General features: G+C 41.2%; 1 protein-coding gene and 1 non-coding gene across 20 annotated transcripts; one reads left to right on the plus strand and one right to left on the minus strand.

The window, feature by feature from the left end:
* The first annotated feature begins 1,959 nt into the window (after nt 1-1,959).
* DTNB (dystrobrevin beta) lies at nt 1,960-243,355 on the plus strand. Of its 19 annotated transcripts, none has more exons than XM_073791532.1 (20): nt 1,967-2,204; nt 24,678-24,745; nt 38,441-38,521; nt 42,361-42,574; nt 66,743-66,828; nt 77,653-77,807; nt 86,279-86,384; nt 89,388-89,554; nt 119,209-119,333; nt 167,534-167,611; nt 184,459-184,548; nt 188,588-188,675; nt 199,189-199,274; nt 200,147-200,260; nt 205,275-205,371; nt 210,254-210,274; nt 232,175-232,334; nt 233,121-233,210; nt 240,173-240,207; nt 242,556-243,355. In XM_073791532.1, exons 2-19 carry the CDS (start codon nt 24,679-24,681, stop codon nt 240,175-240,177), a joined length of 1,830 nt encoding a protein of 609 aa, XP_073647633.1. In that variant the 5' UTR covers nt 1,967-2,204; nt 24,678; the 3' UTR covers nt 240,178-240,207; nt 242,556-243,355. The 19 variants fall into 19 exon arrangements, 16 of the variants coding, with proteins under 16 accessions (XP_073647637.1, XP_033694812.1, XP_019798681.1 ...); XM_019943116.3 differs by lacking the exon at nt 242,556-243,355 and adding an exon at nt 242,021-242,161; XM_019943115.3 differs by lacking the exon at nt 242,556-243,355 and adding an exon at nt 241,953-242,093.
* Nucleotides 208,237-208,343, minus strand: LOC117307968 (U6 spliceosomal RNA). The gene has a single exon (XR_004521909.1). It is a non-coding gene; the product is annotated as a U6 spliceosomal RNA (small nuclear RNA).
* Nucleotides 243,356-260,930: the final 17,575 nt, after the last annotated feature.

Raw genomic sequence — 260,930 nt, forward strand, 5'->3', positions numbered from 1 at the left:
AGGGGTTAGGAGAGGAGTCCCGTTGTGAAGGCCAAGGGGGTGTCAAAAAGAGTAGAGAGCTCTGTGTCGTCAAATGCCACCAAGAGCTCTAGTAATAGAGGACTCAGAAACGGCCTGGGGCATTTAGGATGAAGCCAGCGCTTACTGACTGAGAGCAGTGCAGCGATGTGGGGGGACAGAAGCTACACAGCTATGGGTCGGGGAGTGAGAGGGGGCTGAGTTGGCAGAGATGAGTGTAAACTATTTTAAGACTTTTGTCTTAAAAGACAGGGAGGGAATAGTAACTGGAGCATGATCTAGAATGACAGAGGTTTCCTCCTTTTCCTTTAGGACAGGAAAAGCTTGAACATGAATAGATGGTGAAGGAAAAGGACAAGTAGGTAAAAGAAGTTGGTAACTTTGGGAGAGAGAGTGGTGACTGCAATATGTTTGAAAGAAGTTTTCTGAGGATGTGTGAGGTGATGAAAAACAGAACCGAGATGGAGAGATGCTAACATGAATATATTTAAAGTGGTTAATTCCCAGAATGGCTAGTCCACATATTGAAATTACTTTGGTTTCAGTCAGTAGAGCAAACAGAACGAACCATATTTACATATTGTTTTACATCATTTACACCTCTTTTCTCCAGAGGGCAGGATCAGTGTTTTACCCTTTCAATGCCTCCCACACAGTTGGTGCTCAATGAGTAGTAAGTGAATAAACAACGTGTCTTTTACGTGTGTTCTGAGTATCTTAACATATTCAAAACATAGTTAAGACCCTGCATACAAGTGAAAAAGTCTTCTAAGCATGCAAAATAGTCGCAAAATTCATAAGTGATAGGTGATGCCAGTGTTTTGGAGTAACCTGTTTACTCTCACTTAACAAAGTTGGTTACCAGCATTTCCTTCACCACAGGGGCTTAAAAATAGGAAGATAAGAGGAGGAGGAAGAGGATGTCCTAAAGACAGGCAGGCAGACAGACAGCAGCAGAAGGTGGTACGATCTGCCTTGCCATAAGGTGCCAAAAAGCAGTGAAAAACCAGACTCAAAGCACAGGGGCCTGGGCTCTCTTAGCTTAGAGATTTACATCCTTCACTAACGTATCAAAAGTCCTTAAAGGACACTGCTGTCGTGAGCCTTAAATAAAGTTGAGAAAATGATCCTTTGAGCCGTTAAAAAAAAGCTTTGCTGTTCCTCATTTGGCATCATCTCCTGTTTCACATAGTTTGGAAAGGATTCTAGCAAAACGGATATTAAAACAAACAAGCTGATGCTGAGATCGTAAACCTTGGTCACTCTCTGTTCCTTTGCCCAAGCTGTTTACCTAGCTTTTGATGCCCTCCCTTTTTTTCTCCTAGGATTTCTCTCTTTTTCTTCCTTGCAGGCTGAATACAAATGCCACCTCTTTTAGGAAGCCCTCTGCATTCTCCAAGCGGAAGTAATCTCTTCCTCCTCTGCCCTCCCACAGCATCTCACCGTGGCTTGGCTTTGCACGGATCACCAGACCTGCTTGTTTACACGGCCGCTTTTCCACTAAGCTACGCGCTCCTGGAGACCAGGGACCTTGACGGTGTACCCACACAGCACCTGGTACAGTGCTACAGCGCTAGGCACGGAGTCGGTGCTCAGTTAACGGTTGCTGAGCTGAATTAACACGGAAAGATCACTCAGGGCAGGGTCTCGCGCTCGAGGTGCGGATGAATGATTCATGGGGGTGGTTCTTTGCATTCTTTACCTTGTAGTCACGTCGGGCCGAGCATCCAGCCGGCGGGGCACATACCTGTGGAGTTGGAACGCAACTCCGCCGCCCACAGCTGGCTCACGGGAAAAGCCCGGAGGGGGCAAGTTTACTCCGCCCGCCCGGAACCCGGCCGCAGGGGGCGGGCCTCGAGGGGAACTCTGCCCGCTGGCCCGCCCCCTCCTCGGCGCGGCGGAAGCTCCGCCCCCAGCCGCGCGCTCGCGCAGGCGGCGCGTGCCCGGCCCCCGCCCTGCGCCCTCGCGCCCCCGCGCCCTCGCGCCCTCGCACCGGGGGCGGGCTCGCTGCGCGTGCCGGGCGGGGAAGCGGCGCGAGCCGGGTTCCTGAGAACGTTCGCCGCGGGGGCGGCTCCGGGGCCTGAGCGGGCGCCGCCACCGCCTCAGCCTCGGAGGCCGGGCCGGAGGAGGCGGAGGAGGCTGCGGCCGCCGGAGACCTTTTTGACGCCCCCAGCTCCGGCCGGGAAGTGAGTACTGCGGGGGTTTGTGGCGGCCGCCGCAGGCTGCGGGAGAGGAGCGCGGTGCCAGAGCCTCGCGCCCGCGAGAAGCGGGAAGGAGCCCGCGCAGCGCCCTTACCTCGGGAGCCTGCGGGGGTGCAGGGCCGGGAGCGGCGGAGACGGCGCGCGGGGAGCCGGGGCCGCTGCACAGCGCGCGCTGTGAGGGGAGACGGCGCCGCGCGCCCGGACCTGGAGGGGCGAGCGCGGGGGATGGAGCGGAGCTCCGGGCCGCCGCCGCCGGGCTCTGAGCCCCGGGCCGCGGAGGGGGCTCCGGGGTCCCGAGCGCGCTTTGGTCGTAGGGCGCCGAGCCGGGGTGCGGGCGTAGGGCTGATGCTGCCCGTGCCCGGCTCGCAGGGAGGAGGCTCTGCCTTAGGTGTTTAAGGGGACGAAGGAGGCAGGTCCTGGCAGAGGGCAGGTGAGGCAGGCAGGCCCTGGCAGAGGGAAAGGAATTTATTTCACATCACCTCAAAACACTATTTCCCGAGGCACCTATCAGTGAACCTGTGCACCGAGGTCACCCGTTAAAGGAAAGTGTCCTGAGAGGAGGAAGGATGCAGCTAACGAATGCTTGCTGTTAAATTCCTGTGCCAGGCCTTGGGATTAGGGAGACCTTCCAGCAGCCTCAGCAAACGTTTATTGGTTAGGTACCTTGGGGAGAGAGCCGTGGTCAGCACTGGGGCCACAAAATTGTGTAAAACACAACCATCATTTGCTCTTTAAGTGCTGGCAATTCGGTTGTAAAGGTTTGCGTATGAAGTACAAAGCAACATTGAATTTTGTCTCATCCACTTTAGGTCTCTTTTCCCCAGTATTGGGAAATTGGAGCCATAAAATTGCTTGCTTTGAAGATTAAAGCAGGAGGGTCAAAGAAGCTTGTGGGAGGTACTTGGGAGAGTTTTGAAGGAACTTCTGCGTAACATTTAAAGAGAGAGAAGGGAAACGGAAATTGGAAAGAGAAAAGAAGTTACCTTTCTTCCCGGGTAGAATGAAGCTCCATGACTATTAACTGCTAAATCCTCAGTGACAAGAACGGTGCCTGACCCACAGCAGGCACTAAATACCTACGTATTATTGCCTGAATGAATGAACCAAGCAAGGTTTTGCTCTATTTTACACAGAGCACTATTGATAAGTCTGGTGTTAGGGATGGCTGAATGGACTTCCCTTGTTCCTCCGGTTCTCTTTTTTTTTTTTTTTTTTTTGCCGTGTGAGGTAACCCAGGTTCTTAGGTCTGGGCATTTAAAGTGATGGCTAAGGTGATGGAGTTGTCATATCTTGTGGTCATGCTGCCACTTTCACATCTTTATTGCATGTTGGCTGCCAGGAGCTTACTCCTTGGGCCCTTGCTTCAAATCATCCCATTCTGGCCTGTTTCTATCACTTGAGGAAGGAGAGTGCTTTTGTCTAGAAAACACTTTTTCATTTTTATCTTGGTTCTTGGATCTTAGATCTGTCATAAGAGGATGTACCTCTGCTCTTCTGTAAGGGCTGGGATTCTGCCTTTTTTCTGCCTTGGTTGGATTTCTGGACTCTCGAGCTCCAGGCTGCTGTTTCAGTTGCCTGGGTTGCAGTGCCTGTTGGGTTACTTTGCCTGCCAAATTAAAACTTGACCTTTTATGAGTTCTGTGAGAATTTTTATCGTACATAAGTGGAATTACTTTTGAAGGGGATTGTGTAGTCAAGGTAGTGTTGGCAAGGCTTTTGAGTGTCCACTATGTGTGAGAGACAAAATTTCTACTTAGTTAGGAAATCAGATTTAAAACCAATAGAATGCCAAGTTACCACTTGTTTTATATCTTTAGTATAAATCTCTCAGGACCTAGGTTTCCTTATATAAAAATAAAATATTAATTCAAATTTGGCATTGTGTAGTAAGCCTTGAAGAACTAAGTTAATTTCTCTTTAGTTTTATGACTGTGTACTTAAGAGTGCAACCAGCAGGTGTCTACTAGTTCTTATTTTGGGATGCCTAGATCCTGTAATTTTGGATGCCTTGTTCTAGGTTTTCTCAGTGATACTGTATTTTATTTATTTATATATTTAATTTACATTTATTTTGAAATCAGCTTTACTGGTGTCTGCACAGATGTCCTGTGCAGAGCTGGTCTAGTGGAGTTTTGTCTGATAAACCCACTGTAAGTTGAAAGTATGGTAAGTTGAAAATGCATTTAATACACCCAATCTACCGAACATCATAGCTTAGGCTAGCCTACCTTAAACATGCTCAGAACACTTACATTAGCCTACAGTTGGGCAAAACCATCTAACACAATGCCTATTTCATAATAAACTGTTGAATGTCTCATGTAATTTATTGAATACCGTACTGAAAGTGAAAAACAGAATGGTTGTAAGTATCTGGGTTGTTTACTCTTGTGGCTGACCAGGAGCTGTGGCTCATTGCCGCTGCCCAGCATCACGGGAGAGTATCATACTGCATATTGCTAGCCAGGGAAAGGATCAAAATTCAGATTTGAAGTACAGTTTCTACTGAATGTGTATTGCTTTCGCACCATCTAAAGTCAAACCACTGTAAGTTGGGGACTGTCTATACTTTGTAACCACTATCTCAATCAAGATATAGAAATTTACATCACGGTAGAAACTCCCTTATGCTGGTTTGCAGTAAATACTCTCATCACCTCTCATTTTATTTATTTCTAGTTATACAAGTATCAGGGCTGTGGCATCTAGTGCAGGAAGTATACTGCCCAATTTTAGGGGATGCCATTCACATCGGAGTGCCTGTGAATGGCAGCTCCTGGAGTTGTATTGTGCAGTCTGGGGCTGTGTACTGCAGCTCTGCAAATGGCTCATGAATGCACACTGTCTTATTAAATGCTCAAACATTACAGACAGAATACAAGGCTCCTTGACCCACTCCCTTCTCCACCAAAACGGCAGTTATCAGTTTGTTGTGATCCTTCCAGACCTTTCTCTATGCATTTTCATCTATATATAGATAATACGGGAAGAAGTAGGGTTTCTTCCGATGCCCACATTAATGACATGATACTGTAGACATTGGTCTGCAACTTCTTCCTAACAGAATGTCTGAGATCTTTCCATGATGGAACATAAAGATCTACCTGGTTCTTCTTGACTACTACACAATACCATACATAGCATATATTGTACTGTAGTTTATTTAATCCTCTCCTCATTAATGGCCATTAAAGCTGTTTGCCATTTCACCATTGCTGCAGTGAATGCAAAGTAGAATTGCTGGGTCAAAGGGGTGCATGCTTTAAATTAATTGATGGAGGTTTAACCATGTTGCCACTTGTGGATCTGGTTCATTTATTTTTAAAAGCTGAGTAGTGTTCAGTTGTAGACTTAAATCACTGTTTATGTATCCTCCACTAACTGTGGGGCAGTTAGGTTACTTTGGATACTAATTCATTGCTGGATTTATGTGTTGCCAAAGCATCCTGCCAGTCTGAGGCTTGCCTTTTCCTTTTGTTAACAGTGTCTTTAGTTGTATACAAGTTTTACATTTTAATGTTATATTTATGGAAAATTTCACACTAAATTAACAAAATTTGTTTCTGTGTCTGGTTTAAGTAAATTTTCTCTACCCCAGGGTATGAATTCTATGTATCTGTATTTTCTTCTAAAATTAAAAAAGAAGTTTTGCTTTCTGTGTGGAATTTCTATATGGTGTAATGAAGTGATATATATTTTTTTCAATTTGGAAAACCAGTTTTTCAGCACTTTTCCTCATTTTTTTTTATTGTGGCAAAATATACACAACATAAAATTTACTATTTTAACCATTTTTAATTGTACAGTTCTGTGGCATTAAGTACATTTACATTGTTGTATAAACATCACTATCCATTTCCAGAACATTTTATCTTTCTCAACTGAAACTCTGTATCCATTAAACACTGATTCCGCATTCTTTTCTCCCTCCAGCCCCTGGCAACCACCATTCTGCTTTCTGTCTCTGTGAAGTTGACTACTCTCGGCACCTTCTATAAGTGGAATCATACAGTATTTGTCCTTTTGTGTCTGGCTTATTTCATTTAGCATAATGTCTTCAGAGTTCATCTATATTGTAACATGTGTCAGGATTTCCTTTTTTTTTTTTTTTTTGACCCCGCCTGGAGGCTTGTGGAATCTTAGTTCCCTGACTAGGGATTGAACCCAGGTGCTCGGCATTGAAAACGCCAAGTCCTCACCACTGGACCTCCAGGGAATTCCCAGGATTTCCTTATTTTTTAAGGCTGAATACTATTCTGTTGTATGCATACATTATGTTTGCTTATTCATTCATCCATCAATGGACACTTGGGTTGCTTCTGTCTTTTGGCTATTGTGAATAATGCCGCTATGAACATGGGTGTGCAAATATCTGTTCAAATCCCTGCTTTCAATTCTTTTGTGTATACACCCAGAAGTGGAACTGTCCATGATATTAAAAAAATTATGTACATAACTGAATATGACCAAAATGGGTGGATAGTACAGAGAGTTCCTATAAACCCCCTCTTCTTCAGGGGCACTTTCCCGTTACTAACATCTTGCATTAGTGTGGTACATTTGTTACAACTGATGAATAAATATTGATACATTATTATTAACTTAAGTTCATGGTTTATATTAGGCTTCTGCTCTTTGTGTTGTACAGTTCTATGGGTTTTGACAAATGCAAAATGTTATCACATGACATTTCATGTAATGTCATTGCAGTATCATGCAGAATAATTTCATTGCTCTAAAATCCCCTGTATTCCACCCATTCATTCCCCCCTCCCTCCTGCTGAGCTGATAACAACTGATCATTTTACTGTGTCTATAGTTTTTGGTTTTTTAAAATAAATTTATTTATTTTATTTTTGGCTGCATTGGGTCTTCGTTGCTGCGCACGGGCTTTTCTGTAGTTGCGGCAAGCGGGGGCTACACTTGGTTGTGGTGCGCGGGCTTCTCATTGCGGTGGCTTCTCTTGTTGCGGAGCATGGGCTCTAGGCGCGTGGACTTCAGTAGTTGTGGCACGTGGGCTCACTAGTTGTGGCTCGCGGGCTCTAGAGCGCTGGCTCAGTAGTTGTGGTGCATGGGCTTAGTTGCTCCGCGGCATGTGGGATCTTCCCGGACCAGGGCTCAAACCCGTGTCCCCTGCATTGGCAGGCGGGTTCTTAACCACTGTGCCACCAGGGAAGCCTTGTGTCTATAGTTTTGCCTTTTCCAGAGTGTCATATGGCTTGGATCATGTAGTATTCTAGGCTTTCAGACTGGTCTCTTTCACTTAGCATTATGCCTTTACATTTCCTCTGTCTTTTCTTGGCTTGATAGCTCATTTCTTTTTATTGCTGAATAATATTTCATCGTATGAAAGTACCACAGTTTGTTTATCCATTCATCTATTGAAGGACATCTTGGTTACTTCTAGTTTTTGGCAGTTATGAGTAAGCTTCTATAAATATGCATGTGCAGGTCTTTGTGTGGACGTAAGTTTTCAGCTTTCTTGGGTAAATACCTAGGAGCGTGATTGCTGGATCGTATGGTAAAGGTATCTTTAGCTTTGTAAGAAACTGCCTGTCCAATTTTGCATTCCCAATAATTTTAAAACTGTATATCCTAGCACCCTAAATGTACTTAAAAAAATCTTTGTCAGACTGTTCTGTAAAATTAAACCGCATCTGGTATGAATTTATATTCTAATTGTTGCTTTTGTTGGCTGTCTTTCTTAGCATTATACTTCTTTATATATTTTTTTTTTTTTTTTTTTTTTTTTTTTTTTTTTTTGCGGTACTCGGGCCTCTCACTGTTGTGGCCTCTCCCGTTGCGGAGCACAGGCTCCGGACGCACAGGCTCAGCGGCCATGGCTCACGGGCCTAGCCGCTCTGCGGCATGTGGGATCTTCCCAGACCGGGGCACGAACCCGTGACCCCTACATCGGCAGGCGGACTCTCAACCACTGCGCCACCAGGGAAGCCCTCTTTATATGTTTTGAAGTTTTGATTTACAGACTTATTTGAGGGTGAGTACTTTTGCTTTTGTTTCTCTTATTTCTGTGCTCACCCTTCTCTGTGTGGCGATATTTCAGGTGCTTCCACTGATTGGACTCTAGTCAAGAAATCAGATATGATAATGGTCAGGGTCCTGCTCTTTGAGGTAATTGGGGCTATTTTAGATCTGCTCACAGAGTGTGTGAATGTCTTGGTTCATTTCCTGGTCATGAGGCTGTGTTTTTATCTTCTCACTTTTCAGAGCACCACATAAACCATAGTTCTAGGCAGAGACTGACAGCAGTACTTTTTCACTTCCTTTCAGCTCTAGCCTCATCCTTGGCTTTAAGCAGTGAATCTGGCTCAGATGTCTCCTGTTTCTCCACCTCTTTCACTCTGTGTCACTGTTGCCCTGAAGGAAGTATACACCTGCTTCTAGACTCAGAGTCCAGCAAGCCTGTAGCTTCAGTCCTGCTCACAGTTTTGTGTATCTGTTCTGTTTCTGATCCACGTGGAGGGTTGTCTTGTTTTTGAGCCTTTTTAGTAACTTAAAAAATATATTTAAACATATCTATTACTGTGTATTTGGAGCAGAGGGGATGCATTGAAGTGTTTACTTACTGGGCTGCTTTGACTAGAAGACTTAATTTCTAAACTTGATACCACTTATCTTGTTTTCTGTGTTATTGCAATGCCTAGACCCTCCAGTGCAAAAGTTGAATAGCAGTGATGATAATGGGCATTTTAATCTTTTTCCTGAATGGGAATGCTTCCAGTGTTTCACTGTTAGATATGATACTTACTAAAGGTTTCTGGTAGGTGTCTTTTGTCAATTTAAGGAGGTTTCCTTCTATTCTTGGTTTATATTTTTACTGGGTGTTGAATTTTATTGCTTTTTGGCATTTGTTGAAATTATCATTGATTTCTCTTTAATATGTTAAGAGTAGGACAGACCTTTCTGAGTTGCAGATAACTGAGAGAAACAGATATATTGTATTTGATTTACTTGTTAATACATTTTTAACAACCAAAAAATGAACTTTTAAAGAAAACACATTTTGATCTTGAATTTTTGTATATTAACAATATTATGTATAAGCTATATATTATAATATTATATATATATGCTATACATTATGGCATTTCAGCAATAATTAGGTTTGGACCAAATATTCCTGTAACTAAGCCTCACTATAATCAAACAGTGTACAGTAAAAAAAAATTTTTTGGGGCGGGAGTAACTTTAGGGACTCTATAAGGACTTTTTCAGTCCCTAACCATTCAAGCTTCTTCCTGGCTTCTTTTTCTAGACTCTTTACTCTCTCCTTTTAATTTTTATCTCTGCTTGCTCTGTCTCCTCTTGCCAGAGAGAGACTTTCTTCTGCAAGTAATAACAACTGTTATTTAGTGTGAGGCTACTGTATTCAAGAGATTTTCATAGATAATGGCTACACTGTAATCTTTACCACTGTGGAAGCTAGGTATGGTATCTCCAGTGTTTGGGTGAGGAAATTGAGCTCAGAGAAGTTAAAACTTGTTTAGGGCCACACAGCTAATCAGTGACAGGAGTGATATTTGAACCAGGTCCAACTTCAAAGCCCATATTCTTTCTATATGCTCTCTCTAAACAAGACTTTTATGTACCAAGTTCAACAAGACTTTTATGTACCAAGTTCAACTTTTATGTACCAAGTTCAACCAAGTTCAACAAGGGTTTTGTTTTTTTGGCTTACCCACATGATTCCTGCGTGTGGTGATATGACCACTTTGTGTCTCCAATATGATTTGTGTGAAAATTTTCCTTTAGTCAGGTACTTCATTGCTTTTTACCGGTGTGACGTTTTACATGTCCTTGAGCAGTTTCTTAAAATGACTAAACCTTTTTTAACTGCACAAACAAAGAATAAATAGTGTCATGGTTAAGCATGTGGGCTCTGGAGTAAACTATGTTGCTTGGACCTTGAGTTTATTTTCCTTTAACTTTTAAAATATTGTGAAATATTGGCCCTCAAAAAGGTATAGAGAATAAGAATTGTGAATACCTGTGTACACACCACTTAACTTAAGACACTAGACTCCTTTTAAAGTTGAACCCCTACTGCTTCCCAGTTGTATTCTCCTCCCCTTCTGAGGGAACCACTATTCTGCATTTGATACTTTTCATTCTTGTACATATTTTCATACTGCTATTACATATGTAAGTAGCCCTAAAATGTATATTGTTTTGCATTAAAAAAACCCCTTTATATTAACAGTATTAATTATATCTTTTTATAACTTTATTTTTTTTTCTCTCAGTATTGTGAGACTTATCCATATGGATATATGTAGCTCTAGTGCATTTATTTTCTTCACTGAATAGGATTCTGTTATTGGGCTATATCACAGTTTTATGTTTTCCTGTGGATTGGCAATTAATGTGTTCTGATTTTATTTGTTACTACAAATAATGCTGCTATTCTTGTCACGTCTCTTTGTGTACACATGCATGTTTTTAGAGTGTGTACTAGGAGTAAACTACTGGTATGTGTGCCATGCACATCTTCAACTTCCGTGTGTATTGCTAAATTCCACTCTGAAGTAGTTTTCCAATTAACAGTCACACCAGCGATGTGTGGCTTCTGTTCCTTCCCTGCCTTGTCACCCGTTGGTGTTTTAGGCTTTATAATTTTTGCAAATCTGCTGGATGTACCATGCAATCTTATTATATTAATCTTACATGTTTTTCTGATTACTAATGAGTTTGAACATTGCTCCATGTTTTTATTGGCTCTTAAGTTTTCCTCTTCTGTGATTTGCTGGTTTTCATCATTTACCTGTTCTGTTGTGTTGTCTTTTTCAGATTGATTTATAATTTTAAAATACATTTTGGATGCTAATATTTCACATAGATGGCTTCAAAGTTCTTCTTCCAGTTTGTGGCTTCTCTTTTAAAACTTAAAAAAAAACATAGGATCTTTTGGTGCACTTAAGTTTTGGATTTGTGGTTTTAATTTATTGTTTATGAAATTTTACCTACAGACCACAGGCAGAAAAATTATCCTAGTGTCTTCACATATAGAAAGGTGGTATAATGGACCAGGGGTTAGGGGTTCTGGGTTTCTATTTCCATGCCTTTATTGTGAAGTACAACTATAGCCTGAGACTAGACATTTTATTTATTTGGATGTGCAAAATATGAGACCTGGGTATTTCTAAGCCCTTCCATTCTGATTCTCCATTGCTTTGCCTGTGGTTTTTGTAGCTCATAATTAATCATTACTACCAACATGTTAACTGAAATTAAAGATATGAGAACTCAGAAATGAAATTTTGTTAACATCCAGGATTTTGGTATGAAGGCTGCATGCTGCGTATGTGATCAAAAAGAAATACAAATAATTTGATTTAGGTTGGAATACATTTAATTGGTCTTATTTTTTTCACTAATTCCAAAGTCATTTGAAAAAGTAATTCTTATATATCTTTTTAAAACACCCTTTAGGGTTTTTTTTTTTTTTAACTATAACTATAGAAATAACTAACAAGGATACTTTTTTCCTGAAATATGACTATGAAAACTAAAGCTTTGTGTCATTTCAAGAATGTACTCTTTTCTTTATTGTTCATGTTTTTATAAATTTATTTATTTTACTTATTTATTATTTTTGGCTGCATTGGATCTTCATTGCTGTGCATGTGTGGGATTTCCCCAGTTGCGGCGAGCGGGGGCTACTCTTCGTTGCGGTGCGCGGGCTTCTCATTGCGGTGGCTTCTCTTGTTGCGGAGCATGGGCTCTAGGCAAGTGGGCTTCAGTAATTGTGACACATGGGTTCAGTAGTTATGGCTCATGGGCTCTAGAGCACAGGCTCAGTAATTGTGGCACATGGGCTTATTTGCTCTGCGGCATGTGGGATCTTCCTGGACCAGGGTTCGAACCCATGTCCCCTGCATTGGCAGGCAGATTCTTAACCACAGAGCCACCAGGGAAGCCCAGTTCATATGGTTTTAATATTTGCTTATTAGGTAAGTAGTTTAGTATCTTTGCTTAGAACTAAAATTTCGTCTTTATGAACTAAGCAGCCCATGGCAGGTTTTAGGAAAAACTATGAGGTTTGTCTTTAGCAGACTAGAGGTGTGTTTCTCCTTTTTGTGCCTTACTTTCCCCCAGTTTTCTTCCTTCCTTCCTTCCTTCCTTTTTTCTTTTGGCTGCGGCATGTGACTTGCAGGATCTCAGTTCCCTGATCAGCGATTGAACCTGGGCCATGGCAGTGAAAGTGCTGAGTCCTAACCAGTAGACCACCCGGGAACTCCCCTGCCCCAATTTTCTTATATTCTATTTTCTGATTCCTTGGGCACACGGCGTTTCTAGCTCTTTTACCGCCTTTCAATTTTGTTAAAACCCTTTCTCTATTCCAGACTTTTTTTTTTTTTTTTGGCTGCGTTGGGTCTTTGTTGCTGTGCACGGGCTTTCTCTAGTTGCGGCGAGTGGGGGCTACTCTTCGTTGCGGTGTGCGGGCTTCTCATTGCGGTGGCTTCTCGTTGCGGAGCACGGGCTCTAGGCGCATGGGCTTCAGTAGTTGTGGCACACGGTCTCAGTATTTGTGGCTCGTGGGCTCTAGAGCACAGGCTCAGCAGTTGTGGCGCATGGCCGTAGTTGCTCTGCGGCATGTGGGATCCTCCCGGACCAGGGCTCGAACCCGTGTCCCCTGCATTGGCAGGCAGATTCTTAACCACTGCACCACCAGGGAAGTCCCTCTATTCCAGATTTAAAATGTTGTAAATGATTGATAAAAAAGTATTTTCTCTTCTTCCAGCTCTATATTTTTATACTTTTAAATAAATCAGAAAAACTGTAAATTAAGGAAAAAGAGTCTTGCCAATAGAATTCTAGTCTAGGCATCATTCAAGAGGGTAGTTACATAATAATATCAATAATAATAATAATAGCAGCTAACATTTATTAGGCTCTTGTTTTGTGCCAGGCATTGTGCTAAATGCTTTACATAATTTATTTAACAGTTACCGCAGGGGATTCCTGGTTAGGACTATGCGCTTCCACTGCAGGGGGCCTGTGTTTGATCCCTGGTTGGGGAACTAAGATCCCGCAAGCTGCCAGTCAAAATCAAAAACACCAGTTACCACAGCCCTGGGAGGTTGTATTTGCTATTCAGAACTCTGTAGTAATGGAGTGCAGTCACTGAATATTTTTTATTGGAACGTAGAGAACTTTTTCAGATTTGTAAAATCAAACAAACAAACCAAAAAACCCAATCTCTAGGGCTTTACCAATGTTTACTTTCCCTGGCTTTTTTTTTTTTTTTTTTTTAATCTGAAAGAGAAGAGAAAAGAAAAGAAGTATTAGGGGAAGGATAGTTGAGAATTTTCCTGAAATAAGCAAGGAAGTTAGTTCTCTTATAGGGGAGTTTGATTAGTTCCAGTTAAGAACGTGTTAGTGACAAGCACAGTGATCTCTGACTTCTAAATTTAAGGAGCATCCGGAGAAAAACTGACAGGAGTTTTGCTGGCAGAAAATGAACTTACACAAGAAGTTTTGACACCTAGGTGCTTTGAAGTAACTGAGAGCTGGAAGTTAAGACATTAACAAAAAGATTCAGGGGAAGTGAGGGTTACTTAACACTTAGGTGTAGTATAGAGACTTTCTGGAAACATTTCTAGAGCCTGCTTTCTTTCCTTTAGTCTTTACTGTGGGATTTACTTAACTTCTGCCTGCAGACTTAGTCTAGCTCTGGAACACATTGCTTCCCTGACAGGGCTAATGAGGGTCCAGACGTTTTGCTGCACTAGCCTCCTGACCCTGTTTAACTGTGACCTAAGGTCTGCGCAGCACCAGGGCTTGGGGACCTGTATTCTTTCCTGAGTCCTGGAGTCGTCGTGTTTGCCCTGGAGGGGGTGATGTGGCACAGTGGAAAGAGAATAGGCTTTATGTCAGATTGGTTGCCTACTCCACGAATTACTAGCTTTGGAATGTTAGGCCAAGTTAACTAACCACTTAGGCTCTAAATTTCCTCATCTGATTCTGCCATTCACATTCCTTATTTGCTCCTCAAGCCTAGCACAGTCTCATCTTTTCATTCTAGTTTTTTTTAAGAGTAATGGTTTCCAAAGTGGGAGGCGTGCAAAATGATCTTCTAGGCAGGGTATAACAAGAAAAAAAATGGGCAATTAACTTTACTAATATTTAAATCATAGTTTGACACTTTACTCCGTCTGTATGTCTGATGATATACATCAGGTACGGAAAGTGAGGTAACCTGAAGGGAGGATCATGGGCACGCCACAACCTGGAGGGGCCGACAGTGTGAGCCACCTTATTTGTTTGCTTACATTCTATTTGGACATACTACAGTTAACCTCTACCTGGTCTAGGGATCTTTCGGATTATATTATCTGATTTGCATGAAATGAAGCTTGCTGAATGAATAGACAAAGGGCTTAAAAAGATTCCTGCAAAGAATCTGCGGATTGAAGTTTCAGATTCAACTGAAGACTGAAGTGCTAATGCAAGGACACATGAACAGCAGGAAACAAACGGAGCTGGTACTTCTATTTATATTAGGAGCTTGTTTTCAGTCACATGCAAAGTACAAAACAATAATGGTCTTAGCAGATTGAAAAGGAATCACTAAAAAAACCCCCCAAAAAACCCTTAACATTGTTAAAAATACTATTTGATGTATGGGTTTATATATACCATTGAGTATATTGTGCCTTAAGGTATTTGCTTAATGATATTATGAGGCTAATATGGTCAGTTGAGGTATTTTAAAATGAAGCATTCCGAATATGAAGACAAACTTACTGAGCTTTTTTCAGTGATGATTATAGTTGTGTGCTAATTACTATCTTTTATTTTTTTTGCCTGCATCAGGTCTTGGTTGCGGCATGCGGGCTCTTCGTTGTGGCGTGCGGATTTCTCTCTAGTTGTGGCTCAAGGGTTTCTCTCTAGTTGTGGCACGCGGGCTCCAGAGCATGTGGGCTCTGTAGTTTGAGGCACTTGGGCTCTAGGTGAGGCGCGCGGCTTAGTTTCCCCAAGGCATGTGGGATCTTAGTTCCCCGACCAGGGATCAAACCCATGCCCCCTGCATTGGAAGGCGGATTCTTTACCACTGGACTACCAGAGAGGTCCCTGATTAATGTCTTAAAATTTTATTAACTTAATGATATATTTTTGGAAATTTCTTTGGAGATTTCTTACTTCAGGAGTAAAAGACAAAAAGCCATAAACTTTTCTTCTTCCCGTTTTAGTAAAACTGGCTGAAATAATACATAGACAAAAATAACAATTTTAGTTTGGTGACAAACTAAAAATCCATCCTTTGTTAGCAATACTGTTGGGATACTCGTAGAAGACATTGCTGAGGTTTTGAAATAATAAATATTATACCAAGTTATGGAGTTTGTGAGCGTTTCTGTATATTTCGATAAAAGTTCAGAGGTTATGGTTTTTGGTGTAGTCCATTTTAATAACAAAAGGTATAGAGACCTGCCTCTTTAACCCTCCAGACCACTAAAGGAAAAGTTTACCAGAGAATATACTCTAATGACTTAAAATTTTATTATGAAATAGGGCATATAAAGCATAAAGAATAGTACAGTGTACCCACAGCCCTGCCTAATAAATAAATCATAGCTAATAGAGTTGGTATTCCTCTGCAGTCACATTATTCTACTTCCACCTCCAGAGGACTTTGCTTTTCTGAATTTGGTGATGCATGTTTTATGTGCACTTGTAAAGAATTTGTATTTTGTCATTATTGGGTGGGTTGTTCCACAAATGTCAATTAGATCTAGTTGGCTGATGGTGAAGTTGAGTCCTTCCATATTCATCTCGACTTTCTACGTGTATTGAGCATAGAAGAGTGTTGAAGTCTCCAAGTATAAGTGGATTTGTCTCTTTCTCCTTTCAGTTCTATCAATTTTTGCTTATTTTAAAGTACTGTGGTTAGGTACAGAGACATTTAAGATTATGTCTTATTAAATAATTCTGTATGTTAGAGGCCCAACAATACAATTTTATTGTTTTATCTATATTGTATTGTTTTATCTATATTGTATTAAAAAGCAATTGTTTTTTAAGTCAGTTAAGAGAATAAAGGAGAAGAAATATGTAATTGTACTGTCTTTAAAAAACTGAACTTTACTTTTTTAGAACAGTTTTAGATTTACTGAAAAATTGAACAATAATAGTTTCTGTATGTATCCTACACCCTGTTACCTCTGTTATTAGCATCTTACATTAGTATGGTTCATTTCTTGCAGTTAATGAACCAGTGATGATACATCATTATTAACTAAAATCCATACTTTCTTCAGATTTCCTTAGCGTTTACCTAATGGCCTTTTTCTGTTCCAGAATCCCATCTAGGATACCACATTACATTTAGTTGTCCTCTCCTTAGACTTCTCTTGGGTTTGTCGGTTTCTTGGCTTTTTCTGGTCAAGTTTTTGATGAAACTTGACACTTCTGAGGAGTATTGGTCAGGTATTTTGTAAATTCCCCTCAATTGAGATTTGCCTGATGTTTTCCTCATGATTAGACTGGGTTTATGGGTTTTGGAGGGGAAGACCACAGAGGTAAAATGCCATTTTCATCACATCGTGTCAAGGGTCCATACTGTCAGCATAATTTATCACTGTTGGTGTTGTACTTGATCACCTAGCTGAGGTAGTGTTTATCAGGTTTCTCCACTGTCAAGTTATTTCCCCCTCCCCCTTCACCTCTTTGGAAGGAAGTCACTGTGTGCAGCTCACACTTAAGGAGGGAGGAGTTATGTTCCACCTTCTTCAGGGCAGAGTCTCCATGTCAATTATTTGGAATTTTTCTGTACAGGATATTTGTCGATTCTTCATTCTCATGTATCAGTATCAACTTAAGGATATTTAATACTTTATTTTGTTGCTGAAATTTTTCCAACTTTGGCCATTGGGAGCTCTTTCAGTTAGCCTCTGTGTCCCTTTGATATACCCCTATCATATGGTTTTGTTCCTCCCAGGACTTTTTTACTTTCTATAGTACAAGATGCTCCAGGCTCATTGTGTATATTTCTTGCCTCAGGCATTTCTCGGAGGAGCCCTAGTTCCTTTTATTGAAGAATGGTGGTATAAACAAAAATTTGGCCACTAAATGTGCTGAGTGCTTTGGGATACTTTTGTTTCTAGGCCCTCTCAGTTGACAGAGCAAGGACATGTATATGTGTATACTAATGCATATACACATACCTACAAATGCTTTTATATGTAACTATCCATATATCTATATTGAGTAAACCATGAAGGTATACTGATGTCTCCAATTGTAATCCATTCCATTACCACCTGGATCATTATAGCTTCTCACCTTGCTTATCTGTAACCTCACACTTCACCATCTGCCATCTGTTTACTTAATTGTTCAGTTATGCATACATGCATAGCAGTATTAGAATTCTTAACCCATAGCCTGTGGGAAACCAGAGTACAGTACTTATATATATTTTATTTTGCCTTTAGTTTTAACAGACTCTGTTCACTTCTAGAGTTACTTAGGTTACTATACTTTCCCCCCACCGTTCAGTGAGGCTGTTTCATACATTTGTAATACAGTTAGATTGTTTTGTTATATTCTCCATTTCATTCTGGGGTTCTTTGACCCCCTAAAGGATTACTATGGTGTTTTGTTTTGTTTTTTTTTTTTTTTTTTGCAGTACGCGGGCCTCTCACTGTTGTGGCCTCTCCCGTTGCGGAGCAACAGGCTCCTGACGCGCAGGCTCAGCGGCCATGGCTCACGGGCCCAGCCGCTCCGCGGCATGTGGAATCTTCCCGGACCGGGGCACGAACCTGTGTCCCCTGCATCGGCAGGCGGACTCTCAACCACTGCGCCACCAGGGAAGCCCCCCCTAAAGGATTAAAAAAAATTTTTTTTACATACATTAAGGTTCACTCTGTGTTGTAATTTTCTTTGGTTTTCACAAATGTGTGGTGTCAGTGTCCACCATTACAGTATCACACGGAAGTTTTATCACCCTCGAACTTCCCCTGTGCTTCACCTATTCATTCCTCTTCCCTTCTTCCCAAATCTCTGGCAACCACTGATTATTTTACCATCTGTATTGCTTTGTTTTTTCTAGAAGGTCATAAAATTGGAATCATATAGTATGTAGCCTTTTCAGACTGGCTTTTTTCACTTAGCAATACGCATTTAAGCTTCAGGTTTTTTCATGGCTTGATAGCTTATTTATTACTGCTGAATAATATTCCATTTATGAAAGTAGTAGTTTCTTTATCTGTTCACCTATTGAAGGGCACCTTCGTTGCTTTCAGTATTTGGCAGTTGTGAATAAAGCTGGTATAAACATTTGGGTGCAAGTTTTGTGTGAATATACATTTTCCACTTAGTTGGTTAAATACCTAGTGCAATTACTGAATTGTATGGTAAGACTATGATTAGTTTTGTAAGAGACTGCAAAACCGTTTTCCAACCAGGCTGTCTGTGCATTCCCACTAGCAATGGATGAGAGTTCCTGTTGCTCTACATTCTTGTCATCATTTGCTATTGACAGTTTTTTGGATTTTAGCTGTTCTAATAGGTGTATAGTGGTATCTTGTTGTTTTACTTTGTAATTTCCTAATGACAAATGCAGTTGAACCTCTTTTCATATGCTTACCATCCGTATAATTTCTTTGGTAAGGTATCTGTTCAGATCTTTTGATCATTAAATTTATTTATTTATTTTTTGGCTGCGTTGGGTCTTCGTTGCTGCACACGGGCTTTCTCTAGTTGCGGCTAGCGGGGGCTGCTCTTCGTTGCGGTGCACGGGCTTCTCACTGTGGTGGCTTCTCTTGTAGCGGAGCACGGGCTCTAGGTGCGCGGGCTTCAGTAGTTGTGGCACTCGGGCTGAGTAGTTGTGGCTTGAGGGCTCTAGAGCACTGGCTTAGTTGCTCCGCGGCATGTGGGATCTTCCTGCACCAGGGCTCAAATCTGTGTCCCCTGCATTGGCAGGCGGATTCTTAACCACTGCACCACCAGGGAAGCCCTGATCATTTTAAAATTGGGCTGTTTTCTTATTGTTGAGTTTTAAGAGTTCTTTTCATAATTTGAATACAAGTTCTTCATCAGATATGTGTTTTGAAAATATTTCTTTCACTCTGGGGCTTGTCTTTTCATTCTGTTCATAGTATCTTTTGCAGAGCAGTTAATTTTGATAAGATGCAGCTTATCAATTTTTCCTTTCATGAATCGTGCATTTTTTCAGTTTGACCTTGGGCTTGGGTCATTAAATAATCTTTTCTAGGAACCTAACAGTTTCAGCTCCTTTCAGATGGAAGAAACTTTGCTTACATTCTCATAGCTAGGACTCTCGTCTTCTTTCATTTTGTAGACTAAAGCTGTACTCTGGTTCTTCTTCGTTTTTTTAATTTTACTTTAAAGATGTTAACTGTTGCATTGTTCGCAGAAGTAGATAGTTGGAAATAATTGTCAACAGTCAAGACTTGGATGAATGATCGTGATAAAATTCCATTCTGTCATTCAGAATTGTGGTTTTGAAAAGTATTCAGTGACATGGAAAGGTGTTCAAATATATTGTTAAAGTTTTCCCCCACCTTTTTTGAGCTATAATGACAAATAAAATTGTATATGTTTAAAGTGTACAACATAATTTGATAAATGTATACCTTGTGCAGTGATTACTGCAATTAAGTTAATTAGCTCATTCTTTTTTGTGTGTGGCGGTGGTGGTTTAAGATCTACTCTCTTAGCAAATTTCAGATATACAGTAGAGTATTATCAACTACAGTCACCATGCTGTGCATTTGATCCCCAGGATTTATTCATCTTGTAACTGAAAGTTTGTATGCTTTGTATTTCCCCATTTCTCCCACCCCCCAGCCCCTGGCAGCTACCAATCTACTCTGCTTCTGTGATGTTTGACTTTTTTTTTGGTATTATTAGATTCCACATATGAGTGAGATTACATAGTATTTGTCTTTTCTCTGTCTGGCTTATTTCACTTTGTGTTCTGATATTTTTAATTGGGTGGAATGAAGCCCCTAAGTAGGGTGATCAGGATCCTGTGAAGATCAAACATGTTTGAATAAATGTACCTAGTAGATTTCACAGGATGAACCACAGGAAGAAGGGGTTGCAGAGTCCTGAGATCAAGGCGTCAGAGAATTTTATTTGTACATTCATGTGGACAAAGATTTTTGGCAGTTGAAATGGGAAAAAAAGGTGGATGTGAGAGTGATTATGAGGAAGGAAATGGCAGTGTTTGAAATCAGAGTTAGTATGTGAAGTGAATGATAAGGAGGTGTTGGTTACTTCTAGATTATGAGGCTCAGAAAAGGCAAAGTGCCAGGAGTCCAAGTGGAAGGAAGAAGAGACATGTGTTTACATTCATGTAACTGTTGATCTTTAAAGTTGTATCAGGAAGACAAGGACGTAATCAGGTGTGGTAGTAGGGTCAGATCTTTGTTGAGTGTGGACTGTTAAAATCATAATTACAAAGATGGAGGTATGAGGATCCATGGAGCACTGAAATGGAGTCATGCTGAGGCCTGGGGAAATCATTTATAGTAATCTTAATTTATGTGTACCCCATACATTTGGATTTTATGAAATCTGAACTATAAGCTTGGTTGAAATGAAAAGACTTAATATTTTAGTTTGAGTTCTATCAGAAGCTGACTCTTAGACAAGGATTTGCGTGCAAGTATTTTGTTTTGGAGGTTACCTCTGCAAACATCAGCAGGGGACCGGGAGGTGAGATGGGGAAGGGAAGTTAGCAGATAAGGGTTTTGTTATCAAGCAAGTTACCACTGTGGGTGACAGCAGCTTATTCCCACTGGGGAACTCTAGGAGCCTGTGTAAAACATGTCCTCAGATTTATACCCTTTTAGGAGGCAAGGTAGGTAGAGTATATACCAACTAAGTCAGTCATTGGTTAAGACTGTTTCTAGGGAGTGGTAAATTTATAGCATTTCAGGCCTGACATGCAAGGAACAAAATGGACTTCAGAGGTCAGAGAAAGCCTCGTTTCTCTGTTTAAACAGACAAACAAACAAAATGCAGATGCTGTCAGTCAGTATAGAAGGATTCAGTAAAGGCCAGGAGATATGGGGAAGGAGAACACCCTATTAACTGTTTCCTTAATACTTGCTCTGCAGTTCCAGCATCTCCAGTTCATCTTCTCTAGGCCACCAAAACCCGCATGCCCAGCTTAAATGAGCCAGTCTAGTGGCATATTAGGACTGGCGCCAGGTGTCCTTTTCAGAATATTAAATCCTGGGTCATGGGTTGAGTACCGCCATGGCAACAAACTTTGTCTTACTTTACACTTGGCTCAAGTTCAGCACTCTCAAGGTCCATTCCCAGGTATGTTCTTCCAGTTCCTATTAGTGCATATCGTCAGGTCCAGCAGCTGTTTTGATGAATCAGCCCTTTTCCATCCAAAGCAGGGACAGTACCTTCCCTTTCTGATGATGTAAGACTTGACCCTAGTTATTAGCGTAGAAGCAGTGAGGGAGGTAGAAACAGATCCTGAGGAGGGTCAGCATCTTTCTAGGCATGCATCTCAGATGAGAACTTTGCATAGTCTTTAGGCAGAGGAGACTGCCCTTGTAGCAAGAGCAGAGAGCCACTTCTTCAGGCCTATAGGGTTCAGGGGAATCTTGGCTGGACTATGAATTCAGTCTTCTTTGTTAAGCTGCCTACTTTCATACACAGAATTTGAGCCTGATTTTTAGCACAATCTGCTCTCAAGTTGTGGGAGCTGAGGGTTCCTTAAAAAGTGCTGCCATGGAGGTCTCTGGCTCTCATAGCATGCTCTGAGTTGGTACTTGGCTGATTTAAGCCTTGACATTTTCTTTCTTCTGTGCATCCGTCCTACTTAACAAAAGCTCAACCATTTAATTGTCTTTAAAATTCCCGGTCCTCCTGTCTCTCTCAAATGCTAAAGCTATTGTATAAGCCAATTATCTTCTTCTACCTGTGTCCCGTACTAGCTCCACCACTTCATGAGTCTTAGTACTATCCATGCAGCAGCACACCAGGGGTTCTCACCAAGCTACTTACTACCAGCACTGGGATCCTTGTCATCTGTTGGCGAGTGATCCACTTACAGAATTCATCTTGAAGGACTGTTTTACAGGATCAAATCTGTCTTATTTTGGGTTACCCTAGAAGCAAATGCTCTATAAGGGCTCAAATGCAAATTAAAAAAAAATTTTTTTTTTTTTAAGATCCTAGGAAATACTGGTAGAAGAGTGGAGAAGTAAGACAGAGAAGAAAGTAGCTAATAAAGGATTTCTTATCAGGCACCATGGGAAAGCCAGACGTGTAGTAATGCAGTATTAATTACTATTGCTTTAGGTTGGGTTGGCATGCTTTTACTTAAAGGACCAGATGGTAATTATTTTAGACGTTGCATGCCAGATGCTCTCTGTTGAAAACACTCGACTCTGCCGTTGTAGCATGAGAGCATCCTTAGACAATACATAAATGAATAGGTTTGGCTGTGTTCCAGTAAAACTTCATTTGCAAAAACAGGTGGCAGGTCAGATCTGGTCCAGGTACTATAGTTTCTCTAGCGTGCTCTCTTGCTTCCAGTGCCACAGTAATCACACATGCAGATGTGGCCTCTGAAGTGGCATCGGCAGTACTTGTAGTTTCGTGGTCATCCAGATGATCTAAAATATGTTTATGTTAATTTTTTTGAAGATTAATCTGGAAATAAAGACAAAATTTAGAAAACTGTAATGAAAAACTTAGGGATCTCCAGGAATTCATAATTCTACTTTGAGAAAAAGTGATTTAAAGAAATAGCAAAAGTAGAAGTATATAATAAATGATATATATTATAAAGGACATTATGATTCTCTGTTTTAATCTGTGTTTAGCATTTAAAATTTGTATTACCCAGTGGGAGACCAAGTTTGGGGACAGGGAGGAGGCTTTTGAATATCTTCGTTTCATTATAATTATAGGCTCCTGGTACCAACTCTTGTTTTTTTCTCTAGGACCGACATTTCATTAGATGTTTGCTGTTTCTGGTTGCTTTTTCTTTGGCTTACTTTCTTTCCGTTTAAAACTGTTTTCTCTTGGGGGCAAATTGTTAGGTAACCATCATGTACATTGAAGCCTATTTGGTAACATTTCAGTGATCTAGGAAAGGGATAGTTTTTTTTGGCCGTACACGGGCCTCTCACTGTTGTGGCCTCTCCCGTTGCGGAGCACAGGCTCCGGACGCGCAGGCTCAGCGGCCATGGCTCACGGGCCCAGCCGCTACGCAGCATGTGGGAACTTCCCAGACCGGGGCACGAACCCATGTCCCCTGCATCGGCAGGTGGACTCTCAACCACTGCGCCACCAGGGAAGCCCGGAAAGGGATAGTTTTAATGATCAAAATATTAATTGCAGAATGGTAAGGAATATATTTACATTATAAATTTTCTTTAGGATATATTTATAACTAAACTTTCAGCAGGCACTTTGCTTTAATAGATATGTAATTTGTGTAGTCACCATTTAATTCGTGATTCTGACGTATTCGACAATGTTATATAAATCACTCCATGATTTACAGCAGTTTAATCTTCTTAGGGATATTTAGCTTATGCTATTTGTTTAGATATTTTTTTCTTCATAGAGTAAGGCGAAGTTTGGCTGAGATGTCACAGATTTTGCATCAGTAGGGTCCATGCAATGGGCTATTGTGTTCTAGCTTTTTAAGCATAAAGATTTGAAAATATGCATCTAGAGGCAAAAATTATGAAAGAAGTTTAATGAAAGGGTTGGGATTCTACTCTACCGCTTCTGAGTTGTGTGTCCTTGAGCAAGTTAGTGTTCTTTTCTAGGCATCTGTTTCCTAATCTGTAAAATGGGGATAATAATAATGCCAGCACCCAGACTTGTTGGGAGGATTAAATGAGATAATGCATGGAAAGAGTTTTTTCTTAAACAAAGTGACTGGCATAGCCAAAGTCATGTGATTAAAAACTTACATTTAGGAGTTCTTTGAGTTTGTGGATGAATACCTTTTTTGTTTAATACTTTTTAATATAAAAATAAAAGATTCTATTTATACTTTTTATGTATAAGCTAATTATCCTGATGTTCCTTATTATAGACTTTCATTATAATTATTACCTAAATCATCTTTAGTAACATGTTTATCTATGTAAAGCAGTAGGAATATGGGGAAGATGTCTCAACTAATCCAGGACTCTGCAGAGAAAACAAAGTTAGAAATAAGACGTGGCCCCATATTTTCAGCACAGGAAGCAAGTGTATGAGCTCATTTAAGTATTGACTTTATAATATTTTAGAAGCTATCAAATAAAGGGACAACAGTTTGTTTTTTTCTGTATCAGGCTTCTACTTTATTTTTACTGATATCCTTTTAATGTATGCATACACAGCTTGGTTTCTTGTACCTCTTCACAACAGACTGATAAGCACTTGGTGGAATTGTCAAATTACACATTGGTTTATTGTATCCTTCTTTGTCTCTAGGATGATTGAGGAAAGTGGGAACAAGCGGAAGACCATGGCAGAGAAGAGGCAGCTGTTCATAGAAATGCGTGAGTCCTGAGTGCTTCTGGAATCCTGTTTGTATGTGTGGGAATGTTTTTTTTTTTTCCCCGATCAAGTCATAGCATTAATCATAAGTTTTATGTTACAAGCTTTAGAAAGGGAAGAATGGGAGTTAAAGAATCGTGCAGTTGGAGGACACCAAGCCAGAGCATATATTTTAATTGAATTGACTTGAATTGCTTTCTTCAAGGTCATAAATAAAAAGGCAGAAATGTTACCTAAAATATCTGTGAGTTTAAGGCATGCCAGTCAATTTAGACTTCTTGCTGTAACTCCATTGTTACCATGAGATTGCAGGTGGTGATAGATAATTAATACATTATATTGTGTAAATTACCTTACACTAGATAAAGATTCTAAGGTAGCGAGGACTAAGTGTTAGGAAACACTTAGAACTGTAGGAAAAAGTAAAAGCAGGAATGTGTACTTTGGTATATTACTTTACTATATACCCTTTGAAATCTTCTGTTAAAAAATTCTTATATTGATGTATTCTTATTTATTCTCATATATTCCTATATTCTTGTATGTTTCTTATATGAAACTCAAAGAAAAAGATGGCCAGGAAGAGTAGGCAGTTCCCAGTATTTGAAGGATTGTTTTGTTTTGCGATTGCTTGTCTGTGTGACCTTGACCAGTGCGTTCACACTTGGTGGACCTCAAATTCCTTAGCCAGGAAATCAGGTTATTAGTTTGTACCAATGATTGTGAAACCTTTTAAAAGCACTGTGCTCCTTACAAGGACCTTCAACATGAGTGTCATAAAATTCGTTCTGCTTGGCTGAAGCCGGGGGGGGGGGGGGGGGGGGGGGGGGGGGGGGGGGGTGGGGGGGGTGGGGGGGGGGGAAGTAGGAGTCAGCTTGAGATGGCCCCTGAGGCAGTTGCAGAATTCTAGAATTCTACCTACCACAGAGTGAAAATCAGCAGATCAAGTCTCAGAAGACCCTTCCAACTATCAAGCTATTTTAAGTCTTTAGAGTCTTAGTAATGGGAGGCAGAGTTTGACTCAACTCAGACCTACGTTGTCCTGCCAGGCATAGCCTAGATAACTGTTCGTTAAAGGAGGAAAAGAAATTTTTGGCATTGGTTAGGCAGTCGGTCTGGGTGACCTTTAAGGACTTTTGTAGCTCTGAGTCGCTAACTGCTAGTCATCTAAGCCAGACAGCTTGGAGTCACTTCTCTCCACCTCACCTTTCACCTCCAAGGAAATGGCAAAGTGCAGCTGAGTGTTCCCTCAAAAGTGAGTCTTGAATCTGTCTGTTCCTCATACCATGATGGTGTTGAATCCAGGCTCTGCAGTCAGACTGCCTGGGTTTGGATCTAGGCTCCCTCACTTCCTGGCTGTATAACCTTGGGCAAGTTACTTTCTCTCTCTGTGCTACAGTTTCTTCATCCATAAAATGGGAATTGTACCTACTTCATAGAACTATCATGAAGATTAAATGAGATAGTGTGACTAAAGCACTTAGCACATTCCTTTCCCAGATAAGTAGTTATTTAATGTGGCTAGCTGTGTTTTTTTTTAATTCCTCTTTTTTTTAATTGTGGTAAAATATACATAAATCATATTTATTTTAACCATTTATAAATATGCAGTTCAGTGGCATTAAGCTGTGTTTATTATTAATATTTTTATCCTTGTTACTTTTCTAAACTAAAACAGTTGGTTTCTGATCCTTTCCTTCAGTCTTGGCACTCTCAAATCGGTGATCTCTGATGCTGCCAGATTGAACCCAGATTTATTCTAGGTTACTTCCTTCTTAAAACCCTTCAGGCTCGTCATCACGGTCCTGAGAAAGCCCAAGCTCCACAGTGTGCCAGATGAGGCCCTTCTGGACTCTTTTTCTTGGTTCCCAGTTTCCATCACATGCCTTGTGTGTCATTTCCCAGCAGTTCTGAACTGGCTTTCCCCAAGATAGATCGTGTTTTCCATATCCCTGTGCTGTTGCTAATGGGGTTGCCTTCACCTTCATCTGGCTTGTTGTTCCTGCCTACCCTTCCAGACTCAGCAAAAGGACCATCTTTTCATTTAATTTTTAACACATTTACTGAGAATCTGTTACATTCCGGGCACCATTCTAGGTGCTAGGATTATAGGGGAGAACAAAACACAGTCCCTGACTTCACTCATACCACTTACATTTTAAAAGGGAAACCGACAAATATGGAAACCAAATAAATAATAATTCCTCATACTAAGAATTACCTGGGGTGCACTCACATGGGCATGTGAGAGAGCATGACTGGGGTAGATATTTGAAGTAGAAATTGGGTATTCTGCAAAGAATTGGGTTTACTACTTAGTGAATGTTATCACTGACACAATAACTTCATATAAATTACCATTCTCTGTAGCAAACTCAAGGATATGAACAGTCTGGGAGATGTTTGGTGGGTATGGCTTCTTGAGCCTCCGCTATTTCTTCACAGGAGGTATTGCATTGGTGGCAATGGTATCTGCTGTGGGAAGCCCCACTCTCATTTCCAGCATCACCCCAAATCTGCGTTATAATTACTTTCTGAGGATGCAGAAATCACCATTTGCCAGCCTTATGACTTGGCCCTGTCATCTAGGTATTGGGTTGATTTTAGTATGTCAGTTTTGAATCCAATGATCTTTCTCCACTCTTTCATTAGTATTAATGGTTAGTTTAGACTTCTGCTTAGGTAGGTAACTACATGTACATCATTTTTTAAAAAGACTTTATTTGTTTAGAGCAGTTTTAGGTTCATAGCCAAATGAAAGAGGAAGGAACAGAGCTATCTCATATATACCCCCTGCCCTGGCACATGCATTGTCTCCCCCACTATTAGCACCCACACCAGAGTGGCACGTCCATTACAACTGATGGACCTACACTGACACATCATAATCACTCAAAGTCTATGGTTTACATTAGGGTTCATTCTTGGTGATGTACATTCTATGGAACTGCATTATTTTTAAAGAAAGGCCATTTTGACTCTTATTTTTGCAATCCTTATACCTCTTTTTCATGACCTACTGTACTGGTTAGGACCTCAGATATTGTATTTAAGAGTTGGGAAGATAGCAGGCATTCTTGTCTTGTTTTTGACTTGAATGGGAATGGATGTAATATTTCACTATTAAAATGATATTTGTTGTAGGTTTTGTACCCTTCACCAGGTGAAAGATCTACTTTTCTGTCCTAATTTACCAAGAGTTATTACTGTTATTTTCTTTAAATCACGAATGAGTATAGAATTTTATCAGTTGTTTTCTGCTTCTCTTGAGATGATACAGTGACATATAATATATTTCTCCTTAACATACATAGTTCTGGGGCCAGCAGTCTTTTTCTTAAAGAGCCAGAAAGTAAATATTTTAGGATTTGCAGGCCATATGATGAGTTCTCTGTCATAGCTACTCAACTCTGCTGTTGTAGCATGAAAGCGGTCATAGGAGTTTAATAGTTTAGATAGCTTGTGTTTTTTATCTTGTGTTACCTTTACTGTTGTGCCTTTCAGTAGTATTCTTAAGCCTTTCTATTTTTAGACAGTATCTTTTAATTTCCTATTTTGAACAGTGATGAAATCAGTTTGTTCTTTCTTTGCTTAATATTTTATCTTCTGGACTCTAAGCACCATGAAAGTAAGAATCACATGTATTTATCATGGTAGCCCCAGCAATTCAATAAGTATTTATTAAAGGAGGAGTAGACTAAATTACGTACAAATAATTTGATCGTTTACGATTTTTACATGATGTAACATTACTAAGAAAAAGGAAGGGTGATAATCTCTCGACTCTGGTGCCAAAGTAAAAACTTTCTAGATGAGTCTGCAAAATACTTGATGCCAGGCCTCCATGCTCAGCGATTCCAGAATTTTTCCTTTTCCAGAATTTTGTCACTTTTATTGGTCTTCTCAAGGAACTTTGGCTTTATTGGTCCTCTCTATGTATCTTTGTTTTCTGTGTCATTATATCATGCTATTACGTGGTTTATTATTTTCTTCTTTCTACTTTAGGCAGTTGTATTTTTCTTTTTCTAATGTAGGCCATTTATTTTCAGACTTTTTTCTTTCTTATGTAAGCACTGAAGAATATACTTTTCCGTGATTTTCTATTTTTGTATTACATGTGTTCTGATATATACTATTTTCATTATCAGATCTCTGTGTTTTCTAATTTCTGTTGTAGATTAATGAGAAGTATCCTTTTAAATTCGTAAATGAATGTCTGTTTTAATAATAAAGATATTTAGCTTAATGGGATTATGGGTCAGGGAGTGAGGGATTTTCTAGAATCTTTGTATTTGTTGATATTTGTATGTTTTTCTAAATATTCCATGAGTGCTTGAAAATCATGTGTATGATTTCTGTATTATCTAGATCAAGCTCATTATGTTTTACTAAAATCTTTTTGTCTTTTCTGATTTGACTGCTTGATCTTAATTACTGGAAGATGTTAAAAATCTCTGCTTTGATCATGGATTTAAAATTTCCCCCCTGTAGTTCGGTCAGTGTTTTGAAGCTTTTGTTCTTAGATGCATATATATTAAAATGTTCTGTCTACCTGGGAAATTGAATCTTTTATTATTATATAGGTACACTTTTTTTTTCTAGTCATGCTTTTTTGCTTCAAAGTTTGTTTTGTTGTATATTAATATATCTATACCAGCTTTTTTTTTTTTTTTTTTTGCAGTACGCGGGCCTCTCACTGTTGTGGCCTCTCCCGTTGCAGAGCACAGGCTCCGGACGCGCAGGCTCAGCGGCCATGGCTCACGGGCCCAGCCGCTCTGCGGCATGTGGGTACTTCCCAGACCAGGGCACGAACCCGTGTCCCCTGCATCGGCAGGCGGACTCTTAACCATTGCACCACCAGGGAAGCCCACCAGCTTTCTTTTGATTAGCATGCCTAGTACACTAAATATCTTTTTTATTTTTAATTTATTTTTTATTCTGTTAACATCTTTATTGGAGTATAATTGCTTTACAATGGTGTGTTAGTTTCTGCTGTATAACAAAGTGAATCACCTGTACGTGTACATATATCGCCATATCTCCTCCCTGTTGCATCTCCCTCCCACCCTGCCTATCCCACCCCTCTAGGTGGTCACAAAGCACTGAGCTGATCTCCCTGTGCTATGCGGCTGCTTCCCACTAGCTATCGAATTTACATTTGGTAGTATACATATGTCCATGCCACTCTCTCACTTCGTCCCAGCTTACCCTTCCCCCTACCCCTGTCCTCAAGTCCATTCTCTATGTCTGCATCTTTATCCCTGTACTGCCCCGAGGTTCTTCAGAACAATTTTTTTTTTTTTAGATTCCATATATATGTGTTAGCATACGGTATTTGTTTTTCTTTTTCTGACTTACTTCACTCTGTATGACAGACTCTAGGTCCATCCACCTCACTACAAATAACTCAATTTCGTTTCTTTTTATGGCTGAGTAATATTCCATTGTATATATGTGCCACATCTTCTTTATCCATTCATCTGTCGATGGACACTTAGGTTGCTTCCATGTCCTGGCTATTGTAAATAGAGCTGCAATGAACATTGTGGTACATGACTGTTTTTGAATTACGGTTTTCTCAGGTTATATGCCCAGTAGTGGGATTGCTGGGTTGTATGGTAGTTCTAGTTGTAGTTTTTTAAGGAACCTCCATACTGTTCTCCATAGTGGCTGTATCAATTTACATTCCCACCAACAGTGCAAGAGGGTTCCCTGTTCTCCACACCCTCTCTAGCATTTGTTGTTTGCAGATTTTTCAGTATATATCCATTTATTCTTTAATTTTTTTCCCTGTATCCTTATGTTATATATGTATCTCTTGTAAACAGCATAAGTTAGATTATTTTAAAAAATAACCAAAACGACCATTGTGACAATTTTGGCTTTTTCACTGAAGACTTTATTTTGTTTAACCTTTTTTTTTTTTTCGGTACGCGGGGTCTCACTGTTGTGGCCTCTCCCATTGCGGAGCACAGGCTCTTGGACACGCAGGCTCAGCGGCCATGGCTCACGGGCCCAGCCGCTCCACGGCATGTGGGATCTTCCTGGACCGGGGCACGAACCCGTGTCCCCTGCATCGGCAGGTGGACTCTCAACCACTGCGCCACCAGGGAAGCCCTGTTTAACCTTTTTTATGAATACTGATATGTTTCATTTTTCTTCCATTTTATTTTGTACTTCAGTTTTGTCCTTTCTCTGTTTTTTTTTCCCTCCTTTCTTGACTTCTATTAGATGAATTGAGCTTCCCTCCATTCTACTTTTTCCCTCTACTTACTTGTGAGTTGTATGTTCTTTTTCTGTTCTTTTTGTGGTTACTCCAGAAATTTTAACATCAATTAAAATGAAGCCCAGATGGATTAAAGACCTAAATGTAAGGCCAGAAGCTATCAAACTCTTAGAGGAAAACATAGGCAGAACACTCTATGACATAAATCACAGCAAGATACTTTTTGACCCACATCCTAGAGAAATGGAAATAAAAACAAAAATAAACAAATGGGACCAAATGAAACTTCAAAGCTTTTGCACAGCAAAGGAAACCATAAACAAGACCAAAAGACAACCCTCAGAATGGGAGAAAATATTTGCAAGTGAAGCAACTGACAAAGGATTAATCTCCAAAATTTACAATTTACATGCAGCTCAATAACAAAAAACCAAACAACCCAGTCCAAAAATGGCCAGAAGACCTACATAGACATTTGTCCAAAGAAGATATACAGACTGCCAACAAACACATGAAAGAATGCTTAACATCGTTAATCATTAGAGAAATGCAAATCAAAACTACAATGAGATATCATCTCACACCAGTCAGAATGGCCATCATCAGAAAGTCTAGAAACAATAAATGCTGGAGAGGGTGTGGAGGAAAGGGAACCCTCTTGCACTGCTGGTGGGAATGTGAATTGGTACAGCCACTATGGAGAACAGTATGGAGGTTCCTTAAAAAACTACAAATAGAACTACCATATAACCCAGCAATCCCACTACTGGGCATATACCCTGATAAAACCATAATTCAAAAAGAGTCATGGGGCTTCCCTGGTGGCGCAGTGGTTGAGAGTCTGCCTGCCGATGCAGGGGACACGGGTTCGTGCCCCGGTCCGGGAAGATCACACATGCCACGGAGCGGCTGGGCCTGTGAGCCATGACCGCTGAGCCTGTGCGTCCGGAGCCTGTGCTCCGCAGTGGGAGAGGCCACAACAGTGAGAGGCCCGTGTACTGCAAAAAAAAAAAAAAAAAAGAGTCATGTACCAAAATGTTCATTGCAGCTCTATTTACAATAACTAGGAGATGGAAACAACCTAAGTGTCCATCATCGGATGAATGGATAAAGAAGATGTGGCACATATATACAATGGAATATTACTCAGCCATAAAAACAAATGAAATTGAGCTATTTGTAATGAGGTGGATGGACCTAGAGTCTGTCATACAGATTGAAGTAAGTCAGAAAGAGAAAGACAAATACCGTATGCTAACACATATATATGGAATTTAAGAAAAGAAAAACATCATGAAGAACCTAGGAGTAAGACAGGAATAAAGACACAGACCTACTAGAGAATGGACTTGAGGATATGGGGAGGGGGAAGGGTAAGCTGTGACAAAGTGAGGGAGTGATATGGACATATATACACTACCAAACGTAAAATAGATAGCTAATGGGAAGCAGCCACATGGCACAGGGAGATCAGCTCGGTGCTTTGTGACCACCTAGAGGGGTGGGATAGGGAGGGTGGGAGGGAGGGAGACGCAAGAGGGAAGAGATATGGGAACATATGTATATGTATAAATGATTCGCTTTTTTATAAAGCAGAAACTAACACACCATTGTAAAGCAATTATACTCCAATAAAGATGTAAAAAAAAAAATGAAGCCCAAATCATATCAATATTTATAACTTTGTTCAAAGTAATACAAGAATATTTTTAGGATGTATTAGAGTACCTCCTTTATGAAATATATGCTCTTTTTTGTATTATCTTTTGAACTCCACAAATTAGACTTTATTTTTATCTTGTATAATCCATTTTTGTTTTATCCAACCTATTTGGTTATCAGTTTGTTTGTTTGCCATTATTTACAAAAATTTAAATCCAGATCTTGGTGGAGCCAGGTATGTGTCACAGCCATTTCCTTTTGCGGGATTTTAAAACTTTTTTTCCTAGTTCACCCACTGAGAGAGTCACCCTTCAGTGATCTTGGTGTTATCTGTACCTTCCTCTCTGCTGGGACCTCTGGCTTCATCTTTGGTCCCTAGGGTTTTTAAGTGTACTGCCAAGAAAAAAATGAGGAAGTCATTCGTGTTCATATTTGTTGCTTATTCAGACTAATGTTTTTTTTGAAAAAATTTTTTTTCCTAATTAGAACTGCTTGTGAAAGTTTTTAGACAATTCAGACATGTTACTGTACTTACATTTATTAGATTTATAATCTCTTCTCCCCTTTCTCCTTCCTTCCTCCTCATCTCCCCAGTTAGATTCGATTTTCAGCAAAGTACATTTACTTCCTTATCCCTGTCATTCGTCTGCTGAGCACGTCCATCAAATCCTGTGGCTTCCTGGAACACAGTTTGGAGTGCTCTGCCCTACCTGAGGAAAGTTAAAAGCATCAACATGTTTACACAGGAAAAGGAACTGGCTTCCCCACTACTTTTGTCATCTCCCACCATGAGCCTTTCCTTGCTAGTGTCTGCAGCTGTATATCCTTTTGACATTCCTTTGTAAATTTTTGGGAAAAAGCCTTTTTTATATCAGACAACCCAGAACTTCCCAGTTTTCAGTTATTTATTCATTCAATAAATATTTAGGTGCTAGTTTTATTGTGTCCTACTTTGGGACATACAGTAATGAATAATACAACAGTAAAATGGTCTCTGCCTTCATGGATTTTGTTTTCCTGGAAGTGGGAACAAGGGATGATAGCAGTAGGAGCCATGATGGGGGAAGCAAGGGGGGTCCAGGAAGGAATCTGGGAGGAAGTGATGTCTTGGCTGAGTCAGCCCAATAATGTGGTGAAGGAAGGGCTGGGGCACTATCACTTACCAAGGCCCAGAGGTGACGGGACCCGGTATGTTTGGGTAACTGTAGGTAGTCCAGACTGATTGGAGTGGAGTGTGAGGTAAAATGTGAGAGGTGCATGAGCTAGACCTTTAAATTGAGTTGGGTAGTCCTGTGTTTCCCCAAACTAGCTTGATTATAAGAGTCTTTAGGGGCATTTGTTAAGAATGAAGATTCCAGCTTCCTCCCCTGGGGGTTTTGATATAAGCTTCTGATACAAACAGGTACAATAAAACCCTTGCATTTGACTCTTTGCTTTCCTTGGGATTTGGTTATACTATAGAACATTCATATCCCATTCTCATGAATAAGGAGAGCCATAAAGTGCAAAGAAGGCTTAATCCTTTCTTACCCTTTCCCTATCTTTCTCCTGTACCTCCTGGGTACCCAGTGTCCCATTGGTTCCCTGTCTGTTCACGAATTTCACTGGGCTTTCTAACTGGGGCCAGAGTTCTGCCTGGATATTTAGTTAGGGCTCTCTGTATCGTTTCTTTTCTTTTTTTTAATTTAATTAATTAATTAATTTCTGGTTGCGTTGGGTCCTCGTTGCACGCAGGCTTTCTGTAGTTGCCGCAGGCAGGGGCTATTCTTTGTTGTGGTGCATGGGCTTCTGATTGCAGTGGCTTCTCTTGTTGTGGAGCACGGTCTCTAGGTGCGCGCGCTTCAGTAGTTGTGGCATGCGGGCTTTGTTGCTCCGCCGCATGTGGGATCTTCCCAGACCAGGGCTCGAACCTGTGTCCCCTGCATTGGCGGGCGGATTCTTAACCCCTGCACCACCAGGGAAAACCTCTGTAATTTCTGGGTGGGCTTGAAACATTGTCTGACATTAGTATAAAAATGACATTTTATTGTATTTCTTTTAATGAAATATTCTTGAAATGAATGATAATGAAGAGTAATCATTTCTAGTTCAGAATTCCCAAAGTGATATTCCAGTCATTTCAGTTTCTTCACTGGGGGCTTTTCTATTTTGTATTTGCCAAACTACCATATTTTCTGATCAGGAAATTACTGTGACATTTACATAGGGGAAGTATTAAAAAAATGAAGGCTATTCTTAGGCACTGTATGAGGATTCTCCTTATATAAATCAGGGAAGATGACTGCTTCAGAAGAAGGGAAACATATGGGAAGTTTGGTTGAATATTGGTACAATAGTATTTTAATAAAATTCTAAGGTTATTAATTATATCTTAACTTTTAGAAATTATTTTTGGATTTGGACTGCTATTAGATTTTTAAAAAATGATGCTCTGGCCAGGACTTCTTAGAATTTCTGAATGCTGTAACATCCCACTGCTCTCTCTACATTTTCCTCAATACATTTAGAGTGATGTATTTTCACAAGGATCAGACTGGCAAAGGGAAGCAGAGTGATACTTGATTCTTGACTAGTTCCTGAAACTTCAGTGTAGAGATTTCTGGCAAACTGGTCTGAAGCATTTGGAGTTTCCTATTTTCCTAAACTAGTTAGCTTTGGACTTGTGTGATATCTGCTCTATTTCATCTTTTGTGGTGACAAATCTGACTCTGCACTGGAGAAGGAGTCTGAAAAGAGTGAGTTATACCAGGTGCACTACCTTTTTCCTGTAGTTACTTTTCCACTAGCAAGCATTGCCTAATAAATACCCTGCAAAAAGTCTGATCAATCAGATTAGTAATGTTTCTGTTTGATCAGATGGGGGTGGAACTTTCCTTTCCTAGCTGTTAACATTCGTTTTATCAGTGTTTCTCATTAAAATATTTCATAGAAATAAATGTTTAGACATTAAAATTACCTGCAGTGATTTAATGACGGGTTATTTATTAAATGTTCTTGGACATGTGTTGGCATTCTTTCTTAAAATTATTTGGTTTTGAATAATTAATATTTAATGGTTCCAATTTAAAATATTTAGGCTGAGATAGTAATATAGAAACTAAATGAGTAAAAGAAAATCAGACTGAATAAATTTAACAAGAGAAGTGTAAAACTTACACTCTGAAAACTACAAAACACTGTTGAAAGAAATTAAGGAAGACTAAATAAATGGAAAGATATCCTGTATTAGAGGATCAGAAGATTTATCATTAAGATGTCACTTTTCCCTAAATTGATCCACAAACTCATTGCAGTCCTCATAAAAAAACTGGCTGTTTTGAAGAAATGGATGGGCTGATCCTAAAATTCATATGGAAATTCAACCCAGAGTAGCCAAAACAGTCTCAAAAGAGAACAAAGTTGGAAGACTCACACTTCCGAATTTGAGAACTGCAAAGCCACAATGATCCAGATTGTGTGGTACTGGCATAAGAATAGACATATAATCAGTGGGATAGAATTGAAAGTTAAAAATTAAACCCATACATCTGTGGTCACTTGATTTTTCACAAGGATACCAAGACCATTTAATGAAGAAAGAATAGTATTTTGAACAAATGGCGCTGGGACAAGTGGGTATCCATATGCAAAAGAATGAATTTGAACCTCCGCCTCATACTGCATAATAAATTAACTAAAAATATATCATAGCCCTAAATGTAAGATCTAAAAGTGTAAAACTTTTAGAAGGACACATAGGTATAAATCTTCATAAACTTAGATTAGGCAAAGCCTTCTCAGGTATGACACCAAAAGCACAAGTGACAAAATAACAAATAGATATATTGGATTTATCAAAATTAAAACCTTTTGTGCCCCATTAGATACGACCAAGAAAGTGAAATGACTACTCAGAGAATGGGAAAAAAAATTTGCAAATCATATATTTCATAAGGGACTTGTATCTACAACATATAAAGTACTTAAAACTCAATAATGAAAGACAAACAACTCAATTAAAAAATGGGCAAAGTGACTCATAAGGGGAAGAGGTTTCTTTTTTGAGATAATGAAAAACTGACTGTGGTGATGGTTGCACAACTAAGTTGAATACTTTAATGGATGAATTATATTTCAAAAAACCTGTTATATTAAAAAAAAGAAAATAGGACTATAACGTGTATGTATAGAAGGGTAGAAATTTTGTGAGAACCAGGTGATGGAGGAAATAATTTTAATTGTGACATCAAGGTAAGGGTTGATTGAAGTGAGATTAAGAGAAATCTTTGCTTCACTTTTTGGTCAATAAATATTACTTTTACCAAAAACCTGGAAAAATCCTTCCTTTTTTTTTTTCTATAAGCAGAAATGAAAGATGACTGTAAATATTGGTATAAGATAATTTGTGCTGGTTCACTTTCCCTTTTTTGAATCAAAAGTTGCTGCCAGATCTTACAAGGCAGCATAGGTGAAATAAAAAAACTCACGCTGGAGGCCAGAGTTCCCTGAAGTGGCCTTAAAATTCAAGACAGCAATTTTTTTTTTTTTTTGCCATACGCGGGCCTCTCACTGTTGTGGCCTCTCCCGTTGCAGAGCACAGGCTCCGGACGCGCAGGCTCAGCGGCCATGGCTCACGGGCCCAGCTGCTCCGCGGCATGTGGGATCTTCCCGGACCGGGGCACGAACCCGTGTCCCCTGCATCGGCTCTCAACCACTGCGCCACCAGGGAAGCCCTACAGCAAATTTTGAAATGAAAACAAAGTTTGATTTATAGATTCATATAATTTAGGCTTTGTTCTAGTTACTAGGGCTATATATTACTTATCCCCAAACAGTCATTTATTTTGTTTATACCTTTTTTGGGTCTAAAATTAGAACAGCGTCCAGTGCTTATGTCTTGACTTTGCTGCATGATGTCTCAGGCCTCTGTTGGAAGACTCAGAGACTCAGGGCTGGGTCATTTGTTGCCTTGCTCACTTACGTGTTTGGTAATTGCTACTGACTTTCAGCTGATGGACTCAGTTTCTCTGGGTATCGGTGTCTCTGTGTGGTTTCTCCATATCAGCTAGTTTGGGCTTCACAGCAATGGTGTCCAGGTTCCTAGGGCAAGCATCCTGAGAGAGTGAGAGCACAGACAAGCTGTCCCACATTTTATCGCCCACCTTCAGAAGTCAGGCAGTGTTCGTCTGCCACACTCTATTCATTGAGGCAGTCACAGTGTCCTCAGGTGCAAGTGGAGGGAAATAATCTTTAGTTCTTGATGGGGAGGGGCAGCATACTAGAGGCACATAAAAATACTGGTCTGGAAATACTGTTGTGTCTCTTTTTTGAAAAACACAGGCTGCCACAGACCTGGAAGGGGAACTTAGAGATCATCTGGTCCAGTTCCCTCATTTTATAGATGAGGACACTGAGGCTGAGAAGAAGGGGTGTAACATGGCCACGGTCATGGCCTGTGATTGGTGGTCAGACTGGGCTGGAATTTAGCTTTCCTGACTCTAGGCTAGGGTCTTCCCTACTATACCACTTTTTTTCATTTTGCGGAATACGTAGTTCATTCACTCAAGTCATGAGTGGTCCTCCCCTCAGAGTTTTCTTAGGCTAGCAGACAGGATGATATAGGCAAAACTACTGGCATCGTGCTTGGCATGGAGTGGGCACGCAGAAAGCATTTTTAACCCTTCCTCCCCACTTCGTGTTTTATCCAAAGAGAGCCTTGTTGACATGTTGTGTATAGACTGTGCCAACACAATGGAATAGAGTCACTTTCCCAGCATGTGGAAATTAAATGGTAAATCTAGTTGAAGATTTTTTATTTGCCCCTTTTCAGGTGCTCAGAATTTTGATGTCATACGACTATCAACTTACAGAACAGCTTGCAAATTGCGATTTGTGCAAAAACGATGCAACCGTAAGTCATTTCTACTCATTTCTATGATAGCTGGATAGAGCTCTTGATAATATAGAAGATTTTAATGTGTTTTAGTCATATTGTAATGTTAATTGAATTATTTTGTCTAAAGTGTTTATCAGAATATAAGCTTTGTAATGGAAAGAGCTTGTTAATTTATTCTGGGTGTCCCTCAAAAAATTTAAGAAACTCAATAAGGTAACTAGTTTTGAGATTAATTAATTCTTTATTTTTTAAAAAAATGATTTATTTATTTATTTATGGCTGTGTTGGGTCTTTGTTGCTGTGCGTGGGCTTTCTCTAGTTGCGGTGAGTGCGGACTCCTCTTCCTTGCGGTGCACGGCCTTCTCATTGCAGTGGCCTCTCTTGTTGTGGAGCATGGACTCTAGGCACGCGGGCTTCACTAGTTGTGGCATTCGGGCTCAGTAGTTGTAGCTTGCAAACTCTAGAGTGCAGGTTTAGTAGTTGTGGCACACGGGCTTAGTTGCTCCGCGGCATGTGGGATCTTCCCGGACCAGGGCTTGAACCCGTGTTCCCTGCATTGGCAGGCGGATTCTTAACCACTGTGCCACCAGGGAAGTCCCAAGATTAATTAACTCTTTAAATGGGAGAATTCATTTCTCCTTGTCACTGTTTTTAATACAAAGTTTTATGTAAAATTAATACAGTTTATCAGCTTCTGGAGAGAAAGAAAAACTAATATTTTGATAAAGGCATAATAAAAATTAACTTTCTTGTTTAAACTTAATATGACACAAATCAGCCTTTTCTATAAGCAGTTGTTTCCACAATTGCTACTTATAAAATACGTAAATTAAAATATTTGTAAAATGCATATAAAATCTTTCTTAATTTGTGTGCAGATGAACTGACTTAGAATTATTGTACTTTTCTCAGATGTGTGTGTGTGTGTGTGTGTGTATTAATGAAAAACTGTTTTGTGTAATGGAAAGAACATTAGCCTTAGAATGGGAAAACCTGTTTTACTCCAGGTTTTGTTTGTCATTTATTATAAACACGTGACCTTGGACAAGTCACTTTATATTTAAATACTTCTACACTACTTTAAGTCCTACTCAAAAATCCTAGCTTAAAATTCTCTCCAAAGAGTTTACCGTACCATCCTAGACTGAAGTCATGTTTCTTCTCTGGTTTCCCAAAGCATTGTTTTCAAATTATGGGTTGTGACCTGTTAATGGTTCCTGAAACTGTTTTGGTGAGCTGTAGCCAGAATTTAAAGCATGTAATGGAGAAAAAAAAAGAGAAAGAAAAAAAAGTCAGAACGTAGCTTATGTGGTAAAGTATTTTGTGAAACGTGTTTTTTATATATCTAGAGGTGTGTGTGTGTGTTGATTTAAATATATTTGCATCTTGTTGTCAAAAAGTTGGAAAACCGCTGTCCTACAGGAACTACCATTTTTATACTTCTTCCCATAATTATTCTTGGAACACAATAGTCTATGTGTGGGCTGAGCCAGGCTAGTGGCGTTAGTAATATAAAGTAAAAGATGCATTGTTCTAGCAGTTTTATTTCGTCACATATGATTCTTCAGTCCACCTGAAATTTTTTTTACTCCAGATTATAAGTAGGAGTCAGATTTCAATTTTTTCCATATATATGTTCAGTTGACCCTACACTATTTATTGAAAAGACCATCCTTTTTCTTCATTACTAAAAAAATCTTTTTCTCATATTCATTAGGAGAAATGTACAGGAATGTTCATAGCTGTGTCCATATGTGAGAGGATCTGCTTTTGGACTCTTTGTGTTCCATTGGTCTGTTTGTCTATCCTTACACCAATAATCACTGTTAGAGCTTTATAGTATGTTCTGGGTACTTTTGTTCTATTTTACTTTTTAAGATTGTCTGAGACATTCTTGGCCTTTTTACATTTATTTTCACACAAATTTTAGAATTTGCTTGTTAATTTCTACTAAAAATGAACAAAAACAAAGATTTGTGCTGGGATTTCTTTCCTTCATTTTTTTTTTTAAAGTATAATTTACATATAATAAAATTCATCCTTTTAATGTATAGTCCTGTGGGATTTTGTTGGGACTACACTGAATCTGTAGATCAAGTTGGGGAGAATTGATGTATTTCCAGTGTTGAGATTTCATTTCTGTGAACCTGATATATCCCTCCATTTATTTAGGTCTTTAAGTTTTGCTAATTTATATATTTTTTGGTAGAGATATTGCACATCCTTTATTGGATTTATTCCTGAGTCCTGGTGTATATTTAGAAATACAGTGACTTTCATATCTTGATTTGTACCTAGCAGTCATTCTAGACTCAAATATTAATTTTAGTGATATACATGCAGAATCTTTATGATTTTCAATGTGTGTAATTTTGTCATTTCTGAATAATGACAGTTACTTTTATTTCCAGTACTTGTACTGATAATTACTGCATATTTATATAGGTTAGGATTTGAAATACGATAGGAATGATGACAGTGGGCATTTCTTATCTTATTCCCAGTATCAGAAGAATGGCTTTCAACATTTTACTATTAAGTAATATGTTTGCTGCAGTTTTTTGTAGATATCCTTAATCAGATTAAGGAAATTTCCAAGTAGTGTGTTTATTCATTTCTAAAGATAAAGTTTATTTTAAAAGTTTTCTTTTTGATAATGATTTCTGACAATTTCATTTTGATCATAGAGCATGGCTTATATGATTTTAATCCTTTAAAATTTATTGGGATTAGTTTTATGACTCAGGATAAGGTCAGTTTTTTTACATGTTCTTTGTGTTATTGAAAATAAAGCATATTTTCTAACCACTGGGGGCAGGACTTCATATAGTGTCCATTATGCCTGCCTTGTTAGTTTGTCTATGACTGTACTTATTTTTTTTGTATGTTTGCTCTGTCACTTGCTAAGAGAGGTGTGTCAATATCTCCCACAAAGCCTGTGAATTTGTCTCTTTGAGGTTCTGTTACATTTTCATTGTGTATTTTTTTTTTTTTTTTTTTTTTTTTTTGCGTTATGTGGGCCTCTCACTGTCGTGGCCTCTCTCGTTGCGGAGCACAGGCTCCGGACATGCTGGCTCAGCGGCCATGGCTTATGGGCCTAGCCGCTCTGCGGCATGTGGGATCTTCCTGGACCAGGGCACGAACCCGTGTCCCCTGCATCGGCAGGTGGACTCTCAACCACTGCGCCACCAGGGAAGCCCTCATTGTGTATTTTTGAAGCTACAAAGGGGAGGCAAAACTTTACCTCTACCCTCTCAGGGTCTCCAGCGGAGCCTGAGCATTAAATTGACATAAGACAGATTAACAGGAGAAAAGCATATGGATTTTTACGTGTACATGGGAGCCCCCATAGGAAAATGAAAACCCAAAGGAGTGAGTGGGCCTAAGTGCTTATATCCTAAGTTGAACAAAGAGTGGCAGTTGTGGAAAAATAACTAAAATATGTCAGGAGACTAAAGATAAGAGCTATTTTAATGAAGTCTGCAGATTTCACTCAGACTCAATTCACTGTCTCTGGTGATGAGGATGTTTCTTTCCTCTTGGAATAGGGAGGGCGTTTTTCACATGGGACTTTTACTTCCTGCTTTTGGGAAGAAGAGGGGAGGTCAGAGTGTCCTTCTTGGCATCTGTTGTTTTCCAGGCGTCTTTAGCTCAAACTACTCTGTATGCCAAAGTGGCATATCTTGGGATGACATATTCTGCCACCCTTCACTATTCTATTAAATGTAAGTAAATGTAAAGTTCTTATATCTTTCTGCTGAATTAAAACTTTTGAATTGTTGAAAAAGTTACAAAATAAACACAAAGTTTGTGTTGACAAAATAAACACAAAGTTTATTTTCTTTGTGTTCCAGTACATCTTGTTGATATTTGGAACATGATTGAAGCCTTCCGAGACAATGGCCTTAATACACTGGACCATACCACTGAGATCAGTGTGTCTCGCCTCGAGACCGTCATCTCATCCATCTACTACCAGCTGAACAAGCGCCTTCCTTCTACTCACCAAATCAGTGTGGAACAGTCCATCAGCCTCCTCCTCAACTTTATGATTGCTGCATATGACAGGCTAGTACCTGCCCTGCTTAATCCATTTTAAGAATGTTTCTCTTCTAATCATCCTTCTTCTGTACTGCCTTGCCAAGGGTTGTCAACTTAGAATCACAGTTAAAAGGGAAATGAATTAGTACAAGTCCCTTCTAAAGACTGGTTAAATGCCAGAGTGACTTACTGTCTTGGGGCATGTCGCATATTAACCTCTGTAACATTAGGGAGATTCACAACACTTGAGACATAATTGTTTGGTAAAATTGTCGGTACCTTAATATAGCTGTTCTCTATCCAGTGAAATATAGCCAAGTGGTACATTTGATTATGAGGCTTTCTATTTGACTTTTAAACTAACTTTTCTTTACTATGTGATAGCAATTGCCTTTGGACTATATAGTACCTTGTTTTCTCTTTATTTATGTTTAGGAGTCTATTTTAATTCTTTTCAATGTAGAACATTGTGTTCTAAACCTTAAAACAATAGAAGAAAACTAAATGTCCTCCAAATTAAAACAGAAATGAGTTGTTATATTTGTATTTATGGAGAATTAAGTTGGTATGATAAAAAATAAAAAAGAAATCATAAATGATGGAAGCACAGAGGTTAATATTTATTTTCCGGGAACCAGGAGTTCAGATGTCTGATCCCTGCTGTACTATCAGCAATGTGATTTGGATGGGTTAATTCTCTCTGCTTCATTTTTCTCTCTGTAGGAAAATGAGTTCATATATTTGTAGAATGCTATTAGTTATACTTCATAATATTGAGGGTTCTGTGAATTAATGGTAAAACCATACAAATGTCAAGGCCAAGTCACAACATAGGCACTCACTAAATTCAGTTTTTAAAAATAATTAATTAATTAATTTATTTATTTTTGGCTGTGTTGGGTCTTCCTTTCTGTGCGAGGGCTTTCTCTAGTTGTGGCGAGCGGGGGCCACTCTTCATCGCGGTGCATGGGCCACTCTTCATCACAGTGCACAGGCCTCTCACTGTCGCGGCCTCTCGTTGCGGAGCACAGGCTCCAGACGCGCAGGCTCAGTAGTTGTGGCTCACGGGCCCAGTTGCTCCACGGCATGTGGGATCTTCCCAGACCAGGGCTCGAACCCGTGTCCCCTGCATTGGCAGGCAGATTCTCAACCACTGCGCCACCAGGGAAGCCCCCACATTTTTATAAGATGTTATCAAATTAGATATTCCATCCATTTAATAAAAAATTATTTAAAGAAATTTGAATTTTTAAAACATGAGTGTACACGTAGCATATGTCCCAGAATTCTAATGCCATTTTTTTTAGCAGTTAATCTGGTAGGTTAAGTTTATACTGTCCAAGGAATGACTCTTCTGATCGAAAAACCTTAGTAAAAACCATTATTCTGTGGTGAGTAAGCAGCACCTTATCGTGACACTGACTCACTGAGTAAGTCACTTCAGGGCCACACAACACAAATTAATTTAAGAAACTTTTTAAAGTCAGAAATAAAAGTCATCTTAGAGCTAAAAATGATAAAGCAGAGATTATAAACTTTGACTCCATAATTATATCAAATAAGTACTATGGCTAAAGAAGGGAGGAGAAGAGAGAGTGAAGAGATAGCAAAAGGGAGAATGGGAAGACCAAAGGTAAGGGCAGAAGGTACAGAGGTGTCCTGGGACACAGTTGGAGAAAGCTGGACACAGGCAGAAAGAGACAAAGGAAAAGAAAAAAGAGACAGTAAATCAGCAGGAGGGCACTCTGAAGAGAACTAGGAAAGCAAAAAGAGATGAATGAGCTAAGAGTAAAGAATATCGTATGGCAGGGGTAAGTTTGGTAATTCTCAAGTCATATCCTGTTTAAAATGTTGACCGTGGGCATCAGAATAAATCGTCACATCTTTACTGACCTTGAACTCTTCATATGATAAGAGCTTATTTAGTTAGCTCTCCGGAAATTTGAAATTGGCTTTCATGTACTGGAAAAAAGAAAGGGTCTGGTTATCAGAATTTTATTTTTGAAAATCAGGGCATTTTGTTGTTAAATACTTCCAAAAGTAGTAGTCTCTTTATAGATTGGCCACTTTGTTATTTAGGCTGGAGAGTCCCTTTGGTATGTAGAATTCCTATTATTTTAACTGATCTTTTCAAGCTTTTGTATTTCATAATTTCTCAAAGTTAAAATTTGAATACAGCAATTAACTTAATTATTAAATTCCCTCACCTCCAAATTCATAGTCACATTTTTGGTCAGGTTGTTTCTGATTCTTATAATAGATTGTGAGACCCTAAAACAATCATCAGGAACAAATAGGATCTAAGACTTTCTCCCTTAAGCATGTATTTTCTTAGGAATTAATTTTTTTAATACTTAGATTTAAAATATTTCACATTGGACAATTAAAAACATTGAAAAGTATGAAGAATGATATTATAAACATCTGTGTGTAGACTTTAAGCTAAGAGGAATAGCCAAAACATTCTGTTAGCCTCAGTTTTTTCCTGTTTCAGGTCCTCAGTACCACAGTTACAGTACCGTAGGTACATGGTCTGGTCCGAAGGTACAACAGGTGATGCTCTAACCAACATTTTTTTCTTCTTTTTTTTGTTTTTGATAACAAGGACATCCAGATTCCCAGTGTGAGGGTAGGAAACCTTCCTTCCTCTTCTTCAGTTGAGCTGATTTAGTGATTTAGAGCTTGGGATTTATAAACCTCCTTTCTGTTTCCAACCTCGGTGTTAGTTCCACATCTTCAACTATAAGCAATAGAAAGCCTACTCAGATGGGCTTTCACAGTAACTGGAGCAATAGGCTCACATAACAGAGGAGCCAGAGACAGGATTGTGGTTGAATTAGGGCCCTGGCTGCATTTCTTCTTCTTTTAAAAATATTTATTTATTTGGCTGCGCCGGGTCTTTAGTTGTGGCATGGGGGATCTTTTAGTTGCGGCATGCGAGATCTTAAGTTGTGGCATGCAAACTCTTAGTTGCGGCATGTGGGATCTAGTCCCCTGACCAGGGATCGAACCTGGGCCCACTGCATTGGAAGCGTGGAGTCTTAGCCGCTGGGCCACCAGGGAAATCCCTGCGTGTCTTTATAGTGGTCTTGGCTTTGACCTTCTCTTCTATTAGCTTCATCCTTATGCTGACTTCAAAAAATGCCTGCTACAGCTACTAAAATGCTTCCTGTCAAGTCTAGGTGAGGGAGAGAGCCAGTTTTCTTTCAACACTGAACAAAAGTACCTGAGCCTCCACCAGATATGTGCGTTTGGGCCATGTATGTGTAAGTGGTAGGCTTTTTAGCTGAAACAAAGGATTTGTGCCTTTGGGGCAGAGGATGGTTAAATTCTCACCCTCACCCTGTGTTGCCTCATCATGGGGATGGTTGGACTAGATATGAAGGTGATGACCACAGTGTTCACTACTAAACTCCTTGAAGTGCATTATAAACTTGTGGTTCCCTTTCTTGTTAAATAGTCCTACTCTCCATCCAGTTCCTTAAACCTGAGAGTCATTATAACTCTTCCTTCTCCGTCATCTCCCACATCCAGTCGGTTACCAAGTTCTTTCATTTCTACCTCTTGAATATCCTTCAGGTCTATGTACTTCTCTCCATCCCCACTGCTACCATCCCAGACCACCAGCATCATCTTTCGCCTGGATTACTGCTATAGCTTCTAAGTGATTTTTTTTTCATATACTCTTTTTTCCCTCATTCATTCTTAGAAATAATAAACATCCACCAACCCACTATCTGACCCAGGAACTTGAACATTGACAATAATTTACATTTATCTCCTAACCCATCCCACTGAACTGCACTTAACTAAGGTGAACCCTATTCTGATTTTGTATTATCATTTCCTTGCGTCTTAAAAACCATTTTTGTTCACATGTATGGACATAAATAAAGTATTGTTTAATTTTAAATATTTTTACAATTATAAAAAGAGTGTCATACTAATGTACTATTATCTGATTTATTTTTTTCAGCCAGTAACATATTTTAAAGATTCATTCATGTTGCATTTATCTATAGTTCAGTTATTTTAACTGTTATATAACATTCTGTTGTGTTTCTATACCATTCTGGTGTTTTCCAGATTTTTGCTCTAAGAAACAACTCTGCTTCGAATATTCTTATTTGTGTCCAAGTGTTTCTCTTGGTTCTAAACTGAGGAATAGAATTGCTGAGCTGTGGGGTATATGAAAGCTCAGATTTACTCTGAACTGATATTTAGAAAGTATAAAATTATTTTTCCAAATTGTACCCATACATAAGAGATCCTTTTGATTCACATTCTGTAAGCCTTAGAATTCTTGGACTTCTTAGTTTTTGCTAAATGACATCTCATTGTTACCTTGATTTGCATTTTCTTGATTACTGAGCATGTTCATATGTTTCTTGGCCATATTTATTACTTCTGTGAAACGCCTCTTTGTGTCTTTTGCCCATTATTCTAGTGTGTTATATTTTCTTTTTATATTGATTTGTAAGAGTTCTTCCTATAATTTAGATAACAATCCTTTCTTGATTATGTGTGTTGCACATATATTCTCCCAATTTATAGCTTGATTTTTTTTTACTTTTCTTAAGATGTCTTCTTCATAAAATGTTTTTTAAAGAAAAATGTCAAACATATAGAAACATAGAAAGAATATTATAGTAACAGTGTGCCCGTAACATAGCTTCCGTAATTACCAATACATGGCCAGTCTTATTTCATCTATATCCCCAGGCTCTCCACCTCCCTTCTCCCCACTTTCTTGACTTATTTCGAGGCAAATCTCACATGTCGTTATCATTTCCTATGTAAATATTCCAGTGCATACATATCTCTAAAAGATGGGATGCCTTAAAAAAATTACCATAATGCCCTTATCTCACCTGAAAATTAATATAAATATTCATTAATATGTTAAAGTATCCATTTCACTAATTCCCTTATAAATTTTTATTTTTATGTTGTTTAATTTGAGACTCAAATAAAGTCCATGTATTGCAGTTGATTTTTTTAAAAATTTATTTATTTATTATTATTTTTTAACACCTTTATTAGAGTATAATTGCTCTACAATGGTGTGTTAGTTTCTGCTTTATAACAGTGAATCAGCCATACATTTACATATATCCCCATATCTCCTCCCTCTTGCGTCTCCCTCCCACTCTCCCCATCCCAACCATCTAGGCAGTCACAAAGCACCGAGCTGATCTCCCTGTGCTATGCGGCTGCTTCCCACTAGCTATCGATTTTACATTTGGTAGTGTATGTATGTCCATGCCACTCTCTTACTTTGTCCCAGCTTACCCTTCCCCCTCCCCATGTCCTCAAGTCCATTCTCTACATCTGTGTCTTTATTCCTGTCCTGCCCCTAGGTTCTTCAGAACATTTTTTTTTTTTTTTTTTAGATTCCATATATATGTGTTAGCATAAGGTATTTGTTTTTCTCTTTCTGACTTACTTCACTCTGTATGACAGACTAGGTCCATCCACCTCACTACAAATAACTCAATTTCGTTTCTTTTTATGGCTGAGTAATATTCCATTGTATATATGTGCCACATCTTCTTTATCCATTTATCTGTTGACGGACACTTAGGTTGCTTCCATGTCCTGGCTATTGTAAATAGAACAGCAATGAACATTGTGGTACATGACTGTTTTTGAATTATGGTTTTCTCAGGTTATATGCCCAGTAGTGGGATTGCTGGGTCGTATGGTAGTTCTATTTTTAGTTTTTTGAGGAAGCTCCATACTGTTTCCCATAGTGGCTGTATCAATTTACATTCCGACCAGCAGTGCAAGAGGGTTCCCTGTTCTCCACACCCTCTCCAGCATTTATTGTTTGTAGATTTTTTGATGATGGCCATTCTGACTGGTGTGAGGTGATACCTCATTGTAGTTTTGATTTCCATTCTCTAATGATTAGTGATGTTGAGCATCCTTTCATGTGTTTGCTGGCAATCTATATATCTTCTTTGGAGAAATGTCTGTTTAGGTTTATTGCCCATTTTTGGATTAGGTTGTTTGTTTTTTTGATATTGAGCTGCATGAGCTGATTGTAAATTTTGGAGATTAATCCTTTGTTAGTTGCTTCGTTTGCAAATATTTTCTCCCATTCTGAGGGTTGTCTTTTGGTCTTGTTTATGGTTGCCTTTGCTGTGCAAAAGCTTTGAAGTTTCATTAGGTCCCATTTGTTTATTTTTGTTTTTATTTCCATTTCTCTAGGAGGTGGGTCAAAAAGGATCTTGCTGTGATTTATGTCATAGAGTGTTCTGCCTATGTTTTCCTCAAAGAGTTTGATAGTGTCTAGCCTTACATTTAGGTCTTTAATCATTTTGAGTTTATTTTTGTGTATGGTGTTAGGGAGTGTTCTAATTTCATTCTTTTACACGTAGCTGTCCAGTTTTCCCAGCACCACTTACTGAAGAGGCTGTCTTTTTTCCATTGTATATTCTTGCCTCCTTTATCAAAAATAAGGTGACCATATATGCATGGGATTATCTCTGGGCTTTCTATCCTGTTCATTGATCTATATTTCTGTTTTTGTCCCAGTACCATACTGCCTTGATTACTGTAGCTTTGTAGTATAGTCTGAAGTCTGGGAGCCTGATTCCTCCAGCTCTGTTTATCTTTCTCAAGATTGCTTTGGCTATTCGGGGTCTTTTGTATTTCCATACAAATTGTGAAATTTTTTGTTCTGGTTCTGTGAAAAATGCCATTGGTAGTTTGATAGGGATTGCACTGAATCTGTAGATTGCTTTGGAAAGTATACACATTTTCACAGTGTTAATTCTTCTAATCCAAGAACATGGTTTATCTCTCCATCTGTTTGTATCATCTTTAATTTCTTTCATCAGTGTCATAGTTTTCTGCATACAGATCTTTTGTCTCCTTTGGTAGGTTTACTCCTAGGTATTTTATTCTTTATGTTGCAATGTAAATGGGAGTGTTTCCTTAATTTTTCTTTCAGATTTTTCATCATTAGTTTATAGGAATGCAAGAGATTTCTGTGCATTAATTGTGTATCCTGCTACTCTAGCAAGTTCACTGATTAGCTCTAGTAGTTTTCTGGTAGCATCTTTAGTATTCTCTACATATAGTATCATGTCCTTTGCAAACAGTGACAGTTTTACTTCTTTTCTGATTTGGATTCCTTTTATTTCTTTTTCTTCTCTGATTGCTGTGACTAAAACTTCCAAAACTCTGTTGAATAATAGTGGCAAGACTGGACAACCTTGTCTTGTTCCTGATCTTAGAGCGAATGGTTTCAGTTTTTGACCATTGAGAACGATATTGGCTGTGGGTTTGTCATATGTTGCCTTTATTATGTTGAGGTAAGTTATTTCCACTATTTTATCTTCCAGGTCACTTTTCCGTTCTTCTGCCTCATTTATTCTGCTATTGATTCCTTCTAGAGAAGTTTTAATTTCATTTATTGTGTTGTTCATCATTGTTTGCTCTTTAGTTCTTCTGTTTCTTGTATTTTCTCCATTCTGTTTCCAAGATCATCTTTACTATCATTACTCTGAATTCTTTTCCTGGTAGACTGCCTTTTTCCTCTTTATTTGTTTGGTCTGGTGTTTTTTTGCCTTGCTCCTTCATCTGCTGTGTGTTCCTCTGTCTTCTCATTTGCTTAACTTACTGTGGTTGGGTCTCCTTTTTGCAGGCTGCCGGTTCATGGTTCCTGTTGCTTTTGGTGCCTGCCCCCAGTGGCTAATGTTGGTTCAGTGGGTTGTGTAGGCCTCCTAGTGGAGGGGACTGGTGCCTGTGTTCTGCTGCATGAGGCTGGATCTTGTCTTTCTGGTGGGCAGGACTGTGTCCAGTGGTGTGTTTTGGTGTGTCTGACCTTATTATGATTTTAGGCAGCCTCTCTGCTAATGGGTGGGGTTGTGTTCCTGTCTTGCTAGTTGTTTGGCATAGGGTGTCCAGCACTGTAGCTTGCTGGTCATTGAGTGGAGCCGGGTCTTAGCGTTGAGATGGAGATCTTTGGGAGAGCTTTCGCCGTTTGATATTACGTGGAGCCGGGCGGTCTCTGGTGGACCAGTGTCCTGAACTCAGCTCTCCCACCTCAGAGGCACAGGCCTGGCACCCAGCCAGTACACCAAGACCCTGTCAGCCACATGGCTCAGAAGAAAAGGGAGAAAAAAAGAAAGAAAGAAAAAATAAATAAATAAAGTTATTAAAATAAAGAAATTATTAAAAATAAAAATAATTAAAAAATAATAAAAAAGTAGAAAGTAAGAAAGAAGGGAGAACCAAACCAAGAAAGAAATCCACTAACGATAGCAAGTGCTAAAATCTATACTAAAAAGAAAAAAAAAAAAAACGGACAGACAGAACCCTTGGGCAAATGGTTGAATCAAAGCTATACAGAGAAACTCACACAAAGAAGCATACACATACACACTCACAAAAAGAGAAAAAGGAAAAAAAAAGGTATATATCTATATCTATCTATCTATCTATCTATATACAAAAGAGGAAGAGAACAACCAAATCAATAAACAAATCTACCAATGATAATAAACTCTAAATATAAACTAAGATAAACATAAAACCGGAAACAAATTAGATGCGCAAAGCAAACCCGAAGTCTACAGTTGCTCCTAAAGTCCACCAGCTTCAATTTTGGGATGATTTGTTGTCTGTTCAGGTATTCCAGAGATGCAGGGTACATCATGTTGATTGTGGAGATTTAATCCGCTGCTCCTGAGGCTGCTGGGAGAGATTTCCCTTTCTCTTCTTTGTTCGAACAGCTCCCGGGGTTCAGCTTTGGATTTGGCCCTGCCTCTGCTTGTAGGTCGCCTGAGGGCATCTGTTCCCTTTTGGGAAGTCTGAGGTCTTCTGCCAGCCTTCAGTAGGTGTTATGTAGGAGTTGTTCCACATGTAGATGTATTTCTGATGTATTTGTGGGGAGGAAGATGATCTCCACTTCTTACTCCTCTGCCATCTTGAAGGTCTCCCTGCAATTGATATTCTAAGATTCTTTTAATCTGTAGGCTCTCCCTTCTTCTCTCTCTTTTTACCCTAGAGATTACAGTATGTATTCTTGATTTTTCAAAGTCTAAGATTAATTGGTACCATTACTCTCTTTCTAGGTAATACGAAGACTGATGTGTTTCTATACCATTTTGGTTTTAGGACGCTTTAATTTCATTTACTCATTCTTTTATGTCATTGAGATTGTGTATTTTTATTTTATATATATTTAAAATCAAGCAGGCCTTATTAATTTTTTTATACAGTGAGCATTATTTAATTTATAGGTAAACTAAATGATGTTGACTATAATAAAATAGTGTCTGCTTAATTTTAAATATACTAGTTTTGTTGTTTTTCACTTGCTTCTGCATTTTTAAGCTTCCGTCAGGAATTCTTTTCTTTCTTCCTGAAGAACACCCTTTGGCATTTCCTTTCTGCAAGTTAGATTGTGGCATGTCGTCTTAATTTTCGTTTGAAAATTTCATTCTCATACTTTAAGAATATTTTCATTTGATATATGAGTTTTTGGTTGACAGTTGTTTTCTTTCAACATTTCAAGAATATTGTTCTAGTATTTTTTTAGCTTCCATAATTTCTGATGAGAAATCAATAGTGGATATAATTTTAGCCACTTTGATGGTAATCTGTCAATTTCCTCTGGCAACTCTTAAGATATTCTTTATTTTCTTTTCTTTTTTCTTTCGGTTTTCAGCAATATTACCATGATGCCAGATGCATCATTCTTATCTCATAATCCTTAAATATAATAAGCAGAGTTACTGTAAGATCTGTGCTTGTAATCCAATATCTAGGTTCCCTATGGTTCTTTTTGTACTGTTTGCTATTTCTGTTTTTCGTTCATGTCATCTTACTTCCTCTCTGCCTTGTTATTTTTTATTATGTGAGAAACATTCCAAAATTATTTTTTATTTTTAGTATGTACCAGTCATTATATTGCAAAATTATTTGCAGAAATACTTTGAGGCCTAGGATAATGTTTTCCTACAGAGAGTATTTATGTTTTCTTTTCTTTTTTTTTTTTCTTTTTTTTGTATTTATGTTTTCTTCTGCTAGGTGCCTGGAGACCATAACAGTCCAGAAGCACCTGAGTTATTTGCAATTCAGCCCATGTGAGGCCCTGTTTTACTTCTGCACACTAGTGCTTTTAGGTGCAGCCTTTGGGCTTTCAACCCAGAGTAATGGGAGCAGGAGTAGGCAGTTTCATCAGGATTCAACGTTCCACATCTCTCTTCTAGCCCCTTAATACTATCAAAGAGTTACTACTCTGTACTTCAGCCTTTCTGGTTCCCTTCTGAAATCAGAAAATCCCTTGCATGGAAAAAGTAGTTTCAGTCATTGCACTCACCTCCCTGGGCATCCAGCTCCTTTGTATTAGGTAACTCAGTTGTTAGTCCTCATTTGCATTCAGGAAGATTAAACAATTTTTTTCCCATCTTTACTACTTTTCCTCAGAGGAAGAGGTGATCAGAATTAACTAGTCTGCCACTACCAAATATTTCCTCTGTTTTTATTTCTTTTTGCTCTTTTTTGGAATGTTGTCGTATCTACTTCCTCTGTCTCCTATTGTTTCTCACATATGCTTCAATTCTGTAACTTGCTGCTTTCCTTTTATTTATTTTTATTTTTAAATTAATTAATTTTTGACTGCATTGAGTGTTCATTGCTGTGCATGGGCTTTCTCTAGTTGTGGTGAGTGGGGGCTGCTCTTCGTTGTGGTACGCAGGCTTCTCATTGTCGTGGCTTCTCTTGTGGAGCAAGGGCTCTAGGCGTGCAGGCTTCAGTAGTTGTGGCGCACGGGCTTAGTTGCTCCACAGCACGTGAGATCTTCCCAGACCAGGGCTTGAACCCGTGCCCCTTGTATTGGCAGACAGATTCTTAACCACTGTGCCACCAGGGAAGCCCTCTCTGCTTTCTTTTAGAAGAGTTTATCAGTCTGCATTTCTACTCATTAATATGTTCTTTGTTTAGAGTCATTCTACTGTTTGTCTCATCTGTTATTGTTAATTTTTAGCTGTTGTATTTTTCAAACCTAGAATATCTGATTCATTCTTTTTCATGATTTATGGTTCTTATTTCATATTGCTAATATCTCTTTTAGTTTGACTTTTATTATTTCTATTTTTTAATTGAAATATAATTGACATATAACATTATATTAGCTTCAGGTGTTCAACATAATGATTCAATATTTGTATATATTGTAAAATGATCATCACAATAAGTCTAGTTAACGTGTATCACCATACATAGTTGTAAAAAGTTTTTTTTCTTGAGATGAAAACTTTTAAGATCTCTCTTAGCAACTTTCAGATATACAATACAGTATTTTAAGCTATGGTTACCATGGTGTACATGACATCCCCATGACTTACTTATTTTATAACTGGAATTTTATATGTTTTGACCCCCTTAATCCATTTTGCCCACCCTCCACCCCCTGCTTCTGGCAACCACCAATCTGTTCTCTATATCTCTGAACAGGGGATTTTTTTTTTTTTTTATTAAAAAAATTTTTTTTTAGTTTACACATAAAAGCGAGATCATATGGTATTTGTCTTTTCCCTTCTGACATTTCACTTAGCATACTGCCCTCGAAGTCCATCCATGTTGTTGCAAATGCAAGATTTCCTTCTTTTTTATGACTAATATTTCCTTGTATGTATGTATGTGTATGTGTATACGTATACATATACATACACATAGATACACACCATGTTTTCTTTATCTAGTCATACACTGATTGACACTTAGATTGCTTCCATGTCCTGGCTGTTGTAAGTAATGGTGCAGTGAACGTGAGGGTGTATGTATCTTTTTGAGTTAGTGTTTTCATTTTCTTCATATAAATGCCCAGAAATGGAATTTCTGGATCATTTGGTAGTTCTATTTCTAAATTTTTGAGGAATTTTTATACTGTTTTCCATAGTGCCTGCACTAGTTTACATTCCCACCAGCCGTGCACAAGGGTTCCCTTTTCTCCACATCCTCACCAGCACATGTTATTTATTGTTTTTGATAATAGCCATTCTTAGATGCATGAGGTGAAATCCCACTGTGGTTTTGATTTGCATTTCCCTGAAAATGTCTGTTTTCATATGTCTCTTTGATATATTTATGTTTATTTTTAAGTTCCTGGTCCATTTGTTCTAATACTTATGCTTTTGAAACTGGTATAAGTTGTCCTGTTCGTTGATTTTTTTTTAAGGTAGTTGTACCCCCTGGGTCCGAGGAGTGGTCTTGGGTTGGATATTTGCAGTGGATGTGGGCAAAACGTGGACACGTGGGCTGGAGTGTCCACATGCATATATGGTTCTTTGAAGTATGGGGTGTGTTGGAGGTGGCAGGAAAAGGGGGCCAGACTCTCCCCATGTGGGGGCATGAAGTGTCTCAGAATCCTAGATTTGAATTTGACTTTCCAGGCCATTTTGAAGGTGTATTAGTCATTGTACAGAGATAGAACATATTTTAATTAATCTATTAGCTTGATTGATAACTTTAATATTTAGACATACGTATATGGGCCTCTTTTTGTAATCATGGTGCTGTAGGGGCAGGCCTGGTACCAGCTATTGATTAGGCCATGTGATTTCTGACAAAAGGTTTAGTTTCTACAAGACTTATCTGATTTTGAGTTGCTGGTGTAAACTTTTATATTTTAATCCTGATAGGGCATTCTTCTTGGATAATTATTGTATTCTGCATTTTCCACTCCCTGTGTAAGAAAGAAAAATGTTCTCTAATGACTTCCTGAGAAATTCCTTTTACACTTTATCTGACTATTGAACCTTATTTTCCCTCTTACTTTTTTCATCAGGATTTGTTTTGTAGAAGAGTCTGTGGCCTTCACCAAACATGTTGGTTCTGAGGTATAATGAAACTCCACCTTTAATGGAACAAACCTATTTAAAAAATCATGTATCTAATGAAACTAGGCTTGGATAAAATCTTCAAAACATATCAATATTGAATGTACCAATGAAAGGCTCAGGGTTATTGTTTACCATCTAAAATAATAGTAGAACACACTCTCTCAAATTTGAACACTCTAAAGATTCCTTTAGGGTAAAGACTTTTATATGTCTAATTTATGGTGATTTTATATGAAAAAAGTTCCTGTGTAGTTTGGAACTATGGCTGAGAACTATTTTAAAATCTTGTTTTAGCAGTTTAATTTGGATATGTTGAAAGTTTCCATAGTTCCCTTTTAATACTGGATGCAAAAAATAAAGCAATATAAAAGAAAAAAAAAAAAGCAAAACCAAACTAGTTCACTTTAAATAAAAGGAAATGTATTCCTTAAATTCCAAATGTGCCCAGCTAGCATATTATGGAATGGACATTGCTGAAAAAGGATAATATTGGGTTACAGTCTTCCTCATTAGTGATTTTTAAACAAAACTATAATTTCCTGGGAAACACAGACATTTCATTTATTTATATACAGTATTTACTAATATCCCTGCTTGTTCTTTGATGGATTCAAGATGACAGGAAAAAACCGAATAAAAATAGGAGAGAAAAAAAAATAGGAGAGAACTAGTGCTGAATGGGAAGGTTTTGATGCCCTCGATAGTAACACATTTAACTCTTAGAAAGATCTGATCATAGCTTTTTAAGGAAATTTCCAGGGGATGGTGGAGAACGAGCTAGGGGTCTTGAATGTTTTAAAAATGTGAAATCCTAAGGGGAAACCTATTGCACAATGGAGACCAACAGCCACTTTGGTGGAAGAGGGAGTGGAGCCCGTGTGCCCTCACGACATCCCCTACCCTTCAGGATGCCGCTGTCGTGTGGATTGTGTGATGTGACATCACCAAAACCAGTTCACCGAGCCCCAGTCTAAGTGCTTGGTGGCAGAATTACTTCTCAGTTCACTTATTACTTTTCCCATCACTTACTTACTCTTTAAATTTTGTAGCTTTTCTTCTCTCCCAAGAGAATTCATGCATTTGTGCCAATTTTCAAAAAGGACTCTGTTTGATTTCAGGATATGCAGACCTGCAAAAGGTTTGACCATTAGGTAATATTTCAGATTTAAAAAAATTTTTTGGATTGCTATTTTGGTCTTATTTTATTATTTCCTTTTTATAATTTTTTTTTTAAAGAAAGGGCAAGAGGAATACTTTTTTTGAGTGTTGCTTTTTCTTTGTCTTTGTTTTTCTCTGAAAAGGAGAGAGGAAGTAACAGAGAGACTTCTCCAGTCCATTCAGTACTCACCTCCAAAGTAATCTGATTAAGACACTATTTTCATCATGCAACTTCCCTCCTCGGAAACCCTCAAAGATTCCCTGTGGTTTTTTTTTTTTTTTTTTTTTGTGGTACACGGGCCTCTCACTGTTGTGGCTTCTCCCGTTGCGGAGCACAGGCTCCGGACGCGCAGACACAGTGGCCATGGCTCACGGGCCCAGCCGCTCCACGGCATGTGGGATCTTCCCGGACCGGGGCACGAACCCGTGTCCCCTGCATCGGCAGGCGAACTCTCAACCTCTGCGCCACCAGGGAAGCCCCTCCCTGTGGTTTTTGAATGAAGTTTGTACGCCTCAGTTTCTATCAGTCCTTAATTCCCTGCTCACACCAAACTCTAATTAAGCTGCTTGAGGCACTTTTCAGGTTTTCCAATATGACATGTTCGTTTCTTCTCTCCATGTATTTTGGTTGGTGTCCTGCCCCACCTCCCCTGGTTTTTACCTACCCTGTAGCCTTCCTTATAATCACCAACCCCATTTTCATCCCTATGATGACCTGTAGTACTTATCTGTATCATTATTTTGACTTTCGAATGTATGATGCTCTCAACTGCTTTGTAATTATACAAATAAGATTGAAAGTCTTTGAGAGCAGAGATTCTACCTTATATTTCTTTGATTCCTCGATAAATGTAATGCTGGATTCGTTTTGTTTAATTTTTATTGGAGTATAGTTGCTTTACAATGTTGTGTTATTTTCTGCTGTACAGCAAAGTGTATAATGCTGGATTCTTAATAAGTATTTGTAAGATTGAAATGAAAATTAGCAGGCATTCTGATTGTGGTAAATTTGAATAATATTCTGTGTTGATTTTACTTGGTTAAACTGTTTGACATTTGTCAAATGGATTCTTGATTTGCCGTTAATTATTGCATAATCCATTCACTGTGAAGTTTTGTAAATTAAGATTAATTGGAAAAATATGAGTTTTCGAAAACCAAGGAGAAATGCTCTCATTACTTTTAGCTACATGCGATAATTGGACTGGTAATACTGTTTCTGAAGTAGAAGTCTATTTTTCACGTGAGAAGTACTCATTTATGGTTGACAGCATTTACAGTTGTTTGCCAAAAGTGTAGAAACACCTGTTTTCTTAAGTAAACAGTGCTCCCTACAGTCCTGTTTTCAAAAGTATTCATTTGAATAGCAAGCTCTTATTAGATAGTGCAAAGCTATAAACACCATCCAGTTTGGGTTAGTTTATTTTTTAAAATTTTTTATTGAAATATAGTTGATTTACAGTGTTGTGCCAGTTTCAGGTGTACAGCATATATATTCATATATATGCATTCTTTTTTTAGATTCTTTTCCATGATAGGTTATTACAGGGTATTGAGTATAGTTCCCTGTGGTATACAGTAGGTCCTTGTTGGTCATCTATTTTATATCCAGTAGTTTAAATATATATATATATATATATATATATATTTTTTTTTTTTTGGCCACACTGTGCGACATGTGGGATCTTAGTTCCCCGACCAGGCATCTACCCCCATCCCCTGCATTGGAAGCACGGGGTCTTAACCACTGGACGACCAAGGAAGTCCCTGGGTTAGTTTAAATGTCAAAAAATTTGAGACTTTACTAAACTGAAATGAGCAAATTCCCATCCAGATGGCACAAGTGAGGAGTGCAGAGACTTCTGAAGGCACCTGCATGTCAAAACTCAACAGTGTTTATTCAGGGTGACTCACTGTTTGCTTAGCTTGGCGCAGACCTAATCATGGTGTTTTCTCAGTGTTGGGTGATAAGAACTCTCTTTAGAAGTCATGGGCATGGTTTATTGTCAGACTCTAAAATGATGGATCTATGGAGGTGAATCATGCAGAGAAGTCTGAGACAGAATCATCATGTTCCTTATTGAGGGAGGGTGCTCCCCAGAAGGATTCTGTGTGGGTGGGGTTAAAATAATAAGTTTCCTCTCTGCTGTCACCTTCAACACATATTACCTGTTTATCCTTTCATTTTAGCATCTTTCTGTAGGGGTTAATATTCATTGTTAATTGTGTTATACCTTAAATACCTTTAAAAAAAAGTTATACCCAACTTTCCAGCTAGGTCAGATTTTAAGTGACTCACATTTTTTATGATGAAACCAGGTTAAAGATCTTTCCAGATCTTGTTTGAAGAGAACTGATTCCGGTATGAACTTGGACTTGACTTTGGAAGTACTGAAAACATGGATGTTGGTGAGGTTATATGTGCGATGGCCAGGGGCAGCTGACTATTCAGTTTTAAATGTAACTTGACCAGGGTATGTGGATTAAATTCAGATGTATGGTGGGCAGGATCAAGAATGAGTTTTTCCAAGAAGTAATCAGTCAGATAAAGGACGGAATCATAGGGGATTAGGCTGCTAAGTGACTGCAGCTTCTCCCTACTGCCTCTAATTGCAGAGGAAGAATGCAGAGCTCCAACCAAACATTACAGAAGTAAAAGTGCCACTTTGGCTTTGCTGTGTTTGGGGGCAGTTATAGGAAGTTGTAGTTAGGCTTAAAGTAGACTGAGGGATTTCAATGCGAAGAAAAGCATTCAGAGCAAAGGAGTAAATGCTGAAGTTTGACCTACAAAGCAAATAGTTGCAAGGAGGGAGCTAACTTTTTTTCTTTTTGAAGAAAAATAAAAATAACATGATTTGAGGAAGAATTGTGAGGCTACCCATTCACTAATTTTATTGGATGATTGTGTCTTCATGCTGTTATACTTAGATTTTTATATAAATATCTTTAATAAATATTTATGAGTATCTTTAAATATATCATTTATTGTTTATATTAATATTTCCTTTCGAAGGGTGAATAAACCTTTTGGTAGATGAAACTGTGAACCTAAAGTTGTAAATGATGGTAAGCATTATAAGTGGGAAAGATGAGTTCATAATTAAGAGTGGGCTCAGGCCCATTCCCCCATTCTCAGGATGCACAGTTACATATGTATAAACAGGTTCTTAAACAAAAAGGTTCACTAAGCATCATTTCCAAATCTCTCCTGCCTGCAGATTCATCCCCCTCACATTTACTATGACCCTTAATCTCAGATACCTCTCCTTTCCCCCATACTTAAAGCACCCGCAACCTGACATATATTCCCTCTATCCTACTGGGTTACGTATTGACACTCAGATGCATATCCCCTCACCCTCAGTGAAGCATGCAATGCTAAGTGCAGATACATTTGCAGACTCAGAAGAGCATGCAGGCAGAGAGGAGAAAAGATCCACCGTTGGCTAGGTGGGAGATTGTGAGTGGAGATTGCTGTGTGGCTGCTGTGAATAGGAAAGTGGTTGGAAAATAGATAACGAGAGATGACGAGTTAAGGGGCCACGTGTTACTGATAATAATTAGTTGAGGAGTTAATGCACTATTCTGTTAATGCATCTACAGACTGCTTGACCTGAGACCAGCTGTTGAGACCAGTAATAATCCTAATGAGTAGAGGAGAGCACAGGTGTGTAGTGCTGAGCCAGGTCAGTTGAGAAATACAGCTGCTATTCTGTATTTAAATGTAAGACTTTCTGAATCCAGGACTATTATTTGCAACAGAGTTGAGTTAAAGAATATTTGAATAAGGGATGCAAAGTGTTGAGAATATTAGTGTTTCTAAAGCATTTTGAAGATTTGGAAAAAGTGCTGTTTAAATGCTATTATAATAATTTTTAGAAGTAAAGATGTCATAGACCCATTAAGACCTGTTTTATGGCATTTACTGATGAGCACTTTCTTCAGTTACAGAGTTGATTTTCACCTGGATCTCTTGCCAGTATGCTGGGCTCTGCCACACTCTCCTGTCTGCATAGATGACATTAGTTTCTTTTTTTGCAGCAAGGGATAGATATTATTTTGTCTCTATGAAGGAAGAACATGAGATTTGGAGCCAGAAGGAGTTATACAAACACAATATGATCAATTGTCTTTCATCTTTGGTCATGTCCTTTGATTTATTGTTGCCTGTGAAATACAAGCCAAAGTCTTAGAATTGCATTCGAAGATCTGTGTTGGTAGTTCTTAGCTTTGGATGCATATTAAAATAACATGAGGAACTTTTTAAAAGTACCAAGAACAGGGTGAGGTTTAGGCATCTGAATAGTATCTTCTATTCTCATACCTTATTGAGATTTGGATCTAGAACTCTAAGGAAATACAAAGAATCATCTTGTTGATTTTTACAAAAATATCCTATTGTGAATTTGGGATTGCATTGAATCATAACAGGATTCTGATCAGTTTAGGGAGAATTGACATTTTAACAATATTGTCTTTCATTTCATGAACATGGTGTATCTATTTACATTTTCTTTGATTTCTTTCATCAGTATTTTGTAGTTTTCAGCATACACATCTTGAACATAAGTTTAAAAAAAATTTATCTGTTTTTCATATTTTTGGTGGTATTGTATTTCCAATTTTCTTTTGCTAATTTATAGAAATTTGAATTTTTTTATGTTGACCTTGTATTCTGCAGCCTTGCTAAAAAGTCCCTTATTGTAGTGTTTTGGTAGGTTCTATGTATTTCTTTTGTAGGTTCTTTGGGATTTTCTATACAGAAGGTCATATTGTCTGGAGTAGATAGTTTTATTTTTAAACTTTCAGTCTGTATGCATTTATATTTTTTTCTTACGTTGTTGCACCAGCTGTGTTCTCCAGTGTGGTATTGCATTCTAGTAGTGAAAGCAGTCATCCTTGGCTTGTTCTTGATCTCAGTGGAAAAGTACTTAGTCTTTCATCATTAAGTATGATGTTATTAGCTGTTACTTTTTTTTTGAAGGTGCCCATTATCAGACTGAGGAAATTCTTTTCCTGGTTTTCCAAGAGTATTTATCGGAATGGATGTTGAGTATCATTGTCATCTGCATCTATTTGGATGATCGTGTAGCTTTTCTCTTTGTACTGATTGATTTTCAAATGTCAAACTAGTGTTACATCACTGGGATAAAGCCCCCTGGGTTGTGATTTTTTTTTAAGTCGTTTTTATATATTGCTGCATTCGATTTGCTCACATTTTGTTGAAGGTTTTGTGTATGGGTTCATGAGGGATACCGACTTATTATTTTCTTTTGTTGTAATGTATGTATGCGTTTTTGTTATCAGGATAATGCTGGCCCTCATAAAAGAATTGGGAAGTGTTCCCTCCTTTTTTATTCCCTGGAAGAGAGTAGAACTGCAATTATTTCTTTAAATGTTTAGAATTTGCCAGTACAGCTCTCTGAATGAGGAGCTTTCTCTTTTGGAAGGGTTAAAAATACAGATTCAACTTCTGTAATGGATATGGGCCTATTCAGATTACCTGTTTCTTCTTTTTTTAAAAATTCATTTATTTTTGGCTGCGTTGGGTCTTCGTTGCTGCACGTGGGCTTTTCTCTAGTTGCAGCGCGTGGGGGCTACTCTTCGTTGCGGTGCACGGGCTTCTCATTTTCATGGCTTCTCTTGTTGTGGAGCACGGGCTCTAGGCACGTGGGCTTCAGTAGTTGTGGCACATGGGCTCAGTAGTTATGGCTCATGGGCTCTAGAGCACAGGCTCAGTAGTTGTGGCACACGGGCTTAGCTGCTCTGTGGCATGTGGGATCTTCCTGGACCAGGGCTTGAACCCGTGTCCCCCGCATTGGCAGGCAGATTCTTTTTTTTTTTTCGGTACGCGGGCCTCTCACTGCTGTGGCCTCTCCCGTTGCGGAGCACAGGCTCCGGACGTGCAGGCTCAGTGGCCATGGCTCACGGGCCTAGCCGCTCCGCGGCATGTGGGATCTTCCCGGACTGGGGCACAAACCCGTTTCCCCTGCATCGGCAGGTGGACTCTCAACCACTGCGCCACCAGGGAAGCCCTGCAGGCAGATTCTTAACCACTGCGCAACCAGGGAAGCCCTACCTATTTCTTATTGAGTGAGCTTTAATAGTTTCTATTTTTCAAGGAGTAGTTTGTGTCTCCAGTTCATCTAAGTTGTTGAATTTATGGACATAAAGTTTTTGTAATATTTCCTTATTATTTCTGTAATGTTTAGAAAACCTGTGGTGATATCCCTTCTTTCATTTTTGATATTGGTAATTTGTGTCTTCTCTTTTCTTAGTCAGTCTGGCTAGAGATTTATCGATGTTATTGGTTTATTCAAAGAACCAGCTTTTGGTTTCATTAATATTCTGTATTGATTTCCTGTTTTCAATTTCATTGATTTCTGTTCTTACTCATACGATTTTTTGCCTTTTGCTTGTTTTGGGTTTAATTTGCTGTTCTTTTTCTTGAGTCTTCAGATGGAAGCTTAGGTTATTGGCTTAAGAACCTTCTCTTCTAGTATAAACATTTAATATTTGTAAAGTGAAAAGTGCCCACTCTTTCATTGCTTTCCTTTGGCTGCCTGCTTTTGACCCTGGATGCAACTAATGTTATTTTGTCAGTATCCTTTCAGACAGCTTATGCATATACAAATATATGAAAATATATTTTTACTCTCTCCTTTTTAACATAATTGCTAGATTGCATTCTAGCAATTATTTTGTTCCATGCCTTGCTTTTTTTTTTTTTTAAGTGATCTATCTTGGATATAATTCTCTATCTTTCGTATGTTTTTTTATCATTCTTTTCTATGATAGCCTAATAGCCAGTCTTCTATTAATAGACATCTAAAGCTGGGGCCAGGGCCTTGGGGTTTTTAATGTTTTTATTCTTTTTATATATTTTATTATGGAAATTTTCATTATGGAAAATTTTATGCATTGCAGTTTATATATCTTAAATGTTTTTTAGCTTGTATTTTTCCCTTTCATTATTCTCTCCTTTAAACCATTACCTTTGTCTAGTAATGGTAACCCTCACTTTCCCAGGATTCTTTTTTTGTTTATAAATTTTAGTATTTATTTTTGGCTGTGTTGGGTCTTTGTTGCTGTGCACAGGCTTTCTCTAGTTGCTGTGAGCGGGGGCTACTCTTCGTTGCGGTGCGCGGGCTTCTCGTTGCAGTGGCTTCACTTGTTGCAGAGCACGGGCTCTAGGTGCACGGGCTTCAGTAGTTGTGGCATGCCGGCTCTAGAGCGCAGCCTCAGTAGTTGCGGTGCACGGGCTTAGTTGCTCCGCGGCATGTGGGATCTTCCCAGACCAGGGCTGGAACCCGTGTCCCCTGCGTTGGCAGGTGGATTCTTAACCACTGTGCCACCAGGGAAGTCCCTCAGGATTCATTAAAAAAATTTTTTTTTTTTTAAATTTCTTTTTGTGGCTGCGTTGGGTCTTAGTTGTGGCATGCGAGGTCTTCATTGAGGCATGCGGGATCTTTTGTTGTGGCGTGGGCTCTTTGTAGTGGCGCACTGGATTCTCTCTAGGCGTGGCATGGGGGTTTTCTCTCTCTAGTTGTGGCGCGCAGGGTCCAGAGCACGTGAGCTCTGTAGTTTGCGGCACGCAGGCTCTCTAGTTGAGGTGCGCAGTCTCAGTAGTTGTGATGCGTGGGCTTAGTTGCCCCGTGGCATGTAGGATCTTAGTTCCCTGACCAGGGATCGCACGCACGTCCCCTGCATTGGAAGGCGGATTCTCTATCACTGGACCACAAGGGAAGTCCCGGGATTCATTTTTTAAAACAGTTTTTATTCAGAAATAGAAAACACTTACGGAAGAATACCTAAAACAAAGTACAGTTTAATGAATTGCTATAAAACAAATATCCATATAAATACTCCAGAGGCCAAGAAATAGAATGTTGTCAGCACCCCAGAAGCCCCTTGTGTTCTCCTTTCTGTGTTACAACTCCTCTCTCTTCCCCCAGAGGTAATCAGTATCCTGATTTCTGTGGAAATCTCTTTTAAGATTAGTTTTTACTTTCCCCTGTGGAATTTCCTGGGTATTCTTAAGTCATGAAATCTGTGTCTGCAAAAAATGTTTCGAGCAAGTTTACCTTAAAAAATGTCGTTAGCTGTGAGCAAGGCTTGACTTTCCTGCTGGTGAGCACTTGCTCCTCATCCTTGCTCTGCTGGTCATCAGGCTTGCTTACTCTCGCTGTGAGCTTCAGGAATACTTTCTTTTGTCACTTCATCTTTCTGGGCCACTTTACTTCAGGATAGAAGCTGCATCCATCAGAATTCTTAGTTGTAAGCAGTAGGAACCATCCCTAGCTAATTCATTAAAAGGATATGGGTGACCAGTCGGCTTTCTAAGAAGGTTGGGAAAGTAGGCTTGATGACCACACTGCCAAGAACAAAGCTCAAAATCATACCACAAAACTGGTCTCAGGAAGTCCCTCTGCAGCTAAGCTGGGCATAGATACTGCTGCTTGTGCTCCAAAAGCCACTGATGCTGGGCTCTGGTTGCTGCCATGAGAATCTCTGTCCCAGCTCTCAGGACACTGGATGTACTGCTCCTACTGCTGACATCCTCGCCAGGTGGATTCTTTGGAGTTCTTACTTCTACAAGTTAATTGTTTTCTATTTGAGGTCTAGAGCGGTGCATCTTCTTGGCGGAGCTTGTATTATGTGCCCCTGTCTTAGTTTCAAAGAAAGATGGGAAAGTTTTTTTTTCTTCCTTCTTCATACTTTGGTAGTGGGACATATACTTGTCATATAAGGTAGGGTGTGCTTAAATGTAGACTCAGCATTTGGATGGTTGGCGACCAAAAAGAAATGTCCATTGTAAAAGGTCTGTATCAAGTCTTGGAAATCCATCACTTTTAACACAGTTGTTGCTCTTTATAGACACTCACGTTGCTCATATAATGCAATGAGTATTTGACATAGGACTATTTTTTATCATTTCCAGGTGATATATTGCCAGGTGCTATATAAGACATGGAACAGAATCTGTATTTCTGATGATCTATGTATATTAAAAGTCCCATTCTAATTTTAGCTAGTTTTGGGGGAATTCCTGTTTTATCTTATGAGTAAACTTAATGAGATGTAATAGTTAAAAATCAGCTGTAACAAACATTGGTGTCTCCTGGCAGTATTTTCACTGAGAATTTTCTGGCTTATTGACCATTTGCCTTTTTTCAGATGTGATCTTACTGTATACAAAAAGAAGGTTTGGAAAATAGGAGACACTCTTAGGACCATTAGTAAATATAAATAGGATGACATTTTCTTTTCAAAACCAAGATGATATAGTTCTCATTATTGCAAAGGTATTTTACTCTAAGTCACTGTGAAACTTTGTAAGCACAAGCTTTATAAAATTAACACAAAAGCCCATTGTTAATTTACATATGTGACTTTAAAAACCGGCTAGGGAAGTTTTCATCTTCTCTGAAACCAGGACATAGTTGAATGGTTGGAGCAGTGGCCACAGGGGTTGGGGCCTTGCTGTTATTGTCCTGGCTCTGCAGGTGGTGTATAGCGTCACCTTGAGTAGTTCATTTATGGTCTACATTTCATCTTTCTAGTTCCTGAAGAAGAATTCATAATACTGTCCCTTCCCCTTCACTTTTCTCACAGTGGTGGCAGGAGATCTGACACAGATGTCTCAGATGAGACAGATGAACTTCTTAGAATAAACACATGGTAACATAAAGGTTGTTACAGTGAAAACAAGCAAAGATGAAGGTAGTATAAAATCTTTATAGCAACATGCATCCTGTTGCCTTAGTACGTAACAATAAACTGTTGTTATAATATCCTGATGGAAGAACACACTTTTGAATTATTATTCAAACCAGGTGGTGCCTCAGATTTGAATACTTAAACACCTCAGCTGTGGATTTAATGGGCTAAGTTGGTAGGATGTTTTTTAGGTTCATTCATTTGGCCTTTGCCTACAAAGCCAACAGAAGTTGCTTTATAGGGTGTTTCTAAACTCATTGCCAAATAAACCAGGTTAGTTTTAACACTGTTCACATAGCATATGTGAAGCCTTAATTCTGTAAAGGAAAAAAAGAATCCAAGGTTTCTAAATGTGGTAATATTGTAACAGAAGGGCAGGAATCAATATACTGGTGATACATTTGATTGCTTTTGTGGTTCCAGATAGCAATTATTTCTAATATAATTTATTTTGCAGTGAGGGCCGAGGCAAGTTGACGGTATTTTCAGTTAAAGCTATGTTAGCAACCATGTGTGGTGGAAAAATGCTGGACAAATTGAGATGTAAGTATTTTTATATTATTTGAAAGATTTTATTTTCAAATTAAGACTTTTAAACACTTTTAAATGAATGTTTTCAGAATTTTGGATGATGGTCTGTTGAACTTTTTTGGTTTTTTTACTACCATACCACTCATTTTACAGCAACTGGCTCAGAGTATGTAAGTTATGCCACCTACTGTTCAGATGGAAAAGTTGGTTGAATTCATTTTTTAATTTTTTTTTTTTTTTTTTAGGTTAAAACAAGAAAACTCTGAAAAGATTCAGAATAGTAATGTGGACATTTAAAAAATTCTTTAAAAATGTTTTCCATATTGTTAAAAATTATGCTTGAAGGTGATTTGTTGATCACTTTTAATTAGAAAATAAATTTCATCACTTTTACCGGGTTTGGTCAAGTTTAGCTCTTAATCACTCGATGCTTTATCAGGTGGTATTTCTTATGATTAAACTGTTTTTTAGTACCTTAGATTCAAGTGTAGTTATTTAGAAATTGATAACCTATTTATTCACTTATCTTTCCTTAATTTTTTTCTTACTGTTTACCATTTTGGCATTTTACTGTTCACTAGATACTATTAGAAGGTGGTTAGATGAAGTTGAAGGAGATAAAATTCACAATTACTTAATTTTTCTGCTTATCATTTTCATTTATTCACTCATTAGATAGTCCTTCACTGCCTAAGATATGCCAAGCATTGTGCTAGGTGCTGTACATATATTTTCTCACTGAATCCTTAAAATTTCTTTGAGCAGCAGGTGGTATTTTCTCTGTTTTGTAGATGAGTTAACTGAGGGGGTGAAGCTGGGATTTCAACTCAGGCTGTAGCTTCAGAGCCCTTTCTAAGCTACTCTTTTGTACTCCACTATGCTCATCCTGTAGTGGGAGACCCACATTCAAAGTGCCCTAATACAAGTATCCATGGAGTAAGAAACTCTAGCACGTTTCACAGAGGTGAGATTGAAGCTGTGGGTTTTCATGAAGTGCTGAGAAAACCTGTGGATTGATTTGTTTAAGAAACTGGGTCATCTGTCTTGTGGCATTTCTCATGGACTAGATTTTGATGATTGCATCCCCGTGGTGTTCCTCTGTGCCCTACATTTTTTGTTTTAATTGAAAGATACAGAGCCTTCAACAGATTCAAGTACAGGCTTTTGGACAAGATTACTTCATGGGTGCATGTTTGTTTTCTGTGCTTTTTCTTACATGTTACCATGACATTAAAAGTTAGAAAGCTAGAAGGCTCACTAGATATAGATTTAGATGTCTAAAGAAAGGTCTTAGTATATTTGGTCAATGTTATCTGGTTATCTCATTTCAAAATCAGCTGCATTGTAAAACAAAGTTTTGGCAGAAAAAAAAGTATAGTTTTATTTAAATACTCTTCTGAGTTTTTTTCACATGGTATCTCAAAATATTACTCTTTTGGGCTGAAATTTCTTAACATTTTCTTAATTCTGACATGGTGTTTTTCTGAGGATGATAATATAATACAGATAAAATTATATCTCATTCACAGAGAAAAAGAAAGTTGGGATTTTGTCTGTTTTTTAACGATGATGATACCAGATAAAGAAATATACATTGCCATTTTTATTAGGACTGGAGAAACTGGTTGAAAATAGAAAATTGATTATATAACTGCACATTCTAGATGATTCTGGACTCTTTAAGTTTCTATGATTAAATTTGCTACATTTACATAGAGCTGGTACCTGGCCCATAGTAAGTGCTAAAATTTTGCCAAATATAAATTGTTGATTGAGAACTAAAATTACTGCAGCTCTCTGTTGTAACTATTAGTGAAAAGGTGCAAATCCTAGCTCTGTGTGAAGTATTGAAGGGATCCAGGTGATAGCAGGTGGGTTTTTTGTTTGTTTATTTATGTGGCTTTTGAATTTCTTAGAGGAGCACAAGTGACCAATATTCAAATGGCACAAAAGTACACATACCTAGGCAAATGTGACACGTCAGTGTGCTCTCAACACCGTATCGTTACACATTGTGTACGGAAATACAAGCCACACTAGGTCACTTAGTAGCATGTTTACATGATTCAGATAGATTTAAAATCTGGTTTCTTTATCTTCTTCACGTTCAAAATTAAGGTTTCTTTACCATCTGTTGCTCTGTTTCATTATTTTTCAAAATTAATTTTTTTTTTGGCTGCGTCAGGTCTTCGTTGCTGCGCGTGGGCTTTCTCTAGTTGCAGTGAGTGAGGGCTACTCTTTGTTGCAGTTCGCGGGTTTCTCACTGCGGTGGCTTCTCTTGTTGCAGAGCATGGGCTCTAGGCACGCGGGCTTCAGTAGTTGTGACACGTGGGCTCAGTAGTTGTGGCTCTTGGGCTCTAGGGCGCAGGCTCAGTAGTTGTGGCTCACGGGCTTAGCTGTTCCGTGACATGTGGGGTCTTCCCAGACCAGGGATCAAACCAGTGTCCCCTGCATTGGCAGGTGGATTCTTAACCACTGTGCCACCAGGGAAGTCCCCCCGTTTCTTTATTTTTATTGTACTGTAATTATCTTGACTAGAGAGTGAGATGTTTAACCTAAGTAACACTTTCAGGCATTGAAGCCTATCTCCACTTTTTTGTTTTAATCATCTAGGGTGGAAACTGCTTTAAGTGTGGTCTGTGCCTTCTGTTTTAAACAGAGCTCACTGATCACAATTTAAATATTTTTCACCTCTTAGGGGTGTCATTCTCTGATGCATTTAGGGCTAATTGCGAGGCTCTGGGTTGTTTGCCCCTTCTCATGTTTTCAGACTGCTGTGTTTTTTCAGCTTTTGAACTTTCTGTCATTGGTGGTGGTGGTGATGGTGTATGCGTGTGTATGTGTGTGTACGTGTCCTTTATCTCTGGTAAATGTGATGGTATTATCAGTGTACCCGTCTCAAGCAGTCTCCTTTTGCTTCTGATATACTTTTCATATGCTACTGACAGAGAAAACATAACCAGCCTTCTTAACATTCTATTCTGTTAGAGTATGGACGAAGTGATTACTCGTATTGAGAGAAGCACTCACTTTAGTAGTTTTGGCTATTGTGAGAATCCTTTTTCCCTTGCTTTCTAGTCACAGCTATGTCCTACTTAGTTGAGGTGGCTGAATAATAGTGTAGAAGAAGGTAGCTATAACACTGTATTGTAACATAAAATGATATTTGACCATTTATTCACTTTTTTCTTCCTACTTGTTCCCTTGTCTTTGTTCTTAGTTTCTGCAGCCTCCTCCCACTGACTCTACTTCTGTTACCTCTGTTAATGTTCCCATTAAGTTAGATTTTTCTAATTTATGGAATATGCCTCAGCATTTCTACTTTTATTTTTATCTTTTTGCTTTTTACCTCTTATTTTAGAATTTTTTCCTTTAATTTTTTCCCCTTTTTCCTTGATCTGTCTTTGTTTGCTTGTTTTAGTGTCAAGATGGCATTTAAAATGACTTAACCAATACTTGTGTTTTTAGTTTGAAACATTTCCTTTTTTAAGATTTTTTTGAGGTGGACCGTTTTTTTAAAAGTCTTTATTGATTTTGCTACAATATTGCCTCCGTTTTATGTCTTGTTTTTTTGGCCGTGAGGCAGTGTGGAATCTTCGCTCCACAGCCAGGGATCGAACCTGCACCCCCTGCATTGGAAGGCAAAGTCCCAACCACTGGACTGCCAAGGAAGTCCAGAAACATTTCTTAATTAGACTTTTCAGGTCTCTCTTAAGAGAGTTTCTGTCCCCAGGTATCATTCATTTATAGATAAATTGTTAACTGTTGTGGCCATTAGGGACTGTATCCTAGATTCAAAGGCAACTTAAGTCAGGATTCTAAATACCAATGATTTATAATCAGAGTACAGACTTTGATTATCAGCATGATGAAAACTCAGTAATGTCAGAAACCCAAAAAATAACTCAGAGAAACAAAATTTACAGCCTGTAAAACCCATTGTTTATTAAACCATACTAATTGTCAGCTAATTTAGCTATGTGATTTATTTACTTTGTCTAATTCTGCTATTTTCTAAGAAACTTATCTCTTATGCAAACCGCATCTGTCTTGCACTGAAAGATAGGAGCAGATGATTCATGCAATTTATTTTTAAATCCTTTAGAAAACTGGTGCCACCGTTTTGAAGGGCAGTCTAGCAGTGTGTCAGAAAGGCTATAAGAATATTTGTGCCCAGTGACTCAGCCTGCTTCTAGAGTTTATCATGAGGAATTAATCAGAGGTGTGCCCTAGGTTTTACATATATTTGTTGCAACACTTTTTATAATATATGAAGACTTAAAACAGCTTTAGTGTCCAAAAGTGAGAGCTCAGTTACACTTTGGGATACCGACGTGATTGGATATACTGCCTTTAAAAATATGCTTCAGATCAAAATGCATAAATGTAATATAGTTTTAAATAAAAATTTATTATGCACATAGGAAAAGAAAGAAATATACCAAAATGATAACACTGTTAGGTGTTTTCTCTGGGTTATAGCATAAATGGTTTTATAATTATATAATATTATAAAATGGTTTTATAATAATAATTTATATTATTGTTTCTGCGTGTTTTTGATAGACCACACTTTGTGCAGCCGGAGAAAAGATGACCTGAGGTGTTTTTTCTCAGAACAGGCAGTTCTGACATTTCAGTTGTTTGCTTCCTTGATGTTTCATTAACAGACTGTAGGGAGCCAACCTTTGAAGTTATAATTAAGCAGTTTCACCTGTTCAAAATTTAGCATCCTCTCTTAGAGTCTTCTAACCACTTGTCACTGCATATTTATCCTGACTGGTTTCTGTTAATCATCTCTTCCCTTCATTAGCCTGAAGTGACTCTTTAATCTGAATACTTGCCCATATTTCACATTTCTCATATAACCAAAATGTTTTAGAGCTAGAAGCAAGTAAGAAATGAGTCGTACATCTGCATTTTATGAAGAAGAAAAAGATAAACAAAAACCAAGGAAGGCCTGGAGGCTTGTTTAAGGTAGTTCTGACTCAATCAACACTAGAAGCCCAAGGCATGGCTGAATCCCATCCTCCAGCCTCACTCTGACTTAATGAATGATGTAGGAATATTCATGAGTTTGGGAATAAAATATGCACTTGGATTTAGTTACATACAGATATTTATAAACATGCAGATGTGTATACATTTTTTGTGGGTTAGGTTGCTCAGTTGGTAGAAAGATGACAGGAGAAGATGAGAGACATTTGCCAGGAAAACTAACATATAGAAGAAAATGGCTTTCTTTTCTATAGACTTGAGTCTTTATTGTAAACAGCCCTATCATCTTGCAAAAGTATATGGTTGGTCATGTGGGGATGAGAGGAGAGTGGATAGATGGATAGATGCAATGAGTAAAGCCAGGGTCATTATCACCAGAAAAAAATTTGAAACATATGTGAAGATGGTAGAAAAGTAACATTATTTTGCCACTACACAAAGGACAGAATATTTTTAAAAGATTGTACACGTGTGCATGTAAGGGCTTGATTGTGGGTTTTTCACAAGGGAGAAAGCCTGTATTTTTATCTGGAAACAACTAATGGGAAATTAGCATACTTTCTTTCAGAGATGTATAAATAGAAAGAGAATTATTGGGGAAATTAACCAGTGATCTGGGAAGCAGTTTATTCTCTTAATGCCAGAAGGGTTTAGGGCTTTAATTAAAGGACTAGTTTAATTTTGGGGATGTTTTTATTAAATTGTCTCTTATTTATTTCTTTGGTAAGGTATTTTTATATGTATATAGTAAATCACACTTAGATTCATTGTTATATTTCATTTACAATAAAAAATAAGCAATTATTTTCAGTGTTTTTGTTACAGATATGAGAAGCCTAATCTAAAAATAAACAAACTGTTTTAAACAAGTAACTCTAGAAGTCATGACTTCTAAGTAATTACTTAATAGTTTTGAGGTCTACCAGTTTTTCTTTTAAAACCAACCAACCAACAAACATGTTTCTGCTTGTTCTCTTACTAGTGTAATGTGGGCCTATTAAGTTATAGTTTCTTTTTTCATTGATTAAAATTTTTTTTTACTACTTTGAATCTATTTTATGACCTAGTAACTAAGTATATAACTGAAAGTAATACTTTCTTTGAGGGGGAAGTTAGTCATTTCACTATCTAATCACTCCTTTATTGCTCTGAATGAGTTAGGTGTAGATTTGGTGGTGTGCATGTATACACGTATGTTTTTGTGATTGGAAGCTATACATATGTGTATTTATCAATATATACTTGGTAGCTGAAGTCTCTGGTCTTGAATATTTCTACCATTAACTTGCTAGTTTCTCCATTATGAATACATTGAGTGGCAACAGAAAACTTGACTAACAGTGGCATAAAACCATTGGGATTTATTTTTCTCATGCAACAATAAATTCAGAGGCTGGCAAGTTCAAGGTTGGTACCATGACTCAGGGATGTCATCAGAGACTTGGGTTCCTCCTGTCTTCCTGCTCTGCCATATGGCTTTCCTCCTAGGATTATAAGTGACTGCTCTTTACTGCGCCTTATTCTCATTTTAAGTAGAAAGAAGAAAGAGATGCCTGTATCAGGAAAGCAAAAGCTTTTCCACAAATTCACTTCAGAATTACGACGTGCACAAGAGTCTGGGAAGTAATTTTTAAGGGGAACACATTGCCATTCTAATCAGAGTTCAGTTCGGGAGTGAAAATGGGAAAATAGATACTGAGTAGTAGGCACCTTGCAGTGTCTGCCACATCCCATATTTCCCCTTAGTTTTCATTCAGATTTAGTGGATGATTATTTTCTTCATTATGAGAACAGCAGCCAGCTATTTGAAAATTAAGTCATGATGCTCTTCCCTCCTTCAAAGGGCATCAGTTATTCACATAATTGGTAATGTTTGCAAAACTCTGTATCTGCTGTCTCGAACTGCGGCCCAGTACTTTGCTTCTAACTGCCTGCAGGATGGTTCTACTTGGAAATTTGCTGATTAGTTCAAATACAGTTATGTTCAAAGCTAAGTGTCTTTATCTTCAATTTGGTTATTTCAGTCAGGGTTGTCAGCATTTTTCTGAGCTAGAAGCTTAAAATAATCCTAATTTTAGAAATTCCTTTGTTCTCTAATCCAGTTTGCCATCAACTTCAGTTTCCTGCATTGAAATGTCTTGGAGTTGACCAAGCCCGCCCCTCAATACTGTCACTGCTGTAATTCTGACTCTCCTTTCTTACTTGTGCATTATTTACAGGGTTTTCTAGTTGATGTCGCCAATCTTATTCTTCCTCTTTTATTCATTCTGCCAATCATTAGCAGTCTAATTTTCTTGAAACCTAACTTTCTAAATATTTCTTCCCTACTTCAGCATTTTTAAACCAAATCCAAATTGTTTCCTCTCTCAAAGTTTTCATTCATAACATACTTTTCTTTTTTTTTTTTTTTTGCGGTATGCGGGCCTCTTACTGTTGTGGCTTCTCTCGTTGCGGAGCACAGGCTCCGGACTCACAGGCTCAGCGGCCGTTGCTCACGGGCCCAGCCGCTCCAGGGCATGTGAGATCTTCCCGGACCGGGGCACGAACCCGTGTTCCCTACATCAGCAGGCAGACTCTCAACCACTGCACCACCAGGGAAGCCCAATAACATACTTTTCGTATTCAATCTCTATTTACCTTTACTTCACAATATAAATTATCATAGAATGTTCTCTTTGATGCACTGTTTCTTGCCTGCCACCACTAACAGACACACTCTATAAATTCCTGCCACAGAGACTTTTATCCTACTCTCCTTTTTTCTTTCTAGATTGAAGTATGGTTGATTTACAATATTATATTAGTTTCAAGTGTGCAACATAGTGATTCAATATTCTTAGAGATTATACTCCATTTAAAGTTACTGTAAAATATTGGCTATATTCCCTGTGTTGTACAGTATATCCTTGCAGCTTATTTATTTTATACATAGTAGTTTGTATCTCTTCGTTCCCTACCCCCATCTTGCCCCTCCCCACTGGTAACCACCAGTTTGTTCTCTGTATCTGTGAGTCTGTTTCTGTTTTGTTATATTTATTCATTCGTTTTATTTTTCCTGTTCTTCTCTAGTTGTGTCCCCAGACCCCCACCCCCCAGCTGTTTTGACCTCATCATTCCAAATTCTGTTTTTCAAGGCCAGGCCTCTAAATTTCTTGTTTGTTTGTTTGTTGTTGTTGTTGTTGTTTTGCGGTACATGGGCCTCTCACTGTTGTGGCTTCTCCCATTGCGGAGCACAGGCTCCGGACATGCAGGTTCAGTGGCCATGGCTCACGGGCCCAGCCGCTCCACGGCATGTAGGATCTTCCTGGACCGGGTCACGAACCCGTGTCCCCTGCATCGGCAGGTGGACTCTCAACCACTGTGCCACCAGGGAAGCCCCCTATGTGTTTTTGTGTCTACTCTACACTATATTTTGAAGAAGTGTGATGTAATGGAATGTCTTTGCAGTCGGATAAGTGTGGGTTTAAATCTTGATTTAGCCACTTAGTAACTTTTGACCTTAAGAAAGTTAACCTTTCTAAGCTACTTTCCTTATCTATAAAATTTAACAATTATGTGCATACACATGTGTACGTACACACCTTTTTGTGACAGTAAAATGAGGTAATGTTTAGTAAACTATAGTAGTACTTAATATTGGGGATTGCTACATGAAAACAAAAACCAAGGTAACAGTATTTTAAACAAAGTTGAAGTTTATTTTTCTCGTATATAAAAGAAGTCCAGGAGTATGTAGTCCAGGGCTGGTATGATAGTTTCATGTTCATCTGGGACCCAGGCTTTCTATATCTTTCTTTTCTATCATTCTAGTGTATGATTTCTACATAAAAGTTGAGATTACCACATAGTCCAAGGTGGCTGCTGGAAGCTCCAGCCATCATAGCTGCATTCCAGATAGCAAAAGGAGGAAGGAAGAAAGGATCTATTTCCAGTGCAGTCAGCTTTCTTTAAAAAGCTGCCTAAAACTAGCCTTCTAGGAAGTCTCTCACAACCCTTCTGCTTATAGTCTCATTGTCCAAACACCTAGTCATATGACTGCAACTTGTTAGAAGAAGGCTTCAAAGTTTAATCTCTTAGTTGGGTACATTGCTGCACAAAATAAAATTAGTGTTCTGTTACTAAGGAAGGAGATAAGAATACTGGGTGTCTACAGCAGACTCAGCCATAGTTACCTGTTGTGGTGCCAGGCAAATGGTGAGGTTTAACAAATATCTTACGCCTCCCTTCTTTCTGTTCTATTTAGAGTCAGCTTAGTGCTTTATTCTTCTTTGCTTCATGTGTATCTTATTTTTTCCAGCTATGTTGAAAGTTTCTTGGGGGGGATAAGGACCATGGATCAAACTTCTTTGTTGTTTTTCAAAACACCTAGCAGAGTACTTGGCACTTGGACTACTTAGTAAGAACTTAGTATGTATTTGGTAATTAATTGATTTTACTTTCTACTAGGACTATACTTCTTTTAGCCTCTTGTTGGATTTTCCCCACCTCATGGGTATTTAATACTTTTCCCTCAACTACAAGCTAGCAGCTCTCATGAGAGGAATGTACTGGAGATTTTCATTCCTTGATAATTTCCTGTTTTCTAATGCCTAAAAAGTTACCCTGACTTGATGATCTAAATTTTATCTTTCTTTGATTAATGTATTTTAATGGTTGTTTTTTTCCTATATCTGGTGCTTTGGGATACATATGTATTTCTAATATACCTGTTCATTATGAATATATAGAATATGATTTTTTTTTCTTTTTCTTTTTTGTGGTATGCGGGCCTCTCACTGCTGTGGCCTCTCCCGTTGCGGAGCACAGGCTCCGGACGTGCAGGCTCAGCGGCCATGGCTCACGGGCCCAGCCGCTCCGCGGCATGTGGGATCTTCCTGGACCGGGGCACGAACCCGTGTCCCCCGCATCGGCAGGCGGACTCTCAACCACTGTGCCACCAGGGAAGCCCAGAATATGATTTTTAAAAGTGCCATGTTTGGAAAGGCCTCAGGAAATTATTTTTCTCTGCATATTTAACTCACTGATTTGTTTGTAAGAAAGCTGAATAGTTTGAAAAGAAAGCTTAGGTTAAAGTTGTCAAGTTGTTTTGAGCTCCTGGTTATTTTTCTTTTTCTCCCCAATTATGGGTGAGAAGAGAGAAATAACTAACTGGAGATAGGAAACTCTCTACAAGGAGATAAAGAAATAGTAGTATTACTGGAACTGTCTTTCTAGCTGCTTGGGTCAGACTTTATATAAAAATAGGATCTTATAGTATCAGAGTATCTTGTGATAGAAGAGATTATATGAGTTCTTTTTATTCTACTCTGGAACTTACTAAATGGAATATTCTAAATAAACATACTACACAGGAATATATTACATCATTAGTATAATAATATGCAAATACGATACAATTTCTTTCATACCCTATCACCAATATGCAAATATATTCATACACTCAAAGATGTATATGTCTTATATAAATACGTACACAAATGTAAGAGATAAAGATATGCTGCTACAAATTCTTCTTGGAATAAAGTGAGGTGTAAATAGATAAAATAAAAAGTTATACGTTATCCAGTTACGTATGCTCGAAAAGAGTAGGTAGGTAGACGTACATGAGTGGTTATGTGATGTTTAGGTAGAATATTAAGTGGGTGGGAAAGAGGGGCCTCATCAGCAAAGTAACCACACAGTGTTAATGAGAATGAGAATTCGTGTTAACTAAAAATCATAACAACTTTATGATACTTTTTAATGATGCTTTTGGACTGGTATACAAATGACATAGAGCTGTTTATTAAGAGTTGATATTTCCTTATAGTTTGACTTTATTTGGTTTTGTTCTCATAGATGTTTTCTCCCAGATGTCAGATTCCAATGGCTTAATGATATTTAGCAAGTTTGACCAGTTTCTGAAGGAAGTTCTGAAGCTCCCAACAGCTGTCTTTGAAGGGCCATCTTTTGGTTACACAGAGCACTCAGTCCGCACCTGTTTTCCACAGCAGGTAAGGATGGGTTTATAGAATCTAGGATTAGAAGAGCTCTCATCCACCCCTCCACCTTTTGTCAGATTTCGCCAGATTGCTTCACTCTAGGAATATAGGTCTTGAGTAGGGGAGGGAAAATAACTTTTAAGTCAGAGGAGAGGATGTAGAAGAGAGGGGGGATTAAAAATTCGCCTGAGAACTCTTTTCTTGGAAGAGGGGAGGGAAGTCTTTTCTGAAAAAATGATAACAGTTGAAATATTTTAAATTACTAAAAATTTCAAGAACAATGTTTAAGGTAAAGTATTTTTCTTATTGCTGCTAGACATATGTTACTCTCCCTAATGAGTTTTTTTTAATAACCTTTTTTTTTTTTTTCCTTGGCGGCACGCGGGCCCCTCACTGCTGTGGCCTCTCCCATTGCGGAGCACAGGCTCTGGATGCACAGGCTCAGCGGCCATGGCTCACGGGCCCAGCCGCTCCGCGGCATGTGGGATCCTCCCGAACCGGGGCACGAACCCGTGTCCCCTACATCGGCAGGCGGACTCTCAACCAGTGTGCCACCAGGGAGGCCGGATTGTTGGAAGATTTTTAATCACAGTTTCAATTTCAGTGCTCGTGATTGGCCTGTTTATATTTTCTATTTCTTCCTGGTTCAGTCTCAGATGGTTGTGCTTTTCTAAGTATTTCCATTTCTTCCAGCTTGTCCATTTTATTGGCATATAGTTGCTTGTAGTAATCTCTCATGATCCTTTGTATTTCTGCAGTGTCAGTTATTACTTCTCCTTTTTCATTTCTAATTCTGTTGATTTGAGTCTTCTCCCTTTTTTCTTGATGAGTCTGGCTAATGGTTTATCCATTTTGTTTATCTTCTCAAAGAACCAGCTTTTAGTTTTATTGATCTTTGCTATCGTTTCCTTCATTTATTTCTGCTCTGATCTTTATGATTTCTTTCCTTCGGCTAACTTTGGGAGTTTTTGTTCTTCTTTCTCTAATTGCTTTAGATGTAAGGTTAGGTTGTTTATTTGAGATTTTTCTCGTTTCTTGAGGTAGGATTGTATTGCTATAAACTTCCCTCTTAGAACTGCTTTTGCTGCATCCCATAGGTTTTGGGTTGTCATGTTTTCATTGTCATTTGTTTCTAGGTATTTTTTGATTTCCTCTTTGATTTCTTTGGGGATCTCTTGGTTATTTAGTAGTGTATTGTTTAGCCTTCATGTGTTTGTATTTTTTACAGTTTTTTTCCTGTAATTGATATCTAGTCTCATAGCATCGTGGTTGGAAAAGATACTTGATACAATTTCAATTTTCTTAAATTTACCAAGGCTTGATTTGTGACCCAAGATATGATCTATCCTGGAGAATGTTCCATGAGCACTTGTGAAGAAAGTGTATTTTGTTTGGATGGAATGTCCTATAAGTATCAATTAAGTCCATCATGTTTAATGTATCATTTAAAGCTTGTGTTTCCTTATTTATTTTCATTTTGGATGATCTGTTCATTGGTGAAAGTGAGGTGGTAAAGTCCCCTACTATGATTGTGTTACTGTCGATTTCCCCTTTTATGGCTGTTTCCATTTGCCTATGTATTGAGGTGCTCCTATGTTGGGTACATAAATATTTACAATTCTTATGTCTTCTTCTTGGATTGATCCCTTGATCATTATGTAGTGTCCTGCTTTGTCTCTTGTAATAGTCTTTATTTTAAAGTGTATTTTGTCTGATATGAGAATTGCTACTCCAGCTTTCTTTTGATTTCCATTTGCATGGAATATCTTTTTCCATCCCTCACTTTCAGTCTGTATGTGTCCCTAGGTCTGAAGTGGCTTGTAGGAGCATATGTATGGGTCTTGTTTTTGTATCCATTCAGCCAGTCTGTGTCTTTTGGTTGGAGCATTTAATCCACTTACATTTAACGTAATTATCGATATGTATGTTCCTGTTATCATTTTCTTAATTGTTTTAGGTTTGTGTTTGTAGGTCTTTTCCTTCTCTTGGTTTCCTGCTAGAGAAGTTCCTTTGGCATTTGTTGTAAAGCTTGTCTGGTGGTGCTGAATTCTCTTAGCTTTTGCTGTCTGTAAAGGTTTTAATTTCTCCATCGAATCTGATTGAGATCCTTGCTGGGTAGAGTAATCTTGGTTGTAGGTTTTTCCTTTTCATCACTTTAAATATATCCTGCCACTGCCTTCTGGCTTGGAGAGTTTCTGGTGAAAGATCAGCTGTTAACCTTATGGGGGTTCCCTTGTGTGTTATTTGTTGCTCTCGCTTGCTGCTTTTAATTTTTTTTCTGTGTATTTAATTTTTGATAGTTTGATTAATATGTGTCTTGTTGTGTTTCTCCTTGGATTTATCCTGTATGGGACTCTCTGTGCTTCCTGGACTTGACTATTTCTTTTCCCATATTAGGGAAGGTTTCAACTCTAATCTCTTCAAATATTTTCTCAGTCTCTTTCTTTTTCTCTTCTTCTTCTTCTGGGACCGATGTAATTCGAATGTTGGTGCATTTAATGTTGTCCCAGAGGTCTCTGAGACTGTCCTCAATTCTTTTCATTCCTTTTTCTTTATCCTGTTCTGTGGTAGTTATTTCCACTATTTTATCTTCCAGGTCACTTTTCCGTTCTTCTGCCTCAGTTATTCTGCTGTTGATTGCTTCTAGAGAATATTTAGTTTCATTTATTGTGTTGTTCATCATTGTTTGTTTGCTCACTCTTTAGTTCTTCTAGGTACTTGATAAACGTTTCTTGTATTTTCTCTGTTTCCAAGATTTTGGATCATCTTTACTATCATTATTCTGAAGTCTTTTTCAGGTAGACTGCCTATTTCCTCTTCATTTGTTTCGTCTGGTGGACTTTTACTTTGCTCTTTCATCTGCTGCGTATTTCTCTGTCTTCTCATTTTGCTTAGTTTACTGTGTTCGGGGTCTCCTTTTCACAGGCTGCATGTTTGTAGTTCCTGTTTTTTTTGGTGTCTGCCCCCAGTGGGTAAGGTTGGTGCAGTGGGTTGTGTAGCCTTCCTGGCAGAGGGGACTGGTGCCTGTGTTCTGGTAGATGAACCTGGATCTTATCTTTCTGGTGGGCAGGACTGCGTCCAGTGGTGTGTTTTGGGGTGTCTGTGCACCTGTTATGATTTTAGGCAGCCTCTCTGCTAATGGGTGTGATTGTGTTCCTGTCTTGCTAGTTGTTTGGCATAGGGTATCCAGCACTGTAGCTTGCTGGTCATTGTGTGGAGCTGGGTCTTAGTGTTGAGATGGAGATATGTGGGAGAGCTCTCGCTGATAGACATTACGTGCGGCCAGGAGGTCTCTGGTGGTCCAATGTCCAGAACTCGGCCTTCTCACCTCAGAGGCTCAGGCCTGAAAGCCAGCCGGAGCACCAAGACCCTATCAGCCACACGGCCAGGTGCGTGGGGAGTTTTTTGCCTTTTGGGAAGTCTGAGGTCTTCTGCCAGTGTTCAGTAGGTGTTCTGTAGGAGTTGTTCCACATGTAGATGTTTTTGTTTGTTTGTTTGTTTTTTTGTGGTACGCAGGCCTCTCACTGTTGTGGCCTCTCCCGTTGTGGATCACCCGCTCCAGACGCGCAGGCTCAGTGGCCATGGCTCACGGGCCCAGCCACTCCACAGCATGTGGGATCTTCCCGGACCGGGGCACGAACCCGTGTCCCCTGCATCGGCAGGCGGACTCTCAACCACTGTGCCACCAGGGAAGCCCTGTAGATGTATTTTTGATGTACATGTGGGGAGGAAGGTGATCTCCACGTCTTACTCTTCTGCCATCTTGAAGGTCCTCCCCATTATTCCTTTTAATCATAAGCAAATTTGAGTTTAAGCCATCATTTTAAAAAACAGCCTTGTTGATGTCCCTAGTTCGCTTTGAAAAAACCTTACTAACTCCTCGCTGCCTCCTGGATAATGTAGTTAGCCAGACAAGGTGTTGCTTATCGATCCAACCCCTGCCTCTCTTTCACCTTCATTCCTGATCCCTCCTACCCCCACAGACCCCATCCCTCAGGATGCCATGGATTCTTTTTAGATATTGCCCCAGTGCCACAGGAGTTGTACCATTTACACTCCCACCAGCAGTGTGTAAGTCCATCTTTTTCTCCACAGCCTTGCCAACAGCACATGTTCTTACATTTAGGAATTTTTGCCAATCTGAGAGATGAGAAGTGTTATCTCAGCATAGTTTTGATTTGAATTTCTCTTGTTTTGAGTAGGTGAAAGTGGTATACTTCTCTTCTTTGTTTATGCTGTTAGCTCTCACTGAAATGCCAGTAACCCCGACCTTCTTTCTCTCCTCCAACAAGGGCCTCATATTTCAAGTCACAGCTAAATATTTCCTTGTCTTTGTTGCTCTGAATCTTTCAATGTAGGATTAATTGTTTCCTCTTCTACAGGCCCTGGCCTGTTACATCTAGCTCACTTATGCCCTGAGGGATGCACCTTGGTCTCCTTCAAATTTAAATCCCCATTACTAACAGTGTCTGGAAAATCATCAGTGCTTACTAGGTAGTTTGATTGAGTAGTGGTTTTAAATCTATTATGGCATGAGTAAGTATCTGGGCTTGAATTCTTACTGCAAGCTTAAAGCTCATGGATGTGATTGCAACCTTGTTGTTTTCACTGATATTATTCCATAATTTTCTCAAATGAGACAATCTTTGCAATGAGGAAAATACCGAATTTCAGAATTTTTGAAGACTTTTTCCATTCTTTTTTAAAAAAAGCTATAATAAATAAAAGTATCTCGATAAAAAGCACAGCAACACTATATTGTTGTGTCATTACAAAGTACTCTAATTTTCAAAGTCCAGAATAAATCTGTGATATGATTCAGTATCTTATAATAACTGAAAGGCTGACCCATAGCACTGGTCCTGTAACCAGTTAATGTGTGTTTGCTCTTGTCAGACAAAGTATTTCTATAACTTTACACAAAAAGTTTGTATAAAAACATTTTAATCTGAAAGATTTAAAAAATGCTGTTTTTAAGTCTTTTAGCTAAATGTCATACATTGATAACTGATTACCAAGTAAGTTGTAGGGCAATGGATAAGAAATATCTCCCTGTTGCCCATAAGAAAATAGGAGTTTTGTTTTGTTGTTTTTGTTGTTGTTGTTTTTGGCTGCACTGGGTCTTTGTTGCTGTGCACGGGCTTTCTCTAGTTGTGGCGAGTGGGGGCTACTCTTTGTTTCAGTGTGCGGGCGTCTCATTGCGGTGGCTTCTCTTGTTGCAGAGCACGGGCTCTAGGCGCCCAGGCTTCAGTAGTTGCAGCACACAGGCTCAATAGTTGCGGCATGTGGGCCCTAGAACGTGTGAGCTTCAGTAGTTGCGGCACGTGGGGTCAGTAGTTGTAACACACGGGCTTAGTTGCTCCGCGGCATGTGGGATCTTCCCGGACCAGGGATTGAACTCATGTCCCCTCCATTGGCAGGCGGTTTCTTAACCACTACACCACCAGGGAAGTCCCAGAAAATAGGAGTTTTTAATGGAAAAGATGAGATTGGAAATTGCAGCTATGGTGACCTAATGCTAAATTATTTTACTTGTTTTCTCACGTTATTTTAGTGATACTGGATTTCTCACTTTTAAGAGATGATTTCTCCCCTCTTTTAAAACAGGAAAGTTGTAGCCAAGAGTGGAGGGAGGGAAGTCAAATGCCATCTAGACTAATAATTGTCAGTATTGATGATTAGGATAACAAAGCGTGGGGAAGTAGACAGAAAACAGAAACACTGGTTTCTAAGAAAAATATGAGAGTGCATACAAAGATAAAAACAGGCTCAATGTTTTATTGAGGAAAGCATAAATAAATCATGGTGTTTTTGCTCAGTGGATGAGGCAGCTGTTAAAATGATTAGAAAAGAAGACCTTGTAGCAAAACAATAAAGTATTTAATAAAACATTAAGTGGGGGATTCCCTGGTGGCACAGTGGTTGGGAATCTGCATGCCAATGCAGGGAACACGGGTTCGAGCCCTGGTTTGGGAAGATCCCACATGCGGCGAAGCAGCTAAGCCTGGGCGCCACAACTACTGAGCCTGTGCTTCATCATGTGCCTCAACTACTGAAGTCCACACGCCTAGAGCCTGTGCTCTGCAACAAGAGAAGCCACCGCTATGAGAAGCCCGCGCATGGCAACAAAGAGTGGCTCCCACTTGCCACAACTAGAGAGAGCCCCCGCGCAGCAACAAAGACCCAACTCAGCCAGAAATAAATAAATAAATTTATTTAAAAAAGAAAAAATATTAAGTGGAAAGACAGATTATATATTTTTATATACCCTATGTACATAATTATATAGAAACACGCATTTGGAGGGAAATACAGAAAAATGAGAATTGTGGCAAGAATGTTCATTACTTTCAGTTTTATTATAGTTTTTATTATAAATATTCTGTTGTAAAAAATAAAGAGAAATGCAAAGAATGTGTTCAACTCAGGAGCAAAACCAAAATAAAACAAAACAAAAGGTAGAAGAAGAGTGAAAGAGTCTGTCTTTCACATAGTTATTTACTGAGTCACGGAATTTTAGAGCTGGGAATTCTGTCCCATAAGTTCTCAAACTTTCTGGTATCAGGACCTTTTTACACCCCTGAAAATATTTGAGCACCCCAGAGAGCTTTTGTTTATATGAGTTATATCTATCAGTATTTCCATATTAGAAATCAAAACTGATAAATTATAAAATATTAAATCATTTAAAAAGAACAGTGATAAACCGATTACATATTAACATAAATAATATATTTTATGAAAAGTAGATATTCCAAAGCAAAAAAATTTAATGAGAATGCCATTGTTTTATATTTTTTGCAAATTTCTTTAATATTTGGCTCAGTTGAAGACAGCTGGGTTTTCATATCTGCTTATCCATTCAGTCTGTTGTGATATGTTGTTTTGGTTAAAGTATGGAAAGAAAATCTGGTCTCAGACAGCTGTGTAGTTGGAAAAGGGAGGAATATTTTAAAAGCTTTTGCAGATAATTGTGGATATGCCACGTTGCCTCTGGAACATTCCACTGTACAGTCATGAGAGAATCAGATTGAAAAAAGCAAATGATGTCTTAATATTATTATGAAAATAGTTTTGACCTCATGGGCTCCTTGGAAATGTTTTAGGAACCTTGCAGGGGGACCTCTGACCATACTTCGAGAACCACTGCTCTAGCCCTTGAGAGATAAGAAAACTGAAACCAGAATGTTAGGTGATTTCCCCCCAATCACGTAGTTAGTGGAAGACAGAGCACTGGGACACAGTTCTTCTGGTTTCATTCCTCATGCTTTTGGAGGACTTAAATTATAGTATGACTTAGGACAACTTTTGGAAACTGATCCTGAGCGTACTTATGAGGGAGTTCTGAGATATCAAGTATAATTCCTTTTCATCTTGAAGATTTAAGAAACCACACAAAACTCCATGATAGGTAAATCAAAACTTTTAGGGAAAGTAGCATTAGGATTATAAGTGGATTTGTAAAAGTGTAATTTTTAACAAATATAAGAGGATACAGAAACATTAATTTAAACATTACATTTATGATAAGTGATATAATTACAAACGTATATTAACCACCTCTGACTAGCTAAAGACTTCCTAGCATCTTCTTTCTCAATTTTAAGTATACACTTTTAATTTCATTTTGGTTTATTGCAGTTATTTGCATATCCATTATAAGAGGCATTTTCCACGTCTGAACCTCCATTCAAATGCTGGGTGACTTTCTGTTTTTATTTTTAACGTTGCTCACGCATTCCTCTCAGATTCCACTGAAATCTCAGAAACATTAGTAGCTTGGATGCCTGAGATGGAAAACACTTTGGAAAACTTTATTTAGCCTATTCGAGTAGGCATTTCTCAAACTACACCGTCAATGCATAGCTATGTATAAGGGCCTTTGGACGGTAACTTCCTAGTGTTAATCACCCTCATTTAGCCCTCTTACATATATGTGAGAACCTTTCCCTCCCTCCATTCAGTGCTGGCCTACAGTCTCTGTCCTGGATCTGAGACTTTCCTTCAGAATTCTTCAGAAATAGTCATTTGAAGGACACCTGAGTTGTAGTCCTGATTTTGGTAGGACCTTTACAAACCATTTAAATGCGTCATTCCTTTATTATCTCATCTGTAAAATGAAGATAGTAATACCTAGCCTATTTATCTTTTTTTCATTTCATATGTTTTATTGAAATATAGTTAACTTACAGTATTAGTTTCAGGTGTACAACATAGTAATTCCATCCTAGCCTATTTGTCTTTTACAGTTGTTTTAAGATTCAAATAAAATAATGTAAGTGGAAATGCATTTGAATATAGCAGTAGTACATAGGATAGTGTGTAGCATTGTCTGTAGTAATGCAAAATACTATTTATTTTGCTATAAAATTTCCCATGTAATTCATTACAACTTGGTTGGGAGAATCCTAAGTTAACTTAATCTTAGAGTTCAGAGATATTTGAAAAATATGAAGTATACTTGTTTTTTTTTCTCTTCACAGAAAAAGATAATGCTAAATACGTTTTTAGACACCATGATGGCCGATCCTCCTCCCCAGTGCCTTGTCTGGCTACCTCTCATGCATAGGCTTGCCCACGTTGAGAATGGTAAGCAGAACTTTTATCATCCAGTTCCCTGTGCTATAGGAAGTATATGAACTGACAGTATTTGTAATGTCCTTAGTTATTATCATTGAAAATTACAGTTGACATTTGCTGGCACTCCATCATTTGAATTTGTGGTTTTAGCTTCCAAAAGAGGAATATTTATTTCTCAAAAAAAAAAAAAAAAGGGAGGGAGGACTTATTATACTTAGATAGGATACCAAGAGGTAGTAATATCAGGTCAGAAAACTTTGTGGTTCAAACGCCAGGCTTTTCCCCCAAGATTCCAGATGGTTGTTTTCTGCTTAAACCCACCTGACTTAGCCATGACTTCCTTTAGTTTATAAAAAGCATAACTCCAAAAAATTGTATATATTCAATATCAACCACTAACACTATAAAATTTTGGAATAGTTTAAAGGAAAATAGCCAAGATAGAATTTGGTACTGGGTTTCACCCATATTCAGTTTTTTCCTTTACCACTGAATTACTCTCAGTATCCTTCCCAAGTAGTTTGACTTAAATCTTTGTTTCACTTGAAATTGAAATGGTACTTATCTCTTAGTAACTACTTAGGTTTTTCTGCTATTGCTATCAGTTTATCTCCTTGTTTAGGTTGTTTGAATTCATTAAAGGAAAGGTCCTAGCTTTTCTCTGGAAGCTCCCTTCTTTCAAGGCTCTTCTTGCCTGTCTCTCCTCATTCCACGAAAGAGAAGGAGTGATAGCTGAGCGGCGCTAAAAAGCAGAGTCCTCTTTTTTCATTTTGTAAGAATGAGAGAACGCTACCGTACTCTTTTTATTTTCTCTCCCTCCTACTCATACCTTTTTTTTTTTTTTAAACTTCTCAGGCTTTCACTCAGTCATGGCTTTAGTTCACAAGTCCTTAGATTCAAGATTATTTTCCTAAAGTCCTGGAATCTCTTGAGTAGACTAAAACAGCTAAATTTTTTTTTTTTTTTTTTTTTTTTTTGCGGTACGCGGGCCTCCCACTGCTGTGGCCTCTCCCGCTGCGGAGCACAGGCCCGGAACGCGCGCATGCCCAGTGGCCGTGGCTCACGGGCCCAGCTGCTCTGTGGCATGTGGGATCTTCCCGGACTGGGGCACGAACCCATGTCCCCTGCATCGGCAGGTGGACTCTCAACCACTGTGCCACCAGGGAAGCCCAAACAGCTAAATTTTTAAACAGGATTTTTGGATAGAGATTTATGCTGTTAAATTATTACAGTGTTGGTTCTTTTGAGGGACAATACCTTTATAGCACTAAATGTTTTTGTAGTTTCATATCCAGCTCATTTTCATAAAATCATTTCATATCTGCTATCCCAAGTAGAGAGGATCTCAGTTGTCGAGATCTAGTGTTATCCGTATGAACATTTTGTTGTGACTTTGTATGTAGTATATTATTTATAAATTACATTCTTATGTGATTAACACTTTCATTATTCCTTAGAAATATTTTGATAACAAAAATTTAAATTTCTTAGAGGAGGTATGTCCTTTGGATTTCTCATTCCAGATTTTAGTTTTCTGTTATTCTTGAGTGATCTTGTTGTATTATTTTTCTCACCTAGTGCTCAGGTTTTGTTGTTGTTGTTTGTTTGTTTTGAGACTTGATTCTCTAGTTAATATGCATTTTTGGAAGTAGGACTAAAAATCCTTATGATTGAGACAACACTGCCTTTGTATACACAGTGCTAGAAAGAGTTGTTCAAATGAATATTGAATATTATATCCCTCTTTCCTTTGACTTCCATTTCTTGTGTTCAGAATTGAATTGCCAGAGGGAACAATCGTGCTGTCAACATTTAAAAGTATAAATAACAGGGCTTCCCTGGTGGCGCAGTGGTTGAGAGTCCGCCTGCCGATGCAGGGGACACGGGTTCGTGCCCCGGTCCGGGAAGATCCCACATGCTGTGGAGCGGCTGGGCCCGTGAGCCATGGCCGCTGAGCCTGCGCGTCCCGAGCCTGTGCTCTGCAACAGGAAAAGGCACAGCAGTGAGAGGCCCGCGTACCAAAAAAAAAAAAAAAAAAAAGTATAAATAACAATCTGTAATATACAGTTGTGCATTTATTGCCCACTTCCACTGAGTAAACTGGACTTTCAGGCTATAAGAGAATCCCAGTAACCCCCATAAATCCTGACTGCCGGCTGGCGGTTTTTCCTGAGGTAAGATGCTGTGTGAGGTGGAGAAAGGAGTCTCAGGTCACCTGAGTTTCCCTCTCTCCAAATCACTGCCCCTTCATTGGTTAGAGCACCTTATTTTATGCCAATACTTGGAGCTCTTACCTAAAACTAGTATTTTGATATGGTAGCCTTACTTTTTTACCAGTTACCATTTGCACCCAGGTATGTAGTAGTATTTATTTATTTATTTATTTACTGGCTGTGCTGTGTGTCATGTGGGATCTTAGTTCCCCAACCAGGGATTGAACCAGTGCCCCCTGCGTTGAAAGCTCGGAGTCTTAACCACTGGACTTCCAGGAAAGTCCCTGTAGTATTTAGTTCAGCAAACATTTGGAGGCCTTCAGTCCAAAGGACTGTGTGAAATACCACTTGCAAGTAGCAGAGACATAAAGCATGGTGTACTGGCTCTCACAGATTTTATGTTAGTGAAGGAAACATATGTCCACAACTAACAATATACATCTCTTTAAAAAAATAGGTTTGGAAGAGAAATTTTGGAATGAGGGTGTCTCTCCTCCTTACTGGTTTATTTACCTAAAATTTGAGACACGAATGTCATTTTAAAGAAGGAAATTAGTTGTTTTTTAAGGTGGATTGTAATCTATTCTAAATGGAAAATTTTGTTATTTTCTTTTTATTCCAGTGAATGGCTGGTTAGGTTAACTAAATTGAAGACAATTTAGATTCTTCACTTCTAGTTTTGTTTTCACCTTTGCTTTTATGTTAAATTTGGTTTTCCACTGTACTGACTTTATTCTCCAAATGAAAATGACTTCTTTCTCCCTCTGGTTCCCTCTCCTCCCTGCCCTCATCCCTCAAGTCTTCCACCCCGTGGAGTGCTCCTATTGCCGGTGTGAGAGTATGATGGGTTTCCGGTACCGATGCCAGCAGTGCCACAACTACCAGCTCTGCCAAAATTGCTTTTGGCGTGGCCATGCCAATGGCCCTCACAGCAACCAGCACCAGATGAAGGAGCATTCCTCTTGGGTAACTGCTTTGTGTCTCAGTCTGTGTCCCCAGTGGTTATCTGTTTCATCCATAACAGCACCAGGGCCACTTTTCTGATAGATGCCTATCAAATAAGGATGTGGTGTCATAAAATATTAACCCTTACATTTATGATGGGGCTTGCAGATATGTTGTGCTTCATCACTTGATTTGAAAAGGAGAGTTTTTAAAGTTCTAGGAGATGGAGATATTATGACCTTTGATGTGGTCCCTTTTATTCAGTAAAATGGAATGTTGCAGTGCTCGCTTTCCCAGTGAAAAGTGTCTTTTTTTTTTTTATTAATTAATATTTATTTTTGGCTATGCTGGATCTTTGTTTTTGTGCGTGGGCTTTCTCCAGTTGCGGAGAGCGGGGGCCACTCCTCATCGCGGTGCACGGGCCTCTCACTGTCGCGGCTTCTCTTGTTGCGGAGCACAAGCTCCAGACGCGCAGGCTCAGTAGTTGTGGCTCACGGGCCTAGATGCTCTGCGGCATGTGGGATCCTCCCAGACCAGGGCTTGAACCTGTGTCCCCTGCATTGGCAGGTAGATTCTCAACCACTGCGCCACCAGGGAAGCCCGAAAAGTGTCTTCTTTTAAAATTGTACAAGGGGGTACCACCCCCACCCCAGAAGACTTACTCTCTGAGCTTTAAGGAAGATTTAAAGTTCTTTTTTTCAAGCAAACTTTATTCATGCTTATAGGGTTTAAATGTTGCAGGGAAAGCTGCATGAGATGAAGGAGTTAAATTTTTACCTCTCTAAAGTTGGGTAGATACTGTATTTTACAATTGCCACACTGATGTCTTTACTTTCAAAAGCAATCTTTTTTTTTTTAATATAAATTTATTTATTTACTTTCGGCTGTGTTGGGTCTTCGTTTCTGTGTGAGGGCTTTCTCTAGTTGCGGCGAGCGCGGGCCACTCTTCATTGCAGTGCGTGGGCCTCTCACTGTTGTGGCCTCTCTTGTTGCGGAGCACAGGCTCCAGACGCGCAGGCTCAGCAATTGTGGCTCATGGGCCCAGTTGCTCCGTGGCATGTGGGATCTTCCTGGACCAGGGCTCGAACCTGTGTCCCCTGCATTGGCAGGCAGATTCTCAACCACTGCACCACCAGGGAAGCCCCAAAAGCAATCTTTTAAATAACAGTATTTGGGTAGAGGTCAATGTCTGGTTTTTCTGTGGTGTTTATAAATCATGTAACAAGTTTAATATCAATCATTTTTTCTTCCCTTCTCTCAGTTTATTTCCAGAGTTTAAAAAATGTCATATTTTTATTTCCTAAATTGCTATAGCCTTGCTTTAAATCCTTTTCCTCTAGCTTTTGTTTGTTGGTTGGTTAGTTTGCTAAAAGGTAGAAAAATATATAGGGTCATAAGTATAATTCAGGATCTAGGTTCTTAAGCCTGGTCATCCTATTAGACTTTAAGTATTAGAAAGCTTCAATAAGCAGGGTTTTTTTTCTATTTTCTTTTTTTTCCTAGTTAACCGTCTTAAAACTCAACCAAGAAAAAAGCAAATAAGTTTATATCAGGGATTAGTTAAAACCAAGAAACAAACTTTAATCAGGTGTATACTTTACTTCCTACATCTCTGATAATGTGTTAGAGATAATTTTTTATTAGATGGCTTTTCAGTTACAGCTAACACATAAAATTTTGTTAAACTGAACCTCCTATCCTGGGTCTTACGTTGTAAATTCCAATATTTCTTTTGGTTGAGGAGTCATTATTTTAAATTTTTTAAACAAGCAAAGGGAAAACAAAAAATAAAACCCAGTAGTTTATTCTCTTTTTCATTGACTAGAGAGAATTTATAGATTTTCAAATTGTTACTTTTTCTTCTTCTTAAAGTACAAGTATCCCGCTGTGTTAAATGACTTATTAATATTTTTCAACTGTTTTTTGTTTAGAGTCTAACTCTTTACACTGAGAAGGCTCGTTGCCTTATTACCTTTCATAATGACTGGATTCTCTGGAATGTATCTACTGAAAGTTTTTCTAGATGTTGGGGCTAGGAGGATGAGGAACTTCTTTTTCACCTTAGTTTGAACTTGCTCATTTAGCTAATTTAAAACCCATATAGAAATGGGAATTTTACATTTATTTAAAGATAAGTGACTGTTTGAATATTGCTTTATGATTTACAAAGCAGTTTTTCATATACTCTGTTGATCTGTAACCTACATAAAGGAAAGTACAGAAATCACAAGTGAATTCTTACATTTCTGTTTGATCCTCACAACACTCTTGTGAAGTAAGTCTTATCGCCATTTATTGTTATTTTTATTTCAGCTTTGTTATTTTTTTCTAGTTTATTAATTTATTTTTGTTATAGTGACTTAAGAGTTAAGGAAAAATCAAGTATTATCAGCATGCATAATTTTGAAGCTGGTATCATAAATGTATTAGTTCTGAATTTTGATGAGTATTTGCATTATGATGGTAGATGCATATTGGTAAGGTCTTTTACATGTCTGTGTGTGACTTGCTTTTAAGACTAGGACTCTGTGTGCAGTGCCCTTGTTCTTTGAGGAAGATATGGATGAATTTTGAGGCTGTTGTGGGTAAAGAAATTTCCACCTAACAAAAAAATGTGTTATCAGTTTAATAGTAATTTCTTTGAAGTTTGTCCACTGTGTTTGTACTAAAATTTTGAATGAATGTTTCTCTGTGTTCACCACAGATGAATTTAGTGTGCATTTAACCAGTCTGTATATGAATTTGCATTGTAGATTTGATATGTGTAGTGTTGGTGCTTGGAAATTTATTTTGATTTTTCCAAAAGTTCTTTTTAATGTTTTATCTAAGTAACTGTGCAGTATAATTCGCCATTCTTTTATTCATCAATCCATTCATTTGTCTTTATTATAGAAAAGAATGCCATATGGTACCATACCTGTAATTCATTCTGTCCATTCATTATTTATTCAAAAGATATATTTTGAGCACCTGCTATGTCCCAGGCACTCTGTAAGAGGCTTGTGAGATACATCTATGAACAAACTAGACGACGATTCCTGCCTTGTTTGAGCTTAAATTTTAAGGGTGTTAAAGAGACCACTAGGGCTCACCAACATCACTGTTTTCCTGTTCTTGCTGGGCACACATCTAGACTACATTTCTCAGCCCCACTGTATCCAAAAGGACCATGTGAATAGCTGTTACCAGTGGAATGTGATCAGAGTGATATGTCTCTTCCCAGAACAAGACAGTTAATAACTGGGTGCCTTTTCTATCCTCTCTAGCAGCTTAATGGAGAGAATTTCATTAGGACCCAGAGAGGGTGAAACCATAAAATGAAAGGAAACTGCGTCCTTGAACAATGGGTGGAGAGGAATATGCTGCCAACCCGTGTGACTCTGATGGAAGCAAGGGAGAAACTCTGTGTTAAGCTACTGAGGTTTTAGTTTTTGCTACAGTGGTTGGTACTTACCAACCTTACTTACCAAAACAAAACCTTAACATTTGTTTCATTGGCTTAGCGGTCAGGAAGCACGCTGATGAGGACACTGATATTGGAGTTGGGAAAGACAGAAACCCAAGTTCTGCAGTGGTGACCAATTTGGTAAATTTGTCATCCATGATAATTTGGAAGACTTCCTTCATGCCAAGCGAACTCTAGGTCAAACGTTGGAAAAGGTCAGAGTGTGTGTTGACTCTTATTGGTAAGGTATTACATGAAAGAGATGAGCTTAGGAAAGAATTGGCTAGCTTTCCAGCAAAAAATGAAAGGGAATAGAGAAAGTTCTGAGAGTTGGGGCAGTGAAAGGAAAAACAGACTATTTCTAGAGAGCAAGAGATAAGAGTTGAGAGAGGTTTTGAGCATCAAAGACCTAGTAAGTGTTCTCAGTTGAAAAAAAAAATGTGACAGTCCTGTGGCAAAGATCAGATGAAGTATAGTTCTTAACTGGCTTCTCATCAGAATCATCTTGCTCCCACCTTCATAGCTTCTGATTTAATGGGTCCAGGGTACATGAAACCCGGACACAGGCAGTTTTTGAAAGTTCTGTTTTGCAGCCAAGATTCTGTTTTGCAGCCAGAGTTGGAAACTGCTGACCTGTTGTTTCATGTGGCCTCCAGGTGGCTTCGGTTAGTTGAAAGCAAGAGGAATGGAGGCATGTCTGGGGAAGAACTTTGTGTGTGGTTACTGGCACATGGAGCCGACTGGAAACAAATAGATCAAAGGCCTGCTAAGTTTTTGACGGAATTCTGTTGGCAATGGAACCATGAGCCTGACTATTACAGCTACAAAATCAATTTTTAAGGACCCAGAACTTGCCCTAGAAAGAGGTGGGTTATGAAGGTTTTACGGCCCCTCAGGAGGGTGTGCCAGAGCCCACATGGCCAAGGAGAATATTTGGTAAGGAAGAACCTTCTCCTCCTGTCCCACTCTTGTATATTGGGACTGGGGAGAGCAGGGGCAAATAACATGCCTTTTCAGTTCATAGGTTGTGTCTTAAGGAGCTGCACGTGGTCTTGATGAAGGAAACTGGCAGAGCCAGAGGTCCTGCACTTGTAGTTAGATTTGCTGACTGAATGGGACTTCAGGTTTGCTTCTGGGCGGTGGGAGAGGCTTGAGTGTGTTCTTTGGGTAGTGAAAGTGAGCAGAAAGATATTTAGTGATTAGAAATCCTTACCAGTATCCATGTTTTCCTTTTCTTCTGGATATGTAACTAGATTATATAGCCATCCTCCTTGTAGCCGGATGGGCCATATGACTAGTTCTTACCCATGGAATTTGTTTGGAAGTCATCTGTGTTACTTCTGGGTCAAGGTAGTTTAAAGCAGGTGTGTCTTCTCCATTCTTTCTATCTTTGCCTTTCCCACTCCCTATGTACACCAGCCCAAATGAAAGGATCTCTGTTAGTTAACAGAGGCAGAGTCCTTAGATGAAAGGAGACTGGGGCCCTGAATTCATGGATCAGAGCCCCTCTTCCAGTGTACACTGGACTCTCACATGAGCAAGAAATCAGAAAAAGGAATCAAGGGTAGGAGTGGGGATAGTCTTATAGGCCTTGTTGAGAAAGTGAGATTTGAGCAAAGTCTTAGATGTCTGCCTGCAGACATCTGGGGAAGAGCAGAAGTTTTCAGGATCGTGGCCGTACAGCAAGAGTGTGCATGTGAATTCAGGGAACAGCAAAAATGCCAGAGTAGCCAGAGCAGAAGGAGCAGCAGGAGAGCTGTAGGGAGGGGGTCAGAGAGGTGACAAGGGCCTTGCTGGCCATTGTAAGGGCTTTGGCTTTTACTCTGAGTGAAAGGAGGAATCTTTGTAGAGCTTTGGGTAGAAGATAGCTTGAGTTGATTTATATTTTAAAATGATCCGTCTGGATGCCATGTAAAGAGTAAACAGTGGAAGGAAAAGATAGAAGCAGACCATTTCAGAGAGATGATTGCAGTAATTAAAACAAGATATGGTAGGATGTTAGCAGTAGAGGTGATGAAAAGAGCTGAATTAGGATATGCTTTATAAATCTGCTTCATGGGTGGGATGTGGCTTGTGAGAGGAAAGGAGTCCAGGGAAGCTCTAAGGTTTTGTCCCAAATAGTTAGAAGGATGGAATTGCCATCTGCTGAGATGGGGAAGGTTTGGGCTAAACATCATTTAACAGTGATTTAAAAAAAACCAAAAACAACAACAGCAGTGTATCAGGATCTTCCTCCAAATCTGAATCATTTAAATATGGCAATAAAAATCCTACAAAATATTATGCATGGTTTGAATAAGGTATTATTTTTAAAAGTATAATTTAATAGAAAGCATCATAGTCTCTGTGACTGAATGAACCACTTAAACAGAAGTCCTTGTTCAGATCATAAGGCTGGAATGGTCGACAGGACCCACCTCTGTGTGGGCCTCTGAATGTGGCTTGTGCTTTTCACAGCATGGAGACATTATTTTAAGAGAGAGCATCACCGGAGGAAGCAGCTGGAGGACCAGCATCCCTAGAGAGCTATGGGGAAGCTGCAAGGCCTTGTCTTACCTGGCTGTAAAGTTATGCGGCAACATTCCGCCATATTCTGTTGGTCACAGTCTCTAAGGCTGGAGGGAAGGAGAAGGGACTTCATCTCATGATGCTGGGGTGGTGGTCAAGTCCATCACAGTGGAGCAAGGGTGGTGAGAGAGATCCCTGCAGTTATGTTTGGAAAATACAGTCTGCCACCCAGCGGATAAAGCCTTCCATTCTGATCAAGGATTTTCGTTCAGCCATGGAGACTATCATGTTTTTCTACCACGTTAGTACAGTTCGGTGGCATTAAGTATATTCACGTTGTTGTGCGACCATCACCACCATCCATCTTTGGGACCTTTTCATCTTCCCAAACGGAAACTCTTAACCCTTTCCTGATCTGCAAGGAGGGCTGGAGGTAAACAAGACTGCTCTCATTCCCTGCCTTCCCCCTTGCCTTACTTTCAGGTGTCCACTTATTCTTGTCTTCACTTTGCCAAGAGAAATTTGACCAATTCCCATGTGGGTACTACTCCATGGCAGGAAGTGTGTATGTGTGTGCACAATACACTTGTACCACAGTACAGTTTGTTGTCAGTAGAGGTAGTTATATAACTTAGTTGATGACATGGAAATTTCACCTTTCTTCCCAGCAGATGGCAGACTCCACCTCTGAACAAAGTTACTTATCCCGTTCTTCAAAATCTATAAATGACAAAGTATTGGATTTGTTTAACAATCTCTATTAATATTATTGCTTTTTTTTAAAGTAAATGTTAATGAGCAACTCACATATGTCCAGTGTAGTTGTTTGGGCACTAATGATATTAAATCATTTACTTTAAGGAGTCAGAAAATTATGTTGTTATAGACTTGGAACAATTAAGACTGTTGACTTTGTCAGAAGCAATGTTTCATTTTCATGTGATCAGCATACCTCTCCTCACATCTCTAGAATTCTAAGAGATAATGTGTATTCATTGAGGGAAAAGGTACACTTCTTGGCCATGCCCCTGTTCACTTCTAAATAGTTACATGTCATAGTTAAATAGCTACTTTGTACCTGGTGCAAAACTAGGCAGGAGGACTATTTTTTTTAAAGGCATAAGACAGTATACCTACTTGTAGCAAGTTACAGCAGGAGGTAAGATACACACATGAAGAAAATCCAAACAAAAGCTACAAAATCTAGTCCCTTAGGTCAGTGCCCCACACTCCTCAGAAAAACTGCTGAGACTTGCCCACTGTGGCTCTGACCTGTTTTGTTTGGGTTTTTTTTTTTTAACATCTTTATTGGAGTATAATTGCTTTACAGTGGTGTGTTAGTTTCTGCTGTATAACAAAATGAATCAGCTGTACATATACATATATCCTCATATCCCCTCCTTTTTGCGTCTCCCTCCCACCCTCCCTATCCCACCCCTCTAGGTGGTCACAAAGCACCGAGCTGATCTCCCCGTGCTATGTGGCTGCTTCCCACTAGCTATGTATTTTACGTTTGGTAGTGTATATATGTCCATGCCACTCTCTCACTTCGTCCCAGCTTCCCCTTGCCCCTCCCCATGTCCTCAAGTCCATTCTCTACATCTGCATCTTTATTCCTGTCCTGCCTGTAGATTCTTCAGAGCCTTTTTTTTTTTTTTTTAGATTCCATATATATGTGTTAGCATACGGTATTTGTTTTTCTCTTTCTGACTTCACTCTGTATGACAGACTCTAGGTCCATCCACCTCGCTACAAATAACTCAATTTTGTTTCTTTTTATGGCTGAGTAATATTCCATTGTGTATATGTGCCACATCTTCTTTATCCATTCATCTGTTGATGGATACTTAGGTTGCTTCCATGTCCTGGCTATTGTAAATAGAGCTGCAATGAACATTGTGGTACATGACTCTTTTTGAATTACGGTTTTCTCAGGGTATATGCCCAGTAGTGGGGCTGTCTAAGCATTTCTTTTAACCCTTTTTCTTGATAGAAATTTGGCTTTCCTGTAGGTGTTCCACTTCTCTCGCAGCCCTTTCAGGTGGTGGCTGTCTATTCTCCTACATCCACATGAATCTTTAGGGTTTGGGAGGTGAAATTATTGTTAGAGTGACCGTATAAATTAGCATATAATCCAGACTCATGTGAGAGTGGAAGGGGACACTGTTAATTATGCAGGGACAACATGCGTAAACTGCAATTATCCTGGGTAAACTATTTATGGTCACTGTTTTAGTTTTCGTTTCCTGCATAGTAAATAACCATAAACTTAGCAGCCTAAAACAGCAGAAATATGTTATCTGTGGCCTCTCCCGTTGCGGAGCACAGGCTCCGGACGCGCAGGCCCAGCGGCCATGGCTCACGGGCCCAGCTGCTCTGTGGCATGCGGGATCCTCCCGGACCGGGGCACGAACCGGTATCCCCTGCATCGGCAGGCGGACTCTCAACCACTGCGCCACCAGGGAAGCCCACCACAATTTTTTTTTAAGTTAACTTTAGGAGAAAACGGGCAAAGGATCTGAATATACATTTCAGAAGATATACAAATGGCCAATAAACATGTGAAAAGATGATCAACATTACTTAGTCATTAGGGAAATGACTAATCAAAGCCACAATGAGATGCCCCTTCACACCCACTAGGTTGCCTGAAATAAAGACTGACAATAACAAGTGTTGTTGAGAATGTGAAGAAATAGGTACCCTAATACACTGCTGGTGGGAATGTAAAATGGTGCAGCCACGTTGAAAAAATAGTTTAGCAGTTGCTCAGAATGTTAAACAGAGTTACCATGTGATCCAGCAATTCCACTCCTAGGTGAGAATTGAGAATTCTCCTCTGAGAGTTGAAAATATACATTCACAGAAAAACTTGTTCATGAATGCTCATAGCAACATTATCCAAAATACCTCAAAAGTGGAAATAAAGCCAAATGTCTGTGAACTGTTGAACAGATAATCAAAACGTGTTATGTCAACATTATGGAATACTATTAGGCAACAAAAAGAAATGAAGTACTGATACATGCTAAAACATGGATGAACCTTGAAAACATGCTAAGCGAAAGAAGCCAGACATAAAAAGTCACATAGTGTTTGATTCCACTTACATGAAATACCCACAGTAAGCAAGTGCATAGGGACGAAGTAGATCAGTGGGGTGGGCAAAAAGAGTATTGGGTTTCTTTTGGGGGTGGAAAACATCTTCTGAAATGAGATATTAGTTATGGTTACACAACTGTTTTGAATAGATTAAAACCACTGAATTGTAACTTTAAAAGGGTGAATTTTATGGCATGTGAATTATACATCTCAATAAAGCTATTAAAAATTGGTCAGGGGAAGTTTTTTTTAAGAAGTGACATTTGAACTGAGATTGGAATGACTAACTTGAGGTTGGTGGTTATGAATTCAAAGTCAGACCAGTCAGCGTAGTTGTATATTTTACTTCTGCCCCCTCATTGTGTGGGTAGAGGAGCAGAGCGGGTGGAGTTGGGGTTTTGACAGAGGAGTGTGACAAAGGAGGAGGGTTGGCGAGAGAGGCTGGAGAGTAGGCAAAGACATGAATGTCGTAATGGGCTGTGGAATATAAGTCGGTTGAAGAGAGAAATGAGACCATGAGGGAGACAAGGGACTGTGTGAGGGTAGCAGGCTCGGTGGAGACGGGTCCCATCGGCGCTGAAGTATTGTTCGAGGGCACTGGAAGGAGTGATCTAGAGAGATAGAAGTTGGTAAGAGAGCGCAGTGCTTGACATGGAGATGTTAGATAATGTGCGGTAATTGGCAGTACGGTGTTCTAGGACGTGACTTGAAGCTGGTGACCCACGCAGAGTGGGGGAACGTTGTTGTAGGAGAGTTCAGGGAAGGCTACTACTGTATATGCTCCCTGAAGCTGCTGTAACAAATTACTGCAAAGTTGGTGGCTTAAAACAAATTTATTCTCTCACAGTTATGGACATCACAATTCTATTTTATTTTAAATTTTATTTTATTGACATCTAGTTGATTTACTATGTTGTGTTAATTTCTACTGTACAGCAAAGTGGTTCAGTTATACATATATATACACACACATTCTTTTTCATGTTATTTTCCATTGTGGTTTATCACAGGATATTGAATATAGTTCCCTGTGCTATACAGTAGGACCTTGTTGTGTATCCATTCTGTATGTGATAGCTTGCATCGGCGAATCCCAAACTCCCAGCCCATCCCTCCCTCCCCCCCCTCCCCCTTGGCAACCACAAGTCTGTTCTCTCTGTCTGTGGATACCATAATTTGAAATCAAGATGTGAGCAGGGCCATACTCCCTCTGGAGGCTCCAGGGAAGAATCCATTTATATTAGTCAGGGTTCTCCAGAGAAACAGAGTCAAAAGGGTTTACAATTATACAAGAAGTGATTATTATAAGGAATTGGCTCATGCAGCAGTGGAAGCTGACAAGCCTCAAGATCTGCAGGAAGAGTCAGAAAGCTGGAAACCCAGCAGAGCCAAGGGTGTAGTTCCAGTTTGAGTCTGAAGGCCTGAGAACCAGAACTGATAATGTAGTTCCCGTCTGAAGGCCTGTAGGCTTGAGACCCAGGAAGAGCAGATGTTTCAATTCAACTCCAAAAGCAGAAAATCCAGTATCCCAGTTCAAAGTGAGTCCGGCAGGAGGAATTCTCTTACTTGAGGGAGGGTCAGCCGCTTTATTCTGTTCAGGTCTTCAACTGATTGGATGAGGCCCACCCACATTAGGAAGACAAATCCGCTTTACTCGGTCTACCAATCTGTATGTTAATCTCATTCAAAAACACCCTCACAGGAGCACTCACAGTAATGTTTGACCCACTATCCGGGCACGCTGTAGCACAGGTTAAGTTGGCACACAGAATTAACCATCACACCGTTCTTTGCCTCTTCCACCTTTTGGTGACTGTTGGCATTCCTTGACTTGTGGCTGCCTCACTCCAGTCTCTGCCTCCTTGGTCACATTGCCTCTTCCTCTTCTCTCTCTTCTCTGTGTGTCTATCTTATAAGTACACATGTAATTGCATTTTGGGTCTACCCAGATAATCCAGGATAAACTCTTTGTCTCCAAATCCTTAACTCAATCACATATTTTGCCATAGAAGGCAATATTTACTCTTTTGACATATAGGGCAATATTCTCAGATTCCAGAGATTAGGGTGTGGGCATATCTTTTGGGAGGTCCTCCATTCAATTGACCACAATAGTATATGGGAAAGGTCAACTCTGTGGATGTTGAAATCAACAAGAATTATGACAGTATATTGGACTCCACTGTAGAGGGATATTTAGGGTTTTGGTCTGATGACATGAAATTCAAAACGGGGGTTTTAAGGAAAAGGGGAGATAATCTGAGAATGGCAGTGAGGTTCTGGGAGGACATCTCCCCACCTGGAGGTCCAGCTGTTTGAGGGGTATGAGAGAGAAAGCAGCTGCCACTGGAATGGCTGCAGAGGAAGCCAGGCCTTCAGGGAAAGCCAGGTTTCTATGTGAAAGTAACACTCGGAGAAGAGGATTCTCAGCCAGAGAAGGGATTTTGCTGATGGTAGACTATGAAGATAAGTTGAAGGATTTGAGAGTGGAGGATTAGTGAGAGATGGGGTCTTGTGAGGCTATGTGCAGAGCCTTATGAGAATGAGAATCCAAGCGGGGAGTCTAGGATTTCTTATGAAACAGGCATAACCTATGATAAAGGTTGTGTTGGAATTAGCCCCAGATAGTCTCCTAGGCAGATCATGGTGCTGTCAATGTGAGTATTACTGGGAGAGGGTCTTGCTAGGCGTGAGCAGAGCTCTGGGCTCCCATCTTTACTCCTGTTAAGGTGGTATGAAACCTGGGGAGATGGCCCTGAAATTCTCTTGACCACAGCTAAACTGACTGCTTCGCTGACCAAGGCCTTCCCTCTGAAATTATGAATTTCTTAGGCCATCCAAGAGATAAAAGGAATAGGCTAGAGGTATCCTGACAGCATTTATCAGCATTTTCAGGAGGTTGAGTGAGATATTTTAAATATTGTTCTTTTCAGTGTTTGAATATTGCCCCTGTTCTGCTGTGGTATTGGATGCACTGTGTATTCTTAAACCCATTTACAGCTGCAGAAGTGCTGAGTTTGAAAGTAGAACATTTGAAATGGACCCAGCTGGTTAAAAAGATGGATACTTATCAAAGTATTGATGTATAGTTTATGAAATAATAAGGTGTTTTTTTCAACTAGCCTGATTATTTTTAGAGCAAAGAGATGACAGGGAGATTTTCCATTGCAGAGAATGTGTGGCTTAACCGAAACCAAGCAGTTCTTCAAGTGAATGGTTTCCTCTGGCAGTCATCTTAGCCACAGCCCTTTCTCCAGTGTTACATCTTTTTTGATTATTACACGTGGCTGCCAGAGCTGAACTGGAGAATGTGTATCCAGCTTCCATGTGTAGAGAGGATTAGAGGAATCTGTATGGCCCAGCAGTGTGAATTGCTTGTCTGTTTCTACGTTAACACAGATATATCAGTGATTATTGTCTGTATATCTAGGACATTCTGAGATCTACAGATACAGATTTATGGTAGAACTGTTTCTCTAAATACGCTTAATACACGTGTATTGTATATTCATTACCTTTTATCTCCATTTAGTGGCTACAAAATGTCCAATTATGAAATTTTTGATTACCTATGATAAACCAGATATTGTGTTCCCTGGCATTCTTTCCTGAGCTGCTTTTCTTATTCTTTTTTTTTCAATTGAAGTATGGTTGATTTACAATATTATGTTAGTTTCAGGTGCACAACACACTGATTCAGTGAGCTGTCTTTTCTTCTCTTGCTGCAACCTCTGAGCGTACCAGGTTTTAGATGACCCTCCCCAACCAACCCCCCCAACACTAGTAGATTTATGCAGTTCTTTTTTTTAACTTTATTTTTGTTTATTTTTAAAATATTTGTTTATTTAGTGATTTGGCTGTGCCAGGTCTTAATTGCAGCACATGGGATCTTTGTTGCCACATGCGGGATCTTCATGGTAGCATGCAGGATCTTTAGTTGCTTCATGCGGAATCTTTAGTTGTGGCACATGGAATCTTTAGTTGCGGCACGTGGAATCTTTATTTGCGGCATGTGGGATCTAGTTCCCTAACCAGGGATCAAACCCAGGCCCCCTGCCTTGGTAGCATGGAGTCTTAACCGCTGGGCTACCAAGGAAGTCCCTCTGCAGGGTCTTAAAATAAATTTATTTATTTATTTTTACTTTTGGCTGCGTTGGGTCCTCATTGCTGCACGTGGGCTCCCTACAGTTGTGGCTAGTGGGGGCCACTCTTTGCCGCGGTGTGCAAGCTTCTCATTGGGTGGCCTCTCCCGTTGTAGAGCACGGGCTCCAGGCACTTGGGCTTCAGCAGTTGTGGCTCATGGGCTCCATAGCGCAGGCTCAGTAGCTGTGGGGCACAGGCCCAGTCACTCCACGGCATGTGGGATCCTCCCGGACCAGGGCTCGTACCCATGTCCCCTGCATTGGCAGGTAGATTCTTAACCACTGTGCCACCAAGGAAGCCCCCCTCTGCAGTTCTTAATTCCAGCCGAGGCTTCTGGTCCAGGTTAAGACTCCTATATTCAGTGGTCCTATGGACATTTCCATCTTGAAGTCTCACTAGCTTTTCTGTCAACACATGGTTCTAATAATTTTTTCAGTCAATTTTCTTAGACTTCTAAGTAGGTAACTGTATTGCCTGTGGGAAACAGTAACAATCATTTTCCAGTAGTTATACCTTTTTTTTTTTTTTTAACCTTTTTGTTTTGGCAAGAACTTCTAGATCAGTGCTTCCCAAAATGGCTTGAAAAGAATCAGCTGGGCAGCTTGTTTAATATACAGAGTACCAGGTCTCTACCCTTGGGAATTTTAACTTAGTAGGTCTGGGTTGAGTTAGAGGAATCTGTTTTGTTTCATTTTGAAACAAACACCCCAGGAATTTTTTAATCTTCGGACAGTTTTGGGAGACACTGTTTCAGAGCTAAGTAACAGTGGTGGTGGTCTTCAGTTCCTGGCTGTGGGGCATCTGTATCATGTGTGACGTTAATTGACTTCTGGCTCCGTTCCTGCCTTCACCTGTGGCAGTGTTTGTGACAGCCTTTGGAGATAGCCGGTGCCCAGGTGTCATCATCCAGGGGGAAATTTCAGCCAGGCAAAGAGCTTTCTGCCCTGGTAATCGTTCAGTAAACATTTCTAGTGCCTGTTCTGCTCCAGGCCCCAGAGAGTGCTGCTATACAAAGAAGCACTTTGGTGGGTCTTCTTGGTTTTCCAACCTTCATGCTCTCTCCAACCTCCAGCCTCCCTTTTGTGGGACTTTGGCTGCCTGTAAATCTTTTTCCATCGTACTCGAGTGCTCTGCTCCTTTTTGTCTTAGCTGACTAGACCCTTTGTTTACCCAGACCTGAAGTACTGGTCACACTTCTCCTTCCTCATTCTATCCTGCCATGCAATCTGTTGCTGCATTTGGCCAGAGAACTATCTGTTCAATGTATTCTAGAAGCAGCTTCTAAATCAGAGATGATTTGTAACACACTGGGGTTTTATCTTATGGAGTAACATTTTGAAAGCGTCTTCAGTTTTGTCTTTGGACTTGGACTTTTATGTGTGGCTTTAACTCACAGGCAGCACTATGACAGTATTGAACTATTTCCAGTTGCTTGTTCTACCACATTTTCTTACTTCTATGTCTCTGAATCTGTTGTTCTATCTCCCTTTGTCTCCTCTCCTCCCCATCCTCCCAAATTTCCCATGCCAACTTCTCTTCAGCCTCTGAGGTTCAGCTCAGCCATTGCCTCTTTTCCTGATCCCCAAGCTGATTTATATGTCTCTTCATGCTCTGCTATGGCACGCTGAATACCTCTTTTAAGGCACTTATCATGCTATTATAGTTATCTGTTCATTTGTCTGTATATTCTATTATCTCATAATTCCTTAGTATGTTATTAGCCTATATACCCCTGTGTTTGTTAAAGAACATTATAAAGTTGGCATCTCCCACTAGTTCCAGTTTTTAAACTACTTTTGATCATGGGAATGTCTTCCTGACTTGAAAAAGTGTGAGAGATTGATAATATTCAATTTTGGCAAGAGTGTGTAGAGAAGAGGACTCTAGAAGATTGTTGGTAGGAGTGTGAATTGATACAATATTTGAAAAATAAAATTTTAAATGCATATAAACTTTAACTCAGCAATTCCCCATATAGGAATTCTCCCACAAAGACCCTTGCATCAAGTATATTAGGATTTTGGTATGAAGAGATGGCCAAAATCTCCAACAGTAACAAAATGGCTAAATTTATTATGGTATATATACATACATACATATATATATATAATTATAACTGTGGAATTTTGTGTAGCAGTCAAAATAAGTGAAATAGATTTATATGTTCAGATGTGGAAAGAGGTCCATAGTATATACCCATTTTCCTCCCTCCTCAGAGGTAACCTCTATTTTGAATTTAGTACTCAATATTTCCATTCATACTGATATTTTCATATTTTTTTATTACACATGTGTATGTGGCCATTAAAATATATAGCATTGGGCTTCCCTGGTGGCGCAGTGGTAGAGAGTCCGCCTGCTGATGCAGGGGACACGGGTTCATGCCCCGGTCCGGGAAGATCCCACATGCTGTGGAGAGGCTGGGCCCGTGAGCCATGGCCGCTGAGCCTGCGCGTCCGGCGCCTGTGCTCCGCAACGGGAGAGGCCACAACAGTGAGAGGCCCGCGTACCGCAAAAAAAAAAAAAAAAATATATATATATATATATATAGCATTGTTTCTCATATTTTTAAACTTTATCAAAATAGTGTCATATTACATATATCCTCTTGCAGCTTCCTTTGTTCACCTACATTGTTTGTAAAATGATCTCCATGTTGATATGGTTATTTTCAATGCCATATAAAATTCAATTCTATAAATATGCCACATTTTATTTATTCTCTTGTTGATTGACATTCAACTTGTTTCTAATTTTCTACTTTTCCAAACAAAGCTTTAGTGGATTTTCTAGTACAGGTCATCTTGTGCAGCCTGCGGAATTTTTCTAGGGTAATTTTTAGGAGTGGAATTCCTTAGTCCAGAGGAGTGTGTATCTTTTACTAGATTTTACTAAATTGCTCTCCAAGGTGGCTTTACTACTTCACACTCCCACCAGCAGTGTATGAGCTTTACCATGTATTCACATCTTCATTTGTAAGGAATATGTTACTTTTAATTCTCTTACAGAGCAACAAAACTCTTAACAAATGTTTGAAGAAGATGGGAATATGAACTGCCAGTTAAAGCTATTGAGAAAGGAAATTCTGTCCATGTCATCAAACTGATGTTTTAAAGGGCAGTCCAATTCTCAGTGCAGCATTTCCCCTGTTGTACATTCTGGTAAGAGTTCCAGCACAAAATGGGATGCCAGGCCAGGTTGATATCACAGCGCAGTTAGGAGCAAAGTCTGGCCTTGAACTTTGTTTTTGCCTATACACATTCACAGCTTTTTCAGTTGTAACTTATTTATGCTTAATGTGGCAATTATCGGTAATTCAAGGGTACCCCTCCCACACCCAGGGTTGGTATGTGTGGAACCATAAATACTATATTGGCTGTCAGGGCACACCTAGCAGTGTCAGTCTGTTGATGTTGAATTCCAACAGATCTGTATTTGTTGGAATTTTTTTGTTTCTTTTTTTCCTGAAAAGGAGGCTGAAACGATTTGCTGCTCAAAAACTAAGTTACTGCTGTTCTTTACATAACTCCAGCCTCAGCTATCATTGAACCATTTGAGATAACGGTGGTTCCTTTTTTGTGGGTCAAGAGCTTGTAATTTATAAGCATGTTTCAGAAGCCATATGTGAACTGATTACTTTTTATTCTACCTAGCCATATTCTCATAACTGTCAGAGAGCTCATACTCTCAAATCTTGGAAGAGTAATAAAAATTACATGGACGGGCTTCCCTGGTGGCGCAGTGGTTGAGAGTCCACCTGCCGATGCAGGGGACACGGGTTCGTGCCCCGGTCCGGGAAGATCCCACATGCCGCGGAGCGGCTGGGCCCGTGAGCCATGGCCGCTGAGCCTGCGCGTCCGGAGCCTGTGCTCCGCAACGGGAGAGGCCACAGCAGTGAGAGGCCCGCGTACCGAAAAAAAAAAAAAAAAATTACATGGATTACATTTCTCTCATACATTAATCAGTCAAAATTATAGCTTTACAAATTAAGTTCAACTGGAGCTTAGCAACTGTAAATTTTTTACTTTCTAAAGCAGTTATTCTGAATCGTTTAAAAAATAATATATCATAAGGGATATTATGAATTTTCAAAATATATTTTAAATAAACTTTAATAAACAAAAAAGAACTGGGAATTCCATTTCAGGGTGATGGTCTGAGGACATGCTATCACCTTTCCATCTTGCCTCAGATACTTAGAAATGATAGATTAGGATTTTAAAAATAATTTGCAAGTACACTAGAGGGGAAAAAAAGAAGGAAAACCCACAGCAGCTCCCAGATGTGCAGAACCCCCATGAAAAGTGTATGGGATCAGTTTACAAAAGAAAACCTTGTTTCAAAACAAGGGCAGGAAACTATTGCTTCTCAGGATAGGAGTAGCATCTAGAATGTTCCTGCTTGGAAAGTTGATATGAGCAGCTGAGAGGGGCTCAGGGCAAGTGACAGAATGACTCTGGTACTATAGCCTGGTGATGAGGTGTCGCCGGCAGATGTAGTGTACATAGGACCTTAGGTTGGAGAGGCAGGGCTGGGGTCCAGGTGCTTGGTGAATTCCAGGAGAATAGGGGTCCCATGTTCATAAGACTAACTACAAAGCTTTTCCATGAGGTGTCACCTTCTGTCCCTCCTTCATTCTCACTGAAAACAAGTCCTACTTCTCCCCTCCAGGTAAGCAGTGCACACAGATAGTGTAGACTGTCTCAACAGAGAGCCTTAACTACAAAGATGAGCACTTCATTAAAAATCACTAAAAACTGTCATGCAAAGGAGATAAGAGAGTTTATTTTGGACATAGAATTCATAGAATAAGCAGAACTAGATTTAAAAATATGTACAGTTGAACTCTTGGAGAGATATGAGCAGTTATTTTATCTACCAAAAATTAAGTATTGATACTGGAAATTATCAATTTCCAGTATCAAAAATAAGTATTGATACTGGAAATTAAAATTTTGATTGTCAAAATAAGAAATTCATTAATTGGGCTGATTAACTGTGTCTATAGCTTAAGAGCAGATTTGTGAGCTGGATACTGGAGCAGAGAATTGTTCCTAAGCACATCACAGAAGGATACAGTAATAGAAAAAAAAATTAAGACATGGAAGTTAGATTGAGGAATGCCATCTAATACGAACTCCAGAAAGAGGCTGAAGAGAATGCAGGGAAATGATATTTAGAGAAGCAGTAGATCCAGTTTCAAGATGGTTGACCAAACACATACTCCCTCTTACCCTTTCTGCACCAAACCCATAGAAATGATAAAGAATTAATTTGATTAATAAATTCCCTTTCAAGATTGAAAAGAAGGGCTTCCCCGGTGGCGCAGTGGTTGAGAGTCCGCCTGCCGATGCAAGGGACACGAGTTCGAGCCCCGGTCCGGGAAGATCCCACATGCCGCAGAGCGGCTAGGCCCGTGAGCCACGGCCGCTGAGCCTGCGCGTCCGGAGCCTGTTCTCCGCAACGGGAGAGGCCACAGCAGTGAGAGGCCCGCGTACCGCAAAAAAAAAAAAAAAAAAAAAGATTGAAAAGAAAAGGAATATTCCTGACCTGAAGCAATAAAACATCTTTAAGTGAAGGAGTTATACATTAAAGGAGAAGTTGCAGAAAGGAACTGCTTACACTGCCTGTTTGAGGCCATCACTACTGCCAGGACCCTGAAGCTCTCTGCTGATTTTGTCAGAACAGGTTCAGCATGCAGCCTCTGGCCAGGATGCCACTATTCGCTAAGATGGCAAGTGAGCAGTCCCATGGGAGATGTTTACACGGCCATGAAAACCCAGAGGAAGCTTAGCACAGTGAAATATAAACAGCAGAACTACACCCTGTGGGGTAGAACAGTCAGAAAGAAACTTTAAAAATAGGTCAATCTAATTTTCTTAGAGGACCAGGGATAGACTTTCATGATTAATACAAGAAGTGGAAGTTATGAAACTATAAATAATGAAAATGAAAAACGTAGTTGTCAAACAAACTCACCGGATGGGCTGCATTGCAAACTGGATATAGCTAAAGAACAGATTATTGAGCTGAAAGATCAGGGCAAGAGATTCTCCCAAAACTCAGCATCAAGAGGTAAGAGAGTATCCTTTAAAAAAAAAAAAAAAAGAGAGTATGAAACAAAGATTGAAGCATTTAGATTCATGTAGAAGTTCCAACATTTATCTAATAGGAGTTGCAAGTGAAGAAAATTGACAAGAGACAATGTTTGAAGAAATAATGTATGAAAAATTTCCAAAACTTAAAAAATATGAGCCCTTAGGTAGAAGGCCTACTAACTGAAGGAGAATACATTTTAAAAAGAACCAGCATAGTCAGCACCTGCATACATCCTAGTGATAATGATGAAGAGAAATTCCTAGGTGACAGTAGAGAGAAAAGACTGATGGTCTACAAAAGAATAAGAATCCAGATGACATTAGACTTTATCACTGGTTTTGAGAAACAACAGCAGAATGTCTTCAAGGTGCTGAGAGAAAATAAATTTGAACTTAAAATTCTATTCTCACCCAAACTATCTTTCAACAGCAAGGACACTACAATAACATTTTCATAATTTAAGGACTTTGAAAGACCTTTGCTGAAAGAACTATTTAAAGATACACTGCAGTAAGAAAAAAAAATGAACCAAGAAGGTAGTAATGGGATTTAAGAAAAAAAAGGAAGCAGAGAAATCAAAAACAATATTGAATATAAATAAATATTGGTTATAGAATATATGACGATTTTTAGTAAGTTGTAACTTAAATCAACAAAAATAGCAACATGGAATTTGTGGTTGGGGGAGTGATAAAGGGAATTAAAAGCACACTAAAGATTTCAGGAGGAGGATAATAAAATGTAATTAATTCTAACTTGTAAGAAACTATAATTTTAAATATGCATTAAAAACTTAAGGGTAACCACTTGAAGAATTAGATATAAAATATAAACCTTAAAACTATTAGAAGAAAAAATGTAGCAGAAATAACCTTGACCAATCCAATAGAAGACAGGAAAAGAGAAAAAGAGAAAATCATGGTAAAATAGAAAACACAAAATAAGTTGCTAGGAATACATTTAAGCATACGTAACAGTAGTTAAAGTAAATGAAAGTGAATTAAACTCACCTACTAAAATGATAAAAACTCTCAGATTTATCAAAATGACAAAAACCACATGCTCTTTCAGAGAAGATACACAATTGATGATAAAGGGATGAAAAAGGTAGTATAAAATATTAGTATGAGACAAAACAAGGCAAACAACATTGGAACGGACATAGGTGGGGAATTTAAAATGCTAAAAAGTATAATTTGTAAGAGTTGGTATCAGTTATAAGCCTGTTTGTCCTGCTCTTGATAACACTGCATGTTTAAGTATGTATATATGTGTATAAATTTATACATTTACAAATTACTGCCGAGGCTTTCTAAATGGTATTCCTGATTCTGCCCTTGTTACCTTCAGTTTATTTTAAATATAGCAGCCAGAATGATCCTGTTAAAAAAATGAGATCCTTGCTTGCTCAATACACTCCAATAGCTTCCCATCTTGTTCAGGGTAAAGGTAGACTAAGCTAATTGTAGCCTCCCATCCCCAGTGACAAACATGCATGTAGGATGAAATATAACAAAACTGAAATGCAGAATTGAACTTGAATAAAAGAGAAATTCCTGGCTATCAAAAATTAAACCCCAAATTGGTGTCCCCAGGATTTATCAGATGGGATACTGGATTTAGGCCAGTGGTTGGGGTTAGTGCCTCCATGGAGTAGGAAATGTAACTTGGGTCCACTCAAGATGAGTAGAACTGGTATTTTTGTAAAAGCTGGAATTTGAGAAGGGCTGCCTCCTTGTGAAAGAGGGGCTAAAAATATTCCAGTGGCCCAGAGATAGTACAAATAGGACTCCCATACAAAAAAAGAGTCTCTGCTAAAGGTGAGCTTATCATCAAATATTGCAAACTCAATTATAAAACAATCTACTATGAGGGAGAATCAGCAAACACAACAAACAGTAGCTTTAGTATGCCAAGGACTTCAGAAAATGGTACACTTTAAAAATTAAAGGAGTAAGTCTAGGAATAGTGACATTTCAAAAAGGAACAAGTCAAGATGAAAAAGGAACAAATTGAATTTCTACAAATAAAAAATAATAAGGTTAAGCTCAATAGAGGGGTTAAATAGCAGATTACAGACAGCTACAGCAAAAATTAGGGAATGGAAAATAAGTCTGAGGAAATTAACCAGGATACAGAATATTGAACACAGATATAGGGAAATGGAAAATGTGACAGGCAATTGAAGGATTTGAAGGATAGAATGAAAAGGTCTACCTAGAATTCCATACCTATCTAATCTAAGAGCAAAGAAGGAATATATATTTTCAGAAAAAGTCTCAGTGGGTTTGTCACCAATAGACCATTGCTAAAGAAACTAACAAAGGATATGTTTTGGGGAAAAAATGAATTGAAGCAATAAGGAAGAAATGGAACATAAGAAGGAATGGTGCACAGCAGAATTGGCAAATGTGAGTAAATTTAAATAAGCACTATATGTAAATAATAATGACTAATAATTTTATTGGTCTTAAAATAAGATGCAGCTAAAGTACTAATTAACTATGACATTAATATAGTTGGGGCATGGTTAGAGTTAAAGGATTTGAAGTTACAGGATGAGAGTACAGATACTGTTTAAGACGGTGGTAAAATGTTCACATTAAATGAGTTAGAGGAGGTTCCTGACTTCTCTTGGGGATTTAATAGGCTTATGTTTCTGTTTGAATCTATGAGTTCTCATCACAAGGAAAAAATATTTTTTTCTTTTTCTTTTATTTTGTATCTATATGAGGTGATGAACGTTCACTAAACTTAACTGTGGTAATCAGTTCATAATGTATGTAAGTTAAATCATTATGCTGTACATCTTAAATTTATACAGTACTGTATGTCTATTATATTTCAGTAAGAAAAAAGAAAAAAAAAGACATACCAAGCCAAGAACTAACCAAAAGAAAACTGGTGAAACTATATTAACCTCAGAATATAGATTTCAGGGCAAAAATCTTTAGGAAAGAGATTAAAATGTTATATTTCATGTTATATATATTTTATTACAATAAAAAAATCTTCACCAGAGGTAAAGTTTACAAACGATAAAAAGATGACATTAACAGTTATACATAGATATACAACTAATAGCATAGCTTTAAAATGTGTAAATAAAAATTAAGAGCACAATAAGAAATTTAAAATACATTATTAAAATGGGTAATTTTAATGCACTTCTCTCAACAGTTGTTAGACTCATTAGACAAAAAACACAATGTAGAAAATTCGAATGTATCCAGCAATTAATGGTTGCACATTCTTTTCAAACATACAAAACTTGACCACATAAATGAAGTCTCAGAAAAGAATTAGTGTCGATTATAGTGCATTTGAGCTAGGAATCAATAACAAAAAGATAAGAAAACAACCGTACATTGGTTATTGAAAGATTAGTTGAAATGAACAAACTCCTAAAACAACCTTGCTTTCCAAAACTGATCTAAGATAGAATAAAACCTGCAAGTATTAGTATAATCATTAAAGAATTTGAACTAGTAGCTTAAAATATTTCTACAAAGGAAACAACCAGGCCTTAGTGACTTTACATAAGTTTAAACAAACATTCAAAGAAAAAAATTCCAGTATTATAAAAATCTCCCAAATTCTAGAAAAACTAATGAGCATTCTGATTTCATTTTTGAGGCTAGAACTACCTTGGTACCAAACCTTACAAGGACAACAGGAAAGGAGAATTACAAGCCATTCTAATGAAGGCAAATAAAAGCCTAAACAAAGTATTAGGAAACCCAACTCAGCGGTGTATACAAAAGATCATAATCACACTGGTTTTATTCCAGCAATTAAAGATAGATTATTATAATTTAGCCATATTCATAAGTTGATGGATTAAATCTGTATAATCATCTCAAAAGACATGTAAAACAGTGATTAAAACCTCATATCCACACAGACATACACTGCACTTTAGCAGTCTAGGGGTAGAAGAATTTCCTTAACCTAATACATATAGGATATTTATAAAAACATAGTATCCATTATATTTACTGATGAAATGTCAGGAGTATTTGTTTTGAGATTGAAATCTTAAGATTTTAAGATTGAAAACAAAACAAGGAGGCTTGCTATCACCACTTCTATTCAACATTTTCTTGGAGGTCCTAAAGCAGCAGAGTAAACAAGGAAAAGAGATAAAACGTATTTTAATTGGAAGGAAACAAAGTTATCATTATTTACCGATGACTGTTAATGTAGAAAGATTGAAAGAATCTCCAAATCATTAGAATTAAAATAGAGTAGGGGCAATAAAAGTAAAAATAGATAAATTGGACTACATCAAAATTTAAAACTCCTGTGCATCAAAGGACACATCAACATAGTAAAAAGGCAAGCTATGGTATGGGAGAAAATATTTGCATATCATATATCTGATAAGGGGCTCATATTCAGATTATATAAAGAACTCCTATAACTTAAGAACAATAAAAAGCAAATAACCCATTAAAAAATTGGTCTAAAGGAATTATTTAAAGGAATAGACATTTCTCCAGAGATGATATATAAATGGCCAATATACTTAACTGTACACTTAAAAATGGTTGAGATGGTAAATTTTATGTTATGTGTATTTTACCAAAATTTTTAAAAATAAGAGAGCAAGGTTTCTGAATATAAAATCTTTCTATAACTAGAAATAAATAACAGATACATATATCCTTTATAAACAAGAATCTGTAACTTTATTGAAAGATATTTAAAAAGGCTTAGGGGAATTCCCTAGTGGGATCTAGTGGTTAGGACTCCGCACTTTCATTGCCAAGGACCCGGGTTCGATCCCTGGTTGGGGAACTAAGATCCTGCAAGCTGCGTGGTGTGGCCAAAAAAAAAAAAGAGGCTAAATACATGAGGGGATGAACATATTCACGGAAAGGAATGTTCAGTGTGTGAACTGACATGTGAAGATGTCAGTTCTCTCGAGAATTGTCTATATATTCGATCAGTTCCCATCAAAATCCCAACAGGATTTTTTTTTTGTGGTAAATGGACAGACTGATTGTAAAATTTAATTGGAAGTGTGAAGGGTCAAGAATAACAAAGACTCTCCTAATGAAGAATGAAAGTTTGGGGCACTGGTACTACCTGAAAAGATAAGAGGAAACTGTAACAATTAAATCATCATGATACTGGTACAGGGATAGAAGTAGAATATCTATCTTGTAGGAGAAGAATGGATTGTTTATTAAGTGATCCTGAAGCAACTGATTATCCATATTGGATACAACTGGATTATTTCCTTATACCTATCAAAGAAATCAGTTCTAAGTAGATTCAAACTTAAATATGAAAGATAAAAACTATGGAACAATGAAGACAATCTGGGAGGATATCGTTATGACATCAGGGAGGGGAATATTTCTTAAGATACAAAAGGCACAAAATAAGAAAGAAAAGATTAATAAATTGGGACTACTGTGTATTTAAAGATGACCATTCATTAAAAACAATAGAGTGAAAAACCTTAAAGTGAAAGTTGTTTGTAAGATATAACTTCTGTACGGTTAAAATACAAAAATACATAGAACTCTTACAAATCAGTAAGATAAAGACAAACCCAGTGAAACACTACGCCAAAGACAGGAACAGGCATTTCACAGACAAAGAAATACAAATGGCCCATAAACATTGGAAAAGATGCTCAATATTTCTAGTAATAAGGGAATTGCAAATTAAAAGCCCAATAACATTTGTCACCCACCAGATTGGCAAATGTTAGAACGTCTGACTGTAACAAGGGTTGGCCAGAATGTAGAGTCAGGAAGTCCCTCACATAGCTGATGGGAGTGGAAATTAGCGTAACCACTTTGTAAAAGCAAATTGGCAGTGCCTAGTAACACTGAATGTCATAATTTATGACCCAATAATTCCACTCTTAGGAAATTCTTTTACATGGCCAGCAGGAGACACGGACAAGAAAGTTTTATAGCAGCATTGTGACTGAGAGGGAACAAAGGGAAACAACCCAAATATATAAATTATGATGTAACTGAGCAATGAAATACAATCAAGCCATGAAAAAATGAGTGAATTTTACCAACATATGCATCAACATGGATGAATTGTAACATAATTTTGAGTAAAAGAAGCCAGTTGCAGAAAAAATATATATGTAAATCTATATAGGTTTTAAGCATGTATTAAATAAATCATGTATTTTTTATAGTACATAATTGCTAAAATAGTAAAATCAAGGAAATGATTAGTACAAACTCCAGGATACTGATAACCAGGAGAGGTGCGGGTATGGTGGGAGTGGACTGTATTAGATAAGGGCTCACAGCCAGGCTTCCAAGTGACCATAATGGTATATTTCTCAGGCAGAATAGTGGGTAGATGGGTATTTGTTTTATCACTTTTTAGACTGTACACCCACATTTTATATACTTTTGAAGTATTCTTTTTTAATGTAAGCTGTAATTTTTTTCCAAGGTGACCTTACTTTATTTATTTTTAACATCTTTATTGGAGTAGAGTTGCTTTACAATGTTGTTAGTTTCTGCTGTATAACAGAATGAGTCAGCTCTATGTATACATATATCCCCTCCCTCTTGCGTCTGCCTCCCACCCTCCCAATCCCACCCCTCTAGGTGGTCACAAAGCACCGAGCTGATTTCCCTGTGCTATGCGGCTGCTTCCTACTAGCTATCTATTTTACATTTGGTAGTGTATGTATGTCCATGCTACTCTTACTTCGCCCCAGCTTCCCCTTCCCCCTCCCTGTGTCCTCAAGTCCATTTTCTACGTCTGCATCTTTATTTCTGTCCTGCCCCTAGGTTCTTCAGAACCTTTTTTTTTTTTTTTTAAGATTCCATATATATGTGTTAGCGTATGGTATTTGTTTTTCTCTTTCTGACTCACTTCACTCTGTATAACAGACTAGGTCCATCTACCTCACTACAAATAACTCAATTTTGTTTCTTTTTATGGCTGAGTAATATTCCATTGTATATCTGTGCCACATCTTCTTTATCCATTCATCTGTTGATGGACACTTAGGTTGCTTCCATGTCCTGGCTATTGTAAATAGTGCTGCAATGACATTGTGGTGCATGTCTCTTTTTGAATTATGTAACCTGTAATATTTTTAAGAGATGGTAGGAAATGTTTTGAAATTAGGTAAAGTGGATGAAGGTATTGAAAATGCACAAAGATTGAAAATCATTGCCTAAGAGGGTTTGGAGGAGATCTGATTTTCTAGGTTAAGGCGTCCCCGTATATCAGTGTGAGGGTTCAAGTGAGGGGAAAGGTACAAAGACCTGTCAGAACATCTCTGGCCTAGTGGCTTAAACGAAGTGTGGAGTCACCAGTCCCTACACCTGGATTGCTTTTCTTCCTCCCTCACTCCCTGCACTTCTGTAAATACTTAGTGACTGACTGCCAAGTCCTGGGCATTGTCCTGGGGGCCGAGTAGCCAGAAGAGGTAATGTCCCTGTCTCGGCACTTACAGTGGTTTTCGAACTCTTGCTCACACTTAGTTAATCTTAGTTTCCTAACGTAGCTCCACAATGAAATCACTTTAGGCCCATATTGTAATTCATGCATTGAGGTCTTTTTAAGGAAATCATTTATCTACCAATTTAGACAGCCTAATTGAATGCATTATCTTTAAATTTTCAGGATAATGTTCTTTTTGGTTTGATCCTAGCCCTTAGATAATTCCTATATATGTTTATTTCCAGTCTTTTTCTCCTTCCCATACATATCAAGCATCTCTTGATGTACTCTACGTGGAGTTGGCTTTGATGTATTGATGTTACCTTTCTCTCTTTCTTTTTGAGACTTGAAATGGGATCTAATCTTAAACCTTGACTTGGAGCAGTATTTTTGAAAGCACAACAAGCATGCTGCTAGAGAATATTAGGTGATACAAAGGGAAACATTTTTTATTTTAACAGTCTTATTTTAATGTTTATGGTAAAATATACACATGAAACCTGTGATTTCATGGCTATTATAATCCATCTCACATAGAATGCATGAATTAATGGCCCAGGTGGTTCTCAGATGTAGCAAAAAATCACGAAATGAGTACATGGATTACACATGTAGTGTTTAGTTGTAAAGGTGAATTAAGATATTCTCTGGTGTCCTCTGATGGTCTCCTACTCATATCATAACTCTCAAAAAAATTAAGCTTATGTGGTTTAGCCAGGAAAAAGCAATCTAGAAAATTCATCTAGGCAAATAATTTATTCAAATAACATATTCTGGTGTAGGTCAGGTTCTGGAAATACACAGCTGAGTAAAATGTAGATCCTACCCTTCAAGACCACTGGTCTAACAGAGATAGGCATGTAAATTTAAAAGTGCAGCATAGCATTGGAACAGTGCAACAGTGGAAATGTGTACTTGGCGAGTGGGTAGCTTGGAAAGATGGGTGCCGACTTACAGAGCAGTGAGGAAAGTCTTCATAGGGGAAGGGAGGCTTGCAACTAAGCAGCCTTGAGAGATGAGCAGAAAATTTAAAGAGAAACAGATTGGGAAAGGGAGATCTCAGAAAGGCACGTGCCAAGGTACAGAGATCTAAGAGAACATGGTACATTGGGTTAACTGAGCAGCCTGATGTTTATGCTGATGTGGGGTGAGAGGTGAGGACAGAGTGGGGAGCCGGAGATGAAAGCTCCTAAGTGAGCTGTGATGGCGTGGATTTAGATCTTAGTCTATAAATGATTATCAGCCTTTGCAAGATTTTAAGCAGAAGACTGCATGATGTCTGGGGCAGTGTAGAAGATGGAGCAGAGGAAGAAGAATCAGAGTCATGTTACAGCTAGTCATTGGGCAAAGGGATGATGGAGAGCAGTTGTGGGGAAGTTCAGAATTTCTGCGTTGTGTAGCTTCATATAATTTTCAGGAGATTAGATTACATATAGATTTCCCCCACAATTTAATGTGTTGAAGGGGATGGTAGTAGGTGATTTGGAGCCAATATATGAAGCTTCTGAAGAGAATGGTATTATTCAGTCTGTTAGAAACAAGGTATTAAGTAACTTTCCCTATATAGTCTTAAAGGTAAATAGATTTTGGCTTATTTTCTGTTAAAATATATGTAGGCAGCATATAAAAGTTAAGTGGAGATGTGCTACTGATGAGACACACAGCTGCAAACAAGGTCTATTTTCTAATTAAAGTAGTACTACAGTAATACACTGCAGAGACAGAAGAATGAAATATTTAAACTTTTTTGCGACTAGTATCCTGCCAAGAAAATCTCAGATAACAGTATTATTTAAAAGGAATTGGGGGCCTTCTCTGGTGGCGCAGTGGTTAAGCATCCTCCTGCCAATGCAGGGGACATGGGTTCGAGCCCTGGTCCAGGAAGATCCCATGTGCTGCAGACCAACTAAGCCCGTGCACCACAACTACTGAGCCTGCGCTCTAGATCCTGCGAGCCACAACTACTGAAGCCATGTGCCACAACTGCTGAAGCCCGCACGCCTAGAGCCCGTGCTCTGCAACAAGAGAAGCCACCGCAGTGAGAAGCCTGCACACTGCAACAAAGAGTAGCCCCGCTCACCGCAGCTAGAGAAAGCCCGTGCAGCAATGGAGATCCAACGCAGCCAAAATATAAATAAATAAATAAACTAATTAATTTTTTAAAAAGTGTCCTTTAAATATGGGTTTCATATTCTACATATCTTAGTCGTGGCATATTGTTTACTTTTGTGCATATTTACTATTATACCTTAGGCCTGCTAGTCTTTGGATTTAGTGTGTATTGTTCCACCTTCCCAGGAAATGTATTAGTATGCCGACTTATTTTTGTACCTTCAGCATATCATAATTTAGAGTCACAGATCTGATGCTGCCTGTGTATGTGAGTGCACTCATTTGTATCTGTATACATAGCCAGACCCTTAACACCAAATGTTCTGTTTCATGTTCATTTGGGGAATATTCTCTTAATATTTGGGGGGATGTGGGTTAGTCAGCTAATTTGCTAACATTCAAGAGCCGTGAGCTCTCAGCATTATCTTAACCTTTTAGTATTTTAGTCTAGCAAGAATTTCTGACTCTGATCAGGGAATTAACTATAACATCTTACCAGAATGACCCAGAAGCATCAAAAGAGGGAGTTCCTGCAAAGGGCACACAGAGATGTTCAAAAGGCAAGTTAACACTAACTGGATAGTGTGACTGCATAGTAGAAATGAGGGAGTTAGGACAGAAACGAAGGGCCACAAACGACCTTGAAACAACCCCTTGAAACAACCGTAGGTTCCTTTCTGCAAGGCTCAGTAGTGGTGACTGTAATGCAACTTAGTTTGTATTTGCAAAGATATTTTCTACAGCTCTCGTCACTTAGTTAAAATTCTGTTTCATTCTTTTGAAAATTCAATTCCTTATTTCCATATTTTCTACTTTGACACAGAAATCCCCTGCAAAGAAGCTGAGCCATGCAATTAGTAAATCCTTGGGGTGTGTACCCACCAGAGAACCTCCGCATCCTGTTTTTCCTGAACAACCAGAGAAACCACTTGACCTTGCAAATATAGTGTAAGTATATGATAGATGTGGATTATACTGAAATGGAAACCTTGCTGAATTCTTCTGGGTCAAAACCGAATGTCACCTAACATGAACATTTCACCCCTTCTGGTTTTTACTTTACTTTTGGGGATCTTAATACTTAAAGCTTTCAGCTCTTTAAATCACCATAAATATCTGCATGGAAACCTAGCTCCTGAGCCCTGAAGCCTAAGTTATGTAGCAGTCCCCTTTAATACGTTAAGAGTAATTAGTGTGCTGGGTTTAACAAGATTGTCTTTTGTTATTTGTGTTCTTCCCTTAAATCAGCAGTAGAGATCTTTTCTTCTTTACAACAGTTAATGACCATAGAGATTTTAAAAGTTAGTTTAGACCACATGGAAATGAAAATCAACCTAATTTGCTCTTTTTGTATTGAGAGAAAATTATGGAACCACAAGACTGAACTCTATAAATAAAACTAGTGTTTTATTTTTATTTTCAGTTAAATATTCTTGCTAAGGAAAAGAAAGCTGGAGGGGAACAAAAAAGCTAGAGAAATGAAGAGGAAAAGTAAGGAGGAGGAGAAACAATGAAGGATAAGATTCAGCTTTTAAACTGATTTCTTCCCTCTGAATTAAATAATGATATTAAGTATACTCTGCTAGATAAAGTTGGTAGGTTTTTGATTATTAGTCTTACTCAGGTATTTAGAAGTTTTTCTGTTGCAGTAGACATCAATTTTCTTTTACCTAGCTCAAATTACATAGTTTGATTAAATGAGCTCTTAGAGTTCTTGATCTTTTCTTTCTCTTTCGTTCAATAATTTTCAAAACTTTTATATTTATTAAAATAATACACACATATAGATTAAAAATTCAGTAATACAGAAAAAATACAACAATACGTATAACAAAACGCAGTACATCCTCCCCAGTTTCATTGTGCTTCGTTTGGGTTTTTAGATCTCCTAATGGATACCTCCATATCGCTAAATAATATATTCAGAGCACATTTCTTGGCCTATCAGTTTTGGACATTATTGAATTCCTTCTGTGGTGTAAGGGACCAACCTCATTTATAACTCTACATATCAACCCACCTCATCTTTTCATAATTATATCACCATTTTAAAAATCAGTTACCTTTGTACTCTTGAATGTAATTTTTAAACTTCTATTTCTTGTAACTTCTTTTGACTTCTACTATGTAAACGAAGGAAGTTTTAACCTTCTGTCTGCTTCTCCCTTCGCCTCCTAACTTCTGTCATCTGTGCCATTACTTTTATCAAAGCCGATAATATTTCTGTTCTCTCCTATGATCATAACTAAGTCGTCTGAGGTTTATTAAGGGCTCAATCTAAAAGTTGAAAACCAAATAACAGCATTTTAAGTTAATTCCATTCATTACAAAGTCAAGCAGTGTGCTGTCATTCTGTGTACCCTTTGTTTAGTTCCAGTGTCACAATCCCTGTGCAGTTGTTCTCGTCAGAGTTCAGTGGGATCTTCTCTCTTATATACCACAGATTGCTCAAAAGTGTGCCTGTTGACTTTATAACTGGACTGACTTTCCTGTACTGTTTTTGTGGTTGTTTTTCCTTCAGTTTCCCATTGATTTCTTCTTCCTGGAGAAAAAATAGGCTTTTCTCCCACTGTGTTCCATAGTAGATTTTACTTATTTGTGTGTAATCCATTTTTTGGTTAAATTTGTTAACCTCTTCCCTTTTTGGTTAGTGTTTTTCATTTGAATCAAAACAAAACAAAACAAAACCCTTGCCTGCTCCAACATTGTAGTGATATTTCTCTCTCTTTTTAAGCTTTGAAGATGTCCTTTTTACATATGTCTTTAATTCATCTGGAACAAATTTTTGTGTGTGGTGTGATGTGGAATATCCAGTTTTCTCTCTCTCTCTGCATTTGAATAATAACTTGTCTCAATGCCATTTTTTGGATAATCCATCATTTCCCCACTTAACTACAATGCCACCATTGTCATAAATGAAGTTTGCAAATACGCACGGTCTGGTTTCTGGGCTCTTGATTCTGTTCCTTTGGTCAAAATTTCTATCACTGTGCCAATATCATGCTATCTTAATTACTGTAAGGGATTAAGTCATCTTTTTTAGGAGTGTCTTGTCTATTCTTTGCCCTTTGCTCTTTCATATAAATTTGAGAATCAGCTTATTGAGTCCCTCATAAAATTTTGTTGGAGTTTTGATCAGAGATTTATTGAATCTAAAGATCAAATTGGGAAGAACAGACATCTTTATAATATTAAGTCTTCCATTCCATGAATGTGTTATGTCTTTGCATTTATTTAAATATCCTTTTGTGCCATTTAGTAAAGCTTTATAATTTTTCCTCAGAAAGGTCTTGTACATGTTAAATTAATTCTTGTGTACTTCGCATGTGTTGCTGCTGTTGCAAATGGTGCCTTTTTTCTCTGCAGTTATTTTGAGATATAATTTACATGCAATAAAATGCTCCCACTTTAAGTGTACAATTCAGTGATTTTTGGCAAATGTGTACAGTCATGAAGATGGTATCTTTTTTGAATTATGTTTCTTAACAGTTTGTTGCTGGTGTTGGACACGCACGTTGCTTTTGTATTTTAATCCACTGTGTAGTCTTCTTGTGTAACTTGTTCATAATTCTAGCAATTTGTACTCACATTCTTTTGGATTTTCTATAAATCATTATATCACCTGCAAATAATGATTGCCTTTTGTCTTGCCTCCCATTCTTTATGCTTTTAAATATACTCATGTTTTTTTCTTTTGGTTTTATTATGCCAGCTAGAGCCTCCAGTGCAATATTGAATGCAATGGTCTGATAGGCATTCTTGCATTATTACTAATACCAAAGAGAACACTTTCAGCATTCATTTTAGCATGTCTTTTGATGTTGGTTTTTTGTAGAAACTGTATCAGATAAAAGAGGTTCCCTTTTATTCCTAGTTTGCTAGTGCTTTCTTTTTGTCATGAATGATGTCAAATTTTATCAAAGACTTTCTGCATTGAGATGATAGCCTGAGTTTCTTTATTCTGTTAATAGAGTGAATTACATTAACTGTGTTTTAAACAACCCTACATTCCTGGAATAAACATAATTTGACCCTCCTTTTAATACACTGCTAGATTTCACTTGCTTATATTTTGTTTAGCTTTTTTCTATGTTTATGAGTTAAATTGTCCTGTAATTTCCCTTGATTTTTTTGTTTTGTTTTTAGGACAAAGTTTGCCCAGTTTGCTGTCTTCAAAAGGTTGAGGAGAATTCTCTCTTTTTATATTTTTGGGGGAGAGCTTGTTTAAGATTGGAATTATTTGCTCCTTGTATTTTTGGTAAAACTCACCAGTGAAGCTATCTGTGCCTTAAGCCTTCTTTGTGGGGAGATTTTTAACTATTAATTCCATTAATAGTTTAAAAAAAAAAGTCTTTTAAAAAAAGTATAAGACTATTTTCATTTTGTATTTCTTTTTGAGTCACTTTGGAACATTTTATAGATGTAGGAATTTGTCAATTCCATCTAATTTTCAAAGTTATTGGCACAAAGTTTATAATATTTATCTATAGTATCTGTGCTAACATCTTTTTCATTCCTACTCTCACATATTTATAGTTTTTTCCTTTTTTTTTTTTTCCTTGAAAAATCTTGCCATAGGCTTGTCCAATGTGTTAGGCTTTTAGAGGACCAACTTTTGGTTTTGACGATTCTTTTATTGTATGTATTGTATTTTAAAATTTTCATTTATTTCCATCCTTTATTATTTCTTTTGTTAAATCTTCTTTGGGTTTATTTTGCTACTCTTTTTCTAACTTATTTAAAGATATGGTTAGCTTACTCATTTCAGGTTTTCCCCCAAATTTAAGGATTTAAGGCTATAAATTTCTCTAAGCACTACCTGAGTAATGTCCACGTTTTGTTATGTAATTTTTTTATTGTTTAATTCTAAATATTTTCTAAGTTCTGTTATTTCTTCGTTGAGAAGTATACTTTCTTAATTTCCAAAAAAATGAGGGTTTTCTAGTTACCTTTTTGTTATTAATTTCTAATTTAATTTCATTTTGGTCTGAAAAATGTTCTGTATTATTCAATTCTTTCAAATTTGTTGAGACATACTTATTATCTAGTATATGATCAAGTTTTTATTATGTTCCAAGTAAACTTGAAAACGTTTATTCTATGCTTGTTGGGTACAGAGTTTATAGTAAATGAATGTATGTCAATTAAGTCAAATTTGTTAACCATGTTACTCAAATCTTCTACAGCCTTACTTACTTGTTCAAAATTATACATATTTCACTAGGAAGTTAAAAATTTATTCTTAAGTTGTGACTTCCTTTATTCCTAATAATTCTATTTGTTCTCTAGTATATTTTATCTGCTAGTCACACCTTTTAAGATTTTTTGCTAGGTATGTACCCGGTATAACTTTTCCCATCCTTTTTCTTTCAATTTTTCTGTGTCCTTAGGTTTTCAGTATGTTTCTTATAAATTGTAAGCTGGATTTTAAGGGTGACATCCCACTCTAGTCACCCTTTCCCCCACGAGTAACCATTCTAATGTGCTTATTGTATATCCTTTGATTACAATAAGGAACAATCCTGTTCTTGAAAACTAGGTATTGTTTTCTATGTCTTTTTTTAAAGTTTACACAAGTGGTATGTGAACCATGTTTTGCCTATCCATTCTCCCTGGGATGGACACCCGGGTTGCCTTCAGATCTCTGCCTCCACATATAATGCTGCAGTAAATGCCTCAGATGTTCCCCAAATGGAACTGGGTAAGAATTTCTTTACAACTAGAATACAGTTGTTAGGTGAAGGATTATGTACATCTTGACCAGAAGAAGTGTGTTGGGGAATCCAGTAGTTCAGTGTAGACTTTCAGTTAATCTCTCCATTTTAATTCATACCACACCTCTCCCTGGTGTGCCTGAGTTTGAAGACTTTCTGGTCAGTTTCACTAGCAGGTAACCTCTAGTTTCTTACCAGCCCAGAAAAAAAGTAGTCATCTGACTGTGTGCTGCTGGGGAGTCCGGTGGAGGAGGTGGATGTGTTCTGCGTCACAGGCAGACTTTCAACTAATCCCCCTCTTTCTATTGCAGCCCCTCACTTCTCTTTCAGAGGCACCAGGCATCTTTAATTGCTGAGCATTCATGGTCATCTGTGTTTCCACTTCCCTTGTCTCAGGATGAACTTGACCTCAGATTTCTTCTCTGTATATTAAAAAAGCCTCCCCATTTCTAGTTTCTGTTAGTAAGGAATTCAGTGTAGGATTGAGAGCTAAGAATTGAAACCTCATTTTTTCTTTATTGACTCTTATCATTTTATTGTATTTACCTCAGATCTTTTTTTTTTTTTTTTTTTTTTGCGGTACGCGGGCCTCTCACTGTTGTGGCCTCTCCCATTGCAGAGCACAGGCTCCGGACGCACAGGCTCAGCGATCATGGCTCACGGGCCCAGCCACTCTGTGGCATGTGGGATCTTCCCGGACTGGGGCACGAACCCATGTCCCCTGCATCAGCAGGCGGACTCTCAACCACTGCGCCATCAGGGAAGCCCCTCAGATCTTTTTTTAAAAAAATAAATAAAACATAGTAGATAATGTTGTGGCTTCCTATGTCCTTCCTAATCCCATTACCGTTTCTCTCTCCCAAAGAGTAGCCACTAACATTTATTTGGTATCTATCATTCTGTACATGTTTTTATACTTTTGCTAGATGTATATGCATCTTAAAATCACATATTTTAAAACTTTATATAAATGGTCGTGCTCTGTATAGTCTTCTGTAAGCTTACTACTTTATAAATATTGGGTGGGCCAAAAGGTTCATTTGGTTTTCTCCATAAGATGGCTCTAGTAGCACTTAGTTGTCTTTAACTTCATTTGAAACAATTTTGTTAGATTGTATGTGACAGCTGTCATATCAATGTGCCTTTAAAAAATGATTTATCAAAGTCGGTGAATTTTTGTGTAGCCATTTTAATATTGAAGATGGAAGAAAAAAAGCAACATTTTTGGCATATTATGCTTTATTATTTCAAGAAAGGTAAAAACACAACTGAAACTCACAAAAAGATTTGTGCAAGTGTACGGAGAAGGTGCTGTGACTGATCAAACATGTCAAAAGTGGTTTGCGAAGTGTCGTGCTGGAGATTTCTCACTGGACAATGCTCCACGGTCGGGTAGACCAGTTGAAGTTGAAGTTTCTGGCTCTACCATCTTAACACGAGGCCTCACTGGTCACTGCAGCTGGGGAAGAGAGCATGTGGGGACCTCACATCAGTTCTTCTGTGCTTTGGTGACACGTGTCATTTCCTTCACAACTGTACTAACTTCAAGAATAGATCACCTTCCGTGTACCTAGGAAGGAGAGGAGAACCAGATATTGTTCAGCTGTAGTAATGTATACCATAAGTGTATTCAACTTTACTAGATATTTCCAGACTAGGTGTAACCTAGAACTCAAATTTTATAGTTCAGGTATTTATTAATCTAAATTATTCCCAAGCCATGTAGATAGTCACTAGACCACTTAGAAAATGCAGTGATAGCTTCCCTTTTGTATTCTGATGAAACTTTGAGTAATTAATCCGATTTGGATTGACTAGACAACTTTTAAAGTTGCATTCAACTTCGAGGTTCTATGTTTAACAGATTTTTTTTAATGTATATATTCACATACCAGTGGTTCCCAAACCTGGCTGATACCAGGGTCACTAAGCTTTTAAAAGTATAGAATACTAGATTACTTCCGTTCTCGGTCAACTGAATCATTATTCTGGGGGTGGCCTGGAATCTACCTTTTGAAAAAGTTTCCTTGTGAATCTGATCAGATTATGGAACCACCTCATTAGAACATAAATGGTTTTAGCTATATGAACAACAAGCTAAGAATTCACTATTAATCATCCAAAAATGCATATAGAGCACAACTGAAATATAAATATGTGAACAGCAATTCTTAATGCTTGCTGAAATTTAAATTTTCCATTCATTCAGCAAATATTTATTAAGGATCTTCCAGGTATTATGCAAGGTCCAAACAGTATTCACACAGTACTTTGCTTACAATGCAAATAGGTTTGAGTGACAGTGAAGAAGCCAGTTTTATAAAGTACAGTGTTTTCGGCTGGCTTCCTTAGGAAAAAGTTACAAGTATAGATGAGAAAATTGTGAGGAGTGGGCCACTACATTTCTTAATCATGATCAGGAAAAAGAAAAAGATTGCTGTTTTGCACTTAGAGATGAAGGTAGCTCCTACATTTGAATGCCTAAAGTCAGCAAAATATTTCATTTAGATAGGATCATGATTGTTTTAATCATTGTTTCACTATATTAATTTAGAAGGGCCCTCTTTTGGTTGGACAAAAAATAGACAACATTCTTGTACTTCAGGTGTCCTTACACATTGCAGGTATTATTTTCAGACACTTAAAGTTGCTTTTATTTGTTTTACTAAAAATCAGTAATCCTGATTTGGATGAATGCCATCTACCAAGGAGGTTGAGAGTTGGGAATAGGGACTGGATGACCAATGTACTTGATTGAACTAGGCCACTAATTAAACACTTTTTAAGTAGGCTCACCCTTTATAGTTATTTCTTACATAGCATGCTTATTTGCTCACAGATTTTCAAAAACAAGGGAGCATGCTACAATGTGTATATCTGTGACCATTTCAAGCTTGATCTTTCTCAGAGTAGAGAATAAAGTTTCTTACTGAAGTTTTAGTTTAATGGTCAAACTTGTTAATTTTTTTCTTTCTGTTTCTGGCTTCTATTTCATATTTAAAATTAATATTCTCCCTTCAAGATTATAAAAATACCTCTGTCAATAAATTTCTTATTTCTGTATTTTTTCCTTTGTTGTTGTTGTCAGATATGAGCTAGGAATTTAAGTTTTTTTTTGATATGTCTTGGTGTGGATCTCTTTAGGTTCATCATGTTTGGGACTCTGTGCTTCTTGGACCTAGGTACTCTCCCCACGTTAGGGAAGTGTTTGTTTTTTTTTTTAGCATCTTTATTGGAGTATAATTGCTTTACAGTGGTGTGTTAGTTTCTGCTTTATAACAAAATGAGTCAGTTATATATATACATATGTTCCCATATCTTTTCCCTCTTGCGTCTCCCTCCCTCCCACCCTTCCTATCCCACACCTCTAGGTGGTCACAAAGCACCGAGCTGATCTCCCTGTGCTATGAGGCTGCTTCCCACTAGCTATCTACCTTACGTTTGGTAGTGTATATATGTCCATGCCTCTCTCTCGCTTTGTCACAGCTTACCCTTCCCCCTCCCCATATCCTCAAGTCCATTCTCTAGTAGGTCTGTGTCTTTATTCCTGTCTTACCCCTAGGTTCTTCGTGACATCTTTTTTTTTTCCCTTAAATTCCATATATATGTGTTAGCATACGGTATTTGTCTCTCTCTTTCTGACTTACTTCACTCTGTATGACAGACTCTACGTCTATCCACCTCATTACAAATAGCTCAATTTCGTTTCTTTTTATGGCTGAGTAATATTCCATTGTATATATGTGCCACATCTTCTTTATCCATTCATCCGATGATGGACACTTAGGTTGTTTCCATCTCCAGGCTATTGTAAATAGAGCTGCAATGAACATTTTGGTATATGACTCCTTTTGAATTATGGTTTTCTCAGGGTATATGCCCAGTAGTGGGATTGCTGGGTCATATGGTAGTTCTATTTGTAGTTTTCTAAGGAACCTCCATACTGTTCTCCACAGTGGCTGTATCAATTTACATTCCCACCAACAGTGCAAGAGGGTTTCCTTTTCTCCACACCCTCTCCAGCATTTATTGTTTCTAGATTTTTTGATGATGGCCATTCTGACTGGTGTGAGATGATATCTCATTGTAGTTTTGATTTGCATTTCTCTAATGATTAGTGATGTTGAGCATTCTTTCATGTGTTTGTTGGCAGCCTGTATATCTTCTTTGGAGAAATGTCTATTTAGATCTTCTGCCCATTTTTGGATTGGGTTGTTTGTTTTTTTGTTATTAAGCTGCATGAGCTGCTTATAAATTTTGGAGATTAATCCTTTGTCAGTTGCTTCATTTGCAAATCTTTTCTCCCATTCTGAGGGTTGTCTTTTGGTCTTGTTTATGGTTTCCTTTGCTGTGCAAAAGCTTTTAAGTTTCATTAGGTCCCATTTGTTTAGTTTTGTTTTTATTTCCATTTCTCTAGGAGGTGGGTCAAAAAGGATCTCGCTGCGATTTGTGTCATAGAGTGTCCTGCCTATGTTTTCCTCTAAGAGTTTGATAGTTTCTGGCCTTACATTTAGGTCTTTAATCCATTTTGATCTTATTTTTGGGTACAGTGTTAGTGAGTGATCTAATCTCATACTTTTACATGTACCTGTTCAGTTTTCCCAGCACCACTTATTGAAGAGGCTGTCCTTTCTCCACTGTACATTCCTGCATCCTTTATCAAAGATAAGGTGACCATATGTGCGTGGGTTTATCTCTGGGCTTTCTATCCTGTTCCATTGATCTATCTTTCTGTTTTTGTGCCAGTACCATACTGTCTTGATTACTGTAGCTTTGTAGTATAGTCTGAAGTCAGGGAGCCTGATTTCTCCAGCTCCATTTTTCGTTCTCAAGATTGCTTTGGCTATTTGGGGTCTTTTGGGTTTCCATACAAATTGTGAAATTTTTTGTTCTAGTTCTGTGAAAAATGCCACTGGTAGTTTGATAGGGATTGCATTGAATCTGTAGATTGCTTTGGGTAGTAATGTTATTTTCACAATGTTGATTCTTCCAATGCAAGAACATGGTATATCTCTCCATCTATTTGTATCATCTTTAATTTCTTTCATCAGTGTCTTATAATTTTCGGCATACATGTCTTTTGTCTCCAAGGGTAGGTATACTCCTAGACATTTCATTCTTTTTGTTGCAGTGGTAAATGGGAGTGTTTTCTTAATTTCACTTTCAGATTTTTCATCATTAGTGTATAGGAATGCAAGAGATTTCTATGTATTAATTTTGTATCCTGCTGCTTTACCAAATTCATTGATTAGCTCTAGTAGTTTTCTGGTAGCATCTTTAGGATTCTCTATGTATAGTATCATGTCATCTGCAAACAGTGACAACTTTACTTCTTCTTTTCCGATTTGGATTCCTTTTATTTCTTTTTCTTCCCTGATTGCTGTGGCTAAAACTGCCAAAACTATGTTGAATAACAGTGGTGAGAGTGGGCAACCTTGTCTTGTTCCTGATCTTAGTGCAAATGGTTACAGTTTTTCACCATTGGGGATGATGTTGGCTGTGGGTTTGTCATATATGGCCTTTATTATGTTGAGGAAAGTACCCTCTATGCCTACTTTCTGGAGGGTTTTTATCATAAATGGGTGTTGAATTTTGTTGAAAGCTTTCTCTGCATCTATTGAGATGATCATATGGTTTTTCTCCTTCAGTTTGTTTATATGGTGTATCACATTGATTGATTTGCATATGTTGAAGAATCCTTGCATTCCTGTGATAAACCCCACTTGATCATGGTGTATGATCCTTTTAATGTGCTGTTGGATTCTGTTTGCTAGTATTTTGTTGAGGATTTTTGCATCTCTCAGTGATATTGGCCTGTAGTTTTCTTTTTTGTGACATCTTTGTCTGGTTTTGGTATCAGGGTGATGGTGGCCTGGTGGAATGAGTTTGGGAGTGTTCCTCCCTCTGCTATATTTTGGGAGAGTTTGAAAAGGATAGGTGTTAGCGCTTCTCTAAATGTTGGACAGAATTCGCCTGTGAAGCCATCTGGTCCTGGGCATTTGTTTGTTGGAAGATTTTTAATCACAGTTGCAATTTCAGTGCTTGTGATTGGTCTGTTCATATTTTCTATTTCTTCCTGGTTCAGTCTTGGAAGGTTGTGCATTTCTAAGAATTTGTCCATTTCTTCCAGGTTGTCCATTTTATTGGCATATAGTTGCTTGTAGTAATCTCTCGTGATCCTTTGTATTTCTGCAGTGTCAGTTATTACTTCTCCTATTTCTTTTCTAATTCTATCGATTTGAGTCTTCTCCCTTTTTGTCTTGATGAGTCTGGCTAATGGTTTATCCATTTTGTTTATCTTCTCAAAGAACCAGCTTTTAGCTTTATTGATCTTTGCTATCATTTCCTTCATTTATTTTTCATTTATTTCTGATCTTATCTTTATTATTTCTTTCCTTCTGCTAACTTTGGGGTTTTTTTGTTTTTCTTTCTCTAATTGCTTTAGGTGTAAGGTTAGGTTGTTTAGTTGAGGTGTTTCTGGTTTCTTAAGGTAGGATTGTTTGGCTATAAACTTCCCTTTAGAACTGCTTTTGCTGCATCCCATAGGTTTTGGGTCATCGTGTTTTCCTTTTCATTTGTTTCTAGGTATTTTTTGATTTCCTCTTTGATTTCTTCAGTGATCTCTTGGTTATTAAGTAGTGTATTGTTTAGACTGCATGTGTTTGTATTTTTTACAATTTTTTCCTGTAATTGATATCTAGTCTCATAGCCTATGGTCGGAAAAGATACTTGATACGATTTCAGTTTTCTTAAATTTACCAAAGCTTGATTTGTGACCCAAGATATGATCTGTCCTGGAGAATGTTCCATGTGCACTTGAGAAGAATGTGTATTCTACTGTTTTTGGATGGAAAGTCCTATAAATATCAATTAAGTCCATCTTGTTTAATGTATCATTTAAAGCGTGTGTTTCTTTATTTATTTTCTGTTTGGATGATCTGTCCATTGGTGAAAGTGGGGTGTTAAAGTCCCCTACTAAGATTCTGTCTCTGTGGATTTCCCCTTTTATGGCTGTTGTATTTGCCTTATGTATTGAGGTGCTCCTATGTTGGGTGCATAAGTATTTACAATTGTTTTATCTTCTTTGGATTGATCCCTTGATCATTATGTAGTGTCCTTCTTTGTCTCTTGTAATAGTCTTTGTTTTAAAGTCGATTTTGTCTGATATGAGAATTGCTACTTCAGCTTTCTTTTGATTTCCATTTGCATGGAATATTTTTCCATCCCCTCACTTTCAGTCTGTATGTGTCCCTAGGTCTGAAGTGGGTCTCTTGTAGACAGCATATATACGGGTCTTGTTTTTGTATCCATTCAGCCAGTCTGTTTCTTTTGGTTGGAGCATTTAATCCATTTAAATTTAAGGTAATTATCGGTAGGTATGTTTCTATTACCATTTTCTTAATTGTTTTAGGTTTGTTATTGTAGGTCTTTTCCTTCTCTTGTGTTTCCTGCCTAGAGAAGTTCCTTTAGCATTTGTTGTAAAGCTGATTTGGTGGTGATGAATTCTGTTAGCTTTTGCTTGTCTGTAAAGGTTTTAGTTTCTCTGTCAAATCTGAATGAGATCCTTGCTGGGTAGAGTAATCTTGGTTGCAGGCTTTTCTCCTTCATCACTTCAAATATGTCCTGCCACTCCCTTCTGGCTTGCAGAGTTTCTGCTGAAAGATCAGCTGTTAACCTTATGGGGATTCCCTTGTATGTTATTTCTTGTTTTTTCCTTGCTGCTTTTAATATCTTTTCTTTGTATTTAATTTTTGTTAGTTTGATTAATATGTGTCTTGTTGTGTTTCTCCTTGGATTTATCCTGTATGGGACTCTCTGTGCTTCCTGGACTTGATTAACTATTTCCTTTCCCATATTAGGGAAGTTTTCAACTATAATCTCTTCAAATATTTTCCCAGTCCCTTTCTTTTTCTCTTCTTCTTCTGGGACCCCTGTAATTCGAATGTTGGTGCGTTTAATGTTGTCCCAGAGATCTCTGAGACTGTTCTCAATTCTTTTCATTCTTTTTCTTTATTCTGCTCTGCAGTAGTTATTTCCATTATTTTATCTTCCAGGTCACTTATCCGTTCTTTTGCCTCAGTTATTCTGCTATTGATCCCTTCTAGAGAAGTTTTAATTTCAATTATTGTGTTGTTCACCACTGTTTGTTTGCTCTTTAGTTCTTCTAGGTCCTTGTTAAATGTTTCTTGTATTTTCTCCATTCTATTTCCAAGATTTTGGATCATCTTTACTATCATTATTCTGAATTCTTTTTCAGGTAGACTGCCTATTTCCTCTTCATTTGTTAGGTCTGGTGTGTTTTTGCCTTGCTCCTTCATCTACTGTGTGTTTCTCTGTCTTCTCATTTGCTTAACTTACTGTGTTTGGGGTCTCCTTTTTGCAGGCTGCAGGTTCGTAGTTCCCATTGTGTTTGCTGTCTGTTCCCAGTGGCTAAGGTTGGTTCAGTGGGTTGTGTAGGCTTCCTGGTGGAAGGGACTAGTGCCTATTTTCTGGTGGATGAGGCTGGATCTTGTTTTTCTGGTGGGCAGGTCCACGTCTGGCGCTGTGTTTTGGGGTGTCTGTGGCCTTATTATGATTTTAGGCAGCCTCTCTGCTAATGGGTGGGGTTGTGTTCCTGTCTTGCTAGTTGTTTGGCATGGGGTGTCCAGCACTGTAGCTTGATGGTCGTTGAGTGGAGCTGGGTCTTGGCGCTGAGATGGAGATCTCTGGGAGGTTTTTGCCATTTGATATTATGCGGAGCTGGGAGGTCTCTTGTGGACCAGTGTCCTGAAGTTGGCTCTCCCACCTCAGAGGCACAGCCGTGCCACCTGACTGGCGCACGAAGAGCCTTCGGTCTTTCACGTCAAAGACTGAACTTGATAAGATTCAACCAATGCCAGCAGAAGACAGATGATGGCTGAGGCCAAGTTGTCACCCTCTTACCTCATGTCCAAGACCACCATTTTTTTAGCTGCACCCCCAAAGAAACGTACAGCAGGGAAGTTGAGACCCAGGTGTCCACTTGCAAGAGTCAACAGAAGCTCTGGAGTGGCTAGATTGTGGACCACAAACCGTGGGTCTGAAGTCAACACGGGAAATGTTCACACACGCATGTAAAAGGGTCTCCCGCACTCTCGTCCAGGCTAATACCCTTTCCTTTTCCTAATCTTGTGTTTACAAAGTCGTTTGGCAAGGCTTTCAGTAGAGTGCAAATACTCCTAAGAGATTAGACTCCCCCAAAACAAAACAAAAACTGATTGCAGACCACTGACACCTGCACTTCAGGAACAGCAATGTCAGCGGAACACGGAAGTTACGGAGTTTTTTAGCAGAGAGACCAAAAAAAAAAAAAAAAAATCAGCTAGTTCCATGAAAATCAACCAAGCAAAAGGTTAAGAAGCAGAGAACTATCGAACCTGGTGCTTTGGTAACAAGGGTGACTTCTAAAGTAACTCTCCTAACAACACAGCCCTTTCGCCGCCTTCGCTCAGCTGACGCGCGAGAGCGGCCAACATAATTTAAAAACCTTAGGTTTTACCATTAAATGCCTAGAAGTAAAATTAAAACTCCAGTGGAAATTTGGGACAGGAATTGCAATTAAGTATATTTTAATGTTAATTCCTTACGTTTCATTGTTGGCATAGGGTAGAGATACTCAGATGCTCACAAATTTGAGATTCAAGTTTTGATATTGAACACCCACAGTGTTCCGAGCCCTTTGTTCACCTCTTCCGTGTATGTTATTTCATTTAACCCTCACAGCAACGTTTGTAGTATACATAGCATTCACCTGTTATATATCAGGGAACAGGATCGGGGAGGTTGCTTGACCTGCCCAAGATCACACAGCTACAAAGTGCTGGAGTTGGGACCAGAGTCTGGGACTCCTCACTCCATGCCAAGCCTTCTTTCCTGGTTTCCTAACGTGCTGACCCAGTAAGAAATTGTTATTGTAGAAACATATGGTAATCAAACCATTGTTTGAACCCTGTGGTTAAGTTTAGAATCAAGGGCGAACACCGAATAGCTGTAACTTGGTTGGTTGAAAAATATAAGGGAGGCAGTGTGATGTGACAGAAGAAAAACTAGATTGAAAATCAAGAGACATCAGTTTACTTTTCTGTAAAATGGTGGTAATAAAACTCATCTTAATTATCTCAGGATATTGTTTAAGGATAATGTATCTGAAAGTGCTTGTAAGAGGTTAGGATGTTATAAATACTATATTCTAAACTTTTAAAGTCTTTTCCTCAGAATAAAGTAAAGCATGTCATAAAAATGTACACTCCACAAAGGCTGGGACTGTGTTGTTTGTTCTTCACTGAGTTCTCAGTGCCTAAAACAGTGCCTGGGACATGGTAGGCATTTAATACGTATTGAATTAATGAATGACACTAAACATGATTTATATAAACAGACACCTACCCCATCCCCCTTCTTCTGTTTGTTTGTTTTTCCTTCAGTAAATAATATAGGTCACATACCTACAGTACCTAAGGCTTCCACCAGATGTCAGGCATATTTCCTCCACTGAGCCATTGTATTTCTTTTCTGGTGAGTTGAGAATATTATGTAAACAACGTTTTTCAAATAAACCTCGAAAGAAAAAAAAAACAGTTTACTTATCATCAACACTGTAGCAAGTTTCCTTCTAAGTCTTTGAGAGAAATTAGTTGTTTCTTTTGGTCAAAACGTTTTTGTGAAACTTCTGACCCTTAAAGAGTCTGATAAACTTTCTGCTAGCCTAATTCAAGCAGTTTGCTGGTGCTTAGGATCTAATTATCTGACCGCATAATTTTTTTTTTCTTAAATTTATTTTATTTATTTTCTTTTGGGCTGTGTTGGGTCTTCGTTGCTGTGCGTGGGCTTTCTCTAGTTGTGGCGAGCGGGGGCTACTCTTCATTGCGGTGCACAGGCTTCTCATTGCAGTGGCTTCTCTTGTTGTGGAGCATGGGCTCTAGGCACGCGGGCTCAGTAGTTATGGCTCACGGCCTCTAAAGCGCAGACTCAGTAGTTGTGGCACACGGGCTTTGTTGCTCCGTGGCATGTGGGATCTTCCTGAACCAGGGCTCGAACCTGTGTCCCATGCATTGGCAGGCGGATTCTTAACCACTGCACCACCAGGGAGGCCCTAACCTCATAATTCTTATATCAGATTTCTTTAATTAGCAATTCATCACCATTACATTTCAGTTTATGGTTTATTTATTTATTTCTGATGTCAGCTCAGTATATTTGTTCCTCTGAATTCCAGCAAGGAAGAGCATGACTGGTATCCCCCTCGATACACCTGCGGCTGATCTGTTCTCTTAAACAGCGGTTATTGCAGCCCACAGGCTAAATCCAGCCTGTCACCTGTTTTTGTCTGGCCCATGACCTAAGAATGATTTTTTTATATTTTTGAATGGTTGAAGAGAAATAAACAGGAGAATAATATTTTGTGAAAGTTATATGAAATTCACATTTCAGTGTCCATAAGTAAACGTTTATTGGGACACAGCCATGCTAATTCCTTTACGTATTGTCTATGGCTGCTTTTGGGGCTACAATGGCAAAATTGAGTCTAAAATATTTATTATCTGGCTCTTCACAGAAAAGTTTGCCAATCCCTACTCTTAAAAAAGAGTTGATAAAAACTGCAAATTTAGGGCACTGTGTGCTTCTTGGTATTCATTTTTCTGAATGATCATCATATTCTTTGGTTTGATGGTCCAGGTTTTTTTGTGTGTGTGTTTTTTTTTTTCCCACCCAAGCTTAAAGGTTAATTTGGTAACTTCTTCTGTTAAAACATTTGGTTAAAGTTTGTTACTTAGAAACCAGACTACCTTCTTCCTGTTTCTCTGGCAGCGTGTGCCTATATACATGTGTAGCATGTTTGAACAGCTAAACTAACCAGTTTCCTCCACACCTTGTATCAAAACAGAATTAACCTAGACAATTAAAAAACTGTTAAATTATAAAAGTATAATTAAAATAACACTTCAGTATGGCTCTTAATTATCCTATTTTAACTACTGTTCTGTTTAATACTGACTTAGACTATACATATGCACTACCTTGATTTAATCAAGCCGTATCTGTCCTCTTTGTTCTTTTTCTATACCAAGACATAGTTTATTTTTTTTGTTTTTTGAACTTTAGACAACTATGCTTTAAACATCTGGTGCTTTCAGTGTTTTTGAACTTCTTAGTATAACGCAAAAATTCTGCCATTTTTGTTCTTATTCATGATGACTTTAAGTAGATCAGTAGGAATTCGCCAGACCAGGAATAATCTAAGACCATTTGTAACCCTATGAGAAAACAGGTCTAACTTCTTGTTTATGTTGTTTAGTTATTTAAGCACATATTTCTGACACTTCTTTCAAATGATGGAGGAATTTGGAATTTGAAATGACTTTTGTGACAAGTGTACTTCTGGCTAATTGTCCTGTGGCAAACCAAACGCCTTATTGTTTGCAACTTTTTTATGAGCCAGATTTGTTTTTTTTTCAATGAGAGTTATTAACTGCTTTTACTATATTCCAAAATAAATTGTTATAGAATTTATGATATTGATAAGTTGATCTGGAGTGAAATCACTGTCTTCCACAAGTATTTACTGAATGTGAATTGTGAGTGGGGCTCTGTGGGTGCTGAGAAGAGTCTTATTTGAGGAAACCAGCAAGATGATACTTTTCTCTTAGATTCCTAGGTGAATCTGATGTTCTAGTCACTTGAAAGGAGTATCAGATTCATTCTGGTCTCCTGAGGCTGAACCTATTTGGAAGGTTATAATTTTGAGCTATTTCCAACAGGCAAGTCATACTTTGGCTCTTAGATCATAGCTCATCTGGTATTAATTCTGTCTTGCGTTTTGCCGTAATGATTTTGAAAAACCTAGGCATGGTGACACGGTCTGCTCACTAGTGGGCCATCAGATATCTAACATTTCAGGTTTATCTAATTTGACCGTTTGAGAAAAGAAAAGCTGCTTTTTATTCTATTTAGATAACCTAGAATGTGAAGGCTCTTATTTTGCTGAGATGATTTTGAAAACCTAGCAGCTGAGGAACACAAGATTCTCTTAGAGCCTTGAGCTTCACTCAGTTCTGGTTTGGGTGTTGTCTGTTTGGCTCCATTTCAGGCTAAAGGTCCCAGATAATCATTCTCTTCTGGGCTTTGGGTAGCTGGCCCGGGAAGTGTATCTCTCCAAAAAAGAAGGAGGGAGCACAGAGGGCACTGGTACCAAGGGTGATGCATCATGTGAGATAGTCCTAGGAATAGGATAAGATTTTTGCCTGAACTTCTGTGTGTGTGTGTGTGTGTGTGTGTGCGTGCGTGTGGGACGGGAGAACTTGCATATGCTCAGAAACCCACACCTGAGTGTATATGTGCGGTTCCTCTGTGTGTGTGTGATGGAGAGGCATGGTCATGTGAACAGCAAATGTGGTGATGGACTATGATGCAGTAAGGAGAAATAGCATTATTTAATACAACCATACTCAAGGTTTAATCCTACGAGGATAATTATTTATAAGTGGTTGTGACTTTGATCTGCTCAGTTTCACCCACCCCTTGGGATTTTTCTCACTCTGTTTAGCACTGTACTGCCATAAAACAGTCTGCTTTTAAACTCTAAATCTAGCATTGCCCAAACACCATCCCTTGGTTTTCTTTCTTTGTTTTTAATTGTGGTAAAATACACATAACATAAAATTTACCATCTTAACCATTTTTAAGTGCACAGTTCAGTAGTGTTAAGTATATTTACATTGTTGTGAAACAGATCTCCAGAGCTTTTTCAACTTGCAAATCGAAAACAATATATCCATTAAACATCAACTCCTCTTTACCAGGATCCTCTGGTAACCACCATTCTACTTCCTCTTTCTATGAATTTGAGTACCTAAGATACCTCATATGAGTAGAATCATAAATTATTTGTCTTTATGTGACTGTCTTATTTCATATAGCATAATGTCCTCATGGTTCATCTATGTTCTAACACGTGTCAGGATTTCCTTCCTTTTTAAGGCTGAAGAATATTCCATTGTATGTATATAGCACATTTTGTTTGTCCATTCCTTTGCCAACAGACATTTGGGTTGTTTCCACCTTTTGGCTCTTCTGAATAATGCTATGAAGATGGGTGTACAAATATGTCTTTGAGATCCTGCTTTTAATTCTTTGGGTTATATTCCCAGAGGTTGGATTGCTAGATGATATGGTAGTTCTATTTTTAGTTTTTGAGGAACCTCCATACTGTTTTCCATAGTGGTTGCACCATTTTACAATCCCATGAACAAAGTATAAGGGTTCCAGTTTCTCCACATCCTTACCAACACTTGTTATTTTCTGTTTTGTTTTGTTTATAAGTTACCCTAATGGGTATGAGGTAATAGAACATTGTGGTTTTGATTTGTCTTTTTTTTTAAAACAGTTTTATTGAGGCATAATTTACACGTCATAAAACTCACCCACTGTTACAGTTAAATGAGTTTTCTAAATGTATGTTGTTTTGCACCTATCACCACCATCCAGTTTTAGAACTTTTTCATCATCCAAAAAAGTTCCCTTGTATCCCAGCTCCCACCTATAGCCCCAAGGCAACCACTGATATACATCCTGTTTCTATAGTTTTGCCTTTTCTAGAAATTTTGTATCAACAGAATCATATGTAGTTTTTTGTTTCTGGCTTCTTTCACTTAACATAATATTTTTGAGGCTTATCCATGTTGTAGCAAGTATCAGTAGTTTATGCCTTCTCAATGCTGAAAATATCCCATTATATGAATACCACATTTTGTTTATCCGTCACCTGTTGATGGACACTTGGCTCATTTACAGTTTTTGACTATTATGAATAATCCTGCTATGAACATCTTTGTCTTTGTGTGGACATATGTTTTCACATGTCTCTCGGGTAGATACCTAGGAGTAGAACTGCTGGGTCATGCAGGGTAACAGTATACTTAACATTTTAAGAAACTGCTGAACTGTTTCTTGAAAGTGACTGTACCTTTTAGAATCCCACCAGCAATACATGAGAGCTCCAGTTTCTCCGCATTCTCACCAGTGCACTGGGTATATTGTCAGTCTTTTGTATTTATAGCCATCCTAGCTAGTGAGTAGTGGTACCTTATTGTAGTTTTAATTTGCATTTCCCCAGTGACTAATAAACCATTCATATATCTTCTTTCTATAATTGTCTATGTATATCTTTCACCATTTTAGGGAAGTTTTAGATTTAGAGAAATGTAGCTAAGATAGGACAGAGAGTTCCCGTATACCCTGCACTCAGTTCCCCTGTTGTTAACATTTTACAGATGAACCAATATTGATATTGTTATTAACTGAGCTCCATGCTTTATTGAGATTTCATTAGTTTGTTTCCTAATGTCCTTTTTCTTTTCCAGGTTCCCGTCCAGAGTACCATTACATTTATTCGTCATGTCTCCTTAGGCCCCTCTGGCCTGTGACAATTTCTCTCGCCCGTTTTATAACTGGTTGGATTGTCGTCTGCTTACTGAATTTTAAGAGTTCTTTATATATTCTGGACACAAGTTCTCTGTCAGATATATGATCTACAGATAATTTTTTCCAGTCTATGTCTTATCTTTTCATTTTCTTAATGATCTTTTGAAGAGAAAAACTCTTAATTTTGAGGAAGGCCACGTTATCAATTTTTTTCTTTTATGCATTGTGCTTCTCGTGTCATATCTAAGAAACTTTTGCCTAACCCAGGGTCACAGTGATTTTCTCCTGTGTTTTCACCTAGAAGTTTTATAGTTTTAACCTTACATTTCAGTCTATAATCCATTTTTGTGTTAATTTTGAACTAATTTTTGTGTATGGTTTAAGGTAAGGGTCTAAGTCCCTTGTTTTGCATGTGGACTTAATTATCATATAATTCATGTGGCTCATTCCCTTACTTCATTCAGATCTCTCCTTAAATGTTAGCTTCTCAGAGAGCCTCATCTCACCTGTCTTACCTAAAATAGCACCATCGTCAGTATCCCATTGCCTTGTTTTAGTTTCTTCGTGGCACTGTTATATGACATTACTTTATACGTTTTTGTATTTCTTTATAATCTATACTCCACTAGATCGTAAGCCGTTTGAAGACAAAAACTTTATTTTGCTTCCTGCTGTATCTCCAGGGTATAGAACGGACCTGGCAAATAGTAGACCTTAAATAAATATTTGTGGAATGAATAAATGCATGTGTATATGCTCACAACTTACTAATAGCAGTGATCTTCATGAAGTATTCAGGCTATACCAGAAATTATATCAGTATGTGAGGATGAAGCAGGTCTTTTTATTGTATTTTTAAAGAGCTAGAGCTAATAATATCAACATTCTTGGGTTGGAAGCCATGATCCTGCAATTCATTATGATTACTAAAAAATCCTTGAAAAATAATCCTTAATATTGGAGAAGTCTGCTTTTCTTTGAGCTTTTTTCCTCCCCTCGTTAAACCTAGGGTATTCTTGTAACATAATTTCTTGCAGATATTGAGCCTCAGAAGTTTATTTCATTGAGTTAAATTTCTTAATAGAATGTATATACTGTGATCTGGTTGCAGTTCAGGATAATCTGAATATTTCTTAGCACCTTTACAGGTCTTGCCCACTTTTGACTACTAAGTTTAACACCTACTAAGTTAGCCTTTTTCATTCTTGTTAAACCTCAACTCTGTGTACAGAGTTGACAAATCAATCTTCTTGAATCACTGCCTTTGTCATATTACTTCCCTATTTAAAAATCTACAAAACTCCACTGACTATAGAATTAAGGAGGCACTCCTCAAGCTGGAATTCAAGGCCCTGTGTAATCAGGACCCACCTTCCTTTTTTAATCTTATCTTCTACTGCTAAATTATTGCAGGACAAAGCCTCACTTCGGCCAGACCTGCCTCCTTCCTACCCTTTAAAAAATGTTATCTCTTCCCATACCTCTGAGCTGGCTCATGATGTCCTAGCCCAAATACCCCCTTTTCCTGAATGCCCTTCTTGTCTCTTCCAGACTTTCCATGCTTTATATGTCCATGAGCTGAACTTAGATTCTGCTGCATTCATGAAACCTTCTTTGAACCCTAGAGGCAGCTAACTCTTATGAATCTCTCCTTTCCTTACCTAGATTCTTTTAGCTCTTGTTTTATTAGTCGTTTGGGCACCCAATAAAGTGCTCTCTCCTTCTTTAAGGATTTCTTGAGTATGTATTGAACCTGGATTTCTTGAAGACTGTAAGCACCTCCTTTGCACCGTCAACTTCTTAAGGTCTGGGATTGTATATCCTTAGTAACTGGCACACTCCAGTGTTGGTGGAACTAAACTCTACTGATTTGTTGTACTTCTGGAGTATGGAGCCCAGTTGTAAATTCTAGTTAAATGAGGTTAAATTTGACAAGTTTCTTGTCCTTCTCTACAAGGTCACACTATAGGCCTTTACTACTTGTTTATTTGAAATGACTTTGATACGCCCTTACTGAAGCTTTGGAAGGCAATTAAAGAAAGGTTACTCAGACTGTAAAAATCTTAGTTTTTATTAGATTTTGGAGAGAGGTTCTTATTTTACTACTTGAAATAATTCTAGAGATAAAGATAAGGTTAAAGTAAGGTATCTTCTCCTTTGGTAAAAGGACCTTTCTCTTTTGTCTCACTTATTTTTTCCCTATTGGATAATTTAATGGGATCATTTTCAGGGTAAAATTGGATACATGGACTCCAAGCATGAATTTAAGAAAATATTCTGTTAATTCATATTGAATAATCTTCCCCATTGGTTTCTCGCTTTTTTAGTAGAATTCTTTTTGGAATTTAAGTGACTTCTTTATTCTTCTTAGCCATTTCTTCCAAGCTGTCACCACCTCATGTTTAATTCTGTATAAGCCCAACTGTTATTTTTCACTCATTTCCTGTGTCCAGTTTATTACAAGAAAAACATTCTTGTTAAGAGCTTCTCCGTAGAGTTTCTTGAGATGAATATTTAACATCTTCAGTTTGAGAAATTGATTAAACTGCCATTTATGTTATCTCTCTGAGCTCAGCCTTTAAATCTAGACCTGGCATAATATGTAGGGATAAAAATCTTGCTGACAGATTGGATGTGGAGTATGAGAGGAAGAGAGATGTCACTTTGACCTGAACAATTGGAAAGATAGAGATGGGGATACCTACAGGTGAACAAGTTTGTCTAGAATGAGAGCTCCATTTGGACATGTTGAGGTTTTTTTGATACCCAAATAGAGATGTCAAATAGGCAGTTTATATAAGTCTTGAGGGCATTCATGGCTCTTTTTCCCTCCCTCCCTCCCTCCCTCCCCCCTCCCTCCCTCCCTCCCTCCCTCCCTCCCTTCCTTCCTTCCTTCCTTCCTTCCTTCCAACATGTAAGGATCAAACCCTGTTACTAGTTTCTTACTTCTTTAGATGATTATTCAGTTAATTGATTTTTTAAAATTCTTTTTTTCTAATATGCAGAGTTAAGGTGATTTTTTAAATCTCCAAACACATGAGACTTTGGAGGGTAATTTTTGATGGTTTCTGATATTATCGACTTTTGGTAGGAGGTGGTATTCTATATGATGTTGATTCTTTGGTAGAGTTGAGATTTCTTTTAGGGTCAAGTATCTGAACAATTTTTCTAAACATCCTCTGTATGCTTAAAAATGTTCTCAGATTAGTTTTTGTTGTTCTTTTAATTTATTTTATTTATTTTTGGCTGCGTTGGGCCTTCATTGCTGCACACAGGCTTTCTCTACTTGTGGCGAGTGGGGGCTACTCTTCATTGCGGTGTGCAGGCTTCTCATTGCGGTGGCTTCTCTTGTTGCAAAGCACGGGCTCTAGGTGGGCGGGCTTCAGTAGTTGTGGTGCACGGGCTTAGTTGCTCTGCAGCATGTGGGATCTTCCTGGACCAGGGCTCGAACCCATGTCTCCCACACTGGCAGGCGGATTCTTGACCACTGCGCCACCAGGGAAGCCCTCAGATTAGTATTGAGCGCAGTGTTCTCCCATATTCCCATTAGATAAAGCTTATTAATTATGTGTGTAGAAAAGATTAAGTTTAATTTTAAAAATAAAAATGCATTAAGTGATTATAGATGAAAATGCCAACTGGCTTAATATTATGGGAGAAGCTTGTAGTACATTTTCCATTGAGAGCATTAGATACAGAGGAGTTATTTCTAAACAATTTGGGCAGAAATGACCATGATGTACTCTGGAGAATTGTGTGATGACTCAGAGAACCTTTAGTGATGACGAAGATACTGATGTCAGAGATATATTTAGAGAGTTTGGATGAAATTGAGTCATCAAAGTGAAACAGTTATATTTCTAATTTATTGTGATCTTAAAGTTATAAGTAGCAGTGGAAGGAAGGAGAGTAATAGGAAAGTAGGAGAAGTATAAGTGGCAGCAAGCTTTTGATAGTTTTCTTTTTTAAAAACAGGGAAAGCAATCCCATATATAACTTGATCTTTCCCAAGGAAAGATCTCCAAAACTAACTTGAACACGTAAACCTTTAAATGGATCAAGTCAAATGTTTTGTTGCTCTGGGTACACTGCGGTAAGTCATGAGCGAAAAAGCACTGGTGGATCCAAAAGCTTAACATCTTTGAAATGAAAAATACTCTAGACCCCTCCTAACACATCATCAAAGTCACTTTCAGCATTCTGTCTACAGCACCATCCTTTAGCTTCCTGTGACTCTGTCCATTTGTCATTTCCCCAACCTTTATATGGGGACAGAGGAATAGTGAAGACCTTGAGTGAAGAAGCTGTAAGAGTACCATTATCAGCTGTACTTCTACTCTGGGAATTCCAGCAAACCATGCAAACAGAGGTGTGGGGTGTGAAGCAGAGTTCACGGCGCTGACAGGGGCACCAGTTAGAGAACTACTTAAAAAGCCTTCATGAACTGTTGTTTAATCCTTACACAGTGTTTAGACTTAGAAACCTTTTCAAAGACAATAATTTCAGGTATTAATTAGGGATTTCTGTGTAACTGCAGAGAGTGATGGATACATTTATGAATATCCCTGAATCTTCTAACATAAAGCAAACTAGTCTACTTTGCAATAGGTTTGTAGTAAGTTTGAAATCAGGAAGTATGTATCCTGCAACTTTTGTTCTTTTGGGAGATTATTTTGGCTGTTCTATCTTTCTTGTATTTCTATATGAACTTAGGATCAACTTGTCCATTTCTACAAAAAAGGCAGCTGTGGTTTTGATAGGGATTGAACTGAATCTGTAAATCAATTTGGGGAATATTACTGTTTTCACAATGTTAAGTCTTCCAATCCATGAACATGGAGTGTTTTTCCATTTATTTAGATCTTCGTTGATTTATTATTTTTTTAATAAATTTATTGATTTTATTTTTGGCTGCATTGGGTCTTCATTGCTGTGCTTGGGCTTTCTCTAGTTGCGGCAAGTGGGGGCTGCGCTTCGTTGTGGTGAGCGGGCTTCTCATAGCAGTGGCTTCTCTTGTTGCAGAGCACAGGTTCTAGGTGGGCAGGTTTCAGTAGTCGTGGCGTGCGGGCTCTAGAGCACAGGCTCAGTAGTTGTGGTGCACAGGCTTAGTTGCTCTGCGGCATGTGGAATCTTCCTGAACCAGGGCTCGAACCCGTGTCCCCTGCATTGGCAGGCAGATTCTTAACTACTGAACCACCAGGGAAGCCCAAGATCTTCTTTAATTTCTTTCAATGATGTTTTGTAGTTTTCAGTGTACAGGTGTTGCATTTCTTTGATTAAATTTATTCCTAAGAATTTTATTCTTTTTGATGCTATTATTTTATTCTTTTTGATGCTATTATATTATTCCTAAGAATTTTATTCTTTTTGATGCTATTATGAAATTGTTTTCCTAATTTCATTTTCAGATTGTTCATTGCTGGTATATAGAAATACAACTGATTTTGTACATTGACCTTGCAGTTTGTTTATTAGCTCTAACAGTTTCTTTTTGGGGGGTGAGGGGTAGATTCTTTAGGGTTTTCTATATATGAGATCATTTCATCTGCAAATAGAGACAGTTTTACTTCTTCCTTTATAGTTTAGATATCTTTCATTTCTTTTTCTTGCCTAATTGTTGTGGTATACCCTCACTGTTGAATGATAATTTATCTGGGTTTAAAATCTAGCCAAAAGATGTTTTTCCTTCATTCTTTGAAGATATCATTCCTCTATTATCTTGTAACCAGTCTTGATAACAATCTGATTCCCCTTCCTTTTTGTTGACCCTCTCATATTTCACTAGTAACTTTTATGGTTTTCTTTATAACATTGGTAATCTGAAGTTTTACTATAATTTGTCTGGATACAAAGTTTTTTAAAAAGTTTATTTAATTTGTTTTACTACTCAGAGAATTCTTACTCTCTAAAGGTTCATGTCTTTCATCAATTCTGAAAAATTCTCATCCATTTGATGTGTTAGATACTATTGCCTCTCCTTCATTGCCTCTGGTCTCTCTGGAACTCTGAGTTATAGACTTTAAAACTGGATTTAGCTCTAATGTTTCTTAACTTAAAAAAAAAAATACCATCAGCCTTTAGCAGTATTCAGGCTTGTATATTCAGCCTATCTGTGGAGGTTTTTAAAAATCTCAGTAGGGACTTCCCTGGTGGCACAGTGGTTAAGAATCCGCCTGCCAATACATGGGACACAGGTTCAAGCCCTTGTCTGGGAAGATCCCACATGCCACGGAGCAACTAAGCCCATGTGCCACAACTACTGAGCCTGCGCTCTAGAGCCTGTGAGCCACAACTACTCAGCCCACGAGCCACAACTACTGAAGCCCGTGCGCCCAGAGCCCGTGCTCCGTGACAAGAGAAGCCACTGCAATGAGAAGCCCTTGCACCACAACGAAGAGTAGCCCCTGCTCACTGCAACTAGAGAAAACCCGTGCGCAGCAAAGAAGACCAACACAGCCAAAAATAAATAAATTATAAATAAATAAAAAAAATTTAAAAATCTCAATAGTTATGGTTTTCATTTAAAAAAATCTCTAATTGTTTATTTTTCAGAACATTTAATGAATGCTACTCTATCCTTTAGGTGCCTGAGGGTATTAAATATACTCATTTTAAAGACCTTTTTAGATGCTCTGTTTTCTCTGGGATTTTTTTTTTGGGGGGTGGGAGGTGGGATTTGGTTAAGTTCTTCCAACCTCCTCAAAGTTGGCCTGCAATCCTGTGTGTAGCTGATGGCAGCTCAGCACAGCCCTTGCTCACCACGATGGCTTCTTGTTTATTTTCTTCCTTGGGGGATACGTCTTCATTATTTTTAGGCTTAAAGAAAGTTTTCCTTTTTTTAAAAAATTGGATTCTAGCTATGCATGTATCAATTAATTTTTATATCTTTAAGTCCTTTTTCTTTGGTACAGGAGGGTGAGCTCTCAGCATGTGCTCAATCTGCCAGTTTGAACCAGAAATCCCTACACTATCCCCTCAGCTGGTTTATAATTCACTTTCATAGCACTGTCTCCAAAGGTCTCTGTATGGCCTTTTTAGCAGAGACTTTGATACACATTTAATGAGTGGCGTGTGGTTCTTCATTCCCCTGGCAAACTCCCTAATGTATTAGGGCATTTAAAATTACTTTTAGATTCTTTTGGCCCAGAAATTAAATACCAAGGCCGATTTAACAGGCAGAGTTGACCTCATGCATTTATTACATATGAGAAATACTCCTGTTTTCCTGTGTCCAGGTAAACTCCTGAGAACATTATTTAGTCATCATTACTCCTCCCACTCAAGAATTTTTACCATCCCAAATGGCCTGTCAGGTATCCTTCTTTGACTTCCTTATCAGGACATCTCTTCCATGAGCCCTTCACCAATTTGTACTTTTTGGTTTAGCTAAAACATTGTTTCACGTAGAGTGGAATGGAAAGTAGAATCATAAAATTTCACTATTGAAAAATATTTGTTGCGCACCCACTATGTGTCAGTCACAGTGTCAGGTAAGCAGTGTGAACACAGTGGTGGAATAAACCCTATGGGCCCTGCTCTCATGAAGCTTACAGCCTCTTGAGTGAGGCCAGTCAAAAAGTAAATGCTAATTATATGTAATTGCAAACTGTGACGAGGGCTATACAAGAGAAGAAAGGGATACTATGAGTGAGTACAGCAGAGACTTCTATTTCAAATTTTGTAGTAAGGAAAGGGGTTTTCAAACTTTTTAAAACAGGGGTGGAACATTTTATTTATATGAACTCTTACATGGAATGGAAGTGGAGCTGCTCTTATTGAAATGAGGTTGGCACCTAATCCCCTTGCTCTCCTCATTGGATTCTGAAGCACCTTGTGGAATCTTTTGATGCCCAGGGAATACATGTGAAAACCACTGTTCTAGAACCATCCCCAGACCAATTAGCTGAGGCACAAAGGGCTTTATTGTCCAGAGTCATATGGGTCACTTCATCTGCTTAGTACCAGAATTGGAAGGTGAACCCAGTTCTCCCACACTTGAGTTCTTTCCACTCTCCACTGCCCCTTCTTCCCCTTTGATGCATTTTTATTATAAACTGAAGGCATTTCAATCTCTGGTATTCTGTAGTTCATTTTTTTTTCCCCCTGAAATTAATTTCGCCCGTTGTTGTTCACATTGCCCTTCATATTCCGTGCTTTCATCCCTCTTGTATATCCTTACAGTTTGTAGCCTTGAAAGATGTTATCCCACCACTGTTTTGTTTTTATTATATTTCTGCTATGCCGTATGAATCTACTCTTTTATTTTCTGCTAAGCATTCGAGCACATGCATTCATTTCATTCTGTAGAATTGTATTATTGATATCAAAGTGTTTATGTTAACTAGCTAGTGGTCTGATTTGTTGGGTTGCCTTTTCTTGCCTCTTCTTTTATCTCAAATGATAAGGGTTCTTTCCCAGTCCTGACAACACTTAGGTTGTTAGTCTGGCTTCCATTTTGACTTACTCTGTTTTTAGTGTAAATAGTTGTGTATCGTTTACCATTTTGTCTTACTTTTGCTTTACTGTGGCAGAAAAGTTCAGGGCCTGCGTTTGAATGGAGTAGCATATTTGCCCAGAAACTTAGGAAGTGTAAAGAAGTCGTGAAAATTAAGGTAGACTAGGAGACCTGGGCTGTAGTGTCTGGTTAGTGACTGTGGAGAGAAAGATGTTTGTTCTGACTTGGGAGATGAGTAGAGAATTGATGATGAGGGGCAGAATGGTAGCATGAGACCTGTGCTTAGGAAAGTAATTTTAACCATAAGAAATCAGACGACCGGGCTTCCCTGGTGGCGCAGTGGTTGAGAGTCCGCCTGCCGATGCAGGGGACACGGGTTCGTGCCCCGGTCCGGGAGGATCCCACATGCCGCGGAGCGGCTGGGCCCGTGAGCCATGGCCGCTGAGCCTGCGCGTCCGGAGCCTGCGCTCCACAACGGAAGAGGCCACAACAGTGAGAGGCCCACGTAGCGCAAAAAAAAACAAAACAAAACGAAATCAGATGAACAATAGCTTAAAGGTTCTCTGGACACCAGTGGACTAATAGAAAACCTTTATGGTATTTAAGTTACACTAACCAAATGCATGCTGAAAGGTGATGATGCCAGTGGAGATGGTGGAGACCAGGAGCAGATAGATTTAAGAGCTCTCGAGCAGATGAAATAGAAAAGAGGCCACAGGATGACTCTGAGTGTCAGGGACATTCTCGTCAGGTGATTGTCCTGGACACCTAGAGGTGTCCCTGAAAGCCCACCTACTCAACAGCTCACACTGTATAGCCCTTTTCTTTTAGTTGCCCTCTGATGATATGCCTTTATGGAGTAAGGAGCTCTTTGCATCTAAGGTAGATGCAAAGGTAGGTAAGGTAGGTAGGTAGACACCATGGTTCTATTTTTTTCATTCTGCTTGTGTTTCCATTAACTCCTCTTCAACAAAACAAAACAGAAAAGTCAAGGCTTGCTCGTTCTTCCTAGCTCCCAATTGCTACCTACCTGGATGGCTTGGCAGAGTTCTGCCAGCTGCTTTCTTATCAAGAGGTTGGCAATTAGGAGAGGCCCTAAGAAAGGAGGTAAGGGGGTGCTCCTGAATATCCCCATCAGAATGGAATTGCAGACTGTGTTAATTAGGTCACTGATTTGCCGCAGAACTTGGATTCTGTTGCAGGAGGATGTGTTTCACGTTTAAGCTTCTAAGGATTGGTGCCTACTCTGTGTGCTGCATCTGCCTTCCTGTCATTGGCTGCATTCGACTGCTTGATGGACTCGCTGACGGAGTGCAGACGTGTGCTTGCCTTCTAATGAATTGTTTTCTTGTACCTGCTTTTTCCCAAAATGCTCTGTGGGATATACTACCTTGTAGAGAAGATTCTTCATCATGTGATTATTCTGTTTCCTGAGAGACAACAGCAGTGTAATAATGCATTAGATGCCAGATCCATAGAGAAAGAAGAAGCGTTTGCTACAGAATGTAAAGGTTTGATAGCTTTTCCTTGCCTTTATGTTTCTGCTGCTTGAGCTGCTGGGCTGATGATGATTGTGTTTATTTTTGGCAGGATGCTAGAGCCTCTGGAACTTCCCATCCAGTTATTATAAAGAAGGGAAGCCCATTGTATCTTTTCTTGGTTAATTGGTTAATTTTAAAAATATACAAGAGTCAGCTTGTCTCCTATAATATGTTTGTTTCCATTTTTGAAGACAGGTTTCAGTAATAACCGTATGAACAGATCAGGAAATGACATTGCATCATGTATTTCATTGACCTCTCTGTGAGCAGAAACTTGATATTTAACTTGTCCTCTTTTCTCATCTTTCTAGAAATATAGGAGTTGACGTCTGTAAAGTATTCACAACTTCCTCTCTAAGTTTAATGAACAAGGAGAACAACAAAGGAAAGATTCAGGGATTCATTGTGGAAAGGTTTTTAAAATAGTACATTTCTGACGATTTAATTATCTCTTTCATAGGACCCTTTGCCTACTTTTTCAGTGTAATCATATTAAACTGAGCAATACTACTAAATAATTTGCTAATTATTGCCTCATTTTACAATTCTATCCTTTTCCAGAGCGAGAGCAAGATACCTGGCTTCCTCTGGGTGTCTCTAGATGCTATCTAGTGGTGAAAATTCTGTATAAGAATGTGTCTGTGGTAAACCTTTCCTTCCCTGAGAAATATTTCATTCTAAGTCTTATACCACAAATGGCTATGCTGAACTGCTAGAAATAGGAATTGAGGCATGTGTGTTTGTTGATAGGTCTTTTTTACATCAATGGATTAGTTGCAATGTATTTAGAAGTTGGTGTTGGAAATCTTAAATCTTTTCTTTCGGTTAATTAATTGTCAGTGACCAATAAAGTAAAATGTACTTTCCTAAAAGTCAGAGAAACCTCATTATAAATATATAATATTGTATTTTGCTACATTTACAATACCATATGGTTATTTTTTAATGGTTTTCCCAAAGGCAGTTTCATTGGCTTGTTTAAGCTCTTTGCTTTGGCAGATAACCATAGAACCTCCTGGAGTGACGGGAGATGGTTGGTCTGGTACATAGACATTAATAAAGAGCAAAACATTGCACTACTCGTGAAGGATAGAAGTGAGCTGTGCTTGTCATAACTGTTTTCTAGAGGCAGGCAGGGTGCTTTTAGAGAGAGTAATAGAGGGAATTCCTTGGTGGTCCAGTGGTTAGGACTCGGCGCTCTCACTGCCAGGGCCCCAGGTTCGATCCCAGGTCGGGGAACTAAAATCCCACAAGCTGCACAGTGAGGCCCAAAAAAAAAAAAAAAGAATCCTAGAGATTAAGGAGATCTTAGAATCTGCCCTCCTTAATATTTCACCAGAGCTACAGTGTGCCATTATTATAGATCATTATAAGTCCATGTTTCCTCTTCATTATAATGGAATAATTAGATAAACTGACTTTCATATTAGATCATATATTGTTTCAATGTGGAGGTCTGTGAATAGGTTTATAGGCTACCAAATTTTGGAGGGTAATAACTAAGAAGAGAGAAACAAATAGCACCTTCATCCTAAAGCAGTGTCATCTGGGCTTATCACCCCAAGCAGAGATTCAGGAGTGCCTGGACCCCAGACTCGGTCATTTGACACTTTTCCTTCAATAAAACTTAATCCTTAAGTAAGTGAATGTTTTCCATTGATTTGCTCTTCAGTCTTTTTTCGGGGAGTATTACCCACTTCTTTGGAGAAGTGGTGCTCTCTCAGTCCTAACTGTGTTGTTCTAAGAGGACAGCTAATCAAAGTATTGGGCCCTCTGTCTACCAGAGGGCGTAGATGACTCAAGGTAGGTCATCTTGAGTCTTTTCTGGGAATCTCAAATTGGAATGAGGGAAGAGATTTTGTTCACCAAGGGTGACGTTACCAGAAGTGAGGCAGAAGTTGTTTCTTGTTAAGCATAAAAAGCTGTGACATCTGTATAGACTCTGATTCAAAATGAGGTCTCAGCAAAGATAACAATGAGTGTCCTAATGACATTCCAGTGTCCTGGAAGCCCCCACCCTTCATGAAGTTTAGTTATGAATTTAGTTATCATTTAGTTATGATACTTAGTAAATTCATCTTTTTTTTTTTAAGATACTTCAAGTTAGATTTGAAGCCAGTGGTCCTGAACTAGGGCTGTGTTTCTTAAAGATGAGAATTTATTCTTCCCTGAGGACTCTAATCTGAAAAATTCATTTGGACAATACAGAGATGCCTGGGTTAGGATGGTGTATGTGTGGATTTGATCTATTCAATGTCATTAGAACCAGATAAAAGTGGTTTCCAATGCTGGTCCTGCCACTTACTAGTTTTGTGACCTTAAGCATGTTAATAATCCCCTTTAACCTTTATTTCTTTATTTGTAAAATAAGAATACCATCATGAGTAGTAGCAAGAATTCCGGTAATGGATCTAAGGACCTAGCTGAGGGCTGATGCAGAGCTCATACTCAGCAAATGTTTGAGGTGCATTACCCCTTTCCTCCCAACCCTCTCCAGTGTTCTAAAAAGAAATATATGCACATACACAGCAAATCTTGTAACTGTTAACTTCATGGGATTTTTTATATTGTTTTCCTGTACTGGTCTGTGGTTAACTATTTGAAATAATTAAGTTGTCTTTGTTAGAAATGATTTTACACATTACACATTTATTTTACACATCTAAATCAGTTAGATTTGACCTAAAAATTGTAATATGTTAAGCTGAAGCTTAAACGCCTATTGTGAAGACTAAGTATGAAGACTAATTGGAATATAAACTTCTTGTGGGCAGGAACAGTCTTCAACTTGTTTTTGTTTTTTCTCAAAGCCCCTAATAGTGCCAGGCATGAATAAACCATGGATTTTTGTTTGTTTGTATATTGGTAAGACCCTTGTTTATTTAAATGGAATTTGTAGCAATCAGAAGGACTTTATGGAGATACTGAAATTTCTGGAGCCGTTTCTCTCATAAAAAAAAAGTGAGAGAGTGTAACCTTGGCAAGTCTATGAAGAAAGACATTCCAGGATAGATACCTAGGAGAAGCTTCGAAAGCAGGGGCTTAGAAGAAGTGAATGAACAACTTGCTTGAAAGATGTGGAAGACCTGAGTTTTGACAGATAAAAGAATGAAGTAGTCACAGTGTGGGTTTTAAATTTGTCTTAAAGTACAGTGAAATCTGCTGCATAAACTTAATGATGAGAAAAGTATGAGCAAACTGAGTCAGGAAGATAATTTCAGAAACAACACAAGTATCTAGGATTGAAGGTGAAATAACTGGCTACAAAAATTGTAATAAGTTATTAAATGTACTTAACTAAAATGGTTAAGTACCTCATATATAAAGCATGGTTGTGGGGAATACAAAAAAGTAATCAATTAAATGAAAGCATATGGCATAATAAAATCTTTTTTCCTTGCACATTAACAGTAATAAACAGTCCAAAAAGTCTGATAAAAAGTCCCCACATGCATGATTGGCAGATAACCGTCAAGGTAAAAGAGAATTGCAGGACTGTAACCATAACCTCTACAGCTAAAAAAATATTCTGGGAGGAAGAGCAAGACAATGAGCTAATGCTTTTAAAAGTATAGGGTAGGGATAAGTATCTGTCTATATGGATGACTTCCTACAGAAGAGGTACACCAAAGGGCCTACGGAGAAGTGACAGGTGCCCGAGATCTCACTGGTCCTCTCAGACTTCAGACTTGGCTTTGTTCATGTACCCCTTTATTCACTCACAATTTTTAAGTAGAAACTTTGCTTAAACAACAATATTATACGTTCACATCCTTGGTTAGAAAGGTCATATCCAGAAACTGTTTTCCCCTAAGTTGATCTAAGTCAACTTAGAAAGTCGAAAACAAGTAATCACACTCCGTATTGGTCCTGAGCCCAGCGTTAAAGTTTTTTTAAGTCAACAGTCTGGCTGACATAATAATTTCCTCATCAAATGTATGTATTTTGTTAGGCTGAGATGAGGATTCCAAAAGATCTTTGAAATTAAGACTAGATTTGAAAGTCATTTTAATAAATTAGAGGTATGTTTTTGAAGGAAACAGTTCATACTAGCTTACCTTGTTTCCCCTGGGACAGTCTAGAGGTGGTTAAAAATGCAACCAAATGGTTTGAGTTCAGAGAGGCATATGTAATACAGAGTTCTGTTGAGGTGACAGGGGAAAGAATAAATCACCCAAAATCATACCCTGGGGTTATTATTGTCTCATCTTCCTATAGAAACAACTTTACAAGAGCTGATTCTCACATCATGCTGTTGCTTTTAATTTATAGACCAAACAGTCTTAAGTAAGTTTTTCTAAAAATGCAACAAAGGTAGTAGAGACACTATACCATAATGATTAAGAACACAGACTCAAGAGCCATGCTGCCTTGGTCCAAATCCTACTTCTGCCACACGTCTTGACTGTGACCTCAGGTGCATTACTTCTCTCCGTGCCTTACTGTCTCCATTTGTAAAATAAAGTTAATAATAGGATCTGCCCCCTTGGTGGTTGTGAGGTTTATATGAGTGAATCCATGCACAATGTTAGAACTGAGTCTGGCATGTATTAAGCACTCAATAAGTATTATTATTGTTGTGAAAGACACTCTCCACTCTGTTGATAAGTCACAGATGAAAACTAGCCATGGCTACAAACATTCCACACATGCCTACCAAATATAACAACTAATAATGCTAATTCCATTCTCGGAGAAGAGTCTCACCAAAGCTAAATATAACAGAAAGGTTACTTCTTACACACTCTCCACACGACGTGGTGCTGACTCATAATCCAGTATTTCCTGAAAACCTAATCCGTGTCTCGTACCACGCTAGCTACTCAAAATACAATGATAAAAAAAGCACACAAATTTCCTGCAGTTTAGTAGAGGAGATAATGTAGACAGATCTAAAATACTTTCTTTCTTTTTTGGGGATGTGGTGGTAGGGATGTTGGGGGGTTGTGGAATTTTGGACTTACTCAAAACATCTTCTACTAATAGTCTCAAAGTTCTCTCTAAGTTTGTAAAACACCTTCCTTCTCAGTTTGCTTTCTTTTTCTTTTTTCTTTTTGCGGTATGCGGGCCTCTCACTGTTGTGGCCTCTCTCGTTGCGGAGCGCAGGCTCAGCGGCCATGGCTCACGGGCCTAGCCGCTCCGCGGCATGTGGGATCTTCCCGGACCGGGGCACGAACCCGTGTCCCCTGCATCGGCAGGCGGACTCGCAACCACTGCACCACCAGGGAAGCCCTCGGTTTGCTTTCTTAGTGATAACAGAAACAGTACAGACTCACTTTAGAAAATTTGACTCAGTGGTATAACAAGGTTTTTTTTCTGTTTTAACTATTAAGCATGTTTTTCTCTGAAAATCAGGAAAAAATTAAACTTGCAAAATTGGAGGAGTACAGGAAAGTATAAATAAGCAAGAAAAATAATTCCCGTAATTCCACTTTTCTTAAATTTTGACATATTTCCTTCAGATATTTTGCTTTACACTTATTATATTGTTTAGGTGAGACCATGCTGTGTGTATGTATAAATAATTTTATCTTATTTTATAGGGTTGTTGTGAAGATAAAATAAATAATATATTTAAAGCCCTAAACACTGTGTCTAATAGCTATATATCAAACATTCAGTAATTGTTAGCTAGTATGACACTTATCTTGTCCTTCTTTTTATTTCTTTCATGATGAGCTATTTCTCATGTAATTAGAAAGCTATTTCTCATGTAATTAGAAAACTCTTTGTAAGCATTATCTTTTAATGACAGCATAATATGCTATATTTATTGATGTACTGTGGTTTACTTTTCCTTTCCCTCATATTTGAATATTTTAGGTTTCTTCCAGAATTATTCTATTGTAAATAATGTTTTCCTAAATATTTTTAAATTGTCTTTACATTTCTGATTAATTCCTTAGACTATATCCCTAGAAAGGGAATTAGTGAGTCAAAATACTTGAACTTTTTAAAAGATCTTTGATGGACATATTGTCAAATTGCTTTCTAGAAATTTTGCTTAACTTTGTACTTTCACTCTTTCTTACCTAATAGACAGTTAACAGCCTGTGTCATAAAATCCTCTCCAGCCTTAAAATTACCTTAAAGTTTAAAAATATCATTGTTATTTTTTATAAGGGAAAATGGTCTATAATTTTAACAAATTTCTTTGCTTTTTCATAAAGTATTTTCAAATTGAATTATTTGTATTTCTTCTTTTTAAACGTGTATTTTCACTTTGACCTTTTTCTAATTGCAATCTTAATAGTTTTCTTATAAATTTGTATGAATCCCTTGTACGTTAAGGCTGTTAATTCTTGCTCTGTCACATTTGTTGAAATAGTTCCCCAAATTTGTATTTTTCTTTCTTTTCTGATTTTTTAAATCATTTGAATTAATTTGTCTCTTTCTTCCTAATTTTTCCATTGCTTTTGAGCTTAGAAAATCCTCTCTATCCATAGACTTATATGTTTTCTTGTGAGTTGTACAATTAAACATTTACATTTAGTTCTTTAACACACTGTAAATATATACTTTTCTTCATGGGGTGAGGTGATCTCAATATTTCCCCATAGCGTTGTCACAGTTTTTCTTTTATTAAATACTTACTGCATTATATTATAATTATTTTTTCTGAATTTTTATTCTTCATAAAACTTCAGTTTTCATCCTTTTAATTTTTATCCCCAGCAGTTGGCACAGTACCTACCACTTTGTAGAGACACAACAAATATTTGATAAATGAAAGAAAGAAATACACAATTATATATAATCTGTCCTGAAAGATTTTAAAGGCATGATCAGTTATTCTTCATCTCTTCCTATCTTTAATAACCTTGAGAGAGATTCTGTAGTAATTCTAATTTCAAGTTAGTCTACATCCCAGAGCATCCACCAGAATGAATTGGAGTGGTCTGGTCATAAGAAAAGTAATGTGAAAATGACTTGTACAGGAAGCTAAATTTTTACTTTCTAATAGGAGTTTTTTTTTTTAATAGATCTGTATTGGAGTATAATTGCTTCACAATACTGTGTTAGTTTCTGTTGTACACCAAAGTGAATCAGCCATATGCATACACATGTCCCCATATCCCCTCCCTCTTGAGCCTCCCTCCCATCCTCCCTATCCCACCCCTCTAGGTCATTGCAAAGCACTGAGCTGACCTTCCTGTGCTATGCAGCTGCTTCCCACCGGCCAACTGTTTTACATTTGGTAGTGTATATATGTCAATGCTACTCTCACTTCACCCCAGCTTCCCCCTCCCCACACCATGCCCTCAAGTCTATTCTCTTTGTCTACATCTTTATTCCTGCCCTGCCTCTAGGTTCATCAGTACCATTTTTTTTTGATTGCATATATATGTATTAGAATATGCTATTTGTTTTTCTCTTTCTGACTTACTTCACTCTGTATGACAGGCTCTAGGTCCATCCACCTTACTACAAATAACTCAATTTCATTTCTTTTTATGGCTGAGTAGTATTCCATTGTATACATGTGCCACATCTTTATCCATTCGTCGGTCATTGGACACTTAGGTTGCTTCCGTGTCCTGGCTATTGTAAATAGTGCTGCAGTGAACATTGTGGTACATGACTCATTTTGAATTTTGGTTTTCTCAGGGTATATGCCCAGTAGTGGGATTGCTGGGTCATATGATAGTTCTATTTTTAGTTTTTTAGGGAGGCTCCAAACTGTTTTCCATAGTGGTTGTATCAATTTACATTCCCACCAGTAGTGCAGGAGGGTTCCCTTTTCACCACACCCTTTCCAGCATTTATTGTTTCTAGATTTTTTGATAATAGCCATTCTGACTGGTGTGAGGTGATACCTCACTGCAGTTTTGATTTGCATTTCTCTAATAATTAGTGATGTTGAGCATCTTTTCATGTGCCTCTTGGCCATCTGTATGTCTTCCTTGGTGGAATGTCTATTTAGGTCTTCTGCCCATTTTTTAATTGGATTGTTTGTTTTTTTGACATTGAGCTCCATGAGCTATTTGTATATTTTGGAGATTAATCCTTTGTCTGTTGTTTTATTTGCAAATATTTTCTCCCATTCTGAGGTTGTCTTTTTGTCTTGTTTATGGTTTCCTTTACTGTGCAAAAGCTTTTAAGTTTAATTAAGCCCCAATTGTTTATTTTTATTTCCATTACTCTAGGAGATGAGTCAAAAAAGACCTTACTGTGGTGTATGTCAAAGAGTGTTCTTCCTACGTTTTCCTCTAAGAGTCTTATAGTGTCTGGTCTTACATTTAGGTCTTTAGTCCTTTTGGAGTTTATTTTTGTGTATGGTGTTAGGTGGTGTTCTAATTTCATTCTTTTACATGTAGCTGTCCAGTTTCCCCAGCACCACTTACTGAAGAGGCTGTCCTCTCTCCATTGAATGTTCTTGCCTCCCTTGTTGTAAATTAGGTGACCATATATTCATGGGTTTATCTCTGGGCATTCTATCCTGTACCATTGATATGTATTTCTGTTTTTGTGCCAGTACCGTACTATCTTTATTACTATAGCTTTGTGGTATAAGTTGAAGTCAGGGAGCCTGATTCCTCCATTTTTCTTTCTCAAGATTGCTTTGGCTATTCGGGGTCTTTTATGTTTCCATACGAATTGTGAAATTTTTTGTTCTAATTCTGGGAAGGATGCCATCGGTAGTTTGATAGGGATTGCATAGAATCTGTAGATTGCTTTGGGTAATATAGTCATTTTCACAATGTTGATTCTTCCAATCCAAGAACATGGTATATTTCTCCATCTGTTTATGTCATCTTTGATTTCTTTCATCAGTGTTTTATACTTTTCTGAGTACAAGTCTTTCACCTCCTTAGGCTGGTTTATTCCTAGGTATTTTTGTTGTTGTTGTTGCGATGGTAAATGGGATTGTTTCCTTAATTTCTCTTTCTGATTTTTCGTTATTGGTGTATAGGAATGCCAGAGATTTCTGTGCATTAATTTTGTATCCTGCAACCTTACCAAATTCATTGATTAGTTCTAGTAGTTTTCTGGTTACATATTTAGGATTTTCTATGTATAGTTATCATGTCATCCGCAAACAGTGACAGTTGTACTTCTTTTCCAATTTGTATTCCTTTTATTTTTTTTTGTTCTCTGATTGCCGTGGCTAGGACTTCCAAACCTATGTTGCATAAGAGTGGTGAGAGTGGACATCCTTGTCTTGTTCCCGATCTTAGTGGAAATGCTTTCAGTTTTTCACCATTGAGTATGATGCTCACGGTGGGTTTGTCATATATGGCCTTTATTATGTTGAGGTGGGTTCCTTCTATGCCCATTTTCTGTAGAATTTTTATCATAAATGGGTGTTGAATTTTGTCAAAAGCTTTTTCTGCATCTATTGAGAGGATCATATAGTTTTTATTCCTTAATTTGTTAATATGGTGCATCACATTAATTGATTTGCGTATATTGAAGAATCCTTGCATCCCTGAGATAAATCCCACTTGATCATGGTGTATGATACTTTTAACTTGTTGTTGGATCCTGTTTGCTAGTATTTTGTTCAGGATTTTTGCATCTATGTTCATCAGTGATATTGGTCTATAATTTTCTTTTTTTGTGATATCTTTTTCTGGTTTTGGTATCAGGGTGATGGTGTCTTTGTAGAATGAATATGGGCATGTTCCTCCCTCTGCAATTTTTTGGAAGAGTTTGAGAAGTGTCAGTGTTAGCTCTTCTCTAAATGTTTGATAGAATTCGCCTGTCAATCCATCTGGTCCTGGGCTTTTGTTTGTTGGAAGATTTTTAATTACTGTTTCAATTTCATTACCTGTGTTAGGTCTGTTTATGTTTTCTAATTCTTCCTGGTTCAGTCTTGGAAAATTGTACCTTTCCAAGAACTTGTCCATTTCTTCATGGTTGTCCATTTTATTGGCATATACTTGTTTTTAGTAGTCCCTTATAATCCTTTGTACTTCTGCAGTGTCAGTTGTGATTCCTCCTTTTTCATTTCTAATTTTATTGATTTGCATCCTCTCCCTTTTTTTCTTGATGAGTCTAAGGGTTTATCAGTTTTGTTTTGTTTATTTTCTCAAAGAACCAGCTTTTAGTTTTACTGATCTTTACTATTGTTTTCTTCATTTCTATTTTATTTATTTCTGCTCTGATTTTTATGATTTCTTTCCTTTTACTGACTTTGGGTTTTCTTTGTTCTTCTTTCTCCAGTTGTTGTAAGTGTATGGGGTAGATTGTTTATTTGAGATTTTTCTAGTTTCTTGAGGTGAGATTTACTTGCTATGAACTTTCCTCTTAGAACTGCTTTTGCTGCATCTCATAGGTTTTGGGTTGTCGTGTTTCCGTTGTCATTTGTTTCTATGTATTTTTAAAATTTTTTCTTTGATTTCTTCAGTGATCTCTTGTTTATTTAGTAGCACACTGTTTAGCCTCTGTGTATTTGTGTTTTTTACATTTTTTTTTCCTGTAATCGATTTCCAATCTCATAGCATTGTGGTCAGAAAAGACGCTTGATGCGATTTCAATTTTCTTAAATTTTCCGAGGCTTGGTTTGTGACCCAAGATGTGATCTGTCTTGGAAAATGTTCCATGTGCACTTAAGAAGAAAGTGTATTCTGCCACTTTTGGGTGGAATGTTCTATAAATATCAATTAAATCTATCTGGTCTATTGTGTCATTTAAAGCTTGTGTTTCCTTATTTATTTTCTGTTTGGATGATCTGTCCATTGGTGTAAGTGGCAAGTCCCTTACTATTATTGTGTTACTGTCAATTTCTCCTTTCATGGTTGTTAGCATTTGCCTTATGTATTGAGGTGCTCCTATGTTGGGTGCATAAACATTTATAATTGTTATATCTTCTTGGATTGATCCTTCGATCATTATGTAGTGTCCCTCCTTATCTCTTGTGATAGTCTTTATTTTAAAGTCTATTTTATCAGATATGAGTATTGTACTCCAGCTTTCTTTTGATTTCCATTTGCATGGAATATCTTTTTCCATCCCTTCACCTTCAGTCTGTATATGTCACAAGGTCTGAAGTGGGTCTCTTGTAGACAGCATATATATGGGTCTTGTTTTTGTATCCATTCAGCCAGTCTGTGTCTTTGGTTGGGGCATTTAATCCATTTACATTCAAGGTTATTATTGATATGTATGTTCCTATTACCATTTTCTTAATTGTTTTGGGTTTGTTTTTGTGGGTCTTTTCTTCTCTTGTGTTTCCCACCTAGAGAAATTTCTTTAGCATTTTTTGTAAAGCTGGTTTGGTGGTGTTGAATTCTCTTAGCTTTTGCTTATCTGAAAAGCTTTTGATTTCTCCGTTGAATCTGAATGAGATCCTTGCTGGGTAGAGAAGTCTTGGTTGTAGGCTTTTCTCTTTCATCACTTTAAGCATATCCTGCCACTCCCTTCTGGCCTGCAGAGTTTCTGCTGAAAAATCAGCTGATAACCTTATGGGGATTCCTTTATATGTTATTTTTTGTTTTTCTCTTGCTGATTTTAATATTTTTTCTTTGAATTTAATTTTTGTTAGTTTGATTAATATGTGTCTTGGTATGTTTTTCCTAGGGTTTATCCTGTATGGGACTCTCTGTGCTTCCTGGACTTGGGTGACTATTTCCTTTCCCATGTTAGGGAAGTTTTCCACCATAATCTCTTCAAATGTTTTCTCAGACCCTTTCCTTTTCTCTTCATCTTCTGGGACCCCTGTAATTCGAATGTTCATGCATTTAGTGTTGTCCCATAGGTCTCTAAGATTGTCTTCAGGGGCTTCCCTGGTGGCGCAGTGGTTGGGAGTCCACCTGCCGATGCAGGGGACACGGGTTCGTGCCCCGGTCCGGGAGGATCCCACATGCTGTGGGGCGGCTGGGCCCATGGGCCATGGCCGCTGGGCCTGTGCGTCCAGGGCCTGTGCTCCGCAATCGGAGAGGCCACAGTGGTGAGCGGCCCGCGTACCGCAAAAAAAAAAAAAAAAAAAAGATTGTCTTCAATTCTTTTCATTCTTTTTTCTTTATTCTGCTCCTTGGCAGTTATTTCCACCATTTTTTCTTCCAGCTCACTTATTCGTTCTTCTGCCTCAGTTTTTCTGTTATTGATTCCTTCTGGTGTATTTTTCATTTCAGTTATTTTGTTGTTCATCTCTGTTTGTTTGTTCTTTAGTTCTTCTAGATCTTTGTTAAACATTTCTTGTATTTTCTCAATCCATGCCTCCATTGTATTTCCAAGATTCTGGATCATCTTTACTATCATTACTCTGAATTCTTTTTCAGGCGGATTGCCTATTTCCTCTTCATTTATTTGGTCTTGTTGGTTTTTACCCTGCACCTTCATATGTGACATATTTTTTTGCCATCTCTCTCTTTTTTTTTTTTTTCTTTATGAGTGGGATTGTGTTCCTGTCTTACTGGTTGTTTGGCCTGAGGCTTCCAGCAGTGGAGTTTGTAGGCTGTTGGGTAGAGTTGGGTCTTAGTGCTGAAATGAGGACATCCATGAGACCTCAGTCTGGTGAATATTACCTGCGGTCTGAGGTTCTCTGTTAGTCCACTGGTTCCGACACGGAGCTCCCACCGCAGGAGCTTTGGCCCGACCGCCGGCTCGTGAACCAAGATCCCGCAAGCCACACGGGGTGGCAAAAAAAGGAAAGAACAATAACAAAGTAAAAAACAAAATTAGACTAGGAAACTAACAGATATGTTAGTTTTAAAAATAAAAATATAGATGAATCAACAACCTGAAGGTACAACGGTACCATAATAGCAAAGAAGAGGACGAGGGAAAAGAGAAAACAAAAAACGGGGAAAAGGCCTTGGCTGTGGAGGGCAAGGCCTGAGCAAGGGCGAGGTTTGGGTGGTAGGCGGGGCCTATGCTTAGAACCTGCAGGGCTGGAAAAGGCCCTAGGGGCTATGGGGGGGTGGGGCTTAGGCTCAAGGAACAGAAGGGGCCCAGGTGTGCCCCCCAACCCTGGTCTCAGAGGGCAGGGGACCTCACCTGGGAGCCCAGCAGGCTTCCTGGGCTTGAGTGGGTGGGGCAAACACCCTCCTCTCCTCTCCAGCTCTTCCTGTCCTGGAGGGCCCCTCCCACCTGCTTCTCCTGTTCTCCCCTTGGCCTTCTTCCTATGCCCCCAGGTTCAATGCAGGGGGGGTGGGGGGACCTTGGAGAGCAGAGGACCATCCTGGGAGCTCAGCAGGCTCCCCGGGCCTAGTGGGTGGGGCAAACACCCTCTACTGCTCTCCCCCTCCTCCCAGAGGACCCCTCTCTCCTGCCTCTCCTGATCTCCCCAGCCTCCCTCCTGTGCCCTCAGGACTCACGGGGTCTGGAGGGAGCTTTGGACGGCAGGGGACCAGCCTGGGAGCTTAGCAGGCTCCCTGGGCCCGAGTGGGCGGAGCAGTCACCCTCTGCTCCTCTCCCACTCCTCTCGGAGGGGCGCTCCTGCCTGCCTCTTCTGATCTCCCCAGCCTCCCTCCTACGTCCCCAGGACCAATGTGGCCAGGGTTGGGGGGGGCCTTGGAGGGCAGGGGACTGGACTGGGAGCTCAGCAGGCCCCCCCAGGCCCAGTGGGCCGGGTGATTGCCCTCTGCTCCTCCCGGAGGGCCCCTCCCGCCTGCCTCTTCTGATCTCCCTGGCCTCAGGGGCGCTGATCCTGTTTGACCACTTCTTCTCCCTACTCTGTTCCCCAAAGTCCTACAGGTTCACTTGGGGGTTCCTCCAGTCTCCTTGGGTGTCAGGGTTTTCCACCAGCAGCCGACAGGCGCCCTAGTTGTGGGGAGACTCTAACTCGGTGTCTTCCCACACTGCCATCTTGACTCTGCCCTTCTAATAGGAGTTTTGTCTTAACTAGTAATCAGAAGCTCTATACCTATTATCTAAGCCACCCTATTACTGGATATTTTCCCAAACTTATCCTGCTCCACCTAAAAAAAGTAAATTAAAATCCATCTTTATAATGATCAGAGTATTCAAATGAACAGCTACAATTTAAATGATGACACTCAAATATTTTCAAACTTGACATCTCACCTGGGTTCCATTCTTTTAATTCCAACTACTTGGAAGCAGGTAAGATATCATTTACCTGTGCTTACCAATGCCACTTCAGATTCAGCGACTTCACAACTGAAATCAGTTCACCCTTACCTTCCTACTCATTCTCTCTACTCCCACCAGTCCAACACCAAATCCTGTTTCCTACTCTTGTGTTCCCTAGTTTGGATATGTTATCACTATCTACCCAGTAGTCGAGGTAAAAATCTCAGTTATTCTTTATTCACTAACCGTGTGTACTTAATCTGTCACTACATCTTATCCATATTACCTGCACAGTGTTTTCCCTTTTGTCTGTTCCCCATCTTAACTACCACTGTCCACCCTCATAATCACTGATATGGACAATTGCCATAACCTCTTCATTGAAGTCCCAGCTTCCATTCCCTCCTCCTTCCAAACCTCTCCACATAAATGATTTTTAAATGGGGATGTACATTAAAAAGAATCCTCTTGCCCCTAGAGATTCAGATTCACTAAATTGAGGGTAGAGGTTGGATCTCTCATTATATAAAAAACTTCCCAGATGATTCCAATGCACACCTGGATTAAAACCAATATTTTACAAGCTTCTGGAGTTATCATTTCAAAAGCCTGCTATAGTCACATCGTCCTTTGGCTTAAAAAGTTCTAATGCTTCCCCCACTGCCTATAGTATAAAGTCCAAACTTTGCTTGTGATAGGACAGGTGTCATTCACATCCGGGCCCTCATCTCCCTTTCCGGATGCATTTTCAACTACTCCCCTCCCAAGGCCTTTGAGTCTAGCCAAATAAGTTACACCCAAATATGCCATGTACTTTTGGATTTTTGTGCCTTTTTCCATACCATTTCTTCTAAGTTGCCCTTAACTTTTTTCTATATCTGGAAAACTCTCTCCTCAATGTCACTTACACCTGACTATACCCCTTTTTCTTCCAGGCAGGAGTAACAGCTCTTCATCTGTGACTCCACAACACTATGTGTATACTTGTGTTGCTGCTCTCATTACTTTGGATTGTGATGATTTGTTCACATACGTATAGTTAGGTTATTAAGATAAAGATAGTCCTACTTATCTTGTATGAGTAGGCACCCAGGAGGCTTGCCTCTTTCCTTTTGATTAAGAATTAACAGATTCTCTTGGGAATTCCCTGGCGGTCCAGCGGTTAGGAATTCTCTTGGGAACTCCCTGGCGGTCCAGCGCTTTTCACTGTCAATGGCTCAGGTTCAATCCCTGGTCAGGGAGCTAAGATCCCACAAGCCTCACGGCACTGCCAAAAATACGAAAGAAAAAAAAATTAGCAAATTCTAAAAAAAATATTTAAAAAAAAGAACAAATTCTAAGTCTTCTTTTTATACCCACCTTTTCTAACTAGCAAATTACCTTCTGTCTAGATCATTCATCTGTTTCTATCTCCTCATCCAAAAAATTGGCCTGTCTTATTAACAAAAGGAACCTCTCAAATCTCTGTATCAAGTGATGGTTGGTGGTCACTTGGGTATCATGGGACTCATTAGTGTCTAAAAATACCTTGCTGAGATCTTCACCAATGGAAGATATAGAACATCTGGTAACATGTTCAAGGTATTGAGCAGGTTTTGAATGTTAAAGATCAACAAAACTGATGTGGTGAGTTGTGTCAATTCTACTGCTTCGTAAGTTTCTGTAACTGGTACCATTAATGTCTGCTTCACACCTAGAAGCATTCTTTTTTTTTCTTAAGCCAGAAGTCATTTTTGGTGTATTACATCTCCTAAGACCACATCTAAGCTGTTGGCTTTCACAGTGAATTGTGGGCCTAGTGGTAGATTCTGCAGGAAAGACCCGCTTTAAGTTTTCAGATGCCTCTTTCATCTTGGACTATAAACTCATACCTGTTTCCCTAACAAAACATTAGGAGTTCAGAAATGGTATGAAATTTGGGTGCAGTTATGATTAGTTTACAACTTACAATGTAATCATTACTGTCTGGTTTTGAGTATTAGAGAAGAGGCTTTGATATGTGTGCTGTAAGATGATAATTGATCATGATGTCTACCAAGAGATAGAGGTAATTATTAAAGACTTCTGTGGCATCAGACCAAACAAAATGCTACAAATCATGGGATTTTATCACATGGATCCACGCTTAGGGAATTAAAAAACTTTTTTTTCCCGATTGTCATTTTTCCTCGGAGAAAGTCAGAAAGGAAATTGAATGCAGTAGTATCTTCAATATTGAAATATACTGGGTAACTACATAAGTTCTGAAATCAACATGAATATGTCCTTATCTTGTTTTGGAAATGGGTTGCTAATAATAGTATATTAAAGAAGCAAAGGCCATTGTGTTTGCAGGACCAGAATGTTTCTGGTGCCTTCTGTATGAAAAGTTATGATGCTGCATTTGTTTCTTTCATAGGCATTGTCTCCTTGTTCCCTTTGGACAATGGATTTAAAGGAATCAGAGGCAAAAATATAAATTTGGGGCTAAAATGAAGCTAGTTTCTGTGTTCACTTCTGTTATTAATCAACCTAAAACAGTTGATTAATTGATTATATCTCAGCACAGCACTACCTTTAGGCTTGAAAGTTTTGAGGCAAAATTGGATAGCTGCCTGGAAAGTAGGTAATGAGATAAATAACATGGAATTTAATTCTAGCCTAGAAAGGCATATTTCAATTCTGAATGTCTTACTTTGTCACACAAAGGGAGGAATGTGTCTGCTTTAAGCACAGCATACTGCTGTGGCTTAAAAATCAAGAGACCTAAATCGATTCCCTGCAAATTACTTCCCATCTTTGATCCTCTCCATTAAATGAGAAATCATTAAAAATATTTCCCTACCCAGAAGTGAAGTTGGTTTTTTTTAAAAAGGAGGGTAGAGATAGATAGATGTAGAGGTCGATCCATCCATCCGTCCCTCTTAAACTTTTCTCTAAGTACATTGGATCTACCTGAAAATTTTCCCTTGAGCCTGTGTTTGAATGGACTATGAAACCTGCAAAAACAATAAAGGTTCTGGCCCCTTAATGTTCACCAGGACTTGCTGAGTATAACCTCTAAAAAACAATTTCATAGTTAACTCAGCTCTTAGAGATAAGGAGGAACCAGGCGGTAGTTCCCAAACACTTAAATATGAGAGAAGGACTTTTCTGTTTCACTTTTCTGCTCTTGATGGACAGATTTCTCTGAAAAGTACTTCTTTCAGTTTAGGAGAGGAAGTGAGAGATTTCCCAGGAGGAGTATTTAGCAATAGTCATGTGGTTCCAAGTGCAAAACAGAAGCCCTTTGTAACTGAACCTGGTGGGGAAGGAGAGGGGCTGAAGAAGGGCTGAAAGGCAGAATCACAGATTCTTTTTGATAATTTTGGAGTTGTTCATTCAAGACTCTCACAAGAGGACGAAAGAGACCTTGAGTCCAGAAAACCAGCCGCTAAAGACAAGTTATCAAAAATGCTTACTTCAAATTTACATTTGGATTAGTTTATGAAAGAAAACCTTCTAATCAGAGTACAGGTATGAACTCATTGTTAAGATTCTAGTAGAGGATTAATAAAAGAACTTAGTATTTAACAATTTAATTGTTTCGGTAAAAAGTATACAAACTAAATCTTAGGGAAGACAGTGAGCTCTCACCAAATCTCAGGAAAAACATGCATGTTGCTGTTGTGACCTTTGTGACACACCACAGATGCCACACACCTAGCGATCCTGTACACAACTGAAATGCACAATGCAGATTCTTGTGTGCTAAAACTGTAAAACAAGAGCCACTGGAGCTATATCCCTGTAGCCGTGCGGGTACAGTTCGTTGCTCCTGTCCGGGTAGCACATGGCTCTGGGGTCCTTTGGCTTTGTGCGAGAGGACCTTCTTGTTGAGTTTACTTAGGCTGAAAGTATCAATTTCTACCCCCACTCCCTATGGGTCCCACTGTGCTTATCAGGAATGATAGTTGGTCCTTTGCCCTCATCACTTTTTCATTTGTTTCCCCTAGTCTCACTGGTAATTATTCATATAATGTCAACGTCTTTTCTTTTCAGTCCTCCTCGCCCTCTGACGAATGTGAATGACACCATGGTGAGCCACATGTCCTCTGGGGCGCCCACTCCCACCAAGAGGTACGTGATGCTTGCGCGGCAGTTACCACTCACCGTTGGGTACTGGCCTCTGGCCTGGGAAGCAGAGCATTCCACAGGGCAGAAAGGACTGGCTTTCCTCCCCTCCTTTGACTGTCTTTTTATATTATTTTCGACTTTTTATCTTCCTTTTTTTCCCTACTAACTTATAAATATAGCAACTGAAGGAGGCTGCTTTGGAGTGGTGCCTGAGGTGGAAGCTCTCCATTTGTGACAGGCAGTGAACATAGTGTCAAAGCAGATTAGGCATGTTTGAGCTCTTTTTTTTAACATCAAACAATATTTTGATGAGCACGAATTTCAACAGTTTTGCATTAGAGTTCTTGAAGCGTCAAAGATCATTTCTGCTTCCTGATTGGACTCTGTAAATTGAGCTAATTCCTTACATTCTAAATCATTCCACATAGAATTCATAAGCATTTAAGCTGAAAAGCCTGAGTCCCTCTCAGTTACACAGGGAGTTTCCTTAGGGTCCTTCAAGGAGCTAGAACCGTCTCCTCCTTTCTTCTCTTCATTTAGTTTACTCTTCTCCAGAATTCTCTTAGGCAAGACTTAAAAGATCTGTATGAGATGGTTTACTTTCTGTCTGATTTAAGCTGTTCTGTCACCAGAGCAATGCAGAAAGTCCCTCAAGGCACAACCAGTAAAGAATTCTTTCTAACAGTCATCACTCAAAAAAAACAAAAAAACAAAACGAAAAAGAATGAAGGCATTCCAACCCACTCCCCAAGTCCTTCCTGAAGAAAAGCACTTTGTACTGCAAACCTGAAGAAAACCATACATACCCATTGCTTTGGATCAAGTTAGCTATAGAAATGTTATTTACTTAATAATACTTTGACTTAATATATATAATTATAATACTTAAGATCAACTATGTTTGTTCCATTGGGTAAAACTCCTAGGGCAATATTTCCCGAACTTGAGTGATGAGAAGAATCACCCAGGTCACTTGCTAAACATACACATGTCTGAGATCACATCAGACCCAGTGGATCCTGAGATCCTGGGAAGCTACACGTTTAACAAGTATTCCAGGTGATTCTTATCATCAAGCAGATTTGGGCAATAGCCTTAGAAGTGAAGGAGTAAACTACAAGAATCCTCCACCCTGGAATAGAGGATTTAGGGACTTAACAAATGAGAGTGACTTGATAATACAGTGTTATCCACATGGAGACTCGAGACCCTGACCAGGTGAGAGTACTTGTCCGCAGCCTTGTTGGGAGTACTTGTTGGGACACTACTAGCAGGACAGTAGCTGTGCCTCTTCTTTTGGGCAGAATTGAGTGGTATGAGCACCGTCTGTACTGAGCACAGACTTCTGAGCCAGACTGCATTTGAATCCTGGCTATCACCTGACCTTGAACAAGATTCTTATCTTTGTTGGTTTATCTGTAGAATGAGGAGAATAATAGTATCTATGTTGTGGGGTTTATGTGAGAATGTAACATACTGTTGTCATTATTTAGGAAGTAAACGGTAATGAGAGAACAGGTGGGGAAGAGAGAATAATTTATGGCTAATGCCCTCTCAAGGAAGAACAGAGGCTTATGAAAGAGTACAAAGCAATTAAACCTCTCCCACCTGCCTAGATTTTACAACCACCCTTGCTGGCCTTAACTTTTTATGTTGAACACCCATAGCATTCAGACCCAGACCTAGAATCTAAATATCAACTCAGGAATGTTTCTGTTTCAAAACTAGGAAGACAAGGTAGATTATTGAAAGAAGTCAGCTTGTAGGTTTTATGTTAGTTTTAGCAATGCCATGTATTAGGGTTTCACTTCACCTGAGTTCTCTTCATTTACTCCTTTTGTCACTGAGTCACCCGAGTCCCTGAGGGCCCTAAGTGCATGGTGATCAAGGGCACCATGCATTCAGTGACCACAGCTGGATGTAGCTCCTAGAGGCTGTTGGAGGGAGTGCATATTTCTGGATGATGTTTTACTGCTTGAGGAGACTGAAAGAAGGGACTTGGGAGCAGTAGTCATCACAGCTCCTCTCTAGGAGGACTGCTAACCTTTAGGCTTGATGTTGCTGTATGAAGCCCCAGCTCAGTAGCCAGTGGCCAGCTGTAATGGTCAGTCACAAAATATCTACCATTTCTGAAAGTTGTTTCAGATAATATAGTATAGCCTGGGTTAAGATTTAATTTTAAAGTCAGCATTTCAGCTAGCATCTCTTTCTAGGTAGGCTCAGTCAATGCTAGAGGTGGTTGTCACAGACTCTCCACGGGCTGACCAGCGGACCAAGCGTAGCCAAAGCCCTTAGGAGACCGGAACAGAGGTGGAGCTCTGTAACTTAGCAAGAAGAGGAGTTGCTGGAGGAGAGGCTACATGGTGACGTGATGCCCCTGTCCTAACAATACTGTCCTTAGAATTTTTGGAGATTTCATTTACTTTCAGGATGAGATTATGATAGAACATATGGACGTGAATTGCATAATTCATAGACTTGGCTCTTCATAGCCCCAGTTTCTAAATGGTATAAATTTCAGGTAGTATCCTATTTACTTCCTCGAGGACTCATCAGTTTTTATTTTCTCCTCTGAATGTCGTCAGACCTTTGTCTCCAGAGTCTGATGAAAGCCAGGAACCCAGCACGTCATCCCAGTCATAGATCCTTCCTCTGCTGGGGCAGAGAATTCTCAAGGGGCACAAAGCTACTCTCCAGAAATAAGAGGTTTTCTTTAGAACTCAGCATAAGACATAAATCACTGAATCAGACAAGAACATGCACAGTAATAAAAATGCAGGAAAAAGTAAAGAGCTCCAGGTTCTAACTTTTCGATAAGCTGTGCATTTAAAACTAGTGATAACCCAGGACTTCCCTGGTGGCACAGTGGATAAGACTCCATGCTCCCAATGCAGGGGGCCCAGGTTCAATCCCTGGTCAGGGAACTAGATCCCACATGCATGCCACAACTAAGAGTTCACATGCTATAACTAAGGAGCCCATGTGCCACAACTAAGGAACCAGTGAGCTGCAACAAAGGAGCCCACCTGCCACAACTAAGAGCTGGCAAGCCGCAGCTAAGGAGCCCTGGAACCGCAACTAAGGGAGCCCACCTGCCGCAACTAAGGAGCCCATGTGCTGCAGCTAAGGAGCCAGCAAGCTGCAACTAAGGAACCCTGGAGCCGCAACTAAGGAAGCCCACCTGCTGCAACTAAGGAGCCCACGTGCCACAGCTAAGGAGCCAGCAAGCTGCAACTAAGGAGCCCACCTGCCGCAACTAAGACCTGGTGCAATCAAATAAATAAATAAATAAATATTTTTTTTAAAAATAGTGATAACCCCATTGGTGAAAAACAATACTTGATTAGTCCAAATAAAAGATAATCTCAAATGTAATGGTTACTTTGTACAGAAGAAAACCTTATAAATGGCAAAGATGCTGGCAATCATGTGAGAAACTGTAAATTATGTTCCTGAAAGGTTCCACTCTAGGGATTTGCCCCCTGTAATATTTTTATTGACATTTCTACAGTAGAAAAGAAATTTCATCTTTGTCTTAGACTGAGTAGTTTCTGGAAATTTGCTTTCTGTTAAAGAATCAGAACAGTACACATAAAAACAAACAAACTTTCAACACTTTAAAACAGAGACTTAAAATGCCCCTCCACTATCCGACTTCCTCCAAGGCTTGCTTCTGTCCCTCTTCTTCCCCAGGGTTCAGAGTGTGATTATGTTATTATTCTCTGTACTATTGTACTATTTAAGTCGTACCTTATATTCAGACCAATATGAAAAATGATGCTAATGTTTTTAATGTCTTCTAAAGCTTTGGCTTTAATTATTTATACAGATATAAATGTTTACAATTCTGTGGGCATTTCATATAAGGTTGGCAGCAACAAAAACCTCCAGTATGAAACTTTTGGCTTGGTACATTTGATTGGTATAGTAGTTTTAACTCTTTTAACTTCAGGTATTAAAATCTAACTTTTAAAAGTACAAACCCAGTTAAGCACAATGAAAAAGTTCCAAAGATCTGGTGTACAACCTTGTGCTTATACTTAAAAATACTCTAACATACACTTAAAAATTTGTTAAGAGAGTAGATTGTGTGTGTTCTTACCACAATAAAAAAAAAAAAAAAAAAAGAAAAGAAAAGGCACAAACCCACAAGACAAAGGCAAAAGCAGAAGGGAAGGGCAGAAGTGTCCATAGATCACAAAGCAACTGAACTGCCACCAGGATGTCCACCTGTGGCTTCTCTATCTCTCGGCTTCTCTCAGTGTGCTGTCTTCATTCCTTTCTCCTACAGAACAGCCACCTCTCAAGATGCCAATGGCTTCACTCACATCTACAGCCTTGTCACTCAAGAAGTTGTGCTTTTCCTCCCTAGGATTAGAAAACTCCAAGAAAGAATTCTATTGTCCTGGATGGCATTACTGCCCATCCTTGTGTATGTGTGATAAGCCACACTCATTAGACCTGTATCATCAGAATAGAGGGAGGAGCATCTCCCCAAAAGAAGGTTCTACCGTCAAGAACAGGAGAGATCCTGGGAAAGAAAAATAACAGAATTTGTTGGCAGAGCACTGCTTTGCTACCAAGCACACAGATGTGTGCACAAGTATGTACATGCACACACACATACCCCTTCCCATGCACGTTTCCACTGCCAGAGCTTTCCTCCTCGGACAATGCAGCAGTACGACTGCAGATGTATACTGGCCTTTCCCAGGAGTCTTATCCACCTCCTGCAGACAGCACTGGGTCCCCGATATCTGGGTCATGTCCATTTGTCGGGATCAGGTCTAGGTGCATCTTTTGTGATTCATTAACCCGTTCTACCATGGACCAAATCATAAGTTTTAAGAACTCACACATCTCTACAACTCACAGCTCTACAAAAGTAGAAATCTGAAAATAGGATAATTGCATTTTAGAGAAGGGAGGAAAAGGAAGTAACAGAAAACATGGCATATTAAGCCACATTTGCCTGTTTCCTCCTAAAACACCATGAAAGTGACAGTCGAGACATTTTCTTTAGTAGAAACCAACCACAGAGAAAAATGGACAAGGAGACAATAGCAGCATTTTGGAAGCAGCAAAGCAGATGGATGAGTGGTAACTGATTTTCCAGACTGGAGAGAATTAAAACCTAAGCCAACAGAGAAACCCAGAGGAAAGCCCACCCGGGAATTAGAAGGCTCTGAGGGAGGGATACAGAACAACAGCTGATAGTCTGTTTAAGAAGCACTTACAGTCTCAGTCTCAGATTGCATACATAACTGGGCCTCTACCGCTACCCAACCTGCCAGAGTTGAGATTTATGTTTGTGGTTTCTGGAATAATACAACCCCCATAAAAACCCTAGTTGTCTTAATTATCTCACCTTGGTGGGCTGAGGCAACTGGCTTCCAGACAACGCATCTCTTTTCCTTGCAATATCATATTAAAGACTTATCACTACTGCATCCTGTTATTCCTCTCAAAGTGCCTGGGACTCCAGCCAGAAGGGGCACAAGGTCTAAGTCCCAGGATCCCAGAGATTACAATTTAACCAGTGGCTTTGCTCTGTAGCCGTATAGCAAAGATTGATGTTATTCCCTCCCTGGGATGGAGAGTTTTGCTACCATCGACACCTCAACTTGACTTAGCTAGTTCCAATCAGTGTTATACCCCACTCCTAGTATTAGTTTCTATTTTGGTCAGAACTCTTGGCTGTTAAGTAACAGAAGCTCAGTGTGAATTGGCTTAGGGAAAACGAGAAGATTTTTTGTTTTTGTAACCAGACTGTGGGCAAAGCAGGGGATATGCGGCTGGGCCTCCTGGATGACAGAGCAAGGGGAACTCTAACTCATGTAGGTGTTTCCCCCCAACCCACCCCCTGCCCATGCTCCTTGCTCCTCTCTACTACACATCTGCTCCTTCTTCCCTAAGGTAACTACCTTTTCACGCAGCAGGGAACAAAGCCAAGAGACCCATGTGTTCACATTTTGTAACCTCATCACCCTATGTGGATCCAATTTGAAAACTTTCAGTGAAAGTTCCTTTTGATCCGTCTTGGATCATGTTACCCACCCTGGGGTTTTCTGTTTAGTGGTCCTGCCTAGAATAACATGGTTGAATGGGTGGGGGTCAGTTCACAAAATAGCGGGGGGGGTCTGCTGCCCCCAGAGAAGGTAGAGTTGCTGAGGAGACATGTAGGTATAAACTTCTTTTTCAGGTGGTTTCTGACAAAAAATTGCATGTGTAAGTATATTACATCACACTTCCATTTGCATAGATTTGTTTCAGGAGACCTTTTTTCCTCTACCACCTCATTTTTATTTTTCTCAAGGGTTAAATAATTCTTTCTATTCTGTTCAGTTTATGAAGGTGATTGTGTTGGGACATAACACCATCTTTGGGTGGTAACAGGTAAATATGAGAGCCACAGACCCTGAGTAAGCCACCAATTGTGAGGAATCTTAAGTAAAGGCAAGATTTTATTAGAGCTTTTTTACTTTAATACATACTTCACAAGAAGGAAAAGCAGTTTTTAAAGACCAGAAGATGCTACAATATAAGTACTGTTTCTGAGCTGTAGAAACATGACCAAGTTAAGAGGTGGGTTGTTAAAATGACTTTTTGCCTGGGTGCCAAGGTAAAAGGTTTATCTTGTTATCTGCAGAAAACAGTGGAGTGACAGGAGCCACAGCACGCTGCTCTTTCAGACAAAACAGCAGAGGTGTGGGGAAACTGAGAAAAGAGGCAAAATGAAATCGGTCAAGGCAGAAACTATTCATATGTGGACTCAGGCCACTGATTGTCTTTCTTTCTGTGAAATGAGAAGAATAGAGTTTGGTTGAAAAGCAAGAACTAATGAGGTTTTCAGCGTGGCCATGAAACAACTACCTTGTGTGAATTCTTCGTGAGAACCTCTCCAAGGCAACTCAGGAATTATTTTTTTCCTCCAATCTTTTTTTTTTTTTTTTGGAAAGACAGAAAAGCAGAGTAATTGAAAATTAACACATAATCTTATGGAACTGCAGGGTCTCAGTGTTGGCAGATTTCCAAAGTTTGTCTGATGGCCTGGGCAGCCTGCCAATTTTCAACTGCTTCTGGGCTGGGATTAAATTCCATTTCCATTCAAGCATTTAAGGTAAACCCTTCAGCAGTTCTAACTCAGGTCAGTACGGACTAAAAGCTTATTTCCAATTCCATACTTCAAAACCTTAATTTGAATAGTTTCCTCCTCTCTTTGGACTGAGGCTTGAGGTCCTAAATGTGAGCGAGAATCACGTCTATTATGGACTGTCAGCAAAGCAGAGGGGAAGAAAGGACAGGCTTGCAGAGGAAGATGGTGAGTTGAGTGTTGTCATGCTTGGATTGAGATGCCTGAGGGATCCTGGGGGTGAAGACAGGCTCTGTAGATTTCGGATGCTGGGGTGCTCCTTCTGGCTTGAGTTAGGTACCTTTGGTTAAAACACAGGAGGAAGATTTTGGGAGGAAGATAGCAGAGTTATGTTGAGTTAGAGGTGCCTGTGGGACACCAGGGAACCAGACCACAGCATGAGTTCTTGTCATCCAGATACTTCCTTCCAGCTACCTTGGTTTCATGCTAGCAAAGGGCAGACCAGTCCTGAGATCCAACAAATGACCAGTAGAACTTACACACACAAACACAGCCTCTCTCTCTCTCTCTCTCTTTCTCTCTCTATCTCTCTCCCCCTCCCCCTCCCCCTCCCCCTCCCCCTCCCCCTCCCCCTCCCCCTCCCCCTCTCCCTCTCCCTCCCCCTCTCCCTCTCCCTCTCCCTCTCCCTCTCCCTCTCTCTCTCACTCTCTCTCTCCCTCTCTCTCTCTCTCTCTCTCTCTCTCTCTCTCTCTCTCTTTCGCTCTCTCTGTCTCTCTCTCTCTCCCCCTCCCCCTCCCCCTCCCCCTCCCCCTCTCCCTCTCCCTCTCCCTCTCCCTCTCCCTCTCCCCCTCCCTCCCTCCCTCTCTCTCTCTCTCTCTCTCTCTCAGCTGACTTGCAGTGCGCTGCTTTCTAATGATGGGATGCTCCATGAACTTGCGCACATGATGGAAATTCCTATAGCAATGCTCAGATTCCTGTGCCGATCTGGCTTAGACGTACATTTTTTTTTTATTCCTTTTAACATCAAACTATTAAAATATTTCAACTTCTTTTAATAAGCAGACATTTAAAACAATCAGTGCTGTAGTAAAAGGTCTTACCTTTTCCTGGATCTTATTAGGAAACCTCCAGTGTACTCCCCACCAATCCAGTCTTGTCTTTGCAACCAAAGGGATTTTTCTGAAATGCAGGTCTGAGTATGTGTATATACTCAGATAGGTCTGAGTATCTCTCCTGGATAAAAATCTCCAGTGGCTCTTCCTTTCTGCAGTGCTGTCCAAGAGCATGGATATGTTTTGTGCTCACTGGTATGGTAGCCATTAGCCATATGTGGGTATTGAACACTTGAAATGTGACTGGGGCAACACAGTGAATTTTTAGTTTTAATTTGAATTAATTTGAATTTAAACAGCCACATGTGGCTAGTGGCAGTGCAGTTCTGCAGGATAAAGCCCACATTCTTCATTTCTGAGCTGACCGTACCTATTCCACTCTTTCTACTTGGCATCTACACTCAGAATTACTTAATCACTCACAGTTCCCCAAGCGGGTTTCTGCATATGCTGCTTCCGCCTTGGTGCTTCCCATCCTTTTTCCTGTTACTCCCCTCTCCTTGTCATCTAATTCTGCCTTCTTAACTTAGCTTCAACCCCTCCAGGAAGCCTTCCCTAAATCCTAAAACTAGATTAAGTGTTCATCTTCTGTGATCTGTAACATCTTGTACATATCCCACTGTTGTAATTACCTGTTTGTTCCATGCCTTTCTAGACTCTTAGCTCCCTGAGGGCAAGGACTCACCAGCCTTTATCCAGGAACCTATTCCTTTGCTCCAGATCTTGCTGCTTGCCTCTTATTAGCACTTCTTCTGCTAGCAAAGGGATTTTCTTCTTCAGTTACTTCAAGCACGTAGCATCTTATAATATTGCCTGCTTGTTTCATTGAGGGCTGAGAAATAAAGGACATGAGTTATCCTGGAGTATCAGGTTCTAATGCAGTAGCACCTGGCTCACTCCAGCTGTCCCCTCTTGGTTAGCTGTAACTTCCCTCTTTAACACTGAGAAGGCTGACTCCATCAGTCACCATCTGTTTACTTATTCGGTCAGTTCTAGTAGCGTGTGTGGCAGTTTCAGAATCGTTGATTTATTTTTTACGCAGATTATTGGGGTATTAGTCATATATTATACAGCTCATCCATTTAAAGTGTACTATTTAGTGGTTTTTAGTGTATCCACAGGGTTGTGCAGCCATTACCACAACCGATTTTAGAACACCTTCATCACCCCTCCGAATTGATTTGTTGCTAAAAAATCTCCACAGTGTGGAGGCTCAGCTGTAGAGGACAAGAGTGGAAGAAGAGAGACCAGGTAAGAGGCTCTTGGAGTAGACCAAGCGGCACTGGGTGAGAAATTCCAGACGAGAAATTATGGCAGCAGTGGAGGTGGTGAGAGTGGCCCGTTTGGGGATCTGTTTTGTTTATTTACTTGTTTGTTTATTTATTTTTGACTGCGTTGGGTCTTCGTTGTTGCGGGCAGGCTTTCTCTAATTGCGGCGAGCAGGGGCTACTATTCATTGCAGTACGTGGGCTTCTCATTGCGGTGGCTTCTCTTGTTGCGGAGCACAGGCTCTAGGCACACGGGCTTCAGTGCTTGTGGCACGCAGGCTCTAGAGCACAGACTTAGTAGTTGTGGCGCACGAGCTTAGTTGCTCCGCAGCATGTGAGATCTTCCTGGACCAGGGCTTGAACCCGTGTCCCCTGCATTGGCAGGCGGATTCTCAACCACTGCGCCACCAGGGAAGTCCCTGGGGAGCTATTTTGAAAGTAGGGCTTGAGAGTTCTGAAGGAAGAAATCTGGGGAAACGCACTTTTAGAAATGCTGCCTTTGGGACTTCCCTGGTGGCGCAGCAGGACTTGTTAAGAGATTAGATGTGGAGCATGAGGAAAAGAGAGAAATTAAGACGACGACTCAGCTTTTGGCTTGATGACTGGGTAAATGGGGATGCTTTTTATTTAAACTGGCCAGTCTGGGGGAGTGGCAGGTGAGGAGAATCAAGAGTTCTATTTTGAACATGTTGGGTTTGAGATGCCTGTTAGGCATTCAAGGGGAGATGTTGAACAGGCATCAAATACATGATTCTAGAGCTCCAGGGAGAGGTCAGGGCTGGAATATAAAGTTGTGAGGATTACAGCAATACCTTTTATGGAAGATTGTTCTGAGAACAAACAAAAGAAGACCTATAAAATTACCTGATGGGTCACAGGTACTTTGTTGGTAATGATGACTATGTTATCTTATTTAATCCTCCCAGCACTCTCTAAAGTAAATTTCATGAGGCAGATTTTATATTATTATTATTTTACAGATGAGAGGACTAAGACATAGAGAGGTTAATGTTCAAACGCACACAGCTAATAAGTATCAGAGTTTGGATTAAACCCAAGACTGCCTGACTCCGAAGCCTGTGCTCTCAGTTGCTACGCTCTGCTGCCTCCTACTTAGTAAATAATTCCGCTACCAGGGCTGCACACTGCCTCTCGCATGCTTGTACTGCCTCTGAACTTGTCCCACCGCCGCTTACCCTTCATTCCGACCTCCCCCACCTCAGATCCCTTCCCCTTGCTGCCTGTCCCCACAGGTGTGCTCTTAACCTTGGCCAAATGCGCCCTCTCTTGCTACCACTGGAGATTATCACCTAGGCTCCAAAGCCCCCATCATCTTGGAGAGCAGTTCTCACGCTGCAGTGTGCACCTGGAGCACTGGCAGCTCATTTCAAATGCAGATTCCCAGGCGTCGTTCCCAGATAATTTGATTCAGTAAAAGCTTGAGAGTTCTGAAGGAAGAAATCTGGGGAAACGCACTTTTAGAAATGCTGCCTTTGGGACTTCCCTGGTGGCGCAGTGGTTGAGAATCCGCCTGCCAATTCGGGGGCACGGGTTCGAGCCCTGGTCCGGGAAGATCCCACATACCATGGAGCAACTAAGCCCGTGCACCACGACTACTGAGCCTGCGCTCTAGAGCCCGTGAGCCACAACTCCTGAGCCCGCAAGCCACAACTACTGAAGCCCGCGCACCTAGAGCCCGTGCTCTGCAACAAGAGAAGCCACCGCAGTGAGAAGCCCGCACACAGCAACGAAGACCCAACACAGCCAACAATAAAATAATAATAAATAAATTTATTTTAAAAAAAAAAAAGAAATGCTGCCTTTGACCCTACCAGTCCCATCAGGACCCTCTGGCCGCAACTGTGCTCATTTTTACCATTGGTTTAGAGTTGGGGGATGCCTTGTGAGGGAAAGAACGCTCTTTAGGGTACCCGGGGAGAAACGTGTTCATTTCATTGTCACTCCTCTCTCTAAGTCTGGTTCATTCTACTCATCCTTGCTTTTGCTGATCTCCCTAATTGGGTAAAATCCTACTATTATGTCTTCTCATAGGAAAACAGTGTCCTTCTCATTGTAACCCTCATTACATTTGCAATTTTACTTATTTTTGTGATCATCTCTTTTCTGCTTGACTGTTAGCATCAAGAAAGCAGCAGCCATGTCTGGGTTTTGCTTGCTGTGGTGTCCTCATCTCCTGGCAAAGTACTGATGCCTAGTAGGTACTCCAAACATTGACTCAAATGTCCAATTTCCATCAGAAGTGCTATTCAAACTGTTGTATACTCAGACATGAAAATCACCTACTTTTATGGATTGAATTAATGTTTAACAGCTTAGAAATAGAACAATTATTATTTTTATTATTTTATGGGGTTCCAAACTATTCCAAACTATTGACTCTGCTTTAGAAAAACAGATTTCTAAAGCAAAATCTGTTTGTAAGTTGGTTGTATATGTGTTGCATGTACACATTGCAACACATTTTATGCATATATGCATAATCAAAAAAGGAAAGAGTTTAAATTCAAAAAGTAAATCTGGGAAAACAGGTACAGTTTTGAATGTGAGTAGAATGATATAACATCCATGCCCCAAACAAAATTGTCAGAAAATTCATGGACATGTAAATTCCTTATTTACCATAGGCAGCTATTGTTAATGCTTCTCATTTTGGCTTCCATCCCTAATTATCTGGCAAACAACAGTAGTTCTGAATAGCAGTCTTCATATAACACTAAAATGGAGTTTAATGGACTGTTGCCTCCGTAGTAAATGTTTCCGGTTTCTCTTCTCCCATTTCCTTTGGAACACACCCTGGTCAGATTTTCACTGCCCATTACTCTACCAAAACCACTCCTGTCAAGGAGACCAGTGACTTCCACATGCTAAATCCAGTGGTGAATTCTCAGGACTTATCTGGCTTGACCTATCAGTGGCATTTGATGTAGATGATCACTCCCTTCTATGTGAAACACTTTCTGCACTTGCCTCCAGATACTGTGTTCTGGTTTTCCTCCTATTCCTTCTTGGCCTCCTTTGCTGGTTTTTCCATACCTCTTTGACCTGTAAATGTTAGCATACCAGAACGGCCACTTCTCTTTTCTGTCTGTGTTCACTCACTGTAGGTGATCTCATCCATACTCGTGGCTTTCAGTAACATCTGCATACAGGTAACTCCCAAACTTATTTTTCTGGCCCAGACTTTTCCCTTTTTCCCTCGCATATCTTCCTCCTAATCAGTATCTTCTTTGGATATTTAATACATATTTCATAATTAGCATGTTTTAAACTGAGTTCTGTATCTTCTGCCACCAAATGTACTTCTTCCATAATCTTCCCCATCTCAGTGAATGGCAATCCCATTCTCCTAGTTGCTTGGTCAGAACCCTTGATTCTTCCCCCATCTAAACTGTCAGATTATTAGGTCAGATCTATCCAAAATCACTGTCAAAACCTATCCAAGATCTTTCTATTTATTATCACTTCTGCTGCTACTCCTATTTCCTAGCAACTCTTGTCTTTCATCTGGAATGTCCAGTAGGCTTCAAATTGCCTGCTTCTTCCCTTGCCCTCTGGCACTTCATTGTTCCTAGAGCAGACGATCCTATTAAAATATATCATACCTCACTTCTGCTCAAAACCTTCCAGTAACTTCTAATACCACAGTAAAAGCTAAAGCCTCTGTAATGGTGTGCAGGGTGATAGAGCCTACTTCTCAATCTATCTGCCATAAAGACGCAGTTTTGTTTTGTTTCAATTTCTAGTTTGAAGTGGATTGATACTTTACAAAAGTATGATAAAAATAAGTTACTACAGCGAGAACTTCCACCCTGATCATGGTGAACTAACTGGTAACAGAGTAGCTCTCCCGCTATAAACTACTAGAAAAGTGGTCTGAATATAAGAAACAACTGTTTTCAGGAATTAGTAAGTAGCATGGGACTGATTCCTGAGGGAAGGGAAACAAGTGAGAGAGCCCTATGATTGCCCAGGTTTTCTGCTAGAACACATTTGCCAAACTATAGTGCGGAATACAAGCAGAGCAAGGCAGTCTTGCTGAGAGTAAGAAGGTAGAGATTGGAGTTTAGGGAGGCCGGAATTTGCTGAGCAAAACACCAGAGAGGAGGAATTGTGCAGAGAAAGAGCTCAATAAATCTGAAGACAGATCTCTTGAGTCTTTGGCTGAAAACTAAGCTGTATTTGCGTAGAATGAGATTTCACAAGACCAGCAAAGAACAACTACCTGGGAAAGAACAACTCCTGGAGTTTTGAAAGTGCAACAACTACCTGAGCTCACATAGTTGTTTGAGTTCCAACCAACCAGAGTAGAGAGATATCATTGAACACTTGAGGCATTCAGTAAAGACCCCAGAAAGACCACATCTTAGGAGCAGGGTGAAATTGGCCCTAAATAAAGGTTACTCGAGTTCTGCGCTAATGAAGCTTAAACACAGGCCTCACAAGGATCAAGCTGTTCACAAGGAAATTAAATTACTGCCGGATTCTTTCAAGGAAGACAACAAAATCCAGACGTTCAGCAACATAATACTCAGGATTTGCACCATCCAGTGAAAAATTAGAAGACATAAGAAGAAGCAGGAAAGTATGACCGTAACCAGGAGAGAATTAGTCAATATAAACAGAGCCAGAAATAACAGACGTGATGCAACTGGCAGACATGGACTTTAAAGCAGCCATGGTAAGTATCAAAAATATAAAAGAAAATATCAACATAATGTGGAGAAAATGTGAGAAATAAAAAAGAACCAAGTTTAAATGTTACTGGAACTTTCTGCACATATAGTCTACTTCCATCAAAATTTTTAAAATAAAAAGAGAACTTATAGAGTTGAAAAGGATTATACCTGAAATGAAAAATTCAATGGATAGACTTAACAGTAGATTAGAAATTGCAGAATAAAAGTTCACTGAACTTAAAGACATAGCAATACAAACTATCCAAAATGAAGCACAGAGAGAAAAATGGCTGAAAAACGAACAGAGCCTCAGTGACCTTTGGGACAATGTCAAACAGTCTAACAGAGGGGGAAGAGAAGAATTATTCAAGGAAATAATTTTTTCCAAATTTCCAAATAAATTTTTACGTCTTTGATGAAAACTATAAACCCACAGATACAAGATGCTCAACAAACTATAAGTACGCAGGATAAACAGAGAAAAACACACCAAGACACATCACAATCAAATCGCAAAAAAAAAATCACAATGATAAAGAGAAAATACTAAAAGCCGCTAGAGAAAAAAAGACATGTTACATACAGGGGAACAAGGATAAAGTTTTCCAATGAGTTCTCAATAAAAATAATGCAAGCTAGAAGATGGAATGACATCTGAAAGTGGTGAGAGAACTTAGTTTTATTCTCTTTAAAATATAAAAATTTCCTAGCTTTATCCACTGTTAAAGTCAGTCTTGACTGGGGTCAAGAACCATAAGCGCTCTAGTACCCTGCCTGTGGCCTCTGAGCGCTCTTTCTCAGTAAAGGGAACCTGGGATCCTGGGAAGAATGGTTGATTCCAAGTGTGGAGCAGCATATACAAGATGAGATTGGGGCATCTTATTGTACAAACAAGGAAGCTAATAAGCTTTAATGGATATGTCAGAAGAACACCAGAGCCTGCTTCCAGGGGTTCCCACTGGCCACAGTTAGGACAGTTTGAACACCAAAAAGATGATTGCAATGGATTGAAGCACATCAGATACATAAAAATCTACGAGTTCATAATTATACAAAAAAAAAAAAAACCTCCTAAGGCACTAACTTGTTTTTCTGTTGTTGTTGTTAAATAATAAGAAATATCAACCATTTGGTTTTACCTTTCCTGAATGAGCAGTATTTCACAATAAACAATAGAAGAAATTAATAAATGAGCAACAGATGATAAAATCGGAAAGTCAACATTTTGCAACCCCTCATGAAATAATGTATTTAGGCAAGAACTATTAGAAAATGCTAAAATTATTAGGTGAAAAGTTGATGGAGGATTTTGTAATGGAGAGATGTGAATCTCTCCATTACAAATGGAGAACATCTGAATCCACTGATCAGTATTTACATTCCATTCCATTGTGTGCCTCCTGTTTGATTTATAAGTACATCATATTACATATGATGGATTCTAGCCCCTTCTCAATAACAAAACAAAAGCAAAAACTTTAGTCAACATCTAGATCTGACCCCACAGGGACTAGAGAAACAAATGACGCCTCCAAAATGTAGGATATGCTACAAGGTAACCTGTTTTATTCACAAGTAGATGACATGGAAGAAACAGGGAAAAGGAAGAACTGTTATAGATTAAAAACAGAAACATATAATCAAACACAGACATAAAAGAAACATATCAACCAAGCGCAAAGTGCAGACCTTGTTTGAATCTTGACTTTCAAAGGGTATTTTTTTTAAGATTTGCGGACATTTTCAGATGGACTGAGATATTAAAGAATTTTTGTGATTTTTTTTTTTTAGGTGTGATAATGGTGTTCAGGTTGTATAAATTCTTTCTGTATCTGATAGATGTACAGGCTCAAGTATTCCCAGGTGAAATAATAAATTGTCTGGGATTACTCTAGCCACCTCCTCCTGCACAAAAAGTTGGGAGAAGGAAGAATAAATTAAACAAGTTGACAGCGTTCATTTTTGTTGAACTTTGCTGATGGGTACATGAAAGGTAGTCGTTAGATTACTCTTTCTATTTTTGCACATATTTTAATACTTCTAGAGTAGAAAGTTAAAAAAAAAAGATCATGTGCTTAAGGACCTTCCATGTATCTATAAGAGAGAGCCTCACTCAGATTATATGCAACATTGTCTTACAATTAAATACGATCCTAACAAGTTTGGTTTAAGTACCAGTTTTATGGGAGAAAATAGAATGATGCTAAAGGCAGTGTCCTTATAGAAATAAAAAGGCTTAACTGGTATTATGAGGTAACACTGAAAACTCTTACATGTCGACAAAAACTATGGAAGCATTAAGGGGCCACTTAGTGATTAAATGGAACCACTCTCCCTCAGTTTTCCTGCCAGAAGGCATTTCCTAAAAAGTGCATCCGTTGCAGAGCCCAGAACTGGTGGGCAAGGGGCTTTGGTGGCTCCTCCCTGGTTTCTCCCTCTCAAGGGCTGTAGTGTCAGTCCGCCAAAGCTCTCTTCTAAGGGATTGGTTTTGTTTAAAGGATTTGTGTGATGTATTCCCTGTGGTCTAGCACCACATTCCATTATGCATTGTGGTTTTTTATTGTTTTCCTTATCTTGATTTTCTTTTCTGTTTTTCTTTGACGTTTGCCCATTTTAATCCATGTTCATTTCTTGCTTGTGTCTGTGTCACGCTTGCTGTCTTTGCCTCCGTTGTTCCTAGGTTACAGTATAGCCAGGATATACCCAGTCACCTGGCCGATGAGCATGCGCTGATAGCCTCCTTTGTGGCCCGTCTGCAGCACTGTGCACGGTCAGTGGTAGAGCAGCAGCAGGCGGGTGGCCAAGGGCTGATCAAAGGGAGGGAGAGCTCTGTAACCTGGGGTTGCCAGCTGGAAAAAGCTCTGCATGTGGGGTTTTTCTTGAGAAGCTACCAGCTATGTTTGGCGGAGTTTAAATAATTGCTAAAGCACTGGCTTCTAAAAGAGAAGGAGCCTTGCCAAACCTAGGCACTTACCTAAAGATATAGTCAGAAATTCTTTAAAGTGGAGTTCCCTTCCTTTAGGTTACACTTAAAGAGTGTATAAACCTCAGAGAAATGTGCGGTCCCAAAGATGTGTATTCACAGAGGTATTTGATGCAGACTCTTACTGTTCATTCTTGCCTAAATAATGAAATCTTTCTGTCGACATTCAAAGTTTAGGATTGGTCAACACACTTTGTCTTATCTGGGGGCTTTGACACCATCACCTTGTTACATCTTTACATGTTGCATCTTCATCTGTTCCCCAAAACCTATCATTGTTGATTATTTAAACCAGTGATTTTCAACAGTGGTATTGGGTTATTGTCACCTGAGAGACTTTTACCAAACTATGTATACCTCTGTGTATTATAATAATTATATGTATTATAATAGACTCACATACCTCTTTCCCTGGAAACTACTGTTAATATGGGAATATGACTGATCCCTCAGTGGATTATGGTGGAAAAACATTTGATAACCACTATAACCACTAACTATAGCAAAGTTAACCCTTTAAAAGAGTTAATACCAAACAAAGTGCCATTACATTCAGGCCCAAAGCCTCCTGCCCAGTCCATGCCCACACCTGCCACCATTCTGCAAGGAGAATGGCAGGTAAAGTTTAAATAATCCCCTTTACATAGCAGCAGAGTCTCTGTGCCAAACAACCTGAGATTCTTATTCTTAGAGAGAAAACTGTAATTTTTATAAACTTAAACACATGAGAGAGGCTGGAACCTTAAATTTTGATCTTAGTTTTGCCCTTAACATGCCATGGCTTCATGAGAAACTCTTATTCGCCATGATAACCGAAAAATAAATTAATAATCAACTTTAAAATATATATCCTTGGGGCTTCCCTGATGGTGCAGTGGTTAAGAATCCACCTGCCAGTGCAGGGGACACGGGTTTGAGCCCTGGTCCGGGAAGATCCCACATGCCGTGGAGCAACTAAGCCCGTGTGCCACAACTACTGAGCCTGTGCTCTAGAGCCCGCGAGCCACAACTACTGAAGCCCGTGCGCCTAGAGCCCGTGCTCTTCAAGAAGAGAAGCCACCGCAGTGAGAAGCCCACACACCGCAACGAAGAGTAGCCCCCGCTCGCCGCAACTAGAGAAACCCCGCGTGCAGCAACGAAGACCCAATACAGCCAAAAATAAATCAATTAAATTAATTAATTTAAAAAAATAATAATAAAATAAAATATATATCCTTGAAAAGGACTGTTTTAAGTATTATACTTCATAGCATTTCACATAGTTTTCCCAGTATGACCAAGTGGCGTTATTACTTTTAGGCGTTTACCTTCTCTAAAGCCTTAGACTGTTGGCTTCTCCTACCTCCCAACTATGTTTAATAGGCTTATTCTGTAGGAGGGATGCCTGATAATTGTGCATTGTATCACAGAGTGTCTCCTCATCCAGCAGATGATTTCTGAGCACTCTATCCCAGCCCCTTGGTCTCTAGGAAGAGAGTTTTCTTAACGCTGGCAGGACAGCTTATTTATTATCAGTAAGGGCAATTGTCCAAGTTATTAAAAATTTCCATGGTGAATATAGCAGCAGAATGTTAAACAGACACTACTAGCTGATAGCCCAGGAAGATTTATGCTAAGTTTAACTGAGATCCTCAAGTCTTATGGCTTAGGGATTAGGCTCCCTGAGCAAGAATTGGTGGCCAGGAGCCTTGGAAGAGCGTGAGGATTGGGTGAGTACTGCATCTCTTCTTGATTTATAGTCTAAAGAGCTGAGCTTCGTACTCCCTCAAAGAAGTCAGAAATTTCCTGGCTAACTAATTCTGAGAATGAAAATCAGCTCAGGCAAAAGAATAAGGAACCTTTCTAATTTCCCTCATAGTTTTCATTGACCATAAAACCTCTCATCAACATAAAGTTCTAGTTTCTGGCTTGAAAGCATAGCCAGTTAAAGCAATCATGTCATCCACACTCGGGTATGAATGACAGATAAAATTAACCTTCCTAGGGACATGGAATGTGGTGGAGAAGCAGGAGCTCTTCTGCACAGAGAAACCTATTGTGTCCCTTGCCAGAAAACAGAGGTCAGCCACTTTAAGTCCCACTTCTTAAGCTGCCGTTTCCTCCATAGTAGTTATCCACTTGTGTTGTTAAATGTTCATTTTGTTGTTATTTACAATATAAAGATAGTCCTTTTATTTCAGACAAGCATCTTTAAGGCACAAGTATTATAGTTCAGCCCTGACCTTGGGGTCTTGACCCTAAAGTATTAAAGTCAACTGATGGTAGCATGTTCTTATTACAAGATCATCTTTTGAGAAAATGGTTATATATGCTAGAGACTGACGTTTGCACACCTAAAATTATATAGTGTTGAGAAGTCATTGCCAGAAAGCAGTGACAGTGGCAGCACATTTTTTAAAAATCCATCCTAGGGCTTCCCTGGTGGCGCAGTGGTTGAGATTCCGCCTGCCAATGCGGGGGACATGGGTTCGTGCCCCGGTCCGGGAAGATCCCACATGCCGCGGAGCGGCTGGGCCTGTGAGCCATGGCTGCTGAGCCTGCGCGTCCGGAGCCTGTGCTCCGCAACGGGAGAGGCCACAGCAGTGAGAGGCCCGTGTACCGCAAAAAAAAAAAAAAAAAAATCCATCCTAGAGGAAAGACCAAGTTAAGCTTAAGAGTTAGCCACAGAGATAGAAATATAGGATGCTTAAAAAAAAAAAATCTAGGAAAAACACAGTTGATTTCATGCATGAAAAGTCCAGACAGGTTTCTATTGATTAAACTCCATCCTTCCCAGATTCCCCTCAGTAATTATAACAAGATTTGATGACTATTGAACTCATGTCTTTAATTTTTTTCACATTTCATATTTTGTCATACTGTTAAATTCCAGTCAGGGGTTTGTGGAACTCCAAGAACCTAGAGCCAAAGTAGAAGCAAGCCACGACAGCCATCTCTCATCACTTAGTCATCATTATTACTGTTGCCTTACAACATCTGTCAGACTTAAACAAAGAAGAATTACATAGCCACAGTCCTGATTAATCTAGGAGTGCCCTGATATAAATAAACAGCAGTTGACATCACATGCTAAATTAAAGATGTCAGTCATCATCAGCAAGAAGTTCCATGTGAGCAGCACATATGCACAGAGCTAGCCTCCTGCTCAAGAACCTTCTTTTATTCAGGTGAGGCACTTTCTGACGTCCCACCATACTGGATCTCTAAATTTTTAGAATGCTGGAACTCTTGTTAAGAGTAATGAACTAAATTAATTCACTCTAAAATGGGGCTCCAGTTGTAGAACAAGCATGGTAAAAGAAGAGAAAGAGGCACTGAAGGGGAACGTTTGACGGCATCTTCCCCAACTTTACCATATTGTAAGCCTGCCTTAGCTTAGGTTCCTCAGTTTTGCTCAGCCAGTGTTAAGGGTACTTTTCCTCAGCCCTCTGTTTTTCAAGATGCTTTAGTTTTCTTTCGGGCTTTTTGAATTCAAGACCTATATCTAAAAGTCATGAGGTTTTCTTAAAACAGTTGATGGGAAATCACTCCCTCAAGCTTTATAGATGCCCTGTCTTTTCTCAGCCCTTGCATTCAAAAAGAAGTGTCCCCTCTGAAGGTGTGAGAGCAACAGGGATATACTGCCGAAGAGAAATGTTATGCGTGGCCTCGTCATTTCTCTAAATCCTCTTTGTCTCAGAAGACCATTAGTATCTATGATTCAGGTCTCCATTTCTTTTGTTACCATTCTTTTTCACAAGTGTTTCTCCCATCTGTTCTTTCTGAGAGAGAAGCAAGAGTAGGGGATGTTTAATAGATACCTGTTGAATTTTTATCTCCTTGGCAGTGTCCTGGACAGTCCTAGCCGACTGGATGAGGAACACCGGCTTATAGCTCGCTATGCTGCCCGGCTGGCTGCAGAGGCAGGAAACATGGTGAGTAAATAGAGGATTCCAGTAGAGTAGCAGAAATTTGCATTACTTTATTTATTTATTTTAATAGATTTATTTATTTATTTATTGGCTGCGTTGGGTCTTCATTGCTGCGTGCAGGCCTTCTCAAGTTGTGGCGAGCAGGGGCTACTCTTCATTGCAGTGCATGGGCTTCTCATTGCAGTGGCTTCTCTTGTTGCGGAGCACAGGCTCTAGGCATGCAGGCTTCAGTAGTTGTGGCACGTGGGCTCAGTTGAAAAACTAAAAATAAAACTACCATGCGATCCAGCAATTCCACTCCTGGGTGTATATCTGGAAAAAATGAAAACACTAATTCGAAAAGGTACATGCACCCCAGTGTTCATAGCAGCACTATTTACAATAAGCAAGCCATGGAAGCAACCCGAGTACCCATCAACAGATGATAGGATTAAGAAGATGTGAGAGATGTGCACGCACACATGTGCACGCATGCACACACACACACACACACACACACACACACAGGAATATTACTCAGCCATACAAAAGAATGAAATATTGCCATTCGCGGGACTTCCCTGGTAGCGCAGTGGTTAAGAATCCGCCTGCCAATGCAGGGGACACAGGTTCAATCCATGGTCCAGGAAGATTCCACATGCCGTGGAGCAACTAAGCCAACGCATCACGACCACTGACCCCATGTGCCACAACTACTGAAGCCCGTGCGCCTAGAGCCTGTGCTCCGCAGCAAGAGAAGCCTCCGCAATGAGAAGCCTGCGCACCACAACAAAGAGTAGCCCTTGCTCGCCACAACTAGAGAAAGGAAAGCCCACACGCAACAACAAAGACCCCATGCAGCCATAAATAAATAAGTAAATAAATAAATAAATAAATAAATATTGCCATTTGCAGCAACATGGATGGACCTGGTGAATATTATGCTTAGTGAAATAAGTCAGACAGAGAAAGACAAATTCTATACAATATCACTTATATGTGGAATCTAAAAAATGATACAAATCAATGTATATACAAAAACAGGAACAGTCTCACAGACATAGAAAACAAACTTGTGGTTACCAAAGGGGAGAAGGAGGCAGGGAGGGACATATTAGGGATATGGGATTAACAGATACAAACTACTATACATAAAATATATAAGCAACAAAGCTTTACTATATAGCGCAAGGAATTATACCTATTATCTCGTAATAACCTGTAATGGAATATAATCTGCAAAAACCCTGAATCACTGTACTGTATACATGAAACTAACACAATATTATAAATCAACTATACTTCAGTTTAAAGAGAAAAGAAGGAAGAAAAAATGCAAATTACCAATATCAGGAATGAAATAAGGGACATACTACAGATCCTATAAACATTATAGGGATGATAAGAATATTATGAACAACTTTTTGCCAGTAAGTTTGACAACCTAGCTGACGTAGACAAATTTCTTGAAAGATACAATTTAACAAAACTGACATAAGAATAAATAGAAAATCTAAATAGTCCTAAATCTGTTAAAGAAATTGAATTAATAATTAACTTCAAAAATTCTAAGCTCAGGGACTTCCCTGGTGGCACAGTGGTTAAGAATCTACCTGCCAATGAAGCGGACACGGGTTCGCGCCCTGGTCCGGGAAGATCCCACATGCCGTGGAGCAACTAAGCCCGTGTGCCACAGCTGCTGAGCCTGCGCTCTAAAGCCTGCAAGCCACAGATACTGAGCCCATGTGCCACAACTACTGAAGCCTGCATGCCTAGAGCCCGTTCTGTGCAACAAGAGAAGCCTCCGCGATGAGAAGCCTGTGCACTGCAATGAAGAGTAGCCCCCACTCTCCGCAAGTAGAGAAAGATCGTGTGCAGCAACGAAGACCCAACGCAGCCATAAATCAATCAATCAATAAATAAATAAATAAAAATTCTAAGCTCAGATGGCTTAATTGTTGAATACTATCATATGTTTAAGGAAGAAATAACAATCATAACAATCTGGCACAAACTTTCAGAAAATAGAGAAAGAAGTCATTTTATCAGGCCACTATAACCTGATACCAAAATAATACAAGGGCATTACAAGAGAAGAAAGTTGATGGCCAAGTTCTATCATGAACACAGATGCAAAAATCCTTAACAAAATATTAGCAAATTGAATCCAGCAATATGTAAAAAGGATAATACTCCATGATCAAGTGAGGTTTATCCTAGGAATGCAAATTTATTTAACACATGAAAATCAGCCTATGTAATTCACCATATTAGCAATTTAAAGAAGAAAATTATAATATTTCAATAGATGCAGAAAAAGTTTGTCAAAATACAATGCCCATTTTTGATAAAACTTCTCAATACCATAGGAGTAGAAGAAACTCCTTTAACCTGGTAAAGAACACCTACAAAAACCCTATAGCTTATATGACACTTAAAGGTTAAATTTTGGAATATTTCCCCCTAGTATTGCAAACAAGTCATAGATGTCTACTTCCACCACCTCTATTCAAAATTGTCCTGGGGGTCCCAGTCAGTGCAGCATGACAAGAAAAAAGAGACATAAATATTGTAAAGGAAGATGTGAAACTGTCATTATTTGCAGATGACCTGATTCTATATAGGAAGTCCTAAGGAAAGTCCTACAAGAACACTACTAGAACAGATACATGACTTTATAGCAGTGTTGCAGCATACGAAGTCAGTATATAAAAATTGATTGTATTTCTATCTACTAGCAGTGAACAATTAAGAATTAAATTTAGGAAAAATAACATTTACTGTAACATTAAAAACCATCTAATACTTATGGATAAATTTAATGAAAGATGTTCAAGACTGAAAACTATAAAATATTGCTGAGAGAAATTAAAGAAAACCTAATAAATGGAGAGATATAGCCATATTCAAAAGATTCAGTATTAGTAAAATGGTATATTTTCCCTAATTGGTCTATAAATTCAGTACCAATCAAAATGCCAACTGATTTTCAAATATATTTAGAAAGCCAAAACAGTTTTGGAAAAGAGCAAAGTTGGAGGATTCAACCCTACTTGACATCAAGTGTTACTCTAGGGACTTCCGTGGTGGTCCAGTAGTTAAGACCCCACACTCCCAATGCAGGGGGCCCGGGTTTGATCCCTGGTCAGGGAACTAGATCCCACATACTGTAACTAAGAGCCTGCTAGAAGAGCCCACATGCCACAACTAAAGATCCCACACGCCACAACTAAAGATCCCACGTGCCACAACTAAGACCCGGCGCAGCCAAATAAATATTTTTTTAAAAAAAGACTTACTGTAAAGGCACAGTAATCAGGAAAGTATGGTATTGGCAAAAGGATAGGCAAATCGTGCATAAAATATATGCACACATATAAGGTCAAGTGACTTTCAACAAGGCACAAAAGCAATTCAATTGGGAAAGGAAAAGCTTTTTAACAAATGCTGCTGGAGCAACTATTTATCTGTATGAAAAGAAAGGACAACTGTTTGTATGAAAATAAAGAACCTCTACCCCTACCTCACACCATACATAGAAACCAATTTGATATATATCATAAACTTTAAATGTAAAAGCTAAAACCATAAAGCTATTAAAAGAAAACAGAAAAATATCTTTATGACCTTGGGGCAGGCAAAGATTTCTTAGAGAGGTTATAAGAATCACAAACCATTAGGTCCAGTATTGTTCTGGAGTGAAATTAGACAGGGCAGGCAGGCCAAGATCTCGCAGGACAATATTCTACAGTGTTAGTTTTAGAAATGTGTACTAATTTATGTTTACTTCTTCACAGGGAAAGAGAGTTATGAAAGCTGCCAATAGAGTTTTGCTTTGTTTCTCTCTCAAAACGTCATTTATTCCTTTGGGTTTGTTTAGTCTTCAAAATCTTTTCCTTGAGAATCTAATACTAAGGCATACATCTGACTCTAACATTCCAACTCTAAAGGTTAATGAAATGGAACAGAACAGGGGGAAAAAATGTCTGGGAAAAAGACTAGTTTTATTTAATTAGTTAAACCCTATACATGCCCTCAATCAGTCACAAATGTTTGTTATTTTAGAAATTAAAATTTATAAATAACATTAATTAAATTTTTTGAAATGGAATAGCATTGTGGTGGATTTTTAAAATTAAGTACATGTAATACCATTATGTAGTCTTGTTGACTTTACTTAGTACTTTTTAAAATTTGTAAATAAAAGCTCCAAAGCCGTTTGACCCTGAAAAGTAGATCCTAGTACTCCTTTACTGCAAACAAGATAAATCTGTTTACACCTGATAGTTTCTGATGCCAGTTCTCTAATTCATGTGAAAATAATTGTTAGAATGGTCTTGAGACTAAATACTGATATGGCCCCTTTCATCTTATTTTCCTTAGTGTAGTTATCTTATAAATATTGGGTCTCTCAGGAAGGATTCTTCTTAACTAGATTTCTATTAAACAGAAGACTTCTAATCTGCTAATCTCTCACTGATACAAGTGCTTTGCATAAAGTGGGTGTAGTGCTCAAAAGAATTTATTTATAGCCTGCCAGATAGGCTTTGTATTGATTTTTTTTTTTTTTTCAAAAACCTTCTACAAGAAAGACCATTAAATCATTTTAGCAGCCGGCATTACACCCTGTGAAATGCTCCAGCGTCAGACCCTCACATCTCCCCAGGTGGCAGACATGGCCACTGAAACCTCTTCAGGCTGACCCTCAGATAGAAAAATTGTAGGTTGCTTAGATGAGCCAGGAGAGCTAATTTGTTTTCCTGAAGTGCCTAAATTCCATTTTAAAACAACAACAACAACTGGCTTCCCTGGCGGCGCACTGGTTGAGAGTCCACCTGCCGATGCAGGGGACACGGGTTCGTGCCCTGGTCCGGGAAGATCCCACATGCCACGGAGAGGCTAGGCCCGTGAGCCATGGCCGCTGAGCCTGCGCGTCCAGAGCCTGTGCTCCGCAGCGGGAGAGGCCACAGCAGTGAGAGGCCCGCGTACCGCAAAACAACAACAACAACAACAGAAATACAGTGTGTGGCAAATCATGGTAATAGCAGCAAATCTTAAATTTCATCACAAACATCACTAGCATTAGATGTAGTCAGGTGGGTTTTGTTTATTAAAAAATTTTTTTTCTTTATGAAAAAATTAAAAACTCATTATGGAAAACTTGGAAGAAAGGTGAAAGGAAAGGGAAACCATTGTCCATTGTCATGCTACCTACATTTACACGTTTTTGAGATTTTTTTTTCACATAGCCCAGTCCCGGACTCCACAGCCTCATCATCGTGTCAGCTGCTCCACCCATGCACCATTCCAGAAATGTCCTTACGGCCTCTTAGAATTAAAGATCAAGAGTATTTTCATGTGGTCTTTTGCACACATTTAATGATTTAAAACCCCTATAAAATAGTCATTGTCAAACCTGGCTACATATTCTAATCTTTTGTGCAACACTTAAAATATATGTAGATTCTTGGCCTTGCCTCAGACCTACTGAATCAGGATCTCTGGGTTTAGTAGGGTCCATTGATTTTAGTTTAAAAAAAAAAAAAAGAAAACTTTCAGTCTTTTGATTTACAGCTAGCTTGGGAACCACTCTCCTAAAAAACATTACTGGGTTTTTGAGAGAGAGAGAGAGAGAGGTATTAATAATCCATAGCCCTCCAGTTAGTCTAAGCGAGGTTGAGGTGACGGGAAGGCTGCCCTTGGGATGCGGTGAAAGTCTGGTTGACATCAGGCACGTCTCTGTGGAACTCATCCTGCCAAGTTCATCCAGATGGGAAACTTCCAGTCTCTCTTTTGGAGGCTCCAGAAATGCATACCAGCAGATTACAGTTTGCTGACTATGTTGGCTCTCCTTGGTTTTATATTTGCCCAGTTTTGCTCAGTGGGGTCTTGTTCCTTATCCTGTATTTTTCAGATGTGTCTCTATCTCATTAAAGATGATGGAGCTCTGTGAGATTACCTAAACCTAAGAGAATACTAGTGTAACAGAGGAAGGGATCCTCTTCACATCTCTTTCCATAAATATTCCCATTTTACAGACAAGAAAATAAAGGTATATAGTAAAATAAAGTAACTCAAGGTTTACATGCGACTAGGTAGCAAACGCTTGGATTCTTAAGTGGTCCACCTACTTCCATTCTTATCCCACTACAGTAAATCCTCCACTTAGTAGCCAAAGCAGTGTTTGTTTTTAATAAGCTTCATTATAGAACAATTTTAGATTTACAGAAAAACTATGAAGCTAGTACAGAGAGTTTCCATATAACCCATGTTCCATTTCTCCTATTATTAACATTTTACCTTAGTATAGCATGTTTGTTGCAATTAGTGAGCCAATATCAATACATTATTATTAACTAGAGTCCATGCTTTACTCAGATTTTGTTAGTTTTTACCTAATGTCTTTTCTCTGTTCTGGGGTTCCATCCGAGATACCACATTACATTTAATTGTCATATCTCCTTAGGCTCCTCTGGTCTGTGACAGCTTCTCTGACTTTCCTTGTTTTTTTTTGTTTGTTTTTTATTTATTGAAACATAGTTGATTTGCAATATTGTGTTAGTTTCAGGTGTACAGCAAATTGATTCAGCTATATATATAGTTATATCCTATATGCTAATATATATGATAATCCTATATGATATATAGGATTATTTTCCATTATAGCTTATTACTGACTTTCCTTGTTTTTGATGACCTTGACAGTTTTGAGGAATGTCCCTTAATGGGGATTTGTCTGTTTTTCTCATGATTAGACTGGGATTATGGGTTTTGGGGAGGAAGAGATAAGTGCTATTTTCCTCACATCACATCATACATATATAGTATCAATGTAACTTATCACTGTTGATGTTGACCTTGATCACTTGGTTGAGGAAGCTTTTGTCAGGTGTCTCCGACATAAAGTTACTCTTTTGTCCCCTTTCCACACTGTCCTCTTTAGAAGGAAGTCACTATGGACAGGCCACGCTTAAGGAACAGGGAGTCAGGCTCCACCTCCTTGAGGGCAGAGTATGTACATATGTTATTTGGAATTGATTCCATGTTTCCCTGTTCAGAATCCTACAGTGGCTTCACACCACATTTGGAATGGAATGGAAACTCCACTGCATGATGAAAAGGTCCTTCATGATCTGGGCCCTCCCAGTTTATCACCTCTCCCTGCCTCATAGCCGCACCACTCCATCAGTACTGACCAGAACACACCAACCTGGAGCACTTGTAGGCCTTTGCCCTTCTTTCTGCCCAGCAAGCCCGACCCTCCCAACCCCCAGACCTTCACCTGGTTTGCTTCCTAAGTTCATTGAGTCTTTCATAACTATCTCATTGAAAAAATCTTCTGTCTCAGTTTATTCTGTGTCATAACCCTATATTTCTTCATCAAATTGATCACTACTGATGCCATATATATATATATATATATATATATATATATATATATATCACCTACATTTATTTATTTATTATTCTCTCCCAATATAATGTGAGCTACATGAGGGTAGAGGCTGTATTTTATTCACTAACGCATCCCTAGTTTCTGGAGTAGTATCGAACACATATTAAGTCCTCAGGAAATATTTGTTGGATAAATGAATGAATGAACATCTAATTTTTGAAAGAAATCATCTTTAGGGATCTTCTGGCTAAAGTAATCTATGTCTTTATAAACTGTTCCCTCTTTTTCCCTTCAGTGTCCTGGGGGCATTTTAGGAAGGGATACCTGGCTTTTTTTTTTTTTTTTTTTTAAAGAGTACTGTGGTGTCTAAGATAGTCAATAAATAAAATCCTACATTTCTCTGTTATTTAGTGTACACTCAACTGTGTTTGACATTTGTCTGGGTGAAACAAGCCATCATTCAGCTGTCCACTGGGGGCTCCCTGCTGTTACGTCCAGGTGGAGGAGCTAGGGTGCAGGCTGCTCCAGGTGGGACTGCTGTCTAAGGGCTTGAATCTTTTTCCGCCCCTACTTCTTTGTATTTGAGTAACAATGCTTCTTGGTGCCAAAGAATCTTTCCTGGTTAGGAATCACTATTGATAATAATTCTTGATTCCTATGTTAACTTCCTCTTTGAAAGATGCTTCAGCATTGCAGTCAGACACTCAAAACTAAAAGGATTCTTTAGAAATTTCCAGTGAAATACTGTAGGGTTTTTTGTCGTTTGTCATTATATGAAACAAATTCCTTTCAGAGCTCATTTCCTCATCCATAATTTTGCCTGGTCCCACTCTCATAAGGAGCCATTAGTTTTAACTCTAGTCTTCAGGAATTGTAAACCTTTTATTCATAGCAGTTTTACTCTGAGGCAAGCTATTTTTCTGAGGTTCAACTCAGGCTCTCACAAGACTGAATAGAATATATAGAGAACTTGCTCAGTCGACTGCTGGTCTACTCTTCTCTGGAGGAAGAAAGATCAGGTTTTTTCCTTTTAAAGAAGGAAGTTACTTGGTAATTGGGTAAAAGGCTCCCACCCAGATTTGCTATGCTATTTTGCCCCTGTTTATTTAGGAAATTTCACATGAAAAGAATTACTTATTGCATCTTTAAACTCTAGACAGGAAACAAGGTTTCTGCTTCATCGTAGATCATGTTTTGGGAAGAACCAAGAATACCTGGAGTGAAGTGTAACTATACCAGAGCCTTCATTAAGAGCTTCCACTCTGGTTAATCAATAAAAGGGAAATGTCACCTAGTCATCCATTTTCCTATTTTGTGTTGATTGGCTTCCTTTTTTTTTTTTTTTTTTTTTTTTTCGGTACGCGGGCCTCTCACTGTTGTGGCCTCTCCTGTTGCGGAGCACAGGCTCCGGACGCGCAGGCTCAGCGGCCGTGGCTCGCTCCACGGCATGTGGGATCTTCCCAGACCGGGGCACGAACCCGTGTCCCCTGAATCGGCAGGCGGACTCTCAACCACTGCGCCACCAGGGAAGCCCGGCTTCCATATTCTTAAAGGAGGTATAAGGGTCAGACCCAGTAGTGAATATGCAAATCAAAACCATAATGACTCCTCCAAAGAGGATATATAGATGGCCAATAAGCACATGAAAGTATGCTTAACATATTAGGGGAATACAAATCAAAATCACAAGATACCATTTTATACTCACTAGGATTACTGTGATCAAAAAAATGGACTATAACAACTGTTGGCCAGAAAGTGGAAAAAATGGACCCCTCATATATTGCTAGTGGGAATGTAAACTGCTACAGCCATGTAGGAAAACAGTTTAGCAGTTGCCCAAAAGGCAGTTACTATATGACCCAGCAGTTCCACTCTTAGATATATACCCAAGAAAAATGAAAGCATGTCTCTACACAGAAACTTGTCCGCAAATGCACATAGCAGCATTATGCAAAATAGCCCGCCAAAATGGGAACCCAAATGTCCCCCAGCTGCTGAATGGATGAACAAAATGTGATGTATCCATATGGTGGAATATGACCCATCTATAAAAAGAAATGAAGTACTGATACATGCTACAACGTGGATGAACCTTGGAATCATTTGCCAAGTCAAAGAAGCCATACATAAAAGATCACATACTGCATGATTCCATTGGTATGAACTGCCCAGAGTAGGCAAATCCATAGATAAAGAAATTAGATAAGTTGTCACAAGATGGTGGAGGGGAAATGGGGAGTGACTGTGGGTTTCTTTTCGGGGTGATGAAAATGTCCTGGAAGTAGATACTGATGATGGGCTCACAACCTCATAAATATAGTTTAAAACCACTGAATTATATACTTTAAAAGGGTAGGTTTTAAGGCATGTAAATTATATCTCAATTTTTAAAAAAACCCACAATTAGGTACTTCATGCCCACTAGGATGGTTAAAACCAAAAAGACAATGACAAGTATTGGTGAGAATGTGGAGAAATTAGAACCCTCATTCATTGTTGGTGGGACTGTAAAATGGTTCAGCCACTTTGGAAAACAGTTTGACACTTTCTCAAAATGTTAAATACAGAGTTAACCATATAACTCTGGAATTCCACTCTTAGGGATTTACCCAAGACAGATGAAAACATGTATCAATACAAAGATTTGTAAATGAGAGTTCAGAGCGGCTTCATTTGTGTTAACCAAAAGCTGGAAACAATGGAATACTATTCAGCAATAAAAAGGAAGGAACTCCTGATGCATGGAGCAACATGGATGAACCTCAGAAATACCATGCTAAGTGGAAGCCTGCATGTTGTATGATTCCATTTATATGAAGTTTCTAGAAAAGGCAAAACTGTAGACAGAAAGCAGATCACTGGTTGCCTGTGGTTGGGGATGGGAGTGGAAGTTGACTACAAACTGGCATGAGGGAACTTTCTGTGGTGATGAAAGATGTTCTAAAACTGGACTGTGGTGATTGGTTTGCATAACTGTTTAAATATACGAAGACTCATTGAATTGTACACTTAAAACGGGTGGATTTTATGGTATGTAAATTATACCTCAAAAATCTGTTTTAAAAAAAATCAACAGTCCATCTGGGCCTCTGGATATATTTGAATAAAAAAAAAAACCTTTCTTCTTCCTCACTGTAGACCCGTCCTCCCACCGACTTGAGCTTTAACTTTGATGCCAACAAACAACAAAGACAGCTTATTGCAGAACTGGAAAACAAAAACAGGTAAGAATGCAGAGGTCGAGCCAGTTTCTGAAGCCCAGGATTATCACGTGAGTATCTGATTCTCATTTTCCTTGCAGTCTAGGTGGGTTTTGACCACAAAGGAAGATCCCACCTCAGTGAAGATAGGCCAGCCCAAGTCCAGTACATGCCCTGGACACTAATTTGTATATCTCTGCATGCTGTTCATTCTGGTAGTCCAAAACCCCGCTCAGGTGCTCTCAGGTAGATTCTTTTTCTCACCCACCAGTGTGTTCCCCTCCCATTCCTTTCTCCACTCTACTCCCAGGAGCCTTTGCTGTGTCTTGTCATCTTGTCCTGGCCCACGATGCAGCACGCGACTGTCTGGTCTCTCACTAAAAAGCCATTTACAGGCTTGGCGACCAGACAACACACCATCATGCACTGAAAAAGCAGAAACCAGGACAAGGAAATTGGTCATAATGTAACAGGCACAGTGGAGGAAGTGGCAACCATCAGATCTCGGGGTGGGAGTGGGGTTCAGGAGAAGAAGGGAGACAGAGGAAGACTTGAGGGGAGTTAGCACAAGACTTGCATTAGAAGGTTGCAAGTTCCCCCCAGACAGGAACAGACTCTTCTATTGATAGTTGTCCTTTTTCTTCTGTGGAAATTTTTCAAGTTCTTGAGAAGAGGGTTTGTAGGACTTTTTCTACCACAAAGAATTGTTTCATCGAGGAAATACCGAGTGCAGCAATTTTAAGACGGTGTCCATTTCACATCTTGGTCATTCAGAAACAATCAGAACAAGATTGGTAGAGGCAGCATGACTAGAATAAAAACTTCTAACGGAAAAAAAGAGAGGGAGCGAGCTGTGAAGCCGCACGTGGCCATCTCTTTTTCATCCATCTCTCTAGAGAGATCCTGCAGGAGATTCAGCGTCTCCGTCTAGAGCATGAACAGGCTTCCCAGCCCACTCCGGAGAAGGCCCAGCAGAACCCCACACTGCTGGCAGAGCTGCGGCTGCTGAGGTAAGTGGGGAAGCTGCACCGCTGTCCCCAAGTCATAGTCTGCTACAGTAGGAGTTCATATCCCAGGGAACCAAACTAGTGGGTTAGAATCTGTTTATCGGCTTAACTCGTCATGTTAGAACAAACAGCCAAAGCGTTCCACTCATTCTGTTACTGCTTCAGGTGTTTGAGTCCCTTTATTAATCACTGTGAGATCTCCTGCCTTCATTTCAGAACTAGGTAAACACCAGGCGCAGTGTTTACACTTTTGTGATTGCTTTAGGAAGACCACTGTGCTGCACTCAATCTTCTTATCTTGCAAATTAGTCTGACTTTAGAGACTCCTGGCAGGAGTAATGCTCTCCCTGTCCTTTGAGTATGTTCTCCCGCGCTTCATAGGCAGAGCAGGATTCCGTTGCGGGAACTCCCCTGAGATGTGAAACCAAGCGGGAATCCCTCGCACCATGGCTGTGGTACTTTCTACCTCAGCATAAGTATAAACTGTCTCAAGGATGGAGAGACTAAGGACGTAGGATCAGGATGGGGGTAGAGAGCAACGTCAGCTCCCACTCGGTGCTGTTTTGGAGGGAATGAGGGCATCTTCCAGGAGAGTATAACGTGAGCGTTATCCGAGCAAAGTTATTAGGGTCTTATTTCCTATCGGTCTTAGAAAGATGTGTGTATACTCTTTGTAAGTGAAGACATTATGGAAACTGAGTGAGTGACTTGATTCTCACCAGACCTCTAGATTTCCAAATAGTGGGTTCTTTCTGTTTAGGTTGTAACATTTGACATTCTGCAGTTGATTTTTAACGTGCTGTCACCTGGGATTCTGCATAGCCGAATGTCCTTCCTTAGTTCTTCCTTCGGCTTAGGTCAACTCATCAAGAATTTAAACCACGCAGATGAAAATCATTAGAGACACAGAGATTCCCATTCTCCTAAAAATTCATTTTAGTTTCTAAATTGATTAGCAACTGGGCTGAGATTTTGGTTGCTCTGGGTCCACTGTCACACATTTGAGATATCAGCATGGTTGGTGTCACACTAGGGAGGATGGGAAAGCAAAAGCTGCTGACTCAGGTAGAGCATAACTAAGCTATCAGTGTAAGATACAGCTGTTTTCTTTCCTCACCTCAGCTCAGGCACAAGTGACTATTTTGTATCTAGAAAAGCAAAAAACTGTCATACTTTATTTTAACTATTGCTGGAACTAGGATTGCTGAAAGGGCTTCTTTATGCTAGAGGGATCTGAAAAACCTGTAGATTTAGTAGGCAAAGGGCTGAGTCCAGCACTGTGACACAAGGCAGTGAGAGACAGGAATTTAATCTAAATACAAGGAGGGTCTAAATCCTGAGAAATCAGAAAGTATTTAATCTCAAAAGCAGCTTGTATACCACTGAAAAAAGAGTGACTATTTAATAAGTTTGCCGGATCGATTGGTCATGCATAAGGACAAACATATTGGCTCTCTTCCTCACACCATATACAAAAACACCACCGGATGCATTAAGCATGGAGACAAAAATGTTAAAACTTCTAGAAGAAAACGTAGGAGAGTTTCTTTAGGGTTTTGGAATAGAAAATATAATTTCTCAGAATTACTAGCCATGAAAGAAGTTGGTGTATTCATCTATATTAATATACGAAGTTTTGTTTATCACAAGACACATAAAGGGCAAAATTCATTTGTAGGTTCTGACATCCTTCTGGTTTTGATGAATATACCTGAATCCAGGAACTGCCAATACCCAGCTAGTATAATAAAGCAAGATAGAGAATTTCATCCATAGGGTTAGTGGTTATGAATCCTGACCACCAAGATTGTCTTTTCCCCCTTCATTATTTTTAACGGTATATTTGTTATTATAATAATATATGACAAGTGTGTGAGATATGAGGCATAATGATAAAATGAACACCCAGGAACTCACATCCTACTTGAGAATTCATATATTGCTAAAGCCATGTCATCTGTAAAAGTGCCCCCTTATTCCACTTCCTCGCTTCTGCCTTCCCCACAGAGCTAACCTCTATCCAGAATTTGGTTTATCATTCCCTTTTTTTTTCTTTTTTTAAATATTTACTGATTTATTTATTTGGTTGCACCGGGTCTTAGCTGCAGCACGCATGTGGGATCTAGTTCCCCTGCCAGGGATCGAACCCAGGCCCCCTGCATTGGGAGCATGGAGTCTCAACCGCTGTGCCACCAGGGAAGTCCCAATTCCCTTGCTTTTTAAAAGAGTATTGTCAAGTATGTGTGTATGCCCACGTGATAAAGTGTCTAATTTTGCTTTTTGTTTTTTGAGCTTTATAGAAATGGTATTCCATGCAGTCTTCTGGGACATTTTCCCCCCTTAATATTACTCTTTAGGAGCCTTCCATGTTGTTGCATGTAGCTGTAGTTCATTCATTTTTGCCACATATTATAATTATTTGATCATACACAGCACGAAGAAAGAGTACTGCATCCAGCCTTGGGGGTTCAGGAAAGAAAGGCTTTCTAGAAGGTTGAATGAGTCAACTCCTCCTTATTGAGTTTATACCTGCACTGGAAATTTAGGGAGTATGAAGATGAGAAGACAATGATTCTATCTTAAAAATTTATAATCTAGTTTCGGAAACAAAACTTAAAATAATTTGCTAGTCAGTTAAATAATATTGTACAATGTTAATAAATAGTATGGATATTAGAAGAAATGTGAGTAGGGAAAGGCACACACACACACACACACACACACACACACACACACACACACACACACACACACACACACACACAGGCTAGAAGCAATTTGACGCTTGATAGTGCTGGAATTTGGGCTGGACCATGAAAGGTAGGTGTGGTTTGAATGGCGTGTAGGACAAAACATTTAAGATTAGAAGCAGAGTTGGGGTTCAGCAAGATTCCCCAATAAGTATGACACATTTCAGACAGGAGAAGGAGCCTTGGAGCTAAGAATTTGTTTTCAGTCATCCAGTGAATTAATCTTTAGAGTGCCAATGATGGGAGATAAAATTAGTTGGATAATTGAGACCAGATTCTGAGAGCCTTAAGTGATAGGTCATTGGAAATCCTTGGAGGGCTTCAAATAATGATTTCATTAAGTTCACTAGATGTTAATTGAGTCCACACTGGATGCGTGATATTCTCTTAATCATTAAATATAAGCAAAGACGAGTAAGGTCATCCCCTGACCTCAAGGATTCTGCATCATGGTAGGAGTGACAGCAATACAAGGTAAAATATATTAAGTGCCACAGAGAAGCACCAACTGCTATGTGATTAAATAAGCAGGATCCTATACCTGCTGAAGTAATCAGGAATAGCTTCCTGGAAAGAGTGACGTTTGGGAGGGACACTAAGGAGTGAATAACATTTGGAAGAGAGTAGGGGAATAATCACTTGTAAAATGATGCAGTCTGCTTAGGGAAAAGTGAACCATGGCTGGAGGTCCAGACATGGAAGGGAAAGGGAGGTAAGGAACTAAGGATAGGAATGTAGGTAGGGTCTGGAGCAGCACTCTCTGATAGAAATATAATGTAAGCCGTATGTGTACCAAAAATTTTCTAACAACCATGTTGAAAAACAAAGGAAATAGGTGTCACTAAAATTAATACTATCGTGCTTCCCTGGTGGCGCAGTGGTTGAGAGTCCGCCTGCCGATGCAGGGAACATGGGTTTGTGCCTTGGTCCGGGAAGATCCCATGTGCCGTGGAGCAACTGGGCCCATGAGCCATGGCCGCTGAACCTGCGTGTCCGGAGCCTGTGCTCCGCAACGGGAGAGGCCACAGCAGTGAAAGGCCCGCATACCGCAAAAAAAAAAATTAATACTATCTTTTATTTAACCTGTGGGAATATAAAGATAGACATGTGATTTCCAAGAATCATCTGAATTGGGTGACTGATTGAATATAGGAAATGAACAGGAAAGTATCAAAGAGGACTGAGTTTTTCAGCCATGACAGTTAGAAGAAAAAGTAGGAGAGAAAGGGAAATTGAGAAGAGAACCATTTAGGGATGAAAGTCTCAAGTTTGGTTTTGGACAGATTGAGCTAGACTTGTTGACATGAAATCTGTCCTCAGGGAAACAGAAATCTGTCCTCAGAATTCTCTTAGACACAGAGTCGTCCTGATGTCTGTCATACTTTTGGAACCTGATGTGTGGTTCTGGAAGCACTGACTCCTGAACCCTGTCTTCCCTGAGCAGTTTTCATACATTTTTTTCCACTATTAATTTTAATTTGGACTAGTTTTATGTATAAGTGAGGCATTTGGCTTCCTAAAGAATTTTTTAAATCACTTTAATAATATTAACAATACTTTTTCACTGTACGGCAATATGTACTTTCCAAAGCATTTTTTTAAAATAAATTTGTTTATTTATTTTTGGCTGCATTACGTCTTCGTGGCTGCACGTGGGCTTTCTCTAGTTCCGGCGAGCAGGGGCTACTCTTCGTTGCGGTGCGCGGGCTTCTCATTGCGGTGACTTCTCTTGTTGCGGAGCACAGGCTCTAGGTGCGCAGGCTTCAGTAGTTGCAGCACGCAGGCTCAGTAGTTGTGGCTTGCAGGCTCTAGAGCGCAGGCTCATTAGTTGTGGCGCACGGGCTTAGTTGCTCCGCGGCATATGGAACCTTCCCGGACCAGGGCTCGAACCCATGTGCCCTGCATTGGATTCTTAACCACTGCACCACCAGGGAAGCCCTCCAAAGCATTTTTACATACTATTCTCACAGCAGTAAAGAAAAGTGAGCAAAACAGATATTAGCACCATTTTATGTATCCAGTATCAGAACTTAAATGATTTGCTCAGCATCTCATACACTGGTAAGTAGCAGAATCAGGTCCAAAACCCATTTCATCTGGCCTTCGACTCTTCTTTGAGGATCATTTTATCTTCATTTTCTTTTTTTTTTTTATATATTTGTTCAGTAGCACATTACAATTTTTAATATTTTTAAATTACAGTGTCTTTTTGTGATCTAACTGCCCTTCCATCTCTTCATTTCTCATGAGCTTTTCCTCTCCGACAGGCAGAGGAAAGATGAGCTGGAGCAGAGGATGTCAGCGCTGCAGGAGAGCAGGCGGGAACTGATGGTCCAGCTGGAAGGGCTGATGAAGCTGCTGAAGGTAAGAGCAGCAGCCGCTCAGGTCTCCTCCCACCTCCCAGCTCGTCTTGTCCATCTTCACCTGCACTTCAGCTTCTGCCTCCCTGTGATGTCAGACAGGATGAGGCTAAAAGGTTAACTCTTGCTGCCTAGACTCAGTTTTCAGGTAGACCTCTCTAAAGTTAACCTAATTCAGTATCAAAGCTACCTAAATTAGTGTAAAGCCTGATTACAAAAAATTAGTATCTGGAACTAATGTCCTTGAATAGTTGCTTTTATGAATTAATAAGAATGTTTATAAATCGGATATTAGTTATGTGAAATGAATATTTCTCAACTACATAAAGTTTCTTTTAAGACAGGTTTTCAAATATTCTACCTAAATGCGTAACAAGTATCGTGTCCTATTTTAATAAGTATTACAGAGGCAAACCAAAGTAATCAACCAACTCTAATCAATAATTTTACTCTATTAGGAGCAATAAAATAGCTCTAGGTTTGGTATATTGGGACTTGCATAATTCAGGCCTCACTATCTGTTTTTAGTGAAAAATATATTACAGCCCCTACACCCTAGAGCAGACAAAGGCGCACTTGGCATTTAAATGTCCTCACCTGGATGATTTGACTGGCACTGAACAGAAATACTTACCCAGCTCTGTAGCAGCAATACAAGGACATATTTGTTTATGCTATAAATTCCTAAGGCCTGTCTGTCTATACTGTGAAACCATTGTATTTCATGGTATGAAATACAGAATGGAAATCACAGTGTGGAGTACCTCAAAAGGCAGGCTGAGGGGGTAGATTTAATCCTGTGATGAAGTGGAGTCATTAAAGGTTTTGAAAACAATAGTTTAGGAAAATGTACATAGCAGGTTGGGAAGAGGAGAAACTAAAGGATAATAGGAAGCTACTGAAATCTTCCAGACCCGAAGTGACAAGGGCCTAGGCTAGGAGGGGTAGCCCAGGAGCATGTCAGCTTGAAGAGTTTGCTTCAACTTCTCCATTCTAAACCAGTCCTTTAATAATAAAACCAGTGGGTATTTAGCAACTTGGGTAAACGGAGTGTTTGTGTTTTAAACTGACTTTTGGCTTGCTCAAGACAATCACTTCTTTTAGTCTTGAGCTGAGTTTTTTTCTAGCTTTGGTCCTGGGTATTTGGGGTATTTTGGGACATGTTTCTTCATTAACCCTGTTAGCAGGATGTCTCCTGAGAAATATTTTGTCTAAATGGGTCTTGTTTAAAGAAAACCTTATGCGTAAAACCTGGCCCAAATCCTTCCAATAGTTGTCAAGTATCCAGCTGAGCAACGCAATCAGCCACCCAGGAGAGCAGAGAGGTGCTTAAATACATTTGGCCAGTGTAACATCTGGAGCCGTGTGGGGCTTTGAAAGCCCTGCCGTTGTGGGGTTGGTCCACCCACAGGACAGAAGGTCATGGGGGATTCACCTGCCTTTCAGAAGAATGTTCTCAAATATTACCCAAACATAGATGGGAAGGTACCCTTTTTGTAAAAGGCAAAAAGGTTTATGCAAACTGAAGGGAAGTCAGAATGCATTTCCCCTAAGTATCACAGTAAGCTTTCCCGTCAGCTGATTGCCCTCAGTGTTCCTTAGAGTTCCTGGCTCAGGTCCCGTGTGCCTTCCTAAGACCTTGTCATGTACGTCTGACACTTGCATTCAAGGCCTAAGCAGAATGAGCTGATGTCTCGAACTGTATTCCCAAGCCCTGAGTTTCTTTGTATTTCCAGCTGTTGTCTTACAGTTATAATTTCTGTAAAATAACCAGGACCCCACTGCTCTGCTTTGTAGGATATCCTATCAAGTTCTTAAAAGCCTTATTATTTACCCACCTCACAGGCTGAGGTCATTCAGAAAGGGAAGAAGAATTGCAAACATAAACCAGGAATGTTGTCTTTTTATCCATTGATTAAGAGCCATGTTTAGGGTATGTGGTGTATAATGGTGACTAAGACTCAATCCCTGTCACCAAGGAGTATCAGAGACCTTCTTATTGTTGTTGTTTTTTTCCTAATGACATAATGTAGACTGACACTCAAGTACCCGTGTTTCAGAATGTATCTTTTCTTTACATTTTTTCCCCTGATTAATGAGTATATATGGATAACCTCTACCTCAGACTTATTTAATCTAAAAATAGTTGTGTGATGGTGTTTTAGTTTCTAAATTACGTTCCCAGTATTTTTCTGCCTCATTTTCCATTTTTCCAGTATTGCTTTTGAAACGCATTTACCAGATGAATTCTGTAGTTTTAAATTTTAACCTCATATGCAAATGAGGTTTTGAATATAAATTTTTTTATATAGATGCCTACAGTGGCTATGGCATTACTTTGGCCATCTAGCCAGGTATCCCCAATGTGACGGGTCTCCCATGTTTTTAGGTGACTTGAGCAGTCCTAGGTTTGCACTTTATAATTAAGGCATTATTACCCCCTTTAAATCAAGTTGGCTCCTATACCTTGTCACTAGTCAATGTTTACTGACCCCAACTGACTAATTGATAACAGAAAGGTTCTAAGACCTTATATCTGACCTGTTTACTGTGTTGACAAAGCCTTCAAAGCTATATCTGATTAACTTTTGTGAGTTTGGATTATACAACACCATCCTAAGTAACACTTTGCCAAAGTCCACCCTCTCCCAATCCCAGTGCACATGGGGGGCCTGTAAGTCCTGAAAACACTGACCTGTCCACTCTCTCCATCCTAACCTGACATGTGTCTACTGCAAATTATAATGATTTTATATCAATGGATAAACTATATACAGCAAAGTCACCAAATGTACAAACATGAAGCATTGCCTTCTGAATTTTTCTTTTTTTTTTTTAAACATCTTTATTGGAGTATAATTGCTTTAAAAAAAATATGGAACGCTTCACGAATTTGCGTATCATCCTTGCGCAGGGGCCATGCTAATCTTCTCTGTATCATTCCAATTTTAGTATATGTGCTGCTGAAGCGAGCACTGAATTTTTCTATTCTATTGAACCAAGGTAATATTGTGTCCAATACCAAACCTGGAGAAAACAGTGAACATAGGGAGGTGTTTTAGAAACAGTTCTAAGAAATTACGTACTGGTCTTTTGACCTCAGATGCAATTTCAGCTTGTCAGGATTGCCCCATCTCTCCCCTACCAATTTCCATTTCAACATTTAGTGCCAGCCATAGAAACACATTTTTAATTGTTTAATAACTCTTCTACGGCTGGTTGCTTTGCCTAGTGAATGGAAGAAAAGTGTTCTGCCTCACAGGGAAGCCTGACTAGGCAGGGAGATCGCTTCCCAACTGTAAAACTCTAACCCCTTCTACCTGGAGCCATGCATACCAGACGCAAAAGCTAAAAGACGCTCACTCCTTCAGGCTAACTCAGCGAACGCTCAGGGCCCTCTTTGCCTGGGTGCCTGTGCTATTAGGTTTGGCCAAGCATCTAGCAGCTGGTTTTGGTAATGAAGAACATCTTCCGGCACTGAGTTGGGAGTCTTCTCAAGAGAGTTCTTGGTGCCCATTTAATTTCTAGTGCATGTCTCTCCCTTGCGGGAATAAAATGACTTTCTCCAAATTCTTACTTTCCCTCTCCCTTTCGTAATTCCTTGGCTTTACTGAAATCATTCTCTCCATTGCACCCAGATCTGCAGACTGAGAAGCACTCATCCATTCCCAAGACTTCCTACACACATGTTTAGTAAAGGCAGTCTGCACGGATGGATCCAATTTAAATAGAACCATTGCAACAGATTTTAGATCTGTGTATTTGGGGCAAAGAGCAGAGGCGTCCTGACCACAGTTGCCCATGATGAGGCACAGAAAAAGGAAACAAAGAGACCCATTAAAAGACAGAGTAACTGAGAAGCACAAGACTGAGGAGAGAGGAACTCGGAAGTGTTTATCTCATCTTCATCGTGCTTCCTTCTTCAGTGTCTAGAGGTGCATTCTGAGAGCTGAGAGTTAGCAAGGGCCTGCTCTGAGCACCGTCACTGTAAGGCTCTGAAAGACAGAGACCATATCTTACCTTCATGTTTCCAGTGCTTCATGTATAGGGAGCATTAAACAAACCTTTGTTCAACTAATGAGACACCAAGGTCAAGAATTCTTTTTGAAAAGCCTCTTAGGGCCTTGAAACAGTTCCAGTTTATAGGGGGAAGGGGATGTATGTGCATCCTTGAAAAGGACCACGCAGCAGCCAAAAGCTCCGAAAGTGGAAGACAGGGGACTAAATAAGAGAATCTGTAGTCAGATGGAATTTCCAGTTTCTAGGAAGTTCTTAAGAGCAGTGGTTCTCAAACTAGCAGGATTCAGAATCCACTGAAAGTTTCCTGAAACAGTGCTGCCCCCACCCCAAGAGTTTTGATTCCATTGGTCTAGGGGGAGACGGGGCAAAGCATGCATCTCTGACAAGTTTCCAGATGCTGCTGCTCCTGGTCTCTCTATGTTCTGCACTTTGAGAACCACTGACTTAGAGAAACGTACCTAACACATGTGGATATGGTGAATCGTGAAACAGAGTGATCACGGAGCTTTTGAGTCATGGTTGAGCTGCTTCTTTCAGTTTACCCTAAATAGTGATATAACCTCGGGCAAGTCAGGCTCTCTAGGGCTTTTTCGTGTATAAAAGGGGAAGTTGGACTAGAGGGTTTGTAAGGTTCTTTCCTTCTAACTCTAGAAGTTAGCATTTAAAGAACTGGATGGGGCAGAGGCTTGCCATTTGCTCTGTCCAACTGATGACGCTCTGACGGTGGTCAGGCCCTTGGATCTCTGAACCCATGGGCCTGGCCTGGTTTGCCCTTTTCTGTCTTTTTTTTCCGGTTGTTTTGTGGTGATGGGCATTAATTTCTCTCCTTTTTCCCCTCTGCCTTTTTTCGTCTTCACCACCTCTAGGAGGAAGAGCAAAAGCAGGCAGTAAGTGAACTTCAGAATTCCCCACCTGGCTCTTGCTTCTTTTGCATGTTCTCCTTTGCCTCATATAACTGTTACATACTTTCTCCTCTCCTCCCTGTACCAAGATCATCTCTGCGGAACTGGTTATGTGTAAAACCCTTAGCAGTTCTCTCCGTGGTGTTGTAAAATGGCCTAAAAGGCCACGTCATGTTTACCTAGTAGAGCATGTTCTTATTTGAAACCAGAGCTTGTTGAATTTGTTTTCAAAGTACACATCTGTTGTGTTTATTTAAATATGCATGACTAGCCAGGCTACAGTTACATTTTCCTGCACTTACATTCTCTGTTGCTTCATGATTAGGCTGACTTTAATTGCTTGAAACAATTTTCAGGGTGGTGGGAGTGACCTCAGGGTTAAATACGATGTCACGAATGACTGTGCATGAAAATGAGTAGTTCTTTTGATAACTTTAGATGTCCTTTAGTCTTGAACAGTCTTCTGGACGTTCCAGCTCCAGTAGCCTTCTTAACACAGTTACCAATGAAAACTAAGTGACTGATCATGCTGTAAGTGACTTCCTGTTCAAAGCCCACTCCAGAGGGAGCTCTGGTTTTTCTGAGCCGCAAGGTGTTTAGGGAAAGTTTATGTTTGTTTTTATTTTCCCTGACAGCCACTAACCCACACAGGAAAATCAGTTGAGGGCTTATCCACAATGATAAGACTATATGTTTATATCATATAGTAAGGTTTTCAAAGCATACATTTTTCACACGAACTGAAGCTGATTTTTAATTTACCTCAGGGCTTCTCTTTAAAGAAAGAAATGTGTAATTCAAAAAATGTACTCACTTCTTATTTCAAAAAACAAATGTATCCATGTTTCAGATTAAGAATAGGAATATAAAACATTATATTTACTATTATTTCCAGGTAGGAAAGCAATGGAGTCATAGGGTAAAAGGGAGAGGAAAGGAAGGAAGAGATGGGTAAGGAGGGGAGGAGGCAAGAGAAGAGGAAAGGAGACTGTCAGGAAGAGGGAAAGAAGACAGAGCATGATGTCAGGGTAGGCCGACAACCTGTACATCTCAATGACTTTAATGTAACAAAATTTTATTTTTGTCTGCGCTTTATTTGGTTTTGTTTTTTCCTCGTTCACACATAATTTATTACTTTGACCTTATGGCACTTTTGTGTCAATAGGTACATTCACATGGGCAAAGCAGGAGAAAACCAGGATGGAAGGTCAAGCCCAGCCATTAAATGCTTCTGCCAGGAAGTGACACACATCACTTCCACTCCATTTCATTGGCCAAAGCAAGGCACACGACCACACTTAACTTCAGTGGAGGCAGGGAAGTATAATCCTCCAGTTTGCTTAGAAGAAGTAGAGAAGCAAGTGCTGGTAATGCCTGCCACAAACAAGAGGATGAGTGAGATTGTGTTGGAGGGAGGGAAAGAAAATATCTGTTCTTCCTGTTCCCTTCTCCCCTCCTTTCCCTGACAGCCTCATCCCCTTGCTGTGACCACACCCTTCCTGCAGATCAGGGTATCAACTGACCTGTAGTTTCTGGCACCAGCATTCCCCTCCTTTTATTCATCCCTCTGCGCCCCAGAGATGTGCTTTACAGGTAAACCACTTCCTGGGAACTTCCTCCAGCAGTCCACCCAGACTAGCATCTCATGATCCCTTGCTGAATGGGCCAGCTCAGAGCAAAGCATGTAATCGGGCACACCCACACCCAACCTGAGAACACCTTTCAGAGGAGGGCAAACATGATGGATATTTATGTTAATGGCAGCAGTAAGGGCTTCCAAGAGACACTTCATTTTTTAAAACTTTTATGGATTACTGTGTACTCCAAGAACCAGAGATTATCACTGCTGTCATATTATTTCAGGTCAATTTAAAGCTGATCTTGAGCAGACAGGGAAATAAATAACAACATGTTCATTCCAGTGACCTTTGATTGTGTGTGAGATTATCTTCCCCTTGAGGTTGGCAAAATGAGAAGCTAGACCCAGATCACTGAAGCCTGCCACTAATGAGCCACTTGTGTGTATGTGTTGGGAGTTCTCGGTGGCTTGTGTGTGTGTGTTGGGAGTTCTCGGTGGCTTGTGTGTGTGTGTGTTGGGAGTTCTCGGTGGCCAAGGTCCTGAGCTCATGTTCTAGTTCTCACTGTCCCAGGGGACCGTCCAGAGCATGAATTTGTACAAATTGTTTTTCCCTCATGTTTCCCCACTATGGTGAGGTAAGACATTCTGCTCTGTGGATATAGGTAGAAATTTCCTCTGTCTACATCACAAGTTTAAACTGTACCCACCTAAGGCTCAGCAGTGAGGCTCAAATGTGAACTGAATGGCTTTGCATAGTTCAACATTTTTAACATGTACAGCTGGAAAGACTATAGAGCTTCAGAACTCAAGCGTCTGCTTTAATCTATATCATTACCGAGTGAGGCACCAAAAGGTATTTACCACAGAGCTACGTCGTAACCCTTTCTTCCTTCCAGGTTCTGGCTGGTATAGTTTAATTTCTTCCCTATCAAAATGTATTACCCTATACGAGTCATAAAATAATTGTAAGACTTTTTAAATGAAGAATTTACTAGACATCTTCCCCAGACTGGCTCTGTAAATCCATTATAGAGAACTTTTTATGCAGTTTGCCTTCCTCATTCCCTTTCAGGGATTATTTTGGCATAGGGGAAATTGGAGGGAAATGGGTAATAACTGTGACTTTAACTGTGACTTGCGGGGCTCTGGTTCTACCTTCAACCTCAGCCACTTTTCCAGTGCTTTAGTGACATTAGTACCTCAGCTGATAATTCTTCTGTCTTCCCTTTCTCCCCCCCTCCCTCCTTCCCCTTCTCTTTTCTCAGCTCCAAGGTTTATAATTAAGGGCAGAACTGCCTGGCTGTTTCAGATAAGACTTCACTGAGTGACTGTTCGACCCATGACATACCCTACAGTTTAACAGGCTCAGGAATTAGATTGTATCGGTTGAGTCAGGGTTAATCAGGCCCATGATAATCGTCAGACTGTAATTAAAAGACCGTGTCTGCCTTTTTTACTACTGCATCCCCTTGCTGCTAGCCCAGTGCCTGCCACATGGCAGATACTCAATAAATAGCGGCTGAATGAAAACTGCTGTTAACCAGATTTATAAGATTTTAACTTAAAAACAGTGTGAATTCATAAGTTTATTCATTGTAAGGGACATAACTGGTTCGAGTACCTAAGGCAATAATTTTGCTCAAGGTACTCCCGTATAATAGGTAGATCTATTCAAGAGACTGAACGATGGTTAGAAATGTCCCTTATAAAAAGAATCAGAAGAACAAACTGCAGTGTTACCAAAAGAATAGGAAGACCAAGCTAATATATTAGTAGTATTATTAACTCTATTATTATTCCTGTCTAAAGAAAAGATATGTTATGTAGAGTAAAATAACCCTCTTTTTTTTTAGCACAGATAATCTACAAAATGCAGGGTATCTATAGTTATTTGTATCATTTGAAAATATTTTGAGCATTTCTCAGTAAGAACCCAATGCCCACAACCAGAAATGTATACAGAGGGGTACACTAAAGTCACAACAGACTGGTGAGGACCCTGCTGGCAGTGGTGTTTACTGTTGAGCTGTGGGCTGCTCCCTTAAGGTCAAACAATATCCCAGTCCTAGTCTGGAGGGATTCCAATGTACAAATTTATTCTAGGGACACCTTAGGGTTCCATTTTTCCCACAGACTCAACATACCATAAAATTTCACTGTTGGATTGCTGACACAAACTAAAATGAGCTATCCAAGGCAAGGTTTCAGTTTATTCATGAGGGATGTATTTCTTTAAACATTCCTCCGGTTCCTCCTATTAGAAGATCATCACTTTTTGGAACTTCCCTGGCGGTCCAGTGGTTAAGACTCTGGGCTCTCACTGCAGAGGGCACGGGTTTGATCCCTGGTCGGAGAACTAATATCCCACATGCCGCACGGCCGGTCAAAAAAAAAAAAAAGATCATTACTTTTTATATACAGATCAACATCAGAGTTAAAGACTATAACTGTAGACAGTGATGAATAAGGATAGGGGGCTCCTGCAGGGGTGGCCTTGATCCAGGTTCGTAGGGTGGTGGTCCAGAGGGTAATATAGGTGGTATTCTGAAAATTATGTAATTGGAGGAACCTTGGGATTCCACTAAGAGAACATGGCCACAGTTGGGACCTCTCTTTCTACTTCAGCCAGCTGGGATATCAAGCGGATCTTGCCCCACGCCCTTTCTGATTTCCAGAACTGGACAAACACCCCAGCACAACTCAACCAAAGAAAGCATGGTGTGGGCTGGCTGTCAGAAACCCCTATCTCTGACCGCGGCTTCACCTAATATGCCTCAGAGGAAGGGCACTCAACATTTAGTTAGCCAGGTTGACCCATGAGGCCTCCATGACGAACCTAATGAATGTTAACTTAGTAAGTTTGAGAGAAAGTACTTAAAAAACAAAGCAAACAAACAAAAAAAACAACCTACACAACAACAAATAAAAACCTCCTCTTTGTCCATTAAAGAGATTACTGGTAAACCCCTTGATGTGTTCCTGGGTCAGGTTCCCTTTTGGTTCACTTAACCTTTGGACACAATCCCATTGGGAAGCGATTCACATGCCGCCCTAAAAATTTCTGGATTCCTTGGTCCCACCATACTCTGAAATAGAAGCCTGAGTCTACTGCTTCCTGAAAAGCAAAGGATTGCTATTTATGTCTTCAGCAATGTCTTACTACATATGTTGAAGTGAGCAGTGGGTGAGCTTGGCCTTTTGGAGGATCAAAAGAGAAATCCTGCACAAATCCCACCCTCCAATAGTATGATCCTTATTTCATGGGTGGCCTGATGCCCTGTATACAGAAACAGAGGCCAGGGCAGTGATATCTGGAGGCTTAGGCACCACTGCTGCCCTCCCAAGTTTGCAAGCTGCACCAGTGGATTTTGGTAAACAAAGATCAATGTGCTGTACTCTGTGACTATACCCCCAAACCTTTAGCCTCGCCTGGCCCAGTCCTAGTCTGTATACATGGACTCCAGCTGCCCATAGATGGCCTCATGGAAGTCTACAAAGCATGCTCATTTATCAGTCTTGGCCCGTGTACTCCCTGTAGAGACCTGGTGGCTTGTTGGGGGGGTTTGTTTGTTTTCTCCAAAAGAGGAAATGTCATAGCAATATTGAAAAATAGGAACTTGCATTTCACTCCCCCAAAACTCCTTGAACACCAAGAGGGAGTGTATAGTCTGACAATATAGAGGAAATAGCTTTTGGGTCTTTGCAGCACCCCCAGTGTTTTTCATCACTCATCAATCACGAGCTGAGAGATTGCCTTACCTGCTTGTTTATTTCCCCCTGTACTATATTTATGTCTTTTCCTGTTCTGACCAGAATGCATACAACATATGAAAAATATACACCAGGGTCTCTGGGAAAAAGTCTCCACACACCAAGCTGGAGATAGTCACCTTCCACTAGAGGAATATGAATTCCTAGGACACAGTATGTCCCCCCAGAATACTACAGTCTGGGTCTCAGCAAAGCATCAGCAGAAAAGAAGATGACTTCTAGGTTTTGAGCCCAGGAACCTGGGAAATTGACTGAAAAAACGAAACTGGGGAGATGATGTGGGTTATAGAAAGGGGACTTTAATCTGATTTTGAACATACCGAGTTACATAGAATAGGCAGGCAGTCAAGGTTTGTGTCTGGTCTTTAGATATTTAGGGATAGGCAGCTGGAAAGTTAGAGGGGAAACAGGGCTAGCAATGGAGATTTGGAAGTCTTCAACATAAAATTAGTGTTGAAACCATAAACATGGGCCGTAGGGAAAACGCATAGTGGACAAAATGAAGAAAGAGGAGGTAGGAGGGTAGGACTGTGGGTTCTCATGAAAAACCAGAAAGTTTCAAGGAGAAAGTTAATAAGGCAATAAGACAAGGATTTGACAATAAGGAAGTTATCAGCAACCTTGGAAAGGAAATTTTCAGTATGGCATAGTGTAGACAGCTCTGAAAAATTGATTTTGTCTTGTCCAACCTCCTCACCCCCACCCCCACTGGTTTCACCTCAACGAAGGAGGGAGTTATATCTTCAGTCTGCCTTATTGGGTTACGTGTGAATAGATTGTTCTGACTCACGGCACCTTGTTGACAAATCCTCATTTCTCTTCTATCTCACCATGTATATAACCTTTACAGACCTCAGTTTTCTCATCTATAAATTTCCAATCCACAGTTCTTTGATACTTTCATCACTGATACCAATCGATATATTGGGGAAAGGCTGTGAACCAAGAAGGGTCTGCAGAAATCCAACTGGGCTCATTTGACTGATGTTTCCTTTTGTGACTTTGAAATCCTCTGGCCCTCGATTCCTTGTCTGGGTTTTCTAACCAACTCCTTCCCCAGGGTTTATTCATGCCAACCATCTACCTCCCACTTTTCCAGACAAAAGAAAGCATCCTAAGAAAACATCAGCTGCTTGCATGATGCCCTCTCTTTTGGCTCATCTCTAGGACTCTGGGCCATGCCTCCCACTCTCTTTCTTTTAGACCTCACACAGCATCCTCACTTGGCATGAGATTGGATCTGTGACCCTCCACTTGGAGAGCACCTGTAGGCATTTCCTCGAATCCTGATGCCATGCCAATCTCTAGGGTTTTATAGCTGACCTCAGGCTGGTTCTGATGTTCCAAATTAACAGCAGTGCCAAGGTAGGGAGCTTCCTGGCCTAGAGTCCTTAACTGAAGTGAACATCTGCTTAATTTCAGCCAAAGAAGCATATTATAAAGGATATGATAGACTCCTTTGCACTCTTCTCCATTTGCTGCTAATCATAATTTGGCAAGTAGAATTACTCCCATTTGGAGCTGCAGTATAGATGCCCAGTGCTTTAAAAAAAAGAGAGAGGAGAGAAGAAAGAAATATAGAAGCATGTTTTAGAAAATTAGAGGCAATGGGGCTTCCCTGGTGGCACAGTGATTAAGAATCCGCCTACCGGGCTTCCCTGGTGGCGCAGTGGTTGAGAGTCCGCCTGCCAATGCAGGGATGCAGGTTCGTGCCCCGGTCCGGGAAGATCCCACATGCAATAGTGCGGCTAGGCCCATGAGCCATGGCCGCTGAGCCTGCGCGTCCGGAGCCTGTGCTCCGCAACGGGAAAGGCCATAACAGTGAGAGGCCCACGTACCACAAAAAAAAAAAAAAAAATCTGCCTGCCAGTGCAGGGGACACGAGTTCAAGTCCTGGTCTGGGAAGATCCCACATGCCGGGGAGCAACTAAGCCTGTGTGCCACAACTACTGAGCCCATATGCCACAACTGCTGAGGCCTGCGTGCCTAGAGCCCGTGCTCCACAACAAGAGGAGCCATCGCGGTGAGAAGCCCACGCACTGCAATGAAGAGTAGCCCCCACTCACCACAACTAGAGAAAGCCCGTGTGCAGCAACAAAAGACCCAACGCAGCCAAAATAAATTAATTAATTAAAAAAAAATAAAATTAGAGGCAATGCAGAAAGACAGTTATCTGCAGCTAGACAGTTACCTTTAATAAGAATCCATGCCAACTCACTACTGCTCTACAAAGCTGGCTAACCGTAAATCCTTCAGTGCTTTTATTATTATGTATTCTAATTAATATATATGACATTCACTGTTTATTCACTGCTTTCACATTTCAAATTTCAGCTCCTGTATTTAACCAGCTCAGACCTCAGGAAACCAAGAGAGAATCTAGGAGACTCTCAGGCCTGTAGCTGTCCCCAGGACATCTCCCAAATGTGCAGAAGATTATCAGAGTTTATTCTTGGCCCCTTGAAGTTTCTAACCTGAGCTGAGGCTACTGGTGGCCTGTCTTTCCTTCTGCAGGAGCTCACCACCTGGGACAAGAAGCCCTGGACAGGCCACCGACTTTAGGACCTCGTAACTCTGTCCCCCTCAGCCAGGTTTTCATCCTCAGCACTATGGACATTTGGGGCCAGATTACGTTTTTTTTTTTTTGGGTGGGTTGGGGCGGGGGGTGTTCTATGCATTGCAGCATGTCGAGCAGCATCCTTGATCTCTACCTACTAAATTCCAGTGGGAGCACCACACCCATACTGACACCCACACCAGGTTCCTAGCAGGTAAAATTATCCCCAGTGAAGAACCACTGCTCAGGAATTCCCTAGTGGTCCAGTGGTTAGGACTTTGCCCTTCCACTGCAGGGGGCACCGGTTGGATCCCTGGTCGGGGGAAGTAGGATCAGAGAACCTTTCTCTGTGATACCAGTCTGAGCCCTTGGGGCATTCTCAGCGTCCCTTATCCTGAGGTTTAGATATGGGATGGATGGTAAAAGATTTCCAGTCACCTTCCCCCACAGATCACCCCTTTGTCCATATGTCCTGCTTCTGTTAACATCATTGCCAGCACTCCCTACATACATGCTCTGTTCCAGTCCCCTACTCTCCCCACTCAGCTGTCACAGTCTAGTCAACTTTTTCTCCAAAACTTGCTTGTGTCTCTCTCCTCCCAATTCCTATCACCATTCTCCATTCCAGCCTCTGTCATCTGTCACCTGGTCTCCCTCTCTCCTGCCTCCTGTTTCTCAGTCCCTCCTTCACTTTGCCCTGGAGCCAGATTCCTAAATCAGACCAGACTGACCACACCACTCCCTCCTCAGAAGTCTTCACAGGCTCCCTCTGCCATTGCCTATAGCAGGGGTCAGCAAGCTTTTCCTTAAAGGGTTAGGTAGTAAGCATTTTAGGCTTTGTGAACCAAATCAGAGATATTATGTAAGGACTTATATAACCATTTAAAATAAAACCATTTAAAAATGTAAAAACCATTCTTAGCTCACAGACTGTAAAAAAGCAGGTGGCAAGCTGGATTTGGCCACGGGCTATAGTTTGCCCATCTATCGCCTAGTAAATAAACTTGATGACCATTTACTTAAGGCTCTGGATGATTGTGGCCCACACTTCTCTTTCCCACCATATATTTCCTGTGCTCCCTGCATACTAGTGTCCCCACATGCTCTTCCCCTCCCCTGCAACACACACATACAGCTTCCTCTCTCATGGTGCCTCTGTTCATGCCCTTTCCTCACCTGGGTTGCCCTTCCCGAGCCACTTCTGCCTATTGAAATTATACCCCTCAAGACACTCTCAGATGCCACCTCTTCTGTGAAACCTTACCCTGTTCCAGAAGGTCACAGTTAAACTCTCTCGCCTCTGTGCCCCTTTTCCTTTGTACCTCTGCTACGGTACGGATTTCATCCTCCTTTGTATGCTAGCTGCGTACATGCCAAACTGCCTAGGAGGCTGTGAGCCTGCTGAGAGTGGAGACCTTGCCCCTTCATACCCCTACTTTGCACCTTTCAAAGTGGAATCATGGCAGGTAGTACCCCATTGAGCCAGCATGTGAAGCACTTTATGTACATCCTCACCAACCCATGAAGATATTCTTATCTCCACTTTACATGTGAAGAATCTGAGCCTCAGAGAGGTCAAGTAAGTTGCCTCAGGTCACACAGCTAATAAATGGCAGAGCTGGAATCCAAACTAGGTCCATCTGACTGCAAAGCCTGGACTCTAACCACCTTATTATATAGAACAGGGACTCAACAAAGAGGGGTGGTGCTGGATCAGGTGCCACACCTCATCATACAAGTTTTACTTACTTACCCATAAGCAGCATTTAAGTCAGACTCATTGAACTCTAAAATATCATTGATAGGTTCAGACTGCCTGCCCCATCGTTGAATTCATGTCTGAATTAAGGACCATGCTCTCCTGGAATCCTGTCCTCTTTCGGTTTCTAACATGCAATCTGAGTGTTTGGTATTCATTTTATAGGGATTTTTCCCTCAGTGAGGCCCCTGATCATTTTGCTGAGAACTAGCTTTAAAATCCTGCAGTGAGAACTAATGGGATACCATTTTCAAACAGAGCTGGGCAAACTAGGAGAAACAAACAGAAAGAGGGTAATTCTAGTCTTGGAATTTATGAGCTTCCCTATCTAAAAGTTTAAATTTCAGCTTTCTTTTGATCTTCGGGTTTATGGTGAATTTTAAGAGGTTGTTCTTCTGAGACAGTCTTAGGAACTTAATACGCTTTGCTCCTTCCACTGAGAAAGATACCTAGACATCTTGCCCCCCAGCTCTTTCAGGCTCGGGTAAGCTTTGTCTTCTATATAATTCAGTTTGGCTTGAATAGGGGCAGAATCATGGAGAATGAGAACCATAACCACCTCCCCGTTGCCAACAGTGTGATCACAAAACACCCAGCAGTCCTGCCATTGCTGTCCAACAGTAACCCCACAGGGAGTGACACCTGAGAGCCACCGCAGGCAGTGACAGGTCATGGGTAAGCCCTGAGTTTCCTGAAGTGATGTGGGAACAGACAGGTGTCAGCCCTCTGAGGAGGGACCTCCAGGCAGACTTTTTGGTGGCCCCTCTCCTTCCAGCAGACACACACATGATAGATAAATATGTATTAACGGTGGTGAGAGAAGAGAGGCATCATAGAACTGTTTGGCCCTTCTCTTGGGTGTTTAGAAGCCAAGTTCATCCTTAAAAGCTGCACCGCCCTTTACCTCAGCGGTGGACACTTTGGGGAGAGGGGAAGGTCTCCAGGCGTGTTCTTTACCTGTTTCTAATTTGCCCCAGAGGGACCCGCGGCTGCTGCTTTGCTCACTGCCACGTGACTGCCTTTCTCATCTCCTCCACCCCTGTTCTCCTTGTGTGCTCACTTCCACCCCTGGGCCTAACTCCCAGCAGTCTTAACTCTTGTCATGTTAGGCAGTTATTTTCAAATCTTGCAGCAGGACAGACAGTACAGCGTCAGATAATCCTCTCTCTCCTTTTACTTCCACATTTGATGAGACAGCTGCATTTTCCTAGCAGAGCCACCACCTGCAGCAGCTCAAAATAGTCTGTGGGGTTTTTTTTTTTTTGTTTTTTTTACCTTTTGTTGACGAAAAAAATGTACAAAGTCCATTCTGTATACATCCCAGTTCTCTGTATGTTCACGGTTGCCTCATCTAAATTTCAGACTTGTAGTTCCTTTCTCCCAACATTGTTTTTCTGGGTTTTTTGTTGTTGTTTTTTCCGAACGGGCCTCTGAAAATCGGCAGCAAAGAGGCCAGTTTGTTTAATTTAAATACATTGCAGGAAAATGAAGGTAATTGTCCACACAGGCCATCTGCTACCTGGCAGGTGTCCATGAATCAGAGAGAGAAAAATGGAGACTCAAGTGTCTCCTTCTGTTACCATGATAACCGCTTAGCTCAGAGTTTTCGTTGGGTGTGTGTGTGGAGGGGATGCCGTTAATAGTGCTCTGGCGAGGGCATTAACTCTCAAAATCAGGCTTTTTGCCATAAGCCTCCCTGGGTTTGATTACCTGACGATAATCAAGGAGGTAAAAAAAAATTCATACCTGTTCCATCAGGAAAAAGAAGGGAAGGAAATAGTATTTATGGAGCCCCTCCTGTGTGCCAGGCGCCCTGCTGGGGCTGGCTGAGCACAGCCCAGGACTGTATATCGTCATTTTCCTACTGCAGACAGCACCTCTGCCCCTGCACGGCCACGCTCTCTGCCACAGCGTGTGAGTCCCCATCTCCACTCACAGTGTCCTCAAGTCACCTTCTCTGGCGTTCTCTGTACCTGTTTTGGCTCCAATGTTAGACTTGCGCTCAAACAAAAGACTGAGTCGGAATCACCGTATTCTCCCTTCTCACGTTTCTCACTCGTGCTGGAAATTAATTTATGTTGCTATCAAAAATCGTGGTTGGCCTCGGCAGTGAGAAGTCTCACCTGACCCTTGTTCCTTCTGACCGCAGAAACTTGGGATCCCAAAGTGCTTAGGGTTATTCCAGCAGCTTAAGGCCCCTGGAAGACCCAGGTACCCATCTTAGCCTTGCTACTAATTTATTTGTGACCTTGTGGCTTCTCTAGGCCTCCATCTCCTCAGATACAGTAATGAATGTTGGACTAAAACAGAGGCTGTTTTCCTGGGGTCACGAACCCTCTGACATTACAAGCGTAACCTCTGAACTCTTTTCTTGGAACACGATACATAGCTTTCTCAGGTTCTCAGAGTCTTTGCTGATTTAGAAGCAGTGAAGGGCCAGCAGAGGAGAGAGCCTCTCAGATTGTAACATTTCTCTAGCTCTGTCTTTCCAGCAGAATTGTTTCCAACTACAAGGGACCTCTGTCCTCAGAGAACCTGAGTTACAGGGCATTTATTGTGTTTAGTTGTTGGTTAGACACGTGACTGGCCTTTGCTATGTTCAGGCCTTTGTAATAAGTTGTATTTCAACAAGGTCCCACTGTCCTGCTTCAGGAAACTTTAAAACACCAAGGAGCGTGTCGTGAAGCTCCCCCAGCTTCTCTAGGCTCGCCCCCCCCTCTTCTGGCAGCTGAAACCCAGAGGCACGCGATTCTTTCGGACCCTCGTTGGACAGCTTATCCCCACCCCCCTAGTCCCTCCACCTTTGCTGATTTCTGTGTGAGCCTCAGGTTCCCCATAATCTCTGGGTTCCAGCAGCGATGCTCCCCCCAGCCTCTGACTGTGCTGCTTATTCTAGATGCGTTTGCTCTGAGTGGAGTGCTCAGCAGTCTCGGTGGGGAGGGCCTGCCTCTCTGAACGTACAACCCATCTGTGCCTTTGAGACAAGGTGCAGTCGCTCAATGCAGTGCTTCTTCTGCGCCGACTTCAGTGTGTCCATCCGGCACAGACCTGTCAGGTGGGCAGAGGATGAGCAGTCTCTAACCGGGTTATAGGTGACTTGTCGGTGAGCCAGGAGAGCTGCCGTGCGCACTGCAGCACTGCCTTCAGCCGTGTGTGCTCCAGACGCTCCAGTCTGTGCTTATGTAATGAGGAGGACCTTATTTCAAACTGTCTTCCTTGAGACAGCCCGTCCCCTGCATACAGCAGTCTGCTCCCTGCACCTCCCCACCAGCTGCGAGTGCAGGAGACCTGAACAGGCAGCATCTCCGGCGTGGACTCCGCTCGTGAGAAGGGAGAGTTAGGAGTAGAACATGCCTTACGTGACCCTGAGGTGGCCGCTGAGAGCCCTCAGAGGGGGATCCTTCACTGACAGAGTGGTTATGACCAAAGCAAAGCCTTGATCACTCGGCATTTCTGAGATGAGGTAACTTGGTGAAGGTCGTAGAATCATAGCATTTTATATCTGAAAAATGCTTCACAGGTCATCTAGTTCGATGCCGCTCAGTTTGTAAATGAGAAGACTGAACTCCAGAAGAATTCAAATGCATGTCCTGTACAGTCAAAAGAAAACCCCAGGTCTCCAGACTTTAAGGGTGCGCCCCTCCCACGGAACCTCACCGCCTCCTTAGCGTTCACCCGGGCCTGTGGCCAGAGCAAGATCCCCTCTTGGCGCCTGCGGCGGCCCCTCCTCTTCTGAGTCATTGGATTTGCAGCAGAGAATTGTCTCCAGGCCCTGCCATTTACTCATTACAAAGTAAAGCGGTTGAAACTTTCAGCCTCAGGACAGGCTAATGCACTGAGGGACTCAGGCACATTCTCAGATCCGGAAAAATTTTTCTTGATTCTCTATGCTTGCATCGCTTCTCATCCACGGTCCTCTTTCCAAGGTCTTCGGCGTCTCATGCAGGCCTCTGGGCCTGGTCTCATCCCAAAATTCTCCCTCCTGCTCCCTCTCGGTCAAATGCTCTTCAGATGGGACTGATCTAGTAATGCAGGAAGAAAACACTCAAGCTCAGCACGTGAGTTACCTATGGCTGCATAACAACTTACCCCGGAACTTAATGGCTTAGGAGAACAAGCTTAACTCACAGCTTCTGTGGGTCAGGAGTCCAGGCGCTGTTTAGCTGGGTCCTCACAAGCTGAGGGTCAGGGTTTCTCACAAGGTTACAGTCACCTCAAGCCTCAACAGATCACGTCGTTGTAGGCAGGATTCCTCGTGGGTAGTTGAATTGAGGGCCACAGTTCAATGCTGGCTGATGGCTGGAAGGCACCCTCAGTTCCTTGCCAGGTGGGCCTGTCCACAGGGCAGCTCATAAGACGGCAGCTGGCTTCTTTAGCATGAGCAGGGGCAAGAGTGGGAGAGGGTATGTGTGGACAAGACAGAAGTCATGGTCTTTTATCAGCTGATCTCAGAAGTGACATCCCATTGGCCTGATTCATCAGAAGCAGTCACTACACCCAGCCCACGTTCAAGGGGAGGGGATAACACCAGAGGTGACTGCAGGGAGGGAGGGTGCCACTGGAGGCCTCCTCAGAGGTCTGCCTGCAACAGTTAGTTACCTAGTTAAAGTATTTCACATAAAGCTTTATTGATGACGATAGATTTAGTCCTCCCCGGAGATCATTGCCCGCTCTGGCTACGTTCCCGCTTTCCATTACAGAAGAGAAAGGGTCAGAAACTTGATACACCTCATTGTCATTTAACAAATATTTATTAAGCCTTTGCATGTGGTAAGCACAATGGTAAGGAAGATAAATTTGAGGGGTGAGATTACTGCTGTACAGGGTTCTGAGGGAGGTGACAGTGAAGCAGACAGCTGGAAGACCAGCTGGTCAGACACCATAGAGGGGTAGCGCTCCCGGCAGAGTGAACAGCTAGTAGAGGCCTAAAGGTGAGAGAGTGCAGGCCTTTCAGTAGATGGTTGTTGTCGGAACCGCCCAGGAGCAGAGTCAGTTGACCTCTGTTGCACCAACATATGCCTCATTCCAGATCAACCTCATTCCGGATCCTTCAGCTTCGAGCCTGGCTGAAGTACCTGCATATCGATTACCTATGACTTGTGCCTCTCCCGGGGCCTTTGGGATTTACTGCCCCACAAGGATGCCAAACCGGCATTGCTCTGCTGGACCCAGAATGCACATAGGGTTCCTGACAGCTCCATCCTAGCATTGCTTTAATCCAACATGATCCTAAAGCCAAGGGCTGAAGTTTGAGATCCATGGGGAAAATTATGCCTTCCCAGCGGTCTGAGCTTTTCTCTTTCTACTGCTCTGAACAAAGGCAATGTCAGGAGTCTGGTTTCTATCTTCCTCAGAAGGCATGTCCTGGGCAGTGATCCCAGGAAGGGGGCCTGATTATTTTCAAGCTGATGGTGGGCAGTAGGTTTCATTTCCTGATCCTAGAGATTTAGCCACATGTGGCTGTCTACCCCTGTCAATCCCTCTTACCTCATTCCCAGTCATTATTTTCCTGTTAAAATATTTGCAGAGGTTCAGCTTCATGTTCTTAAAAAGCAACCTATTTGTTCATCTCCGGTCTTAATGACTGTGACACTCAGTCCTTGGGTGGTGATGCCTGGCTCCAGTCTCACTGAGATTTACTGAGTACTTGCCACATGTTTAATACTGGGTTGGACCACATAACTGTCCAGATAACTGTCCAGATAACTGTCATACAGTGAAGTGAATTTGAGTTTCACAGGCCACATACTTAGGAAAAAAAATTATTTAAGTGGCCTTAATTTCCCTCTTGAGCGCTCACTTTCTGAGATGGGCACTTAGTCTGGGCATTTCTAGGAAAACTCTGAAGCCAGTCATTTCAGAGATTCTTATCCCCCTTCCTGCACCCAAAATGAGTGCTGCACCTTGGGGCCTTTTGCTGGGTGCTGTGGCCTCAGTGGAGGGGTGTCCATAGCTCCAAGTTGACCTGTGCTGAAGCCATCATGTCCTTTGCTTGTTGGCCAGGCCTGGTTCTCGTGGGCAGCACCCTCCATTCGGTGGCTAAGGCATCTGATGAGTTCGTAGACTCCCCCAGCATCCAAGGTCCACACCTGACCTCACCGAGGCTCTAACTCCTCTGTGATGGACAGACAGCTTTGGGCTCATCACTTCTCACAGTATCAGCCTATGGGAAGCTATTGGCTGCGTGGGGTCCTTCCTTGAGGCTGCCCAGGCAACCCAAGAAACGACCTTTATTCTGTTCCCCTCAGCCCTGGGAAGGCCCAGGAAAGGCCTGGGCATTGCCAGTATCCACCACTTCTGTGATCTCCTACATCCCATACTGTGCTGGCTCAGGACTTTCCTGCAAAGCCACGCCTCTGCATCAGACTTTCTTGCCTTCTCCGTAGATTCTCTCACCTTCTTCCCAGCTTCCTTATCTGGTTTGTATTGGGGCTGGAACTGCTAGGTCTGATTGCTCATAAGCACTTTCCCAACTAGAATGAATTTTATGCTTTATGATTTGTTCCCTCTCCCATAAAAATGGCCAAAAAAACAGAGGGTGATAATTATAGGGTGAAAGGTGGAGGTTTTTTCCCAAAATACAGTGATTAATATGTGATAATGTTATCTGGACAAAACCGGACTCCTACGGTTTATAAACTAGTCGGGAAGAAAAGATATATACGCTGAAAGACTAAATAATAATAAATGTTTTGTAACCACTGGCAAAATAGAAGAGAATATTTCAAAAGATAGAACATGTTGAATTGTCAACGGAAAATTATTATAAAAGTTAAACTGGGGGCTCCCCTGGTGGCGCAGTGGTTGAGAGTCCGCCTGCCGATGCAGGGGACACGGGTTCGTGCCCTGGTCTGGGAAAATCCCACGTGCCGCGGAGCGGCTGGGCCCGTGAGCCATGGCCGCTGAGACTGCGCGTCCGGAGCCTGTGCTCCGCAACGGGAGAGGCCACAACAGTGAGAGGCCCATGTACCGCAAAAAAAAAAAAAAAAAGTTAAACCGGGATAAAAACATCAAAAAGAGATTTCGTAGGATTCCATTATATGGATTAACCACATTTTAAGTCATTCACCAGTCAGTAGATTTTGGGGTTATTTCCACTTCGGGCCTATTAAACTAAACGTTGCTAATAAACGTTTGTGTACAGGTTTTGGATGAGCATATGTTTTTATTTCTCTTGGGTACATATCAGGAGTGAAATTGCTGGGTCATATGGTAAGTTTACATTTAACATTTTAAGAAGCTGCCAGACTGTCTTCCAAAGTGGTTGTACCATTTTACAGTCCCATCAGCAGTGTACAAGGCTTTCCCTTTTCCCACATCCTTGTCAGTCTTTTTGATCGTAGCTATTTCAGTCAGTAAGTGGTATCTCTTTGTGATTTCAGTTTTCATTTCCCTGAGTACTCGTGTTGAGCATTTTTTATGTAATTTTTAGCTCATTTGTATATCTTATTTCATGAAACGTCTATTCAAGTCTTTGCCTGTTTTGTAATTGGGTTGCCTGTCTTATTATTCAGTTACAAGAGTTTTTTTATATGTTCTAGACATAGGTTCTTTTTTTATAATTTATTCTATATTTATTTCAGCTTTATTGAAGTATAATTGACATATAAGATTGTAAGATATTTAAAGTATACATTGTAGAGACTTAATAAACCTATACATGGTGAGAGGATTTCCCCATCTAGTTAATTAACATGTCCATCACCTCACATGTTTATCTTTTGTGTGTGTGTGAGAATATTTAAGTTGTTCTCTCTTAGCATATTTCACCTATACAATAGTATATTAACCAACTGTAGTCACCATGTAACATTAGATCCTCAGACCTTATGTTTTAGCCGGAAGTTTATACCCTTTTACCAACCTCTCCCCATTCCCCCACCACTCAGCCCCTGGCAACTACTTTTCTACTCTCAGTTTCTGAGTGTGACTTTTTTTTAGATTCCACATATTGATGATACCATGAAGTGTTTGTCTTTCTTTGTCTGGTTTATTTCACTTACCATAAATAACACAGCAGGATTTCCTTCTTTCTCACGGCTGAATAATATTCCATTGTACATATATACCACATCTTCTTTATCCATTTATCTGTTGATGGACACTTAGGTTGTTTGCATATCCTAGCTATTGTGAATAATGCTGCAGTGAACAAGTGTGTATGGAGTTCAAATATCTCTTCAAGATTCTGTTTTCATTTTCTTTTCTTTTTTTTAATTTATTTGGCTGTGCCAGGTCTTAGTTGTGGCACGCGGGATCTTCATTGCAGCATGTGGGATCTTTTAGTTGCCGCATGCAGGATTTTTTAGTTGCAGCATGTGGGATCTTTAGTTGTGGGATCTAGTTCCCTGACCAGGGATCAAACCAGGGCCCCCGCGTTGGGAGCATGGAGTCTTAACTGCTGGACCACCAGGGAAGTCCCTGTTTTCATTTTCTTTGGATATATACACAGAAGTGGGATTATTGGATCATATGGTTGTCCTGTTTTTCATTTTTTGAGGAAAAATGCCACTTTGCCTAGTGGCCACACCAGTTTACCTTCTCACCAGTAGTGCACAGAGGTACCCTTTTCTCCATGCCCTCCCCGACACTTTTTTTTTTTTTTCCCTCTGGTTGCATTGGGTCTTCGTTGCTGCGTGCGGGCTTTCTCTAGTTACGTCAAGCAGGGGTTGCTCTTCGTTGTGGTGCACGGGCTTCTCATTGCAGTGGCTTCTCTTGTTGCGGCACACAGGCGTCAGTATTTGTGGCACGCAGGCTCAGTGGTTGTGGCACACAGGCTTAGTTGCTCCACGGCATGTGGGATCTTCCCGGACCATGGATCGAACCTGTGTCCCCTGCATTGGCAGGCAGATTCTTAACCACTGCACCACCAGGGAAGTCCCGAGGTGGCTTCTCTTGTTGCGGAGCACAGGCTCTAGGTGCCCGGGCTTCAGTAGTTGTGGCACGTGGCCTCGGTAGTTGTGGCTCGCAGGCTCTAGAGCACAGGCTCAGTAGTTATGGCTCACGGGCTTAGTTGCTCCGTGGCATGTGGGACCTTCCCGGACCAGGGATCAAACCTGTGTCCCCTGCATTGGCAGGCGGATTCTTAACCACTGCACCACAAGGGAAGTCCCTGGACATTTGGGTTTGTTTTCACTTTTTGGCTATTATATATAATGCTGCTATGAACATTTGTGTACAAATTTTTGTATATACATAGATCTTCATTTATCTCTAGTATATACATGTAGGAGTGGAATTGTTGGGTCATATGGTAGTCAGTGTTTAAACTTTTGAGGAACTGCCAAACTGTTTTCTAAAGCAGCTGCACCAGTTTTATATTCCTACCAGCAGTTTATGAGCATTTCGATTTCTCCACATTCTTGTCAACACTTGTTATTATCTGTCTTTTTTATTATAGCCATCTTAGTGGGTGTGAAGTTGTAGCTCATTGTGGTTTTTTGGGTTTTGTGTTTGTTTGTTTTGTTTTTTGGCTGCATTGGGTCTTCGTTGCAGCGTGCAGCCTTTCTCTAGCTGCGGCAAGCAGGAGCTACTCTTCGTTGCAGTACACGGTCATTGCGGTGGCTTCTCTTGTTGCAGAGCACGGGCTCTAGGTGTGTGGGCTTCAGTAGTCGTGGCACGCGGGCCCTAGAGTGAGTGGGCTTCAGTAGTTGCAGCGCGTGGTCTCAGTAGTTGTGGCACGCAGGCTCTAGAGCACAGGCTCAGTAGTTATGGCACATGGGCTTAGTTGCTCCACGGCATGTGGGATCTTCCTGGACCAGGGATCAAACCTGTGTCCCCTACATTGGCAGGTGGATTCTTAACCACTGCACCACCAGGGAAGTCCCGCTCATTATGGTTTTGATTTGCATTTCCCTAATGACCAATAATATTGAGCATCTTTTCATATGCTTATTGGATATTTGCATATCTTCTTTAGAGAAATGACCATTCAGATCCTTTGCCTATTTTTAAATTAGGTTACCTGTCCTTTTATTATTGAGTGTAAGAGATCTTTTTTAAAAAATATTTATTTATTTATTTAGGCTGCACCAGGTCTTAGTTGCGGTACACGGGATATTCCTTGCAGCTTGCGGACTTCTTAGTTGCAGCACGCAGACTCTTAGTTGTGGCATGCATGTGGGATCTAGTTCCCCGACCAGGGGTCGAACCCGGGCCCCATGCATTGGGAGCACAAAGTCTTACCCACTGGACCACCAGGGAAGTCCCAAGAGATCTTTATATATTCTTTTTTTAATCAATTTTTTTATTGAAGTATAGTTGATTTACCATGTTGTGTAGATATTCCTAATATAAGTCCCTTATGAGATATATGATTTGCAAAAATTTTTCCCATCCTCTGAGTTTTTCTCACTTTCTTAAAGGTGTCCTTTAAAAATAGTTCTTAATTTTAATGAAGTCGAATTTATCTGTTTTTCTTTTGTAGTATATACTTTTTGTGTCATATCTGAAAAGTCGCTGTCTAATCTTTCCCTCTAAGAGTTTTATAATTTTAGTTCTTATATTTGGAATGATCCATTTTAAGTTAGTTTTTGTATATAATGTGAGGTAAGGGTCTAAGTTCATATTTATTTTTATCATGGAAAGATCTCAAAAAGTATGCTAACTTTGCTGTACAGCAGAAATTAAACACAACATTGTAAATCAACTATACTTCAATAACATTTTTTAAAGTATGCTAGATGATAAAAGCAAGTTGCAAAATGATATGTGCAGTATGATACCCGTTCATGCAAAATTTAAAGGCACGAAATATCATATATTATTCATAATTACATATGTACACATAGGTAGAAAGTTTCACACCAAAACCTTTGACGGTGGCTGCCTCTGAAGGGAAGAGAGGAGGGGGCTGGGAAGAGAGGAGGGGGCTGGAAAGAATTAGTGGTGAAAGCTGTCTTCAGATTTATCTGCAGTGTTTTTAGGTTGGAATAAATTTGACACAATATTAATTATCAATTTGAGTGGTCTGTTATGTTCCACTTTTAAGCTTTCTGTATTTTTTTAAGTTTCTCAAATTAAAACACACAGACACGAATCAAAGCAAGAACGATGGAGAACAGATCATTTCCGTTTGGTCCGGTGCTCACGCTGGGTGAAGCGTTGAGCTGGGGCTTTGTGCACCCAGCCTGTCAGCCTGTTCGACGTGGCAGGTTCTGTTTGTACGCGGGGTTTGTGAGCCAGATCCCAAAAGATAATTATCTTCCTTTGAACTCATTTGCACACTTTGGGTTATATTTTCCCAGTTTTGCTTCCAAAGAAAACCCCGCTCTATATGCCACCCTCAGTTGCCCTTCCTCTGAAGAGCAGCAGAGCCCAAATCTCAGCGAGCTCCCTTTAACCGGAGTTTTTAAATTTGATCCCATTGCTCCACTCTTTCTCCAAAACTGAGGCAGAGCCTCACAAGGAAAGTTTGGTTTCCGCTAAATGTGTGTGTCCATTCTCACCTAGTCCCCACGGGATGGCCCACAGAAGACCTCACTGTGTGTGCTTGACGAGTGCAGCACGACGAGTGCAGCATGACGGGCCAGATGACCAGGCTCCTGGGAACAGCCTGCAGCTAGACTCCTGACCCACAAACTCAGGCACGCTCCCTGTGGCCTGGCAGCTGCAGAGGCGCAGAACACGTGTCATTGCCCTTAAAGTAGAGGGCTTGTTCCAGCATCTCCCGCTGACGAGACGTGCAGCCTGACACAGAGCTCTTCCTCTCTTCATCCTTGTTTTTCTTCTGTAAAATAAATACAAAACAACATGTGCCCCTTCTACTCACAAGTTGTTATGAGGATCAAATGAAATAATGCACCTGAATGTGTTTGCAAACAAAACTCAAAGGTGTTTGTATATTATTTCCCAGCTGTGTGACCCCAGCCCCTCCCAGATCCTCCAACCAGCTACTCTGCTCCATCTGTCCACCTGGAAGGCCCCCCCTCCCTGTGCACGCCTCTACCCCTTTCCCTCCCACTTTTAGTCCGTTCTTCAGTGTTCCTGCTGCCTCTTCTCCCTCCTCGCCCTTTGTTCTCTCCCTTTCCTTCCCTTTTCTTCCTCTCACCAGTGCTGGAGGCAGCCTGACTCCTTCCTTTCAAATGTGATCGTGCACTGCATTGCACCACTGAACTGAAGCCCTGGGCTGGCTCAGGTTGACTGAAAAAAAGGACTTTCCCCTTCCTCAAAGAGGTAAGCCACCTGAGATGACATGTTTTATCTCTTTGATTCTCCCAGGCTCAGGCCACAGGATCGCCGCAGACGTCGCCCACTCACGGAGGCAGCCGCTCGATGCCCATGCCCGTGCACTCCACCTCCGCTGGCTCCACACCCACCCACTGCCCGCAGGACCCGCTGAGCGGAGTTGGCGGGGACGTGCAGGAGGCCTTCGCCCAGGGTGAGTCCGGGAGCAGAGTATAATGGAGCGCTGAGGGGGTTTGGAAACGTGGACAAGATTCCTACTGAGGTTTTCCCAGTTTCTTTTCTTTTGTGCACTTCGCTTTAAATGATCAGATTTTCACATACAGTAAAAATAAGTCAAGCGCTGACCCCTTCTCATTAGATGGGCTGGTCTGCAACAGAAGGTCTGCAGGCTTTGTACATGTGCGAAGTACAGGCCTCCTGGGCTTCTGTGCTCTTTTTTCTGGGTTGTGGGAAGTGCCTTGTCCTCTGGGCTTTGCCTCCTCCGGAGGAATTGGATGGAAGCATCCCCAAAGTCGGGCACTCGGCCTGGAAAGTCCTTAGAGCAAACAAGAGAAGGAGTGGAACTCTAAACAGGACCTTGCTGAAGCCTCCTTGTCTGTGGAGCTAATGGCCAGCGATGTTATGTGGTTGGGAGAAGACGAGGCAGCTCAGGAAGTCTTCTGGGGCGGAGACAAGAGCAGGGAGGTGGAGCTGGCGAGTAAGTCCTGCCTGAGCATTTGTTCTAGAATCCACCTCCTTTGATTGTGGCTGAGAAGTATGGAGTTGACAGGGTCCTGCTCTTCAGGTAGAGAAGAGGGAGGAGGACCACAGACAGACCTGGGTACCGGTGCTCCTGACGGCCTGGGAGCGGGCAGAGCTGCTCAGCCCATCTCCCCCTAGGAGTTCTGCCCTGAGTCCCAGGGCCCCGCCGACCCAGGCGTTCACTCAGCTCTCTCCCCCCGACCCACCTGGCATCGCCATCTGCTCTGACTGCCCTCAGGTACAAGGAGAGACCTCCGCAATGACCTGCTGGTGGCCGCTGACTCCATCACCAGCACCATGTCATCCCTGGTGAAGGAGCTCCACTCAGGTGACGCCCACAGCGCCCGCCCAGCCTCCCACCTCCCCCTCCGCGCCCTCCTCGCCGCCTCACTGCGTGGTAAAGCGTCTCCCTAATTTCACCACGCGGTCGTCTTGCCTTCCAGGGATGCGCTGGATGCCTTCATCCTGGGAGCCTCTCTCCCACACGTGATCACATAGAGATAATCACACGTTTAGGTTCCTCTTAAGAGTATGCCCTGTGGAGCAAACACAATTCCGACCTTAAAGAAATTCAGCTCAGTTAGGCCCCTTCCTCCCTTAATTTGTCTTCCATCTGTGCTTCCTCCACAGCTGCTCTTTCCTTAGGCCTGCTCAGCTGTCTCGCTCCAGAGCGTTCCTGGATGACTGGAACCGCATCAGCTGCAAAAGCTGCTGGACTTTCTCCCGGCTGCCTTTCTGCTCTCTCCTATTTGATTTGGTTTTGAAACCCTATTCTCTCCTTTTGTCCATGACGAGGCTCTGATTTCACTGGAAGTTCATGACCTGAGTCTGTTGCTTCCTTCGTTCCTCATGTTCAGTCTTATCTATGACTTCTTTCTCAGTCTGTCTGTCTCTTAGCTATTTCAGTGATTTTCCAGAGACCCTTACCTCATGGCATATTTCCTCTTACATAATACCCGGGAAGGAGAGAAAAAATAGAATGCCATTCCCATTATCAGCATGTCTTCAAGAATCCCCATGATTACATCAGTTTTGTAGCCGTCAGGTATTTTGCTAATCTTTTTTATGGTGGTCAGATTCCCGTGTTATATATTAAACAAACACATTCCCTTCCTAAGTGCTGTGGGTCACTCATACAGATGGCCCTCTTTTGTGTCTTTCCACCTAATGTAATGCTTTTGGATACCTTGAACTAGCTTAACAAGGTTATTGAATAAAAATATAAAGCAGGTTTTCTGTGGGCTATTCAGACACATGTACTTATTGAAACACAATACATTGAAATCATCTGTGCGTGCGCTTAGGGAAGGCGAGCCTCATGTACTCCTTCAGACCTTTGTAGGAGAAAGCGTATGCCTTTAGTGTTGTCATGGGACCAGGCCAAGGTCTGGCCCACGGCTTCGCTCTCAGATCTGCTGTTTTCATTTAGAAGAGAATAAGTGTGTGGCCTGTGTTGGTTTTTTCAGTACAGTTAAGATGCCAGTTCTCCTGTTCAGGCAGCATTACAGTAACACTGTCTCCGTTCTGGTACCATTTCTCAATCCCTTTTAGAAGCACTGCTCCCCTCCACACACACATAAACAGAAGAGATGACCACCTTTGAGATGACCTCATGGGTGATTAGAAAGTCCCTTCCCTAACATAGCTCCCACAGATGCCAGAAATCCCACTTCTGGAGGGAATTTCTTAGGGGATTTCAGGCATGGAAATTAACCACACTCATGCCTCATGGCCACGTATTAGGTTTTGTGCAAAATGAGTGGTTCATGAGCTCATCACACTAGTTTGGGAGGTGACTAGACATCATTAAACACAAAGCACATAGAGACCAAACAGCTTCATAATAAGTAAGGGTACGGGGATACTCAGCAATGTCTCCTAGTAAGAAAGGATAGTTTTAACAAAACCATGTAATGTATTTGAAAGGTACCTTAGAGATCGCACTGTCCACTCCCCTTACTTTAGAAATGCGGTGAGTGATTATCAGAAAAGAGATTTGCCTAAAGTTACACAGCTTGAAGGGGCAAAGCTGGTCCTAGAGCTTAGGTCTGAACATTAAGCGACGCTCTTACCACCACACTGCCCTTATCCCCGCACAGGACAAGGGATCATGTCTGCAATCCCACGAGGGCCCCTTTCACTGATGCTCCACTCTAGGTCCATGGTAGATGTGGACTAGCCCCACACATGGCCCAGTATCTCTATCAAACACAGAGGTAAACTCCCTTTACATGCCAGGCTGCCAGTTTCTCAGTGAGTGGAAGAGCCCAACACCAACATGTGTTTTTTTTAATTTATGTTTTTGGCTGCATTGGGTCTTCATTACTGCACACGGGCTTTCTCTAGCTGTGGCGAGCGGGGGCTACTCTTTGTTGCGGTGCGCGGGCTTCTCATGGTGGTGGCTTCTCTTGTTGTGGAGTACAGATTCTAGGAGCACAGACTTCAGCAGTTGTGGTGCACGGGCTCTAGGGCGGGCGGGCTTCGGTAGTTGCAGCATGCAGGCTCAGTAGTGTGGCTCGCGGGCTCTAGAGCGCAGGCTCAGTAGTTGTGGCGCACAGGCTTAGTTGCTCCGCAGCATGTAGGATCTTCCTGGACCAGGGCTCGAACCCACGTCCCCTGCATTGGCAGGCGCATTCTCAACCACTGCGTCCCCGGGAAGTCCCCAACCTGTTTTTACCATCACTGTCGAGATTTTCATGAGGATGAGAGTAGGTGCTCAAATTATCTTCCATGTATTCTGTACGGCGTGGACCTGCTGTTTATATCCATAGCTTGCCCTCCTCATCTTTTCTGAAATCTTTTCACAAATGATGGACTCTTAGAGTTGGAAAGGATCTTGGAAGTCATTTCATCCAGTTGCTGCCTGATATAAAAGTCCTCTGTTTGAATATTCCCAGCGAGTTCATTCATGACCAGCTCTCCTCACTGGGAAGTTCTTCCTTATCAGGGAGCCAAAATCTGCCTTTCTATAGCAAACTGATCCTCATTCCACCCTCTAAAGCTGCCCAGATGAGCCCAGCCCCTCCTCTCATGTCAGCCTTTCCAGTGTTTGATGGCAGGTCACGTGGCTCTCCCGCAGCCTCTCCTCTTTAGGCAGCCGTTCACAGTTCCTTCAGCCATTCCTCATGTGACGTGGGTTTCACTTGACCATCCCGTGTGCCCAAGTGTTGCAAGGCCCTGGTTCAAAGTGCGTTTCCAGGGCTGAGCACGTCTCCACATTGCAAGGGGTCTTCCCCCTGACCCCCACTCCACCCCCAGCACGGTGAGCTCTGCCACCGCCCTGAGCAGGCCCCAGGGAAAGTAACCTTAGATGGCATTAGCTTTTTTCCACACAGCCACTTTGCACTGTTCAGTCATTTTAAGTTTGTCATCAGCTAAAACCAGGTTTTTGTATGTTTGTTTTGTTTTGTTTTTAACGAAAGCCAGTGTTCATCTAGGTATTCCCTGCTGTACACTTTTATCATTGTTTTCTTGAACCTGAATGCAAGGTATTAGCCATATACCTTAGTAGATATCATCACCTTAGAGAAGCCAGCAATAGAGCCAGAAGCTGGGTGGGTGACATCAGACTGCACTGCTCTGGGCTCAGGGCTTATGGGGACATGATGCTGGGGCATGGACCACACAGGGTGCAGACTAGGTGATTTCAGCACCCTTGGAGACCTGAAGCCATGAGCTTTTAGCTAGGGTTTCCTCCCAAGCCTCCTAAGCTACTCACTTCTCCCTCCTCCTATGCTTCTACTGTGCCGAAGGGTCACTGGCCTCCTTGGACTTGTTTTCACAGCAGGGGAAGGTGCAGAGGAAGAAGAAGAGAAGGTGCAGAATGGGAAAGACAGAGCTAAAGGCAGCTCCAGGACCCCTAGTCTGAATGGGAGCCAGAGCCCTAGCCCCTGAACGGAATCCCCCCTCCCCTTTGTTTCTGCCTTCCTTCCTGCTGCCACCTTTCCCCAGAGCTTTCAGACCCCCACGGATCCTTCTCCCTACTTTTCCCAACTGACCATCAAGTTTTTCCCTAGAGGTGGTTGTGTCAGTGGATCAACAAAAGCTTCCTGATCTCCTGACACTATGATAGACGGATGGGATACAGGAAGTAGATGCAATTAAAACACCAAACGTGACCCCTTGCCTCAAGGAGTTTGTAATACAGTTAGGAGAGCAAAATTAAGATATGCAAAATAAATAGGAGATAAAAGGAAGTGGCAGGAAAAGTTAGTCATCGAATTTTGAGCGTATGATTATAAATACAAGAAGAGTTTCTGAAAAGGCAGAGATGATTGTGGACAGAAGAGCCAGATGGCTTTGTGGCTTCTCGGAGGAATTAAAAGCAACAGAGAAAGGTATCAGCACGGGACAGTAATGCTTCCTCATTTTATTGTATATAAAACCTTCTTAAAAATAATGTATGTTCAAAAGAGCTGTGCTAACTGATTTCCATGTATAATCTCATTCAGTCCTCAACGACCTGGTGAGATATGTAATATAATGATATCCCCGCTTTACCAATGAGGAAACAGGCGCAGAGAAAGTTAGATCAACTAGCTATTAAGTGGTAAAGATTGGATTTGAGCTGGGTCTTTCTCACTCCAAACTTCATGCTCTTAATCTTCATGTTTCTATGTTACCCTGAACAGATAACACAATTCTCTTTGGACATTTGAGAGTTAGCTGTTACTTCTGTGATGTATTAATATGTCCAGTTGCTGGATTCCTTCAAAATATAAGCTCCACAAGGTGGAGACTTCGGTCTGTTTTGTTCAGGTTGTATCCCCAGTGCCTAGAACAGTGCCTGGCATGTAGTGGGATGTCAGTAGATTCATAAACGTAAGGAAATAAACAGGCTGGTGGGCAGCAGAGCACTTTGTCCGGGAGAGAAGTGGGTGGCTGCCCGGAGGAGGCTGTGGAGCCTGAGGTGGAGCCGGCCCAGCTCTCTCGGGTCCCTGCTAAATGCTCTGCACGTAACACACTCTTCCTGTTTGATTCCACGGCCCCGTGAGGGAAGGCTTCTAGACAGGGCTCAGGGTGGTTAAACAACGTGAGGCCGTAAGTGGCAGAGCCTGGACTCAGCCCAGGTGTCTCTAACACCAGTGCCCATGCTTTAGTCTGAGCCGACTGCGAGACCACGTGAAGGGAGAGAAGTCTTAAGGAAGGGTGGAAAGAAGTGGATACGGGAAAGGGAGTTGTGATGGGAAAGGGGGAGCATCTTGGGAGGGGTGTGTCCGGAGCTTTTGCCCATAGTGGCTGGTGCGGATAAGAGAGTGAGGTCTTTGAAGTTTGTCAGCAAGGACACTGGAATTGCCAAGGAAGAAACGGAGAGAAGAAAAATGTACTCCAGGTGCTGAAATCATCGAGTGAGTCAGAGCAAGGCCTGGGAGAAAGTGGACGATAGCTATGATGAATTGCTGAGAATGAAGTATTTGGCATGGCCGTCAAAAGGTCAGCAGTAGAGGGCAGCGGTGTTTGAAACATCTAGAAATGCGGCAAAGAAATGGAGAGAAGACGGACTTCCGCATACCGATGGGGGACTAGGAATAAGGCAGGAGGGTTGTAGTGCAAGAGGTGAAGAGAAGAGGAGACACACAGAGATAGATTTACGCTTATGTAAACACATGCTGCAAACACACGCATGCACGCACACACGGTCCCACCAGATCCCGGCGTTCATGTGGAATGTTCTTGGCTGAAGACCTAACAGCTGCTGCTTTGGCCTCTCTTCCCTTATACCCCACTCCCTTCCCAATAGCTTTTCCCATGGCCTTTCCTCAGTCTGCCCCGCTCCCCCGAAGCACACAGAGGACTGTGCCTTGACCACCTGGGCCTTGCCCTGACCACAGACTGTAGCCTTAGACCTGGTTCAAGTCTGGATGTAGGCTCTGTCTCACACAGGGACTGGGTGTGGCTTCCCTTGTCCGGTACCCGGTGCCCTCAGGGTCCCTCTGTCCTGGCACCTGTGTTGCCCTGTCAACATCTCTTCTTCCTTTGCACCTCTTGCTTTGTACATCTGTGTGAAATGTTTTCGTGAGAATGCCTGAATTTCTGTTTCTGTGGCTTTTAGGTGTCATCCCCAAGGGGAAGAGTATTAAGAGTTGGGGTGAGAGATGGGTAGGGTTTAAAAAGGATGTTTGACTCTCAGCATTGTATAAGGTCCTAGGATATGTCCCTGTAGTTAACGTGTGGCTGTTACGTGGGTATAGTTCTAAAACCATGGACGGACCTTCTGATTCTCCACTGTGATCTAGGCGTGAGATCTTACTATAGACTGAGGTAGCCGTAACTACTGTCACCTAGGCATTAGAGGGCAATAAGTATCAACCAGAAAGAGAGAGCAATTTGCTTCTTTGGGGTTGAAATCATGCTGACATAATACAAACACAACTGGGTCAGCACCCTGTCAGGCATAGTCTGCTCAGTGCAAAAACTGTGAGAGCCAAATGGGCACTTTTGAAGAACTCACGACTCAGCCACACTTCCCAACCACATTCACCTCTGCCTCGGCCTCTCCCTGCCTGCCCTGGCTCCCTGTCTGGCTGCACCCTGGGGAATGCTCCTGCTCTGCTGGATTCCCACTTTGCATCCCCTCACCTTGAGGAGTCAGTACTTACAACCAAGACTATATAGATGAAACGCAGGCTAACAGAACTTCCCCCATATTACCTCAGAGCCCTAAATTCGTCTCAGCTGCTCCACGGCCTCATTTTATGTCCCTGTGTCCTTCAGAATCACCTCTCCCAGAACCTGCCCCCACGGTGTTGGAAGCTATAAATCCGGTTTGCACACCTAACGCTAGTGCGTGTCTGGTAGACTGCCAGCAGTGGTCCTTGGTGAGAACAGATACAGGCTTTTGAGGGTCCAGGCGATCGTTCAAGATTTCAGGGTGAACAGGAGTGTGATTTAGCATCCCAAGCAGATACGTCTGCGGGAAGGAACTACTGCTCCTATCATAGTTTAGACCATTTTCACCTTGTTCACTTTCAGAACCACACGGACGGTGCCCCCTGATGTAACTGCTCCTTAGGTTTAAGGCAGATTCCTTTCTGTTTTAGTATTATCGTCCTCCTCCTCCTGAGAGGCACTTGTTTCCATGGCTCTATTAGGTCAGCTGCAGTTGCTGGTTGTAGGTTGGGTGACTCACCTCTGTTTTCATACCTGGTCGGGCAAAGTCGACCTACGGGGAGCAAAAGGGGAGAGGCAAGCCCAGGAGCCCATGGGTCAGGGAGGCCCCAGGTGAACATCCGGGTGGCAAAGAGACCCCGACTGTGACCTCAGTGTATCGTTTGTGTCTGTGCTGCACAGGTTAGCGGAGGAGCCGGGACAGAGAGGATGCGCGGGTGAGTACGGTGTTCTCTGCCCGCCCCACGGCCCCTTTCCCTCCTCCCTTTCCTCGTCACACTTCCCAAGCCAGAGCCACCCCGACACGTGAGATCCAAGTCGGGGTTTCCTTTATGAGCCCAGCTGCTCCTCTTCTCTGCTCAGCCCCGCCAGCATACCGGCTGGGCCGCATTTCCAGGCCCGGACCCGTCCTGCACTGCTGTGGGCCTGGGCCTCGGGCAGGCCTTGGTGTCACCTGTGTTGGGATGCAGGTGGCAGACCAGACGCCGCTGGCTGAAACCGGCTCTGGGAGCGGGCGTCAGAGGTCACTCCCGGGGCTGCCGCTGCCTCCTTGCTCCTGATTTCCCCCAGCCACTATCATTTCTCTCTGGGGGTCCAAAGCACAGCCCGCGTGGGATCACACTGACTCTGCCAAGCCGACCAAGTCGTTTCCCATGATGCCTGGCCAAGCTGCACCTTCTCACTTCCTAAAAAAATTGATAGAAGTACAGATTTCCTCACCGGCAAATGCCCATTGCCTTTAGGAATTAGTCTTTCACGCTTTTCCATCTCAGGACCTTAACTTTTATCTAGTTCCAGTTCCAAGGTATTGCAGTTTCGGGGCATGCCCTGCACACTGAAAGGAAGGGACGAAAATGATTGGACAACTAATCAGTTCAAGAGAAGGGTTCTTTCAAGGATAGATGCCTTGGGTGCAGCCTTGACATTTCTCTTTATTTTTCAGTCTTTTCTTCCCTCCGCTCCCCCACCTCTTGTGTTTAAAAGTTAGGCCATCTTCCTCAGTTACAGATCTTCCAGGCAGAAAAGCCAGGGCTGCAGCCCACGATCCAGAAAAGGAACTTTCCCAGGCCCTTCTCAGCAGTATTATCCTGGAGCAACCTCCGGGCTTTTCCTGACACCCCCGCCTTCCCCCGTCTGCACCAACCTGTTGGTTCTGTCCTGCTGGCACTCCAGGACCTGCTGTCTCTGAGCCTCCACTGACTCAGGGATCGTGCAAGCTAAAGATGGGCAGTGTGAGCTGCAGAAATTGTCTCGCTGCCCTGGAAACCACGGACCCTCCAAGGCTGGGGCAGGCTTCTCCCTGAACTCACCGCGCATGCAGACGAGACCCTTCCTGACAGCAGCCACGAGGCAGTCAGGAGCTGACTTGCCCTCGGGGAGCCTGTCAGAGCCCCTCTCCTCGGGGCACACAGGAACTGGGGGACGAGGAGAGGCGTGTCTGCCACCTGGCCCACCACTCTTCGTGCACATGAGGAAACTAAGGCCCACCACCCAGGAGCTCGGTGCCGGAACTGGAATCGGAGCTGGGTCCTCTGCTCCTAGTGCTGTCCTCTGACCCCAGGAGGAATATTGAGAAACTCACCACTAGTGGAGAGTCAAATGGAAAGCCTGCACACTCAGGTGGACCCTTAAGTTCTGCTGTCCTCGGCCACGCGGCTAGGCTTTCTCCCCTTCCACTCAGCGCTTCTCAGCACATCTCTGCCCTTCTCCTCAGTCACGATTCTTCTTCCCATGAAACCGCCACATTCCAAACCTTGCACTGTGAACACAGTTCTTTCTTTCCTGGAAACATTTCCTGACCCTGTGACCTAAGCAAGGACTCCAAAGACTCGAGATACCCCCAGAAAAGAGAATGCCTCCTTCCCTAAAAGGGGGTGTGAGTATTGTCACTCTTGGCATATCCCGAGTTGAAAGGTAAGCGTCCCAGCAGCGCTATCCTTGCACATTGTCTTGTCCCCAGCAGACGTCAGCAGCCTTTGCTCGGAGACTCTTGGCAGTGCCCGGGAGTCACAGTGCGTCTGTCCTGCACAGGCGCAGGGGACGTGGAGTGAGCTGGCACCGGCAGGAGGAAGGCGAGGTGTTCCCCCAGAGGCGCATTCCTGTCCGTCTCTCCGCTGCTCACCTGGACCAGGCTTGCAGGCTTCCAGACGTCACCACCCGCTGGGGCGAGGGGAGCCCAGACGGTGGGAAGTGGGAGGGACTGCTGGTGCTGCCTCGGGCACACCCCCCCACCTCGCCCAGTCCTGCATGAACTGGCATCTTCATCACTCCCCTCTGGGCATGGTCTCATCGCTGCAACAGGAATTTACTGGAGGTTGAAAAGGGAAAAGAAACAGCACGAATCTCCTGTGTGTGTGACCTGGTGGAGTTCTTGCTGGCGTCTCGCCAGCACTCGGGGTGTTCCCCAGGATGGGGACACAACTTTCCACCTGGCCTTTGACCTTTAAAAACCAACAGGTTTTCTTCCCTCTATCATGCAGACAGCTTCAGGCCCTGCTCAGTTCTACCAACATTCACACCCTGGCCACGGTGCTAAAAATAGCCTCCTTCCTTTCTCACTGCTTAGGCTTCCGCCCTGTTTGATGCCTGCACTGCAGCCCAGGCGGGAAGCGGGAGCAGGGAGAGAGCTCTACACTGCAGCCCCAACGATTCCCCTCCTTCCCCTCCTTCCCCTGCTCCTTCTCCTCCTCCTTCCCCTGCTCCTTCTCCTCCTCCTTCCCCTCCTTCCCTTCCTTCCCCTCCTTCCCTTCCTTCCCCTCCTTCCCCTCCTTCCCCTCCTTCCCCTCCTTCCCCTCCTTTCCCTCCTTCCCCTCCTCATCCTTCCCCTCCTTCCTCCCCTCCTTCCCCTCCTTCCCCTCCTTCTCCTCCTCCTTCCCCTCCTTCCCCTCCTTCTTGTCCTTCCCCTTCTTCCCCTCCTTCCCCTCCTCCCTCCTCTCCTTCCCCTCCTTCCCCTCCTTCTCCTCCTTCCCCTCCTTCACCTCCTCCTTCCCCTCCTTCCCCCCTTCTCCTCCTTCCCCTCCTCCCTCCCCTCCTCCTTCCCCTCCTCCCTCCCCTCCTCCTTCCCCTCCCTCCCCTCCTCCCTCCCCTCCTCCTTCCCCTCCCTCTCCTCCTCCTTCCCCTCCCTCTCCTCCTCCTTCCCCTCCATCTCCTACTCCTTCCCCTCCTTCCCCTCCCTCTCCTCCCTCCCCTCCTCCTTTGCCTCCCTCTCCTCCTCCTTCCCCTCCCTCCCCTCCTCCTTCCCCTCCTCCTCCTCCTCCTTCTCCTTCTCCTCCTTCCCCTCCTTCCCCTCCCTCCCCTCGTCCTTCCCCTCCCTCTCCTCCTCCCTCCCCTCCCTCTCCTCCTCCCTCCCCTCCCTCTCCTCCTCCCTCCCCTCCCTCTCCTCCTCCCTCCCCTCCCTCTCCTCCTCCCTCCCCTCCCTCTCCTCCTCCCTCCCCTCCCTCCCCTCCTCCCTCCCCTCCCTCCCCTCCCCCCCTCCTCCCTCCCCTCCCTCCCCTCCTCCCTCCCCTCCCTCCCCTCCTCCTTCCCCTCCTCCTTCCCCTCCTCCTTCCCCTCCTCCCTCCCCTCCTCCTTCCCCTCCTCCTTCCCCTCCTCCTTCCCCTCCTCCTTCCCCTCCTCCCTCCCCTCCTCCTTCCCCTCCCTCCCCTCCTCCTTCCCCTCCCTCCCCTCCTCCTTCCCCTCCCTCCCCTCCACCTTCCCCTCCCTCCCCTCCTCCTTCCCCTCCCTCCCCTACTCCTTCCCCTCCCTCCCCTCCTCCTTCCCCTCCCTCCCCTCCTCCTTCCCCTCCCTCTCCTCCTCCCTCCTCTCCTCCTTCCCCTCCCTCTCCTCCTCCCTCCCCTCCTCCTTCCCCTCCCTCTCCTCCTTCCCCTCCCTCCCCTCCTCCTTCCCCTCCCTTTCCTCCTCCTTCCCTTCCCTCCCCTCCTCCTTCCCCTCCCGCCCCTCCTCCTTCCGCTCCCGCCCCTCCTCCTTCCCCTCCCTTTCCTCCTCCTTCCCCTCCCTCCCCTCCTCCTTCCCCTCCCTCCCCTCCTCCTTCCCCTCCCTCCCCTCCTCCTTCCCCTCCCTCCCCTCCTCCTTCCCCTCCCTCCCCTCCTCCTTCCCCTCCCTCCCCTCCTCCTTCCCCTCCCTCCCCTCCTTCTTCCCCTCCCTCCCCTCCTCCTCCTCCAGCCAGGGCAGGAGAGTAGCCAGGCCAGGCGCCCTGACCCGTGACCACCAGAGGGAGCACCGTCCAGGTACCGGTGCCTCGGTGGCCCAGCCTCTCCCCTCTCCGGGTTCCATCCTGCTCCCGCACACATGATAATCAATCCCAATTCCCAGTGATTTTCATTTATTTTTTCCTCCTCCCTGGGCTCCAGGATGTTATTTTTAGTAGCAGGACTGCTATAAATATTTATAAAGGGCAGTGACTGGAATGAAGTGAGAGGCTCCACAGCTGGCTCTCGCATCACCCCCAACACACACGCCCCTGCAGACCCCTGCCCGCTATCTGTGCAGAGGCCGTGGGCTCACCCCATGGCCGTGCTCGGAGAGTCACGCGGAAGCCTCGTGAGGGAGCAGTCAGGGTGAAAAAGCGGGATGGGGCGCTCTCCATCCTTCTCTCCATGCACCCGCCCCCCTCGGTGACTCCCGTTTCTGAAGGCGGTCAAGGCTCCTGCATGGGGGACGGTGCCTGGCCCCACGTTGTCTTAAGACGAGGCATGAGGGTCAGGCGCAGCTTGGAACACGCCAGATGTACGGGTGCAGGAAGGAGAATGGGAGCCAGGGAGCTGGTTTCCCCCAAGGTGTAAAAAAGAACGCTCTCCCTCTGGGCCTCAGGAGAAGCCCCCGCACCTGGGGGAGAGCCTGCCGCCCGCAGCGGCTCCCACACTGCCTGCCGAGCCCACACTGCCCAGCAGTGAGCTGAGGCCCCGGGGAGGCCGCAGCGGCTCTGGTGAAAGAGAAACCGCACGTTTCTCTGGTGTAAAAGTGCTCCCCCGCGCTCAGGAAACGGGGATCCCAGCTTGCCTGGAGGGCCAGCAGGGGCAAGGGGGAAGTAAGCAAACGGAAGGTTTTGGGGGGACACTTAGTGCCAACCAATGGGGAGATCAGGTGGGGAAGGGCTGGGCCGGGGCCTCACAGATGACGCTGTTGGGTGACGGCTTCCCCCACAGCCCTGACTTCTCACTTTGTAGGCTGTGCCCCTGAGGACAGGGCAGAATCCCCGCCTCCTGGTTCCTCCCATGAACTGCTTTCTTCTTAAAGGGCAGAAAGATTCAAACGAACGGTCAGATTAAAAGCACCAGTGGCTTCAAAGCAGCCAGGTGCTCGGGCCAGCTGAGGTGCATGTGCGAATGTCCCCTGGGCCCTGCCTGGCCCCGCGGGGCTGACTCTCTGCTGGCCTTTGCCAATCAACGTCTTCAAACACAGGAGAGGCTCCAAACTCCCAGCCTCCCACTTTTACCAGCACCTTAGGGTGGTAAGGGGACTGGAGAGAGCCACAGGGACGACTCAGGTGCCGGGTGGTCCATTTTTTAAATAAATTCTCTACAGTTGATTTCTTTTCGAGCTAGAATATTTACCAGCATCTCAGGCCCCTGAGGTGCCTCCTGACTGCTTTGCATCTGCTTTAGAATGCAAACCCATATCAAAAGCTTGAAGCTGGGTCCCTTTCCTCAACCCTGACCCGGAATGGGACACAGGTGGTCATCCTGTAGTGGGCGCTCACTTCTTAATTGCTGTGTGACCATTCAGGAGCCAGTCTACTTTAACCTAGCAGAGGATCTTTTGAGAGAACTGACATACACTGTCAGCATCGTGGGCCCCATGGGCTGGTGCTGATTTGTAGCTGTGAAGACCCCTGGAGAGGTCCCAGATGCATCCTGGGTCTTGAGGGAGTCGAGGCCCCACCAAGCTCAGGTTCGTAAATCCCGGGCATGCTGAGGTTCCATTTATTGTCACAGCCCTCTCCTCTGCCGGGTGTGCTTTCTCTACCAGCGGCCTCCCCCTCTTCTGCATTGCTTACGCCCTGCTCCTGTAGCCCGTGACAGCTTCGGAAAGGTACAGTTGCTATGGCAATGCCTGGAGCCATCTGAATTCCTGCTGCACCTTCTGGAAGAAAAGGGCATGTGAGGAGCCATGCGGTAGATTCCAAACCTAGCCTTCCCTAGCCTCCTCTGGGAAGGGGTCAGGGGTCAGGTGACTGCCACAGGTGGAGTGGGGGAGGTAGGTAGCCCACCTTCCTTGGGCAGATATTCCATCGCAGCAAGCCACATGCACCTGGACAGGTTCTCCGTGTGTGGTTCAGAAAACCCAGTGAGGTCTCCTCCCAGGGCCTCTTAGGTGGAAGAGGCAATGCCAGTGGTTTTCAAACTGAGAATCAGTATCCCCTGGGGGGCTTCTTAAAATATGGAGAGCTGGGTCCCACCCCCAGAGTACCTGATTCAGGTGCTCTGGGGCGGAGCTGGAGAATTTGCAGTTTGAACAGTCTCCTGGGGGGTGGTGGTGCTGTAGGTCTGAAGAGCACACTGTGAGGCCCACTGTGCTGCACATTCAGGAGGAGAAAAGCATCCATGCCAGTACAAGAAGCCACCGCCGGTCAGGTGGGAGAAGGCCAGCATCCGCTGTCTGCTCCAGAGGGAGGAGCGGCTTCCCGTTCCAGGAGGGCTCTGCAGTCGCATCTCTCGGCCAGGATCCCCGGGGGACCGGTGATCCTAGACTGTTTCTTTTTGGTCCCCACCAATCAATAAACAAAGATCTTCCCCTAGAATGACGGTGGGGGCAGCATCACAGGCGAGGCCTTGAACTTGCAGAAGACCAACCTCACAGGCATAGTGGCTGAGTGGGTCCTGCACAGTCTAGAATCTTAGCGGTCAGGGAGACCAATGACCTGCCTGGCTCGGGAGGGAGGGAGAAGAGGGGAGAAGGGGTGTTGCTGGCACTCGGCCCCTGCAGTTGGCACTTTTACACCAAGATGCCTTCCCCAGAATGCAAATACCATATGCTCCACTAAACGATATTCAGGCCCCAGCTGGGCGGCTTACCTTCGGCCTACCTGGAGCTCCCACTGCCTGGGGTATTGTTCTAAGAGAGAAAGTCATGAGAAGAGGACCTGATAGATGTTGCAGCCCCTCCCGGTTACAAACAGATGCCAACGATTCTGACACCTTCTCTGCACACTTAACCCCGCCTGGAAAACCAGGGCTCTAAGCGCTGGGCTTGGTGACTCTCCCACCGGGTGTGTCTGCAAACAGGTGGCGTGTGCTGACGCCATCTGCCTCCTGCCTCCCACCCCACGGGGGGGGACAGCTGGGGTAGGGCCAGGCATGACATCAAATGGGTTTACCAATTCCAGAAAGCACTATTAGTTTCCCAGCTCTGTGAAGGTTTGGGTGGGTGTGACTGCTTTCATTTAGAACACGTAGAATCCTGAAGGGAGGCCACGAGGAGAGCTGGGACTTGCTGGGGAGGGGGTCCTTTGAAGAGGCAGACACCAGATAGCCACGCTTGGTTTTCTGAGGTAAGTGGAGCCTAGCACTGCTAGAGGTAGAGGTTAGGAAGGGACATGTAGCCTAGCATGGGACTATTATTCAAGAAGATACTTGATATGCACTGTGTGCCGGCCACCAGGCCTCACTGAATGCAGGACCTTAACGTGTAAGGTTGAAGCCCTGTCTGAGGGCATAACTAGGGGGTGGGGGGTGGGCTTGGAGGGACTGCACTGCCCTCTGAAGCCCATCAGCCTCAGGACAGTGGGTCCAGCTGAGGCCACCGCAGGGAGGAAGGGAAATGGTCACTTAGAAATGTTGATCTTTGGGCCTGTGAATGGAGTGGAGACGGGGAAAAGGGTGTCCCCATGAATTTAAAGGTCATGACTAATAACCTCACAGCTCCTGGGGCCCAGGCACACTACCATTGAATAAGGAGTTATCGTTCATAATCAGTTATAGCCTGAATCCTCTGCAGCCCCAGCAAGTGTCCTCAGACACACTTCACCCAACTTGGGTGAGGGGCGCAGTGAGTCCTCAGCACATGCGCACGGGAGTGTACACACACGCGCACACACACTCGCACCTGGGGGGCCCTCTGGCTTGTGAGGTTTAGGTGTCAGGTACTGCGGTTTTCCCTGAGGAGAGCAAAGCCTTAGACTCGGCACCTGACTTGGGGCCGGGAGAGCGTCTACACAGCAGGCCTCAGGATCAGCTGCACACGCTGGGCTTTTCATTCGGGTCCCAGCTTACAGGTCACGCCTTCACCACCACGCCTGGTCCAAGGCCTCAGTCACTTGGTCTCCTTCCCTCCCCACAGAGATGGTATCCTTGCCCACCAGGCACTCAGCCCCTCACTGAGGAAGAATTCAGTCTGGGTCCTGAATTTAAAAGCCTCTAGAAATTCTCCCCACATCTCCTCAGAATCCCAGGCCTTGTGGCCAGGCCCCTCCAGGCTCCCTCAGAAAGCAGGCCTTGCAGCTCCTCCTGCCTCTACAAAGCCTGATGGCCACTGGGGGGCGACAGGCCATGTGGCTCTGGTTCACCTCATCAACTACCTGAGGAACTCTGCCCTCTTTGGGGCTCCCCTGATGGGGTTGGTCTTTTAGAAGAAAGAACATGCCCCAGGGCTGCTGGAAGAGCAGCTCTGGGAAGGGGCAACAGCTGGGTACAGATGTTGCTTGGGAGGGAGACTTGGTGGGGGCCAGACAGCCAGCCTGAGTGCCCCTCTGGGCCAGCGTCTTGGGATGGGAGGACTCCAGGTTTGGGATCCTCTGTAGGTCCCCCTGTTCCCTTGACTGCGGGTCAGTATTTGTCCTATTTTCCTCATTGCCTTGGCCACCATTCTGGGGTCACCCTTGTGGCCAGCCTATCCTGGGGGACCAGAGCCCGGCCATCAGAGGAGGGGAACAGAGGATGGGAAATACGGGAGCAGCAGGGTGATGTGAGGGCTGAAGGACCAAGGGAGGAGAGCGCAAGAGGAAGAAAAGGATGGAAGAGCGGCAGAGCCCAAGGTGAGGGGGAACGTTTCACAGTGAGATACAGGGGACTGGACTGCAGGCTGAGACAGGAAAAACCAGGATGGAGGAAGTGAGAGGCCGGTGAAAGAGAGGCTGGGAAGAGGCAGGGTAGGGTGGATTCGCCTGCCCCGGAGCCCTAGGCGAAGGGCATCTCGTTCCTTTTCCCTGGCTCGCTAGCCCCACATTTTACCCTAACTATCCCCACTGGCTTTCCACCCCATTCCGATGAACTCAGGCTGGGGACAGGGCTGCCTGTGCCTCCCTGGGACCTCTACCCCTAGCACCGCCCCTGCCCCGGGCGCAGGCCTTGGCCTCCCACCCCCACCCCAAGGCAGAGGCCTTATCTCCCCACCCCTCCCTCCACCCCACATCCCACCCTGACCCCAGCCCATTTATGGAGCCTCCGAGGGGGCTGATGGAATTTCCCTGGGGCTTGTCTGGTTCAAGGAGTTGCTTATCTTCCCGCCTTCAGCCATCACTGGAGAGTGGAGGGGAGTTAGACTGGGGTCACTGGGAGGCCTCTGGAGCCAAACTTTGCAAACCGTGGGGTTTAATGCCAGGGTGGAGCTGGGAGAGGCCCATGTTTAACATTTCTGTTTACCGTGGCCGACCCTGACCTGCCCGTGGCCCACCTCCCCCAGCTCCTAACTGGTCTTTTCCTGCCCCCGTTTTATGATGGAGATTGGGTCTTTCTTCCCCTGCATATGCTTTCCTGGGAGGCAGCTCCCTGGACAAGGTCACCATCTAGATGTGTTGTAGACACAGAGCTACCCTCACAAAGGTCTTTTGGCTTGGTCCACCCAGGAACACCTGAGACAGGAACTCCAGCAGAGACCTGGAGGGGCCCCTGTCTGGAGAGCACTGTCCAGGCCCTGTGAAGAGGAACCAAGGAAAGGCAACTCTGCCTTGAGAAACCAGCCAACGGAGTGACTTAAAGACATCTAGGAGGGGGCTTCCCTCGTGGCGCAGTGGTTGAGAGTCCGCCAGCCGATGCAGGGGACACGGGTTCGTGCCCCAGTCCGGGAAGATCCCACATGCCGCGGAGCGGCTGGGCCCGTGAGCCATGGCCGCTGAGCCTGCGCGTCCGGAGCCTATGCTCCGCAACGGGAGAGGCCACAACAGTGAGAGGCCTGCGTACCGCAAAAAAAAAAAAAAAAAAAAAAAAAAAAAAAAAGACATCTAGGAGGGAGCTAGTGAAGGAAAATACTAGAACAGAGAAAACAAGATAATTACACATAATCAGCTGTAGCCGTTGTGTTAGATGAATGAACGTCTAGCTTACTGATGCTGCTGGGTGATGAGAACCAGGTGGGCTTCTTCAAGAGGGCTTCGCTCTAAAAGGAAGGGAACGAGCATATATTAAGTACCTGCTGTGTGCCAGGTGTGTTCGCATATGTGATCTTTAGTGTCATCGCCCAACCAAGCTGTGATGTAAGTTCATCAATTCAGAGGACGAAGACTCTGAGAGGTCAAGTAACTTGCCCCAGATCACACAGCCGGGAAGTGACGAGCCCATCCATCTGCTTGACTGTGATGCGACTCCACTTCCCACCATGTCAGACTGCTGAAATGGCAGAATTTCAGCAAAGTTTCAAGGAAGAGGAAGAATATCCCAAGTTTGGGAAAGGAGGAGCAGGGAGATGGCTCAGACAAGGGAAGGGGAGTGTTGAGTCAGTTGCCTTAACTAGAGCCTGATGTGCCTGCTTTGAAAACCACAGTGGAGAAATCATTGCCCAGATTTGCTGATATTTAAGGCAAAGATTCTTAACCAAGAGAGTGGCTCTAATTCCTAGTGCCACCTCCACCTCTGGGCATACCCTTCTCCTGTGCTCCCTAGTCAATGCAAACGGAACCTCTACCTGCCCCAGACGGTTTCGTTAGCTTTCCCCTAACTACAGGCTCTATGAGACCAAATCCAGCAGGAAGAGAAGGAAGGGACAATGGCATGAGCCAGCGCCTGTGTGTCTCGCACCCATGCCGTTCTGGGCACATTGACGACTTTCCCTAAAAGGTACGGCTGGCACCATCACCCCCTGTCCACAGATGAGACAGCTGGAACAAGAGAAGCATTTTGCCAGGGACACAGGGGTGGCAAGTGGCAGGGACTGGAATCCACGCAAGCCGTCTCCAGAGGCACCTCCTAAGCCCCATGTTCTGCCTCCAGGGCCAGCAGACATTGACTGAGCGAGTTCTGCGCCTGGCGCTGCGCCTTCCACGTGTCATCTCATGCACGCAGGGAAGGAAGAGGCGGAGTCTCAGCCTTGGGTTCAGCCGGGTGGCCTTTCACTAGGCCCACCCTGCAGTCGGCGAGTAATGTCCGGGGCACCTCCATTTTCACCCTGACTTTGCAGGACAGGATTGGAAGGCCCCCTATCCACCTGTCACATTCAGCTCTGACCAGGCCTCCCACTAAGGGAGCAAGAGCCCCAGTGGCAGAACCGCCCGGCCCCCCATCCCCTCTATGGGGAGGGACATCAACAAGAACGTAATCGTTAGCCCCACAGAGACACTGTGACGTTGCCACTGCTACTCAAAGGTTAGGGCAAGTTGGAGAGCTTTAGAGTGTGAACAAGCCATCTTGACGACGCCAAGGAAACCGAATGGTCCGGGGCCACACAGGAAGGTGATGGAGGAGCTCTTGGGGGATATGCTGGTCCTTCCAGGCTCCCTTGTGTTAATATGCACCCAGGGAACTGGCCCCGCTGTTTAGGATCATCCTGAACGTTAGGACAGGGTGTTTAAGGACGCTCCTCCATGAGAACAGACCAATCACTCCACACCTCGCTTTACAACCTGGTCGGAGGTGAACCCTTGAGCACTCACCCCGCCCTCCCTGCCTAAGCCGTGTCCCAGAGCATATGCTCATTAACTGCCAAGGATGCTTCTGTCTGCTCACCAGGCTCTTCCACCCGTGAGACAGAGGGCCCCCTCCACACACGATATCGACCTTCGGAGAGGAAGGTCTGCCTGGAGCCATGGCCTCCGGTGATTACAGCAATTACAGCGGGGATCCCCTCCTCTCTGCTGCTTTTAAGAATCTTGCAAGATTAGAGGGATAAATAGGTACTTGTTGCATTAAAATAGAGTTCCTAATTTGCCATCCACACTTAGTCATGTGTGCAAAGTGTTGTCTCTGCCCTCAAGAGGCTACAGCCCAAAGTAGGAGGGTGTATATGGAGAAAAGGCAAAGTGATGCTTGTTAATTACCAAACACAGGGTACAGAAAAGTGCTAAGGGAATCAGAGAAGGAGGAAGAGTTTCACCATAGGTAAATAAAATGATGCCCAAATATGAAATAACAGAAGCAACATACCTGTCTCCTATTACACGAACTCATTCCTTCACTGGCTCACACACAGCCTGTCCAAGGCTGCTTTTCGATGGAGTTCCAGTGAGTTCTTTTACTGTTTCCTACGCTTGTAAGATCTTCAGTGTGCCTGGTCTGCCCCGTTAGCGTCTTTGTTTTTAAAAAACACATACTAAACACTATTTTTGAAGCAAAACCTTCCTCCTGGGATACAACTTTCCTTCACTGGCCCCTGCTTTTGAAGTCGCGCATACCCTGCTCCGAGCCAGCGCGCCTCCTCTGAGGTCTCTTTCAGGCTGGAGGCCTGTTGGGTATCAGTGTGCTTCGCCTGTTTTCAATTAAACCCCTCAAGCTGAAGCGGAGTAAATGGCTTTAGCAAGTTGATTTTCCAAAGGGTCAATCTTATTTTTGAACCAACGTGTCAAAACAAAACCAACTCAACCTACAACACACGCAAAGCAAATAAATACATCTGTTTGCCGATTTACCCTAAAAATTACTAGGGCAAAGGGAGATGCAGAGGGCACACAGGGCTTCCGGGGAGGGGAGGGGGATCTCTTTCAGTTTCCCCCGCCGTGGTGGGGGAGTCAAAGAAATGGCAGCACAAACCGGTGTCCTGGCCTTAGGGTGCTCAGGACTGGACTCAGGCCTGGAGGGTTCCTGCCTCTTCCCCTGCTTGGGCCCAGGATCGGGCCGGGCTGATGAGAAAGCACCCACTTGGCCTGCGGTCGCCTGCCCCCCTCATCCTTGCCCACTATAGACGCTGGGCCAGGAGGGGTCTCTGGCCCCCGTGGACATGGGCATCAGAGGCTGGGAAGGGGGACGCTCCTTCCTCAGCCCCACAGCTGAGGGGCTGACACCTCTTGGGGCGGGGGTTAGCGGGTGACCCACACTGCCACTGCCACTTGTGCCTGCCCCGATCTCACCTGCCCGCTTGGCCCTCTGGGGAAGGAGCGCTCTGAGGAGCACAACGCCAGTGGCTGAGGCCTTATCATCTGGACTAAAGAGGCAGACGCTCTGCTTGCTGTTTGGGGACCAAATTGGAGGGTATAACAGAGGGTGGCTTAAAGACATTTTCTTTGGCCCAGAAGGTATTTTTAAAACAATTTAGTGGGTTGCAAATGGTGAAATATCAGAAGATTTCGTAGAAAATCCAGATTTACAGCTTCTCTGGAAAAGCTAGACTATCTGGCTGTACTGATCCCACGATTCCCCCGTGGCAACAGGCCTGCTAAAGACCCGCTGAAGGCTCTCAGACACCCTCCTCTCATCGCCAGGCCTGTGTGTCCTGGGGCGCTGCTCTGGGGGCCGCCGAGGGCACGGAACTGTCGGGCTCTATCTTGCTCGAAGGGGTGTCCCTGCATCCTCCGAAGCCCCAGCCAGAGAACTCCCACCCCAGCCCCCCACCATTCCCAAGCAGCAGCCCACAGGGAGCCTCTCTCTGACTCTGAGGGTGTGTATGGGAAAAAAGGCAACAATGCAAAGTGATGCTCGTGAACTACCAAACACAGAGCACAGGAAAGGGCTCAGGAATCGGAGAAGGAAGAAGAGTTCAACCAGAGGTAAATAAAATGACACCCCAAAATTAACAGAAACAACATACTGTCTCTTCTTACATAAACTCCCTCCTTCACTGGCTCTCATACAGAATGTCCAAGGCTGCTTTGAGACGGAGTTCCAGTGAGTTCTCTTACTGTTTCCTATGCTTGTAAAGTGTTGAATATGCCTGGTCTGCTCCGTTCACATCTTTGTTGTTAGAAAACACATACTAAAAGCTATTTTTGAAGCAAAACCTAAAATCATTTGTACTTTGCTGCTCCTTTCTAGAGTGTGACCTCAGACAGGTCACGCCTTTTTCTCTGCATCTACAAAATGAGAAGATAATTCTAACTTGCATGTTGTTTATAAAGATTATATTGAAACACGTGAGACACCTGGAACGGTGCTCGGCATGTAGCAAACGGTCAACAGCTGTTCCTCTCCTTCCTTCCTCTGACACCGCAGGTGCTGCCCTTTCAGGCCCCTCGGCCTCTGGGAGGGGCTCCTGAACCCCCTAGGCCAGGCCCTCCTGGACTCACAGGTGAGAGGCTGCGGTGATGGAGATGTAGGAACCTGGTGCTGCCAGGACCTAAGCCCCACACCCAATGCCAGGTGGCTCAGAGTCACCCCAGGGAGTGGCTGGCGAGAGCTGCTCAGGCCTGGGGCACTGATTTATCTCCCCTGCACAGACACGTGAAACGCCACCTTCAGAGGTCAGAGGATGGGTCCGGAGCGCCAAGCCAAACCTCTAAACCCTGTGGCAGCCTACATCACAGAAAAAAAACTTCTGGGGGTGGGAGCTGACTCAGGAGTGCCAGGTAAGGACCAAGACAGGCTGGGGAGGGCCACCTTACAGACCTCACCCCCACCATCAAGTACACCCCTCCCCGGGAGCTAACTGCCCCTCAGCAGGTGAGGCAGTTTTTTCAAGACTCTGAAACACCAAGGTTTAGCCCAGCCTTTTCTCCCGGGGCAAAAAGGCTGGTTCGCCCTGGATGAAAGAGAGCCCTCTCTGAAGAACTTAGCCTTCACCGGCGATGCCGGGCTCTGCACCGCTACATTGAGACTAAGGGAGGGTTCTCTACAGACCAAGAAGAATCTGCTTCATTCATTCACTTACCAAATATTTGTTGAGCAACTACTATGGGCCACACATATTCCAGGCCCTGGTGATATAGTAAAGAAGGAGACAGGGTGCCCACGCTCAGGAAGTTTACATTTTAGTGCAGGAGACAGACAACAGTTGTGTGAGGGTGGGTGGTAAATGCTCAGGGGGGAGAAGCATGGTGAAAGTTGAGAGAGTGAGTCATGGGGAGAGGTCATGCATGAGCTCTTCAGGGTGTAGGTCCCTGCCCCTACTTTTTAGGTGAACAAAGAGAAAACACACACTGACATTTGGCAGGAAATTCCCCCGGTAGGTCTCCAGTTGAGAACAGACTCTCTTGTCCTCGCTGTTTATGACTCTCTGGATCATGTCCCACCATTGCCAGCCACCTGGGCCAGACTCTCCCAGCAACTAGTCCAGCCTCAGACTTACCTTCCTGCCTCGTTTTCCCTCCTTCTTCTCTCTGCATTCCACCCCTGGGTCCTGGACTCCAGGCCTTTGTTGCACACCCCAGTGGTTTTTTGTTTGTGTATTTGTTTTGCCGGTCCTTCTTTGACCACCTTCTCCTGTGACAAAGTTTACAGTCCCCCCATCATAGCCAGTCCCAGAGGATGACTTTCTATCTGCAGCAAAAAAAAAAAAAAAAGAATATTCTGGAAGTTACACACTTTCCAGAACTTTCCTCCACCCTGACTATACAGGAGGCCAGGGAGCCCATCTTGGCTGCCCCAAGGTATCCCCCAAACCACCTCCAAACTCCTTCTACTCCTCTCTGACTTCCCCACCTTCACAAGGGAGTCTTCTGAAATGAGATCAATTTAACTTCAGTCTGTGCTCTTTGGCAGAGTGGCCCTGCAGCCACTGCACTCAGTGCTATACTTCCTCAAAACTCCCGCTCCTCTCCCGAGCACCAGCCACTTCTCATTTATTGCCACAAGGGAGTTCTAAAATTTGACATGTGTGTGTAATTGCTGATTTGTGTCTGTGAGCTACTTGAGGGCAGGGCCCAGGTCTGTTTTGTTCATCAGTGACTGCAAAACCCTGCTCAACGCCTGGCAGAAAGTGGACGCTTAACAAACAGTTGTCAGATGTGCGAATATAGTACACCCACAAGTACAATTATGTTGGTAATACACATACAACGTCAAAGACTAAGGAAACATGAAAAAAGAAGTGGTTTTGGCTGAGTGGCAGACCCTAAACCTTAGCTTCCTTACAACGATATATTTATGATAAGTAGGTCCAACCAAGAATTTTTCCCGCTGTGTAAATTTATGAGGTGTCTTATAAAGGTATGAGAAATAGAAACTCAGTTAATTGTAAAGAAAAAATAACATGACACCCATTCACACACCCTCAGTTAACTGTAAAAACAAATTACACACACACACACACACACACACACGCACGCACGCACACACTTCCTCCCGCGTAGCTCAGGCGCTTCGACTGGGTGCTCTGGGTGCTGTCCCTAAGACCTGCCTCTGGACACGGAAAGAAAGCAAGACCAAGTCCAACCAATCAGAAGTCAGCACCTCCAAGGCCCCGCCCCCTCCACATGGGTGACAGACAGCAGGCTCCGCCCCAGCCCAGCGCCACCTGGAGGTCTAGGCGGACAAATGCGGCGCCTAGCGAGAGGCTTCTCTGGCAGCCCGAGCGCGCTGAGCTGGCCCGGGGCTTCGTGGTCCGCAGACTTGCGGCCTCCGCCCGGCACCACTCAGGCCGTTTAGGGGGCTACTGTGGGGTCACTGTAGGCGGAGCCGCTGAGGCGCTGTCGACAGCTGTTAACCTGTTCAGTCAAGTGACTTTTCCCACAACTTTCCGCTACTTCCTGTTGTAAATTATCCCTGCTTGACCTGAAGAATGGGTGTGATGAGGGAAAGCGGCTCAGAAAAGTGAAACAATAGTGCTTGCAAATGCTTCAATAGTATCTCTTTTGGACCCAATCTGCGTGCACCCGGAGAGCGGGTGGCGCCCTCTCCCTGGTCGCCAGTCAGCAGGGTGGGGACGCAGGGGCTGCCCTCCAGCTGGTGGCCTAGACGTCCCGGCAGGAGCCCAGGCTGCGGCCTTGCACTTAGATCTCAAGGCCGGGCCGCCAACGTGTCTTCAGCTGGCCCCGCCCTGAATGGGCCTGACTGGGTGGCCGTCAGCCCTGCTCTCCCTCACCTGCTCAGGGCACAGAACTAAAATCACCGTTATTCATTTCATGCTCCTTGTTCCTAATTTGAAAGGAGGTCTGAGGTCACAGTCAAGTAGCCTGTGCTGAGGGTAAACTGGGGCAGACACTGTTGGCGCCCCTGAGAAATATCCTTTCCCTCTCTCGTGCAGCCTGACACCTAACGGCCTCTATTTCCCCTCATTGTTCCGATTACCTGTTAGTTCCCTTGTCCCCAGAGACATGCAAACCCCAGTGCTGGTCACAAAAATTGGCTCCCATGGCCCAGGTTCTCCCCCACCCCCAGCCTCTTTTTCCCCCTCCACTGCTCTCCTGCCCTGTTCATGTACCCCAATATCCCGAGGGCTATGAGTCATGTTCAGCTCCTGGGAATTCATTAATTGTAGAATAAAAGGCTTGGTCTCCAGTAAAGAGATTTCAAGACGTCGGGGGCAGGTGGGTTTTCTAAATACTCTTTGGATGCCGGGAACCTGGGGGGAGGGTACTGTAAGAGGAGGGGGAGGGTTAGAGCGGCAGGGACAGAGCTGTGGGCCCGAAGGCCCATACTCAGCGGGTGCGGAGCTTGGGTCCGCTGTTGCGGCCATCCTCATGTGCTCGGAGGAGCCCTGCCCCACCCCGAGAAACTCCATATGGGTACAGAGTGGGGCTGGGCGTGCAGGTCTGGTCCTGCTTGGTCACTGAGATGCCTCTCTGGGCCTCAGTGGCTTCCTCCTTAAAACTGGCGTAACAGTCACTGGCCTGAGTGCCTCTGGGATTGTAATTAGGATCTAGTGAGAGCTTGATCTGAAAGCCCATCTCAAAGATTATGTCCTATTGAGGGTATTTTCCTCATTCTTCTGTCCCCTTAGGTGACAAGGAATAGAGAGAAGGGGTGAGACAACTGATAAAAGTACTGTTAGCTGCTTTTTTAGAGTGCAAGGGGTTCTGCTCTCCCAGCCACCTACCAGATCCTTGGGGGTCATTTCTAACATCCCTGGCCCTGATCCTGTGTTGGGCTAGAAAAGGAATTCAAGTCGGAAAGGGAGTCAGTCCTGGGGAGTGGAAAGAGCTATGGAGTTGGGTCCTGTCCCCCCATGCCCCGAAGATGCTGCTGTGCCTCGATGGTGAGTGACAGTTGGTGGGATGGAGATGGTGAGCCAGGTGCCTGCTTGTGTGGCTCTGCTCTGGGCGGGGCGCGGGGTGGGATGAGGAAGCAGACCCATGCAAACAACCCAGCTCGGACCTTCTGGGAGCTGGTGGGCGCTCCATCTGCAGCAAGAGGGGTGGGGCTCCTGAGTCTGTCCATGTCTCCCTGAAGTGCTGGGGGCAGCTGGGATTTGGGCATCACCACCTGCCTCGCTCCATTCTGTCGTCTGCCCCTCACACTCTCCTAATACTGTCTTGTCAGGGGCACCTTGGGGGAGGCTCCGGTTGTCTTTGCTCCCTGTAGTACACTGCAGCTCAACTGGCTTCCTGGTATGCAGACCCTTATATAATCCTCTCCTCTTGAGTGTGGGCTGGTCCTAGTGACTTGCTGTTCATGAACAGAATAGGGCGAAAGCGTCTAAGACTCGGTTATAAAAGTCTGTGTCGGCGGCTTCCCTGGTGGCGCAGTGGTTGAGAATCTGCCTGCCAATGCAGGGGACACGGGTTCGAGCCCTGGTCTGGGAAGATCCCACATGTCGCGGAGCAACTAGGCCCGTGAGCCACAACTACTAAGCCTGCGCGTCTGGAGCCTGTGCTCCGCAACTAGAGAGGCTGTGATAGTGAGAGGCCCGCGCACCGCGATGAAGAGCGGCCCCTGCTCGCCGCAACTAGAGAAAGCCCTCGCACAGAAACGAAGACCCGACACAGCAAAAATAAATTAATTAATTAATAAACTCCTACCTCCAACGTCTAAAAAAAAAAAAAGAGTTCTCAGGCCACAAATGGCGGGCGAGAGAGGAGTGCTAAATTTGCTAGCCCCCTCCTTTCCTCTCACCCCACCCCCAGGCAAAAAAAAAAAAAAAGAACAATTTTGAAAAAAAAAAAAAAAGACTCCACGCTTCCACTGCAGGGGGCACGGGTTGAATCCCTGGTCGGGGAACTAAGATCCCACGTGCCACGTGGTGTAGCCCAAAAATAATAATAATAAGAAATTTTTAAGTAAAATAAAAGTCTGTGTCCTCCATCTTACCCGCACACTCTCGCTCTCTCCTGTTCGCTCTAGCGAAGCCAGCTGCCATCATGTTAGCTGCCCGGTGGGAGGCCCACAAGGCAAAGAACTGGGGGCAGCCTCTAGCCAACAGCCAGCATTGAATTGAAGCCCTCAGACCAACAACACGTTAGAAACTGAATCAAGTCAGCGACCATGTGAGTAAGCTTGGAAATGGACCGAACGCCGTCAAACCTTGGGATGACTGCAGTCAGACACCCCGAGCCTGAGGACCCCACCAAGCCACCCACAGATTCCTGACACACAGAAACTGTGTGATAATAGATGTTGTTATTTAAGCCACTAAGATTTGGGTTAATTTGTTATGCAGCATAGATAAAAAATACTCATTTGGCAGGAAATGTGTATTTCCTCCTTTCTCCTCAACCCTGTTGCCTCATCAGTGCTAAGTCTCTTTGGCCTTGGCCTTCATTCACTCCTCTGGTTCCCACGCTCCACTCCCTGCCCCTGCCTTTCGGAGGCTCCTCTCTCTTTGCCATCTCTCCCACCACCTAATTGGGGTTTCCCCCAGCATCTCTGTCTCCATACTCCTTGGAGAGCCCCTTGCTCATGGCTTCAGTAATGAGTAAGCACTGTGGCTATGGAGATATTCTTCCAGTCGTTTCCCCCATTCTACCCACCCATCTGCGTTCAGTTCCATTTCCCCTCTGGCCTGTGAATATATATTTTATCTGGATGTTACTATAACAACCCAAATCAGCTAATATGTCCCTCCTCGTCATCTCTGTTTTCAGTCAGCAGTAGATGTTTGTTCCCTTCAGAAGGCGGCTCAGAGCCTCCCCGGATCCCCCGCCAGAGCTGAGCACAAATGTCTCTTCTGAGCTGCCTCCCTCCAATTGAGACTCACCTTCTTTACACATGACTTTCAAGACATCAGATTATCACTCACTCTTGAGTCTCCATGCTTCCTGCTGAGGCTGCCTGGTGTTTCCCACCAGTAGCCTTATGTGGCTCATGCAAATGGACCAGGGCTCACACCACATGCCAGCTCTCGCATATTTGGCCTGTGTACCCTGGTACAAGTTGGTTCACTTCCCTGGCCCCGGTTTTCTATCCTGTAGCTAAAAACTAGAAATTCCCCAGATGTTCTTCAACAGGTAGTACATCTGTGCCATGGACTACTGCTCAGCAATAAAAATGAAAGCACTATTGACACACACAACAACCGGGATGAACCTCCAGAGAATTATGTTGAATGAAAAAAGCCAATCTCCAAAGGTTATATACTGCATGACTCCATGTATATGACACTGTTGACATGTGAAAACTACAGAAACAGAGAACAGATGAGTAGCTGCCCAGATGAGCAGTTGGGGCGGTGGGGGGAGGTAGGGGAGAAGTGGGTATGACTGTAAAAGGGCAACGTGCAGAATCCTGGGCTGATGGAAATGCTCTCAAACTTGGCCACGTCAGTGTCAATAACCTGGTTGTGATATTACACTTAGGTTTTGAGAGATGCTATCATTGGGGAAAACTGGTATAAGGTATAGGGGATTTCTCTGTAGTAGTTCTTACAATTGCATGTGAATCCAAATTGATCTCGAAAGAAAAAGTTTAATTAAGAAAAGACACCCCCTTTATTGACTTGCATGGAACTCAACTTATAACCTAGAAGTTACATTACCTAGAAGGTACGTTCATTC

The sequence above is a fragment of the Tursiops truncatus genome, chromosome 14 (assembly GCF_011762595.2).
Source record: "Tursiops truncatus isolate mTurTru1 chromosome 14, mTurTru1.mat.Y, whole genome shotgun sequence".
NCBI lineage: Eukaryota > Metazoa > Chordata > Mammalia > Artiodactyla > Delphinidae > Tursiops > Tursiops truncatus.

Excerpts from the sequence above, each read along its gene's own strand:
- DTNB (XM_073791532.1), top strand. The coding sequence starts at position 24,679 with ATGATTGAGGAAAGTGGGAACAAGCGGAAGACCATGGCAGAGAAGAGG. Across the intron at positions 42,575-66,742 it reads ATGATTGCTGCATATGACAG|TGAGGGCCGAGGCAAGTTGA; the intron begins GCTAGTACCTGC and ends TTTATTTTGCAG. Across the intron at positions 232,335-233,120 it reads GCAGGAGGCCTTCGCCCAGG|GTACAAGGAGAGACCTCCGC; the intron begins GTGAGTCCGGGA and ends GACTGCCCTCAG.